Source organism: Nyctibius grandis, chromosome Z, assembly GCF_013368605.1.
Source record: "Nyctibius grandis isolate bNycGra1 chromosome Z, bNycGra1.pri, whole genome shotgun sequence".
Classification (NCBI taxonomy): domain Eukaryota; kingdom Metazoa; phylum Chordata; class Aves; order Nyctibiiformes; family Nyctibiidae; genus Nyctibius; species Nyctibius grandis.
Window position 1 is genome coordinate 76,527,675 of NC_090695.1, and position 288,358 is coordinate 76,816,032.

Here is a 288,358-nt window from a genome sequence, read left to right on the forward strand (position 1 = left end):
CTGTATTAAAGTATATACAAATGTCTTTGTGCTGCTTGATGATAAGATGGAGGAAACATCCTTTTGCCACTTATGATTGCCAGCCTTTTCTATTCACTTCTATTCACTTCTGTTTTGAGATTATAGAGTTAAACATACTGACCTTTGATACAGCTGGGAGCTCAAATGTGGTTTTACTTCTGCTGTCCTAATGCTTAGATGCATCTCAGGTGTATAGAGATCTAACAGTTGCATTGCCTCAAGAGGTGGGATATAGAGTGGAAACAACACGTATCCTTTTGTTCACAGTTACTGTAATCACTCCAGCTGTGTTTAGGTGGCAATCTTATCTACTGGCAAAGTATGAGATAAGCTGTAGCATCTTTTGGTGATCAGCTGAAGGCTGCAAGAGAAGACCTTTCATAGAGAAGGTCTTGGGAATATTTGAGTCTTCTCTGTGGGGAGTATGTTTGAACAAGTTCCAACAGACTTTCAGGTATAGATCAGAAAATAAAATTTTAGCTCTGGTCAGTAAAATAGCTGCTTTAAGGTAACAAGGCATGTTTCACTGGGGGTTAAGCAGCACCAGCCTTACAGTTTATATGAATGTGTCTTTTAAAAGAAAGCTTTCCTGGAACAGTGTAACTGCATCATTTCTTCTTTTATTCTAGAGTTTGTGTGAGAAGTATGGTAATGTGGTGTTCATCGAAATTGATGTGGATGATGCCCAGGTATGGTCCAGGGTAATGCTGAGAGAGGGCAGCTAATGAGTTCCACACAAGTGACACTGAAGAACTTTCCTTGCAGATATGGAAACGAAATGAGAGATTACTTCAACTTTGAGAAGCAGAGATAGGGGTTTAGCACTTACACTGGAAGAATGAATTTTTGGAGGACACCTAAACAGAACAAACTGCCTTGGTTATCTGCACACTCGAAGCCCTATGGCATGTTAGATAACTTGGGAACACTGACCCTCTAATTTGGGAGGGAGTGTTAATATAAGGCCTTATGCTGCTTTGATGCAGTCTTCCCTGAACTAATGGCTTGCAACTGTCTGGTGATCCATCTGGTCTTTCCATTGCTCTTGGCACTGTTTCCTCTTTTATGTCTTGAATTAAGTGCAATAAAATGTCTGCTGTATAGCAGTTCCAGCAATGTCGAATAGGTACTTGAACAATAGGTTGAAACACACGAGTTACCATAGGGCTCTTTTGTCTTAGTCATCTCTGTTTTGATGCAGAGGTCTGTTTTCTTTTTTTTTTTCAAACACAGAGTACAGGTGTTGTAAATGTGTTTTTGGTATTGTGTGAATTAAATGCTGAAGGCTTACTTCAGGGAGATGTTAACACTGCACTGTTTTTTGCTAGTGATGGACTGCCAGAAATGCTTTTGCTTCATTTTGAGCAGTAATGTCTTTGCCCTATCACCTAAAAACAAGGCAGCTAGTGGGTTGTAAGTTTAACATCCTTCAGACGTGCACAGCTGAAGATTGTTTTCTGTCTCTTCCAGGATGTTGCTACACACTGTGATGTGAAGTGCATGCCAACCTTCCAGTTCTACAAGAACGGAAAGAAGGTAGGCTCTACTCTTTTGGAACTGGAGCAGGCAAGCTAGATGCTTGAAAGAAGATTGGGAATGTTAGACTACGTAGCCTGCTTTCTCTTGATAATGTATCTGGGGCACCACTGGCATTAAGACACTCCTGAGAGTGAGCAAGTTCATTTTAGTGCCACAGCAAATGTAACATGGACCCGCAGTTAATGGATGAAGCAAACCCTATTGTTCACAGGTAGTGAACTGAGTTAGTGTTACAGGTCAGAGCTTCATGTGAGATCAGGGGGGCTGGATGTCTGGGTTAGGACTGCTAGTCTGTCTGCCTAGCACCCTGCTTTTTACTGATCTTGGGTTAGTATTTGTTCTCTGGATGCACCTCACATTCAAGCAGAGACATGACTATATGTGCCTATGGAATCCCACCCAAACAGAAGTCCTTAACATGTGGTTGAATATACATACAGCTAAAAAAACTGCTTGGATGCTCTTACATAGAGGCTGGGTAATCCATGAAGTGGAGGTCCTCTCCCCATCAGAGGACTGAACAGCCCTCTTGTGCCTGCTCTGCCAAGAGGTGGATGAGATGGGATGCAGACCATGCTCTAACAGCATGGTGGGCTGCCTGTGCAGGGTAGTTGTGAATGACTATCTGCCTGAACTAAAGAATTGTTAAGCTAAATGTGTTATCTCGGGCTTTTAGTTTGCCAAGCAAGCTGAAGGTAGGCTTTTCTAAAGTAAAACAGTGCCTGGATGGAAGTTTCATGGCTGAAGGCAATGGAATTGTGCCTGAAAAGTGTGTGTCAGATGTTGGGTGACCTTCAGTTAAAAGCAATATTGGGGCAAATCATGACTAATAATGAACCTTTGACAGTTTTCTCAGGGTAAACTTCCATGGCTTCATAATGCAATTGGAAGAACTGTGATTATGATGTGACAGTGTGTGAAGGTGATAGGCTGAACCCTGTTGTGTGGCTTTTTATTTGGGGTGACTGCATCAGTTCTCTGGACACGAGTATCAAGCAAGCAATTTCATGGCCTGTAGTGTAGTCTGCTCTGTACATTGCATCCCTGTAGGTACTGGAAGACAGAGCTACTCTTTTTGAGACGTAAATGTTGCCTTTGTCTTTCTGCTGTGTAAGTTGCAACAATGACAATTCTCACAGGGGAAGCCAGGCTCGGGGACAGGTCATTTGGAGTAATCCTTCCAGAATTTGATTGGTAAGGGTCCTGAGCAACCCAGGGTAACTCTGAGCTACCTCTGCTGTGCAGTGACCTCCAGAGTCTCTTCAAGCCTGTATTTAAGTGTTACACAGCATTGGTTCAGGATCAGTTGTCTTTTCCCTTGTTTTATGTGTAGAAGGCTCCAGCAATGGTTGTCTGGAAGTGATTCTTGATAGATTCTTGTCCCAATTTTTGCGTGAGTTGACTAGAAGATGAATAGATGAACATCTGCAGAATATTCTCTGGTTTGGGTGTGAATGTAGTCGTAGCAGAGTTCAATAGATGTGTATATGTCTGGATGCTATGCAACTGTTATGAACTATTGAATGCAACAGTTCTAAAAATCAATCTCTCTTTACAGGTGCAGGAGTTCTCTGGGGCCAATAAAGAGAAGCTGGAAGAGACCATTAAAAGTCTAGTCTAATCTCCAGCCATGGAGACACTGAAGCATGACTGCTTCGGCTAAATTATAGCCTGTAACTTTTCTACTTAAAAAAAATTCTAAACCTGGCTAGGTTAAGTGGTAGAAACTATCCTTTTAGTCTATGTAAATGACTACAATAAAGTATAAGTTCTTCACTTTTGGATATTGCCCCGTGTTTGAATTAAAGTGTGAGGAATTCTGTAATGTCATCAAGGTGTCAGTTTTTGCTCTGTTAAAGTAGTATTGTCTGGTTTCAAAGACTTGTCAAATGCAACCTGATCTATTACTGGGTTATTGGTCAAGGTGGAAGATTGTGTTGCATGTGATTAGCAATGATGCTTTAGAAGTCTGCTGCCACCTTACTCAAGTGGTAGTCACCAGGCTGTAATCTGAAGAGTGGCAGTCTGGCTTGCAGCTACAGAAAGGGGAGTTAAGGAGTTGTAGACAAGAGGGTGGTCACTGGGTGGGGTAGGTTCTTTCTTTTATTACCTCTTTTTAGCTAAAGATTCTTATAAAAACTGTCAAGCTTCATTTTAGACTTCAAAGCTAAGACTTGGCTTATCAGAAAATAATACCAATTATCAGAATGTAATACCAATCCTAACATGGAAGTGTAAGGTAGGACTTGGAGCTGCTGCCTTTTTGCCTGTTCAGTTTTGCTTTGCTGTTGGAGTACCTTCTGGTTCAATTAGTAGCAAAGTATGTTTAGTGTCTGAGTTAGGCTGCTTTGTTCCTAGGCAATAGTCTGGAACAAATGACTGAAGAGGTAAAACTTGTAGTGTCTTAAGCCCAAGATAATTCAGATTTATGTATTCTTGTCATCTTCATTTGATTGCACTACTGCATTCTTAGGACATACTGGACACTTTTTTGCGGTGAACAGCAAAGGACTCCGCATTCCTCCAAACCTGCATTGAGGTTGTCTAGATTAATGCTGACCTGCCAGCCTCTCTTACACCATTCAACTACTCTTTCCAGCATTACCAAGGAGAACTGTGTTTTTCCACCATATCAAAATGGCTTTCTTGCTAGCTTGGGTGTTGTCCTGGATAAGAATTCAGTAAATAAGGAAGCAGGGCTGTAGCTAGCAGCTATGCCTGATGCTGTGGTTAGGGCTAGGTGAGCTGTGCTGCTCATTGAGTATTGTTGATGAAAAAGCAAGACTTCCTGCTACATATGCAGACAGTGTGGAATGAATGAGCTTCTTGCCTTTGTGGTGGAGAGCTCCTGTGTGACTCAGCCTTACACTCATTTCACAAGCATGCATGAATTTCCTGGCTCTTGAGGACTGGGGGCCTTCAACAGCTTGCTGCATATGTTGCCTATTTGAAATGAGATTGTTTTAGTCCAAGAAGTGACCACACCCTTTAGTTGAGGATGAGCCATCAAGGATCTTCTTGGATGTAAGCTCTGGGTTGTGATTATGCAATGAGAAGGACATGCAAAATGTTTTCTGTGCAGCTCTGGCTGTTTGAATAAGAGGAGTGCAGCTGTCCGTTTAAAAGACTGTTCACACAGGTAAGTGGGAAGCCACTACCCCAAGGAGTGCTGTGGACAGACTTGTGGGGAGAGAATAAAGTAAAGCTGGTGCAAGAATGCACCATTAACATCACACTATCTGCAAACAAACATTGCTTTTAAAAGCAGTTCCTGGGTGGCCTGCTTATTCCATCTGGGCAGTAGCTGGGAGCAAGAAAGCTTTAAAAAATCCCTGGTGAAAAGTTCAGGTGAAGTTCAGCAGGAGCCCCTAACATCTAGCTTCAACCTTAAGAAATACGGAAGCTACTAAGATGTGCTGCAACATAGAGTATTTCTGAGAGGTGAGGTCAGACCAGACTGTTGCCTATTAACAGCAGGGAAAAGGTGCAGATAATCAGAATCACAGAATGGCTGGGGTTGGAAGGGACCTCTGGAGATCATCTAGTCCAACCCCTGCCAAAGCAGGTTCCCCTAGAGCATGTTGCACAGGGTCATGTCCAGGTGGGTTTGAATATCTCCAGAGAAGGAGACTCTACAGCCTCCCTGGGCAGCCTGTTCCAGGGCTCTGTCACCCCCAAAGTAAAGTTTTTCCTCATATTTAGATGGAACTTCCCATGTTTCAGTTTGTGCCTCTTGCTCCTTGTCCTGTCACTGGGCACCACTGAAAAGAGTCTGGTCCTGTCCTCTGGACAGCTGCCCCTAAGGTATTTGTAACTATATATATAATGGGAAATGCTGCTCGTGTGTTGAGTTTGACTTAAGGCTTTATTTAATCCCTTAATAAGATGCCACTCTGCAACAGCCTGGAAAGATCCAGGTGACAAAGTGACTGGAAATCCAAGATGGGATTGGGAAAGATCAGAAAGGCTGGACTAACTCTTGTGCTGAAACCGGGAATGCAAACTAGTTCTTACAAGTGTAGAGAGTCTTCAGCTTTCTGTGCTGCAGTATCTTCCTGTTCTGAAAACTGCTGTGTAAGCATCGTGTGATGAAAATAACTTGCATAGCCTTATGTGAAAGGAGGTGTTCTTCAAGGCTTGGCTCTTTGAGGAATATGCAGTGAGGATCTGTGTGTTCAGTAAACTTTCCCTTTAAAGGAACCAGCAAGCATACTTTCTTCAAATACGTAGTTATGCCAGAATGAGTGTTTGAAGTTGATCCTTGTCATTACAGGTGACTGAAAGTAAAGCCCAATGGTTACACCTAGCTGAGAGGTAAGGAGTCTCAGTTCCTACAGCAACAATGTACCTACTGGGAGGAGAGAACCCCAGTTCAGGATGGGAACTGGACAGCCTTCCAACAGGCCAGAACACGGGGTTTCAGCCTTTAACAAAGTCTAGATACAGCAAGGAAATATTTTGCCCTAAATGGAATGGGTACAAGTAGCCTTGCTAAAAATTGGGCCATATGACCTGCCATACAGGTATTAAGTAATGCTCTGGAGAGCTCAGTGGGTGCATTTTTTTGCTTGCTTGTCTTTCATGCGAAGGAGTGAGACCAATATTACCATGTGCCAGACAGCAGTGCAGCAGGGTCACCCTTTCATTGAACTCTTATCTGCTGTTTGCATGATCAGAACTGACTGTTTTCACCCAGTGTCCTGAGCAGAAGCCTCTCAGAGGGAGGTGGTAGATGGCCAACTGACTTGAATGTTGAGAAGAAACTTGATGTATGTGTCAGAGAAGAAACAACAGAAAGGTTTCTTCTGGGAGTGAGTGCTTCAGGAAGAAGTTATCCTCCCCTCAGGTAATGACTGCAGTCTGTTTCATTTGGCTATGACACAGCTGGGATCTGTGCCTTGCTGTCAAACCGGTAGAGCAAGATGTTTTTGTCTGCAGGCCTGTTACATGGCTGGCTTGCTTATAGTGGGCAGGCCAACAGGAAGAGAAATACTTCCTTGAGCACAGCAACTGGAACACATGGCTGGAGAAACTAGGCTTAATGAGAGAGGACTGACTATCATGAAAGGGAGGGCCAAGGAGTCTCAGTGAGTGGACAAGGGAACGGTGCATGATTAGACTGCAGTGAAATAGTGACACTCCTTAATTCCATCCATGTATTCAGAAACTGCTGTCATGCACTTGGGGAAGGATTCTCTTAACCACCTGCACATCTCTTCCACGTTGTCTCTTGCTGCAGTCAGCCGAACTCCAGTTAACTGTCTGCTTTTTGTTCTTTCCTTGACCTGAATGAAGTTAGACTTGGATTCCCCCCCAGATTATTCCCTTAGAGTATTTGTAATTATTCTAATGTTTAAATTCTTACTGTTCATTCATCAACACTAGCTGGATCTAGCAAGGACAAAAAACCAGCTTTTATTGTTTTACCAATGCCAACGAGCTGTGACTTAGCAGCTCCTCTGTGCTGTCCTCTGGTGTTTCAGCCAGCCAAGAAACTGGCTAGAGGAATATGCTGGTGAAATTCTTACTAGACTAACTCTTGTAGTGCTGGTCCCTGACCCTAGGTGAGGCGTGGGAGAGACCCACTGGTGGGTTGACCTTGGCTGGCTGTCAGGTGCCCACCAAGCCCCTCTTATCACTCCCCCTCCTCAGCAGGACAGGGGGAGAAAATGGCAGGCTGGAGGTAGGGGTGGGGAGATCACTCAGCAGTTACAGTCACAGGCAAAACAGACTCAACTTGGGGAAATTAATTTATTGCGATTAAATAGAGTAGGATAATAAAAAATAAGAGCAAATCTATAAACACTTTCCCCCACCTCTCCTTTCTTTCCAGGCTCAGTTTCATTTCTGACTCTTCCACCTCCCCTCTCCTCACTCCTGAGCAGCACAGGGGGATGGGGGTTGTGGTCAGTTCATAACATGTTGTCTCTGTTGCTCCTTCCCCCTCACGCTCTTCCCCTGCTCCAGTGTGGGGTCCATGGGATGGACAGTCCTTCAGGAATGGACTGTTCAGTGTGGGTCCCTCATGGGCCACAGATCCTTCCAGAAAACCTGCTCCAGCATGGGCTCCTCTCCATGGGCCAGAAGTCCTGCCAGGAGCCAGTTCCTCTGTGGGCTGTCCATGGGCTGCAACTTCATTTGGGGCACATCCGCCTGCTCCCGTGTGGTATCCTCCGTGGGCTACAGCTAGATATCTGCTCCACTGTGGACCTTCATAGGCTGCAGAGGGACAGCCACACCATGATCTTCACCACAGGCTGCAGGTGAATATATTCTCTGGTGCCTGCAGCACCTCCTTCCCCCTCTTTCTTCACTGACCTTGGTGTCTGCAGAGTGGTTTTTCCTCACATACTCTTTTTCCCCTCTCCCTGTTGCTGTTGTGTAGCTTTTTTTTTTTTTTTTTTTTACACTTTCTCAAATACGTTATCACAGAGGGCGCAGCTTTGGCCAGTGGTGGGTCCCTCTTGGAGCCAGCTGTCACTGGCTCCATCTGATGTGAAGCTGGCAGCTTCTGGTGTCTTCTCACAGAAGCCACACTGAACACCCCACCACTACCAAAATCTTCCCATGTAAACCTACTACATTGACATGCTGACAACAGGCAGTGCAGGACTGAGAGGGCACCAGGCTTAGCAGAGGGCTGACCATGGCATGAAGTCTCTGCTCTTCATCTGAAGCAATAACTGTGTACCAACTCTACCCCAGCTGCTGAGACCTTTATCTGTAGGTCTTCCTCAGTCAGAAGACCAAGCACAAAACTACGGCAGGAAGAAGAGCCTGATAAGGAGCTCTGGTGAGGCAGTGGGCGCTGTACTCTGTTTAGCTGAGCGGAGGTTGAACCACACTGGGGCATCCTTATTTTCAATGGAGGTTTCATGCAGGTGAGAAGCATACCCAGCCAGATGCCTCCAGATTTGGTAAGGATCAACTAGATTAGTTTGAGGAGCTTGAAAAAGTTGTGGAGACGTTGGGGAAGCACATCCACAGGAAATGAAATTTTTCTTCCTCTGGAGAGGGAAAGCTGAGATGGTCCAGGTTGGTAGATAGAGAAGGTGAAGAAGGCATGGGACCTGAGTGAAGCCTTATGTCTCTAGGTGCAGCTGATGAAGACAAACTTGTGACAGATGCAGATGTCCACGAGGTGGCAGTGACTGTCCATGTTTATACATACATTTATACACACACTGGCTCTGGGAATGCCTTCTGCTTTTTACTCTCTGACAGCACTGGGTGATGGTAGTATCGCTAGGTAATGGGCTAGAGAAGGATGCATGGTGGATAGGTTCCTACTATCCAGGTGGTACCATCTGCCTGGCCCTCAGGAACTGGAGCATCTGGGGCAAGGTGGATGTGGCAGAAGTATGAACAGACTCTAGGGAGGTGGAGAAGTCAGGCATCGGGTCCAATTGCATCCACAGAGGAAGGGTTTTAGACCAGGCCTAGGTTATCTCCCCTCCACTTGAGTCAGTCCATGACATTTCCTCAAGGAAGAAATCAAGTTTGGTTTTCCACCTTTTTTTGCATTTGTTTCTAGTTCCTCTGAGAGAGGAGCCTGGGGGAAGAGCAAGGGCTGGTACCATGAACAGTCCTCAGAACTGTGAAGCCTGCTGATAAGGGAAATGCAGTGGTCAGTTTTAGCACCCCTTAGCAGGATGGCCCCAAAAGCTTTCAGCTTACTGGGAAGCAGAGTCCATGTTCAGCTGGTGATGAGGGGCTGAGGACAGGGACAGGAGGCGTCTCCCCACACTGTAGGTAATGGCCAGCAGCAAGCTAAGCTGTGAGGGACCACAGCTGGTGCTGTCTAGCTGGGTGGGGGTGTGAGAGAGAACAGCTACAGTCAGGCATCGTGGGAGAAAGGCAAGAGCACAGGACCTGAGGTATGTCTTGCTTGCTACAGTACAGGCTGTATCAGAGATGCTGGGGGCTTTAAGGTTGGATTTGATTCAGCTGGGGACAAGGCTCACATGAGAGCAGAGGCTGTGTCTGGTGTGTGTTGTCCTGACCCCTCCTGTGGGCAGCCACCCTGGAGGACCATGAGAGAAGCTCAGCAGGGAGCAGTGCAGTGCAGGAGTAGGCCCTCAGTTTCAGCAACCCACAGCTCTTTGCAGCAGTTCCCAGGGCTTTCTGAGGCCACCCTTGGTGTGGCAGGCCATAGTGAGCTCCTCAAGGCAGGTCCCCACTGTGTCCTGAGCTCAGGCAGGTTATTGCCACAAGCACCAGCTTGAATTTGCTTAGGAACAGGACACAGAAGTTGCAATATTTATCAGACCAGAAAACCTCCAATCTAGAGACTCTTTCATTTTGCACAGGCAAGCATAAGGCATTGAGTGGTTAAACCACTACTCTAGAAATAATATGTATAATGAAGAGCTGTTTAGCCAACAGATGATGAAGCCTGCAGCTGTTTACATTTAAGATCATTAAATAAACACTTCCTCTTGCTCTCATGTAATATATCCTCAATGAACTGAGATCCTAAATGGCCTCAGAAATCCCACTGTCAAGCCTAGTTGCTAAGTGTAACTTAGGTAGCAGCACATATGTGGCCATGTGGACTGGAGAAAAGGCACACAAAAAGACCAGAGATGACTATCAGCACAGCCCCAGCTGCAGGGCTGTTGAGGAGTGGGCCTTGCACCCTGGGCAGAGCTGACACCCTCTTCATGTTTGCAGATCCATGCAATGGAGGACTGCTGCAGTGCCAATGGTGACCTAGTCCCAGGCAATCCCTTGCACACCTTCTGACAGCCAGTGGGACCACCAAAACCTTGCACAGAAAGCCTTTGAGCTCAGCTGCGGAGCAATTATGTTAGAGGAAGGGTGAGGGCAGACAGCGTTTGCTGCTCACAGGCTGTGTGCCTGCTGGAGGACAGGCTGGACCACCACGGTACTACAGGTGCTCTGCCTAAAAGCACATGTAATCGTGTATTGGCAGAAAGGGCCTATCCCACCAAGGCACAGCTGCGCCTTTGCTCTCCACTGGGCATCAGCATCTTGTTCAACCTTGTTATGTTGATTGTACTCATAGGGTTAGTCTGCTTCACTAGAGGGGAGAAATACAGGGAGTTGTTGTGACCTTCAGCTTACCTTGTGCCACTGACACTCACTCCCATGAGTGTAAAGGGAAAAACAAAAAATCTGTGTTTTTAATAGTGTGGTTTTAGTTTCATCAACACCTTGTGGAAAAATTCAGGTATCTCTCCATAAGCTTTAGAACTTCGAGGACAACCAAGCTCACAGTGAGAATCCACTGCAAGACCTCCAGACAGCACCAGACAATGAGGGATATTGTTGTCATTGTTCATGTGCTGGCAGTGTTCCCAGTACGTAACAGAAAACTTGGATTTTCAGGAGGAAAGAGCTGTGTTCCCCAGTGAAGTTCAGAGGTTCAGCGGGGTTTTGTTTTTCCAAAAAAAATCATGTTCTGGTGGTAAAACAGCCTTGCAAAATTAGCTGCAGTTCACGAACCATGAGATCTATACACAGAGAGCAAGGGGAACGTACAGGTCAGTATTTTATGAGAAAGCAGGCTGAGCCAGGATTATTCTGACTGACAAATGTGTCTGCAACTCTGACCGAGGGACAGTAGCTCCATGTGGCTATTTTTAGTTCATTCCCAAATCACTACTATACTTGAAACAAGAGATCATGAATTCACTAGACTTAAAACAATTCAGTATTTTAGGACTTGCAAACCCTCTGAAAATTTCTCAATAAAAAGCTGCCAAACAGCAGACCTCTACACAGTGGATCTGAAGCCTACTGACAGAAAAAACCCTTTTCTTGTTTGCCATTTTCCACGCTGTGCAGCGGTATTAATCCACAGATCTTTCTGAGAGGCCAGTTGAAAACCAAAGCACTGGAGCTAACCCAAACTGGCAATTTGTTCTCCTCAGAAAAATCCTATAAAGCAACCAGAACCTCCCCCCTGTTTGTGCCAAGATCTGTTATTTCCCCAGTGGCCAGTCAACCTGTATTTCAGGACATGTGTTTTGTTCAGTCCACTCAGCAAGTGTTGGTTGATCTACGTCTCAAGTAAGTGATCTCTTGTTGACAAACAGAGAAACTAATCCTGGCACTGCAAAGACATTAAGGCCACTTAAGATCCCTCTTCACAGATCAATAACAAGACCTAAAAATTAACCATTAAGTCCTCCACAGTGGTTGAAGATGGATCACCGTCACCTTCAATACCTGTCTGTATCCCATAGTAACAGGTTCTTGTTCTGGCTTTTTCAATACATCTAAGATATTTATTGTTGCTAATCCGTGTGTCTCCTTTGCTCAGCACCGTGTGGGTCCTGGACACCAATTTAAGAGAGCTAGGGCCAGCATATTGATCTCACCTTCCAGGAGAGCCAGGGTGAACACCATGGCAAGGTCAACTCTAAGCCTGGACACCAATGGCCAAATTACTCAAGCAAGTAAGTGACCTATCCATATCACCTGTACTGTGAGATCTGCTGAGATAAGTAAGTACTCGTAATATTTTAGCCACTCTGTGTTAACTGCAAGGAAGAGGAGGGCATTCCACAAACAACTATAACACAAGCAAAGTATCCATTAACAGATTTATTTTTGCTTTCTATAATCTCAGAATAACTGACATATTTACGCTTCCTGATGAAAGTAAAAATAAAACTAGCCAGTGAGGAAGCTGGGAGGCCCCCAGCTGTTGTTAGCCTGTTCTTTGCTCCTTGATATTGGTTTAAAAAAACCCTCTTGCTGAGTTCTGGGCCAAATCAATGGGTAAACATTAGTCATAAGATGTGCCACCAGCTGGCAGAGCTTTTGGAATTGCTTTTCTTTTCTACAAGCCAACTCGTAGAAAGGTTCAAGCTACTGTTAAATCTGTTACAGTTCTGATGAAGTTCAGCAGTTGTAAGGCGCTTTTTTTTTTGTGTAGCTTTCAGAAGCAACTCTCAAGTTCTTCAAGATCAAAGCCATTAGCATATACTTACACTTATTAGCCCAATTATTGAGAGAAGTTATCACCAAATGTCCCACAAAAATACTGAAACATTTTTGCAATCAGTGAGTTAAAAGCACTTAGCAGAATCACATTCTCCTGCACCAGTCCACAAGGAATATGCAACCTTCAGACTTTTACAATCGCTTTTCCAAGATTTTCTCCCTTTAACATTCCAATGAAAGCCGTTGGCATGTTTTCAAATCCTTCAGTGACCTGTTCGTGGCACTTCGCTTTTCCCTGTCAAAAGTAAGAAAGGAATTTACTGAGTTTTCATTCACCAGCTGCGTAGTTTTTACCATCTTCAGGCGACTAAATCGCAACCAAATTTTCTCCAGCTTCCATGTTTCACCTGAAACATGCAAGCTGGCATGCACCAGGGTAACTTTGCAAAACTAGGTAGGTTGTGGTAAGGACCTGCTTTTTTTTGCAAGACCTTCTACTTGAAGTCACAACAGGGAACAAAAGTCACTGCTATAAAAACACACCAGGCCAGATTTAGTGCTACTTGGTCCACAAACAATGGACAGGTAGGGGAGTATTTCCCCAAAGCCAGGCCTGTCTCTACCATAGGAAAGTATGGAATTGCGAATGCAAGTGATCAAAAGCTGAGCCATCCCAAATCCTCTTGTTTGTGAAAGCTAGAGCCCCTTTGCCTTTCGTGTTCACACTCACAAGATTTTCACAGCCATGAACCAAGTGTTAAACTCAGCCTTCATTTAGAAAAATAAAATTTAAGAAATTCCCTATCAAGTCTCTTTAAATTCCAATTCCAGCTCCCAATTCCATAAAAATAACCATTCTTGCCAGTAATTTCAGCACAGCACTACAGTGAAAATTGTTGCTTATACTACAAATGAAAGGAGATTTCTGAATGAGAAATAAGAGGAATGACTCTAAATATGAAACACTTCATTGCCAGAGAAGTGTCTTGAGTTAGTCTGGAAGCATCCTTTTTCAAAGCCTACATATATTTCAGAATATATCAAAGTCCATAAGCTAGTATCGCAGGTCTCAACAAAGCAGAAGGGATCAGGCATGTTCATTATGGTTTGAGTGTCCCCAAAAGGCTGAAAGATCAAGTCAGGTGGAAGAAAAGTATCACACTGAGACCGCACCTCAACAGCTATGACAAGAGACCCCTTGCAAAAAGGGAAGCTATGGAGTGAGTACACCTTATAGGAAACTACCCCTTCCTTCCTTACCTCCACAACCCATTTTAGCAGTGCCTTCAGACCTTCCTCCCGGCGGTTATTCCAGCGGGACACAAGAAACCCTTCCATTTGAAGCTCTTTGAGGACCATCGGAAGCTGAAGGTAAGGCCCTGCAAGAGAAAGGAACCAGCAAACCACCTGCAATATCAGTTTCATTTAAAATAAGACCCAACGCATAAAGAGAGCTTTTAGCCAGGAAAGACCACTGAATCACTTTTTTCCAGCCAGAAGCAACTGCTAATCTTGCCAAACAGAATTTCCAGGACAAAAGACCAAGGATTCGTGGACACATAGATAGCCACACAGGGAAACAAAGGCCTGATCCGTAAAGCTGTGTGGCCCAACACTCAACGCTTCTGAGAAAGTTTCATTCAGAAGTAAAGTGGCCTCAGCTTCACCTGAGGGGCTTCAGCTGAGTCTTGGAAATACTGTTTTGACAGCTTGTTTGATAGCCTGCCAAGCTCTTATGCTCTTCCTAAGTCTCAAAAAAGTTATACACATTAAAAAAACAGTTCCCTCAATCATAAAAATGTCATAGTCTCCCCACTCCCAAAAGCCTGTCCCATTTTTAAAGTGATACGGGAGTCCAAAGCCAGTCAGTTGTCAAAGAGAATTCAGACCTCACATTTCTTCTAGAAGGCAAATTTGGAAAACTTAATGCTATTGAAAGCAAATATTCATCTCAGCCACATTTCCCAGCAGTTTCATGAGTACCTGAAATCTTATGGAAAGAAAACTGAACCCCCTAAGCTGCCTCATCTAAAAACCCAAGGGAAATCCATTCTCTCATCTAAAAGTACATACTGTGTAAATGGCATCATGCCACCACACCTGCCTTCTACTGCTCTGTATCTGCTCTGAGCCCTGGGGAATCCTGTGTTAAATAGTTTAGTCTCTCCTTCATTTCTAATCAGATGATGTTCTGCATCCGAGACGAGTGTGCGCAAAGGAGGGTGAGTGCATGGAGTGTACTCACAAGGAGTTTGGTCACACTCCTGCTGTCCCAGAGCAGTGGTTAGTTACCCAAAAGTACTCAACCAATAAAATCTCAAGACTCCCATTACGTCTTTCTCTCTGTCATCACCAACCAGGAATTAATTTAGACACAAAAAAGCAGGCCCACACCTTTCTGAGGCACGGGGTCATTGTACTGAGAGATGGCTCCACAGACTGCGATCCTTCCATATTTGTTCATCTGGCTGATAGCAATATTGGCAAATTCTCCACCAACCTACAAGAACCAGAGCATGTGCAGCATTAGAGACAAGCCAGTGTTTGGCACTGACTGCCAAAACCTGCCATCCTTGCATTGTTGCACCACCAGATTCAACCAAGGGGTGGACAGGTGAGTTCCACTACTTCAAAGACTTGGTGGCTGCAGAAACCCTTACACTTAGTCAACACCTATGAGGACTCGATCTCACTCTTCTAAAAATTAGTTATGAACACAGGGAATCAGTTTTAATTCTGAATCTGCTTCACAAAGCTTGGTTTGGAAGCGTTGGGCAGGACCTGCCCTTAGATCCCTCTTCCTAAGGGGCATGTCTAGGGGCACTAAGGATCAACTCCGCTCTTCCCCCACACCAGTCTGCACTTCTACCTCTTCACATCATTGTGATGTCAAGTTTTTAATTAATGATTCTCTTCTCCCAAATAGGGATCTGCTGTGTTCAGCAGCTTTTAACAGAAAAAAGCTGTGAGAAAATTTACTGCTGGGGAGAGCTCTGCACAAAAGTTGGAAGTCAGAGAGAAGGGAATGGACATGACCATAAAACCTATTATTTAAGACCTTAGCAGCACAGGATATGAAATTTGGAAGGGGAAGGCAAAGCAACCGGGAGCTCCTGCCACAGGGGCAAGCGCTTTGCCCTGGCACCATGCATTCACATTGATTGCCAGGGCAAGGCAGGTGAATTGCGATCCACACAGAATGACAGAACCATCATCCCTGGATTGGCAGACAGTCTGCTGAGAGAAAGACGTGCTAAAGGGATGATGATGGCTGCCCTTTAAACCAGGTAGTGAGCCAGGGAGTTTTAGGCCAGTACCTCAGCTAATACCCTGGGCCAGGTATTAGATTATTAGGTATAATGTATACATTAGCTATACTATGAAATCTAAAAAGCCAGGGTTTGTTCTCCGGCTTGAAGGTGAACTGACATAGTTTGACAGCATCTGTACTGTTAAACTCTCTTAGCCTTCAAAACAAGATAGGCTGTTTGAATGTGACTATCGAGAACAGCCCACAGTCCCTGTTAACTCCAGCTGTACTTGGGAGAGGTCAGAAACCCTCTACGGGCCGCTCCAACAATTTTACAAGTGGGCCTTGCAACTGTTTTGTTTACAGGTACCGGTGTAGCGACCTGGACCATGTAACATGGGCCATCTGTCCACGCTCACTCCCCTTCCAGCAACAGTGGATGACTGTCTGTGGCCCAAGGTAGGGCCAGGAATGGACTTTCTCTGTTCAGCATCAGTTAAATGTTCACGGCGACCCTCACCTCCCCAAAATGTGCCATACTTTCCAGAGAGTGAAGATAAACTTCTCTCTCTCCATTCACAAACACCACCAACAATCCAGCTTTGCCTTTTGGCCTTTGTTCTTCCTGTTACTGCCCAAGTCAGCTGCAGAAATAAGTGTGGGAAGGGAACAGGAAAGCAGTAAGCTCTTACAGAGACCATTTCTCAATTAGATGGAACTCAAGATTGAGTTCCTCGTGTAGTCTTCGATTAGATGTATACAATATTGAGTTCCTGCTATAGTTTAAGGAAAATTACAGTCTGCTCAGGGCAAGGCCCTCTCTCTGAACTCACATTGTCAAAGAAACAGTCGTACCCATCAGGAGATGCTTTACGCAGTGCTTCATCCAGAGATGGAACAGTCTTGTAATTAAAGGCTTCATCAAAGCCTATTTTTTTCAGATATGCAACCTTGTCATCTGAGCCAGCACAGCCAACCACTTTGCAACCCTGCAAGGAAAGGAGAAAAACATTTCTAAACATCTCCTCGCTATACAGGCTGACACTCACAGAGCGCTGGGTGGACGGCTCACCCTTAAAGTCAGGCTATCGTCACCATATGAGTTCAGAGCTCTAGGAAACGTTCAGCTAGCTTTGCTACATCTTCAGGAGCTTGTCCCATCTCAAGACCTTACTGTAGGCATCCCTTCAGGGATGTTTGCCCTCCTGATCATTCATGGCTACAACTACCTGAAGGGAGGTTGCAGTGAAGTGGGAGTCGGCCTCTTCTCCCGGGCAACTAGCGATAGGACAAGAGGGCACAGCCTCAAGCTTCGCCAGGGGAGGTTCAGGTTGGACATCAGGAAGAATTTCTTTACAGAAAGGGTTATTAGACATTGGAATGGGCTGCCCAGGGAGGTGGTGGAGTCACCATCTCTGGATGTGTTTAAGAAAAGACTGGACATGGCACTTAGTGCGATGGTCTAGTTGACAGGGTGGTGTAAGGGCAACGGTTGGACTCGATGATCCCTGAGGTCTCTTCCAACCTGGTTGATTCTGTGATTCTGTGATTCTGTATGGCCTTGTTCCCCTGTCTCCCAGGTGAGCCTTCTGAGGAGCAAGTATGAGCAGTTCAAGCCACTCACCCCAATTTTAGCGAGCTGCCCCACCACAGAGCCCACAGCACCAGCTGCAGCATTAACCAGCACCGTCTCCCCTGGCTTCATCTTGCAGACCTCCAGCAGACCAAAATACGCAGTGAGGCTGTGAAGAAAAAGAAAGAATGCTCAGTGAGGAATAAAAGACACCAGACACAGAGATGTGACTTGACCACATTGAACCAAAATATCGTCACAACCAGAACAAGATTCAGTTTTCCTCATTCTTCATGAAATACAAAAACTAACTCAAACTTCTTAATTTGGATTTTTTTTACAGCCATCCCAGAAAAAAACAGATACACTACTGGGAAACAGGACGCTGTGGCAGAAGTCTACCTTCAGTGAAAACAGCTTTCCTTGTGCTCACTAGCCAAAAGGAGAAACACAGAGATAACTCTGTAAGGTGACAACTCAGTTATACACTGGAAGAGAGAGTAAATCCAAGCTAGACAGAGGTCAGTAGCTAGCTGGTATCTACCAGATCGAGGCAAAGATTAAACGATACTCATCACAAATCAAAGCTTGCAGAAAAAGAAAAAATGGTGGCAAAACCTTGCTGAACTGATGGGCACACCGCTCCTGAGGACTACTGTGCACAGCTGTGGCTACTGTGTAAATTGTAATCTGCAGGAAACAATAAAGTTTAGCTCAAGCATGTTCCACTGACCATATAAATACTGAATGACAACAGGCTCTGCAAGCTTCCCCAAACAACGTGATCAACTGGCCCAGAATCCCAACTAACTTTATTTCTAACTTCTAAATTCAAGCTTAGAGCTTCCCACTTGGTCCGAACTGAAAGGGTGAACTGAACCCATCTAGCAGCTGTCTGGAAAAACATGCATCTTGCCTGATGTCAAAATGAAATCTGAGAAGTTCTACATCACACACAATGTTACAATCATTTTTAAAGCCTTCTGTGTCAACAGGACTGACCAAGTCCTCATCTCCCATATAAACTACAGAGAAAGAGAGAAGAAATGTGAGAAGATGACAGAGAGACTGCAGTAGTGAATAGGGATTCCAAAGCCCAGCAGCTCTGTCTGCTGCAGTGCAATTTAAAGGACCTCTACTTTGCTGCATAATGCGACAGCTGTCTTTTGCCATTTTAGGGGCAATTCTGGAAATATGGTGATAGCAGAAGAGCCCAGTCAGCAAAAGCAGACTAGTCCAGATGCCAGTGAAGTACGAGTCTTTCCACCAAGGTTAACTCAGATTGAACTGTATTCTTTTCAGCCCCTCCTGGATCTTCTTCCTACCTTATTACAGCTCCTCAAGGAGAGGCACCATAACCTCCAAGTCAAATCTCCTCTGATCTAGAGGATGGGCCAAACTTCAGGACCTATACAGGGTAAGGGCATCCGGAAGCACACATATTTTTACCAGAGTGAGCAGACAACATGTTGGTAGAACAAGATGAAGGAAAAAGGTCATACAGATAGGCAGAAACATCCTGCACAGCAAAATCCAGGGGATAGTTGCCTTTGCATCTTGAAACTCACCCTGGCATGCCAACCGTCCCAAGAGCCAGAGATTTGGGGAGTGATTCTGGCCAACTGGAAGGAAGGAGTTGTAGGTCTTTCCCATCAGAGATGGAATGAGTTCTCCAGCCAGTTCCAGCCACGACAAAGGTCCCCACTGTGAAAGCAGGATTCTTGCTTTCTACAATCCTGTTTATAAGAAGAAAAAAAAAAAAAAGAATACCCAAATACCAATCAATCATTACTGTCTCTTCCCTCCTTTATTCTTGTTGGCCTGTAATGCAGGAGAAAAGAAATATTTCACATTAGGACGTTTAGTCCATACCTGCTGATGCTGTAGGCTTCTGATGTCTGTCCTGAAATGTCTACAATCTCTCATCACCAGGCGGATACTGGGCAAGGTGATTCTAGACTCAGCCCTGCCCACAACAAATCCAATGTTTCCACACAGATGCCGACTTTTTTTTGACAAGCACCAGTCTGGTACAAATTCAGACTAGGCTTCTATGAGTTCGAAGGCAGGGAAGAGGATGCCGGGATTAAAGGGTGGAAAAGCAAGAAGTCACAGATAGGCTGTAATAAGCAGTTCCCTTCTCAGACAACCTGGACCTCATTTAAAGGTTGAAGATCCTGAAGATGGAACCTCTTGGGGTAACAAAACCAGATAGAAAGCAGTATCTAATAACAGAGAGAAGTTCATACTTGTGGTGTCTCTATGCCAAATGAAAAATCAACTTTCTTAGCCCAACAGGAAAACTACGTTGGGAAGGGGTAGTTAAGCAGCTTTGAAATATTGGAAACAGTCAGCCTTCTGTTCGCAGACTTGGTTGCTAATTTATCCCAGCCCTCAGTGTTACTGCAGAGAAACACGAGTCAAAGGCCACAGATGTTTCTGGGCAGCAACTCAGAGGCAGCACAGCAGGAACAAGCTGACAAAGGGAAACATCTGTGTAGCTAAATTACCATAAGCTTGGGAAAGGATGGATTTAAGGTTAGATAAACCTTTGGCTACAGTGTATCCTAGGTAATGCTGAGGTACTCTCAGCTGGAGTAGATAGTATGCATGGTTTTGGGCATGCAATTACTAGCACATCAGATTTTAAAATGTGAAGTTGACACTTATGGCAAGTACAATGGACGGTATCAGAGGCCTAAATGCTCTCCAAGAAGGCAAAAGAGGTTCTTAGATGAAAAACACATTCCAACCAATTACAGATAAGAATACGGTTGCAGAAGTATGTAGACTCAAGTCAAGAACAGGTAATGCAGGCTGCAGATGTCTCGAATGTCAGTACATTCCTTTGAGATCTGCCATGTGTATGGATAACAAGAACTGAAGATCTTACCTGGCAACCTGTGTGCCTATCATTATGTCCCCTTCCTTCATGTCCCTTCGACTGTAAGGTCTGTAACGCAGGCAGAGATGGGTTACTGTAAGCAACTTTAATGACGTTCCAGATGAGACACTACGAAGTAGTAGCTACTGTCTGACCCAGAAAGAGAGCGTAAGCAGTGATGTTGAACAGATCGCAAAGAGCTTGTCATTATAATGACATAACTGCATGTTTTCCATAGTCAGCTACATGAGCACCCCATCTGGACCGTATACTGGGCTAGAGTGTTGGGGACACAATAGCATTAATCTTCCCAGCATGGTCCACCACTACAAAAGGCTGAGACTCCAAAGAACTATCAATCATCTCTGACACTAGGGTCCACCAAGCTTCTTCAAACTACCCAGTCTCCCTGTGCTTGAACTACCACCTATTAACATGGCCGTAACAGCAATTTCCTACTTAGAATATGTATCCTTAAGTACAAGGTTGCTAAGATAAGTGAAGCAGCTACTGCAGCAGGGCTGCAGTCTCATTTGAGCCAGTTGTATTCCAGTGGAAAAGACATGACAAGGAACAACAGCAGAGTCCAAGAAAAGTCTAGGGCTGCAGCATCATTATCCTAATGTCTGGCTAAATCTGGCAGAGCTCTGTGTTGGGAGTCTTGGAATTTACACACATTTTATAAAAAGCAAAGGCATCTGGGACTCTGGCAACAGGGGGTGCTCCCAGTTCATGTTCTTTTGAGGTTTAAGTGGGAGATGAGATAAGGTATCTTAGCCAGCAATTTAAAAAGAAGAAAAAGACACACCTCATATAAGGATCAACACTGAGAAACACTGATTCAAGTAGCACCTCTGCAACAAAAGACAAAGCAAATTCCTGGGCATTAGCAGTGCAGTAAAGCATATTTTCCACAAGTCAGTCTTTCAACAAAAGCAACAGGAATTCCTGACAGCTCAAGAACCCAAAATATCACCATTCTTTTGGGGAAAAACTACCAGAAACGATTAGCTTTGTCTGGATTATCGCTGTGCTGTTACAAAAGACACTTTCTGTAGTGTCTCTTGAGAACGCTAGCTGCTTTTCAACCCTGTTTTTCTTTATCTGCCTCCTCCCTCTACAGAAGGCTCTAGAGGCCAGACCCCCTTAGCAAAACACTTACTTTCGACCCATACATAAAATGCCTTCCTATGATTCAACCAGCAGAGGGTGGTAAGAAACCTCGGCACAGGTCAAACACAAACACTACTTCGCTGCCTTAAACGGAAAGCACTAGGTTACCTTTTCTAGGTAGCCTAATCCACTTTACTGTCTCTAATGACATTAGTTCTTGTGAAATATACAGTTAAATAAATTTTAATTTAAATTCTCATTCACACAGCAGTTTTAGCTGTTCATCTCCACCCAATAATACTTTTCATTGCCTGTGCTGCAGTGGTCTACCTAGTACAAGCTAGAAATATATTCAGATATAAATATTTTCCCTTTACTCAGAGTGAGCAGGAAGAAGAGTCAAGGTCATTTAACATGACAAGGAAGGCCAGCTCCTTTAAAAGTGTTACTCTAGTATGAAGTTATGCCTCTTCTTGCTGTAGGGATTAAAAGGGGAAGGAAGAAATGACTCCATGTTCTTAAAGATCCACAGGCATGAAATGTCTAAGTGTGTCTGAATACTGTAGTACATTCTTGAATGCCTGAATGCTTGAAAGTACATGTAAGAAGAAATCACCTTTCAAACCTTTAAGTTGTAAACATAAGTAGTACTTCAATGCAATTTCTTTGGTGCACATTCTAAACCAGAGTAAATTTTGTAAAGCACAAGTGGTGGGGTGAGGTTCAAAACAGCATGGTACGGATGTCCATTTGAAGCCAAAAATTAAGGTTCATTCTTTTATCAACAGCTCTTGCGTAAAATAAGGTATCATATTCCCTCCCTTCTCAAAATAGGAAACACAGAAATAAAACCTGTGCATTTTTTTACTCTTTTTATTCACTCTCTCTTGCTGTCACAACAGGTCAAATATAACAGATAAGCACTGGCAAAAAAATTAGATGTTGAATGCAGACAGGAGTCTTGCCTTGTGGCTTCTTAAAATGAAAGGCCAGCCCACATTTACGCCAGCCCGGAGGCCTCCCAGCTGCAGGCTCAGTCCCACCCCAGTCACTCTGCTCTCCCTCAGCATTATCCTCAATACCTTCCCTACCAAGCATGAAAAACTCCAATGAAAACCTACTCCCAGAGGCTACCATCTTCTCCAGCTTTCTCCAAAGGATTTTGCAAAATAAAGCAAATGAAAACCTTTCACCAGTCAAGCATGTTTAGGTTTTACTACAGTTATCTCATTTGCTCTGTCACAGTTCAGTTCTCTCTTCCTAAACTAAAAAAATTCTGTTTCCTCGTGGCTGTCGGTTTTGAGGGCACGTCACTTCAGCAATTTTCTCCAGTAAGCTTCATTTGCAAACACATTTGAATGCCTTTGCCATCAGGTGCCACATGTGATTAGGCAGTGTGACTCTGAAAGGCATGCTGCAGCCGCTGCGCACCGGAGTTAGAAGAGCTCAGCCACTGTTTTTAAGGGTATTACCAGAAGGCAGCATGTCTTAAAACCCACCTGATACCTTAAACCTTAAAGTGGGACCCTAGAAAATCATTTATAGAATGGAAGCTTCTGTAATTGCTGAAACAAGGCCAAATTACACAAACAGGATGTTAGACAATGGGTAGGGAGGAAAACTATACCACCATTAAGGAACCATACCAGCTTAAACAGGTTAAGAAGAAAAATGAACTGACAAGTGAAGTAACAGAACATGATACACTGAATGACACATGTGCCTCACTAAAGTTCACCAAAAGGACACAGGAATGACGACCACCAGAGGGGTCTGATGACCCCCAAAGACCACCAGGGTACACAACTACACATGCACCAGTGGGTGTTAACTTATGTAAATAGTTCCAAGAAATGATTTAAATATGTATGAGATTTCTGGGAAATCTGATGTATATGCGTGATCATATGACAATATAAGGAGTGCTGGCCGGAACTGAGGTTGAGCACAATTGGAGGAAATGTCCCCTGTGCTCCCGGCACTGCAATAAAGACTGCCTGCTTTCTAAAACTTAAAAATAAGTCTTAGAGAGTTTATTTTCCAGCTTTTTCGGTATCACACCAAACCCATCAGCATATATGTTCTTGAGCAATAGCTCTTCACTGCTAAGATGCATGGCTTGCCACAAGCTGTGCCAACCCATTTTTGAAAATCCAAGCTAGAGAAACACACAAACAGTCCTACAGAGGCACAGTTGTTCATCAGCAACCAGACAACCTCTGGAAAAAATAAAAACAGGTGGCACTCCACTTACCTCCATGCTTTAGGCTTGGCAGCTCTATCTTTTTCAGGTCAAAGTCACTGGTTTTGGGGAAACCCTCGAAATGCTTCTTCAGAACCCACGCCTTGGCAGTCACCATCCTGTGCAACAAACAGCACGGCTATAGAGTGCCCATCAAAGAGATGCCCAACGGTGCTGGGCTGCTCATCAGGTCTGGTTTAGACCTTATGAAGCAGAACTGTATCTTGATAACATGCCATCACACAAGGCAGCCCCTTCTTGCATCCTGTGGTGATACTACTGGATCAAGAAAACATCTGAAGAGCCCCCTCATTGCCTAAGCAATACAGAGCTTCCTGCAACCTGCCAGACCTCCCTGCCTGCTGGCAGCAAGCCCTGGTGTGGGAAGTCAGCCCCAGCAAGATGTACGGCTCCCACTCTGAAGAAATTAAGAGGGAAAATTTACTAGTTTAAGAAGAAAAAAAATCCTGTAAGGAAAAAAAACACTTAAAGTCACTCTTTTGCCTCAAGTACATGGGGTGAGTACTGAACCTAAACTTTTACAAGCTTCAACCAAAGTGCAAGTGAGAAATACAAAAGTAAGAAAGACATCTTTCTATGACACCCCATATGTTGAAAGGAAACAGTTCTCCAGTTGCCAAGCTCAGGGCTTGGAACTGGGCACACATTTTCACCAGCATTTTCCATACAAGATGGAAACAAACAAATGACTTGCATTCATTTTACCCCCACAGCCCCTTTTTTTTTCCTATAAGCAAGCACATCAACAAGGGCAAAGAAAGAGAAGTTTATACTTAGAGCAGGCAGGTGGAAAACTGTATCTTCTGATGACAAGGCCAGTCAACAACCTTCCGCACCCAACTCAGTCAGTGGCTGGACTCCTTCAGTCACACACACCTCCTAAAAGGCAAAGACATTCACTTTTATCGACAGAGCAGGTACCGCCCTCAGTCCACTTCCCCAGGAGCAAGCCTAAACCCTCAGTAAACCTGGTACAGGGCACACCCAACGTGATTCACCCTTCTCCGTTAAGATCTGAGATTATCCTTACAGACCGATCGCATTCAGCGCCCAGCCAGTTGCATAGGACTGTTCTGCAATACGCCAAGCTAAGTACACAAAACCCACGGTCCTAGAAACCACAAAATACTGCAGTCTGGAGAACAAGAGCAGAAGTTTCTTCAAATCCCATTTTACCAGTCCAGGCCCAGAACTAAAGAGTTCTGCTACTGAGGAAAAAAAAATAATTAAAAATGCATATAAAATTCATCATCCAATCCATCATTTAACACAGAGAGTGATCCATATGTACGCCACTATCACAAGGGAACACTGTCATGACATTTACATAGTGAGGTGCCTGCAGGCTCTCAAAGGACATCCATACCCACCTGCGTGCTCTGACATCTTCACTGTTCCCAGCGCACACACCAAAGGGTCAGAGCTTGTGTGGCTATGCCTCTGCATACTGGCATCTCTGTGCGTTGCAGAGCCACCTTAAGAAACAGTAGCAAGCTTTGGCATTTTGCCTCAACTGTGTTGCAATGAGGCATGTGGCATGGGAGAAAACTTTGTCCAGGGACTATTGGACTTTTTATTTTTCTTGTGAAAATATTCAAACAGAATATGAAGGGTGGAAAGTGAAAGGAGACCAATACGCAGAGGCATGTTGAACTACAAAACACCTGAAGACAAAAGAACTAATTAGGAACAGAGACCTGAGGAAATAACAAAACTTTTTAACGACGCACAAGCGAGGACCAGGGAGAACAGGGCAAGCTTTCCATTGTTCAGATAAATGCAAAAGCCGCCAGACCCAGAAACTCATCAGCACTCAGCAACTTTCTGTGATGAAACAGGGATATTCCTGGTTCCTTGATGAGAAACAAACACAGCACAGGTGAAGGGTTCCTGCATTAGGAGTGTGTGCTGGGGAGATCACCTGTACCAGGACACGTAGGTCTTTCACAAAACGAAAGAAGTATCATCAAGCCCACTTGTCAAAGCATCCCGCATTCGTTAAGTGAGCAGCCAAACCCAGCATTCCTCACATACTACATACGATCATAACAAGAGCCAAGGTCACAGAAAAACTTATCTGCAGCAACTGCCATCCGATATGCAAATGTTTTTCCATAAAAAAAAAAAAAAAGCAGGTGGGACTCCCCTGTCACTTCCATCCGCTGCTGCATTTGCTTTGGTATCAATGGTGCTGATCTGTACTTTTCAGTAACAAAAGGTATTGCGACACTGCAGCAACAACAAAGCAAACTCAGCAAAGGGGCTTAAGGAGCAAAAGGTGAGTTCAGAGTAACACAAAACTGATCCCACTCACTCGCTGACACACACAAGCACTAAGAGGTGTTCGTGGCAGCAGTGTGTCCTGCGTTCAGACACAGGTACGCCAGTGCTCCAGCCAGGAATGACCTGGGGACAAGGGATGCTGGCCAGGCTGGCAGCCATGCCCTGATGTGCCATGTGTACCGGGGAGCCAACAGTGATTCAGAAATGCTTTGTCTCCCATCCTGTCCCACCTGCGAGTCATCAATATCGACTCCCTGCTTTTTGTCTCTTTTGTCTGTGTGCCTCAAGGCTCCAGCTCTGTTCTTTACATTCCCACCATTCTAATAGCTTTGATTCTTCACTTAATCTGAGTACAGGAACATGCTGTCCTTTGTTTTAGGCTGTCCTCTGTTTTCACTATCTGGTCCTCTAAGAAGTTGCACAAAGATGTGCTCTAATCCTGATACCTGCAAATCTAGGTGCCATCAGTACTGGCCATTTCTATCTCTCTCCTGTTGTTCCTTCTGGTGCTTCCACACTCAGACCTCCCATTTACATCAATCTTCACATTCATATCAAAAATTTCTACTTTTTGTGATACACAGATTTTTCAGCAATGATCTCTCCTACAAACAATACCGAAAGATTAATTTCACTGACCATTTTTATTATATTTAAGCCTAACTTTGGGAATGGGTCAGATTTTCTGGTGACCACTTCTCACCTTCTACTGAAATGACATTATTATAGCCACTTCAAGGCTAGGGATGTTTTCTGTAGGCTGTAAAACACAAAAACCCAAACCAAATAAACAGAAAAGAGAACACAGACACATGCTTGATGAACGGATTCACAAACCAATCTCCAGGTTAACAAACCAAGTTTATTTTGTATGTTTAGATATAAAATAGTAAGAATGGGTTGCTTAAGCATATTAAGCATGCTAGAACTCTAAAGCATAAGCAGCAGTGATGCAACATTTGTGGGTCCAGTAAAAGCATTACTGGACCAAGCATGTGACAGCCACCAGCTCAGCTCTAAGAGCAGTAACCACTGCGCTACAAAACTACTTTGTTGTCGTGTCAGTGGGTTTGAATAATTTCTTTTATGTGTTTTCTGTATAAAGTGTTTCATAGACCATTACAATCATTACTGCAAAGAGGTAGCTATGATAAAAACTTGAGACAGTCCATGAAGGTGGTAAAAAGACTCTTTTAAAAATAATTAATCTCTAGCAAGTCCCAGGAAAAAAATAAGGTGATGCATCTGCCTGATAGTCTTATAAAAGAACCAGTAAAGCTTTTACTGAAATTGAAGCCCAAGACAGCATTTATTCTGATGTCCTTCAAACCCTCCTTGTCCTCTGGTCTAGCCCATCAAGTTATCAAAGAATAAAGTTTTACATTAATCTCTATTAACTTTTTCCATAAAAATCAGACACCTAGGAAAGAAGTGATGGATTGGGGAATCTCAGCTTTGTGCACTAACAATATATCTAAGAAAGCAAAGATCCAGTCTGTGTTCAGACACTGCAGGTGGTGCACTTCAGAGCTGCAAGCAGAGCACCTTCACACAGGTTATCACAGCTCAGTCCCCAAAATCAGCATGGGAAAGGAGGTTCACAGTTCAGAGGAAAATGGGAGAGAAGAGAAGAAGGAAAAGGTGAAAACTGGGATCCCCATAGTAGATACTAGCAACTGGAAAAGAAGGTCAGGAATAAAAGAGAGGACAGACAAGTCTGAGAAAATCAAGAGTTTGACTTGAGGCTGAGGAGCTGGTGGTGAAACCTGAAATCTGGGAATCTTGACATTAAAATATAAGAGTAGTAAAGCTCTCAAGGGAGCATGAGTCAAACCAGCAAAGTTTACTTTTCCTTATGTAACCCCAACTACATTCATATCTTGTGTGGTATGATTTACTAGCCTGGGCTTGCCCAAATCTAACGGTGAGGACAAAATCGTCTTAGAAGCCTGTTGGTTACAAATAAGTTCAATTCAAATTTGGGGTTAGTTAAACAGTTCATCTTGCTGCCAGTCACAATTAATTTGCAAATACGTCTGTGGTACTTGCTTCCTTTCATCTCCATTCTGAAGCAGGAACAGCTATGCTCCCAGCTGCACTGGAAGAAAAGGGTATGATTAAAAGCTAAGTATATCTCTTGGACATAATTAGTTTGTAGAAGATCGGTGCTGAGGAAAAAACCACTGATCATCAGAACAGCAAAGCTGTTCAGGAAATCATCTCATCCAGTCCCTTCCTCCAGCTCCAATTTACGCAGCCTCCTGCAGCATTTCAAAGCAATCTGTCAGGCACCAGCATAAAGGACTTTCTAAATACTTTAAAAAACAAATAAACAAACTTTAAGTGCTTTTAAAGGATTCCTTGGCAGTAAGGGAGTCATAATTCAGAGGCTACCCCGGGACTGCCCATACATTACAGGATTACCAGTTACCTGGGAGGAATATGTCCTCAAATCGTAAGTGCCTGCAAGTCTGAGCAAGAATGACTTGTTCCTCCCCTCTGGCTTAGCTATTACAATGCTTTCTCAGAAAGTATTTTTTCCCTCTGGTGAAAAACACGGTAAAGGCAAACCACTCCCATGCTACTTTTGGCAGACACTATACTGCAAATATCTGAGCACGCATGACGCTGCGTTATGAAACAAGAAAGCTGCAATTTCACTTCGTTATGCAATGCTATCCAGCCCTGGAAGGAGGTCAGAGATTAGAGGTGAGTAGCCATAGCTTGGTAAAAAAACCGTGTCATCGTGCACTTTGTTACAAGGCTGTAATTCCAACAGAGGTTCAACGGTCCTGCAGAACGAGCTCACATCAGGAGAGGAAAAGGCAAGCCAAGACCTGCACTGAAACAGGTCAGCTGCCCTTCAGCTCTCAGTAATTGCACAAAGAATGAGAATCCTAAGAACTACATCTGATAAGAAAGAATAAGCAGAAGTCCACAGATAGGCAGAAAGACAGGACACTGCAGGTGACCTGGGCTGACAAACCAAGCCAAAGCTTATGGAAGGACCAGCTGTGATTCCCTGGTCACTGCGGGGCACTCTAAGCTTCTTTCCAGCACTCTTTCTACTTCCCCCACAGTCCAAGCACATGCTGCAACATCAGTAAATCCAAAATTTCATCAAAGCTGTTGAGACATACTGCAGCACAGTTTCACTTCTTACATTTGCAGGGACATGCCTTTTCCTGCACCACAGAGAGAAATGTGTCATTTGCTTGATTTTACAGCTGCCAAACAAAGCTCTCTCTTTTAAAAAAGCTCCATTAAGCTTAAATTTTTAGAAAACTCCATTTAAATTAAACCCTAAACTTTTGACTACACCAAGTTTGTTTTAGGCACAAATGATAAGAAATCTCAGGCTGGTATCCGATGTTGTTAAGTTACTGCAAGAGCTTCAGGACTTACTAAGCCTGTCCATTGACTTCTGGGTGGAAGCACAGAGCAGTGATCAGCATTTGTTATTATCGCTGCTTTAGACAGCAGACAGCATCTGGCAAAAGGGGCCTGAGGACCTCCTCACTCCCACAGCACACATCAGCTCAGCGTAGTACTTTACCATTATATTCCACAGTGAATAAAAATGGGTGCATCCATGCTGCCCAGTTGTGTAGGGATGGGGTCAGGAAGGCCAAGGTACTGCTGGAGCTGAACTTGGCAAGGGACGCAAAGGATAATAAGAAGGGCTTCTACAGCTATGCCAGCCAGAAAAGGAAGGTCAAAGAAAGTGTACCCCCTGATGAGCAAGACTGGCAAACTGGTAACCAAGGACGAGGGGAAGGCTGAGTACTCAACAACTTTTTAGAAAAAAAGTCTTCACTGACAAATTTATCTTCCCACACCTCTAGAGCAGATAGACTGCAATGCAGGGACTAGGGGAGCAAAGTCCCTCCCACTGTAAGAGAAGATCAGGTTCATGACCACCTGAGGAACCTGAACATACATAAGTCTATGGGACCTGATGAGATGCATCCCAGAATCCTGAGGGAACTGGCTGATGTAGTTGCCAAGCCACTCTCTGTAATATTTGAAAAGTCATGGCAGTCAGGTGAAGTCCCCGGTGACTGGAAAAATGGAAACATTGCATCCATTTTTAAAAAAAGGTAGAAAGGAGGACCCTGGGAACTACCAACCTGTCAGCCTCACCTCTGTGCCTGGGAAGATCATAGAACAGATCCTCCTAGAAGCTACGCTGCAGCATAAGGAGGTCAGGGAGGTGATTCGAGACAGCCAGCATGGCTTCACCAAGGGCAAGTCCTGCCTGACCAACCTAGTGGCCTTCTGTGATGGAGTGACTACATCAGCGGACAGGGGAAGAGCTACAGTTGTCATCTATCTGGAATTCTGTAAGGCCTTTGACACAGTCCCCCACAACATCCTTCTCTCTAAGTTGGAGAGACATGGGTTTGATGGATGGACTGTTCAGTGGATGAGGAATTGGTTGGATGGTCGCATCCAGAGGGTCCAGATGGAGATCAGTGACAAGTGGTATCCCTCAGGGGTCCATATTGGGACCAGTACTGCTTAATATCTGCATTAGCGACATACAGTGGGATCAAGTGCACCCTCAGCAAACTTGCAGATGATACCAAGGTAAGTGGTGCAGTTGACACACCTGAGGGACGTGATGCCATCCAGAGGTACCTGGACAAGCTCGAGAAGTAGGCTCTTGTGAACCTCATGAGGTTCAACAAGGCAAAGTGCAAGGTCCTGCACCTGGGTCCTGCACCCCCGGTATCCATACAGGCTGGGGGGATGAAGGGATTGAGAGGAGCCCTGTGGAGAAGGACTTGGGGATGCTGGTGGATGAAAAGTGGCCTTTTAGGGTCTCACTCTCTCCTCCAGGACCCTTCTTTTCAAGGGTTGTAAACCTTAATGGGAGTATCGGCTCATGAGAGTATAGGCTTGAGCAGATATAAACCTTCTACCCCACAAGGAGGCTGCAGTATCACCACAGCAAAAACAACATCTAGTGAATATTCAACTTGTCTGTATTAGAAATGTACTTTAGACTCAGTTATCTGACAGAAGGAAGGTCATCAGAATTTCTAATCACCTGCTTAATATTTGGTCTGGTGTTTAACCTTTGTTCTTGCTTCCCTTCCCAAATTGTAGATTAGTGAATTTCAATGTGCTAAGCAAACTGTGAATAACTGACTGGATTTGCCAGTTCACCTGTGGTCCCAAATTCCCCAGCAAACTGAGCCATAACCTACGCTAGTGGATCTCAGATGCTATTGATTGGTTGTGCTGGTTTTGGCTGGGATAGAGGTAATATTCTCCATAGTAGCTGGTATGGGGCTGTGTTTTGGATTTGTGCTGGAAACAGTGTTGATAACACAGAGATGTTTTAGTTACTGCTGAGCAGTGCTTACACAGAGTCAAGGCCTTTTCTGCTCCTCACACCACCCCACCTGCGAGTAGGCTGGGGGCACACAAAAAATTGGGAGGGGACACAGCTGGGGCAGCTGACCCCAACTGACCAAAGGGATACCCCATACTGTTTGGTGTCACGTGCAGCATATAAAGGTGGGGGAGGAAGAAGGAAGGGAGGGATGCTCACAGTGATGGCATTTGTCTTCCCAAGTAACCGTCACATGTGATGGAGCCCCCCTTTCCTGGCGATGGCTGAACACCTGCCTGCTGATAGGAAACAGTGAATGAATTCCTTGTTTTGCTTTGCTTGCATGCACAGCTTTTGCTTTAAATGGTCTTTATCTCAACCCACGAGTTTTCTTACTTTTTTTTCCTGATTCTCTCCCCCATTTCATTGGGAGGAGGGATAGTGAGCAAGTGGCTGTGTGGGGCTTAGTTGCCAGCTGGGGTTAAACCATGACATCAGTGCAAGGAAATCTGTACCTGCTTTAGGTTGAAAGAAGCATGTTTTTTTGCATGAAGAACACAAGCGAATAAAGCTGCATAAGCACAGCAAAGAATCAAATATACACAGGTCACTGATGCAATCTCCCGTAGTGTCCTTATAGCCAAACTGGTGAGATAAATTGGGGCATAAATGGGTAAGAACTTATAGGATTGCAGGATTGTCCTCAGTGGGACAAAGTCCAGTTGGCAGCCCATTCCTAGTGGCATCCTTCAAGGATCATACTGGGAGCCATCATGTTTGATGTCCTTACAAAAGAACCGGACAGCCATGACCTAGAAGGACAAAGTCCTTCCCCACCACCCTGGACTTGGAGCCAGCTGCATCCAGAGCACCATGTTGAGTTCTCAGCTCCCCAGTAAGTCACTGACACACCTGAGCGAGTCCAGTGTAGGGTCACCAAGATGATGCAGGGACTAGAAATTGTAACAGACAAGGAAAAACTTGAGACAAATGGCTTTGTTCAGTCTTCAGAGCAACCAGATTTACTGCTTTCTACAGCTCCTTAGTAAGACAGTATGGAGAAAATGGAAATCAGCTCATCTGAGGGGAGTGCACAGTGACAGGGTAAAAGATGATGAATGTAGTTTGCAAGACAGTATCTTCCAATGATCCATGGAAAGTTTGGGATTTTTGCCCCCCCAGACCACGATGGGGCCAGATATTGGAACAGGTTGCCTGAAGATATTGTGGAATCTCCATCTTTCAGATTTTTTACAACTCCCCATGCCTGTGAGAGATCTGATCAGTCTGGTCTGGCTTTGTCCATGTGTACAGGCTACGTGACCTCCCATAATCCCTAACAACCTAAATGACTCTGTGACTACCATCATGGCAACTAGCACTCTTAATTTCATAATTAGCTCTTACTACAATAACTAGTGCTTATTTGATAGGAGCAACCGTGAGCATTAACACCTTAGGAATTAAATCAATACTAGGAGCAAGCAAAGTTATAATTTTGTGTTTATTTATTATTGTTGGTTTTACTTACTATTTAGCGCAAGTTTCTACAGGATACTCTTCAAAAATACCTGAAGACCCAGAAAACTGTCATGAAAGATTTATTCAGGATGTACATACCCTAATTCCTTTCATCAGAACTGAGGTCTGAGAAGAACAACTATCTCATCTGAACCGAGATTCAACAGCACTATAGCATGATTTGCAAAAAAAGCCCACCAAAACCCCCCAAAATAACCCTTATAATATTTGTCTACCCAAAAAGCTTAATGTTAAATTCATCCCATGAAATAAAAAGAAACAGGTGTTGCTTTACCAAAATAGCACACCATCTTTTATGTACCTGGTGTGACCACGCTTTCAGTCCTTAGAGATTCTAGAGTGCACATCAGCCATCTCCAAAAACACCCACCTCTTTCTGAACTGATTAGATCATTAATTTTGTGCTATATTATCATGTACTTACTAAAATAAAACCCTTTCCCAATTCTTAAAATACTGATTTCACAAACCAATGAAGCTATACTATGTTTACCTTTGTAGAGTATCTACTTGTGACTTCACAGCTAGGAGGTGTATCTATCTGCTATATATTTGGTATTGTTGCAAATACTCTGATAAAGTAATCAAGATTTGATCATATAGAAGAGTCAGGTTTGAAATAGGTAACTATAGGCACTGTTAAGTTTGAAACAGGTAACCAGAGAAACCTCACCAGGAAGTTACTGGAGTTTTCTGTTTTGTTTAAGAAACTAAGGAGACCGTCACAGACATCAGTTATGCTGCTTAGAAACCCCCTTACCCTTCCCATCCTGATTTGAATATCAGGGATAGTTTCCAATCAGTAGAGTAGAACTAACCAATGATTGTTTTAGAATAAGAATATTGATAAGGTTATAATTAACGGAATCAATTGTTGTAAAGGTTAAATTTAAGAGCGAGGATACTATGCATTTTTATGTAAAAGAACTTATGTAATCATGACTTGACAGAAGTGTATAAAAACTGACGGATTTTAATGTTTGGCTGGACACATATAGTGGAGCTATACCCCGTGACCCCAGCGCTGAAATAAAGGAGCGCCTGCTTATCTGCTTCGTGTGGATGAGTTTTCTTCCCAACTGCTAACAGTATAATGCACATTATGGTATAATAACACTAAAAATTCTCCTAGATAAGCAGCTGCTAAAAATGTCTTTTCCTTCCTCAATCAACATGCTATATTCATATTCATTCCAATGTGCTAACTGCATGTTAGGTAGCTGCAACATTTTTTTTTAATTCCTTAAAATTGAACACTATCATTAAAATAACACAATTTACCGTTGCATCAAATGAAGCACACAACTTTTAGGGCATATGAGGTCAAAGCTATTACATACCCACTCAAAAAAGGGTGAAATTATGCCTCTCTCTCGTGTCATATGAAAATAGAGAACATACATGGTTATCTTTATAGTGCAAAGCCTCTCACATCACAAGTGGTTCTTCTTTATTTCCATTTTCTTATTTCAGGCTGTAGTTAGCCTGGAAGGAAAAGGAGTAGCTGGAGCAGCTACAAGGAGCTAACTAACAAGGAGCACTAACAAGGAGGGTCTGGTTGAAGAGGTGAAGGTTGAGGGCAGCCTTGGTTGTAGTGACCATGAGATGGTAGAGTTCAGGATCTCATGTGGCAGGAACAGAACAGCTAGCAGAATTACAACCCTGAACTTCAGGAGGGCCAACTTTGGCCTTTTCAAGCAATTGCTAGGGGAAATCCCATGGGACAGGGTACTAGAAGGTAAGGGGGCCCAAGATAGTTGGTTAGCATTCAAGGACTGCTTCTTCCGAGCTCAAGATCAGAGCATCCCAACAGGTAGGAAGTCAAGGAAGGGTACCAGGAGACCTGCATGGTTGAACAGGGAACTGCTGGGCAAACTCCAGTGGAAGAAGAGGGTGCCCTGAGGCCCCAGAAGAAGTCAGGATAGAGGAGGAATCTGTCTTGGTTGATGAGGGCTGGGTCAGGGACCAATTAAGCAACCTGGACGTCCATAAATCCATGGGCCCTGATGGGATGCACCCGCGGGTGCTGAGGGAGCTGGCGGAAGTCATTGCTAGGCCACTCTCCATCATCTTTGCTAAGTCGTGGGCAACGGGAGAGGTGCCTGAGGACTGGAGGAAAGCGAATGTCACTCCAGTCTTCAAAAAGGGCAAGAAGGAGGACCCGGGTAACTATAGACCAGTCAGCCTCACCTCCATCCCCGGAAAGGTGATGGAGCAACTTGTTCTTGGTGCTGTCTCTAGGCACATCAAGGATAGGGAGATCATTAGGGGCACTCAGCATGGCTTCACCAACGGGAAGTCATGCTCAACCAACTTGATAGCCTTTTATGAGGATGTTACCCGGTGGATAGATGATGGTAAAGCTGTGGATGTGGTCTATCTCGATTTCAGTAAAGCGTTTGACACGGTCTCCCACAGCATCCTCGCAGCTAAACTGGGGAAGTGTGGTCTGGATGATCGGGTAGTGAGGTGGATTGTGAACTGGCTGAAGGAAAGAAGCCAGAGAGTGGTGGTCAATGGGACAGAGTCTAGTTGGAGGTCTGTGTCTAGTGGAGTCCCGCAAGGGTCGGTACTGGGACCAGTTCTATTCAATATATTCATTAATGACTTGGATGAGGGAATAGAGTGCACTGTCAGCAAGTTCGCTGATGACACCAAACTGGGAGGAGTGGCTGACACAACGGAAGGCTGCGCAGCCATTCAGAGAGATCTGGACAGGCTGGAGAGTTGGGCGGGGAGAAATTTAATGAAATATAACAAGGGCAAGTGTAGAGTCCTGCATCTGGGCAAGAACAACCCCATGTACCAGTACAAGTTGGGGGCAGAGCTGTTGGAGACCAGCGTAGGGGAAAGGGACCTGGGGATCCTAGTGGACAGCAGGATGACCACGAGCCAGTAGTGTGGCCTTGTGGCCAAGAAGGCCAATGGCATCCTGGGGTGTATTAGGAGGGGTGTGGTTAGTAGGTCGAGAGAGGTTCTCCTCCCCCTCTACTCTGCCCTGGTGAGGCTGCATGTGGAATATTGTGTCCAGTTCTGGGCCCCTCAGTTCAAGAAGGACAGGGAACTGCTAGAGAGAGTCCAGCGCAGAGCCACGAAGATGATTAAGGGAGTGGAACATCTCCCTTATGAGGAGAGGCTGAGGGAGCTGGGTCTCTTTAGCTTGGAGAAGAGGAGACTGAGGGGTGACCTCATCAATGTTTATAAATATGTAAAGGGCAAGTGTCAAGAGGATGGAGCCAGGCTCTTCTCAGTGACATCCCTTGACAGGACAAGGGGCAATGGGTGCAAGCTGGAACACAGGAGGTTCCACTTAAATTTGAGGAAAAACTTCTTTACGGTGAGGGTGACTGAACACTGGAACAGGCTGCCCAGAGAGGTTGTGGAGTCTCCTTCTCTGGAGACATTCAAAACCCGCCTGGACGCGTTCCTGTGTGATATGGTCTAGGTAATCCTGCCCCGGCAGGGGGATTGGACTAGATGATCTTTCGAGGTCCCTTCCAATCCCTAACATTCTGTGATTCTGTGATTCTGTGAGCAGGTACAGCACTGGCTACTCAGCCGCCAGCACCATCAGCCACACAATGACAACAATTTTGTCCCTTTGAAAAGCAACCAGGTGCCACCTGCAGCATAGTCCAAGTAGCTACCTCTCACAGAAACTATAAACAGGAACTGGCCTTCAGGCAAGAAACATGCAAGCACGTTCGCCACAGATTGCAGATATTTTGCCGATGAAAAATGATTCAAGGATCATTTTGAAATATTTTCAATTCGCCAAATAAAAACTGGCATTTAATGATGGCTGTATAGTTACATGGTGTCAGTCTGATTCTTCCCCATACTTCAAAATAACTTTTCTAAATATGTGCTTTCTGGCTACAGTACCTCCAGCAGCAGTGCTGTCACAGTAAGCCTTAAACAGATCAAGCCGCATCCAATGTAATTCCTGAAGTGAGCAGACACACAAAAAATTTTTCCCAATAACGTAGACCTGCAGTCTGAACATTTTCAAATTATTAAAATAACCTCAGACTATAAACTAGGCAGTTCAGTACAATCAGTTTTACAGCAGCTCCCTGGATCTCAGTGGTAACACCAATGACAGTACAAGACAGAAGTCCTCTTGCAAAACACTGGTCTATTTTTACAGCATAAATACAGCAATTTCAGGAAACAGTAAACACATTCAGCTGACTTGGCTTTTCCACTTCGAGCAATGCAGCCCTGGACAACTACTGTTCTTCCACTGACACGCACTCGCAACTTTTGAATAGGTTCTCTTTATTCTGCTTGAATGGAAACACTTCTGTATATCAGCAAGATGGCTGAGCAGGCATACACAGTTTGGGGTTTTTTTTTTGGGGGGGGGGGGGGGAAGTGGGGTAAGGGTGGTGGGAGCTGAAGTACAGAAGTGCACTTTCTTAATTTTAATGTAATTTAAGGGCGGTACAAAGACACTTAGCCTGGAGTTAACACTGAAGCTCCTCAGCCCCGCCACATAACCCCACACTACCGCCCAAGTGCCTTCTCACCCACGCCGATCTCTCCTCTCTCAGGAACCCCGGTTGCACAGCTGCAGCTATGCAGTCCCTCACGGGAGACAGACCCACCATCTTCTCTCTCAGGCACCCCGGTCGCATTGCCGCAGCTCCCGTCCCCCACAGCAGCCACACCCGCCATTTTCTCCTCTCTCAGGAACCCCGGTCACACAGCTGCAGCTATGCAGTCCCCCCCGGCAGCCACAACCACCATTTTCTCCTCTCTCAGGCACCCCGGTCACGTAACTGCAGCTCCCGTCCCCCGCAGCAGCCACACCCACCATCTTCCCCGACCGGCTCCTCTCGCCGCCTGTCTGGGCCCGAGGGGGCCTTTATCGTCGCGCCCGCCCGCCGCGCCTGCCTGACGTGAGGGCCCCCGCCGCTCCCTCATGCTGAGAGGCTGCGTTACGGATGTGCTCCCTCCTTCTCTGAAGAGGAATGCGGAGGGGAGCGAGTCCCTCTCCTCTCTCGCCCAGGAGGGGAGCAGCTGGGCCGCCTGAGGCAGGCAGCGCAGGGGCAGCCGCCATCAGGCGCCTCCTCTAACGGCCGCCGACTCGGCGCCAAAATTCAATCGTTGGAGGCGGCGGTGAGCGGCCGGCGGTGAGGCACCGGGGCTCGGGGAGGGGGCCCGCCCGCGGCCGGGGCCCAGCCGGTTCCGGCGTCAGAGCCGCCAGCGAGGGCTCGCTTGGCAGCGGCATGTGCGGGGCTGTGGGGAGGCGCGGGGCCGTAGGCGGGAGCATGGGGGCAGGCGCCATGGCAGCGGGCAGGGTCAGGGTCAGGGAAGGGGCCGTGTTCACGGCGCCTCAGAGCCGAGGCTGGCCTTTTCCTGGGCTTCAGCCCTTCGCTGCGGTGGGGCTGAGCAGGTAGCAGTCCTGCAGGCTGGAAAGGGAGGCTTCCCTTCTGCCGGGTTCTGAAAGACACGGGCCTTCCCCTTTCCCTTCGTTGGCTGGTGCGCTAACGGCCAGCTGTGTGAGAAACCAGGGTTACGCCACAGTCTTCATACAAGTGTCGTGATGAACGCTGTGTTAAGTCACGTCGCTTAAAAACGTTGACGTGCAGATTATTGTTGGGATGCTTCCTGGGTCTGGGGTCCACTTGGAATTTTCCGTTAATAAATGCATGATCTTTTTGTTGTAAAAGGCATGTGTTCTTTCAATTATCTCACACATTTAGCTGTTTGTTTGGCATGCAGTATGATTCGTTTGCTGCTGCTTCTTTCTTTTTTTCCTTGAAATATCTAGGATTATAATCTAGATACGTTTCTTCGTGCTCGTGGGAGGAATACTGTGCCTGATCCTGTAGGAACATAGAGAACATGTACATCAAATCAATTGTTCTTGAAGGATTCAAATCCTATGCTCAGAGGACAGAAGTTTGTGGCTTTGACCCATTATTCAATGCCATTACTGGCTTGAACGGCAGTGGCAAATCCAATATCTTGGACTCAATCTGTTTCCTGTTGGGAATCACCAATCTGTCACAGGTAAAGAGAGAGGGCGCATTTAAGAAAGGTCTTTCTTCTGTCAGCAACGTTTCGTACTACTCTTGAGTAATCTCTGATGGAAGACCTGAAGTGGTGCTTCTACCAAAAAATAGTTTTATTTATTTGGATTTTTCGTTACATAAAACTGGGTCTCTGTCATTCTTGCTCATTCTTACATTAAGATTGAATTACACTTTCATCAATATACTACAGTAGCTCAAAGTATGCAGCTTAGAACATTAGACTAAAAATACCTACTTAAAAGGTAGCAGCCTCAAGCCAAAGATCTTTTGCAGCTAAAGGCACTAACTTGTTTATTTGTAATAAACTTTTTCACTTCTGGATTGGGTCTTAAAGTTTGGCCAACTGGTTCACCAGAAAAAAATAAGCTGGTTTTCATGTAATGCCTGTTATTTAAAAGTTGATATATCTGCTTTACTCTTATAAAAAAATTGTGTGCTCTGAGATCAATTTGAATCTCTTGTTTCCAGGTGATTTTCTTTCTTCTCCCCTGCCTCCCCATAATTGTAGACAAATCTAGCAGACCTCCAAGGAACACTTTCTGATTCATTTCGCTATGAACGACATTAGCAATAATAAATGCTCTTAAAGTAAACATACTGGTGACTGGAATAGTCATCTGGCTTTTTTTTAAAAAAAACATTCAGTTTTTGTCAGTAATCTCATGCAGAAACAATTAGCTGGCTCACTAAAACTAGACTGGCACACTCTGCCTGTGTTTTTACAGTGCTAGCACCTTGCAGCTCCCATATGTCCGTCTCTTACATGAACTCTTAAATCTACAGCTAGATCTGCATTTTTTTCATTCATTTCTCCAAAATCTGCAGTAGTGCACTGAAGCTGTGTAATGAATTTCTTGCAAAAATGTATTTTTCTGTTCCATGGATTTAGGTGCGAGCTTCAAACTTGCAAGACCTAGTTTACAAAAATGGGCAAGCTGGAATTACTAAAGCAACTGTGTCTATTACCTTTGACAACTCTGACAAGAAACGAAGTCCATTGGGATTTGAAGCTAATGATGAGATCACCATCACTAGGCAGGTGAGTCTTTAATATCTGTATTGCTCAGTAACCTATATACATTTTTACCATGCTCAACTGAGTGACTTTTCAAGGATTAAAAAAAAGTAATTTTTAAAGTTCCTGAGCTTTTGAATTGAGACAGTGCTTCTATAGTGTAGTTAGTAACACAAACTGTAGAAGCAGATCCTGCGTACTAGATAAAAAAAAAAAAAGGAATTGCTTGGGAAATTAGTTTAATATTGTTAAAAGTATTATATCAATAATGTTTTCTATGGACTTGCATGGAAACATAATAATAATGAAATAATGTTCCTATAGCAAGTTATAATTTTCTCTTTTGTGGCTTTTTTCTTCTGCTTTCATATTTTCCTCTTAATGTCTGAACTGTGTCTTAAATTTGGTCTCCAAGAACAAAGGAACCTTTATCTTTCTGATGAAGATGTCTCCCAAGTTGGGGTTTTTTTTTGAAAAAAAGTGAAAACTTGTGGAATTTGGAAATTTTCTTGTTGATATTACCCTCAATGACTGTTTTTCCTTATGTTTTACTTGAATATTTTACATGTCTCTTCAGTCCAACAAGATCTCTTTTGATGTTCTGTATAGTATGCATATGTATGTGTATGCAAAGATACAATATATGGGATTTGCTCAGATTTTTTATTCTTCATTACAGTTGGTAATCTCATAATGTCAAGTCATTTTTAAATCACTTAAAGTTTCTTCCATTTCTTTTCCTTCTCCAGGTTGTCATTGGAGGTAGAAATAAGTATCTTATCAATGGTGTGAATGCTACCAACATTCGCGTGCAGGATCTCTTCTGTTCCGTCGGCCTCAATGTCAATAACCCTCACTTCCTCATTATGCAGGTATTGCATGCATCTTTATAAAATCCAGAAAGAATAGAAGTTGCACTAAATTTGAGGCAGGATAGATAGGAAGAACACTTAATTTCCTTATCAGAGAAAAGCAACTTCTTATCAAGTAAAAATCAAATGTCTGTTAAGTAGTTAAGATTTCCAGTACAGCATAGTTTGACCCTAAAAAAACGTGTCTTGTAGCACAAGACCTCATGTAGCCCTCATACAGCAAGCTTTTTCTAAAACATATTCCAATTTTATTTTCCTTTGTGTCTCTAACAGATAGGTGTTGCTTTTATTATTATGCTAAAAAGACAGAGATTTTTTCTTTCCTATTGTGTGTGTTTCATGTTAGACAATATTTTGAATGATGTTGATATACCTGCTTTCTTAAGTCACAATTAATAAAGGAAGAGCTGAGCAATTGAAAAGACCCTTACAAACATCAACACAAGGGACTAGACAGATCCCTGAATAATAAAACAGAGCAGGATTTACTGTTTCAAATGCAACTGTCCCAACTTGTGGGAGAGTGCGGAAGGGCAGTTTTGCACCTGTTCTTCTTCCCCCTAGTTAACACGTGAGCTAAATCTCCAAAAAGCCAGTTTATGACTAAGAGCTTATTCAACATCATCAACTCAGTAAGACTCTAGAACAAAATATGCATGTTATTGCTTTAAGATGTAATTGGGAATGTGAAGGATGAGCCTAAGATGAGATATAAGGGTCATTTCAAACTTGCTGCCTGAAGAAGTGACTTGTTTGAACTTTCAAAAACACAACAATTGAGTAAACTAGATTGTCCTTGTAGCAAAAAAATAAAAATCATGTTTGAGCTTATAACCTATAAAAATGAGTGGGGTTTTTTGGGTTTGAGGTTTTGGTTTTTTACTATTGCATGGTACACAACTGCCATTCTTGTTTTATCTTTCTGTCATCAGGGACGAATTACCAAGGTTTTAAATATGAAGCCACCAGAGGTAAGAAAAGTGTGGGAGTTTTTTGTCTGAAGTTTTACTGATTTGGTTGAATGACAAGAATCAGTATTGGGGGGTGACAAAAAAAAAGGTATCAGAGGAGATGAGCTGTTCAACTCAGTTCTGAGTTGCACCTATCTAACATAAGAAGAAACATAAAATTTTTGTCACATTGCTTTATTTTAGATTTTAGCTATGATTGAAGAAGCAGCTGGTACTAGGATGTATGAATGCAAGAAAATAGCTGTCCAGAAAACCATAGAGAAGAAGGAAGCCAAACTGAAAGACATTAAAACGGTACTACATGTTGGAAAATACAGGGGTTTTTATATTTGTTAAAGCTAACAATAACTAGCGTAGTGTGGTTTTTAACTTGTAGAATATTTCATTTCTGCACCTGGAACTAGGTATTAATGTGTAGATGTATGAGAGTTTTAAAAATCTTCATATAAATGTTCTGGTTTGTGTTTCAGGTCTTAGATGAGGAGATCACTCCAACTTTACAGAAACTGAAAGAGGTATGGAAAAATTAGAAGAGTGGTAGGGCCCTGAATGTACTGAAAAAATACTTTCAGCTACCCTGAACTAGTATGTGGTGGCTAAAACAGTAGCATGTTTTCAAGCTTTGTAGAAACTTTTAAGAGAGATTAATTTTATCTTCTGTCCAAATACAGAAAATGTGACATTCAGGACTTCCAGGAAATCCTAGAGGGGAATGTAGAGAGAAGGAAGAGAACTAGATAAAAATAGAAGATAAAAACATATCTTAGTTCTGAAAAAATTTGTGTCAGGTGATATTTCTGCTCTACAATCAATTGTACAAGTATTGTTTTATCTAAGATTTTCTTAAGCAGGCCTGCAATGTACAATACCGAATATGTTACTTAACATGGAGAATCCTTCCTCTTATCTACAAATAATAATGTTAATAGAAGTGCTTAGAAGATTTCTATAACAGTCCTACTTAATATTATTTTTCCGTCAAATTTTAGAGGGTTTTTTTATTGGTGTCTTTTCAGGAACGAGCATGCTATCTAGAATACCAAAAAGTAATACGAGCAATAGAATATTTAAGCCGCCTCTCTATAGCTTATCAGTTTGTACTGGCTGAAGAGACAAGGGTATCCTCTGCTGAAGTGTTAAAGGAAATGCAGGCTAATATGGAGAAGCTTCGGGAATCAATGGCTGAAAGTGAAAAGAAGGTGAGACAACTTAATGAAGAAGTAACGGAGATGGAAAAGAACAGGGATAAGGTAAGTGAGAACAGAGCTGTGCTCATCTGAATACAAGGAGTTATATGAGAAGGGAATTATTTTTACAGATAATATACCTTCGAATTTTTATCTTCTTCTGGTGGGCTGTTTAGATTATACACTGCTCATTGTCATACTTAGCCATTGTCTGAAAGACAGACATCCATTTAAAGTTTTCATTTGTCTGAAATGCTTTACTTCCAACCTCTGTAAATGAATCCTAACTGAAGAATAGAAACTGTTTGCCCTCATGTTTCCACTCTGTGCATTCAATGGTAAGTTTTGCCAGAGATTTTTTCCCTCCTTTTATGTTGATGTCTCAAAAGAAATACAGTTCAAGTAGGAAACTCTTATTCAACAAAAATCAGTACTGACCTCAGTTTTGGGGGCAGTAAATTTGGTTAGATGCAGAATGGCGCATAGGGTCTTTGGATGCCTAAATGCAGCTTTTGTACAGGGACAGTGTCCCATGACATGGGATGATGTGGGGCTTCAGCAGTGGCTTCAAGTTAGTTTGGATTTCAGAGGAAAGAGATGTTCTGACCTGTTTGCATTGGAGTCTAACTGTCTGCTTGACCATATAGCTGCTTCTTCTGTAGCCTGCTTCTTCTACATCTACCTGTGAACAGAAGATGAAATATTACAAATACTGTATCCGTTTCTTAGGCTAAATTAAATTTCCTTTACTTCTGATTGTAGGAAGTTGGTGGTACGCTGCATTCACTGGAAGATGCGCTTTCAGAAATTCAAAGAGTTTATACTAGAGCACAAAGTGCCCTTGATCTCAAGAAGCAAAACTTAAAAAGTGAAGAGAATAAGTACAAAGAACTGGTAAAAAGTATGCAGGAGGTAAGACCTTTGTATATATTTTTCTTTAAACACTAAATTAATTCATATTGGGGGGGACAACAGCTTTTTCTTACCTATTATGATAAGAAAAATCCTATGATTGGCAAGAATTACATCAGGAAAGCAGAAACAAATGACAAGGGCATTGTTTGATTTGTGCAGCATAGGTAGTGTGTTCCCATTAGAAACCAATGGGATGCATATACGAAGAAAGTGCTACTCTTTATGGTTGCCAACCTTCTATTAAGCTCAGGAGAGATCCCTATAGCTTCAAAAGTATTACGCTCTCTGGACATGGACACAGTATTCTTAAAATTAAAGGAGAAACTTCTACATTGCATGTTTCTGACAGCTGATTTTTTTTTTTATGCAAGAGGAGCACTGAAGATTACTTCACTTTTTAGATATTGGGAAGAAAAAGCTATTTCTACTAGTTCTTGGGCAGTTGTCATCTCTTCTTGTATTTCATTTTTCTGTAGGTCTTCAGTGCACTCATGGGGCAAGTACACACTTGAAAACATGCAAAGACAAGTTGTAAGATCACAAAATCTGACAAAGGGTCATAGAAATGCAGTTGATGAAACTACTCATAGCTTATCTAAACAACATGAATTTAAAGTTAATGGGACTCAAGTCCTCTCTTCCTTTTATTGTTTTTTTTCTTTGTTTTGCTGAAGGATTCTAAAGCATTAGCATCAAAGGAGAAAGAAGTAGAGAAGATAGAGAAAGACCTAAATGCTTTACAGGAAGCAAGTGCAAAAGATGCAGGTGCTTTAGCTGTAGCACAACAGCATTTTAATGCTGTGTCTGCTGGCTTGTCCAGCAATGATGATGGGGAAGAAGCTACTCTTGCTGGGCAAATGATGACCTGCAAAAATGAAATCAGCAAAGCAGTCACAGAGGCTAAACAGGTAAGAATAAAAGCTCTGCTTGTCTCAGACCCACCTTTCTGCTTCTTATGAAAATTGTCTAAAAACCAAATGACACACTCTTGAAAGGTCAGTGAAAAGATTTGCAGAATATCTATGCAAGGTATTTTACAAGTGGGCATATGCATTAAGGTGACTTTTAGGTAAAACAGGTCATTAAAAAAATAAAAGTATCTTTGTATAGATATAGACAAATAGGGAAAAGCTATAACATTGCTGTGAGGAAGCATAGAACTGGCACTTGAAACACAAAGTAAGACAGTACTCAGATGACTGACAATATTGGATAGGAAGAAATTAAGACTGCTGTCTATGATATGCATTCATACTATAGAGATTTCTACAGTAAAACTTAATAGAATGAAAACAAAGAGGCCTGAGACTGTGAATGGAGACTTCAGAAGAAACTTTTCTCCTCAGTTGAATTATGTGCTAGTCACATGACTGAAACAGATGCCACTTGTTTTGTCTTAAGATAGGAAACCTCTTTTGGGGTAGTTGGAATTTAAATTTTCAAAGTTGAAAGTGCACCTTGCTTGTCTCACTTAAGGAAAAACTCTTGGGGAAAATAACGAGGATGGCTGTGTCCCATGTTATTTTACCCTTGTTTCTTCTCAGACTCTATTCATGTGCTAATATGAGTTATTGTATCCAAATACATGATTTATGTGTTTTATTTCCAAATCACCTCTGCCCTTACTTTCAAAAGCCAAGGCTGCTTTTTGGCATTTCTGCAACTAGTCGCAACTTTTACAAATTATGTGAGCACCTTATTAGTGCAAGCGTTCTAAATCTGCACCTGCAAGATTCTCTTTAAAGATCTTCTGGTTCCGTATTTTCTTATTTCTTACAGGCTCAAATGAAGCTGAATTATGCACAAAAAGAATTAAAGACAAAACAAGCTGAAGTTAAAAAGATGGACGGAGGCTACAAGAAAGACCAAGAAGCACTTGAAGCTGTCAGAAAAACAAAAGAAAAACTAGAGAATGAAATGAAGAAACTGAACTATGAAGGTCTGTGCAGGGTTCTGGTGCATAATTTTGGGAGAATCTGAAAATATAGAAGTATGGAGTTGACCTTGGCTGGCTGCCAGGTGCCCAGCCAGTTGCTGTGTCACTCCCCTCCTCAACTGGACAGGGGAGACAAAATATGACGAAAGGCTTTTGGGTCGAGATGAAGACAGGATGATCACTCAGCAATTACTGTCACAGGCAAAACAGCCTCAACTTGAGGAAATTAAATTAATTTATTACCAATCAAATCAGAGTAGGACAATGAGAAATAGAAACAAACCTTAAAAAACCTCCATCCCCCGCCCCCGCTCCCTTCTTATCAGGCTTACCTTCACTCCCAATTTTCTCTACCTCCTCCCTCTTAGCTGTGCAGGGGGATGGAGAATGGGGATTGCAGTCAGTTCATTTTGCATTGCCACTGCCACTCCCTCCTCACGCTCTTCCCTTGCTCCAGCGTTGTGTCGCACCCACAGGAGACAGTCTTTCACGAACTTCTCCAATGCCCGTCCTTCCCACGGGCTGCAGTTCTTCATGAACTGCTCCAGCGTGGGACATTTCCATGGGATGCAGTCCTTCAGGGACAGACTGCTCCAGCAGGGGTCCCTCATGGGGTCACAGGTCCTACCAGGAGCCAGCTCCAGCGTGGGCTTCCCACAGGGTCACAGCCTCCGGCGTGCATCCACCTGCTCCGGCATGGGGTCCTCCATGAGCTGCAGGTGGATATCTGCTCCACTGTTAACCTCCGTGGGCTGCAGAGACACAGCCTGCCTCACTGTGATCTTCCCAACAGGCTGCAGGGGAATCTCTGCTCCAGCACCTGGAGGTCCTCCCACTCCTTCTTCACTGACCTTGGTGTTTGCAGAGTTGTTCCTCTCACGTGTTCTCACTCCTCTCTCTGTCTGCTGTTGCGCAGCACTTTTTACCCCTTCTTAAATATGTTATGACAGAGGTGCTACCAACATCGCTGATGGGCTCAGCCTTGGCCAGCAGCGGGTCTGTCTCGGAGCTGCCTGGAACTGGCTGTGTCAGACACAGAAGCAAAGGAAAACAAAAAGATTTACTCTGCTTCACATCAGCAGGCAATGTCCAGCCACGTCCTAGGAAGTAAGGTCTCAGTAGGTGTAGCGGCTGGTCTGGAAGACAAAAGTCTTAATAATGAATGCCCCCTCCCCTCCTCCTTTCTCTTAGCTTTTATTGCTGAGCGTGTCTTCATATGGTATGGAATATCACTTGGGTCAGCTGTCCTGCCTATGTCCCCTCCCAGTCTCTTGCCCACCCCCAGCCTATTGGCCTTTGGAGGCAGGGGGTGGGACATCCTTGATGTTGCGGGAGCATTGCTTTGCAGCAGCCAAAACACTGGTGTGTTATCAACACTTCTACTAGAAATACATGGCACAGCACCATGAGAGCTGCTACGGGGAAAGTTAACTCCATCTCAGCCAGACTCAACACAAGAAGGAACTGAAAAACCAAGTATGCTGCTTTCATGCACAAAGAAGTTTCTCTGGTCAAAGCTCTGCAAGCTCTTCCACAGATAATAGCGTAAAATAATTTGATTTTATAAATTTTAGACCAAATATTTTCAAGTTTGATAGAAAATGTAAATTCCGTCTAAAATTTAGGTGGAAAAAGTGACCAGCCTCCCTATTCCTTCCTGGTTTTCCCTACCTAAAACACTTCTTAAATTTCATTTCTCATTCCAGGTAACATTTGTTATGGAAGCTACTCAAAACTGTAAATTCATATTCCAGAATGACATTCGGAGAAGCACATTAGACTTTAAACTCTTTCTTTGCATGTCTTCATATTGTAATGGTGTTAATTTGTCTAAACTGGAAATATACAAAGAATTTTAGAAAGTTTAAGTAGTCTCTACATATATGTATATTAACAGTATAGCTTACTAATTTTTAAGCTAATAGATTTCTGTGCTCTGGATGTTTATCTGCTGTTTGTGTTCAACTCTTAAGAAGAGAAAGAAGAAGCCCTTTTAGCGAAAAAGAAGGCATTGACTTGTGACATCAGCCGACTGAGAGAATTGTATGAAGGCTTAATGGCAAAGTTTCCTCATCTACAGTTTGAATACAAGTAAGATCTCAGTGTGATCCTAAAAGACATTTGAAAGTGCTTTTTGGGGCATTTTATGTGTGGTTTATGGTACTTAGAGGATAATTCCACCGGTTGCTTAGTTGGTGCTTTCCTTTTAGTGTCAGTGAATAATGACTGTCTTACCTGTGATGCATGTGAAGGTGGGAAGGGGGAGGAAGTCAGGAAATGTTGACTAAATTAATGGGCAGCAGGGAAAGTGATACAGCCATTCTTAAACGTCAGCCTTATCAAAATCACTGGAATTTAAAAGTTTTGTATGATGGTGCTTGCAAGCCATAACTCACCTTCAGTAGCTAAAACTGTAGAATCCAAAGGTCTCAATTGCAAAAGTATGTAATCATTACTTTTCAGAGTCCTGCCTGAGGACTGTGAGTAGGCTTCCTCTGTGGAAGTCAACATTGTATCTGTCTCCACCAATCAAATATATGTATTCCCAGATTTATTTGCTTATGTATTAATCAGTTTGAACATATGCCTATAGGTGTGCTAATAATAGGACCTATAGTAAAAATCAATTGAAAATTGCACAAAAAATTATACCAAAATCAGGAAGGACATTCTTCTAATGACTTTGTAACTGACTCTGTATTGGGAAGTCTCTTGCCCTGAAGTAGGTAATTTAAACATTTTCTGTGGGGTTTTTTCCTAATAGAATTTAGAACTTCTTATACCAATATAATAAGCAGTATGAGTTTTTAAATATAATTTTTTTAAGTTGTGTAGTAGAGAAACAAACATGTTGTCATAATTTAAATTTATTTTAAGAGATCCAGAAAAAAATTGGAATCCAAACCATGTGAAAGGCCCTGTTGTGTCTCTTATCACTGTGAAAGATCCATCCAAAGCAAAAGCCTTAGAAGTGGTGGCTGGAGGGAAACTGTATAACATTATTGTGGATACAGAGGTATGTTTACTACTTTAATAGAGAACTCTGAATGTTGAGATGGGGTTGTGTGATTCAGGGTTAGCAAGCAAGTGCATTGTTACTGAATGCTTGGGAGGTGGTTTGGACCTATGTACATGTTTAAATTAGGTCATGAGAGTCATGCATAGTTACTGGCAACAATATATTCCTCTTGCAATGCCCTGTTGTCTTACTTTACAAAATCAGTTATGTATTCAGGCATGCTTTGTAACTCTTCTCATTTGAGGTTACTGGCAAAAAGCTTTTAGAAAAGGGTGAACTAAAACATCGATACACCATCATTCCACTGAATAAAATTTCAGCCAGGTGTGTTGGGGAAGACACAGTCAAGTTGGCCCAAACCTTGGTATGTAAATAAATACACTATTTACACTATTTTGCTTGTGTACATTTTGCATTTTTTTTCTTTGCTAAAAACATGGGCTTCTTAATGGTTACACTAACAAGAATTTCTATAGGGTTTGAGGGTGTCTTCATTTTATCTTTTTCCTTTATATCCTTTCAGCTATGTGATGTTTAAATGGATATTAATTATTCCACTTCTAACTGAAATTGTTTTTAAAAGTAACGATGTTTTTAGAAAGTGTTTTTATCAGGAGAAGACATAAATTAGATTTGAAAATTCTTATAACTTAAGGCATACTGATTGCATTTCATTTGATTTCTAGGCTGGTCATGATAACTTGCATTTAGCCCTTTCTCTGGTTGGGTATGAATCTGAATTGCAGAAAGCAATGGAATATGTCTTTGGAACAACACTGATCTGTAATAACATGGATAATGCTAAGAAAGTGACCTTTGACAAAAGGATAATGACAAGAAGTGTTACATTTGATGGAGATATGTTTGACCCTCAGGGGACTCTTCATGGAGGCAATTGCTGGTTTTATTCATATAATACTACTGTGTGTCTGTTGGTTTATTTACTGCTCTGCATGTTTTTTATAAAAATGAACAGTAACCTTTTTGTTTAGACTCGTACTGGGGATTATATGATCTGTTTGAGCAAAGATTTGTCAGTCTTGAGCTGAAATAAGATCGATTAGACGAAGGAAAAATTAATGGCAAACTATTTGCATAAAGTAGTTTAGATTTTAAATACTTAAATATTATTTGGCTATATAATCCTCCTGGCAGGAGAAATGCTTTGAATTAAAGCACTTTTTAAAGTAATTAATAATTAGTTTGAGGTAATTTAATTATAAAACGTTAGTTATTTCACAAGAAATGCATGTGTAGTATTCAAAGTCTGCAGAAATAAATTCTGTAACAGGAGGTAGTCTTTCTCCACTGAGAACCTCTGTTAACTGTAGCCTAGCTGCCTTTCTGTTTTGTAACTAAAACAAATCATCAACCTGCATCATTATTAACATTTAGAACTTGCTATTTGCCAGTGGTGAATCCACTAGTCTTAATTCCAATTAGCTTGACTTTGCTTTTTTTCACTGAACAGGTGCATGCTCACAGGCTGCGCCAATATTGTCTAAACTTCAAGAAATGAAAGATATTGAAGTAGAACTCAAGACAAAGGAATCTGAACTTGCGACTCTAGAGAAGGAGCTGGCAAGCTTGAAGAATGTTGCTGAAAAGTAAGGTTTGCCCTATGAAATGTCTATCGTTTCTCTTATGTGACTGAGTAAATGTAATATAAAGAAGTATTTTTGGAAGGCATATGGCTTGTTGAGAATGTAATATGCAGAAAATTTTTCCCTTTCTCCCCTTATCCCCCTCAATTTAATTTGTAAGTACAGCAGTCAACAAGCAAATTTAATTTTTAGATAACCCATGCAAGAAGACGTTATTTTAGGTAATACAGGAAAAAAAATGGCATACCATGTCTACTTGAAATCACTTGAAGTTTTCCAAAGCTTCATGAAGTCCAGTGAAGAATGGGTTTGTTCCAGTCACATTTTGTAACACCTATACAGAATTTCAGTTTTTCATAGCTCTTATTTTTCTCCCAAGAAAACATAAAGATACTAAAGGGGAATATCTTGAGTGATACTGCTGTAAGGATTTAAATTAAATAATTTTAAGTATATTTGATTTGAGCTATTCAGTTACTGAAGATCTTTTTAAAAGATGGAATATAAAAATCTGTTTAGTCAGTTCTGTAAAAATTCCATAAGGAGGTAGTGTTGTGTAATATGCTATCTACCAGCTGCATTTATTTTTCAAATTGTTTTGAGTTGTACTAGACTTCCAGAAACATGACCAAAAGGAAGAAGTAAGTTTTGCTTTTAGGTATTTTTTCTTTAATACTTCAGCCTGGCATCTGTCATGCTGCAGGTTGGAAAAACATGAGCTCTGAATTGTTGCCAAATTCCATGTGTTGCATTTATTTGTTTTTAATATATCTTATCAGGGCTACATAACCAGGAGTTACATATATAATAACTTACATAGCTACAAACGTCATAATTACTATTAAATAAATTATATCAGACTTTTATGCATTTAAGTTTATTTGTCCTACAGTCATCATTGTACCTCACATTAGAATGGGAATGTGAGTATTTCTTTATCTATTTATTTCTATGTCTACTTATTTCAACTTTGAAACTGAAGTGCTGGATACTCTTCATTATAGCCGTGTATATCATTACTGTCTTCAAAGGTACCGGCAACTGAAGCAGCAGTGGGAGATGAAGTCTGAGGAAGCAGAGCTGTTGCAAACGAAACTTCATCAAAGTGCTTATCACAAACAAGAGGAAGAGTTGCTTGGCCTGAAGAAAACCATTGGTGACAAATGTGTTCTTAATCTTTTAACTGAAACCTAATTGCTGAGAATGAGATGGATATTTGGCTGTTTGAGTAGCAGAATCTTTGCTTAAGAAAATATATTTGTCACGTTGAAAATACTAGCTTTATATTTTGGAATATGTAACAAATACAGAATTACAATAGACTTGCATAGAGGTGATTCACGTAAGGTGGGTCATTCTCTTGTAGTAAAGGTTATATTCTTATTAAGTGTTTTGTATACTTCATAAGAGAAGGAAAAATGTCTTTGCAGGGAAATTTTAAAATTGATTTAATCCCGTATTTGAGTAATCTTTGTTTTTTCCAAGCCATCTGTTTCTGGAGATATTTAAGGTTAGCAATGTAAATAGTTTACGTAACAAGAAGGCATTGCAAAGAAGTACTGTTCGTATAGCTAAGGAAAAATGTAGAAGGAAGCAAATGTAGCAATAAGTAAAACATCTAAAGAAAAAAGATGGACAGAAGTGATACATATGTAGACATAGTATTCTAGGGATGAGGTGATACCTTATTAGGTAGCTATCTGATTAACTACTTCTTGATTATACGATTTGGCATGCATGTGCCCCTGTCAAAGAAAAAAAAAGAAAAAAGGCTTATTTTCATTAATTTTAATGACTGGTTGTCTGTTTGGTGCCCTACCAATAGCTGGAAACAACAGCACACTGTCCTAATCATTGAAATAGCTGATTTCAGTAAGTAGCAAACATACAACCACTTTTTTCTGTTAGAGGCAAAGACAGATTTATTTCAGTTGGAGTTCAGGATGTAAATTTAAAGGTAAGAACAAGGCCCAATCTCAGTACTGTACTTCTTGATTCAGCGGAGTGTGAAGAGACATTGAAGAAAACTGAAGAGACCCAAAAGAAAGCAGAAGATAAATACAAGGTATTAGAGAACAAAATGAAAAATGCAGCAGCAGAATCTGAGAAAGAACTAAAAAATGCCCACCAGAAACTAGATGGTGCCAAGAAAAAGGCAGATGCTTCAAGCAAAAAAATGAAAGAAAAGCAGCAGGTAAAACTTAAAGCTTGTTGGCAGTTTTCTCAATGTGAAAAGTGGTTGCAGTAATCACAAAGTTTGATTCTCCTGAAGTTTTAGTACTGTCAGTTTTGGAATTTAATATATTACTCTGTAGTCACTGACATAGAAATTGCTGATGGTTTTTTGTGTGAGATTGCCTGCTTGCTGAATAACGGGTACTGTTAATCTTCTACAGCATTTACTATGTCAAACTGAATATTAATTATTTCCATTTAAGTATAACTGTAACAAATTTGAAAACATCTCTCTAGGAAGTTGAAGCTTTAGTTCTGGAACTTGCAGAGCTAAAACAAGAACAGGCCTCCTATGAACAACAGATTGCGGCTGTAGATAAAGCAATCAAATCGTACCAGGAGCAAGTTAATGCTATGGCAGCTGAGGTGTCTAAGACAAAGGTAAAAGCGAATACTGTGTTTTATTATCTGTGTTGATGTTACTGAAGATAGGATCCCCTAAAGCTCAAATTATAATGTGTATTTTGTTGTTTGGATTTTCTTGCCAGCACTCAATTATGTTTAGCCTAGGCAGATATTTTTTGGCTTTATTACCACATGTGAATTTCTTCTCCTTCCTTGCTGTGTCCTTCTAACAACTGTCTAAACCAGCCTTTAAAAGAAGCTAATAAATGGCTCTTTGATTTGCTTTTCAGGAATCTGTAGAGAAATCACAGAATGAGCTGGCCAAGCACAAGAAAGTACTTATGTTGCAGGATAAAGCAATTAAAGCCAAATCTGCAGAGATAGTAAAATACAGAGAACAAAATAATGAATTACAGCTTGAGGTTAAAACTTTAGAACACAACATCAGCAAACGTGAACAAGAGGCTGCTGCTGCTGCTGCCAAGGTATTTCAGAACTGTGCTTTTCCTTGCATCTTGTGACCAAGAGTGGTTATTTCCCTTGCCACATGCAAAGGAAATAGCCTTTTTTCTTAATAAGCACTGTCATATTTGCAGCTCTTGACGTGAAAGTTTCATCCCAGGAGGAGAGGGCGGAAATCGTAAATTGTAACACAGCTGGACTAATAGAGTAGATCATGGTGAGAGGGTGATCAATGAGAAGAACATTCTGACTGTAGGGACAAATTAAGTAACTAATTAAAGAAGCTAATCCTGAGATTTAGTGACAGTGGCTTAGTCCAGATATAGAAAAACATATTCCAAGTAAATGTGATGGGTATATGTGAAAGCTGCCTTAAAATCTTGGTTCATCTACAGTCTTGCAAATCACATGATGCATTGCAAAGGTACGCACCTGTGCTCCATTGGGATAGAAGAATTAATGTTGTAGAGTAATTTCAGGATGTTGATGATTTTCTTTTTTAATTCACATTTGAGAAGGCAAAGAAAAAATGCCTCAACATATCTTCTTGTTTACAGGTGACCAAAATGCTGAAAGAGTATGAGTGGATAGCTTCAGAGAGACCACTGTTTGGTCAGCCAAACACGGCCTATGACTTCAACACTAACAATCCTAAAGAAGCAGGTCAGAAGCTGCAGAAATTGCAGGAGAAAAAAGAGAAGTTGGGAAGGAACGTGAACATGAGAGCTATGAATATGCTGTCTGAGACAGAGGAGAAGGTAAACATTCCATGTTTTAACCTATAAAGATTGGGCAGGTTGGGTATATGGTATTATGTATAACATAGCTTTATATTTTCGTATGCTCTATTTCTGAATACACCAAAACCAAACATAAATCTTCATGAGATAGCAGGAAATCTTTTGTTAGACCTTTTATACTAATCTTACATTTTTTAACTGTTCACTTGTGCACTACTTTTCTAGGTTTGCATAATCTTGACTCTGGATGGTAAAAAGAATACTTTCATTCCTCCTTACCCCCGTCCATCCTAAGGTGGCAGCAGCAGCATTAGGCAAACTTTGTGATATCCATGATGGTATCTGAGAATTACATACTTCATTAAAGGTTGCAGATCAAAAAACTGTTCATCTTCAAGCATGACAGCTTGAAGGTGTTCCAGGGTTGTCCCAAATTCATCTGTATCTTGAGGCTGTTCCAGGATTGTCTCAAAACAGTCCACTGACTGACACTTCAACTTTTCTAGTACTGTTGCACAATTAGAAGTGGCCTGTTCTTCCTGTCACCCTTCAGAAGCATCCTTTCTTCTATGGAAAGGGAAAAGAAGCATGATTAACTTGAAAAGGAAGTGCAACTTTCAGAGTAATGTTTGTCTTCCCCTTTGCCAAGTGTTGAAAATTCTAATGCTTTAATTTGCAAATAATAGCCTAAAACTTAAATCCTGCATACAGCTAAATGAATGCTCTGAATTTCAATCATGTGGTTAATAGCTATGTCATGGTTACAAAAACAATAAACAGCAAAACTGTAAGATTACCATAAAATGTATTTGAGCACAAAGTTCATTGAAATCAATCTTCTTCTCATTGCACCAGTACAATGACTTAATGAAGAAAAAAAGGATTGTAGAGAATGACAAGTCAAAAATTCTTGCAACTATTGAAGAGCTTGACCAGAAGAAAACTGAAGCTTTATATATTGCTTGGAAAAAGGTATGACACTTGAAATCTAACCTTCAGATTTTAGCAGAGGATCAGATTTATCTTAGGATACTGTTTTGTGTATTTCTGTGGGGGAAAAAAAAAAGATGTCTCTTTCCAGAACAGATCTCCCTTGCCTAGTATTTAAATTACAAAACAACCATTTAATTTCTCCTGTTTCATCTAACTTGTGAGAATGAGACGTGAATTGTCTGAGAATTGTAAAGATACAGTTAAACCTGCAAAACTACTTTACCATTCCCTTTTAGTGCCTGGAAAAGTTTAAGGAAGGTTAAGCTACTGGCATGCTGAAATCATTGTCTGTCACATGGAAGTTGGACAAAGCAGTGATACAGTCTATTTTCCGTCGTGTTTGTTCAAGCCAATATTTGACCAGAGTTAAAACCTTCTGTTTCTGTGTAGCCCCATACAATGTGGGGCTGTGGACCTGGGCTACTGTTCCTGTCACTGATAGTATAGGTTTTACTGGAACAGAGCAACAGCTGATTTATGTTTCTGTTATCTAATCACTCTGCCTTCTTACTAGTTCTCTCATAACATGAAATATAACAAAAGTATAAAATTTTCCCCTTCTACATAGAAAGCTTTTGACACATTCTGCTGTACCAGGAGAAGTTGTACTTTAGCGCCTTTGATAAGATTGATTATATCAAAGATTAAATTGCTCACAGATGAAGTATTGGTTTTAATTATTACTGCCTGTACTCAAGATATCACTGACAAAATGGTACCTTTTGTCAATGGTGGTGGAATAAGTGCGTTCTCAGATGCATTCCTTGACCTAGGAAATTTTAACCTATGTTTACAAAGTGGCGTCCCATCCAATACCTGGACCTTGCTTAAGGAAGAAAAGGAGTGGGGAGGATGCCAGTGTGTGCCTGTTACAAGGTGCCTATACTTTTAGTAGTCCTTTAATTGGGAGAAATCACAATTTACCAGTTAATAAACCTGAGGTGGGGCATAACCATTTCCTTGTCTGGTAGCATAAAGAAGCCTTCCAATATTTCTTTCATCTGATCCTTCTAAAATGCTTAGTATAAGATGTCTTATAAATATATCCCTTGGTGTTGCCTCTCTTTTCAGTACAGAGAAAATAAAAGATTCCATATGCTAGTATTTTCCCACTATCCTGTATGTGCTAATCCTCAAGACATAAGAAGTCATTGGGTTAAGCTGGGCAAGACATCTAGAGGACAATGCAGCTTACCACCACGGTTTTAGCTGTTTGTGCTCTTGATTCAAGGCATGTACATACATCTTTTATGGTCTGACTTCTAGGTGAATGACGACTTTGGTTCAATTTTCTCAACGCTTCTACCAGGAGCCAAAGCTACACTAGCAGCCTGTAAAACCCAGAATGTCTTGGAGGGTCTGGAGTTCAGAGTTGCCTTAGGAAACACCTGGAAGGAAAACTTAACAGAACTTAGTGGAGGACAAAGGTTGGTGAACTTTGTGGGGTTTTTGTTTGTTTTACATTGCAATTGTGTATCTAGGTGATATGTCTAGCTAATTATCATTCAGAAAAGCAAAAAATGAATCTTTTCCTTGGTCAAGTCAGGGACTCTGTCCCCTTCCAACCTGACTTAATATTGAAAGCATGATTAATTCAGTTCAGCTCAAAGAGGAATCCAACTTAGAACGATGCATTACTCGGCATATGATAAAACAAACAAAATTTTACTCCATGGAGAAGTGACAAAAAAAAAGAATTGAGTGGTGAGAAAACTGCATGTAACTCTGGGTAGTACTGAGGTACTGCTGAATTGAATGCTCCAGCCTTTGAGTTGTAATCTCGAAAATCTCCATAAAGTTCTGCCCTGGTGTCACTAGTGTCAGGGTGACAGTTTTCTTCTCTGGTGATTAGAGCTACTGTGTAGGGTATGTGCTTCTTTGCAACTTCTAAGGAAAAATCTAACAAACTGAAAAGCAAAACCAGAATTTAGGAAGAGGTGAGACAGAGATACAGCACTTCCTGAAGGACAGAATGCCTCAAGAACTATACCTTGAAAAACAGCACTGCAAAACTCAGAATTGAAAATGAGTAAAGCAACAGCATGATTTTAAGTATCATCACCCAACTAACCTGATCTTCTGATAAAAGACTGAATAACATTTGCCATTTCTGGCAGAAGGCTTCACCTTTTGAAATCAGAAGTTGTGGCCGGAGCTGTCATTCTGTCTCTTCAGAACTCATAGCTTTAATCTGCTTTTGAGAGAGCATTTCGTTACTACCAAACAATTGTTTTCATAAGACAAAGCCTCTCAAACATGAGGGTAAAAGATAAGTTTCTTGTTCTCTATATTAGATCATTGGTGGCCCTGTCCTTGATCTTATCCATGCTTCTCTTCAAACCTGCCCCAATTTACATCTTGGATGAAGTGGATGCAGCCCTTGATCTCTCTCATACCCAGAATATCGGGCAGATGCTTCACGCTCATTTCAGACACTCTCAGGTATGATTTTGAAGCTATTGTGATCATCTGTTTATCCACATTGTTATTTTCAGAGGCAGTCTGCAACTGAGGAGTCTTAGCTGTTCAGGTATTTTATTCCAGAGATGTGTGTTGATTTCTTAAGTTGTTTCCACTGGAAGTTATGCTGATGATACGGCAACTGTGAAACTTCTGAGCCTTACATTTTAGTGTAAGCTGGTGTTGCAGTGCCTAAAAAACAGGTAGTAATAGGGAAGAGTATCTGTGATATGATTAATGTCAGGCATGACCCACATCCTGATTTTTTTTTTTTTTTTTTTGGCTAGAGTTCTTTAACCAGAGCTTTAAAAGTATTTTATTTTTGGCCCTGTTGGAATAAGCCAGGCACTAGTGGAAAGAATCTCTGTATCACTGTGGCCTATGCATGAAAAAAATCTGTAGAACTGAAGAAACTTACTACTCTGAGGGAAAGGCAGTACCCATCTCTGGTGGTAGGACATGGCCTTTCCAAATTATGGGAGGGAGGAGGGGAACATTTGTTACTAGTATTGTAAGATAATCTGAGCAATATCTTTAGACTATAAAAGATCCTGCATTCTTACAAAATCTGTGGCAACGTGTCTTCCAGTGATTGATGCACCATGAACAGGCGTTCTGTGTTGCGGCCTGTATCCTGGGCCAAGGGCAGGGATGAGGCCACAGCTGTACATCGTTAGCTGCAGACAATGTCTGGCCTGCGGGTGTACGTGAACCTGCTGAGCACATTCTGTTGGGCTTCATTACGTTTAGAGTATATTAAACCACCAAGGTATTAGCCAAATAAAGTAAAAGGGATCCTCTTTACAGAAGTCTTTTCCAGTGTTGTTTAATGTCTTTATTTGGATGGCAGCATTTACTTTAATCTTTTTGGTTGGTTTTAGTTTATTGTGGTGTCCTTGAAGGATGGAATGTTTAACAACGCCAACGTCCTCTACAAGACCAAGTTTGTGGATGGTGTATCCACCGTTGCAAGATACAATCAGGTTCGGAGCAGAAATAATGCACCTGCCCTCGAGAAAGTCTGTAAGAGGGCCAAAAGAGGACCTGGGAAAATGGGAAACTCCTTCCATGGCATTTGAGGTGCAGGAGCATCTTCTTAAGTGTTCTCTGTCCCCAGTCTATAGCTAGGCCAGGAGGAAATTCTCCAATTTTAACTTTTTTTTAAAAAGTATTTTAAATCTTGAAATACTCCTTTTATGTTTTAGCTTTTAGTTTACATCCACACCTCATTAAGAACTGAAATTCACAGGACCGTGTTGCCTGTACTTTTAGCTAAACTGGCCACCTGTATTCCTCTTGGTGTCCTGTAAGTAATTCCTGTCCAGTTGTACGCTACTGTAGTTAATTGTTTTTTAAGGAGAAAGCAATCACCAGCAATTTTAACTCTCAAGCTGTTTTTACAATTTTTGTGATTTGCTGTACTGATGTTTTTATCATTAAATATTCTAAACTACACAACCTGACTCTGTATGTGCTTTCCTTCCTCTCTGTTTTTCATCGAACAATGCCTACTCAGAATTAAACGCTTTCTCAATTTTGAACTTCCTGCTTTAATTCTCAAAGTTTGATTATTTAATTCTGTACTCTAAACATTAGGGGTAGAATTAAATATTTTTACACATGGATGGTTGTAATCAAATTGAGACATCCTGATGTGTCTTTTATTTTTGTCCAATGAACCCAGATACCAACATTATCCTGCTGCCTTCACTGGCCACAAGTACTGTGTCTGTGCAGCTAGTGCTCAGGAGGCACAAACCCAGCCTTGGGTGCAGTGCCACAGAGGGGTTCTCTGCTTGCCGCAGCATGGGAGAAGGACATGGACCCACCACCACCAGCGGCAGGCGAGCAGGGTGGGGGGGCCTATGGTCTGACGACATGTGTCTTGCCAGGTCATGCTCCAGCCATCTGGGAGCTAACATCCAAAACGTTTGTATGTATTTGCTCACTCTCCTCTGCTTAGCTGATTTCTTCCCCTACACACACACACACTCCGCCTTCCTTTCAGAATACCATTTAGAAAAGTAAATTTAATTGAGGCGGGGTTGGGGCAGAGGGGGGAATGTCCATGTCTGGAATAGTTGGGAAATACGAAGTTCCTGAGTATTATTTAAATAAATTCTCCATCTCATGGCCTTCTCTTCCATATATGTCTCTGTCCTGGTTTGGCCTAAACCAGGCCAATTTTCCTTTCAGTGATTTTTACTTTCAGCTAGGTCCCCTCTAGGTAACTGCACTTTCTGAAACTAACTGCATGCTTTGCAGACAGTGTCTGCTTCCAGGACTGATAACGCTCGAAGTTTGTAGTTATCACTGAGGCACCGGTAGGGATGTTGTGCAGAAAGGCTCTTGCTGTACTTGTTCTTAGAGAAACCAAGGTCACTGCTGAATTCCTCACTGCTTACGAGTGAAGAGCCGAAGGGGGGTCGCAGCTGCAGGGGGGAGCGGACAGGGCAGGTGACCCAAAACTGACCAACGAAGGTATTCTATCCCACACACTTCATTCTCGGTATAAAGTGGGGGGATCACGAGGGTCTCGCTCTCTTTCTGCTATGGCCAGTGTCCAAGGAGGACTCCGTCTGTTTTCCTGCTGCCCCCGATCCCGATCTGTGCATCCCTGAATCCAGCTCTCGACTGTCGCTGGGCCCAGCATGGGCCTCCCGGAGCCTGCCCTGCAGTGCCGGTGGTGATGTGGCTGCCTTCAGGGGAGCTCGATCTTGGTTTTGTATATGTATTTGTATATATTTGATTATTTCTATTATTATTATTATTATTATTATTATTATTATTATTCTCTTTTTCATTATTATGGTTTATTAAAACTGTTTTAACTTTCCAACCCAGAAGTCTCTCTCCCTTTTCCCTTTCCCTTTGCGGGGAGCGGGGAAGGGTTAACAGAGAGCATCTGCCACAGGTTTAATAGCCGGCCCAGCTTTAAACCGTGACAGATTTATTGTCGCCCAACGTGGGGCTCGAGAGAAGCTCCGACAGGTTGCTCTGATAAGTCGAATCCCAGCTCCAGTGGGAGGAGACCCGGAGAGTTCAGCCAAGAGTGTATCAGATTTCTTCCTTTGAGATTTATGAGGGGTTGGAAATTAAAACAGATAGCTAAGATGATAATGTCATTTGTGAACCTTGTGTTACCTCTTTTCTTTATAAAGCTTGTTTCAGAGTTAAGTGTAACAATACCTTACTTGCCGTATGCGCTGTGTGTTAGTGCTTACATGTGGTTTAACAGGGCGTGCTGGTCGAAATGTGTCGTTTTGGTATGGGTTTTGGTACTGATTCATGTCGTGATAGACTGTGCAGTTATTATTCCGATCTCTTATCTCTATGATACAATGATGGGCAGCTTTAATCGCGAATCGGTAGCTGCGCACACCGGGCGTCTTTTAACTGATTTTGATAGTATCTGCTCCTTTTTTGCCAAGCTGATCCCTGCGAAATTCGAACAGGGCATGTTGTTATTTTCGGGTGTCCTGAATGTGTTACTGGTGTGCTATGTGATTAAATGCCAGTGCAGCAACAGCGGGAGGTATAATGCTGCACCTGTAACCAGGAGAAAACACCAAATGAAATCAGCTAGTAAAGTGAAGGATGATGACTCAGAGCCTTCTAAGGCAGAGCCAGCACAGGACCCAGGTGAGGGCCCTTCTCAGTCAGAGTCAGGGCCTGACACAGAGGGGGGTTTCCTTGATCGTCTTTTTAAAGCAGACCCATCACACAAGAAAGATCCTTCTAAAGCAGAACAATCACAGGAGGACTCGGACTCGGACGTAGAGATAACCTACCACTCCTTATCCCTGAAAGAACTGCGAAGTATAAGGAAAGACTTTAGTCGTTATGACCGTGAGCCAATTATTACCTGGTTGCTCCAATGCTGGGATAATGGGGCAGATAGCATAGAATTGGATGGTAGAGAAGCCAGACAGTTGGGATCCCTGTCCAGAGATGGTGGTATTGATAAGATGCTTCCAAGAAGGTCGAACACTATCAGTCTCTGGAGGCGACTCTTGTCAGCTGTAAAGAGCAGGTATCTCTATAAAGATGATGTTATGAGCCACCTAAGCAACTGAATCACTATAGAAAAAGGTATTAACTACCTCAGAGAACTAGCTGTGCAAGAGATCATTTATAGACACCCTCAGGACATTGTAGATCCTGTAAATCCTGATGAAGTGGAATGCAACCGATCCATGTTCTGGAAGGTTGTGAAGAGTGCTCCACCGACATATACCCATACATTGTCAATATTAGTATGGGGAGAAGATGATATGGCACGTTCTACTGTGGGTAAAATGGCTAACTGTATGCGACAGTATGAAGATAGTATTTCTTCCCCACTGCAGGCCCGTGTCTTGGCTGTGGGAAGAGTGAGTAAGGAAGACAAGGACTCATTTAAACAACTGTCAGATAAACTGTCCAGGATCGAGAATAAACTTAAATCTCTACCTACACAGGCCCGCGTTGCAGCCTTTAGGAGGAAATGCCCTCCTACTGGACCGGCTCAAAGGAAACAGAACATGTCACGAGGTATCCTGTGGTTTACCCTGCGTGATTATGGGGAGGACATGAGCAGATGGCATGGACGACCTACCAGTACCCTACAGGCACGAGTATGTGAGTTGCAAGCTAAAAGAAATACCAGAGAGAATTTTCCTAGGAGGATGGCTGCTCCAGTTACCAATGAGCAGGACTCCAGTCACGGTAGATGGGCCTCAGTCAGTATTTCGGGAATAACAGGGGGATCTCAAGAGTTATCTGTATTGGAGGCCGAAGTGAGCCTAACTGAAAATGAATGGAAAAAGCACCCCATTGTGACTGGCCCAGATGCTCCGTGCATCCTTGGCATAGACTGCCTTAAGAAAGGTTATTTTAAGGACCCAAAAGGGTATAAATGGGCCTTTGGTATAGCAGCTGTAGAGACTGAGGACATTAAACAGCTGTCTACCTTGCCTGGCCTCTCAGAGGATCCTTCTGTTGTGGGGTTGCTGAAGGTTGAAGAACAACAGGTGCCAATTGCTACTACCACGGTGCACCGACGACAATATCACACCAATCGAGACTCCCTGATCCCCATTCATAAACTGATTAGACAATTAGAAAATCAAGGAGTGATTGGCAAGACTCGCTCACCCTTTAATAGTCCTATATGGCCAGTGCAAAAGTCTAATGGAGAATGGAGATTAACTGTGGACTATCGTGGCCTAAATGAAGTTACACCACCTCTGAGTGCTGCTGTGCCAGACATGCTAGAACTTCAATACGAACTGGAGTCAAAGGCAGCCAAGTGGTATGCCACCATAGACGTAGCTAATGCATTTTTCTCTATTCCCTTGGCACCAAAGTGCAGGCCACAGTTTACTTTTACCTGGAGAGGTATCCAGTACACCTGGAATCGACTGCCCCAGGGGTGGAAACACAGTCCTACTATTTGCCACGTACTGATCCAGACTGCACTAGAAAAGGGTGGAGCTCCAGAACATTTGCAATACATTGATGACATCATTGTATGGGGTGATACAGCAGCAGAAGTTTTTGACAAAGGGGAGAAAATCATCCAAATTCTTCTGCAAGCTGGTTTTGCCATAAAAAGAGGCAAGGTCAAGGGGCCTGCCCGGGAGATCCAGTTTTTAGGGATTAAATGGCAAGATGGGCGTCGCCAGATCCCGATAGAGGTGATCAACAAAATAACAGCTATGTCCGCACCAACTAACAAAAAGGAAACACAAGCCTTCTTAGGCGTTGTGGGTTTCTGGAGAATGCATATTCCAGATTACAGCCAGATTGTACCCCCTCTTTAACAAGCGACCAGAAAGAAAAATTATTTTCAGTGGGGCCCTGAACAACAACAGGCTTTTGAACAGATTAAACAAGAGATTGTGCATGCAGTAGCCCTTGGACCAGTCCGTACGGGACAAGATGTTAAAAATGTGCTCTACACTGCAGCTGGGGACAATGGTCCTACCTGGAGCCTCTGGCAGAAAGTGCCAGGGGAGACTCGAGGTCGACCCCTAGGATTTTGGAGTCGAGGATACAAGGGCTCTGAGGCCAACTACACCCCAACTGAAAAAGAGATACTGGCAGCATATGAAGGAGTTAGAGCTGCCTCAGAGGTAATCGGTGCTGAAGCACAGCTTCTCCTGGCACCCCGATTACCAGTACTAGGCTGGATGTTCAAGGGTAAGGTTCCTACTACTCATCATGCAACTGATGCTACATGGAGTAAATGGATTGGATTGCATTAATTACACAGAGGGCTCGAATAGGAAACCCTAATCGCCCAGGAATCTTAGAAGTGATCATGGACTGGCCAGAAGGCAAAGACTTTGGAATGCCACCAGAAAAGGAGGTGACACGTGCTGAAGAAGCCCCACCATATAATGAACTACCAGAGGATGAGAAGCAGTATGCCCTGTTCACCGATGGATCCTGCCGTCTTGTAGGAAAGCATCGGAAGTGGAAAGCTGCTGTATGGAGTCCCATACGACGAGTCACAGAAGCCACAGAAGGACAAGGTGAATCAAGTCAATTTGCAGAGGTAAAAGCCATCCAGCTGGCTTTAGACATTGCTGAACGAGAAAAGTGGCCAAGACTGTATCTTTATACTGACTCATGGATGGTGGCAAATGCCTTGTGGGGGTGGTTAAAGCAGTGGAAGCGAAGCAACTGGCAGCGCAAAGGTAAACCTATTTGGGCTGCTGAACTGTGGCAAGATATTGCTGCTCGGCTAGAGAAACTAGTCGTGAAGGTACGTCATGTAGATGCTCACGTACCTAAAAGTCGGGCAACTGAGGAACATCGAAACAACCAACAAGCGGATAAGGCTGCTAAGGTGTTCCAAATAGATTTGGACTGGGAACATAAAGGTGAACTATTTTTAGCTCGGTGGGCTCATGACACTTCAGGTCATCAAGGGAGAGATGCAACATACAGATGGGCTCGTGACCGAGGGGTGGACTTAACCATGGACTCTATTGCACAGGTTATCCATGATTGTGAAACATGCGCCGCAATTAAGCAAGCCAAACGGTTAAAACCTTTGTGGTATGGGGGGGCGGTGGTTGAAATATAAATATGGGGAGGCCTGGCAAATTGACTATATCACACTCCCTCAAACCCGCCAGGGTAAACGGTACGTGCTTACCATGGTGGGGGCGACCACCGGATGGCTGGAAACATACTCTGTGCCCCATGCCACGGCCCGGAACACTATTCTGGGCCTCGAAAAGCAAATCTTGTGGCGACATGGCACACCAGAGAGAACTGAGTCGGACAATGGGACTCATTTCAAAAACAGTCTCATAGGTAACTGGGCCAAAGAGCATGGCATCGAGTGGGTATATCACATCCCCTATCATGCACCAGCCTCTGGGAAAATTGAACGGTATAATGGGCTGTTAAAAACTACCCTAAAAGCAATGGGGGGTGGAACCTTTAAAAACTGGGATAAGCATCTGGCACAAGCTACCAGGCTAGTTAACACCAGAGGATCTATCAACCGAGCTGGCCCTGCTCAGTCAGACCTTTTACATACAATAGAAGGGGATAAAGTCCCTGTGGTGCATGAAAGGAATCTGCTGGGAAAAACTGTCTGGGTTCTTCCTGCTACGGGCAAAGGTAAACCCATTCGTGGGATTGCTTTTGCTCAAGGACCTGGATGTACTTGGTGGGTGATGCTGCAGGATGGTGAAGTCCGATGTGTCCCTGAAGGTGATCTAATCCTGGGTGAGAATACTTAATTCTGAACTGCATGATGTTAATTGCTGCATAATACTAACAGTGTTCATAAGTGTCTTTTAGGTTGAAGCAGTGATGATGAGACTGGAGCTAGCTGCAAGTGGCGTCCAGTAACCTCCTCGAGACTGACATCTTTAACCTGCAACCCGTGGGCACGAACTGTGACAAAGCTCATACCATCTCTCCTACCCTGGGAGACTCCTAGCCAGATGGAAACCCACAATCCTGAACTAAATGAACTTGATGAACTTTTTTGTATAGAGATGAATCATAAACTAATGTTATCTGTATATATTTTAAAATGAAAAGGTAGTGGTGATCTGAGTATGACGTGAATGGTATGGAATAAGGGGTGGAATGTCCTGGTTTGGCCTAAACCAGGCCGATTTTCCTTTCAGTGATTTTTACTTTCAGCTAGGTCCCCTCTAGGTAACTGCGCTTTCTGAAACTAACTGCATGTTTTTGCAGACAGTGTCTGCTTCCAGGACTGATAACACTCAAAGTTTGTAGTTATCGCTGAGGCACCAGTAGGGATGTTATGCAGAAAGGCTCTTGCTGTACTTGTTCTTAGAGAAACCAAGGTCACCGCTGGATTCCTCACTGCTTACGAGCGAAGAGCCGAAGGGGGGTCACAGCTGCAGCGGGGAGCGGACAGGGCAGATGACCCAAAACTGACCAACGAAGGTATTCCATCTCATACACGTCATTCTCGGTATAAAGCGGGGGGATCACGAGGGTCTCGCTCTCTTTCTGCTATGGCCGGTGTCCAAGGAGGACTCCGTCTGTTTTCCTGCTGCCCCCGATCCCGATCCGTGCATCCATGAATCCAGCTCTCGACCGTCGCTAGGCCCAGCCTGGGCCTTCCCGGAGCCTGCCCTGCAGTGCCGGTGGGGACGTGGCTGCCTTCAGGGGAGCTCGATCTTGGTTTTGTATATGTATTTGTATTTATTTGATTATTTCTATTATTATTATTATTCTCTTTTTCATTATTATGGTTTATTAAAACAGTTTTAATTTTCCAACCCGGAAGTCTCTCTCCCTTTTCCCTTTTCCCTTTCCCTTTGCGGGGAGCGGGGAAGGGTTAACAGAGAGCATCTACCACAGGTTTAATAGCCAGCCCAGCTTTAAACCATGACAGTCTCTATCTGGATGTTGTCATTTGTAACAGCCACCTTCAGGCCAAGCAGCTGAGGCCGCAGACCCAAGTGCCACAGGGTTAGACAGTGGCCTGAGGGCAGCTCAGCGCAGAGCAGAATGCAATGGTGCAGTCCAAGTTTGGAACACAGGAATACTACAAAATACTTGCAGTGGGAGGAAAAAAACCACCACCAGTCACTTCGAAGCACAGGTCATGCAGCTTTTTATTTAATTTTTACCTTTTTGGTAAGCAGGAGGGTTTTCTTTCAGTCAGACCATTCACATACTTCGACAGTACAGATTGCAGTGAATTTGATGGAGATCTTGCAACATTAGAAAACTTTTCTCAATATACATCCATTTCAGCAACAGCTTGTAGGTCAGAACGTGAGTGCTTAGAGTCAAGTCTGGGCACTGCACTCCAGGTATACAAAGCATTGCAGCAGCACAAGAAATGCCCGCACTGGGCAAAGTACAGTGTGTTTTACATAGTGCAATCACTTTTAGAGGAAAAACTCTAGGAAGGCCACCTATTTATTTATTTATTTTTAATCCCGTCAAGTTTACAAATGTGAGGGGGGTAGAAATCAAACCTCTGACTGAATTAGCTTTTGTACAGGTAGGTTTGGTGTATAGGCACGTGCTTTAGAGAGGAGCTCTGAATCTGTTCTGTAACCACGAGAAAGACATATTGCTTTGTGATTCAGAAAGTGTGATACCGTCTCTAACCTTCCTAACACTCTCAGCTGGAGTTGTTAATCCAGCTGTTTGCAGAGTTCCTAGAATACGCTCTTCCCTCTAGTGTAAATCCCCAATAGAGAAATTCAGCTTGCTATTGACAATGATTACAGTTATTCTACTTACGGTCTCATTTGACCATGTTAAGCATTGCCCCTGAATACTCCAGTCCACAGTGAAAACTCACATTACCAGAGACATGGAGGCTCTTGCTTTTCTGTTACTGTCACTCACCAAGACGAAAAAAAAACCCAAGTCAGACAATGAACTGCTACAGCAAAGCATCACTGGTAACTATTCATCTAATTAAAAAACAAAAAAAACCAAAACCACGAGCACTCATGACACTACATGTCATGGTCAGCAAGGTTTTAAAGATACTGATTTGCCTGGTAAAATTTTAAAATGTACACTGTGCTCAATAGTTCAAACTACACGTAAACAAAGAGCAGCTCCCTGCAACAAGGTGTAAATCAAAACGTTATATAGCACCAGCTCCCAGCACCACGGAGTTGCCCACTGACCAGTTTGAGTGTACAATGCAATAGTGCTCGCTGAGGTTTCTGCTACACGACAGCCACAGTGGGACAGCTCTGCCCATCTCTTGCTGACATTTTTCTTACCAGGTGTGCAAGAATTAACATTCCTCCCTTCCCACGGAGAGCAAGTTAGACAATGAGATGGTTACAGTACCAGAAAACACTGAATGGGAAATGGCACCTGAGGGAAAAGTAGGTACTGCATACCTGATTCTGAATAAATGGGCATGGAGGGAAGGTGACATTAGCTGAGCCATCCTCTCCCTAACAGGTCAGATCTGAAAGGAGCTGCAGACTGTAAGAAAAGAAACAAGCCTTCCTATGCTGAAAGCCATGGACATGATATTGCCCACACTAATGATTTTGTTCCACCATCAGCAAAGCATTTATCCCCAAAAAGCTGTACACGTACTGGTCAGATTACGGTGCAGTGCCAACTTTACACTATTAAAAGTCTGTTGCTATAGTGGTCAGGTTTGTCTTTTATCTGGGGGCGGGGACAAAAAAAAGGAGACAGGCAGCACGGCCACATCATCGTATAGCAATTTTACTCCACATTAATGCAGATATAATCTTTCTTCTTAAACGCAAATTAAAAAGTATTTCCTAGAAACCAGCATGACTTGGGCTGCTGAGAAATGACAGATAATTCAGTTTCTTACAAATATTGACAAGTCTAAATCATTACAGGTTCCCAAAGCAAGAACAGGGTTATGAACAGGAAGGGAATAAACCATTACCACTATTAAAAAAACATGTCATTGCAAACTTTGAACACTCTTCAAAAACATATCTAGAAAAGATTGTTTTCCTATTTTTTTTTCCTGCAGCTGAGGAGTGTCCATGCAAAACAATTTTGAGAAGAGCAGTGTTCCACCCGGGCACCAACTAGGCCCAACTTTGTCCCACACAGCTCAGTAAAGTGCTCTCTTGTGCATCCTTTGAGGAAAAAAGTACTCATTTAAAGTTTGGGAGGCCGAGGTTGCTAGCTGGGGAAGGCATAGTCTCGGTCAATCCATGTTGAGGTCAGAGAAGGAGCAAGGAGTAAAGTTAACAGTACTCTGCCTTTCGTAACTCACAGACAACAGGCTGCGAGGGAGGAGCAAGCAGGAGAAGCAGAGGTGTGTGTCAGATGAAATCCTGCCCCTGGAAGCCACAGGAGCTCAGCATAGGCTTCATCGGGCGAAGCATGTCATGCTTTATAGGTAACAAACACTAGCTCTACTGCAGAGTCCCCAAGATTGACTGATTAGACACCAGGTGACAGATCTCCACACACGACATAAGTGAAAATCAAATATGCTTTTCACTTCCTGTACTGGTGGTTTTTCAACAATTCCTTTGAAGGATAAAGGGGATCTGAGTAACATTCTTTTGCCGATTTAAAGAAAAAAAAGCATCCTGCCCTCAACATTTTTTATGTTGCATGCTTATAAACATTCTAGGGCAGATTGTTACGAGGTATTTACTGATAAAACAACTAACCATGAGCTTAAAAGAGTAAAAATAACATTAACGGGGAAAAGAATTTAAGGCATTTTTTTATTTTGGCCAGGAATGATGCATGCTACAGAGTAATCTTCATTTTCCCACTTGGTTTTCAGACCACTGCACTTTGTTTTTGTTTTACATGGCACTTTGTAGTTTGTGTTTCACAACTTAGTCAAGATTTTCAAGTGTTTTCTTCAATACAAATGCTTTCTCTTGTAACTCTGGTCTGCTATCTGACGCCATCGTAGACAACGAACGAATGAGGTGCTCTCTGCTTTCTGGGGTCAGGCTTTCCCACTGTCGAGCTTCTGTGTAGATAAAGACAGACAGACACTGGACATGAATACCACAATGCCAAAATAAACCAGCAGGCCATCTCCATGCCCGGACAGGCTGAAAGAGTGACTGCTCCCACATTTCCCTTGCAGTCTGTACTGCTCTTCCAGGAGAAGGCTACTGAGGAGGCAAATTCAGCAGGACACGCAGGTGCGTGTGCTGCCTCCCGCTCAGGGAGTCATGCCCATTTAGACCTGGCTTGATTGTTTAAGCCTGCAATGTGTGAAAACAAGGGCCTGAAGAACCAAATGTTTCCCACTTCACAATTGCTTCATGTATTGTAAGAAGATTTTTGCTAGAATAAAGGAAACACAAAGTGCATAACAGAAATCCAAGGGAAACTTCTGCTACAGAACAACTGCAAACACATGTGACCTTGAGACCTAAGTAGGCTCATTCTCTGAAGTGAATTCTGCAAGGCTTAAATCCTAAATTAACAGTGAGGAACTAAACTTGGCACTGAAATGGTAAAAAATACTCTTCTGCACACACGGGAGCTCTCCCCTCCATGGAGCTTGCACGTAATGCAGAATCTGACTACACACTCTGTCCTGTGTGCCCTCCCTGAGACCCTCCTTGCTGGACATTTTCCTCACCCAAGGAGGATCCAACAGTACTTTAGACCTTGACTTTATCCACAGTTACTTCAAGCCCTCTCCAAGTTTCCCAAGTCACCAAGCACAGAACTCCAAGTCCCAACTGCCCCAAAATCACACAGTGCTGCAAGCAGAAGGTAATGCCATCTCTCCAGGGTTCCAGGCCACACAGCCAAGTGCCTTCTTTACCAAACTGTGGCTCTCCCAGGTAGCAAGTAAAAAGTCTCACCTTGCAGTTTAGTGAGCAGGAGCTGTATCACAGACAAAGCTTCTGTTCTTATGGACGTGTAGCTTTTGTTTTCTAAGGGATTTAAAAAACAAACAAGAAAATCCACAAGCACATTGAGAACCACAGGCACGCTAACTCTACAAAGAGCAGTCACCACTGTGGTCTCCAGACCATCAGCACAGCTCACTGAGCTCATTTGTGCTGGCAGCTTGCAGTGCTCCCCAATTAGACACATCTGAACGGCAGGAAGTGACCAACTAGAGGCTGGCAAGTCGACTGAACCTTGTGCATCGCCTCTGCTATAACCACAGCACTGGTGTTCCTTACGCGTGTTGAAAGGGAACAACGCTGGCACAGCTGCAACGTGATCACAGACGACTTCTGTGCATAACGGACTGTTGTTTCGGTGAGTCGTAATGGCTATAAACCACCCCAATTTTAATAAGTAGCATTAGGTTAGGGTACATAAACCCTACACCATCAAGCACAAGCTTGTCACAGAAAGTTACTTGTCTCCTGGGCTAAAGTCTTGTTAAAGTCTCATTCCCAGAGAGCTGACAGCTAAAGGAAACTTTCCCCAAAGGGGTCTCTGGATTGGTAGCTAGCTCTGAAGTAGGTGCTGCCTTTAGGCATACCAGAAACAAGAGCCACATGAGGGTAGCTGGGGCACTGTTACAGTCACAGGATAAGGGGAACACTACCAAAGTAACAAACAGCCCCACGACTGTTCACATTACATAGGTAGCACTTATATCCCCATGGGTGCTCTGCTCAGGGAGAGCACAAACTGCCTCAAAGCCTTGGAGCTTCATGCACTGGCTGTCTGAGAAAGTTATGGGTCTCTCCAATGCATATGTATCCAAGAAGTCTGAACTGTGGAGGAGAAAAACTTGTGTTTCATTAAATCAGCAATAGCTTGATTAGGTGGGGTCCATCTTCTGCATGGAGACAATTACCTTTCCGATTTGCACTCCTGAGAGGTTGCACAGGGTCCGCTGTCTGCCTCTCCTTCCCCTTTCAAAGCTCTCTTGCATGAGAGGAATTTAATTCTATGTGCACAGCACCCTGCATAGTAGTGACCTGAACAGCTGCTGAACATCAGAATTATCACAGTGCATTGCAAGGATGGGCACAATGTTCTCTCTGACAGCTTATGCTTATTCTGCGCTTCTTCTACCAGCCAACCCCCAGAGGAGGGGTGTACTAACAGGCAATTCATCGTCAACCACAAACTGGGATAAGTCTATTTACCTAAAGAATGGGTGATAGACGAACAGGTTTCCAACAGTATTTCTCTCAAAGCCACGGGGTCTGAGTGCTCCTTGTCAAACAGCATTAGCCTGTCAAATGTAAAAACACTGTCAGACACCCTGCATCACTGGGACAGAAGTCTGCTCGACTTCTCTGAGAATTCCCCTGTCATCCTCAATTTCATTAACATTTTGAAGCAACAAAGAAAAGAAACATCATTGAAGCAGACTGCAGAAAGGAGAATTACCCTTGAAAGTAGGCATTCATGGCCTGTAGCACTCCAAGCTGCACTTTCCATGTGCTGAGTTTCAGACGGTCACACATTAACTTGCAGAACTCCTGGCGATAGCAACCTGCAGAAAAATAAGGATGTCATTGTGTTACTGTGGGGAAAGGCAGAAGGAAACAGTTCCTGCTCTGTTGCCCAGGTGTTCCTTGTGCTCCTCTCCAAATGACATCAAGCTGGTCACTGCGTATGACCAAGTCAACATCCTGTAACAAGTGACCCTGAAAATCTTCACCACATCAACACTCCGATTAACAAACACTGGAAGATAAACAGCTGCATTACACATTCTGGCATGCTAATAAAAGCAACCTTTTTTTTTTTTCAGATATACCCACTGCCTCCACCTTGTACCAGCTTTAATGCAAACATAAATGTTAGCAGCAGAACTAGGCTGCTTTTGATAAGGCAAGCCACCTCACGCATGCTGCATGTCTCCACAAACTCAGTACAGTTTGGTGAAGTTAATTTAAGACAACAGTAAAGGAATTTCCCCAAGGATGGGCTACTCTGTGGGAAAGCTGTTGGGGCAGCTTTCTCACTGAGCAACTTGCAAGCTGCAGGCAGCGAGATCCTGCACCTCAAAAGCCTCCCCACTCCCCACATGATCTCCAGGTCCCTCCCTCCTCCCTCTTTTCATTTTAAGGGGAAACAGTTTGAGCAGAGCAAGTTCGCTCTGCACACCGTTAGCTGACTTACGCTGTGTCTCTGGGCTCCTCGGCCAGGCTTTGCCCAGGGTCTCGAAGGCACAGATCAGGGACTCCATCTGCACCTCTTTCTCCCTCATGTCCTCGTCCTCTTCATCATGCTTTGGTAAACCCGTGCCCATGCTCTCAAGAGAGTTCTGCGGAGGCCATGGGGGGAAGGTGTGATCGACAGAGGGATGAGGGCAGGCTAGCCACACACTTCAGTGCAATTCAGTCTTCCCTTGCAGTTTGTGCACACCAGTCTTTGTACCCAGTCAGTGCCTCCATACAGATGGAGCACAGGTCCCCCAGGCCACCCGTAGCTCTGGCGCTACGAGCAACCTGCAGAAGTGCACAGCAGGCTCTGTGGCCTTGCATCCAAACATCTCCCTCTGCTATACAAGTCCCACTTGCAGAGCTGCACAGCACTGCAGATACTGAACAGAAGCATTCTACACAGCTTCCTAGGAGTCTCTTGCTGCCTGTGGAACAGCCAGGAATTAACTTTTAATGCTGTACAGGGGCAGTGCTGGACACCACAGGAAGGACTATGTCTAGACAACAGTTGGGCTAATTCAGAATTTGGGCAGTGCAGGTACAAACCCTCCAGGGCTCACCCACAGTCTGCTACTCAGCCCCACCAAGGATCTGGCTGAGTGTGGGGTGTTCCTCACATCAGCAGCATTCTGGGCAGAAGCCTGGTGTGTACGTTAACAGCATCAGCCGGACTGTCACCACTTGGGTGTTTTGCTTTGAAAGAGGGAAAACTGAAGAAGCTGAACTGTCACCTTCTTTATCATGGGAAAGACGATATCTGCCATCTCCTGGAACCTGTCTTCCTTTGTTGCCTGCAGTACCCCAGCTGCACAGCGCAGTGCCACCATCTTGTACTTTAGGTTCTCTTTCCGACATTCTTTCAGAACAGCCTGGACAATATCACTGACGGTGGGCTGGCCGGGCACTGATTCCTGCAGCTCTGCACTGAAACACAAGGCACACAGAAACTATCAGATGCACATCAATCCCTTTCCAAACACCGCCCTTCCCACAGGTAGGAAGCAACTCCTGTGTTCAGGCACAGGGTTGCCTACCAACAGCTGTAACTCAAGTTACACTCTGGTGCTCTTCTTCGCTCTTACCCTGTCTGTTCTCCCTGTTTTTCTTTCCTCATATGCTTCCAGTGCATTCTCCTCCCTCACTCTTCTTCTGCTTCTTCCTCTCTTTTCCTCTTTAAGGTGTCCATCCTTTCCCTTAGTCTCTTCTTTCTTCTTAGCAATTCTGGCCTCTCAACATCCTTTTCCTTGCCCTAAATCAACCACTTATCTCTGCAGGTCCCTCTGAAGCATCACTTATCCCTCCCAGCTCTCACCAGTGACCCACACATTGACAAAAAGAGTGGAGAGAGACTCCTCACATGCTGATGGGAGATCAGGATGGTGTTCACAACTTTCTAGAGTCTCCTTAGCACCAGACAGGCAACACCACTGTGCAACAACCTCCTTTTTGAGATCCCAGATACTGAGGGTACCACCTCTTTCAGGACACTTACTTGCATGCAGAGACGACACTGGCAATGGCCTTTAACAGCTCCTCCTGCAACGAGTAAAATAGATACCACTGAGAAATGCTACACAGCCAAATGGCACAGTCCTGCTGCACAGGGGAAACCTACTCTGCTCCAAGAGGCAGTGGGGGAATATACCTATGACATGAGCCTAGAGAAGCAATGTCTGGCTTCTGCCACTTCTGTAGAGGCTGCAGAGGACATGGCTTTCCATCTGCCCTCAACTGGCAGTGGAAAGGGGCCTTGCAGTACCTCTGAGCACAAGCTAGTACCTCTCGACGCTAGAATACAGTGAAGTGGAAGTAGTCTAAGTGGGAACCCAACTCCTAAAGCAATATGAACTCCACCTACTTATCTTCCCTGTCATTTCTGTATCTGCTAAATGCAGGGCGAAAGGCAGGTTCCTTAAGCCAGAGTTTGTCCACGCGCTGCTCTGCAGCACAGAACATTGCATTTCCTGGCTTGAGGGTTGCGTGCTTACAGCAATCCACGAGGTGCCAGTTTCTTTTTTACCTTCCCAGTCCAGGTTCTCCCTGGCAGGCCTGGCAGCAGTGCAGAGAGCACTATTCCCAGATGTGGTGGTACAAGGGAACCTGTCTGTTTGGCAATTGACGCCATGGCAGCTGCCCCCTGGGCTTTCATCTTCCAGGACTGGGACTGCAGAGCCTTCTGGGTAACGGTTATCAACTCCTGCATGTACAGTCTGATGCCACCCTGAGTACCTGTGTGTCAAACAAAGGAAAACTGTAATTTTGGCACAAAAGAAACAAAAATCTGATCTTATTAAAAAAAAAAGAAAAAAAAGCAGGTAGATATTTATCTTTTTTTTTTTTTTGGCCATGAAACATATCAGCAAGGCCTAATTCAGGCAAAGGGGTAAATAATTTCTCCCAGGCTGACTGAAGATGAGTTCTGTTTTCTAGGTGCTTCCAAATAAAATCTTTAGCATATATCTAGACAAAGAGTTCATCTCAGTCCTTCTATATGGCAGACACTAGATATTGTATTAGCCTGCTTCTAAATAATATAACTTTTTTTTTTTCACAAGAACAGGTCACTGGATAATCTTTTTGCAGCTCCTTTCCTAAACTCCAGAAAAGTAATCTGGTGACTGAGGGACCAGATCCGAAATCAGATCAGGGAAGGAGCCAGCAAAACCATTTCTCCATGCATCCATATCTTCCTCTACAGACAGAAAGCATGGCAAAAGAGCCATTCTATAGTGTAGATGCATTCATTGAAGTTAAAACCACAGGCACCACCAGATAAATCTCCAACTTGAGACACAGGCCAAAGTCCTCTTTAACTTCAGAGTGTGCAGCAGCCCTCAGAGGCTGGCATTGAAATTTCCAAGGATGTCCAGCTATCTGTGCCATGATCAGCACCATATTACAGTGGCATTCAGTGCCTCATAATCTGAAAATACTTCTCTTGACTATGTCTGTGTACCCTCAGCGATCAACACCTCTGTAATTATTTTAAATAGCCACAGAGAAGCTAACCTGCTGAAACTCATCTTTAGCAAGGAAGAAAATGGAAACAAGCTTCCCAAATCTCTTACCATGAGAGGTCTGTATTTCCAGAATGGATTTCCAGAAACCATGGTATTTCTTGCCCCGTGCTTCCCAGAAAGCTTTTATCACTCTTAATGCAACTTACCAGGTACATTTTCCTGCCAAACTTCAGTCCACAGAGTAGAATTCTCTTTCTCTCCTTTCTCTTCATTGGGAACCTCATGCATGCCAAGAAAAGCCAACGGCAGCACATGTTTGGCATGGTTCTTCACTACATCTGGACTGTAGCGTCCCATAGCGTGCACAGTTAAAGCACAGCCTGTTCTGTAAACTGGCTCTGAAGGAGTAAAACAATCACGTTATGAACAGGGAAGCAGGATTTTCCTTTATAACACCGTGGTCTGCCTCTTGGGAAGCAGAGGAATGCACAGCATTGTATAACAATGCATGGGAATTATTCAGCCAGTGAAACCAAGCATCACGATATAGAAATGTTTCTTTACCAGCTTTTGCTATGACCAGGAACTTTTTCTGCACTGTATTCTGTAACTGAACACCCCCAAAAGCAACATACCTTCCTTCTCCATGTACCAGCTGCTGAGTTTGTGCAGCAGCTTCTCAGTGCTACTGTCTCGGGAAGTCTGTAACAGGGAAGAGACTCAATCACTCAAACACTTAAAAAAAAAAACAATGAAAAAGCAAAATAAAACCCAAAACCATCTCAAGCCCCAACTCACCCGGACTAGATGCCCCATAGCAAAGGCAAAAGACTTCTGTACCACACTGTTACGATCAGTCAGGCCACTCAGTAGAGCACTCATAACTTTGCCTGTTGGAAAAGACTTCGCTTTATCAGAAGCATCACCGTTTTACTGCTGTGGCAAGAATTACAACAGCCTGCATTTCATTAGATTGTCTGAATTTATGCATTTTTACTCATCGCACATTTGTGGGGTTATAGGTCTGTTCGGTCCTTATGTTTAAACCAGTGCACAGAACACCACAGCAAGGCTTAGCAGAAGCTGGTGTTATGCCAGCCTCAGCCTGCACACCTTGACCGATAACGTTCCTGTGACGCGAGCACCCCAGCTGATCACGCTTTCAGTTTTATTTCTATTTTGCAACAGGAAGGTGACCTTCTTTGTACTATCAGATCACAATAAATTGGGTCCTCCCATAGTTCAGGCTGAAGGAACAAATGCTTATTGACAGCACTTCACTAACACAGGCATTGTCAGTCTGCTCCAAGAAAGTCTAGAGATACTGCTGCCTGTTCCTGCTGGGTGCCAGTGAATTCCCTCAACTCCTTCCTCTGCCTCTTCCTCTTTGCTGAGGGATTTAACATCCCCAGGACCTGCTCCCAGCATGCCAGTTTCATACGCACAAGGCAACTTCAAACAGCTCTCTGAGGAAAATACACGTGTAAAGAACATTCTTGTGATAAAACCAAGGGCCAGTAGGGAGGAGATACTACTTACAGAACAGTAACAAAAAGCACCTTTAAAACCTGACACTAGAAACAAACCTTACCTGAATAAGGTGTTAGGTCCTGAGGACACTGTGTGGTTAACGACACAATTACACTGGCACAGCCTCCCTGGAAGATTGCAAGGGAAAACAAAGGTAAGATAAAACAATAATAGCCCCTGGTTATTACTGTTAATACTTGCTGTGGTGCTATATGCACTTTTATGACAAAATCTAGGCCCACCGAGCCTCTGCCCTGACAAGCCAAGAGCCAAGGGTAGAAGCAGAAAGACAGTTTTTAACAAATGAATGACAAGAACTGAATTAGAAAGTGAAAAAGTTACCAGGACCCACGCTCAGGCTAGATGGTCCTGGAAGATTTAAAGCTATCAAGGACAATCTTCTGCACTCAAGTGTCACAGAGCACAACTGCCATGTAGCCCAGGGGAGGTTAAGGCAGCACACATTCAGAAAATCACAAGTAATGTAGGTGGATTGAGACTCAGACGTAAAATTACTCCAGTATGAATGAGCCCAACCTATCACTTTAAAAGAGACAGTCAAAATAACAGTATTTATGTTGACACTGCACTGTGTTCCCTTCTCCATTTCCAAATCAACTATTAAAATCACAGACATACCTTTGTGCCAAGGCCTACTCCACTTTTGATCAGTTCACACAGCCGAGGAACCAGCTCACCCAGGACAGACACATCCAAATACTGCAAGCTCTAGAGAAAGGCAAGGGACAGTGGGGAAAAGAAAACAGAAAGGTAATGGTGGCAGACTTAAGCTGGTCTCCTTGCAGCTGAGGCCTGCCTCAGTTCTGCAGGCTGGTCTTCAGCTGAATCATAAGAGTTTGCTGCATGGTGGGAAAAAGGCACCACAAGTGGCTTCCACCACATGCACCACAGAGAATTGTCCCACTTCTCTGCTCAGCTGACCCTGCTAAAATGATCATTTGCTGGAACTGATGTACTCCTGCACTCCAACTGTTTAGAAAGCTGAAAGTAACACATTAGCAAGAACTCCTTTTGGGGAAGAGAAAGGGATGCAAAGGTGTGCATATTTTAGGACAAAACCCAATGTTCCGCCAGCTGTCTGAAACCCTGAAGCACTAACATCCAAACTAGACAATGAAATGAAACTAGTCAAGACAGTTTTAAACAGGTCAAGGCACACAAGTGGAATAAATGACATGAAGGTACAAAAGGGATGTTATTGGTATAATTTCTAACCTCCTATGCCTAAAATGCCACTGGGCAAAACAGAAAGCCTCACGTTTCCAGCACTCTGTGTAGCACACTGTCTGCAGAGGTTAAGATCCATCCTCTAGCAAATTCAAGGATCCCATACTAACTGAAGGTAACCCTCTCTGAGCTTCAGAAGTCAGATCTGCTGTCACTTCCCCCTCCTGCACCAGTATGGTGAAGGGAATAATCCATTATATCCCATCCAAGGATATAATCTCCAAGACAGCCCCAGAATATAGAGGAATAGAGAGAAGGTTGCTCATAAGACAGGACATCTTCATGCTACTCCAGGGAAGCCATACTATCTCTCCCCTCCCTGAGGAAATCCCAAGCATTGATCAGGGCAGCACAACTGTACCCCCAGGGCTAGCAGGAGTGAGGCATACAATCATAAAATCTTTTGGTTGGAAAGGACCTTTAAGATCATCAAGTCCAACCATTAACCTAACAGTGCCAAGTCCACCACTAAAACATGTCGCATGGCCTGAAGGGACAGCAGCAGCTGCTGCAGCCTGCGGGGTGGCAGTGAGTACACTTTCACATGGAGCCTTTCATTCCCAGCCGCTTTACACACTATTTATAGACAGCGCTCCACCTGACACCAAAACGCAGCTCCACATGCTGTTATGAACAGGAGGGCTTGCTGTTGTTACTTTTCCATAAGTGCAGGAAACAAAGAACAGCTCTGGTAGCTATGTTTCTCCTAAAACTTGCTCAGGGCTCACAGCCACTGCCTGCTCACATACCCCTGGCTGTGTGCAGCGCCTGAGCAGAAAAGAGGGGTCTTTTCTTTGGGAAGGGACAGGCTCTTACAGAGGGCAGGGAGCTCTGCCAAGAGAGACCCTACAGCACAGTGTCTGGGCATCAGCAACTCCTCCAGCAGCAGGGAACTATGGTGCCAAACACCAGCTGCCAACAGTGCTCCACCAACAAAGCACTGGCAAGGCCCAGGCAGGGATACCTAAGGCACCACAAGTCAAGGGCAGGACAGCATTTGTGCCTTAAGAACAACGACTACCATCAGCTGGAGGCCCAGGTGAGAAGCTCATTGTGGAATTGTGGGCCAGAGATGAAGAGAAATGGCAGCTGGCGTAATCGAGAACCAGCTGAGCCCCCATCCAAAGAAAAGCACTTGAAAGATGCCCTCTTCATCGAAGCAGGCAGGTCTTCAGGTGGAAAAACAATCCGTCCAACTCCAAATGGAGCCAAGGTTATTCACAACTGATCTGAGGAGCAAGCTGTGGCGACAGGATGAGAGAAGTCAGTACATGAAAAAGAAGGTGGACAGACATCCACATGGAGATGTGATAATAAAATGAACCCTGAAGAGGTATTCTGTAAAGCTTCCACTTCGACTCCTGTTCTTCTCCTACAATATACCCTACAATGGAACTCTTCTGAATCAAGTACTTACCATGTTAATGGTTTCCATCATGGGAGATGACTTGACAGCACTAAGCCTGGCACTATCCATTGCAGTCTAAAAAAAAAAAGGAAAAAAACAAAACCAACTGTAAACTCAACATGAAAACAGTGGAAAGGGCAACATCAGCTATAACTCACTACGTGACAAACTCAAACCAAAATCCATTTCAGATGCATACAGACAGAAAGTAATTATGTCTACAGACTATGAATGTCTCCCTTTCAGAGACAGATGGATGTTTTAGCTGGAGTACAGGAGCTAAACCATGCACTCCTGACATCACAGACACCAAAAAAAAAAAGAAAAAAAAAAGAAGGAAAAAAGGAAAGGAAGAAAGAAAGAAAAAAGGAGGGAAAAAACCAGAAAAAAAATCCCACTCTGACCCATTGCTCACTCCTTTCTCGTTTGCAAAGGGCAGAGTTTGACCCCTTTCCCTCCCCACAATGAAATTAGCTAAATTTGCTTCTGAACAGGGGATTTCAGTCACTTTCCCAGAAGACTGGTACTGATTAATATGGTTCTTTGTGAAAGATTAGAGGACACAGTGCTGACAACATTCACCTCCGGCCCACAGTGCTATGGCATACCTTCTAATTTATGTTATAAGAGGTCCTGCAGTTAATCTCCTGGGAAAAATAGCAGCAAAGTTTGACAGTACAGGTGCATTCCAGATAATTATTAGACTCTCTCTTCACCTGTTTCACAGTCGTACATGGAGCTGAAGTGACATTTAACAACAGTTCTTACTAAGATTGTTCTTCACTTTCTGAAATATGTTGTGGTCTAGTGAATACAAAAAAAACCCAACCCTTCAAAAAAACTCCTACATTTGTCCAGCCGTATTCCAATGACTCAACTTCTTTTAGCAACTTTGGCCTTTTCAAGCAATTGCTAGGGGAAATCCCATGGGACAGGGTACTAGAAGGTAAGGGGGCCCAAGATAGTTGGTTAGCATTCAAGGACTGCTTCTTCCGAGCTCAAGATCAGAGCATCCCAGCAGGTAGGAAGTCAAGGAAGGGTACCAGGAGACCTGCATGGTTAAACAGGGAACTGCTGGGCAAACTCAAGTGGAAGAAGAGGGTGTACAGATCATGGAAGGAGGGGCTGGCCACTTGGGAGGAATATCAGTCTGTTGTCAGAGGATGTAGGGAGGCAACTAGGAAAGCTAAGGCCTCCTTGGAATTAAACCTTGCAAGAGAGGTCAAGGACAACAGAAAGGGCTTCTTCAAATACATTGCAGGTAAAGCCAACACTAGAGGCAATGTAGGCCCACTGATGAATGAGGTGGGGACCCTGGAGACAGAGGATAAAAAGAAGGCGGAGTTACTGAATGCCTTCTTTGCCTCTGTCTATACTGCTGGAGGCTGTCCTGAGGAGCCCCGGACCCCTGAGGCCCCAGAAGAAGTCAGGATAGAGGAGGAATCTGTCTTGGTAGATGAGGGCTGGGTCAGGGACCAATTAAGCAATCTGGACGTCCATAAATCCATGGGCCCTGATGGGATGCACCCGCGGGTGCTGAGGGAGCTGGCGGAAGTCATTGCTAGGCCACTCTCCATCATCTTTGCTAAGTCGTGGGCAACGGGAGAGGTGCCTGAGGACTGGAGGAAAGCGAATGTCACTCCAGTCTTCAAAAAGGGCAAGAAGGAGGACCCGGGTAACTATAGACCGGTCAGCCTCACCTCCATCCCCGGAAAGGTGATGGAACAACTTGTCCTTGGTGCTGTCTCTAGGCACATCAAGGATAGGGGGATCATTAGGGGCACTCAGCATGGCTTCACCAAGGGGAAGTCATGCTTAACCAACTTGATAGCCTTTTATGAGGACATAACCTGGTGGATAGATGGTGGTAAAGCTGTGGATGTGGTCTATCTCGATTTCAGTAAAGCGTTTGACACGGTCTCCCACAGCATCCTCGCAGCTAAACTGAGGAAGTGTGGTCTGGATGATCGGGTAGTGAGGTGGATTGTGAACTGGCTGAAGGAAAGAAGCCAGAGAGTGGTGGTCAATGGGACTGAGTCCGGTTGGAGGCCTGTGTCTAGTGGAGTCCCTCAAGGGTCGGTACTGGGACCAGTTCTATTCAATATATTCATTAATGACTTGGATGAGGGAATAGAGTGCACTGTCAGCAAGTTCGCTGAAGACACAAAACTGGGAGCAGTGGCTGACACACCAGAAGGCTGCGCAGCCATTCAGAGAGACCTAGACGGGCTGGAGAGTTGGGCGGGGAGAAACTTAATGAAATATAACAAGGGCAAGTGTAGAGTCCTGCATCTGGGCAAGAACAACCCCATGTACCAGTACAAGTTGGGGGCAGACCTGTTGGAGACCAGCGTAGGGGAAAGGGACCTGGGGGTCCTAGTGGACAACAGGATGACCATGAGGCAGCAGTGTGCCCTTGTGGCCAAGAAGGCCAATGGCATCTTGGGGTGTATTAGAAGGTGTGTGGTTAGCAGGTCAAGAGAGGTTCTCCTCCCCCTCTACTCTGCCCTGGTGAGGCCGCATCTGGAATATTGTGTCCAGTTCTGGGCCCCTCACTTCAAGAAGGACAGGGAACTGCTAGAGAGAGTCCAGCGCAGAGCCACGAAGATGATCAAGGGGGTGGAACATCTCCCTTATGAGGAGAGGCTGAGGGAGCTGGGTCTCTTTAGCTTAGAGAAGAGGAGACTGAGGGGTGACCTCATTAATGTTTATAAATATGTAAAGGGCAAGTGTCATGAGGATGGAGCCAGGCTCTTCTCAGTGACATCCCTTGACAGGACAAGGGGCAATGGGTGCAAGCTGGAACACAGGAGGTTCCACTTAAATATGAGGAAAAACTTCTTTACGGTGAGGGTGACCGAACACTGGAACAGGCTGCCCAGAGAGGTTGTGGAGTCTCCTTCTCTGGAGACGTTCAAAACCCGCCTGGACGCGTTCCTGTGTGATATGGTCTAGGCAGTCCTGCTCCGGCAGGGGGATTGGACTAGATGATCTTTTGAGGTCCCTTCCAATCCCTAACATTCTGTGATTCTGTGATTCTGTGAACTTACTAGCTATTTCTCTTTGCATCTTTGAACACCTCTCAACCAAATCTGCTATTGTTCTGTTTCCTGAATGAAGCTTAAATCTTTGTTAACTCTATTCTGTTGATACTTTCCCATTATAATTGCACTTACTTTCTCCTGATCTGTTGCACAGAGACTCAAATAATTGAGGACCTGAGGCTCCAGCACACTTAAGGATTCCAGCAGGGCTGGGATAAGTTTTGGTGCATGAGGTTTCAGCATAGACCCAGCACTTTTACTGATCTTCACAAGAGTGTTAATGCTGAAAAAAGATCAAAGGGAAGGTCAACAGAAAAACACACACACTCAGCTGAAAAACCTCTCTGGTCTGCTTTAATCCAGTATAAACAAAAAGGCCAATCCAAATCTCAGATACATCAATATAAATCTACCTGCAAACAAAAACCTGTGTATTTTTCTGCTTAAGCAAAATCATACCCTAGCCTTGAGCCTCCAACTGATGCTATGCTTTGCACAGAGACTGCTTACTTTGGCCAGGGTATCACAAAGGGAATGGGCGAAGAGGCAGTTCTACAGACAGATGTGGGAAGAAATAACACATCTTCATGTTCTAAAGAAGCTTTGGGCAAAGTCAGCCCACAGACATCCATTGTCTCTGCCCCAGAAAAAACAAATGAAAATGATCTGCTCAAATCCCACTCATCCATTTCAGACTGACCACATTACTGAGGCTGCATTTTGACAAAGGGTTTTCATATCTTCAAAAGGGATGAAAAAATTCAAGAAATATTCACTATAATTTGTTAGGAGGTTTCTAACCTTCCTGGATAAATCACGTCCAATAAAATATAATTATTTTTGCACAGACCAGCTACACTCCAGGTCTGAATTTTCCAGCTTTTCTGTCCTTCAAGCAAATGAAGGAATAAACAAGGCTACAAAGTGACAAGGATATGAAGTCCCTACACATCAAGGGACATCGAACCATTACATGACATAAAATGTATTTGAACAGTGTGACAGAATGCAGTCGCCTCTGGGATATGACCTGTCATTAGTCACAACCAGTTGTGAAATAAGACCTGGCTGATTCGAGAAATACCGTGGGATGTTTTGTTTACAAGCAGATGAGATATGCCAGTCCTGAAGGACAGCCTCAAGTGCAGCAAACTGCTTGCAGATCAGTTTGCCAGTTGTACAGGGAGAAAAGAACTTCCTGCTGGGAATGAAATCTGGGCATTTACAGAGAGGCCAGATGCTCCCAAAACATAGGTAGAGTTCCAAGGGCTGCTGTTTGAACTCAGTGACAAAAGGACTCAGCAGGAAGGCTGTTTTGGGGAGAAACTTTTCACTTTAAACACAAAGAACGTTCTGCAACTCAGGTGAATAAGCTGGGTCACTTTGGGACAAATCATGACCCGACCCTCAGGGAAATTCTGTGATGCAAAACTAACCTGAGAGATCGAACTTCAGCCACTGTGCTTACTATTCCTTTGTCTAGGAGGCAAGGGAGCAATACAGCTATTGTCTTCTGACCCGCTGCTCCTTTAGAGGGATCACACATTTTCACACAGACCTGGGGACAGGTGAGAATCATTGTTGCAAGTACATACAAACCTCCTTCTCAGATTACATTAAAGCACCTTCACCATCAGACAGAAGAAGCCAACAGCAACTAGAGCTCACAGCCAAACCCAGGCTCTGTTACATCTTCATTCTCCTCTCCAGGAGGTACTTAAGCCTTAAGCCACGTCCCTAAAAGGACTTTCAGCTACAGTCAGCTTCCAGAAAAGGCAAATTCAGAGCCCAGCTGGCCTTGATATGCATCTGGATGAAGAGATGGACCAAATGAGCTCCCAGCTGAGGGACAGCCTATCTCAGCCACGTGGATTCAATGGCTCCACGAGGCAGAGCAGCAAGTCCTAGATCAGAACAGATTCTGCAATTGCAACAACGTTTTGGGACCCAACTACCACTTGTGCCATTGAAATGTCATGCTGCATGCATTGTGAAGCTTGTAATTTCAAACACAGCTCTTAAGATCCGTTTCCATTTCCACTGATGCGACTTTTTTAGAAGAAACCCAAACAAAATATTAAGTGATATGTCTACTACACCCAAAAAATCTTGTGTCAGTAACAGCACCAGAGAGTGAAGTCCAGAATGGATTACTTTGTTTCACACCAGTGAGGCTCCACTGGGCTTGGTCAACTAGATCAGTTGGGCTTGGTCAACTGTTGAAGTTACAGGAAGTTTCCTTAATCCCACCCCTAAGTGGGGAAAAAAAGGGACATCAGAGGAAAAAAAATAGTTCATTACATCCCTCCTTTGGTTGTATAGGACTTAACATCACATTATCCTCAAGCAGCAGAACTTCTCCAGCATCAACAAAAGTACAGAACAGTATGTGGTCAAGCTTATTATGACTGCTTTCTAGGGGGCTGTTCTGTTTATCACAATGGCACCTTATACTAGAAATCTTTTCAAGACAACAGTCTATGGTAAACAGGTCACTCCTGCAGATACGATAGTGAATGATTACCCAACATAAAAACCATACATGTCTCCATGTGCAAATGACGAAATTAGAGTTTTACCTTGCTTAAAGTTTTTAGGGCTAGTTCTGCTGCCTTTCGCACAGTCTCCTAAAAAGGAAGCCAACAATCCATTGTTACCATTTTAAAATCTTCTATAGAACAATTCATATTAATTGACAAGTATAACACTAGTACTGACAAGGCTATATTCAGCTAATACTTAATATAATATCTTTCAAAGAAATTTTGGCTTTGGTCCATCTGAGTATCTGGTCTACTCAATGACAAATACATTAACAATTCTGCCTGACACCACCAAATTCTCTGTGCTTCTGTTCGCATTTGTCTCTCTCTGGTATTATTTTATTGTTTGTCCTTTTCAAAACAAAAAAACCCCACAAAACAAAAAAATGCCATAAAACAATAAAACCCAAAACCAAACCCCCAAAAAGACCCAGAACGTTCTACTGAAAAAAGAAGTATATAGTGCTTTGGGCATGCTTTACGTCCTCCTCTATATAGTGCCTGTTGCTTAGTGATGCTTTACTCAACTGAACGTCTAGAACTAGAGAAAGATGCACTAAAAACAAACAGTAAAATTAGCGCACCTCTGGTACAATGTGACACCACCAACAACTAGACACTAACTTTACTTGCATTGATGAATTGAGCAGTACCTAGCAACATTCCTAGGTACTGAAACACAATCACCTGGTCTGGTAATGTCTTACGACATTCTTGGAAATAATCTGGCCTGCCACAAGCAGACCTTCCCAAACCATTTCCAGGTAAAATTCAGGAATTAGACCATTCCCAAAAGGCAGTCTGCAGACAGTTGCTCTATTTTGGAGGATAATATAGCTCATTAGCACTCAGGCAAAACTGCTCAGCTGGTTTCAGTGCCCAGGAACATTTCTGAACACAATAAATACACTAGCACGGAAGCAACTTCCTGGTACACAGTACAACTTGGAAAACAGGTTAGCCTTGCTTAAGCTTGAGCAGTGAAGTCTGGATCCAGGGAGAACACTGCTCAAACCTGGACGGGTCCGAGGACTCTGACTTCATATACGCAAGTCATTTAAGCACACAAGCAGCCTGAAATAAATGTTTCTGTACTCGAGAGTTTAGTGAATACTTAGGAATTCTTTTACATACAGGAAAAATGCTGAATCATCAAGAATAAGCACAGTAGGAATGAAAACCAACACTTAAAAACATGAGAAACATACACAAAGAATTTCCAAGGTAACATGGAAATTTTAACTGCAAGGGGCCTGAATTTCTAGTCTGCTTAATACCCAAAACTCCCATTGCATTCAACTTGACTTCTCAGAGAATCTTTCTTTAAACATCCCAGAGCTTGACCACTGTACCTTCTGCTGAAGATTCCTGTTCAGTTATCAGTTCCATTACCTTAATGTCATCTTGCACTCTGAATAGGATTTCCCAGATCTCTGGAAGCTTGTCTATAATGTCATCCAAAGCTCTTCCTCTTAGTAAGTCATTCAGTGCCAGACAGCTGCAAACAAGGAATTTTATTTCCTTCACATGGTGTACTTATTTGATATAGGTGTATATACACATATGTTTATAAATATAAGTAAATGGTTAAAAAAAAAATGAGAACTGTTTCACATTACTTGTTTTCCCCAAACCCTAAATCTACTCTGTCGTAAGAACATCTCCTTTAGACGAGAAAAAAACATTCAGCCAGTCAGGTGAAATCTGAAACAGAAGGCAGCAAGTGAGAAAGGCTGCTGTGGTGAAAATTGCTATTGCAAACATTCCAGTTACAAAATTGTTTCAGATTTCTTTTCTCTAAGTATAGGATAAGAACAAAACAAAATGGTCTAAAGTCTGGAACTGAAATTAAAATGTAAGTTTTCAATACAGCATAACTACAAACCATTACAAATAAAAAGCAGTTTATTAAAAATAGCATCCTGCTGCCAAGTACATATATAGCCAGACTGCCAAGATTCTCTAACATTAAGCAATATTTCAGGTCCAACGACAGGCAAGAACCTTGTGACCAGAAAACTCCTCCTTCAGGGAACGTTGTTTAGCATTATTCCCAAGCTACACGCAATAAAAAATTTCAGGCTCAATGAAGCAAATAGCTTCAAGACTGTTACTGTTCAAATGCAGACTACAAGACTGGGCTCTATTCTGATGAAAGGACGTGTCCTCTTTCCCCCTTCAACTTCTTCAGGTCAACAAGTTTATGGTGAAGAAGAGAAAAGAACAGAGTTCAAAGAAAAATCTGTTACTTTTCCTAGCAATACCTGGATTCCCTGATCCTCCACAGACTGCTGGTTAGGTTACTGATCAAATCGTCAAGAATTTCCTTCATGTACTTATCAACCTGTTATTAAAAAAAGGAAATATCATGAAACAAGCATGGACCATGCATCCTTGTCCTATACTCTGAAAAAAAGAAAGGTCCTTTTGGATGATACAACCTGCTTTCAGCCACAGCAGATGAACTAATGCTTGCCAGAGCTGACCCTGTGCAAACTTACTCTGACTTTGCTTTAGACATGCCTCTCTCTGCACTACTTCAGGGCTTAATCCTGTGATGAAGATGACGAGAAAATACAAAGTTCCTCAGTCCTTTATCAGCTGAACTGTTTAGATGGAGCACCAAACATGTATTTACAGGAGAAGCAGTTGCGCTTTGATGAGGGATCAGAGCGAACGACTTCACATTAAGACCAGCTTTGCTAGTAGAAAAGATTTGCAAACCCAGTTCCAGGCCTTTCAGAGCTAGAGCAAAGGCATCTCATGAAAATCACTTATTCCTGAATTGATATATATCCTCAAACTGACGGAACAGCCTCTTCCCATGGGCTTCCTCCCACTTAAAAACTGAGGAACAATATTTAGATGCTCTTGCTCTAGAAAGCATATCTTAGGCCGTAAGGATTCCTTAAGAGCTTCTCATAAGCGGTATCAAAGCAATATTGAAATGTGGAAAGACCCCACTTTAAGTAAAGTAAATCATAAACTAACACTGGCCACACAAACAAGGTGTGTGATATCCTTTCACATGTAAGAGGCAGTGCAAAACCTCTGTGCATCCTCCAGCTCTTCCATGGATTCAAGCACCTCTCTCTCTGCAGGACAACACGTCACCCCTCTCTGCACAGCCCCTCTGTTCACAAGATGCCACAGACCCATGCTGATCTCTGAGATGCTATTGGCCAGTAGCAAACCCACCACTCTGCACTTTGCTGCTCACTCACCATGGACTTGTCGGTGACCAAGGCATTCCAAATGCTGGTCATTGCCTGTCGAATGCCCAGGTTGGGGTCAAACTGGTAACGGTAGAGCCGGGGAAGAAGCTGGGGCAAAAATGGAGCCAGCTGCTCTCCAGCCTTGGCAGCTATCACATTGAAACCAAAAGCTGCTCCCTGAAATTATGACAACAGGATATTTGTTCAAACAAGCTGCTCACTCACTCAGTTATTGCTCCTGAACACACCACAGTCAGTGGCAAAGTTGACTGACACAGTTTAGATTTAGACCAAATCAAAATCACTAGAATGGTACCAGAATTAGCCCCCATCAGTGCTACAGTACCACAGTGATCTCAAGCATACAATCACACTCAGCAGACAACATACTACTTCAAAACTTCCTTCTCTCCAGCCTTCATTTCAAGATACTGATTGACCTCATTTGCAAAAGTGGTGGCGGAGAATTAAAACTATGAAGATCTGAATATGTTCTTCCGAAATAGATTCCTTCTTGGAAAAACTGGTGAGGGTGGGCCACTGCTTCCCTACAACTCTGCTGCATTTAGAAGAACTAGAATAACTTAGGAACTGAAAAATTAAAAATAAAATAACTCTATCTTAGCTCTACAACCTGAAATTTCTGGGGATTATAATTTTGCATCTGTCCATATTTCCTTTAAACTCAAGTATTCTTCCACACTCTTTTCTTTCTCCAACACTGTCAATTCTAACACAGCGGAACTGATGCTTGCCCGTGAAGTCCCATGGGATTTGGCAGGATAGCCTAAAAAGAAATTGCTCAATACAGGCAGTGCAGCGAGTGCCTCTAATGACTTCATGCTTCCTGACTTGCAGTGTCAACAGCTGCCACTCAAAACCCCACACTAAGGATTTCACAGGACAGGATGTGCTGTCTGGGTTAGTCTAGAAAAGGAAGAGTAATAAAGACACACTCTCAGTTAGGACCACTGCTGTGAGAAGCAAGCGGCTGCAGAAGGTACAAGGAAAAGGGAGGCATCATCTGCAAGGCCCTGAACAGCTTGCTCTGCCTAGCTCTTGTGTGGAGGTTTGGAGCACAGACTTCCAGACACCCCGTTCAACTCAAACGATTCTGTAAATTCCTCAAATGCCAAAGCTCAACCTACAGTTGCTGAGTGGATTTTCGTGACTCATCCTGACTGGTAAATACCACAAGGGTCAGGAACCTAACTATGCTCCTGTGCTTCTGAAGTCCCAGTGCAAAGAGAGGAAAGCCTTGAGAGACGTGCTGACTTGTCAAACTCTGGATAATAGTTAATGCTGGGGCTTGTTTTTTGCACTAAGTGGTGTTGCTAGAGACTCAAAACCTCAGGCAGCAAGTATGAAAGAGCACGAAAGGTGCAATACTAGATGCAGCTACCTGGGTCTTCTGCATGAGAGCACATGAAAGGTGCTCTGCCTGCTCCCAGGGAGAAAACAAGTTCTTCCATGCATACGTAAAGCCAGTGAAAATGTCCCCAAGTCAAAGCTCTGAAAAGTATACTTAAATCTTCAAATTTATGATGGTACCTTTTTTGCCAGGAAGTGGATCCAATAGTATTTTGGCTTTGCTAAAGGTCCCTGTAGCTTTAAAATATCAAGCCTTGAATTAAAAAAGGATATTTTGACAACAGTGATTAAACTGGTGCATTGTCAACTGGCTTTTTAGCAACTTGTTGCTGAATACTATTTGCTCTGCCTTTCTACATAACAAAGGTCACTTTCTCTGCCATCTGAAAATGCATCCAGTTCTGAAAATATTGTCTCACTGTCTGAACACATCAAGACATGGCCTCTAAGCACACTCAAAAGTAAAAAGAAAGGATCACAGCTGATTCAGAGGGGACTGTAAGATGATATGAACCCTGTGATACCTATGTTTTGTTGTAAGAATGTCAAGTAATCCTAAATTTGTTTCTCAGATCAGTGAATTTGCATTGGACCTGACACCAAAGCATCGACAAATGGCCTCCACATGCAATTATCTATAGATCACATAACCACAGCTAGAGAAATGCAGTTATTGTTTCCAGAGTTCACAGTGGGAATGGAAGTGGTACGAAAGCAGCAAATTACCTTCCGAGAATTCCACATGGCATGATGGTTGGCCAGATTCATGAATTTGTACACCAGGTCTGGCTGATTGAGATCACTAGCCAGTGAACAAAGCTCCTTGTAGGTAGAAAGGCCTTGACTTTGGAATGCAGAAGGGAAATCAGTGTCACTATTTTTAGCTACACAAATGCCATAATAGTCAAATCACAGCTCAAAGCAGACATAGAGAAGTGAATACCCTACCTGTACTACAAGAAAATAGTTACTGTAACTTAACAAGAAGGAACAAAGAGCTCAGGAAGCAGATTTATAAGCAAGGAAATACTGTTTTAGCACTGACTTTGTGTCTGTCATTGAGACCATTAGTAAACTTACCCGTCTGGGGTTTTGCTTAGGCCACCCTGAAACACCACAGTTTCTCCAGTCATCTCATGTTTGGCTCTGGTAGAAAAGAGGTCCAGTATTAGCTTTACCAAACTCTACCCCTGAACGGACTGCACACTACAGAACAAGTTAATTTGTTTTGCTTTATTAACTCGGTAACTTCTCATTCTTTCAGTTCCAGTCCCACAAAAAACATACAGGTGTGCAAAGCCACACACACTGCAAGGAATCTCATTAACCTGTATCATGTAATCTTATGGAGGTGCTGCAGAAGTGAGGGATTTGCTGTGCAGTCAGAAGGTAAAAAGTCAAAACACTGAATGATGGCTTTTTAATTCTGCCGAGACACAAGCCCTATAACGGACAGCAAATCTCTACTTCAAAATGAAAAAAACCATTTCCATTCATCCAATCTCTTCCTGTTTACCACCACTGGATCCCCACACTCCCAGCCAAGGTTTTTGTCACTCACAGTGGCCACACCCACACCAGGCTAGACAGGAGCAGGGTCTTAAAGAGCATTTCCAGCACTGAGGGACATAATTACTAGCCAGGAGTCCTGTAAGATCAGCATGTTTCGCACTAAAGCTGACAAGTAACAACACTTCTTCAGCAAAAGGTATACTTTAGGCACAAGCAAGTCCCCACTTCTGCAACATTCACATTGTGCAGAGTTGCTGGAAGAGATCATTGTCGTTTGCAATTACACAATGCAGCAAGTAGGAAATCTAAGCAAATCCCAACTGATTTGAACTGCTTGAATCAGGACTGAATTATTATTGTGAAGCTTTGTTGAATGGAACAAAACCAGAACAACTTTAGTCACAACAAACTCTAAGCTTAATTAAGAAATGTCCCAGTTTGACCCACTGGGAATATACGGTTACTGGCTTGCCCTTGGCCACAAAACATCTTTCCACATACAAGAGAGACACATAGCTCAGAGTACTCTCTCACTGTGTTTTGAGCTCACTGTACCTTTTCCCAGTCATAAGGGTATCAACAAGCGTGGTGACTAGCTCTTGCTGATCCTGTTCACTTCCTAGTTCGTATATCAGCCCAAGGCCTTTTGAAGCAACATCTTGACTAAGCTCTAGAAGAGATTTTACGACGTAAAATTAAAGATAAGCATGTAATTAAGTAGCACATGAATTTCAAAACCAAGATTCAACCACATTCATGACCTAGCAAGCAGAGCCCTGTGCTGCAGTTCACCGCTCTCCATTTTGGAGCAGCTCTAGCCTGGCAAGGCACAAGCTTTGCATTCTGAAGCAGCAATTTGTTCTGAAGGCATACCCCCCATCAAATTAAGTGACGTCTTCATGTCAATATTGTCACTGCGGGTTTTGAAATAGCAGAGTTCCAAGAGCTCTAAGTATTCTGACACACTGCTGGCCCCTGAAGTCCAGCAGTTAATGGTAATACTCTCTTCAACTTCAGTGAGCTCTGGATAGGCTGGCAGACACACCCTTTCCACTAGCTCACATAAGCAGACCTATAAACCAAAATCTGCTAGCTTAAAGAGGGCTTAGAGTTCTTGTCCATCAGAACTCTGTGATATGCATCCTGCTGCCCAAAGCAGAGCAGAAGTAGCACCACTGAACAGTTTCTGTTATTACAGTCTGAAGGGGCAAATGCAGAAAAAAGATTTGTGCTTGGTTAGCAAAACACAGAAAAAAGCTCTGCTTCTTATCTCTACATGCAATGCCTACAAATCATTCCTATTACATCAGAAATGGGATGTTTCTACAGGTACCATTTAATGCTGACTGACACAGAGGGTGTAGGTGACTTCCTGCCTCTTCAAAGATTCTCTCTATTCTGTTAAAAGCCCACCAAAAGACACAACTCTTAAGATGTCATAGTACTTACCATCACTATCTGACAGAATTGAAACAAATGCACTTTGAATATCCTTGAGATGAGACTGTAAGATGAGAAAAAAGGACATTATTTTTATATCAGGTTTTGGATTGTCTGGTCTCAAGGCAAGTTCCTAACAGATAAACAGAGGCTACTGTATCAATGGAATCGCCTATCTGAGCTACACCTACAACAAGAACTGCCCTCCTTTCCAGACAGGTAAGCAGCAGCCTGACTGACATGCACAGAAGATAACATTTATTTGTCCAGCACCTTTTTACAGCTACTATGCCATTAGTAAACCATGTATTTTATTTTCCTTGTCTAATACATGGCAGTAATGCATCATAAATCTAGTTTGCAGCCAGATGGGGCTATGCTCTGTGTGAGGACGTCTTTTCTTCATCCCCAAACTAGCGGATTTTGTCACCTCCCACAAGATCCGTTGTTTGGACGAGTGTAATAGGCAGCAAGGTTTTACATGTAACAGCTTACATTTGCAAAGTACCTATCGTCCCAAAGCTCTTTATCATTACCTAAAGAGCACAAAATGGTTACAAGGCCCCATCACAGTCTGTCGTACCTCTATGCAGAGAGAGGACATTTTGGTTGGGATGCTTTATTAAATCCTTGTATAGCACCTTTTACATTCTCTTATTACAGACAAGCACCCTAAACATAAGGTTTTCATCAAAGCTCACCAAAAATACACAGTCCATGAAGCACATCATAACTGCTCCTAGGTACCAAAGTTGTGATGAACTCTGTGAAACAAATGAGTCCAGGAATTCCATCTAGTTCTCCCACTTCTTTCCCTCCTAGACCTCCTTTTAATATTTTCCAAAAATAAACCCTAAAAGCTATACAGACACCCACGTCTTCTTCCCAATGGAAGATGTACTGCTGCTTCACCTTAGAACAGCTATTTACACTAAGCTAGCTCTGACTTGAGTGCTAGTCAGAGGTTTACAAAGGTGCCAAACAGCCTCATTCATCTGCCCATTAGTATGTTCCCCTAGTAACAAAAGATAAGCCATGTCTGAAAAAGACCTCAATAAGGACTGCAGCAGCACCGGGGGAAAAGAGGCAATGGAAGTAAAGGGGAAGGAAGGGACAGAGAGGAGGTGAGAAGCAAAAATACAGACAAGGAGCCAGTGTTAGGAAAGGGGTATTTCTTACCTTAATTGCTTTGTGTGTGCTCAGCTTCTTCACCATTGATAGAAGCCAGATGCAAGCTGCCTGCCTAACGTGTGGGTTGGGGCTGATAATGTGCTTGTTCAAAATAAGGTCTAGGACCCAAGGAACGACGTCATTCACTTTCAAATCTATACAAAAGAAAGAAAGGTGTGGGGAAGGGGGGAAGCTTTGAGAATCAGCCATACCCATTTTTAATTTCAATATAATGTGCAGTGGCAATGAAAAACCTGCTCAGCCCATAAGTACTCAGGCGACATCTTATTCTCTGCCTATTCAGGAAAAGCCTTCACTGGACTCACTGGGAAAGTATTTCTCCTAGTAGCAACACTGAATAGAGTCCTCCTAACCCTTCATGAAAGTGTTTCAGAGCCTGTGGCCAAGAAGAGGTACCACTTACACTGTGTAAGATTCAGTGCACTTTTATTTTTTTGTTAGGACTCAAAATTTCTGGAGCAACGGCAGGGTTCGGTTCCTATTCCTTTCTGCGCATGCTCAGTTCTGTGTACACTTGAGATCTGAGGCCACTCTCACAATATTAAAACCACTGTTTGCAGGTCTGAGGCTGATATTTATGGCTGCCTGTTTTGAAGACAGCATTTTGTCATGCTTGTATTTCAATAGGTACAGAAGCTTGGTCCTTAAATAAAATTTCTGCATTTACTCCATGTAAATATCACTTAATCATATCAGTACAAGTTGTTGGAAAAAGACTTGCAATTTAATTTTCTAACCCTGTTTTCCAGTGCAGGCTTCAAAATGCCATTTTAAAAGGTTTGTATACGTTAAACCTCAAACTAATGCAACATGGCAAACCAAAATCAAAAAAATAAAACAACTGTAGGGTCAAGTGGCAACGAATTATGTTTCACCAATAAGCTATTTAAACAGCACATGAAATAATGTCTTCTACCCTCTGAGCAGATGGACTTGAAGAGGTGAAACAACCTGTATATAATCCAGCATTGCAGCTCACCAAGCAGTGCATTAACAAACACAAAATGTCTCTTACTTATACTGTTCTAAATCAAACACCACAGAAATAAAGTTATGGAGCCCAGTGTTAGTCCAGAACTGCGAGATTTTACGTTCCTCAACCCAGCCCCTGTATTAGGAAGGCCTACCTGAAGGAGGGATATATTCCTCCTCTGTGACTGTCCATGCATCACGTGCAGCCACCGAGCTGGTTCCTACAGCAGCACTGGTAATAGCTTCACCAACGGTGAACTGCAGTTCTATTTGTTTCGCCTGAAAAACACAACAGAGCCTCACTGACAGTGCTGATTAAACACACACCAAAACTTTTGGCACTTACTCCACAAAGCCACAGTCTCTCTCCCAATCCCAGTTCTAAGCACCAGTTTGCAATAAGATCACTCTTTTGGTGAGCTTCTGAGACTATATGGCACCTCAGACCCACTGAAATTGATGGAAACTGAGGAGACGACAAACTCTCCAAAACCAATAAGAGCTAAAGTTCCCACACTTATTTTTAAAATGTGCCTCCCACAAAGCATTTACTAGTCTCTGCAAAATTTCAGCTTAGTGAACAGAAAGAACTGAAGAGACAGGATGAAAACAAAACAAAGTTAAAACAAGACTGACAATCATTAACGAAAATTACTGCAGCTTTGTTACAGTATGTAGTAGTAAAAATTCTCCTGTAATTCCACCCAGAAGTCAATCATCTCTAAGAGATGCACAAATTTGGTTTTCACATTAGAAGAACTCAGACAATACTTTGCTTTGCTTCTCTGTCCTCTTTGCACTATTCTCTAAGCCCTCAGGAACAGAATGTGCAGAACTCTGCCACTTTTTTGTCATTATTTATAATGACGCTTAAGTCGTCAGAACTGATTTCCATACCTGCTGAGTACCTTCTAGATTGCTATGCTTACCGTCTGGAAGCACAAAATGCTCAGACTTTTGAAGAAGCAAGCCCTTAGCTTCCTGTAATCTAAGACAAAGTGGTTTTTTTTCAAGTAAAAGTTTTATAAGGGCAGCTGTAATGTCCCTAAGCAGTTACAGGAGATAAACATGGCACTTAGAAACATCATTTTATGTTGGTGTACATGATGTTCTTACTATTCTTGCTTGTTTGATCACATCAGACTGGAGGACTCAGTAAAGTCAGCCTGTCTGATACTCAATAACTGCTTCTACAATGCTATATCCTATGTCAGTATGAACAAGGAAGAAACATAAAACAAGCTGTAATTGAAGAACACTAAAAAAGCTCCTTGACTATTTAATTTTGCTGTCTGGCATACTGCAATATATATAGCAGCTCTGAAGTACTGTGAAAGAATGCAGTACACTACACTGATGCATTTAGACTGACAAGAGATACATATATTCCTATATACAAAGGTTCTAATTCAAGTGAGTTATATCAGCTGATGTGGTTCAGATGAAAAAGGTGTACTTTTGAAGGCCAAAGTACAGACCTATGGCTTCATTACTGTAAGCTGTTAATGACTTTACACATACAGATAGTCCTCCTGAAGGGGCACACACATTCGTCTCAGAGACTGCGGCAGAGATCTTGACTGGCAAATTTTTAAACTGTGGCATAAAACATTTTACAAGCTCCAAACCAACCTCTGCTCTCTATTTCAAGGCAGTTTTAAAAAACCCAGAGGCACTATTACAAAAAGATAGCTCTCCTTGTAAACTTGGCTCTAGAAATACAAAAAGCATTCAAATAGAAATACGGCAGTATAAAGAATAACACACTGATAGTGCCTCACCTCCACAGAATCCATCAAACCCTGCAACAGTAGCTTCTGGTGGGGAAAATCTTCATCTCCCACTGGGAAGTAACCTAATGTTTGTATTGCTCGTTCCTTCATCTTAAATACAAACAAAGAAACAACATCATCACATAACCTTCCTGTAAATGCAGAAGATACACTTTAAACCCACTCTCTTTCTCACCCTTGCTGAAGTTTCACTTAAGGTACCCAAAGTTAGACGTGCAAGTGACTTACTAGATCAGTCAGTGCACCTCTCTTCCAAAACACAGATCAAAACAAACGTCCTGTTATCTTTGAGGATTATTTCCTAGTAAAAGACAATACTCCAATTTTTCTTGAATTAAAATTATGACCATTCATGTTTTTCATCCCTTAAGCTCCTACTTACGACTACAGAAGGCACAAGTGATCAGCTACTAGACAACACTGGAAAAACCCTTAGCCTAATTCTGAAAATGCTTAGCCTAATTCTGACTCACTAAAGCCAACGATTAGCCTAATTCCTTTAAAAACCAAGTGTGAGTTTGGCAAGTAATACATAAACCTGGGGACGGAGCATGCCAGAAATGAACAAGGATCATAACAACACTACAAAATCTTGCCTTATTTGTTTCCTTGCTGGAAGGGATTCGGGCCAATAAGCTTTCAACAAGTTGCAGCTTTGTAAATCCTGTTCCTTCGCTGGGGATGGGCAAGGGGCCATTCCTGCCAATCTCCCCAAGAGCTGTACAAGCAGCCACCACGAGGAAGGGAGAGGTGCTGTCCAGAAAAGAACCTACAAGAAAAAGCAAAACAGGATGACTTGGATTTTATATTTTTATTTATCAGTGGGCTGGCAGACACTTACATTTTACTCATGTAAGAATCAAACCATTTATCTCCTCTACATCTAGTAGGAAGCATTATGCTGGAACAAAATCAAAGTGAAAGGAGACCCTGAGAGGATTCTAGGCAGTGGCACCACTCCTAATTATGCTGTTGGTCTATGAGCTAAGAGTCCACCTAATTCTTGTTGAAAAGGTTCAAGTCCACACATCCAATCTGATCACATTTTTACGGGCTGTAAATTCTATCACAGAAAGTGAATCCTCCACCTGGGGTGGTTGAAAAAACAACTGTTACACGCAGCAAAGTCTTAGGCAGGAAGTTACCTATTGTCTCTGTCGTCGACTTTATGAGCTGTTCTTGTTCCGGCATGACTGCAGTGTTTGGCTGTTCTATGTCATGTAGCTCCATTGTTCTGATCTTCCCTTTGGCCAAGTACCTTCCTACTGTAAATCCCAAAGCCAACAAGGATCCATGTTGTACCTCCGGGCTCTACAGACAACACCAACAGTGCAGAAAATCTCATTTTCAAAGTAAGTAACACTTTGCACAAAGCACTGATTTAAAAACACATATGGACAAGCCAGATGAGAAGGTACCCTGAAGAATGCAGGGTTCTATAATGCAACAAGAGAGAGTTTGATATTGCTAGTGCTCTCTGATGGATGGAGTCCTTCAAGATAAATTAACAAAACTTAGAAGAGGCTTAGAAGAACAGACTAGGAACTTGCCACCAGCACTCACATTCCTAAAGTCTACCCCTTGGCAGGTAGGCAAAAAATAAATGCAAAAAAATCCAACTCATCTGATTTGTCAGTACAGACTTATGAGTATGAACTAAGATAACACTATGCTGTCTCTGCTTAAAAACTGGGCATACTCAGATTAAGAGGACAAAATGTACTCTTTGGTAAAAAGAAGGGGGAATGACTCTAGATTTGCATTGCTAAGAATGAGAACACACTTGGCCTGCAAACACTGAAGGCAATGCCTCTACACAGTTCAGTAGGCCACGGACCGTGAAAACTAATTATTACAATTACATGTCAAGAACATTAATTTGTCCAATGCTGATTTGGCACTGAGACTATCTAGTGATGGTGCTCATTCCCACAGATGAATTCTAACAAAACGATTTTGTGCAGAAATAAGGCTGTGAGACTTAAACGCTACCTTAATTAAAGAAAAAAAAAGGAAGAGGGGTTTAAGGTCAGATTAGTTCATGCATCTGTTTTTTTATCACAATCCTGCAAAAAGTTGCATCAGTGCAACTGTGCTGCCAGGACAGGATCCTCAACGTAGCCTGGCCACCAGGGAGTGTTCCTTGTTGTGGTCCCACAGCAGCAAAGCCAGCTGAAGATGGGTCCTTCCTCCCTCTCCACTTCAGCTATCCATTTATATTGCAGTCCTTACTGAGCCGCTAGAGTTCACCACCACCCCTCGCTGTACTGATTCACCTGGTTTGTACAGTCACAGCAAACCAGCACTCTAACTGACTCGAACTCAAAAATACATGGGAACATCCTGCTTTTTTATCTTTCATGGTTCACATCCCTCTTTATTCCCAGACAGTTTCTATGAAAGGTCAACCATGGCTTCATGGGTGGCTGGGGCAGAAAGCAGCGGTGTGGGTCTGGGGCCCATCTGTGCTGGCTTCATGACAGCAGAAGCTGCGCCCTACATAAAACTGAGCAATGTCACAGCTTTGGCTCACAGACACAGCTTTCACAGATTCAAAATAATTCATGTTTGTTGATTATGACATAAAGCCATCAGCACTTCTTGTTAGCGTCAGCTTGTTATCTGCAATGTAAAATGGTGGCCCATTAAGTCCTTCAGAGAGACTGATATAAAAACATCTAGGGGAAATATAACCTAAAAATGCTATTACTTTCTCTCCCTTTCAGGATTCAAGACATACCAGCACAGACACCTGCCCAATTTCTTTTCAGGACTCCTTCTCCATGCTCATACTGGCAAAATGCAGAGATAAGGATAATGGGAGGGGGAAGGAGATGCAGGAGGAGGGAAGGCAGGCAAACCCCACTGTGTAGTGATACGGCATGGAGGGCTGACGAGCAGTCCGTGTGGGGTGGGAGGGAAGAAATGAGCCCTCACCCAGCAAAGGCTGCTGGCGGGACAAAACCTAAGGTGATGGGGAGCCAGGAGGCTGCTATGGCTCAGGAGGGGAGGGGAAGTTAAAACATTTAACGAATTAAACATTTTGTTAGTTCTGCGGGTACCTGTAGTTACTCACAAATAAGGAATCGATAAACTGTGTGAGGTAGGCAGTGTGATTCATTACCACTCAATGGGACAAGGAATATTTAGCTGGCTAAAACTGGTTAAATAACTGGCAGTGCTGGCTTTGCTTGGGAAGTGCCTCCAGGAAACCCTCCTACTGACCTTTGGGGATTAATTTATTTAAAGATCTGTTGCACTCAGCTACAACAAAAATCCCTTCTCACCATCCACCTGGAAGTCAGCTAGTTAATTTTACACTCTGATTAAGGCTAATACATGATGGACACACTGTGAGGTTCAGACATCCTATCAGTTACATGACACGAGATAAAACAAGAAGAAGAAGACAAAGGAAGGTAGTTACATGGTTGTCTTTTGTCATCTTGATCAGCTGCTCCAAGGAGGCCCTAAGCTGATCTCCAGACATGGTAGACAGCACTACAGAATAAAACAGGGCTGCGAGCTCACGCATTTCTTCTTTGTTTGTGTTCATCAGGCTCTGCGGGAGTTTTTAAAAAGAAACGTAAAATATGGAAGCAGCTTCTTAGACAGTCTGTTCATACAGAGCTTCAATATACAAGCACAACTGTTGTGCAGCTACATAAATAGTACCTAACTCAGAAACCACTCTTTAAATAGAAAAAGAGAATTACTAGAAATAGAAAATTCCTTTTTATTAATCAAAGGGGAAAAAAAACCTCAAGAGGTTAGACCAGTTAAATCCAAAGGTGACAAAAAAAACCAACTGTCCAGGAAATCACAGCTCTCAATGTAAATTTATCCACTTTGTATTAGAGCTCTTGTATTATCTATATTGTTAAAAAGTTGAATTTGGGAAGCCTCAGGTTGTTTGTTAAGACGTAATCTTACCTCTGCCATTAATTTGATGTATAATGCAACACACTCGTGAAAAATTCATACCCAAAGCTTTGAATGGCTTGGGCCACCATAGAGAAGGCAAAAACGGGCCAAGCAAACAACCAAGTAATGAGATCTGTCAGGGTCATGAAACATAACTCTAACTTCAGCTCAAAACTTAAGTTAGATCACACAGCTGACTTCTAACAAACCCCTGGACCTGTTCCTTCCACTTGGCAAAGTGAAATCACACAAAGGATGATTTGCAACAGTATTTCTCAAACTAGGTAGTATCAGTTACCACCCCTAGAAGCTTAATTTTGCAAATAGACACTAGGCCAAAGAAAAAGAAGGTTTTTCTGCAAATGGTGAGCAATATTGAAAAGGAGAATGTTTTTAAGTTCTCTCCTTTGAGGCTGATACCTGCACTTAAATGAGATGTGGTAAACTGTATACAGTGCGATGCAGCACAGATATCAGCAGGTGAAATTATTAAAACACATTATAATTTTTCTTTAATTTGACCAAGTATTTTCTTCTGCCAGACTCGCCCAATGAAACCTGTAAGAGCTTAGCAAACCCTGGATGCTTGAAGCAAATCATGAAAAAGCAGAAAGTTGCCCAAGAAAAGAATCTAAGGAAAGAGAATTCTCTTCGGCTTATTCCCAAGCAGGCTCCAGTTCATCTGTTTTTTTTTTTTTCGTTTGAGGCTAATAAAAAAAATAAAAACCAGAAAGGGCTCTAAAACAGCTAGGGATCTAATTAGCTCATTTTCTGAGAAGCTACTCGCATCTTCCCACTGGAACATTCCCATTGTTAAACAACTCCTTAAAAAATTTGCAGACTTTTGTTTTCAGTTTTCTTTTGCTGTTTAACAGATCTTCTGGTCAAGGAGAAAAACTGACTGACTATACTAACAGGATCGACGACATAGATTACCCAGGACACGTAGGTCAATGAACAAAATGAGTAACACCAAAGAACCAAAAAATAATTTTCCCCATCCTGCTATACATAACATCTCAGGATGTGTTGACTGTAAGCAGAAATACCAGATTTCAAATTAAGTGCATACTTGGAAATAATGCTCCATTCCACCACAGGAAAATGCCAGATTTTGCTAATGCCAAGCGCCCTCCACCCAAAAAAATAAACAAAAAAAAAGCGGGTTCAATATACCTTTATCCAATCTATTTTGTCTACAAATCTTGTGGCTAGTTTTTCTGGATACACTGAGACAACTTCTAGAAGACAATACATGACTGGCAAACCTAAACAGTAATTAAAGATTCAGGTTATTAAACAATTGCAGTATTTACAACAATCTAACAATCAGTGATAAAAAGAGGCTAAGAAGTATCAGGCATTTCATAGCATTCACTTGCAATTCACTAGGGATAACAAACAATACAGAATAATAGTTTATACTATTTCTCAGAAATATTAGGGAAACGAATAGAAGCAAACATTCTGGCAGGAATTTGTTCTAAAGGCATTTAAGTGCCTTATAGTGATAGGACAAGGGGTAATGGTTTGAAATGGAACAAGGGCAGATTTAGGTTACATGTTAGGAAGAAATTGTTTACTGTGGTGGTGGTGAGACATTGGAACAGGTTGCCCAAAGAAGTTGTGGCTGCCCCCTCCCTGGCAGTGTTCAAGGCCAGGTTGGATGGGGCTTGGAGCAACCTTGTCTAGTGGAAGGTGTCCCTGTCCGTGGCAGGGGGGTTGGAACTAGATGATCTTTGAGGTCCCTTCCAACCCAAACCATTCTATGATTCTATGATTCTGTAAGTGCTTTAAGACTACACTTGTCACAGATATGCTATTATCAGAGTGAGGAACACACAGCATTGACTGGTGAGGAAGCTGTTACAGACAACAGCCTCACAATTTTAAAGTATTATGTCAACCAATGCTGCAATTTTAATGACCTGCTTTCTCCCACCTACACAGCAGCATAGAAGAGAACGAGTTTAAACTGAAGAGTATATAGTCCGTGTTGCAACTCTGTGATTGCCGCATGGCAACTCATTCTAATAAGGGAGGACTTTTTTTTTCTTCAAGATGATGCTGCACACAGCTTCTTACCTCCAACACAAGCTAACAGCTGCTGAAGAAGGCCAATATAAAGATGTACAGGGTTGGTTTCTGCACTTTTTGAAGAGGAGGAGGAAGAGAAAGATATGTTGTTGCCAGACATGAGGTTTCTTATGTAACGTCCAATGGCTGGAGCATGATCTTGCATATCTGCCAGGCTCTGTGAGGTTGGCACCACACCTGCACTGTTAGCAAGACACATCCGCAGATACAGAACTATCTAAGTAGAGAAGAGAAAAACACAGGACACTGAGTGCATGAGCACTTGGAAAACCACAAAGGAGACAAAATAAAAGAGCAGTGAATATGTTGTATTTAGTGTATATATACAGTTTCTTTAGTCAAATCTAGACAGAAGAGTCAGCATGGAGACAGGAACAAATACAAAGTGGAACAAATCTTAGAACCAGTTTCTGCAATACACCCGTGTAAGTGGACAACTCTGCAGTGCCTGCTTCACTCTCAAAAGATTAAATCATACACAGACTTTTGGCTTATCATAAGCTGATGCAATATCCTTGCAGGCAGTTCAGCTTGTACCCTATACCACCAATTTGGTATGCATACAAATGCAACCCAATGCATTGCTAATACAGACCTTGCATCACACCTGAGTTTGTGGCTACACATCACTGAAGCCAGGGAATCTGCTATGAAAAGAACAGCCTCAAAGAGCATAACAGGACTTTTGCACAGGACTACCAGCTTCTCCCTCTGAGAAGCTATTACATTAAGTACGCTGCAGAAAGCAGTGGAGCAGCCTTCTCGGGAACATTCCTCCCACCCCCCTTGAAAATCCTGTTCAGACTGCTGTTTAAGGACAGACAGATAAAGGAGGGATAGTTAACCCCAAAATCTGTTTAAAAGAGGAATTTTAGAATGTAGGGTGACTTATGGTAAGTTAGCTTCCTACACTGTCCTCTAAATAAATAATAGTACACATATCCGAGGAAGTAAATCCCGACAATTACCTCTCCAAATGTGGCAGGATTGAAAGGCAACGCTGCAGTTCCAGTCATATATTTAGCTGGAGTTTTCATTCGGTGAGAGGCCTAAACAACAGAGTATATTAAGACTGGAACAGTCAGACTCATGAACAGCAGAGATGTTGGAAAGGTCAACGACATTTTGCTGATGCAACTATGTTTATCCTCCACTTAGCAACTGAAAATGTACAACAGTTCTATAACAAGAAGGGCACAGTGCACTTGATAATAGTACAGTTTAGGTCCATCAACGTTATGTCCCTATCGCCTCAGAAAGTGTAAACTCTGAATTCATGGGAGGGAACGGCAGGGGAGGCTGAGGACGACAACATTCTTTCTTCCCCTCGGGAAGAAGAAGCGCTTTGGCGTTTAAAAACAAAATACCTCATAAACTTCCAAACTCTGAGGTGCCGTAGCTGACAGGCAGCCAGGAAGCTTGGAGATGGCAGCTCTGCCTGGAGAGGTTGCAGAGCAGCCAGGCCTCCCCAGTACCAGGAGATGGGTGGCCAGTGTTGCACCAGCCAAGCCCAGGGGGTCTCTTAGAGCCTGCTGCCTGCTAGGTAGAAGACTGCTGCAGCAAGTGAGCCACTCCTTTCCATGGAAATGTTAGCTTTGACAAGCAGGAACATTCCAGCAGAACATCCAAACAGAAGGTTTCCAGTAACACCCACTGCAAACGCTGCAGAAAAGCGTGTCCGCATCCTCTAGGTGCTATGCACATGAGTGCTAGGGCTGGATTCAGCAAGGCAGCCTTGTATCTGCATAAACACACTAGGCAGTCGCACAGAAATCAACAGATCCTCACATCTCTTAACATGCTCAGATCTTTTGCCGCACTGCAACTTCAATGACATCCAGAACCATTAGTGAAAACCTGAATCAGTGAACCAGAAGATTACTCCCTTGAAGAATGGGTTCCCATCCATACCCAGCAGATCAGGTCCTACCCTGTCGCATATAGTTTCTTGCAGAGGGAGAGAAGGATCATGCTAACTCATGCAGGAAAGCCATTTTGCATCTCTGCCTCCTGTGCCAAGCAATGCATACAAACTTCTCAAACATCTCCAACACTCACAGATTATTCATGATATGTGAAAATTCACACTTTGAGATAACTAACCAAAGAAATGTACCTCCAGGATTTTTTAATATGCCTTCAGGACATGTAAGGAAGATCTGAAAAGTGCTCAAAAAATTTTTTTTTAAATTATGGAGTGAGGGAATCTTATTTTTCTCAGTAGTGATTAAACTAGGCTGACCCATAGTTATTTAGTGACATTAGAGAAGTCAAGTGACATTAGAGAAGTCAAGTGAAATTTAAAAATTAACTACAAGGGGACAGGCATTTAGTGGTGTTATCTAAAACTCAATCTTGGTTCCTTAATTTTTTAAATCTATTTGAATAACTAGTATTTTGGACAAAAGCAAGTTTTTTCATAAAGCTTCAAATATTTCATACACTAGCAGAGTACATCAGCGGAGTACACCACCAGCAGAGCATAAAACATTTCACAAGAAACTTCTCAGGTATAAGAATTCTGCTATCACAGATCTCTTGCAAAACCAGACGTGCTCCAACATTAAATACTTCTGACATTTTAAAAGGAAGTAGACTATGAGAGGAAAAAAAAGTATTGTCAGTCACCCTCCACATCTTCTTTATAGCTTATAAGCCTAGCTCAGCTACTATACACAGAAGTGTGTAACACAGACTAGATTTTAACACCTCTCCAGATGATCTCTTCAGTGCAAACAGTAAGGGTAAATTCAGTGTTGCAGTTTCAGACTCATGAAAGGTTATTTATATGGCCATTATTTCCACAGAGTGCAATGAAGAAGAATAATTAAGCCTTTGAGTCAACAAACCAGCCTTCTTGTTCCAGTCTCCTTTCCTAGCCTGGAACCTTTTTTCTATTTTATGCACAATACTATTTTTTACCAGCCCAACCAACTTCCTATTCCTTCAGGAGCATGCTTGTGAGCAAGCTGTGTTAGTGAAACATGCTGGATTATCACCCTTGAACACTGTATTCCTCACTCCACACATCTTCTGCACAAACAGCATCAAAGCAAAATAATACCTTTGTTAAAGGATCTGCCTCCTTGTTACTTAACACTTGGATCTCTTGCAATTATTGTCAGTGGAAGGTAATGATGAGTGCTAATCTTAGCAACGCAATACTATGTATGGTCTTTACTGTGATTTCAGCTAACTTTATCCCTCGGGGGAGGTAAGGGAGACAGACACAGGGAAGGGAAGACTACACTTATTACATGCCTGAGCATCAGGCATGTATGTGTCATTTACTGGGAGAGAAGCACTGTACCTTGTCTTGAATGTAATGGACCATCTCAGGGAAGGAAGGCATCTGCTTCCCAGAACTCTCCTTTTCATTTTTACCAGGAAATGTTCTCAGCACCCGCTGGGCTTCTCCGTGTACCTCCTCCCGCCTGTCAGAAGAAAAGATGAGAAACAGACATTATTTGCACAGAACAAATGGCCTTTAATGAGCAATAAGATATCTTGGGAAGCTGGGGGAGAGAGAACAGTTTTAACATGAGAAGTAGGTTTTTTTGAAAGGAAGGGGAAAAAAAGCGTGCATTAGAACTTTTAATGACTTGTTTATTTCAGAGAGGGGGAAGAAAAAGGATAGTGATGAGTGGCCTCTGCAGAACAGTCTGGATCAGCCCACTTCTGCTCCTCTTACATCCTGCTAGTGTTCACCACCAGTTCCTGGTTCCCACATCCTTGTTTTCCTATCTGCTCCTCCTCCCCATCACTTCCTATATTCAAGCTTCAGCTGACACCTATCAGCTTTACCACTATCTACTTAGCAGAGATCAACTCCTGAAACAGTGCCGACAGTGCAATGATAGAGCGGTTTGTTGCAATTGATCTGTTTAGCTTTCCTTAGTTACACAATAGCTACTCACATCAAAAATCCAGCAATTAAAGTAAGTTGGAAAAAACCCCACCACTTAAATTGTAGTAACAGAAAACTGCAAATGAAATGATTACTGCAATATAATGAGTCAATTACTCCTCAGCAGAGTGGCAGATCTCACAAGTGCATGCTCCTCACTCTTTGCAATACAAGCTAAAAATAGACTGAGAGAATTTGCCAGGAAAAAATAATTTCTAGCCACCATAAAGGTGATTTCAGTTAATGCATTTTTACTTCGCAACTGCAATTGATCTAGTGCTTTAGTGACAGCAGTTCATCTGAAACAAGAAAAAGAATCCAAGCCAATGACTACCATAGGGCATAGTAACAGGTCTCCACAGAACTGTCAGTAATGCTCCTATGTAAATGTTAATTCCAAATTATCATACTTTATTTTCAGTGAGTGAGTTTTTATATACATACACACACACACACACACATATATGCATTCATATTCTATCCAATATATATTGGATGCAAATATATATGTATGTGTGTGTGTGTGTATATATATATATATATATATGAAAATAAGTTAAAAAGGAAAACAACTTACGGGTCTCCCGCAGCTAACAGGAGTAAGTATCTGGAAGGGATATGATCTGGAGGGAATACTGTGCTTGCAAATTTCACAGCCACCTGACGTACTTGGACTTCAGGCTTAAAGAGAAGAGACAGAAACATATGGTTGAGTTTTAAATGAACACACTAATGACCTGCACTCACCACTTGTAAATCATCAGTCATCTGTTTTGTCCTCTGGTATGAAAATGACTCAAAGAGTTTAGACATCTTGAGACACTGTTCTTCCTACCTCTTCATGTCGCAGGAGATGGGGAAAAGAAAAGCTAGCTTCTCATATAAACACAGCTGAGAATGTGTATTTAATTAAATACATGCACATTTTTTGGAATCATAAATCAGGGTTATCACTAATTCTTAGACAGCAGAACTGCCCCACCCAAGCAGTTTTGAAATGAAGAACGACATACATCATCTATCCAAGAAAACAAAGCTGTTCTTAGGAGCAGCACAGCCAGAGGTAGAAAACAAGCATTAGCTTAAGGTGGTCATTCTCTCTGCTGCAGTCAGTTAGTCTCAAAATGGTACCTTCTGAAGACCTAGATCATTTGAGCACCATGGCAAAGAGTCATCAGCATGAAAACAGTCTCTTACACAGCTACTAGTGCAACCAATAGAAATACATATACGTCTGCAGTCACCCTGAGTACCCATGCAAACACAGAGTAGACAAAAAACGCTCTTTCGGAAAACACAGACCTCTGGGGAACTCTGAACACAAACAAGACACTCAGTAAAGTAAGAGAGTCAGTAAAGTGTGGTTTCCTCTGGATTAGTGTTTCAAGGCTGAGTTCCTGGGGACATTCCCAGGTGCCTTATAATGTTAGAAACCACACAGCACACTGAAATCCCCACTTAGCAGTGAATGATCCTTTCTACCAAACTCTTGCTTTCACAAAGCATTTAGCAAGATACTGTACTTGAAGCATGTACTTCTCAAAGTTTTCTTAGGAGGAGACTATGAGAAACATACAGCGCAATCGCAATGGCTTTGTTTCTTTGCCAAACAGAACACAAATAGAAAATGGCATTGTCACCCTTCTTGTAGCCATTGTACTATATTAAAAACATTTCATCTGAGCATACACACCCTCCCTTCTCCCAGACAGGCCAATACACTCAGTAAGAAAAGGGAGACCTGTTCCAAAAGTATACAACAGGAAGTGTCAGGAAACAGGAAGACAATGAATAGCTCTATTTTTTATGGTACTTAACTTTGACTCTACTGAAAATACCTTTATTAAATAAGAAGCTACAAGAGCTTCCATCAGGGTACGCTGGGCTCCTTCCAAGTTACTGTACGCTCCAACCATCATAGACAAGGCCTCCTGAATGGCAAGCCTAGTATCAGCATCTTCCTGCAGTACAAAACCAAGAGTTTTCACTTTACAGTGTGCAGTGACAAGAATCAAGCAAAACCAGTACAAAATATTAACGATTTCCCAAAGCCCCATCAGCACCCACCTTGCATAAAGCTTCAAAAAACTGCTGTACCAGTGCTATATCCTTGGTAAAGAGCTGAGGCATTCGGCTGAAAAAAGATATTTTAATTCATGAAGTTTTTGGTTTTTTAAATTGAAATGCTTCACATTTCATTGGTCTTCCCCCCCATCCCACATTTTAACTGTCAAACAAAACAGAGCCAGCACAGAAAGTTTGCTCTATCTTATCCATTTCCACCATGGAGCAGCACATCCCCTCTTAACACAGGTTGGAAAGCAAGGTATTTTACGGACAATCACTTAGATCACCAGCATACCACTGAACATAGCACTTGTCTAGCTTCATGCCCTCTGGTCTTTGCTGTACATTATTTAAATCTATGTTTCTGGCAATCCAGAAAGTGGAACCATTTCTTAAATTCTGTGCATAATTCATGAGCTGCCATTAATCACTGCTAGGGAAGCTATCAGCTAAAAACATATTTCTTTTTACACCAGTCACAAGAGGAATGCTTTTCTCTGCACTGTACACTCAACTGCAAAATTGGCAGGTGGCATGAAGCTTGCTGCTGATAAATTAACAGGTTACTCTGGAAAAATTATTCAACATCCCATTGCTGAAATGGCACTTCCATTACCTGGAGAGCTTTCCAACCGCTGAATATGCCATTGACAGCAGTTTTGAATCCTTGAATGATAAAAAAAATTTAAAAAATCAGCAAAACCAGAAATATATAAAGGCGTATCTTTTATAATTAAATATTTACTTTAAATCCTGTCTCTAAATTGCTCAAACATGCTTTCATGGACAAAGAAACCTGGGACATAAAATAATTGTATCCAAGAATAAAAGCATTACATAGGAGCAGAGGGAGCATGTTCCACAAGGAACAGAAGATTATAAACGGTGACAGAATGTAAACCTCCCTCCTGGTCTCAGCTAATTGCATTTCAAGAGAGAGAGCTAAGCAGATTCAGCAAGCATATGAAACAGTACCAAAGGGACAGAATTTCCACTGGCCCTAAACAGCAGCTTTGCACAAAGGAGTCTGCCCACACAATGGATCCTGCAGGTGACCAATGCAACACATTTATATATGGGCTTACTTCCTCCTGAACCCTCCTTTTTCATGCCCTTCCCAACAGCAGTGGAGGCGCATGCATTCACCACCAACTCAGGCCAGAAGGTCACATCCAACAGTTCAAATGAACCAGCAAGAGGATCAAAGCTGCAGAAGAGGTGGTCTGCAACATCAGCCCTTCTTAAGATACATGTAGGAGTATCGTGGGGAATTTGCCTTCTGAAATAGCACTGGAAAGACCTCTTCAGGCCACACAGGCATTTGCAGTTCTGTTTGTAACACCCTTCCCATAGCAATACCATCCTTGGACAGACAGGATGGAAGGCATTACAAGCCTGCCTATACAGCTGCTGATCACAACAGGGTATATGCCTGGAGCCGAGGCCCCTGTGTGCTCCAGAGTAATGAGTAACAGCAGCTAGATGCCACACTGGCCTCACTCTTTAGATTAGCAACACTATTATTTCCTGAGGCTTTTGCAAATAGTGTGCAAGCACCTATCCACAGCTGTTAAACAAATAAAACAGTTTTCCTATATAGCCTTTTAAAGTATTTGCTTCTTTTCCAAAAAAATTTCTTCACAAGTATCCTTTGACAGCCATCTCAGGCAACTACAAAAAAGAGATTTATCAGTTTCCATTATAAAGGTACTTGTCTTTTGCTTGTATTCATATGAAGAATTATAGCTTTATAGTACAGAACCTTTCAGCTTACCTCTTTGTATTCATTGATCAGCTTTGTAAGTCCATTTAAAAGCATCGGGCCTAATGGCTTTATTTTACTTTCTGGACAACTGCAATTAGAGACACCAACAAACAAAATATTATCTTTTGCATCCCTTAAAAGTATCTTCTCTCGGTATTACTTTTTCTCAACTTTATTAAGCTGAGAAATTACAGCTTAATATGCGCAAGTACACACACAGAGATTTCAGGATTACGGCAAAAAAACTACTTTCTGTGAGTTTTAGTACTCTTCCTTTGCCCTTAGTTAAGTTATATATTTAGTAAACACAGTGACTTCCAGGCAAACGGCTAAAAAACATTGTGCTCACTCTGAATTACTTACATGATACAAATATGATGCACAAACTGCAAGGACAGACTTCTCAGTTTTGTGTTTGTGTTTGCACCAAAGAGTCCATCATAAACCACCTGGCCAAAAGGAATAAAGAGCACATCAGATAGTGTCTGGTCTCACTTTCAAAGGTTTTCTAATTCCCCTTCTTCTTTAAAAACTGTCATCAGTAACAGTGCTTCCCTCCCCTAAGTACTGGAGGAACTGTATTATGAAGCTTAATGGGAAGAGCAGCTTAGGAACGTAAGCATTACCTGAATGTTAGCTGGGAATGTTTCTGCAGCTTGCCTGGATCGCAGAAGATGAGGAACTATCTTTAATTTAACACGGGTGCTGACTGACTCTCGTTTCATTTCTGGTTTCAGAACAGACCCCTGTCAGAAACAGAGTTGAAATAATACAGTGCATCTTTGGAGAGCAGTACTTTTAAGTTAGCTAAGCTACCTTCTACCGCAAATCAGAACACACTGGGACAGAGAGAAAAATCATTCAATAGCAAAAATGTTCAGTGAAAGCAGAGATCAAAGGAAGTGATAAGATTCAAGAAAGATATATATGTCTTCTCCAAATAAAACAAGGCAACTAAAATTACAGCTTCAGCAATTAAGTAGGTATGCAAGTCTGAAGGCAAATCTTACCTCCTTGGTTTTCAGTGGTATATCCCCAAGATACACTTTATACATTTTGTTGATGATAGCAGGATTGTTCCAGTCAATTAAACTAAAGAAAAAAACACATTGAACACCAACATGTTATGATTCTGACCTTTCATTACTTTTTAAAATATTTGTGGTTTACAGCATTTTGCATCATATTCATATTCTTCCCAGAGTTTTAATAGATTCAGTTTGACTTCTAATCACTCCTCCCACATCCACATAATATATAATCATGAAGAATGTGAAGTGGTTACAAATTTCACCTACAAATTCAGACAATGTAATTCCAAATAATTTGTGAGAAACCTACATGCTCCCTTCTCTCCCACTGAAACAAGACATATAAACCATGGTAGTCTACTGATTGAATACAAAATAGCCATCTTTTAACAAATCTCTCCATATTCTTCAACCTCAGTGCTTTGACATTTCAATAGAGAAGAGGATATTTTTAATTCTACGACTATTTAATCTTGGTCTCTCAGACAAACCTGTCTGCCGACGATAACCATCAAATGCTAGCTATTGATGAGACTGTTTGGAATACACACACATACCCAAAAAACAGAATCACAGAGTCACAGAATCAACCAGGTTGGAAGAGACCTCAGGGATCATCAAGTCCAACCATTGCCCTGACACCACCATGTCAACTAGACCATGGCACTAAGTGCCATGTCCAGTCTTTTCTTAAACACCTCCAGGGATGGTGACTCCACCACCTCCCTGGGTAGCCCATTCCAATGTCTAATGACCCTTTCTGAAAAGAAATTTTTCCTAATGTCTAACCTGAACCTCCCCTGGCGCAGCTTGAGGCTGTGTCCTCTTGTCCTGTCACGAGTTGCCCGGGAGAAGAGGCCGACCCCCACACTGCTACAACCTCCTTTCAGGTAGTTGTACAGAGCAATAACATCTCCCCTCAGCCTCCTTTTCTTCGGGCTAAACAATCCCAGTTCCCTCAGCCGTTCCTCACTCCCTCTAGACCCTCGCAGCCCCACAGAAACTGAAACACCTCACAGAAACCAAAAAGTTAAGTAAGCATGGATGCTCAAAAAAAAGCAGAGGAGACAGAAACATCTCTTTCTTTCAGTAAAGCAACTGACTTCCAAACAAGTGAGCTGTGAAGTAGCATATATTTCTCATAAAAGACATTTAACATTGCATAATAAGAAGCATTTTGTCCACGCGTGTACTTTGCTCTCCAGCCAAAGAATACCAACATGAAGGGAAAGATGAGAGAAGCAGCAAAGGAGAGACTGCCTTCCTTAACCAGGCTGTCATCACTTACTAGAATCATCTCCCCTGACATGACTGAGGCACATGAATAGACTCGAATGGAGAAGGTTTCACATTACATATTTGACTCCAATTTAAATAGTCCTATATTTCTAGTAATACAGAAGCCACCTACACATTTCAAAGGCAGGCCTCTCGCTCCAAATCTCCTACATGAGCCAGCAAACCTCATACGATCAATGACTCAGCAAATAGTACCAACAGCAATTACTCTGGCCTCTTGATGGGTTAAAGGCAAAAGCATTGTCTTTAGATGATGAAAGGTGGACTGCAGACGAGCAAAAGCTTTAATAATGCAGAAAACAGTGGCTGCCAAACTTCCTAGACTATAGTCCTCTTCACCATTATAGGCTCTTTACTTCCTTAATAAACTAAATGAAAGTATACTTTTCTGGGAAAGACAATATAGATAAGCTGGCAAGCTGTGAATCACTTACTAAGGTCTTATTGACCATTGCTAATCCACAGAGGGCAATTTGGAAACCAAGGAGTAACAAAATGGCTCAAAAGTGATACCAAAGATGACTGAAAACAGACAGCTAAAGCTGTCAGCTCCGGAGCCAAGTGATGTTCCCAGCTGCAAGACTGTGAGCCACACCATTCCCAGCCCTGTGTGAATACATGGCAGCTTCGCAGGTACACGGGAACTGCAGCCTTCCTCCCTTCAGACCACGGGCTCTCTGGAGCACTACATTAATTGCAGTTAGCTTTGTTACACACACTAGCACCATCTTTTCCAAACATCCAAACTTGTACCTTTGTTTGCTCTTTAGTTCAAGGTCTGCTGCAGTGGCAACACTGTGTCTTGTATCACTGGAGGCTACAACCAGGTGTATAACAGCTTCAAGTTCTGGCACTTGCTCTGCTTCAATGAATTTCACTATCCCCAGCTTACACTGTTCAACAGTCGGGAAAGTAAAGGCAGTGTTACTGACAAGAAAGCATATGTTACAATAATTGCAGCAGTTCAGCTGTCTGAAATGATGGCTTCTGCTGAAATGAGACACTTCATCAACATAAGAGAGTTTTGCAACCTTCCTATCTTTAAGAGGAAAACATAAGAGTAGGCTGCAGTCATGGTAGCTTCCTAACCAGCTCTGAGAATTGCTGGCACCTCCCACCCCATCTCACTGTTGCAAAGTTCCTTAAGGTAGCATGGGAAGTCCCTCAATAAATTCATTCCCTCAGGGCAACTAAAGACCCGGCCAGAATTAGCTACGTATTTTCCCTTTGTCTGTCTGTTCCTCTGTCTGTAGCTGTCCCTGTTACCACCCCAGTTCACTGAGGACAAGTCCCGCAGGTGCAAGTACCTGTTCTAGCAGCTCTGGTGTCCATGGGCTGTCTCCGATTACCCTTTTGGCTGCATAAAAGCTCATCCCTGGAGGCGGCTGAGGGATTCCAGGACCTCCCACGCTACTCAATGAAGAGCCCTGGGCTGCGGGCATGTTTTGTCGACTCTGAGATTCATTCAATACGAACCTAAGCAGAAGGGAAAGGAGTTTCATTAGAGGCTTTTCCAACCCACATTGCCAGTTGAATTAGATGCTGGAATGGAGGAAGAAACACAACCTATCCAATTTCACATATTCTTCTTAAATTAATCCCTGACTCTGACATAAGACAGAATTTTACCGAGTTGAGAATCAGCTATCAGTTATCCCAGCATATTCTGCAAGAGCCACAATGATCTCACTATAACTGTTTGAAAACAAACCTCAGTTAGGAAAGGGAAGGGTCCACTGGCATTTCTGAAAAAAGTTATCTCAGGTGATGAATCAGAAAGAACGATCTCTTTTATATTAACAGTGAATACTCAGAACTACATTCAAGAAACGTGTACTAAAAGCTTTAACAACATCTGTATGATTTCTATGAAAAACGCAAACCTAACAAGGGAAATAATGAAGCTTATGCAACACAATGAAGTGGTAGGAAACAACTCTTGATATAAAAAATAAATCAATAAGATAATGTCTTGGAAAATGGCAGTTTTAGCGCTGGGCAGGGAAGGCAAGCAAAAACCATAATGGTTAAGTTTACAGATCTTAGTCTTTTTGGAGACTGGCTAGTCTAGCTGCCCTATGCACATCTTCATACTCTCACAAAAGCCATTCCACCTCTCCCTGTATCCTTGGATGCTGGTCAATACATGGAGGAATCAAAATCGTAGTGCAGAGACCAAGAAGAATTATTTCGCTCCAGACAGCCACAATCTGTTCTGCATTCAGCACACAGCCAACAAAAGGAAGTAAACAGACTCAACAATAAGGATAAACATTAATCCCAAGTCTCATTAGTCAAAACTTTAAACACTTGAACTTGATTATGAGCTTTAAGCCCTACAGTTAGGCTTTCTGGTTGCTTTACTGCACGAAGACTGGCAAGGCTAATTCACAACTGGGCTATGATAGAACAAGTTCTATCAGACATAAATTAGCTGTAAACAGCTGCAAATGGTCTCACCCCAGGGAGCAAGACTTTTAAGAGACAGACATCCAGAGCCACAGGCTAGCTGAAGACACTCTCTGAGCACCTTCTGGAAAGAAAATGAAACCTTCACCCCCACCCTTGTGGTCTCTCTGAGTATTTAAAAATTGTCATGCTTGGCCATAGTACAAAAGCACAGAAGGAAGTGAAGTCTCATTGCAAAGCCCAAGGACTTCATCTGCTGAAGCTACAGTCACAGCAGTGTGGGGGTGAAGCTAAGAGCATAAGCCTGGGCAAACTGAAGAGTGTAAGCTGTGAACAGAGGGGGCAGCCTAGGTATTTTGAACTGTAAGCTGCAAGGCTCTACACACATGGTAAGGAAGTGGCCTCCAAACCATCTGACTGAGCATGGCCTCCAGCAAAGTTACATGGAGAAACATCACACGCTCACTATTTTAAAAGTCATTCCTTTAGGTTAATCCACTTGGGTGAGCAAGAGTTAGGTGCTCAGAAAAGTCCTACGGGAATCAATGAACTGTCAGAAAAAAGAAATGTGTTCTACTGTTAAAATTACTTCTATTTTCTTTCAAAGCAAAAAGTTCCCCTAGCAATAAAAAGGCACTAAAAAAATTAGTGGAAAATAGATTTGGAGAAAGTATTGATTTTAGACACTGAAGGTTCCTAACAAGCAGTGATCAGTAAGTTCAAGTTTCTCTGTAAATCATTCTTGCTCTCAGAAACAGTGCTCACAGCAAGACACACCATTACAGTTACAACATTTTTCATCAGAAGAGAGACGAAAGACAAATCTTGTTATTAAAGGTTCAATTCTGGAAAGTACAAGTTTTCAGAGATCACACTTGCTTACGACATGGGAGGAACAAGCCATAAAACTCAACTGCAGGAAGATGATCAAACATTTTGAGCTGGCTTCTATTGTAAAGGTTTGGTTATTTAACAGATAGCTCACATGTCTCATAGCTTCACTTTGATCGCAAAAGAGGTCAAGGACAGAATAGCATAACACCTAATTAAGTAGAAAAAAGACGTTTTGTTAAATAAGGAAGATGGTGATCCCATTCTTAAAATCAGGACCCTGCTTTGTATCTTACTGAAACATGTAACTGGCTTCATTCGAGCTGGGAAATAATAGTATATTTGAAATGAGTTTCCAAGCGTGCAGTTTGTAATGTTTCACACATAAAGAACACATCAATACTAGAGAACACTGGTATTAACTCTTACTTACCCATAAGGCATGAGAAGAACATCCAACATAAAGTCCAAAAGCAGCTGTACAGTCTTTGGTTTTTCAGCAAGATTAAATGGAGAAGCTGCTGCTTTCAGTGGTTCAGCAGGGTATTTCATGTGAAAAAGGGTTGGTATTAGAAGATGCATTAGGCTGAAAAACAATTATATTTACTGCAACCATTTTTAAAAAACACACCTGTTTATTCTTAAAATTCAAGAGAGAAACTTTTAACAACAAACCGGGTCCTTAATAGCAAAAAAAATCTTAACAAAAGTTAAACTGATTCACAATCCAGTGGCCTCTATTCGCCACCTGATGTACTTAAAAATGGAAGGCAGAAGATAAACTCAGATTTGCACTTAAAATAGAACATACATGTCTGTGTGCATGCACACACACATCTGGAGAGATAAAGCCACTGCCTTTGTCCAGACTTGTAGTATTTCGTAATTATGCCACAAAATACAGTCTGCCTCATCCATAAGAAATTTAAAGTTTTAAATCTGAGTCTGACCAGAGCAGAAGTTGATCAACACTGTTCAGCTTCACCAAGAGTGCACACACACAAACATGTTGATTATATACCAGCATAGCCAGATTTCTCAAAGCTCTCTTCACTCATGTACTTGCTTTTTGGACAGGACAAAACCATGGTCCCAGAGAAGACAATAAAGTATTTTCACACAGCTCTCATGAAGAGAAGCAAGATTTTACTGCAAGACCTTTCAGTAAGGTCATTTTAAAAATACTTTTACGCTGTTACAGTGATGTAGAGTGAATGAAGATACGATTTTAACACCCTTTTCCAATGTCAGCACGGTGGGAACCCATCTCAATGTAAATAAGAAGCAGGTCCATAATTAACAGTTTTCTAGAAGTTCTTAGTACACAGCAGTTCACAACTTCTGTCTTTTTTTATTTATTACAACTTAGTGTTTCAAGCGAGTAGGAATTTTGGTTATCTCACAATTTAGAGTGGCCAATCATTTACTGCTGTTCCTGTTGCTGGACAGAGGATATTTACTGAAGATCTGGCCTTAAGTTGGAAACCAGAATTTGATGAAGGTGGATGGGGTAAATGGACAGCCATATCCATTAAAACACAGGCCTCTTACCATACAGGGAGTCTGCTGCTGCAGATCCTGTATATTATTACATTAGACTATATGAATTCTTTGTACCACCCAAACTACTGAATTGCTGATCCAAATTGCACCAGCCAAGAATATCCTAAGCAATGAAGATATCACCAAGTTAAAAAAAAAATTAACAACTGATACAAATTATTTTACTAAAACGATACCAAGCGCATTCACTTCGAGAAATACCTGTCTTGCTGTGGTTGAGGTTTCCCTTCCATTGCAGTGAGAAGAGTTGGAGCCAATTCACATTGTTTTTCCACAGGCAGGCGGGGGTATCCCATCTTAACATAAATTATGGTAAAATTCTAAAGGAGTAGAAAAAGAACACAGTATTGCCACAGTGCAGAAGAAGTATCTGTTCTTTAAACTCTTCCTGTATGTTGTGTTACATAATGGGGTGTTGGAAACAACATATGTTTTGGAAGACCCAATTTCTTAATTCTCATGCTCACTGAACTGATGGCTCTTAAAGTGAAGGCTCAGCAAGACCTACTCAGAAAGGTCTTAGAAGGTCTTGCTGAGCCTCCACTTTAAAAAGAAGAAAACAACAATGTAAAAAATCCTCTCTAGCTTCTCTTACTCACTGTCAATTTCACCAAAAACCGTTTTACCTGAGCAACAGCTTCAAAGAAAGCAAATGTAATGTTCTCTCTTACCTATTTCTGAAATAAAATAGAAAGCAATATTGAATAAAGACAAAGTCAGCACCACAGGCAAGGTTTCTCTTGAAAAGATGTTTCTAAATCATCATAATTAAAAGATGCAAATACAATCCAAACACAGTCTAGTGACAGGACAGCACAGCAGCTCAATACTGAGTACTGGACTATCTGCCTGCTATCATGCTGATCTAAATCCAGGCAAGAACTGTAGAGGTAAGAGTTATGTGTTCAATGACCTGGTTGAAAGAAGTTTTGAAGTGGGAAGCATTACACTTCTTTGTAGATGGCACTTGTTAAAATTTTATGAACCTTCATGGCACAAAACAACGTGCATCACTCAGATACATGAATGAAAACAGATTTTTGACATGTCCAGTCAAAAGCACAGTTTATGTCAAGTTTGTCTTCAAACAAGATGGTTCTCTTACTCCTCTACAGAACACATGCACTGTACAAGGCCCTGGCCATTCTAAAAGGTGAACTCTGGATAATCCCACTTGTTTCAAGACAATATCAGATTACTTCTACATTACTGCTGTTTAAAGTCTAAATATTTCTCCATCAGTTTCTAAGACACTGTGTTTTCCATTTATGCTACGTATGACTGAATAGTCAAATGAGAAGGACAGAAAGCTTCTCTCTGATTTTATCACTTTTTTTCATGATGGTGATTTGCAATAGATCTACCACGGTTGAAATGAAAATTATCTTCAGTTTCACAAAAACACTTTTAAACTATTTTCACTTTTTAAATTACACTGAATTAAACCATCTATTAAAGTTTCCCCACCTATAAGGTTTTTTTCATCTTTTCTTGCTCAGCTAAGGTCCTGACCCTAAAAACACATAAAAATAAGGGTTCTCATGTTCAGAGAAATACAGATGTTTTAAGTAAGACTCTGATCCTGCACAATGTTTTAAGACCGTGATCCTGCACACATCAGGATAAGGATGGTATTGCTTGCAAAATGGAGCTTCTGACAACAAACAGACCCTCTACAATACAAGCAATGACAGTTCATGCATTCATGGAATACCAAGAGTAATCATCAGTAATTTGAAGAGAATCAAATAGTGTAGCTGTTTTATGAAACTAAGTTTCACCCACATCAGACCATAAAGTTTAGTTAAAAAAAAATCTCTTAAAACATCAAACTCATGACAATAACATACTGGCTACAAAAACTGACAGAGCTAAATTCAGGAGCTTTAAAGAATATTCTGCTTGTGTTCTTGGAAGAATAGACACTTACAGTGACAAAAGACACCGCAGAAGGATCCTGATATTGAACTAGCAATGTCTCTACTGGAAGCTGAATTTTTGGACGACTTTTGATGCGCTTATTCAGATGAACCAGCAGCTCCATGACCTGACAGGAAGAAAACAAAAAAACTTGAAAGAACCACCCCACTAATTTTACTACTTCGGATACCACACATCACCCTCAGTCCACTAGGCAGGCCTACTATAAACAAATCAGGCCTGAGCTTCCTGATTATTTAATCTCTAAGAAAACAGCAGCCATCATTCATTGTATTATCTTGAAACCACTCTGACATGTCTGAAGTCACCGTTAAAACAAACACATGAAGAGTCCCAAACCGTGACACAACCAATAACCCCCATCAACAGAAATGTCAGGAAGAAATTATTAATGAGTATGACTAGCTCTTTCTACACAGCTGGTTACTATCCCTCAAAACTGAGCCTGGGTTGGAAATCTGCATTGCTGCTCTATGTTGTGGCTGTAAAGGAACTCCAACTCACAACACAGAACAAAAACACAATGAAAAACCCCCACCCATAATAATGTTATCAAATTAAGTGTATGAAAACTATGTTTGGAGTGGAACAAGACAGGACCGAAATCCTTCAGGCAAGAGGAGAAGCCAACAGGAACCCCATGAATGTCAGACAGGAGCACTGTGCAGCCCTGCTCTGGGCAAGCAGAGCCCCAGCAGCAACGCCAACAGGGCCAGGTAGCAGCCTTGAGGGGATGGCCCTGGGCTCTGCTGGACAGACAGATGAGCAGGGGCCAGTGTGCTGAAACAGGAGAGGTGCAGAGTGGTACTTTCTCACGATGAGGACTCTCAAGGAGTGGAGCCGGGATCCAGAGAGTTTGTGCAGTCTCCATCCTTGGAGGTTTTTCAAGATCTGTCTTCATAAAACCTTCAAAATCCTGGTCTGAACTTGTAATGGGCAATTGCAAGCAGGAGGTTGGTCTGGAGACCTTCTAAGGTCCCCTCCAAGCTGAATTATCCCATCATTCTACAATCCCATGAAGCAGTTTCTTATCCACTAAATGAGATACCATAACTGAATGGAGGAACTTGAAAAACTACAGACCATCTCCACTCCCGAACAATGGGTTCTGAGATCTGCATCTGGCTCACAAACCCTATCAGATTCTCAAGCAAGGTGGTCCATAAATATAAGTGACATCAAAGAGAGTCAGCTCAGCTCCAGTAAAACCAAACAAAGACAGTCCTAGATGCATGTTGACTTCAAGCAATTCAAGTCAAAAAGCCAGGGTCTCCTTTTGATGGCTCATCACCTTGGTCACAGTATGGTGACAGAGCAACTAAACTGCTGTCACTGAAGTTCATCATGGAAACTGCAGAATCATATGCTTGCTGAGCTGCATGAGCCAAGACATCATCTTTGCACCCACTCCATGACCACATATCAAACAAAATAAAGTCCAGATATAATCCAGAGAAACTGCATAGCTGACCACCAGCATGTGACTGAGACCAGAGATAAGCTGACAAACTAAGTAATGCTGACAGGTATCAAATTTTGCTGTTGCAAAATTATTGTAATAGCAGTCACAAATTCCTATTATTTTAGAGAGGAAAAAACCTGTCTGCACACGCTTTTTTGTGAAGATAAATGTACACATATGACTACAACAGAGTTTGAGGAACCTGTTCAAATTACCCACGGTGGCTGGTGTAAAAAGCCATGGCTGGATTTGGATATGTTTGTCTTGCTTCTCTAATCATCAATACCAAATCAGTACACTAAGGATCTCATCCAGCAGTACTGATCTGACCTGAATCAGGCAAATGTCTACACTTCCGAGCACGACTGCTTCTCGTGTTTTTGCTGGCTTCACATGGGCTGCATAAAGTGACACGGTATCTAGTCTGGCACCAACGCTGTCAGTGCATTAGTACTTCTTGGGGCACCTCTGAACCACCAGAGTGAATTTACCCTGGATTAGTTCTTTGTGTGACATCGCTAAGGTAACTGATTTGGTAGAAGACATCCTAGAGTTGAATTTAACTCATCTGTCAAACCGTGGCCTGAAGAGGGATTACCCTTTCAAGAGTAAATGGATTAAGAAGGTATAGGCATTGCAAGCTTATCCACGTATCTTGACGACATTCTAGATCCGAAAATGTATGAGGACAATGAGCTCAAATTACTGAATGAGGCAGTAATACTGACCTGACAGTCACAAAACTAAGGGCAGGGATATGACCAACAAAGCAGTATGTTAAGGCAGCAGGAAGAAAAATAGAATTTTAATTTCTCACAGAATCACAGAATGTTAGGGATTGGAAGGGACCTCGAAAGATCATCTAGTCCAATCCCCCTGCCGGAGCAGGACTGCCTAGACCATATCACACAGGAACGCGTCCAGGCGGGTTTTGAATGTCTCCAGAGAGGAGACTCCACAACCTCTCTGGGCAGCCTGTTCCAGTGTTCAGTCACCCTTACAGTAAAGAAGTTTTTCCTCAAATTTAAGTGGAACCTCCTGTGCTCCAGCTTGCACCCATTGCCCCTTGTCCTGTCAAGGGATGTCACTGAGAAGAGCCTGGCTCCATCCTCTTGACACTTGCCCTTTACATATTTATAAACATTAATGAGGTCACCCCTCAGTCTCCTCTTATCTAAGCTAAAGAGACCCAGCTCCCTCAGCCTCTCCTCATAAGGGAGATGTTCCACTCCCTTAAAAATTCTCCTTTCCATTCCAGCAGTACAAGCTTGAGGAGAAAGTTAGTCTGGGGAGTTCGAGTGAAAGTAGAATGTAGTCAATCCATCTGATGTACTGCACAAACTACACAGTGCTTCTAAAGTTGGGTGGACATCCTTGAACAACTGTATTGATCTACGTTTCAGCGGCACAATGGCAACACACAGATGTTCTTTTTGCTCATATATCTACACTATCAAAAGCTACACTGTCAATTCAATTAAAATGGTGTAAGTTTTCAAACCACAATTAACTAGGCTGGCACACTTTTTGTTGTTGTGGTTTGTTTTTTTTTTTAACCACTACAATAATTGCAGGAGAGAGACATGACATGGGATGGCAGAGTTTTGTCATTGCCTATAGTCAGTCACTAGGTGAATAGTTTGTTCTTTTCTTTCCATTCTATTTCATCTACTTTATTAGCCTTTATTGGATTAGTTTTCCAAACACCTGAGTGCTCATGTAAAAAAACATACGCTTTTGTTTTACTTACGTTGCCGTAACATGATTTTGAGGCTAGAGTTGAACAATAAGCACATTCTTTGTTGTCCACCAATCAAAATTAGCAGTGGAAAGCTAGGTATTTGTGTTAAAAAGTCATTAACATTTGAAAAATGCATCAGACTTCTTAAGACATTTTTCCACCACATTAATGGCAAAGGAAGAGAAAGCAGAAGATTGAAAAGCTGAGTTCTGATGTTAGTAACAGAAAAACACAATGTGCATGTTCAACAGATTTACTTGCAAGTTATACACTCCACAGTAAATCTTCACTGATGTTCATTAGAATAAAAAACTGACAGTCTTCCCCTCCCCTCTGTCTCACTGATACATTATTTTGCTATGTGAAAAATACCAAACAAAAAAAAATCAACACATACAAAGCAAAAAATAGAATACTGAGAGAGTCAACTTCCTTCACTGATACGGCAAGAGAAGAGTTCAGGGTAATTTCCTTGACTGCAATGAATTTGACAAATACCAAGCAGTACAGGGAAGTGCTGTAATTGCTTATATTATCATCTTGTATAGATAAAAATCTATAGTCTAAACACATAGAACGAAGAAGAAACGAGTTTTATTTCATTATTCATTCAAACACAGAAACTACAATATACCATAACAATGCTGTGTGATTTTGAGATGCCTCTTAAAACTTAATTTACAAAGGAGTAGTCCTCCCCCTTTCCTGAATCTTACAACACTCAAAAAAAAAAGACAACAATAACAGTTTATGAAAAAAAAATCATGTAAAAATACCCTAAGAAATTTCACTAGCTAGTTGGATGCTTTTCTTCACAGCTTCAAGTGCACATGATAAGCAGGTATTCAGAAGAACCCTCCATCCAAGCTGGAGTATCTCATTCAGCACAGTGGAAATGGCTTCACATTTATGGTTCAACTTTCATGTGATCACTGCCAGGACCATGTTTTGTGCAGAACTTTTAGAAAAAATCTGTGTTCTAGTTACTTGCAGGTTCTGAAACCTACTCATAAATCCAGCAAAGGCATGATCATTTCACTATTTCTACAAGACAAAGAGAGGATTATAAAAAAGCTTCTTTTCCACCACCACTTCCCAACAGTCCGTCTGCACTCTGCTCACAAAGGTTCTGGTCCACCTCTATCACCAGGCAGCTCCTTCTGATGAACAGCTGCAGGGACAAGAATCCACCCTTTGTTTTCTCTCCCAGCTGCTCAAATCTCTTATACTCAGCTGCTGCTGCCCCATTGGCCTCTTCTGGCTACAGCCTCCTGGCAGAACAGGAAACACAAGCAGGTGCTCCTCTGTCTGAACCTAGACCAGGTCAGACCTCTTCCGCTGTTAACACTAGGTTTAGCGATCTCCTCATGCAATCCCACAACTGCTGTTGCACAAGACTTGTGCAAGAACACAGGCCTGGGGAAAAAAAACCTGCTAGTAAACAGAATTCAGCTCTCTGCTACAGAAGGCAGCTACATCACACGTGAATTCCTTCACATTCACATTAAATTCCATCTTCTACACTGTTTGGTCCTTGCCTGGCCACAGGAATAGGAGGAACAACCAGTATGTGGTGTCAGGGAACCAGGGGCAGGCCCAGTAGCCCAGCAGAGGAGAGGCTGCCGCAGATCCACACCCCCAGGTCCAACCAGGAGAGGCACACATTCACTAGTGGGCTTCACCCCTAGAGAACCACACTTGTTCCTCCACAAACCACCTGCGTCCATCCCTTTCCCTGCCTTTGGTTCCTCCACTAAACATACCATTAGAAGGCTTGCACAATCTCAAAATGCTCTTCCCCTGCATCCCACTGTGTCCACTACCCCTACATAGCACCATCTCAGTCTAAAAGGTGTTATGTCATTGACTCATCTTGATGGGTTTCATGCCTGGACAGTGGAGCTAAGGGTCTCCTCAGACAGGCCTGGGAGGGACCTAGACAGGATGCCCCTTCCTCTGAGTCCTTAACTGCATGCCTGCCTGCCATGGTGCCTCTGTGTTCCCCTGAACTTGTAGAAATGGGCCTTTGATGGGCTGATGGCTCCTACAATGGGCCTGGGATTAGCTGGGGCAGGGCGTTACACAGGTTTCTGCACTTGCCCTCATGCCTCTGTGCTCCCTTGAGGGTATACAGATGACCTTTTATCCTATAACCTAACACAGGGCACTGAATTCCCCATGTGCATATTAAATTCCATCTCTAAAACTGTTTGGTCCTTGCTCCTATGCCTGTAACCAGGCAAGTACCGAACAGTTTTGGAGATGGAATTTAATATCTACCTGAACGAATTCTGTGATAAAGCTGCCTTCTGTACCAGGGAACTGAATTCCTTCAGGTAGGTATCAAATTCCATCTTCAAAATTGCTTGGTCCGTGCTCCCATTCCTGTTATTAGACAAGTGGAGTCCCTCAAGGGTCGGTACTGGGACCAGTTCTATTCAATATATTCATTAATGACTTGGATGAGGGAATAGAGTGCACTGTCAGCAAGTTCGCTGATGACACAAAACTGGGAGCAGTGGCTGACACACCGGAAGGCTGCGCAGCCATTCAGAGAGATCTGGACAGGCTGGAGAGTTGGGCGGGGAGAAATTTAATGAAATATAACAAGGGCAAGTGTAGAGTCCTGCATCTGGGCAAGAACAACCCCATGTACCAGTACAAGTTGGGGGCAGAGCTGTTGGAGACCAGCGTAGGGGAAAGGGACCTGGGGGTCCTAGTGGACAGCAGGATGACCATGAGCCAGCAATGTGCCCTTGTGGCCAAGAAGGCCAATGGCATCTTGGGGTGTATTAGAAGGGGTGTGGTTAGCAGGTCAAGAGAGGTTCTCCTCCCCCTCTACTCTGCCCTGGTGAGGCCGCATCTGGAATATTGTGTCCAGTTCTGGGCCCCTCAGTTCAAGAAGGACAGGGAACTGCTAGAGAGAGTCCAGCGCAGAGCCACGAAGATGATCAAGGGGGTGGAACATCTCCCTTATGAGGAGAGGCTGAGGGAGCTGGGTCTCTTTAGCTTAGATAAGAGGAGACTGAGGGGTGACCTCATTAATGTTCATAAATATGTAAAGGGCAAGTGTCAAGAGGATGGAGCCAGGCTCTTCTCAGTGACATCCCTTGACAGGACAAGGGGCAATGGGTGCAAGCTGGAACACAGGAGGTTCCGCATAAATATGAGGAAAAACTTCTTTACGGTGAGGGTGACCGAACACTGGAACAGGCTGCCCAGAGAGGTTGTGGAGTCTCCTTCTCCGGAGACATTCAAAACCCGCCTGGACGCGTTCCTGTGTGATATGGTCTAGGCAATCCTGCTCCGGCAGGGGGATTGGACTAGATGATCTTTCGAGGTCCCTTCCAATCCCTAACTTTCTGTGATTCTGTGATTCTGTGAAGTGAATGACATTAATGAGTAAGTCTTCACGGTCTTTCGCACACAGAAGCAAGCTTGCTCCACATGTGGTGTAAATCAGGTGGATGCACAACAGCCCTAACCTGGAAGTCATGGCAACTGCCTCTGTGGCCGTAAGTCTTGGTCTCAGGCTAACTCATAGCTAGCTGGCCTCAAGGGGAAATAAATGCAGCCACCACACATCTGCAAAAGCCACACATCTGCAAAAGACCTTGCTGATATAAGCAATGACTGTTTTCTTTAAGCCTTAACAGTTGTAATAAACCCGTTCTCTATCAGGCTCACAACTTTTCCTCAAAGAGTAAATTCCTTCACAGAGAACATCCAAGTGTAGTGAATCATGATATGTCAGGGGCATTTCATTGTCCCTGACGGGAAAAACATACCATTAAGGTAAATTGCACCCTTACCTTTTTACGAACTCCTTCCTGTGTGCTGGACAGCTTGAGGAGAACAGGGGGTAGGAATTTGGAAATAATGTTCTGTAACTGCTCGTCTGTTTCTGCATGGCCAAGACGCAAGAACACACGTTCAAGTTGATCTGCAGTTAAAAAAAAAAAAAAAAAGGAGGAAAAGAGAAACTGGTTGAAACTCAAAATTGCTGTAGCAAGAAAACAACTTATTTGAACATCCCCTAATGGGCTTGTAAGAAACGCTGCACACAATTCTTAAAGCACTTCCATCACAACAGCATTCAACACAGATCCACCTTCTATTTTTAACACTAACTGAGCAAACTGTTGATGGTAGAAACCAGCCTCGTAGCTTCCAAAACTACCCTCCACAACTACGTGGACACCACTCCTATCAAAGACAGAAACAATTAAGATTTCCTTTGCTTCACACTGTGTTTCAAACAGAGGCTAGAACACCTCCAAAGGTGAAACAGAAGCTTAGGATCTCCAAGTCATTTCCTGCCCTTTCTGCTTCGACAGTAAAGGTGTGCGGCTGTGGGGCTGCTAACTTTTGAAAATACACTTGCTGTGATCTGTATTCAGACCATGATGTTCTCTTAATTAAGAGGGCAAAAAGACCTGGCCCATTCTTGTTATTATTCTTGTTAAACCTAGGGCTCCAGTCATGCACAGAGACCCCATTGTGGTAGACGTTGTGTCAACAGAACAAAACCACCAAGCACGTACAACAAAACCCAAGACCAAATACAGTTAGTATTGCAGAAAGGAAAGAGTCTAGGCAAAGCACAAGTTATAAGCTTGAGGCAAGCCATGCCATGGCAGTTGAATACAAATAAACAGGCTGCACACCTGAAAGCAGGAGAAACAAGCTACATGGTGAAAAACAAGTTCTTTGAAAGCTTCTGGCCACTGTTGCAGGGTAAATTTGATACTCATGGTAGTATTCATAGTACACCTTGACACAGGCTAACCTGTTCTGCCCACGACTTTCTGTTAAGCCACTTAGGTCTTCCAGAAAATCTTTACAAAGCTGTACAAATGTTGACTGAACCAGTTACTGATTTGTTACAATCTATTGACCTTTCTTCCAAAAGACAGCATTATATTAAATAGGAATAAGATCGCAAGCGTGAAACCCAGGACATATTGCTGTAACTTAAAACACGAAGCTCCTATCATTGCTCTACAAAGCTGCTGGAGTGTTATAGTAAATTTACCTTCCTCTAGCCAGCAGGTCTCCTCCCCAAACCCAGGAAGGAACACAAAAAAATATTTTGTTAATGTCTGCAAAGAGGTAGATGTTGCAACTCCTACAAAATCAAGAGAATGGGGGAGGGAGGGGAGAAGCAATAAACATCTGTTTTCTCAGTGAGATAGCAGATCATTTCAAGGAAACAGATGAGACCAAAATCTTCCATTCGCAGCTCAAGTACAAGGGCTGAGGGCCATCCGTCTTTATACAGAGAATGGAAGAGTCCCTATTTCAAGCAGCAGCATGCAGCTGCCCCAACAGCTAAACCAGAAGCAAAGCAAAACCTCCTTGGCACAGCAGCATTCACAGAATCACAGAATAAACCAGGTTGGAAGAGACCTCAGGGATCATCGAGTCCAACCATTGCCCTGACACCACCCTGTCAACTAGACCATGGCACTAAGTGCCATGTCCAGTCTTTTCTTAAACACATCCAGAGATGGTGACTCCACCACCTCCCTGGGCAGCCCATTCCAATGTCTAATAACCCCTTCTGAGAAGAAATGCTTCCTAATGTCCAACCTGAACCTCCCCTGGCGAAGCTTGAGGCTGTGTCCTCTTGTCCTATTGCTAGTTGCCCAGGAGAAGAGGCCAACTCCCACTTCACTACAACCTCCCTTCAGGTAGTTGAAGACTGCAATAAGGTCACCTCGGAGCCTCCTCTTCTCCAGGCTAAACAACCCCAGCTCCCTCAGCCGTTCCTCGTAGGACAGACCCTCCAGACCCTTCACCAGCTTGGTCGCTCTCCTCTGGACTCGCTCCAACACCTCAACATCTTTCTTGAAGTGCAGGGCCCAGAACTGGACACAGTATTCAAGGTGCGGCCTCACCAGTGCCGAGTACAGAGGGACGATCACTTCCCTAGAGCAGCTGGCTACGCTATTCCTAATAGAGGCCAGGATGCCATTGGCCTTCTTGGCCACCTGGGCACACTGCTGGCTCATGTTTAGCCGGCTGTCAATCAGCACCCCCAGGTCTCTTTCCACCGGGCCGCTCTCCAACCACTCTTCCCCCAGCCTGTAGCGCTGCATGGGGTTGTTGTGGCCGAAGTGTAAGACCTGGTACTTGTTCCTGATGGCCAGACCAAGAAGAGTCCTTGTGCACAGGTTCAGGAGTGTCTCTTCTCCATTCTGCAGCATGGCAGGCCAGATCCACAGGCAACAAGGAGACCCAAGGCTTTTGAAGGGACTACAGGTCTTGAGGCATCCTACAAGGAGGAAATCATTCCCCTAAAGACTAATCTAAGGTCACCTGTTGAAAGCAGAGATTAGAGGGGGTCCAAGGAGAACCCTCCTTCAGTGGAGGAGGATCACTGAGCTGGCTGTAAAGGACTACAGAGGCAAAAAAGAAAAAAGCACTGGTACAGGGCAGAGGTAAAGACTGAGGTGAACAAAGATAGTTGGAACTTCAGTGAACAAAGGATGTTCAAATGCAAATACATCTCTAGCCAGGAAACCTATCATGATGTAGCTGCAGAAGCCCTTACTGTCCTATTTTTTAAATCTGTGCTATCCCTGCACCGACTCCGCACAGCATCATTGCTCCTCTGCTAGCTGCAGATTAAACATAAACATGTCACTTCCAACATTTTATTTTCTGCTGAGCAAATATCGCAGGCAGCTGAAAGGACAAAGGACCATCAAATTTTACTGTCAGGAAAATTAGAAGCTAAGACACTGCAGCACCTACAATGCAAACTGACTTGCCAGTCAATCCCTTGTTTCAGGCAGATTTCATGGAACAATCAGGCTGCCAGCAAGTCAATGACTCCACAATATTTATCTCATATTCCAATTATTGTTTTTTAAATTCTAATAATTTCCTTCTTTCTTCACCTTCCTTCTCATGCTATGCTCCCCGCCCCGCCCCCCCCCCCCTCCAAATGATCTCCCCCTCCAGGACCCCCCCACAGTGTCTCATGACCCACCAGCACTAGGGGACTGCTTAGGCCACACCAAGCAGTTGAACCAACTCCAACAATGAACAAAATCATCAAATCTTTCCCCTTGGATCTGGAACTCCAGGAGACCACTGCAGACCCATCATCCTCAAGCAAGCTGGCTGAGGAACCTCCCCAACATGTGCCTTCACATGGCAACAGATCAGACTCGAGTGTAGGGAAACACCAGTGAAGTTATTTGTAAATCCATTAGTTGTAGCCATTGGACTACACACACCTTCCAAAAGGCACAGAAACCACTCTGCACGTGCCCACATGAAGTACAGCAATGCACTGAACTGCAAGCATCTACCCCGTTTCCAGCTTCCTCCATTATTCTGTTGTTACAAGCAGCAACCAGAATTGTAACAATAATAGAGATCAGGAGAAAAAAAAAAAGCTACCCCCTTGTTTATGCTGCCTGTAAGATACGTTTATTACTTTTCCTGAACCTCTGCTGCCTAGTCAGTTAAGCCCTGATACTGCCATCAGGTATCCGTATCCTTCCCTTAACCATAAGCACGACAGGAGTCTTGAGCAAATTTAAGCAGACTAGTCGCCTGCTGCAGTTCAGAAACTGGTCAGGAGTTTGTCAGAGCACTCTCCCGCGCTACCGTGCAGGCTGTATCCATAGCAGCAGGACAGGGAAACAAAGAGCTATAAACCCTCCCAAGTATTGCACATCAACCATTTTCTCCCCAGTTTTTATACTACTAACAACTAAGACCATCTCTCAAGCTGACAGCATTCATTACAGGAAAGCATAAACCCTGGAGATTTAAAGCCCCACACACAGTGGTCCCGGAGAGGAGCTGGGGACAAAATATTTCAGACTCACACACCGTGTCCTACCTCCGTGTGTGTTGCAGACCCACTGGCTGGCATGGGGCAAGCTCCTTTCCCTCCCCACCTCATGACTTCTCACAACCTTCACCTGGCCTCCCCGCCCAGCATGCACCACCGAGCAGACCACTGTGCATCAGACATCAAACGAGACAAAGGGTTTGCTCCCCACCCATCTCACGTTCCCACATCGCGCACTTCACAGGTTTTTAAGAATGAAGCCAAAGCCTTCTCCATCTAGTTTTACAGCCCCTGTTGCTGACTATAAAACTGCACAGTTGTAATTTTGGGGGTGGGGGGAGGGGGACACACCACTAGGTTATACGATAATAAAAGTAAGTACATCAAGAGGTCTACCTTCCTTTGCCACACACCATAGAAAAAATGATGACACAAACCGGTTTGAAACTTAGCAACTGAAATTAACTACTACAGCAATCTCACCGCAACTTGACAGTAAGAGCACTGAATTTCAAAGAGAAAGTTGTACACATCTCAGTCTTTACCTTTGCTAGCCAACACTGAACTTAAAACGCAGTCCATGCAATGACACGCTTCCTATAATTTTTCCTCTCACAAGTTTACTAATACAGTTAAAGATAAAAGTTTTCTGGAAGCTCTGGAAGAAAGAAGTAATGGAGAGATGGCATTTAGTAAAGCATAGCTTTATCCCCATCTAAAAAGCCAATACTTAAGACATCTGAGATTTTACAAAGGCTTCTCCTTTCTCAATCTCACATTAAACTCTCATCTCAAATTTAGGACTGTAAGATTTCCTTGGTATTCGTTCCCATCTATAGCACCCTCTGTATTAGCTAATTCTATATGTTTATAAAATTACTTACCCACAGCATCCTCCTGGACAAACTGGCTGCCCGGGGCTTGGATGGGTGGACTCTTAAATGGGTTAAAAACTGGCTGGATGGCCGAGCCCAGAGAGTGGTGGTGAATGGGGCAAAGTCCAACTGGTGGCCAGTCACTAGCGGTGTTCCCCCGGGCTCAGTTCTGGGGCCGGTGCTGTTCAATATCTTTATAGACGTAGGGATCTATATATCTTTATAGACGTAGGGATCTAGACGTAGGGATTGAGTGCACCCTCAGCAAATTTGCAGACGACACCAAGCTGGGTGGCAGTGTCGATCTGCTGGAGGGTAGGAAGGCCCTTCAGAGGGATTTGGACAGGTTAGATAGATGGGCCGAGACCAACGGCATGAGGTTCAACAAGAACAAGTGCCGGGTCTTACACTTCAGCCACAACAACCCCATGCAGCGCTACAGGCTGGGGGAAGAGTGGGTAGAAAGCGGCCCGGTGGAAAGAGACCTGGGGGTGCTGATCGACAGCTGGCTAAACATGAGCCAGCAGTGTGCCCAGGTGGCCACGAAGGTCAATGGCATCCTGGCCTCTATTAAGAATAGTGTAGCCAGCCGCTCTAGGGAAGTGATCGTCCCTCTGTACTCAGCACCGGGGAGGCCGCACCTTGAATACTGTGTTCAGTTCTGGGCCCCGCACTTCAAGAAAGATGTTGAGGTGTTGGAGCGAGTCCAGAGGAGGGCGACCAAGCTGGTGAAGGGTCTGGAGGGTCTGTCCTACGAGGAACGGCTGAGGGAGCTGGGGTTGTTTAGCCTGGAGAAGAGGAGGCTCAGAGGTGACCTTATTGCAGTCTACACCTACCTGAAGGGAGGTTGTAGTGAAGTGGGAGTTGGCCTCTTCTCCTGGGCAACTAGCAATAGGACAAGAGGGCACAGCCTCAAGCTTCGCCAGGGGAGGTTCAGGTTGGACATCAGGAAGAATTTCTTTACAGAAAGGGTTATTAGACATTGGAATGGGCTGCCCAGGGAGGTGGTGGAGTCACCATCTCTGGATGTGTTTAAGAAAAGACTGGACATGGCACTTAGTGCCATGGTCTACTTGACAGGGTGGTGTAGGGGCAACAGTTGGACTCGATGATCCATAAGGTCTCTTCCAACCTGGTTGATTCTGTGATACTTCCATAGTCAATCTACTGCAGTTTAACTCTGGTGAACATTGGGCTGGGGGAAGAACATGCTGTCAGATGCACAGGGCCAACTTTTAATGCAGTCCAGAGAATTTACAAAAAAAAAAAAAAAAAAGACTGCCATTATTTTATTCATACCAGTGAGAAAGTCAAAGTGAAAGGGAGACAGGAGGAAAGGAAGGAGACTTCAGTGGAAGCAAAACTGGAAAACCCTGTGCCCAATCCTGTAGGGCTCTATGCAGACCGCTCTAAGAACAAACCTGCACGTCAGAAGCATTGGAAAAGCGCAGGGCACACCGAGATCACCATCAGCCTTCTAGATTCGCTCCACTGTGGATAGCCCCTTGCTCTGCCAGCGAGTGTTGGAGGGAATAACTCAAATAAGATTAAATCACTGCTACCCTTCAGCACACCACTTAATTCATTATTTTTGAGATACTCTTACAAGTTTGCCTTTACAGACATGAAAGCTGGAAGCAAATTCTTGAAAGAAAGATGATTGCTACGTCACTCAGAATCTGCTCATAAGCTATGTGCCAACCATAGTCCCTGTCAGACTTGTCCACTACATTAGAAAGAACCTGAGAAATCATGTCTGGTTTAATAAGTAGTCTTAGAAACATCATATGTGTTCCACAGTTGTGACAGTCAACATTTTACCACTGAATAAAAAAAAAAACACCACTACTAAGAATTAACTGCGTGAGTAGAAAAATTAATACCAGGTAGTCTTGTTTTTAAAATACATACAATTAAGATAATGCAAAATTTATAACAGATATTCATGTATTTTGGCACAACCACAACTTCTTTCCACGCTGCTGTGTAGTGTTTTCGCACAATATCTCATTTTTTTGTGGCATTTCCCCAAGATAAACGTAAATACGGAGAATTTAACAGTGGGCATTGCATATGAAGAGACATTCCCTTTCACTGTATGTAAAAGAACCAAAGTGGCAGGAAAACATGATACATCTTTGGATCCCTGTTTCCAGCAGCAGTGTCCAATCTGTGTCAACAGACATGTTGTATTTGGAAACTAAAATCCCCAAGTTACCATGGCAATGCAGTCACCTATCTGTGAGAAAATGCATGTTTCACTTCTGGTTCTTTCCAGTCTTCATTGAAGACTACAAGGACGAATATAGGGTTCAGCACTCAGGACCACACCTCAAGCAAAAAGGAAAGGAATAGATTTCAAAACACGGATAATGTATACAAATTTTACAAGAAAGTCACATTAACAGCAAGCCTCTAACTTCCAAATCCTGCAACACTGGCCATGAAAGGGTCAGAGCTATTTCTAAGTCTTGTTACTTCAGAACTAATCTTGCAGTCTCCCAGGCCAACAACAAAATCCCAGCCTGCTCGCTGAAACAACATGCCCCTTCTTCCTATCCTGCCGTACGGTAGCTTGCCAAAGGGAACAACTGAGAGAAAGGCACAGAAAGGATAAAGTAAACAAATAAACAGCTTAATGTTTTCCTTCTGTTAACAAGGGTGTTTCCCTTCCTTTTGTTTTGTTTTGTTTTTTATTTTAAATTAAAATCACAGAAGTGAACTCTTTGAATGCTTGGCCTTACTGAGGTAGCTGGTTTGCTGTTTATCCATCTTTTTCTCAGAGAGATCTCCTCTAAGCGCAGTTCCATTTCAGGTGCCCAGGTCCTCCTCCTTGTCCTTATGCAAGATAAAGAATTAGCTCCCTCTGGCATTCATAGATATTATGCACAGCAAGTCAGCTGTTCTGCGCAGACCCCTCAGCAATGTATATTTGCTTAGTTGAATAACAAGTAAAACAAACACACAACCTTGTTTTTATGAAAACTGACTCAAGAAACTACTGGGGCTATAACATGTCAAGCTAACTGTACTTCGTAATTTAACTCATCACCACAAAAGTGTCCCAGGAACTGAAAAGAGTCCAAATACTCCACAAGAGAGCAGAGAGTAGCACAGCAAAATTCTGTGCATAAAGACAGAATTTATCTTCTCTTTCCTGCAAAGTGTCTGCTTAACAGATCAGTGGGACTACTACATTAAAGCATTTCTAGAACTCTGTTTCAGTAAATCAAACAATCAAAAAAACCCCTCTCCTCCGTTACCCAAACTCTGTAGAACCATTACATCGCACCAGCATCCCCCACATTTTCTCCCAAAGGCCCTATACCAAATAAAGAGTACTGGACCTAGGAGCGTTTCAACTTCACTGCCTGGATCGCAGGGACAGTTTTAGGGACAGTTCCTTGCCAAAGCAAAAGCTCAAACACACCCTTCAGTCCCTCCAGAGCTAAGCAATTGTTTCTGCACTATCCTGCACACAGACAAAAGAACAGAGTTCTCATCTACTCTGCCACTACTAAAATAGGAGTCAAATTCTTGTTCAAATAGTATTAGACTGTGGGAGAAAATATATCTAGTATGATTACAGTAGCACACAGCGAGTCAGGATTTGCTGGTGCTATTCCTGGCTCTACCAGTAACCCATTGAGTGCCTACAGCCAAATCACTTAGCGGGGTATTTGTAAGAGTAGGCCAGTCACCAGGTTATTTTATGAGATCCGACTGGAAAAGGCTGGGAAGGGCTGGGGGAGGGAAGGTATAGTCTCTTTTTTCATCTTATTCTTCCATTTTATAGAAAAGCTTATACAAAAGCTTGAACAGCATACTGAAACCCAAAGATTTGCAATATGCCGGGCTTAGGCTCTCCATTCAAGTAGCCGACTATTCTTACTCAAAATTAACTTTCCCTTCTCTTGCATCTCAACCCTTATGGTTTCAGGGTCAATTTACCGACTTTGCATTAATTTTTAAACTGCCATATCTCCATTCTTATGCTGTCTTCAATCTGTCCTCTAAAACAGTAAGCACCCGTATACAGAGTTTAAGCAAACAGCAAGAGTTTATGTGTTTGACTGGAGCTATAGATCAAAGCCTCCTGTAGCCATGTGTATATAAAGCAAGGAAAACTGGTTTTCCAACCTAAAACTAGCAGTAATTATCCTTGTTATTTTGGGGCTACTCATCATCCTAAAAAGGAACAGATGTCTTTCCAAATATGCTGAAATTTAACTATTTAAATGTATCAAACGACAGTAGGCCCACAGAAAGACTGTTCAGTTTCACTTTCTTTCTCTACATGAAATTACCCTTTTTCCATTAGCTTTAATTTTTATTTAAGACAACGGTACTTTCTATCCAGTGACAGATGAGGTACTAGCGAAAAAAACAAACCAAACCAAACCATTCTCTTTCCTCCCCCTTCCAAAAAAATAATTTCTAACTAAACTAACAAAAACCTCTCAATTCTGAAGGATGCAGTGGTCAAATAACCTGAATGACATGATATAATTATTAACACCAATCTCAATCTAAGGACATTTGTCCCTTCGGCGCAGTTTAACACAGAGGGCTGCGTAGCAACCAGCATATGGCTGAGGACTAATTTTCTGCAGGATCAGATTTGGAGCCTGGAAAGCTAGATTACAAACAGATAAAAGCTGAGGAGTCGCAAGCAAGAGATCTCACACTGACCAGTTTCACCAGGGGGAATCATGTTAGCATTGTAAAACTGACTGAAGAATCTCCTGGATGACAGCGAGGTCTGTCACCATCACGATTACAATTTATCCTAGTTGTCAATGGAATAAATAGCTTGGTATTTGTGTCCTCCAATTCAAGGATCAGTGTAACTGAAAGACCCTCTTACTCCATCGTGAGATCCTGGCTCTTTAGCTGCATAAAGGACATCCACACTATTAGCATATGCCTTATTCCACTCAACCTAGTTCCAGTAGCATCTAACAAAGAGCAGAACAAGGATGTTATCGACACAGCAGCACACTGAGAACAACAAAAAAGCCCAAGTGACACAGCACACAGAAATGCCTTAGAACTGAAAGCCAATAGCACAAATATGCTCAAAGTGTTTCTTCTGCCCTTCCTCTCTGGTGGTTGCCAAGTACTATTTCAGGGCAACCAAAGGCCCTCTCGCTTGGCTGAGTCATACATTATCTTGCTATTAACTCTTCGTGGTTGTCCAAAAACCAGCTCCACTCCCAAGACAGGAAAAGCTGGGAAAGAAAAACCGTTCTTTAAAGTTTGGCTTCTGCAAAGGAAAGTCGATCGTTTCCTGCACCGGACTGCGACAGGGATTTGGAGGTGACGAGAATACAGAGCTGGGCTTCCCCTGCCCTGCACGCTCAGTGGCAGAGCCACGCATCTCCGACTCTGGCTGCTCCCATCATGTGCCGAGAGCTGCAGAGGCTGAGGATGTGCTCACACCCCTACGGTGAGCCTCACCACTGCACTCGCAGCACGAGAGAGGTCTGCGCCAACCCATTAATGCTTCAGCACACGTTATTTTTACAGCGGTCCTGTGGCTAAAAGGCGGTGATCGAACAAAGCCGAGCGAGGGCCGGCGGGCAAGAGCTGCCGCTCGCCCCTTCAGGGAGCGGGGCTACAGGGACAGCGGGGTGCTGATGCTACCCCTGCACCGGGGGGTCTGCCGGCTCTGCGCCCCGGCGGCCCCCCCGCGGCCTCCCCTCGGCGAGGAGCCACCGCCTCCCGCCCAGCGCGCAGGCGGGGCGGCCCCGCAAGGTCACGCAGCCGGACAGCGGCGGGAGAAGGCGCGGGCCCGGCAGGCCGCAGCGAGCCCGCCCTGCCCGCGGAGGGGCCGGGGCTGAGGGAAGCCGCCCCAGCCCTCGGTTTCCGCTTCCCGACATGGCTGCCCAGCGCTGGGCCCGGCCCCGCCGCCAGTACCGCCTGGCCGAGCCGCAGCTGGGCCCCGCCGAGGACAGCCCTCGGCCCGGCCCCGCCGCAGCCCCGCGCCCGCCCGCCGCCCGCGGGCAAGGCGCCCGATCGGGAGCCCCCGGCGCCGCGGCCACTTACTGAGCTCGTCCTGGGCAGCCGCGGCGGCCGCAGCCATGTTGCCAGCTGGGGAGGGAGGGAGGCGGTGAGAGAGGAGACGCGCCGCAGCCGCCCGGCCCCGGCCGCTCCCCGCCTCCCGCCCCTCTCCTCCGCCGGCGGCTCGGCACAGGCAGCGGGCCGACTGCCGTTGCCTCCTCCTCTCTGCGGCTCTCCCCGACGCCAACCGCCGCGAGGGACGGCGGAGCCCGGCAGCGCCCGCCCTCCCGTCACCGCTGTTTTATATTTAGAAAGAGCTGAGCCATCGTCCCCGCCGCCCGCCCCCGCCGCGCACACGCACCGGCCCGCCGGCGCCGCTGAGGCGCGGCGAGGGGCTGCACCGGCCCCCCCCTCCGCGCCCGCGGCTCCCGGTGGGTCCCAAGGAGAGGGGCGGCGAGGGGCAGCAGACTGACCCGAGTCCGCGCTGACATCCATGACGGCCGCGGTGCGGTGCGCGCTCTCCACAGGGGCGGAGGAGGGAATCGGCCCGGGGAGGCGCGGGCGGTGCAGCTGCGCCCCCTCTCGGCCGTCGGTGCCGCCAGCAGCCCGCGGCGGCGAGCCCCGCCCACAGCCTGGCACAGCCCCGCCCACAGCCTGGCACAGCCCCGCCCACAGCCTGGCACAGCCCCGCCCAGGCCCTGGCACAGCCCCGTCCACAGCCTGGCACAACCCGGCCCAGGCCCTGGCACACCGTGGTGCAGGCCCTGGCACAGCCCCGCCCACAGCCTGGCACAGCCCGGCCCAGGCCCTGGCACACCGCGGTCCAGGCCCTGGCACAGCCCGGGCCCTGCCCGTAGCCTGCCCCCGTCACCCGCCTCCTTGGCTGTGGCTGCTGCGGCCTGAGGCCTCAGTGCCGGTGCTGGTAGCAGCAGGCACAGCTGCAGGGCACCACCTCCTCCCAGCGCCTTCCCTGGCACCTCCGTCCCCCATGCTGCGGTGGCCGTGGGTCAGCACGCATGACAAACATATTTAGGAATATTTTTTTTTTTTTAGTACAATACTACTGCTGCTGAGCTACTGAATTCCGAAGTGAACGAGCCAAAGCCGCATTGTAAAATACCTTAGGTGCTGGTTTGGGGTCACTAAGGCTGCAGGAGAAAGGGGTGACCACCACACAACATCTTTCTCCTGAGCTCATCGGTGCCACATGTGACCTCTGTAAGGAGCATATCGGCCAGGCGCTAAATCAAGACACCCCTGGAGCGTTACCGACAGCAAGCAGCGTGGCGCCCGTTCGCCAGCTTTTTTAATGCTGCCTACAGACGGCATGGGGCCAGCTGGTGACCTCTGCCTGGAGCTGCCAGTTCTTCTCAGCAGAAGCAAGACCCAGGTAACAAAGTGTCAAAGAACTAGATTCCATCTCTACTGAAAAAACAAACAAACAAACAAAAAAAAAGGAGTGACAAAACCAGCCATGGACAATTTTTGCTTTTATCTGTCAAGCTCAAGATCTGAGGAATTGAACGTCAGACTCTGATGCTGGGAGGCTGGACTCTCACAAGCTGCAAAGAGATGGAATTTTTTGGAGGAAGCTGACTGGGGACTCATCCATCTCTCAAGGAAATGATAAACATTTATTAATGCAAAAAGGAGACAGTCAGTGGAGGCCAGAAGTGTAAGATGCATACTCATTTCTAGCATAAGGACAGCCTGTGCTCTCTGAGGAGCTGCGTGGTTTTGTGGTGGGTATTTCCAGCATTGAGCATAAATGTGATTTTCCTGGGAAAGGTCTGATATTGAGGCAACGTTCCTGCCAGTAACACTGAGGCAGAGGCGTAGTCCTCATTTCCAAAACAAGTCTTTGGGTAATAAAGATCTAAGGCAGCAAACCTGCTGTAGCAGCTGTGAGGCCAAATGCCCATTTTAAAGGATTTTAACTCGCTTTCCTTTGCCACCGTCATCAAGGATAGCTGTATGTACATCAGACAAGAGCAGCAGGAGAAGTCCTCCCCAACACACCTTCCCGGGGTGCGTATGGCACGTGTGTGTGGGGACGTGTGCTGGGGGCTGCCAGGTAAACCACACGGATCCAACAGAACAGACTGCAGAGCCCCGACTCTTCCCGGGAAGAAAGAACAAGCAGAAATAGGTTGGAAAAATCAGGGAGAAGACAAGAATTTCAAGCCCGGGCTCTTTCACGACCGCTTTTCTGTCGCGACCCCGCTCCCGGGGCCCGCGGCCGCCGCCGGTCCGACAGGGGGCGCGCGCGGGGCCCACCTGCTCCCCGCCGGCCCCGCCTCCTCCCGCCGGCCCCGCCTCCTCCCGCCGGCCCCGCCCCCTCCCGCCGGCCCCGCCTCCTCCCCGCCGGCGCGCGGGCGCCTGCGCAGGGCGTGGGCGGAGACGGCGGCGGCGGCAGCGAGATGGCGGCGGGCGGCGGCGGGCCGGGGCGGCGGCAATGGGTGCTGTGCCTGTGTCTGTGCGCGGTGCTGCTGCCGCGGGCGGCGCGGGGCCTGACGGAGGGCCTGTACTGCGGGCGGCGCGTCTGCTACGAGGTGCTGGGCGTCAGCCGGCAGGCCAGCAAGGCGGAGATCGCCCGCGCCTACCGGCAGCTGGCCCGCAAGTACCACCCCGACCGTTACCGCGGGGAGTCGGCCGCGCCGGGCGGCGGCGGCGGCCCGCAGGCGGCGCACGAGAAGTTCCTCCTCATCGCCACCGCCTATGAGACCCTCAAGGTGAGAGAGCGGGACCGCCGCCGCGGCCGGAGCCGCTCCGGTAAGAGACAGCGCGGAGGGCCGGCGGAGGGGGCCGCCCCGGGGGAGGGGGGGGCCGTGCGGGGCGCGGCGGCGGGCCGCGGAGCGGGGCAGGCAGCGGGGCAGGCGGGGCGACTAGCCCCGCGTCACCTCTGCCCTCGGCGGTCTCGGTTTCGGGAACGGTGTCCAAACGAGTTGGTGCGGGTCTGGGGTTGGCTGGGGCCGGGGCTCGCTGCCCGCCTTTCCCGTCTGTCGGTGCTGAAACGGCCCGTCTTTGCATACCGGGAGCGAAATGAAGCCATCGCATGTCGCGAGAGGAACAGTCGTGGCTTTAAAATGCGCTGAAAGGTCTGCTATCCCCTCCACGTTTTGCTCCACGGCTGCGACTCGTCTGCTGCGCCTGCCTCTCTCAAGAGATGCGGCTTAAACGTCGGAGTTCCGCCTGCTTTGGCCGTGCACGCCTCGCAGGTGCCTTTTGCCCCGGGGAGGATCGGAGCCGCTCGGGTTTACACTGGTGTGAATCGCGGCAGGCGCCGCGGCTGCGGTTTTCCATTCCTTTGTGTGGCCTCGGCCGGCTTGCTTCCTACCAGCACTCGGGGAGGGGGAAAAAAAAAAACGAAACAGCTTCTTCAGTAGCCAGTCCGAGAGTGCGGGGAGGGGATACAGTTCTCCTGAAAATCCCTTTATATTTAGAATTTGCTCTCTGAAGTTTTTTTGTATTTCAAGTGAACCGACTGGGCTTTATCTCAGAGGTGTACCTTTAAACGAAAAAGTAAGTGACTGGAGTAGCATATGGGATCTGTAAGGGAGGCTTATCAGGGCAAAATATGTGTGGTTTGGCAAAGATGTAAGTCAGGAATGGAAGAAAGAAACCTGTAAGTGTTTTAAGGTTGTGGGGGAGGAAAAAAGGGAACTTTTTGGGGGTAGGAGAAGAATGCAGTTGAGGCTGACAAAACTAAATTTCTTCTCTCTTAATTACATGGCTGAAAATGAGAAAAACTCAGAGAAAATTAGAACAATGAGGTTTTGAAACAGCCTTCCATTGGACCGATTCCACAGCCCTGTAAGCTGATTCTAAAAGATTTGTAAAAGAATCTCTTAATAGGTTCTTCATCTGAAAATCTCCTGAGCGACATTTATTAACTCTAGTCCATCTGGATTTCGCATTCTGAAGTTAAAAATACTATGTGGATTTCAGTTGCCTGTCTTTATTTCAGTATTAAATGTCTTCATGCAGTGTGTGCTTATGCATCTAAGACCACATATGTCAGGTGCGTGTGGGCAGATGAGTGTGAGAACAAATTAATTGAGAAAATGAGAAAAGGACCAAAGACTTTTCCTCTGTGCTTCATTCCTGGTCGGGCTATTGAAAATTTTACAGCAGCACGGTCATGAATGAGATTGTAAAACACAGCTATAACAGAATAAGTGAAAACAGGGATCTGAACCTGTGTGTGTTTTTTATCTCATCCTGCAGGATGAAGAAACACGTAAAGATTATGACTACATGTTGGATCATCCTGAAGAGTATTACAGGCATTATTATCACTACTACAGCAGGAGACTGGCACCTAAAGTGGATGTCAGAATAGTGATTCTCGTTACGGTGTGTGCCATCTCCGTGTTTCAGGTAAAATTTTGTGTTTACGTGACACTGCTCGGTGAGTTTCTGAACAGAAAGAGAAGTATCTGCAGGCTCTCATAACGTGCCAGTGAGGAGGCTCATTCCTGTCTGCTGTGGTGAACTTCTCTGTGGTGTCCATAACAAATCTGAAGTCAGGACGTACTGAGCAGATTTGTGACTGCCCTTGGTTCCGTGGACAAAGGTAGAGATTAGTTTCTTTTAATGGTAGGATATTCTGCAGAGAGAAGTGCAGCTTTTCTAAAGAAATTCTTCATGGCAAGCTGAGAATAGCCTGCTCCTGAGCCGTGGCAGGACAAGTGCTCCAAATAAGCCTGTGTCAGTTTGTCAAGCTGCATAAGTAATTTTTTAAAAACCAAACTACTTGCAAACCTAATTCAAGACTCAATTCAGATTATAGGACTAAATATCAGGAGTCTACTATTGTGTGAATCTCACGTTGCAGTGTATTTTAAACGCCACAGTGAAGTCCGGAGAGAAGTGAATTTGGTTCAGTGAACTGCTCTGAAGGCAGTAGTTCCAAGGTCAAGAAAACGGTCTGTGTTTTAGATGAGAAAACTTGTGCTAGTGCTGACAAATATTTAAGTGGAAGAAGGTGCATAACTCTTTTCTTTAGGATCCATTAGATTACTGGTTCAAAAATGTCATTAAAAATACCCAAAGAGTTTCAGAGATTAAGATACAGCTTATTCTGTAGTGCAAATAGCTCACTCTTTAGTGGGATATTGGAAGTTCAAACAAAAATACGTTGATCAGAATTTGAGAGCTTGGAATAATAAATTCCAAATGCATGTGCAGCCAAATACTTAATTTTTCTTCAGACTTACTTCCAATGGCAGAGTTTCATTTCACCTCTTATTTTGTCTGTAAGTGGAGACACTCACTTTCCTGCAGTCCAACTGCCAGATGATTGCAAATTCAGTGTAAACATCTGCGGAAACTGATTTGCCTCTCTCTTGGTTTCTGTTGTTTCTGCTTCTCGGTCTTTGTTAAGGTTGTATAATGTGTCTGCCCTTTGTCTTGGTGAACGGTGTGAAATGGGGCTTTTCTTAAAAAGTTGCCATGATAAGACATGTTCGCTCCAGGCACTATATTTCTGGTTTGGTTTTGGTTTGGTTTTTTTTTTTCACCCATTGAAATTCAGAGGGTAGCTGGAGATTAGAGAGGGATGTTGAATCTCGTAAAGTCAATCCTGTTAGACTAATGAGATTTTCACGTACTTAATCCATGTTTGTTTAACTATTTTAAATGGGTAACAATTTTGTAACAAATTTATAATAATGTTCATATACCAGCTACTTTATCAATAAATCCAAGGGGGCTTCTGAGAATGGCTGGCACAGCGTAGCATTAACCTTCAGGAGATTACCATCTTCTCATGAACAAAACCAAGTATCTGCTTGTCCTTTCTCGTCACTGTATATTGCTTTGAGATACAAATCTATCAATCTATTTTCCAGGTGCCTTACCAAGTTTGGAGGAATAATTATAGCTTCTGTAATACTGCAGAAGAAGTACTGTTATGTTCAGTTTTTACCCTTGCTGTAATGTAATTGTGATTATAGGTGTATGATAGCGTTACTGTTTTTCCTGGCAAACCTCCGAATAGAAATGTGTCTGTATAAAAACATGGTTTTTACTTTTGCTGTTCTTCAATTACAGTTCTTCAGCTGGTGGAGTAGTTACAATGAAGCTATAAACTACCTAGCTACAGTGCCAAAATACCGTATACAAGCTACTGAGATTGCCAGGCAACAAGGTTTACTCAACAAGAGTAAAGAAAAAGGCAAGAACAGGCGGTCTAAAGAAGAAATTCGTGAAGAAGAGGAAGAAATCATCAAAGACATTATTAAAACTAAAATAGATATAAAAGGAGGTTATCAGAAGCCCAAGATATACGATATCCTCCTATTTCAGATCCTTCTCGCTCCTTTTTACTTGTGCAAATACCTAGTTTGGTACTGTTGGTGGATTTATTGTTTCACTATTAAAGGGCAAGAGTACGGTGTGGAAGAGAAGCTGTATATCATAAGAAGGTACATGAAAATGTCTCAGTCTCAGTTTGACAGCCTAGAAGATCATCAAAAAGAGATCTTTCTTGAACGGCAACTGTGGATACGAGAAAACTATGAGGTGGGTAGCTGTGGTGGAAAAGCTATTGTTAGTTATCCAGCGCTCCCGGAGTAAGAACAGCTGTTTTGTGAAGGTGCTTGGGATGGGGCTGGGTGAAGCATTGCTTCAATTTTAGGTGTTGTTTTCTAAATTCAAAACTGTTAGGATGTGTTTTATTCAACTACTTATGTTCGTGGACTGGAAGACAACAGCTCCTGACCATGCCCATGGATATAGGAAGGGATTTGGTTGGTCAGGGGGAATCCACCTGTGATTGTTATGGAATCTACACGTACAAGATTTACTTGAATCTGATGAAAGGCTTTCTTATAACAACGTGGTATGACAAAGTTATTACAGTAGGTTGAATACTGTTCTCCAAACGGTAATAACTGGTAATAAGGATTACCTGGATCATCTGAAACTCCTATTTCACCAGTTTTCTAAGGCGTGAATTCCTAACTCATTTATTTTAAACTGTCCCTTGATAGTTGTTCTTGCTGTTCTGCGTGTCTATTCAAAGATGATGTTTGAAATAACCGTTGGGCACAACTGCTACTCTTGCCGTGGATAGCCAGTTACTAAATAGTCAATATGTAATTTTTTTTTTAGGCTTTCTGTGAGAGCAGTGAATGAACATTAGCCACAGCATGGAATTGCAGTCCAGAATGACTTGGGATGCCTGGCAGATTGACAAAACACTTTTATTGTTCTACAGAAGCTCATCTGTGGGCCATCTGGGTGGGAGGTTTCTAGAAGAAAAACTGAGAATATGAACTTGGCCTGCTTAAGGGGAAGAGGAGATGTTGCTGCCACTCTGCGTACGCTAGGAAAAGGCGTGGGATGGTGGCAGAACTACCTTTGCTGCTGGCAGGGCACCAAAGATAAGAGAATGCTTCTTTAAAAGTAGACAGAAGTGGATTAATCTAGAAACTTGAGGAGGACAATAGCAAATTTGATGCCAATGTAAGGAAAGGATTAACCAACAGGTACATATGCATGTTGAATTATGGTGGGCTTGCTAGAAAACAATCTAGAAGTCCAGAGATTGAGTAATGTTACTAGGCAAAGCAGATGTTATATGGAAGAAGTAAGATAGGATGGATATCCTGTTGTAGAGAAAAAATGACGTGGTTTGGGATCCATGCTGTATCTAACTAGTTTTGTTTTGGTCACTGAATCTTAGAGAGCTGTATTTGCCAGAAGTGAAGTCTGTGTAGCCCAAACTCATCTGTGGTGGCCAGCAGTTATTTTTAGTGAAGAATACATGAAAGTTGCACCTATATAGCAATATTTATCCAGTATAATTTGCAGCTTTGGGACTTCCTGAAAAGGAAATGGTGTCTTTGTAGGTAATTGCTTTAATGAGGTTTTCTTCAATAAACTTATCTAGTCACTCCTTGAATGTATTAAAACTTTCAGTGTCTGCTGTGCCATCTGGTCATGAGTTCAGCAATATGTGTAGAAGATAGGTTTTTGAAGCCACCTGGACACCTGCTGGTTCTTGTATTACTGGAAATGGAGAATAATCATGCTCTGTTCTCTTTTCTCATGCCACCTGTGCTCCTGTGTAGCACTACCACAGCCTTAGTTGAAACTTAGTCATGTCTTTCCTAGGCTGAAAAATATGCTTAGGTGTTTCTCCTCAAAAGCTTCTCTGTTCTTTGATCACCAGAAATGCCTGTCTGCATATTGTTCAGTTTTCCAATGTCCTTGTATGATGGGAAAGACCAAGAATTCAATACACAGGTACATCATGGAGCTCCACAATATTTCCTTGTTACTTTCCTAATACTTCTTAAAACATGTATGATCACTGAACATTGAGCTGGTGTGTTTATACAGCCATCTGTAATATTTTTAGAATCTTGCTCATACATAGCAGAACCTCAAATGTAATCCCCTTCCGGGAAGAAGTCAGATGACACTGAGATGACATAAACCTGTATGGTGTTGACATTTACACTGGCTGTATCTGCGTAAACTGCCTTCCAGAATAAAAATGCAGATGCTGTTACTTTTTTTAGATACTTGACTTTGCTGATAATTGTAGATTTCATTACAATGGCACCATTTCTTGACAAAATGTAATTATCATTTGGTACTGGCAATACTTAATGCAGAGATACTAACTTAGTTGAGAAACTCAATGAGGAATAAGAAGTTCGATAGCAGTATTCTGTCTAGACAATGACTTAGAAATGGGGAAACGAGTAAGTGAGGCACCAAACAACTGTCTTGAACAGTATGCGTGCTGAGAAGGGGCTCAGAATTTAACTTTCTGAGCATTAGCAGTTCTGTACTGTAGATTTTATTTTGTTGAATGCACGACCATCTAGTTCTTTAGCAAAAAAAATTCTGGAGGTTGCAGTGCTGTCTTACAAGGAGGTCGTTCTGCTCTCAGCAAAAATGCAGAGCATCTCAGCTACAGCCAGTAGGCTCCTCGGCTGAAGGTACCCCTACACTTTATATTAGTCAAGGTCTGTGTCTATGTTGCAATTCAGTCTTCTGTAAAAACAGTAAGCTGGCAAATGGTTGAACTATCGAACACTTACAGTCCCCTTGAGGTTCACTTAAGCTGTTTCTTCAACCTTATTAAAAACTTCTGTCTGTCTGTCAGGTCTATAAACGAGAACAAGAGGAGGAGTTAAAGAAGAAGATGGCCATGGATCCCCGATGGAAGAGATACCGGCGGTGGATGAAAAATGAAGGACCTGGAAGACTGACTTTTATTGATGATTGAAAGTTGCTGAACAAAATGTGTGCTAATGTTGAAAGTGATTTGCAAAACTTTTCACTACATCATTCAGAGTTTTGTCTGCTGTGGCTCAGCAGTGATCTAAAACTCAGGAATTATTAAATCAGGCTGAAAAATATTACAGGTTTACCATTTTTATGAATCAGACCTATTAAACAGGCTCAGCTCGATGTATATATGCCATTTTATTGGGGATCTCAGTGTGGAATTCGTTATTCCATACAGTGTATTTTCTCTTCATGTTCATGATCAGTGGAACCATAACTTTAGTCTTTTTGAAAATGTTTCTAGATCAGTCCTTGAAGGTCCTGTTTTTCTTTTTTAACTGAAGGCTTCCTGCAAATGGACACTGGAAATGCTTATAAAGGATTCTGAAGCAAGGGCCATTTTATGTTTTCCTCTGTCTTTCCCCCTACTTTTCAATCCAATTTCTAAGATGCCAAACTGTTTTCTGATGTAGACAATATGGGGATTATACCGGACTTCTTCTTTTGCTATTCCTGCTCCATTTGGAAATGAATTTTATTCTTTGTGGGAATAAATGATGCATGATTGATCATCATTGTGATGCAAACAAGCCTTAATTCTTTGTTCTACAGAGTGATTCGTGAAATGGTATGCTTAGATCTTTTGCATTTGGTTTTTCGTCTTGTACGTTGGATTGTACCTGCTTGTTCAGAACAAGTGTACCAGTGAATATTAGTCTAACTAAATGTGACATTTCTTTCACCAAAGTACTGGTAAAAAGGGAAAATGACCCTTTTGTTAAAAAGGGATATTTTGATGCCTTATATAAATAGAAGTTCGTATAATATGCATACTGAGTTTGTTTTAAATTCTAAATCTGAGGTATTCTTTATGTTTCTCTTCTAATCAGACCTCAGAGTACTTAGAATAAATAATGCACAACAGCGTACTGTGGTTTCCTCTGTAACTCGGCCCAGGTTGGAGTTTCCATGATTTGCTGGTAAAAGGGATTCTGTTACTGTATTTCTATTCAGGAATTTTACTGGGGAAGGTGCAGGTTGGGAGTGTCACCAGATCGGGCTGCTCCTGTAGTTTATCACATCTGTAAAACCAAGTTCCTCAGAAGTGTTTCTGCCGAAAACAGTGCTAGTTAGCTGGCTGGAGATGGGTTCTGGAAGAGAAGCTCTGGAACTTGCTACTGCTACCGAAGCCCATAATAGCTGAAAGTTTTAAAAGGCTTTTTGATTAATTTTTGAAATAAGATGTTTCTCATTCTGCAAAGGTGACCTGTCCTCATTCTTTGAAGAAGAGTTTCTGTTCTCTATGCCTCTTTTGCTAGTTTAGCTTTCACTAGTTCTTGGAACATCGTCTTAGTTCTCTGTTTTAAAATAATACATATTCAAAAGCATGTTAGAAGTATTGTGCTAAATGGCTAACTTCTGTATGCATTACTAAAATTGAAGAGGAGCTGCTAGATTTGTCCTCCATCTCTGCTGCATGTAGTTAATGAACTTTGTATTTAATTCAAATCTAAAACTTGTTAAAGAATCTAGAGGTAAGAATCTAAAGGTATCTAGAATAAGCGGTGCTTGCTTTCGTGAGGTGATCTTGGGGACACTGTAGTGGTGTGACAGGGACACTGCAAAGATCCTCGTGAAGTGAGAGGCCTTCACAGCTGGGGCCTATTGCTGCTTCATCTGCAAAAACACAGCCTCCTGCAAGAACGGGAGCGGGAAGATTAAGTTGCTATGGTAGAAACAAAGGGAATGAAGGTAAGCACAAGTAAAGTGGTGTGTATTATTAGGTAAGGCAGTTATATCTGTAAAAGAACTAGGCAAGTGCATGCAAGAGGATCTAAACCTGTGGCCACAGTGTGACAGGCTGACAGCTCTGCTGCTGTTGTGCCTCATTTTGGTCCATCCTTTCCCTCCCAAGCCAAGTATTTGGGTTATGCAAATAGGCAGGCAGAACACCAGTCTGCTTTCCCTTTTTGCCTAGGTTAGTTCTAATCGAGTAATTTCCTGACCTGATACTACAGCAGAAAATCAGTGCAACAGAGGGGTAGTCCCTGGGGAGGACAGAACTGTGTCTTTCAGCAACAATGGTGTCTTGTCTCTGTAGTGGCCTGATAGTGAGTGAAGGGAAAGTCAACAGGTATTGTACGACCTGCTGGAAATGAGCCGTTCTGCAGGCTTGACTCAGAGTTCCCTCTTTTCTCAACATACAAGTGCTTTGAAAATAACCAGGCACAGACATAAAACTCATGGGCTGCAGGAAAAATTTCTGGGCAGTGACAGTGCAGTCAGACAGTGCAGTGCAGTCTGTGAAGAAGGATAGAAAAAACTCGTGTGTCTTTACAAAGCTGTCAGCATTGCAGTGACACCTCATTAGCTGAGGCTACTGAGCATTTCTAGCCTAACATCTTGTAGTTCTAAATGATGTGTGTCTTCTAGGCATACATTTTCAGGCCCTATTTTTATCTTGAAATAAAGTTGACAAATCAATTACATACATAAGAAAAAACAGTAATGAGGCTGCTGAGAGTTACAATACTATACCTAGTAAAGCCAGTGTAAATTGAGATGACCTCAGAGAGAAGCGTTTGCATGAACAAGTGTTGCTGGTATGGGTTAGGTAGCAGTGAGATCTTTGTGTGGAAAAGTGTGGTGAGGTAATCGGATCTTGGAGAAGAACCACCTTACCTCCTATCAACTTTTTTTTCCAAAGAACTGTATCTGTTTTGTAGCATGTATCTACTTTCAAATATTTAGTGTATATAAGGTAAAATGTACATTTCACTCAGTATGCACAAAGTATTCAGAGCCAGGGCCTTTCACGTTCAGCACGAGTCTTTTCCATGACCATGCTGAGGCTTGCATTGAGGCTCAAGCATGGCCAGGGCTGGTTGTCCCTGTGTTTAGAGCAATCATAGAATCATAAAATCATTTTGGTTAGAAAGTACCTTTAAGATCATTGAGTCCAACCATTAAACTAACACTGCCAAGCCCACCACTAAACCATCACAGAATCAACCAGGTTGGAAGAGGCCTCAGGGATCATCGAGTCCAACCATTGCCCTGACACCACCATGTCAACTAGACCATGGCACTAAGTGCTGTGTCCAGTCTTTTCTTAAACACATCCAGAGATGGTGACTCCACCACCTCCCTGGGCAACCCATTCCAATGTCTAATAACCCTTTCTGTAAAGAAATTCTTCCTGATGTCCAACCTGAACCTCCCCTGGCGAAGCTTGAGGCTGTGTCCTCTTGTCCTATCACTAGTTGCCCAGGAGAAGAGGCCAACTCCCACTTCACTACAACCTCCCTTCAGGTAGTTGTAGACTGCAATAAGGTCACCTCTGAGCCTCCTCTTCTCCAGGCTAAACAACCCCAGCTCCCTCAGCCGTTCCTCGTAGGTCAGACCCTCCAGACCCTTCACCAGCTTGGTCGCCCTCTTCTGGACTTGCTCCAACACCTCAACATCTTTCTTGAAGTGCGGGGCCCAGAACTGGACACAGGATTCAAGGTGCGGCCTCACCAGTGCTGAGTAGAGACGGACGATCACTTCCCTAGACCGGCTAGCTACACTATTCCTAATAGAGGCCAGGATGCCATTGGCCTTCTTGGCCACCTGGGCACACTGCTGGCTCATGTTTAGCCGGCTGTCGATCAGCACCCCCAGGTCTCTTTCTGCCAGGCCACTTTCTAACCACTCTTCCCTCAGCCTGTAGCGCTGCATGGGGTTGTTGTGGCCGAAGTGTAAGACCCAGCACTTGTTCTTGTTGAACCTCATGCTGTTGGTCTTGGCCCATCTATCTAACCTGTCCAGATCCCTCTGTAGGGCCTTCTTACCCTCCAGCAGATCGACACTGCCACCCAGCTTGGTGTCATCTGCAAATTTACTGAGGGTGCACTCAATCCCTACATCTAGATCATCTATAAAGATATTGAACAGTACCAGCCCCAGAAGTGAGCCCTGGGGGACACTGCTAGTGACCAGATGAGGAATACCAGTTCTTACTCCTTGCTAATAGAAAAGCCAGTCTGTCTCAGGATAAGAAAGCAGAGCTTGGTGGATCCAGAAGAGAAGAGCTTAAAATTGAAACAGAAAGAACATTCTTTGACTGAAGGGAACACAAGCAAAATACGACTGTTTTTTACACTCAGAGTTGTACTCGCAAGCTGCTGGAATCACCTGTCAAACACACCAAGCTTTTCCCCAGTCTTTGGCCAACAGTGGCAGGAAACTTCAGCACAGGAGAAATTTAATCAGCATCTGCACTTGGCTCTCTCTGGCAAGTCCCCATCTGTCCCACAGGAACAGACACGAGCATCTTCAGAAGACTTCAGTCTGGAACTGATCATGTTGCTGTTTTCTTCTCTGCATGTTGTTTCTCTTCTGAAGATGAAATATGCCAGGGGCTACAGAGTATAGCTTCCACAGACCGTATTTTTGGGTTTATAAAAATAACTCCATATATGGCTTTTTTTTTTGTATTAGAAGTAATCCCTCAGTTTGGAAAATAATTGGTAATCTTAATTTGCAAAATGAATGTGCATTTTATATGCGGAGTAAAATGCACTTACAAAGAATTTGAATAATGGCACTGACTGCAGAACAATTTTCTCCTCATTCTAATGGCTCTTTTCCAGCTTTTCAAATACCTCTGTACTGATTTTGACCGTGATAAAGTTAATTTCCTTTATAGTAGCTCATATGATGCCATCTTTTGGATTTGTGACCAAAACAGTGTCCATAGCACACCAATGTTTTAGCTATTGCTGAGCAGTGCTTGCACAGCACCAAGGACTTCTCTGTGTCTCACCTTGCCCCACCAGTGAATAGGTTGGGGGTGGGCAAGAATTTGGAGGGGACACAGATGGGACAGCTTTCCCCAACTGACCAAAGGGATATCCCATACAATATGGTGTCATGCTCAACGTTAAAAGCTGGAGGAAAGAAAGAGGAAGGGGGAGTGATGGCTTTGTCTTCCCAAGTGCCCATTACGTGTGATGGACCCCTGCTTTCCTGGGAATGGCTGAACACCTGCCTGCTCATGGGACGTGGTTAACGAATTCGTTGTTTTGCTTTGCTCACATGTGAGGCTTTTGCTTTACCTATTAAACTGCCTTTATCTCAACCTAAAAGTTTTATCACTTTTGCCCTTCTGATTCTCTTCCCCATCTCGCTTGGCTGCAGCAGGCAAGCAGTTGTGGGGGGCTTAGCTGACCACCAGGGTTGAACCACAACAGGCTTACTGCAACGGCACAGTTACCTTCTTACTATAATTGTTCATTAATTTCAATGGTCGATATACCTCGCATGAACATACCATAAAATCACAGAATTATAGAATGGCTTCAGTTGGAAGGGACCTTAAAGATCATCTAGTTCCAACCCCACGGCCACAGGCAGGGACACCTTTCCACCAGACCAGGCTGCTCAGAGCCCCATCCAACCTGGCCTTGAACATTGCCAGGGAGGGGGCAGCCACAGCTTCTCTGGGCAGCCTGTTCCAGTGTCTCACCACCCTCACAGCAAAGAATTTCTTCCTAATATCTAACCTAAATCTCTCCTCTTTCAGTTTAAAACCATTCCCCCTCGTCCTGTCACTACTTGTCCTTGTAAAAAGCCCCTCTTCCGCTTTCCTGTAGGCCCCCTTCAGGTACTGGAAGGTGCTAGAATGTCTCCCCGGAACCTTTTCTTCTCCAGGCTGAACAGCCCCAACTCTCTCAGCCTGACTTCACAGCAGAGGTGCTCCAGCCCTCTGATCATCTTCGTGGCCCTCCTCTGCACTCACTCCAACAGCTCCATGTCCTTCTTATGTTGGGGGCCCCAGAGCTGGACGCAGTACTCCAGGTGGGGTCTCACGAGAGCAGAGCAGAAGGGCAGAAACCCCTCCCTCGACCTGCTGGCCATGCTGCTTTTGATGCAGCCCAGGATGCGGTTGGCTTTCTGGGCTGCAAGCGCACATTGCCGGCTCATGTTGAGCTTCTCATCAACCATCATCCCCAAGTCCTTCTCCTCAGGGCTGCTCTCAATCCGTTCTCCGCCCAGCCTGTATTTGTGCTTGGGATTGCCCCGACCCATGTGCAGGACCTTGCACTTGGCCTTGTTGAATTTCATGCTGTTCGCATAGGCCCAGCTCTCAGTCCTGTCAAGGTATGTGGAATATGGAATATTTCTTATTATTGATATATATGGAATCTTATAATTGACATATATCTTATTATTGACATATGTATAATATTTCTTATTATTGATAAGCTCAAGGAGTTCTTGATACATATTTTCTTTCCTGTTAGAAGTATATTGAAACTCTGTTTAAATATTTTTTTATATAAAGTTTTATATAAAACTTTTGTTTTATATAAATAGATAAACTGGAGAGAGAGAAAGAAGATTGCTATATTCATATTATTTATACAAAGCGGTAGAGGCACGATATACAGCCTATGTGCTGAAGCTACCTCATTCTCTCTCTCTTTTCCCTTGACTAACTAACAGAGTGATTCAGGACATTGTTTTGGGTATTTGGAGCATTTGGGGGTGTTTTTGATATTTTTGGTTTGTGGATTTTTCCAAAAAGCTGGCAACACAGCAATTTTCAAGAGCTCATCATGCATTTTCAAAGCTCTCTAAGATAAAGACCACATTAGCATTACACTGAACTATTCACAAGTTAGCTCAGTAGCTCAAGTGTTTTGAAGTCTGACCTTTATTTTAACAAAATAAAATTCAGTGGCTGTACATGGTGCCTTTCAAACAAGTCTTCTGATCTGTTATGGATAGTCTGTATCCATTAGCTTCTCCTTTTACAATTCATTGTTGAAGTCCAACAAACAATAGACGAAAGCACAAATTAATGTGAGGCAGAAAGTCCATACCATTTAAAGCCCAAGAGTAGCACTCCAAAATCATATCTGAATTACCTGAGGCAAGTGACAGTAGTCAGAATGAGATGTAATTATTACTGAAAGTTCTTCCCTCAATCTCATTTTTGTTCTTTTGCCACAGTCCTCGCTGGAACATTTCACCATGAAATTTAGTCCTCAGTAGAGCTACTCAGTCAACAAATGCTGTTTCCCCTTGGAAGAGATGCAGTACAGGCCACATGGTCATAGATTATATGAATTTATTATGCTTGAGGTGCCTGGGCCCCTGAATGTCCCTGGTACATTTCCTTTAGCTCATCTCACTTGAAGGAGGATAGTGATTTTGGCAGACCTAAGAAGCATGGTCAGGAGACAGGGTGACAGTTTTAGCCCTGTGCTTGTCTGTACTTTACTCTAAATGACAGGACACTGGTGCTTTCAGCAAAAGTCCAACACTGTTACTGTAGCACAAAAATATTACACAGGGTCACAAAGAAAATCTGTTGAAAACTGAAGAAGTGAGCAACATCTCCAGCATCTCAGTAGGAAGAAATTCTTCTGCCTGCATCCTGATGGATCCAGGTACAGCAATCAGCAGTGTAACACTTTATAGCTGTAGAGATTCATGTACTGAGTGTCATACTGAAAGCTTAATTTATTCTTGTTTTGTCAATAAAGAGATTTTTAAGAGCATTTAAATAGCCAAGGATAATATGCCAAACAGCCAAAGATCTGCAAAATGAAATGTAATGTGTGCCATTAAATGTAACTGAGGCAAATACATTAAGGTGGCAAAAATATTTATTGATATTTCTTGTTGCTTAAGCAAGAGAAAGAGAGAGAAAGTTTAAGCAGCCAAAGAGCAAGGAATTAAGGAATTGAAAGTAGGGGCTTAAAGTATTGGGTCAGCAAGTAAGGTAGTGATGCCATCAGCTGATGTTTCAGATCACATCTGGACCATCTGCTGCTATAGCATGTAGTAGCTCTGATACTGTGATAGGATATTAAGCATGTACTTAGCAGGCTGCAACCAGCTTCCTCTCAGCAGGACTAAAAAGTAGGTCCTTAGTCAAACAGGCTGTGTTTAAAGTGATTACACCAACATGAGCTGGCCCAAATCTGTAAAACGCATCTACATGCTTTTATTCCGGGCTGACAATAAAATGAACATATTTCTCTAGTGAACACACAAATACTTTAATTATTTTATCCCATATTGGGAAGTATTTCAACCATATATCATTTCCCCCATATATCATTTCCCCTATATATCATTTTTGAGGAAAAAAATACCAAAACTAAAAAAAAAAATATAGCTTGTGTTTTGGTGTATTTATTTTTATTTATCTTCTGGGATAAAAGGAGGAAAAAATTATAAACTATTCTGAGCATATTTTGACATAATTCTATTTTCCAACGTACATTTTTTGAGGCATATTTGTAGTGAAAACTTTTCTAAACTTTGAAGACCCAAGTAAAAATCTTACAATGACATGCGTCAAGCTGAGCAGGTGTCAGGAGACTGACATGCTGTCAGGAGAAAGCTGGAGGAATGGATCCCAGAGCAAGGAAAGAACCTGAGCTTTAGTTTCTTCAAGAACTGATTTGGCATTAAGTGGGGTCTGGTCTGATCCCCAAATCACTTTTTTATAATAATAAAACTAAAGAAATTGTAAGCATTGAAAGCTACATTATGTATAATATCTTATCCTTCTAGTCCAGCAGAGCTCCCCAGGCAAACAACTGTTTTATCAGCACCTTTCATCTCATAAAGTTTTAAACAAGTGTATCATAATTTAAAGTTTAATATGATATGTGCAGGACCAGACATCAGGTGAACAAAGTTCACAGAGATATTCAGTCAAGTCTGGGGATTGTACAAAGAGAGATTTCAGAGTCAGGGATGAGCAGCACTAGTACAACCTGAAACAGCATCCACAGATTGCAGACCTTCCCTGAGAAGCCAGCCGAAGTGCACAACACATGCTACTGCTCTCACACACGGTTGTTAGAGAGCCAAAGATGCTCCAGCTGCGAAGGGAGAGAAATTCCTCTATAGCCAGTGCCTTGAGGTGAATGATTTCCTCTGAGGCTTCAGTGGATTGATCCTTTTCTTGAGAAAAGCAGAAACAATTCTCATCTCTGTCCCCACGGAGGGAAACCTCCTCATTTGTGGTCAAGGACTGTGAAGTGCTGAGAGGTATAAGACTAGTGATGTGAAAATAATTGGTTGTTTGGTTCAGCAGCAGCTCAAAATAAATCCAAATGAGCAAACGGAGAAAGAGGTAGAAAAAGCTGCATGGCAAATGAACTGCACACACACCTTTTATTTTTAAGTTCAGTAAAGAACCACTTCACACCAGGTGAATTATTTTGTTCAACCCAAAACTGATGTGCGTTTTCAGGGCAGTTACCATGATTTTTGGCTTCCTTGATTTGTTTTGTGTGTAACAGACTTCATATTCTCTCCTCCTACACTCTACAGTCCAGTGATGAAAGTGGCCACCTAAGTGCTGGTAAGCAGGTTTCAAAACCTGTGTTTTGAATCCACTTGACTCAAAAGCATGGATACTCTGCAAATGTGTTTGTTGCTGTTGAGGTTAAGATTAAATTTGGTTGAAGACGTTCTACGTCCTATGCAAATATTTTTAGTTACTTTGGAGTAAAGCTTGGAGTCTAGATGTTCCCTTGCTAGCTTAAGACCACACCTAAAAGAAGGAAGAACATGAACGAGGTTCCTTTTCCAATTCTGTGGCCAAGGAATCTAAGAAAGTTATGCAAAATTTGATGACTTTTTACTTATTTGCCAGGAATTGGTTTGCCAGGGATTTCTCACTTAAATCAGCAATATAAGTCCAAACAGAGACTCTGAATCCAAAGCAGAACAGATTTTCTTTCTAAACTGAGCACAAGACTGGCATCAGACTTATCCTGAAGAACACCTCCTCCTTTGGAAGTTGAATTTTTTGTTCTAATTCATTTTGTCTACCATCCATAATGTACAGTCAATCTTTATGTGGGTTTGGAGAAATGTTTCTTAAAGTAAAACTAAAAGACATTGCTGTGTGAAACAATCGTATGTTGTCTGAAAGACAGCCAACAAAAGTGAAACAACTCCCTCTTTCTTAAATTGAATGTACTAACCACTTACTACAAGACGAGCAGATCGTACAACTGTGCTACCGTTACAGAAAGTGGAGCAATGTGAGATACGCTGTTAGCCAGTAGCTACACAGAGTATTTCCAAATGGACCCCAGCACTCTTCTAATATTGCTTTTCTAGCCATGTTCTGGACTTGCAAGTGCCAGCCTCCATTCATAATCAACGAAATTACAATAATTTAACCTGGTAATATACCTGAGTTAGGTATATTGGCGAGTAGAGTGATCAGAAAATGTGCATTTATTTCTTCAACTTCTACTATTCATGGTGCAGCGGTTAGGCCAGGTTACCTCATAAATTGGCAGAAACTCCCTTTGCCATATGTCAACTACCTGATAGGAGGTTGTGGTGAGGTGCGGGTCGGTCTCTTCTCCCGGGTAACCAGCGATAGGACGAGAGGAAATGGCCTCAAGTTACACCAGGGGAGGTTCAGGCTGGATCTTAGGAAGAATTTCTTCACTGAAAGAGTCATTAGGCATTGGAACCTATCCCCCTCCATTGGAACCTATCCCCCTGGAACCTCTCGGCCCATCTATCTAACTCAGAGAACCTCATGCCCCTGGTCTTGGCCCATCTATCTAACCTGTCCAGATTCAAACAATGCCCCTAAGCACTACAGCTACACATCTTTTAAACACCTCCAGGGGTGGTGACTCTACCACTTCCCTGGGCAGCCTGGTGCAATATTTGACAACCCTTTTGGTGAAGAAATTGTTCGTAATATCCAATGTAATTGTAATTGTTCCTAATGTAATGTAATTGTAATTGTTCCTAATATCCAATGTAAACCCCTCTGGCACAACTTGAGGCTGTATGAGCTTCATCCCACCAACTATTTAACAGGTCAGCAAACTCTTGACAGCTGGCAAAAACCCTTGCCAAAAAGTGAAGTGGCTTGTTTACAGTCAGTGGTGAAACGGTGATGAACAGTGCAGGGAGGATGTAGCAATGCTGGCAGCAGGAGCTGGGCAGTTTGAGCCCAACAGCTGCCTGTGGGCAGAGAAGGCTTTTCCTTAAATCTTTGCAGGATGTTTAGGAGCTCTCTTTCCTCTTTTTCTTTTTTTTCTCTTTCCTTTTTCCCTTCTTTTTTCTTTTTTTTTTTTCCTTTTTTAGCTTTCCTCCTCTTTTTTATTCTTTTTTTTAGTCTTTTTTTAGTCTTTTTTATTCTCTTTTATTCTTTTCGCTCCCTTTCTCTCCTTCCCCTTTCCCTGCTTTTTCCCTTTATTTCTTCTTTTTTCCCTTTCCCGTTTTCCCCTTTCATTCCCTTTTTTCCCTTTTTCCCCCTTCTTCCACTTTTTCCTTTTTTCCTTTTTCCTTTTTTCCCTTTTCTCTTTCCTTTTTCGTTTTTCCTTCTTTCTTTTTTCTTTTTTCCCTTTTCCTTTTTTCTTTTTTTTCCCTTTCTCCCCTTTCCCCTTTTATTCCCTTTTTTACCCTTTCTTCTCCTTTTTTTTTCTTTCCCCCCCGTTTTGCCCTCTTTTCCCCCTTCCCCCCTTTTATTCCTTCCTTCCCCCCCCCTTTTTTTTTTCTCTCCTTTTCTTCCTCTTCCCCCCCCCCCCCCCCCCCCCTTTCTGCCCGATTTTAACCAACAATGTTTTCTGCCCCCAAGCAGCCGGGGCGGTGCCGGGGCGGTGCCGGGGCGGTGCCGGGGCGGTGCCGGGGCGGTGCCGGGGCGGTGCCGGGGCGGTGCCGGGGCGGTGCCGGGGCGGTGCCGGGGGGGCTGCGGGCGGAGCGGTCCCGGGCCCGGCCCCTCCCCGGGGCGGCTCCGCGGCGGCGGAGGGAGCCGGGCTGGGCCGTTCCGCCTCTCTCGCTCTCTGCGTCCGTCCGTCCGTCCTCTCCGCGGGCTCGGGATGTCGGCGGGCGGCAGCCTGAGCACCATGCAGCGGCTGGTGGAGCAGCTGAAGCTGGAGGCGGCCGTGGAGAGGATCAAGGTGAGCCGGGGCGGGGGCAGACGAGCTGCTCCTGCCATTTCTCCCTCGTTTGTGCCCCTCGCCCGCCCTTGGAGCGAGTCGGGGGGCGAGGGGTGCGTGTGCCCTGGGGGGCTCCGAGCCCCGGCTCCCGGCCCGCGGGCGCGGCGGAGTCCGTGCCGTTCCGGGTGGAAGGGGCTGTGATCAATAATACAGCGGCACCTCATTAATTCTGCACGAGCGAGCGTGATAATCGTGAGCGGCTCCTCGCAGCGGAGCCAGCCGGCGGCCCCCGCCGCTGCGCGCGGGCGGGGTTTGCGCGGGGAGGCGGTGCGGGTTTGCACCGGGGAGAGCGGGCGGTTCTCTACGCACGCATGAGCCTTCTCCTGCTTGCAGATTTCCAGACAAAGGCAGGCTAACGGGGCGGTCCTGTCATCTGCCTTCTCCTAAGGTTTGGGTTTGTTTTATTTTGTTTTGTTTTTCCTGCTCTGGCAACCCGAATTCACCCCCGCAAACCTGTCCAAGGCAAGCTCTCGGTTCCCAGCAGGTCGGAGGGGGTGTCCAGCATAGGCTGTGAAGTGATGGAGGTCAAATTAGTTTGTATCCTGCGCTTTCCTCTTCTCTCAGCACCTCTGTGCATTCGCCGTGTTTCTCTGGCCAGTGACAAAACACCAGCTTCCTCAGTCTGATGACAGCACAAGTATAGTGAGCTGCAGAAACTTAGCTAATTGATTTAAAAACAATCTAGAATACCTTTTCTCACTATTCCCGTCCTGGGCTGTTGAAAATTTGAAGTGTCCATTGCAAGGTGAAACCACTATGGCTTTTGGACATCATCCCGACCCATTCATTAATGTTACTAAATTTTGTTAGTGAATACTGAATCGGCAGATGCTTGATTCACTAAAAGTGACTGTAGTTTATCACTGCAACAATGTGTGGGAATCTGTGAGAAATGGCGTGATGCAGAGTGGAAATGTAGGCTCCTGTGGCAAGAGGGACATTGTCTAACACACAAATGATTGACCAAACATATCTCTTGCTTTATACCACCAGCAACTCTGTTTCTGCTCATTTTGAGGAATATACCCTCTCCCTGCTTTTTTTGGGGGGCGGGGAGGGGTATAAAAGATAGAGTTTGTAGTTTATTGGGGGTTACTTTGTGGCAGTAACATATTCTGGAGCTGGACTTCTCAAGCCTGTGTCTTTATTATGGGTTTGCTTGTACTCCGGGGAGGCTTGGCCTTGATGAGGCCTCAGTATCATCTTTCTTGCAGCATTGTGCACAGCAGCCTCTTTCCAAGTCTGCTGTTCTAGGAACCCGTTCATGTCCTTTTATAATCACAAGTGAAATGATGCATGATTAAAAATGTGTCTTATAAAAAGCGTCATCTAGGGTTTCTCGACATGCAGTGTGAAAACAGTTACGATATATTCAGCTGGTGAAAAAACACTTAGATCAGTTTCAGCAGACACTGAGATAGGAGAAAATGTTGTTTTGGCTACTTTCAGTAGACAATGTGTTTTCAGACGGAAGCTGGATATGAAAGGATTTTGAAAAATACACCCCATACTACAAAGTTCCAATGGTGATTTTGTTTACCCTGCCAGCTGAAAAAGCAGGAACAGTATTTTCAGAAAGAGGAAACCAAGTAGGAAAGAAATACCCACACGTATCTTTCACGTAGGAGGCTGCCGCAAGAGCGCGTTTGTCCTGTGATGAAATATGGCAGAAACCCTTGTACTTTCTGTGTGAACTGGAAGAGTGAAGAATGTTATCAGGGCATAGGTAGGGCTAAGAGTAGGCAGATCTGTCCTAGAACAACAGTCTGCTGCCGTACAGGTAATTCTCACACAGATGCCGAAAATCAGGTTTGTGTCTGTCCAGGAGCACCAGGATATACATAGCTCAGTATGTGTTACAGCGAAGTGCAAGGAGAGGCAGTGAGGAACTGCTGCCTGCTGTGCTCATAGAGCAAGCCGTGCCCTGAACGACTCTCTGCTCATTTTCCCAGGAAAAAGAGCCATGCAGCCTTGGCCTGATCAGCGTTGGCAAGCGGCACCTCTGCCTGATAGCCGTGTGGTGCGTAGTGGGGTACCAGCAACAGGTCGGCATGGTGGTTGAGGCAAGGATGCTGATGCTGCAGGGGGTCCAAGGGGCTGGGCAGGGTGGGAGATATTTGCAGCCTCCGGAAAAAGGTTCTCAAGGAAGGGAGGAGTGACAAAGCCTGCTGACTCACAGGGATCCTTGCTGCAGATGCTTCATATAATCTGCTCAAGAGAACCTAGGAGGCTGTGGGAAAAATACTTCTTTTAACAACTCCCTGAAATGCTGACAGCTGCCAGGTAAATTTGGGCAGTTACCAGGATGAGTGTCCAGGAGGAGAGTTGGGAGGTGGTGAACAGGACAGCAGCGAAACAGCAAACGAAAGCACACACGTGCTAGGGCAGATTTCCCCCACACTTCCATATACTGTTAGATGGGATGGCCCAGAACCCAAATCCCATCAGGGCTCCTGGGTGGCCCATTCAGTCAGGAGGCTGGGAAGCGTGGATTGTCCTTCTGGCTCTTGTCCCTCTGCTGGCAACACTGTAAAGTTGTGAAGGAAGGAAAATCAGTGTTTCAGGAGTCCTGTGATGAAGGTAGAGGTGAGGTCAGAGGGGAACTTGTATTCCCACCAATATGCTCAGTATTTCCTTTTATAAAAGATGTAGCAGACAGCATGGATTTTGACAGTTCCCTGTGGTTGTTACCAACGAGTGTCTGAGAAATTGGGAATTCACCTATGTTTTCCTTCAAAAATACAGGCACATAACTGACTTGCTGTCCACAGGGAGAGCAGGGGAGTTCAGTGCTGGAGGCATCTTGCCTTTGGGTTCCTGGACTTGTTCTGCAGCTTTGGACTGTGCTCTTTGGGGGCTGATGTGTGGATTTGAAGCTCCCACTTCATTGCGAGGGGAAGGTGGCAATTTGGACTTAAAAAGCTTTTCATCCTCATCTTTTTGCTTTCATTCCTGGTGATGCTCTGTGTTGCTTAACAGTTTGGAAATGAAAATCCTTTTTATAAATTATCTGAGGATATCAGAGTTCAAATATAAACCTGAAAACAGTATAGTAGAGTGGAAAATATTGTGGTCATGGCCCTGTGCATTTTAATGAGGACAAATTCCACTGCACTTGCATCTCAGTCCTCTGCACTCTTCTGGCTCAGCACTGGCATAGTGTTTCATGCATGTTTCTTTGAAGCTTTGTCAATGTGCATCTGTGCTGATTTACTTTGTGTTTTAGAATCCAAGAGCTGACTTGGCTGCTCTCCAGCTCTGTTTGATAATGGTTCTTCAAGAGGAAATGCCTAATAGATGCTTGTGAATGAATTAGTTTCCTCTCTGGATTTGTTTTTCTTTTTCCTTTACACAGGTGTCTCAGGCAGCTGCAGAACTCCAGCAGTACTGTATGCAAAATGCTTGCAAAGACGCCTTGCTTGTTGGGGTTCCTGCGGGGAGCAATCCCTTTCGAGAACCCCGATCCTGTGCTCTACTCTGAAATCAGGTAATAAGGTCACAGATATCACAACAGCAACTCTGATTTGAAACTCAAGCCCTAGGAGGAGGGACAAGGACACACATAGAGATACTTGTTTGAATATCAAGTTCTTGGTAGCGAAGTTCATCACTTCCCCGCTGGCTCTACAAACTGTTTTCTGTTTCTTTTAGGTGTGGCGATTGAAGCATGTCTTTTTCCTGCAGCTCCTTCTAGAGGCATTTTGTTTATGAGTTGTTTTTTGTTTCCTTGGTCGTTTTTGTGTTTGAGCAACTCTAGGGTCATTAGCAGCATCCAAAATAATAAAAACAGTCTGTGAAACCTGTCTGTGTTTGACACAGCCAGACATAAAAGCCAGCCACGTACCCAGCTTTGAGAAGTAAGACAAAGCCCTGGTAGTTGCATGTGTTCTGACGACTAGCTCACAGCTTAAGCAAGACCTTGTTAAAATACATTTTAAAATACTCCCTAAACTCTGTCTGCCTTAGTGCTCTGCATTGCTTGTACCTGCGTAACACCTGCAGGGTGGGGGCGTGGGTGACCATCCAGCGTTTGCGCGTCTTTGGGATCCAATTCTGTGATTCCTGCTCTTGTCTCTCTCATCTGTCGCTGATATCAGTGATTGCAGCAGGAGGAAGAAAGGCTGTGTGTGCTAGTAGCCTTGGGCAGGATCACACCATAGCTTTTGTTGGAAAATCGTATTTCTTCTGCATGACAAAGAAAGGTGAAGTAGAGTATTCAGAAGGGGTTACTCTTCTTTAAAAGAAAAAATAAAAATAGTTCCTGCTAAAGAGCTGAAAAATCTACAGAGAGGAAGAACCACTGAATTCTGTTCTTTCTTTGAGAGTGCTATCAAAATGAAAATGAATGTTTTCTTTAGGGGCAGAATTTAAACTTGAAGTATGTGTAAAGTCTTCCCCTTCCTGCTGCCAGGGTTCCTGAGCTTGCAGTTGTGCTTATGCCTCATCAAGAGCACGGTTTTCATTGTTGCTACAAAGGTTTGACAAAACAGGGTTGAACCTGAAGAGAGAGAACAACTGAGCATGAGATGCTCTTCTGGAGAAACTTGGGTGGGGGTGAAAGCACAAGCAGATTTTTTTGATTTAGGTGCTACCCTTAATTCTTCCTGCAAATAAGGTAAAATTGATAGTGACTGTTGCATGTGTTCTTCTGTTACTGAAACAGCTTTTCTACTTTTTCTTTTTTGTGTCTCTCTGTATGTATGTATTTCTAGGATTAAAGTTTGATTGCATCATCCAGACAGGATACAAAATATTTTCTCAAGCAAGTTTGATAGTTAATTTATGATACTTTTAGAAATGCATAGTGCAGCCCAAGATGTCTTTAGTCATCTTTTGCTGATAGATCAATTATCTGGTTTATTATTATTTAGTTATCTTAGGATCATAAAAAGTGAAAGCAAAGTCGAAAAGCCAATTAAAAAAATGTACAAGACTTAAGGATGCCAACATCTAACAAAGGAAAGTGGTTATTCAGTTCTTCTCAGTGCAAAGGAGCTTGTGTGTTATAGTTTGTAGGAGAAAGGTATCAGCTTAGGAAGACAGCATTTAATAAACCTTTTTTCCTTCTTACAGGGAAGGTCGTCAGAGAGTTGCCTTCAAGCATGACCTGAATAACAACTGCCTCTCCTTCACAAGAAAAGTCTCTCTCTGTGTCTTAACTTCCGTGTGGCTAAAACAATGTCCTAATACTTATCTGTTTGTTCTTGTGTATCTGTACTTCACTATCTTTTGCTAATGTTCTTAAAGTTTTTTAATGTAACTCTTACTCTTTGCGTAATCGTCACCATTGTTACTACACTGTGCTAACTATACAAATATTACTTGAGAAGTTTACAATTTAGAAAAGAAAAACACATGAATTGTTACCAAATTGCTTACTCCTGTCTTGGTAAACTGTTACACTGGAATGATAGTAATTTTTCCAAAATAAAACATCCAAACAGTGAATTGTTAAAACATAAAACTAAATGCTGTTAGTACTGAAGTAATATTCTCGGGGCGAATTTTGCTTCTGTTAGCAAGACCTGGAACCAATTTTTTTCAAGTCCGTAAATGGCACATATTGGAAACTGCTGCACGCAGTGTGCAGCACAGCCTTGACTCTTAAGGCATGATTCTTACAAGACTTCTAATCTGTAATACTTCCCCTAATTTGTATTTGTAAAGGTACTGCTGTGGTGGAATTTCCTTGACATGTTTAAAATGTGACCAGACACTAAAAACCCACCCAAAGCACCCAAAGGTAGTTGTGCATGCGTAATTGTCAAGGTTTGCAATACACGAAACTCACTAAAATGTGCTTGGTCATTTGCCTTGAGTTTTTTACAGAGCACTTTTACAAGGACAACTAACTTTTTTAATAGGTTTTAAATTTTGTCTACTTTCTATTGTTTGTATTAATCTTTTAGCAGTTTGGAAATAAAATTCCTTTCCCTACTGGCTTTGAAGTCATTGTTTAATTGTAACAAAGAGCAGATATTGCAAGGAAGAGGATGCTTTGATTTTGCAGTGGGAGGGGAGGCCTCAAGCTATTCGTCTTTTTGGGAAGAGAAGGTTGTTGTTGGATTTTTAGAAAATCTGTCTTATTAATAGAAAAATCCTATTTATAGCTATTTACCATTTTTGTGGTAAACAGTAACAATGTTATCAGGCTCCCTCACACATTTTGAAACTGTAAGGAAGGAGTTTGCAATCCGAGCATTTCATTTTCATTAATGTTAACTGGAACGGGGCAATGAGTGTCCTACAGGCAGTTCGGTCTTTGTCAAAAGATTTTCATGCTTGCTGTCCTGCAGGAAGACACTGAAATGAGAGTCATAATACTGCCAATACGTATTGTGCCTCTAAATACAGAAGAGAACATCCTTAAGAACTGTTCTTCACTCTGGCTTCCTTTCATTGTCAGCTATTTGAATATGGCAGTTTTTCTTTTAGTACTGGACACACAGCAGGCACTGCAGAAGGCCAGAGTAAGCATGGTTTTTCTTATTTGCACAGAGGTGATCAGAGGCTCAGGCTGAGGTCAAAACACTCAAGTCAGGGAGGGAGAGGGACGAGTGTGTGCATCAAATGCCTTTGAACGGCCAGCAGCTGCCTGCTGGCCACTCCCTCTCAGGCAAGCCCTTTGTATTTTTTTTACCTCCTGCAATAAAACCTCTCCCCTGTCCCCACATCTGTTTCTCTCCCCAGGCCCCACTGCTGCATACGCTTTCCTGCTTAGCGTCTTCACTTGGGGCTTGGGTTCTGGAGTGACTGCTGAGCTGGCATAAGGAGCTGTTAAATTACAGTGTGCAGGAGAGAGCAGCCACTACTGACCAGCCAGCTGCTGTTGTCTCTTGGCGTCCCTGCCCAGCTCCTCGTGGTATCCTTCAGCTGGAGCACCATGGTTGGCACGTGTCGGAGGAGCAGCCCTGTGAGCATACTGCAGGTCCTGGCTGCGTCCAGGTCTTGCACCATCAGCAGACAGAAAGACCTGTGCAGCAGTTGTGAGACGGATTGGGAGCACTCCGCCCTGGTGTACCTGCGAGCGTGGTGGTGATTCTGCAGTTCCGTGGCAGGAACATATGGATACCAGTCTCTTCAGAGCAGGGTGCTTGCCGCACCCCTTTGCTCACAGGGCTGCGTGCAGCTGAGCTGCTGGGTACAAGCAGGAAAAGGCATGACAGCAATGCCACCTCTGCCCTCCAAAGGCATGGTCTGTGACAAAAGTCAGGCATTGGAACAAGCTCCAGAACAGGGTTGGTTGGTGTTGGGGCTCTTGGGTTCCTGTGACGAGTCAGTGTTATGAAGTGTGCCACTGCTGGTTATTTTGTGTTGGCTAAATGAAGTAGCCTCATCTTAGCAGCTCAGCCTTTGCAGGTCCGCTTTTTTGAGGTAACTAAGGAACCTGACAAATGAGCCTGAGCAGCTGTCTGCTTCTGTAGGCAGCAGAGCAGGGTGTCTCTTACCTGCCCACTCAACGGGACAATGTCTTGTCTCCAGCTGCAGGTGTCCCTGGGCCTGCACTGCTTTGCTGAACTGAATACTGGGATGGCTTAGACAGGGGCAAGCATCACATTTTGCTGCCCCCACTCTTAACAGGTGTAATCTGCAGTGGGGTGGACAACAAGGTCTCAGCTTCCTTTACCAAAGAGCATCCAAGAGGGCTGTCTGCTGAGGTCTCAACTCTCCACACACTGCACAGAGGCCTTCACACCAGTCTCATGGCAGCAGGTCCCACAGGATGGAAGGAAACTGAGCGCACACATCCATACACTAAGTGCCTGGCACGAGCAACAAGGCCCCGTTTTCTCCCTGTCATCTCTCACAGACCATCAGCAAGGCTGTCCTCCATCTACAGGTGCCACCTGCCCGCTCACTAAGCAGTTTGCAAATTTGATCCAGGAACTAAGTGTCCCCACTCACTGATGGAGGACTGGTGATTAATTTTTGTATTGCATCTTTTTGTCTGAGAATTAGTTGCTTCCTAACTCTTCTTAGTTATAGATATTTGGCCGGGGGGGAGCAGGGGGAGGAAGTGCATCTTTATAGTGCAATAGTAATTTTCCTCCACATTAAACAGATGAGAAGAGGGGGCAGAATGTAACGTGATAAATTTATCAATGTGTATGCATCTGTAAGAGGCTGAGAGTCATAAGTAAATACAGTAAAAAATGACTGGTCATTGCAAGCCCTTTTCCTTATTTTCCACTATGTCGCCAGTAACTAACTGCACACTGACATTTTTTCTGCCTAATGGAAACTTAATGTAGACAGCACTTGAATTTTCTTTACTTATTTAATGTAGGCACTATGCCTGTGTTTTCTAAGCGATCTCTAGGTTATCTGAGCTGGGCTTTCATGACTGTTCACGTGAAAGTTCTGGTGTCAGCCTTTCCCTGTGGGAAAGGAGGACATAAATACATAGCTTGGCAGTGGCAGCTATAATTTTGTCCACTGTGGTCATCTGTAACTGAAGCCTTGTAGAGCTGCACTCTTAAAAGAACAGATTCCTGGGCCTGGCAATCGGGGAGACAGTTCTGAAAAACAGAGCCAAACCCATGATGAAAAGAGATGTAAAATAGTTAGGTCAAGTGACCACAAAAATGGGCCAGAAATAGTAAGTAAACTGCAATTTTTATTTAAGTCTTTCTCTTATTCTGGGCAAAATAGGAAAATGCTGGCTTGTTTGCAATTCTGCTAAAAGTCTTTTTATGTTACACTTGAAAGGTGTTTTCTAAAGTCTTTCAAACAATTTGGGTACAAATAATGTGGGGATATTACTGTGAACTAAAATTGCTGTTAGTGCTGTCATCATAGCTTTTAGGAATTCTTAGCTAAAAGTCAGCACTCCATTTTCTCTGAGAGACCAAAGCTTTCTCCACTAAGCGCTGATTTTATTTATCCAAATAGTGAATATGCGCTTAATGAAGGCTCAGTGTCAAGAAAGTATTTTACTGCAAGCATAAACCATAAACGTGGTGGCTTTTTTCTTTTTTTCTTTCTGTTATTGCATCAAACTTAAAAAGATCGTGAGTTTGAAAACTGCATCATCTCAGCTGAAGGCCACTGAACAGACACTGATATTCTGGAGCTGGCAGGCATGTCTGTGCAAAAACCATGTGTGCATTCCTGCAGCAGAATGGAGTTAACTGTCTACCATTGCTCCCACACATGTTTCCAGTTTCATAGCCAAATCTTTTGATGGAAAGTGAGGGTTCAGGTGCTCTTCTATCCTCTGTCTTCTGTAGCTTGCAATTAAGATGCCAATTTTTTTTTTAAACTCTTACCCCTTCCAGCTGTAGCCTACAATATCTGGCACTGCCTCCCAGATGACTCTCATCTCCCTACTTGCCGATGCACTGTAGCAGGCTGAAAAACGTGGATGCCAACAAATGGCCTCCACCAGATTATGCACAGAGCTAGGGTCACAGCTTAGTTATCTGAATCAAATCTATTAGAATTGTCAATTTCAACGTATCTTTCACATGTGGTCCATAAAACAAATAACAGGTTCTTTTTGTAGCTTGATTATGATTAAAGGCAGTTCAGGAAGTCATCACATGGTTTCTAAAGGAGCTGTCAGAAGGAAAGAAGTGGAACTGAGCCCGAGGGACAAATAAAAAGGGTCACAGCTGTAAGTGCAAGAAAGCCCTAAAACTTTATGAGCAGCCTTGAGATTCCAGCAGATCTAGTCCATCTTTAAGTCTGGAAAGCTGCATGCTCAGGGAGAAAACATAGGTGCCTTGAAAACTCTATGAGCTTCAGTGTCTGGTATTTTTCATTTATATTTTATTTTTGTATAAAGAGTGATAAAGTACCTTTATATCACCCATGAGAATGAACAGAGAAGCAGTAATTCTCCAGGTTCAAGGAACTAGTTTGTTTAATAAAATTTTAAAAACATACAAAGAATCCTGAATTAGGAAGGATTCCCAAAACCTTATTTATCCCTAAAAATGAACAACAAAAAAAAGAATTTAATTTATTTCCCTTCAAAGAGTTTAAGATTTTAAAAAATTATGTGTAGTATGCAAATCCCCATCTATTCAAAAGAATTTAAGACGTGTTTGTCCATCCCTTCTTCCAGGGACTCTTTCATATGTCAATCTCCTTTTTTTGAACTCTGATACTTCTGCAAATTCTGAATCTGGAAAAGAAGTGGAAAGAGGAGATATGTATGATAAACTACGAATACAACATGTATGCAGGTTTAACTATGTGTTTCTCAGAAGCAGCAACAGACTTCAGTTTTAACCACTATGCTCTGTATGAAAAGTATCAACTGCCATAAAATTTAACACGCACAGATTGATATTAACTACTACTTACTACTACTGATCAGTTTTATGCATATCACCCTGTAAAAATAATACAGGACCTTATACAAAATAAATACATCAACCTGCACTATACTTAACCACAATATTTCAGTAAGGGTTTTAATGCTTATTTCTACTTCATTTATATTACACTCAGTACTATTCAGTAATTGTAAAAGTTAATTCTTTTTAACCGGAGACAAGTTCATGTTTCTAAGTTGTTTAAAAAAGCTACTCATTTCCTTATTCAAAATAAGTCACTGTAGGAAAATTCTGTTTAGTCTTTTCAAAAGGTATTGTCAGAAAACTTTAACACTGACCTAAGAATTTCATCCTTAGGTCAGTGTTAAAGGCTGAAGAAGGTCATTGAAGCCTGAAGAAATCCCTGGGAGTTTCCAATGTGTCTTTTTAACTTCACTCTGTACAGATTTCTAAAACATGGGATTTCACATTTCTTAAATTTGGGACTTCAGAAGGTTTTCACTGTATTAAGGTGTTTTTTTGTATTAGCATGCACAACTATTTCATATACTTATTTTTCTCCTGACTAATAAATAATAAAATAAAATAAGCCTATTCCAAAATCTAAAGCAAAAATCACTTTTCTGTTTTTTTATTTGATTCAGATTTAAGTATACCTTTGCCCTACTGGGCAGGAGTATTACAGAAAGATTATCAGTAGGAGATCACAGTGTTTTCAGAATACTGTAAAATGTGGTACCAGAAGAATCTTCCCTGACCTCTACTGAAACTACTTTATCTATAATTTTATACTGCCAGTGCCAGTTACAGGTTACTGAAATACTGTTAACTACACAGCAATATTCCAGGTCTCAATTTTAATCTCAATGGAGAGGCAACAGGTCTGTCCAGATTTTCTGTATGAACATTTTAATTTACATAGGCTGAAAATTAAAAGCAGTTCCCCATATCCAATTAACTTTTCCTCTCTTTACTTCCATAATTGCCTTAAGCAGCCCATGAAACATAATGATATCAGTGTTACTTGTGTTTCAATGAATGAGTCTGATCCAATTAGTGAAAACATTTTAAATCTGAGCTGACCTTGCTGTACCACCAAGAGACAGGCAGCAACAGAGAAAACATAGATTAAATCATCTGTTCTAGGAGTTAGGCACTTTATTTAAGAAACTTAATCTTGGACTTTTAAAGAATGTGCCACCTCACCTATAGGGAAGGAGCAGAATTAAATACTACAATATACAATACAGGAATACTTAGTCTGACAAGGACTAGTGACACTTTCTTACTTTTAAGACTCCATGGATATGTATTATGGCTTATCAAAAAACGTCTCAAGCTAACTATATTTGAGAAAGTAAACCAAGGATAAGAAAACTACAAAAAAAGAGAAGCCTGAAGCTTTTATATAAGAACTGTACACACAGGGTAAACCAAGTTTTGAAGTACACACTATACTATCTATTTGAAGAACTATGCTTTGGAAGTATTTCAAGATGGAGAGTTTAGCCCTGGAGACATTAGCTAAAAAAAATATTCCAAGAATAAGAGAACTGTATGAAACAAACTTAGGAAGTTGTCAGAGTGAAATTCTTACTCCATTAACACCAACAGCAAAACACAGCCATTAGTAGTACCTAAATTTCACACTCTGAATTTGCTGAATCTACTTTTTGTCCTTTAGAGAAAATACTTTCTAGTCTTTTCTTCCCCCTTTTGTCCAAACCTATGTTTACAAAATAATCTTTCCCAGAACTTTTAGAATAATTTTGGCATGTTTATTATGCACATTTCAGACACTGTCAAAGAGAGAAGAGCTGAAGCTTACAATATCGGAGAACTACACTTTCCAATATTTTACCAAGGAAAAATAATGGCAGTAACAGAGTTGTTTTTTTTTTTTAATATTCTTTATGGCCAAAACAGAAAATAAATTTTTAGAAACCTTTTACCACAGAAGAAAGATATATATGCAAGTAAGTTTTTTAGTAAAGAAAACATGCAACTGTTGGGTTGGATTGGATTTAACAACTATTTGAAAAAATAGAAAATCTAGTCTTACAGATACTCCTGTTTCCAGTCGAATTACAAACAGAATTTCAGCAAATTCTGCTTGCTTTGGACATACCTGTTGTATATTTTTCTTTTGTCCATAAGAACGGTGGACTTTGTTTCCTCTTTCCTTTAGATTCTCTACCTGTTTGGTGAAAATTCAGACTTTGAAGCTCGTCTGGGTCAACAAAGAAATCAGAAAGAAAACCATCAGATGAAAACAAATCACATGGGCCTGTGGATGAAGAGTCATTCCATGGGGTCTGATCAATCAGAATTTCTGTGTTCTTCAATGTTGTGTCTCTAAATTCTTCTAGAAAACTCTTAGAGCTTCCCTGAGGTGCATAGTCACTGCAAGTTGCAAAGAAATCCTCTTTTTCAGAGTTTTTGGAAGAATGATCAGAGCTGTAGTGTGTCCTGAAAGGCTGTCGTTGAACATGAAGAGAATTCGTAACATCTAGAGGAGCAAAATCTTCACAGTCCTTTGGCACAGCAAAGAAATTCTGCTTCCTCCCCATAATTGCTTCTGAAGAACATGATTTCTTCTGCATATAGCTTGGAAGATCAGAGTCAAAAAAACGCTGATGATGACTCAATGGAGGAATTATGGCTTCAGAATTCATATGAGATGGTCCTGGTAGAGAAAAATTTGAACATTCTGTTTAGAGAATGAAAAATTAGCTTATTTTCTATACTTTACAGACAACTGAGATGCCATTGAGCATTTCAGTTGCAGTCTGTCTCCTTGGAATAACTGACCTTTCTATGATTAGAAGATAAAGATTCTAATACACTCAGATTTTCACTTGGTTTCAGAGACACATTTTCCTAGTAATTCAAGATACTACCTGCGCTGTTTTGTGCCTTACCAAGCAGCTCTAAAGACTTATGATTTTGTTGATAATCTGGACAGAATGTTTTGACGTTATTCTGGTTTTCTGGGGGTGATGCACCTTTCACTGATGTTTCTAGTGGAGCAGCAGTATTTAGGCTGTATGAACATGTCATGTCAGTAAAATGCTGAAACCAAAAAAAAAGATACTTGAGGAGTGTTTATACTACATGTCTGCACTGTCAAATATGAAAAGTTAAACTAGTTGTTAGGATTCTAAGATGTATAATTTTTTTGTTTACTGGAAAGAAAAAAAAAAAGACTTAACAATACAGGAGAAGCATGTACAGTAGACAATGTGCCACCTGTCTTAAATCTATAAACAGAGTAATAGCCTGTCTCTTGAAACACAGGAAAATCAATACCTTAGTATACTTTATTCTCTCTCATTATTCCAGGACCATGGGAAGTAGTGTCTGCAATGGATTGGTGCATATCATACACCACAGAGGAATTAAACTGATGAGATCTTTTTGTGTTTTTCAGTCAGTAAACATGGGTTTACACATGTGCAGTTATTACAATAACATGCACAACTTGATATTCAGTGCCCAAATATCTGTTCACTTGCTCCTTCGCCTTAACTGAATGCTTATGATGTGGAAGTTTGTCCTCCCATTTTCTTGACTGATAAAAGCTGTGCATTTTTTATCTAATTAGATGACTCTAATCAGTCTTTAATTTTCCCAGACTTGGACCAACTGAAACACAATTCTAGCTGCAGAGTGGATACTTTATGGAATTGTTCATCTTAACCTCTAGGGCTCTTTCAAATGCTTAGTACTATGAATTTGTAAGAGTAAGGAGACAGGAGGGAGGGAGGGAGGAAGGAAAGAAGGAAGGAAGGAAGAAAGGGAGGGAGGGAGGAGTGAAGAGAGAGAGGGAGGACAGAAGTCCTGGAAATTCTTAATTGGAAAAGGTTTCTTATATTAGGGAAACATATAAGCTTGTATGCTGATACAATACTTGATACAATGAAGCTTGAAGAAGCTGATCACATGAGTATATTTCCAGTTAAAGAAATATTCTAATCATCTTCACACAAACATAATGGTGACTTGACAAAATCTGCTGAGAATTAGTTGGCTCAACATTTTAGCCATTCTTTAGCATATGATTCATTCTTAAATTATACCAGCAAATGTGCATGTAGCTTCAGATTAAAAAAAAACTGTATTACAACAGTGCAAAAAGATTGATCTAAGACATAACTTAATTTTGTCCAACCTTTAAAACTTTTTTTGGAACCTCTGGCAGAAGTCCCTGAAGTTCATCAAAGCTTGCAAGAAACAACCTGTTCAGCGGAGATCCCTTCTTTAACATAAACTGAGCAACCAGAGGGTTGATACATGGAAAAGTAAGGAGGCATTTCTCTGTCTGGAAATGGAAATTATATTTTGTTAGATTGATATCTGACAAACCTTTTTTTCCCCTTTTTTCTGTTTCTACAGAGTGACAGTCCTATAAATAGGTCATACAGTATATCATAGAAATAGAGCTTTCAAACAGCGCATTTTTATAGCCCCACAAAACTTTTTTTTACTATAGATGTCACAGTGTATCAGTTTTGCAAAAGAGTAAGTTCTGTGTAATAGTTTGATAAAAAGCAGGCAGAGTCTAAAAGATGTTTCTATTGTAATGGATGAAACCAGTGAATCACATAAACTTGATTTTAAAATGTGTTACCAGCTTTACCATTTATTCTCCATTTTGAAGAGAATTACCTAAGTCAAGATAAACTGACAAGTCTGGTTTTGTTTTAGAAAAGTTACATTTGTGAACAGCAATAAGACAAGTGCCAAAAGCAGGAGTTGCTAGGGGGAGGCTGAATGTCACACAGAGGGCAGCAAGTTGAGAGCTGTACCATTCTAAGAATGTCAGCTTCCAGTTCCTGACTTTCATAAAGCTCTGCACTCAACAGATGCCAGGATCTAACACCTTTAACAGAGACAAAATACAATCAATGATTCCTCTCAGGTTTTTTACCAGTATCCTTAATCTCTAAATTGGAAAACCTATAATCCAATATCCCGCACTTGAAAGGCCACGCCAATACCTGCTTTAAAATGCTTCTGAATTTTTCAAAAGCCAAAAAGGATCTTGGCTTTACAAGAGTTCAAAGCTTCCACATAAAATGAACAAATCCAGATGTTTAATTTGGAAACCTTAATATACCAGTTAAAGAACACCATTTATTTGACTGTGATTGATGGACCTGTTCCAGCATTTATTGTAAATATCCAATATCAACTACTGCATGAGAAGTTAAACAAATTTCTACTATCTTCTATTACAGCAAGTCTGTAAGCAACGCCATTGACATCGGTAATGGATCAGCACTGATGAATTTGGCTTCCTGCCCAAGTAAGCCATTGTATGTTCACCTTTAACAATTTATATGTTTTTTTAAACTTAGTGCCTGGAACTGTAGAACTGTACACACTGGCCAGCGGATGTGGAGTTTAAACTTCTTACTGGTTAATTGTGAAAGCACAAGGAAAGTCCAAGTTGCACCAAATTGTGCTGACAAGCATAATGGAAGCATTACATATATATATATATGTATATATATATATATATATAGGCATATATATAAAAATATGTATGTGTGTATATATATATAAAAAATGATTCTTATTTTAATAATATATTTTAAGAGAACAACAAAAAAAGTCCAGAACTTTATGAGTTTGAGAAACAGGAAGAAAACAGTGTAATTTAATGGAAATATAAGCAAACCTCAGACGGCAAGACAGAAAGCCAGGATTTGTCCAACCACTCATGAGGACTGATATTAGATGCTATCAAAATGTTGTCAGCAATCTGACGAATTACCAGTGCTGTCTCTTCAATCCCTGGCATAAGAACCACCTAAAAGGGATACATAGTATTTTTATTAAAAGTTTAAAGGTTAAAAGTTAATACTACGGAATGCCTTAATTTGCTACAGAAGTTAAAGGAGAAAGCTGAAAGGTGACCCTGAACACAATAGCTGGTAATGTGGAGTAATTAAACCTGATCCATGCTTATGGTGGGGAGGAACTGCAACCTCTGACCACTAGCCTGGCTGCAAATTACACTCCTTATTTATGCAAATCCTATTTATCTGAAATTAGTTTATCCTATAGGTCTTTTATATGTGAGCAAATTTATGGGTATAATCCGAGTTCCTAACAAAACAGGTAATTCTGAGATGCCTAATATAGTTTAAGATGACATGTAACACTTTGAAGGTGTAATTTCCACATGAACTACCCTGCTGAGTATATGGAATGAAAAAAGATTTGTTCTCTCTTTAACCTTCATTTAACCAGATGAATTTGAAACAAATTTTAATATGCAAATAAGTAAAAAATTGCCTAAGAAGATGTTACTTCATGCAAAAGAAATAAGTTACAGACATCAACTTGGTAAGCTGAATGAAACTTTTGCCCCATTTTTTAATGTTGATTATTCTAGATAGTGCATTTTTCTGATTTATAATGAAAAATGTTAATTTATCTTGCCATGTTAAAAAAATGCAAACTAGCCGACAGCAGAGAAAAAATACACTTTCTTTTCTTCTACTACATTAGTAAACATAATATTAACCTGAAACTTCAAATTAAGACATAAGCAGGATTAATACATGTCCTAATAATTTATAAAATTGAAGGTACAATCCCATTTTGTGGCTCCTAGTCATAAAAACACTTCAGCTGACTCAACTTGTACTGGAGTCAACATAGTCTTTTCACTGACTTCAGCAGCACTGAATTAAGCTCCTCTCTCCTATTTTAGTAATTTTGAGCTAATTTATGTTTTTGATGTAGAATGCATACTTGATTAAGCACTTTAGAAATATCACACAGTGAAGATTAAAACAGAAAGGTTGTTACCAAAAAAATTACCTTCACTTCAAAGTCTTCTGACTTCTGTGTAAGTTCAATTAGAGTGGCATAAATTAAGACAAGGTTAAGCACAGTATCTCCCCTGAGACTGTACCTATAAAACAGTTTCATTGGACCGTGAATATTTAATATGCACATGTAATAATTCCAAAACGTTTGTTCCATGTGTTAATAAATGCCTGTTTCATTTCCTGGAATTCAGAACACTCATACAGTTTGAGCATTAGTATCTGTGAAAGGAAAACTAGGACACATTGTGACTGCGTGCTGAAGGATGCACTGTGAGGAAGAAAATGGAGTCAACCTGCAGCAAAGCAAGCCTGGCCTGAGGCAAAAGGACTGGATCAGGGTCAGTCACTGGAGAAAAATCATACAGAGAAGAAAGATGATGCATGGAAAATTTACCACTTGCTCATAGAAAAAAAAATCTCACAACAGGTAATAAAGGAATGCTTATGAACTATATCAACAAAAGCTGTGCTTCCACAGCAAAAGGAGAGCTACTGATGGACGGGAAGAACACTTGAGAATGTCTCCCTGTTGCAAATGATATACAGTGATGCTAACACAGTAATTCATAACCATTTATTTGTAGGGGTTAATCTACTTCAAACAGTTATAAAGAATAACTCCAGTGGTTAATATCCTTAGTCTTGTGAAATTTCTGGACCTGCTGATTTGAAATAAACCTCACATTAGCATTACCTGCCTCAAATCCTGTTATTTTATAACAACCATTTCTCTATCATCTCTTGTGTAAGACTAAAAAGATCCTAACACATGAAAAACATCTTTGCTAACTTTTTTTGGGGTCTCCAGTGATCACTGTTAGTTCTGTCATTCCACTGAATTTTTCAGTAGGAGCATGACAACACTGTAACTAAGTGAAAGTCCAAAGCATAGCAGAAATACCAGTTTAGAAATACCAGCTTACAATATTCATACTGTTCTGAGAGAAATTAAAAGAACAGAGTGTGTTAGCTTGTTCTAATAAGCAGCTTCCTTTAGTGATAAGTTTGTTTTAAAAATACCAAGATAACAAAAGAATTTCATAACTTACTCTAAACTCAGTTTTTCTCTGGAATAGAAAACAATCCAACAGCATGTATATTGGAGTGATAATGCCATCAGCTTCGATATTACATTGTCACAGGATTTCTCATAATTTAGTTCTTCCATACTCTACCATAGAAATAATATAAAAAGTAAAAACTAAATAAATATATTACCATGGCTGTCACAAGATTTTAATGTGCATTGCTGTATTATGCAGAAGTTAGATCAAACATAAATACAGCTAAATATTACAGGTATTAAAGATGCATCTAGGAGTCAGGAAAAATAGGTTGTATTCCCAACTTTAATTTTGTTTGACCTTTAAAAAGCTGATTCACTGCTTCATGCCTCTTTTTCCCTCCTGTAAAAAGGAATCACTGCTTAACTTTTTAGGATGTTCTTAAGATTTTTGAGAACCTTAATAATGCAAAATACCGTTATAAACCTCCGCAAATCATATTATACCTACACTGAATATATGAAGTACAACATCGCTAATTGCATATAGGAATGTCTATCTGTGTTGAGCTTGCAATACTAATTGATGATTTTATTCTTTATCTATCTTTCAGTAGCAGTTCTTCTACCTGTAAAGTCATCTGTCTTGCTGCATACCAAAATTTAAGTATTATGCTATTGTCTAAACTATTACTTTTTATTAAAAGTAGGACAAATTACTCTCTAGACTAAATCAGATAAATGTCTTAAACGGGAGGAGTTAACATGCACACTGGTAAGAGAACATAGTCACAGATACATTTAATTGGTTATAACAATATTCCTTTATACAACCCTCTATTCAAGTATGCATCCTTTAACTATATTTAATACAATCCAATCTCAGTTCAAATGTTACACTTCTGTGAAGAAATGTAGGTACAGAGATGAGAACATTTTAAACTAGTTAAACTGGCACAGACAGAATTTTTGAGTTAATGAATTTGAAAATAATTTGTGTCGTGAAACAATGCATGGATTAAATACGATTACAAGGAAGAAAAGATATGTTAGAAGGCTGCAGATATGGCCTAGAAATGACTCAACGCATAACAGAATTTGGACATACTAGTTTCATTTTGTACCTGCAAAAAGATAGCTGTACTTTCATCTATTGTCAACACAACATATCGATCTGTACTTCCAAAGAGCCTTAAGGCGTAGCTGCTGCTTCTTTCAACAAAGGTAATGCTGTACCTGAAGAAGTGACACTATTTTATTAAATCTCCGTTAAATAAAATAATAAGATTTTCTTAAAGGAAATGAATAACATACATCTCTTAATATAATTTTTAAAATTACACAGTCTTTTCATACCTTGATTTTTCTCAAATGCTCAAGTTCACTTTAAGACACATCAATGTAGCAGTGACTTAATGAAATATTACTGGATTAATTCAATTATGTTGCTAACTGCACCAAATATGACCTTGATATACAGCCTTTGAGTTTACAAAAAAAAAGACATAATACAGAAACTTAGATAAATCAAGAAAATATACTTAGATACTCCTTTTGAGTAATTAAATGTATATTGCATTTCTTTCTTCCTTCCATGATTGTGCAGCACAAGGAAAGCAAACCGAGGGAAAACTCCCTGACTGCCATTGGTATGATCCTAAATTTTTCCGACTGAACGGGAACTGCCAGCAGCATAGCCTCCTGTTACCAGCTGTGTGAACAAAGACTCACTGAATGAACATCACACGCTTGGGGCTTTTGGGCAGTCTTGGCTGACTAAGGGGGGAAGTTGAGAAGAGACAATTGTCATACTACTTGGCCTCATCCCTAGGAAACACAAGGGATTAAACCTGACCTGAAACCTGAATCTGCCAGCAGAAAGTCCTCTAGAAACTTGTATGGACAGTGTATTCAGACATTAATAAAAAAGTGAACTATAAGCTTTTCTGAAACTATATAGCTCTTTGCTCACCTATTTTATTACTTCATCAGTGCTAAGAGGAGCTAGTAAGAAAGTACCAAAAAGCATTCCCTGGTACTTAGCTTACGGCCAGGTTGAACAGAGAATTTGAACAGGTCAGAGTTTAAAAGTGCTTGTCAAATTAAATGTTCAAATTTTAAATGTCAAATATATAATATTTTTTTTCCTATTGAACTGCAATTAGACATAGCTCAAAAATGGCTTCACAGCTGACTTGAGGATATAGCAAGGATCGAAACTGGCATGTCTCTTCAGCAACACAATGAAATCAACCATCTGTATCTCTGGCACTATGTTTAAGAGATGCTGCTGCTCCGTCCCCTATTTCATTCTTTTTTTTTTTCCTCCCCATGATAAAAGGTAGTCTTATCAGGCATTTATAATTGTGAAAGCAAAATGCAAGAGAATTATGTCAAAGAAAATAGTGCACATGTGCAACAATTTACAAACAGGAACATTTTTGTACAGGTTAAAGAGTATTCAAAATTAAGTTAATATTAGATCTGAATTTTACAAATAAAGTAGTTTTTGTTTTCAACTTAGCCTCTCCCAAAAGCTGTGATGCATCAGAAAATGAGACTGGTTTGCCGTTGTTTGGTTTGTTTTTTTAGCATAGCTCCAGTAGTTAAAACCCCAAAAATTCAAAAGCAATTTTTATGAAGAATTAAATACAAAGTCTTACCAGCACCAAAAAGCACTACGGCAAAAATGTTTTGGGGTAGCTTTATGATTTTCAGGGAAAAGTAGAGAACTAAAAAAGTTATTTTGACTAAAAATGCCAGCTCATCATTTAAATAAACAAATCAGCCAATTCCAGTCTGGTTGACATCTGTGTAAATCTACAGAATAAAGCTATCACCTTCAGCAGAAAAATTATCTTCTTGTCTCTTAAAATGCTAATAGTGTAATTGCAGTAATGTACCTGACAGACAAGTAGATGGCTGCTATATGATATAGTAGGACAAGATCTATGTCCTGGAAATCTGAAAATAAATAGGCACTAAGATTAAATAGGTTATTTTCACTCACTTGGATTCCAAAAGCTGAAGAATATCTGGCATATTTAGAAGACCTTCAGTTGTCAGAAATACATATGGAATCTGTACCTCCAGAAGAAAGGAACCACAGTGATTCCCTGAAACATTTTGTATACGTAAGATAGTAGTTTCATAAGCAAAAAACTAAAGATACATTTAGGTATTTAAACAAACATGATCTTTTAATAATGCAGTTTTTTTCATCCCCATTAAAATGTTTCCATTATATGCTTTTTTTTTCTTTTTTCAAAATTAAACTCTTCTGAATCTCTTTGAAATTAAGCTTTAATTTATATTCCTTTAGATCTACAGCAACATTCCCTTAAGACGAGGAAGGGTGGATACAGCTTGTAGAACTGTAAACAATCATCTGTGAACTTGGCACGAGTCTTTTATCAGCCAACTTTTACTAATATATCCTGGCCAAAACTAAGCTCACACCCTAAGAAAAAGACCTTCCTATCTTGCTGTATAGATAAACCAGCTCTGTTTGCTTGGCTTTAGCCTTCATAATTTATTACTCATGCTATTCCACAGGCCCATGAATGTAGCATTTTAGGAAACAGAAAATGCTTTCCTTTCACATGCCAAATGAATTGTTTATTACAATTCTGGAGAGCACTTACCCATTTGTATTGTTTCAGGCAGGGTGGTTTTAAAAGTCATGTAAGTAACATTCAGATTTTTGCACAGATTTTTCCAGCAAGAGTTTTCAGAATAATCATATTCCACTACTAATGAGAAGTGTGTCCAAGGAAAGTCAGCTCCAATTTGCTGATTATGTACAATAACACAGGAATATCTACTGAGGCTTAAAAAAACAACAAAATATTAATAAAATTAAGTTCACATAGAATTACGCTCAGAAGAAAAACCCCACATTTTTACTTCGAAGAATTATCACTGTTTAAGGTCTGTTTACAAAAAAGAATTTACTCTTCCTTAATTTAAAATGGTAATTTCTTTAAAAATTAAAAGCTGTACTTCCCCCCCCTCCAATTACCTACTTGAAGTTTTCATATTTTCCTGCAATGTCATAATTTGTTATTATTTCTCTTATGCCTTTTTTTAAAACATGCAAAACAAACATGTTTTCTACATATTGTTCTAAAGAGGTTTTTCTAAAACATGCAAAACCAAACAAAAAGTTAGAAACATGCAATTGCATGTTTTCTAGAAGTTCCTCTGAGCCTCACAACTAAGCATTTTACTAGAGCGCGGACAAAATTCTCCCCTTCCAGAGTGAAGCTGCAGATCCATATTCTGAAATTTTTACTCCAGACTGCAAAGCCCCATGGAAATGAATAAAAGGAACAAAAGTTTCACTGACATTAGTCCTGAGTAAAGACTTTGTTCTCAAAAGTCAAGAATTCAACTTACTGGCTTATGATATCTTTACAACTTAAAAAGGTTCCTTTTTTTTCAGAATTTAAATCCATAGCTTTTAAACCTGCATAAAAAGAATTAAAGCCTTAATCAAACAAATGAACCTCTGCGGGTATGAATCAATGCACAGCAGTAAGCAGCAAATGTGGAACAACACAGGATATTAAAATTTTATATATTTACATTGTCTGTCTTGATGAAGCCTTATACAACTTCAGCTTGTATTGCACTGCTGGGTATAATGACTTAGAAATTTCCAATTTGAACCCAAGGATGAAGTAATGTGAACAAGTTTCATGTCTCACAAACTCACAACCTGATTAAGTTAAAATGAAAAGTTAAAGGCTAGTGCAAAAGGAAGCATCTTTGCCCTTTTGTCATTTAAATTCCTTTACACTTTCTGTACACTTCAAGTTTTACAAGTATGACTGGAAGACAGAGCTAAAAAGGTGTATTTGTATAACGCAAATGCCTCTCTTCAAAAGTTTAGTTGTTGACCTGTGTTTGCAACCAAGTTTTAAGATCTTAAAACAAATAAAATACTTTTCATTAAACATTATTATTAGTAAAAGCATTGCGAACATACCTCCTCCCTTTCAAAACATTCTAAAAGATAGGCTTTCTTCTTTTAAGAGCACAGGAAATTTAATGTGATTTTTAAAGGCAAAAGAACAATACATGACACTGTTGATAAGGTTCAAGCAAGAAGGAGTTATAAAAATGGGTTTTAAAGAGCAATATGAATGGAATCAGTGGCTTGCTCTAAACATAAGTACAGGCTCAAATAACAATCTTCCTGAAACATGTTTGTTTTACCAGCTGAATCCACAACATTGAACAAGCTCATAAAAAATCACTCACATGTAAAATGAGGAATTGATGAAAGTGTTGCTTGTATCAGTGGGGGGCCAGGATACATGGAAACAGTATTTTTTTTTTCCTTGAGTTTAACAGATTGCTACAGCATATGCTTACATATTTAGCAAATAAGCAAACGAGGTCAGCAACAGACGGCTAAGGGAAATCATGATCTGTACCTAACTACTCGTTTAAGGTTTTATGCTAGGGAGCTTAGTTAAGCCTTCTAAATTCTAACTGCTCTTACTAAGATTGCAAGGAAGAAAACTTGTAACCATTGATCAGCTAAAAACACAGAGACAATCATCCGACCAAGTCAACAGATAGAATTATAATTAGGCAATGGGCTGCCCATATCTCCTTTGTGTTCTCTTAAATAAATCTTTGACTTGACAGATGAACTATCATTCTCTTGCAACAGAAAACATCATACTAGAACCCTTAATCAGGAGAAAATAAAATTACAAGAAAGAAAAAATGCTGGTGGAAGAGTTAGGAAACAAAAAACAGTGAGAAAAGTATACGGAAAGGTTCCTGATGAGAAGAAAAGGGAGAAACACCTGCAAAAATCATATAAACAAGAATCCAGTGAAGCAGAGATTAACAGCCACTTTTTCTTTCAAAAATATACATAAAAATAATTATTTTACCTTCTACTCTAGATAAAGTGTGAATGAGGGCAGCTTTTTCTCTCTGAGAGTCCATTCTTGTTATGATTAATATCTGGAAGAAGACAAGTAAAAGAAAATCTAGTACTGCAAAAAAATTGTTCTTTTAGCCTGCATGCATCTTTCTTTCTCCTTTACACAGAAATCATGAGATTGACTAAGCAGGTGGCAAAAATGGAAACCTTGGAGTTTTCTAGAATGACAATCATAGAATCATAGAACCTCTCAAGTTGGAAGGGACTCACAAGGATCATTAAGTCCAACTCCCTGCTCCTTGCAGGACTACCTAAAACTAAACCATATGGCTAAGAGCGTCGTCCAGATGCCCCTTGAACTCTGACAGGCTTGGTCCCATGACCGCTTCCCTGGGGAGCCTGTTCCAGTGACTAACCACTCTCTCAGTGAAGAACCTTTTCCTCATGTCCAATCTGAACTTCCCCTGACGCAGCTTCATTTCATTTCCTTGCGTCCTATCACTGGTCACCAGAGAGTGGAGATCAGCACCTCTCTCTCCGCTGTCTCCCCACCCAGTGAGGAAGTTGTAGACTGTGATGAGGTCCCCCCTCATCCTTCTCTTCTCCAAGTGGAACAAACCAAGTGACTTCAGCCACTCCTCATAAGTGTTGCCCTCGAGGCCTTTCACCACCTTAGTTGCCGTCCTCTGGACACACTCTTAACAGTTTGCTGTTGTTCTTATATTGAGGTACCCAAAACAGCACATGGGACTTGCAGTGGGGCCGCACCAGTGCAGTGTAGAGTGGGACAATCAGCTCCCTTAGCCAGCTAGCTGTGTTGTGCTTGATGAACCCCAGGACATGGTTGGACCTTTTGGCTGCCACGGCACACTGTTGACTCATATTCAACTTGCCATCAGTCCAAACCCCCAGATCTCTTTCTGCAGGGCTGCTCTCCAGCCTCTTGTCCCCCAGTTTGTACGTATAACCAGGATTACTCCATGCCAGGTGCAGAATCTGGCACTTGCTCTTGTTAGATTTCATACGCTTGGTGATTGCCCAGCTCTCTAGCCTACCCAGATCTCTCTGTAAGGCCTCTCTACCCTCGAGGTGGTCCACAGCTCCTCCTAGTTCAGTATCGCTGGCAAACTTACTTCACGTACGTTCGACTCTTGCATCCAAATCATTTATAAAAACATTAAAGAGCACTGGTCCTAAAATTGAGACCTGAGGAACCCCACTGATGACTGGCTGCCAGTCTGATATAACCCCATTTACCATAACTCTTTCAGCCCAATCCATCAGCCAATTTCTCACCCATCATATAACGGACTTGTCTAGCTGTGTACTGGACATTTTATCCAGAAGGATACTGTGAGAGACAGGATCAAAAACTGCTAAAACCTAAACCCACCACATCCACTGGCTTTCCTTGGTCAACTAGATGTGTGACCTTGTCATAAAAGGAAATTAGGTTGGTTAAGCAGGACGTCCCCCTCATGAACCCATGCTGACTATGACCAATGACTGCATTGTCTCTCAAGTGTTTTTCAATAACTCCCAGAATAACCTTCTCCATAATTTTACCAGGCACTGAAGTAAGACTGGCAGGCCTGTTACTAGGGTCTTCCTTCTTGCCCTTCTTGAAAATTGGGACAACATTTGCCAGCTTCCAATCAACTGGGACCTCTCCAGAGTCCCAAGACAGTTGAAAAATAATGGAGAGAGGTCCTGCAATGACATCAGCCAGCTTTTTCAGTACCCTGGGATGAATCCCATCAGGCCCCATAGACTTATGCACATCCAGCTGGTGCAACAAGTCTTGAACAAGTTCAGGGTCAGCTTGGAGTTTATCATCACCCCAGTCATGATCTTCCAGCACAGGGCTCTGGGGGTCTCCAGGCCCATCATCAGTGTTGAAGATAAAGGTAAAGAAGGCATTAAACCTCTCTGCTTTGTCTACGTCCCTATTTGTGAGGTGACCAACCTCGTCAAGCAATGGAGCAATGTTATCTCTGATCCTCCTTTTGTGGTTAACATATTCAAAAAAGCCTTTTTTTGTCATCCTTCACACAGCTAGCCAGCTTGAACTCTAATTGAACTTTAGCCGCACGAATTTTCTCCCTACAGTGGCGAACAGCATCTCTGTAGTTCTCCTATGTCACCTGACCTTGCTTTCAATGTCCGTACACTTTCGTTTTCTGCCTAAGTTCTAGAAGATCCCTGCTCAGCCACACTGGCCTTCTGCTTGCTTGACTTCCGACACTTTGGAATTGTCTGCTATGGCTCTTAAAAAGTGAGCAGCATTCACGGACCCCAACACCTTCAAAAGCAGATTCCCAGGGGGCCTTAATAACTAGCTCCTTCAGCATCTTGAATTCTGCTCTCCCCATATCCAGGGCTGAAGTTTTGCTGGCCGTTTTCTTCCTATTGCCAACGATTTGAAACTCAGATGTATGTCTTCGTTATTACATGAGTTGGAGAAACAATATTATAGAAAACATCAGTATCGGAATTCAGTTTTATGACCAAAGCTGTTCTAGAAGAAATCTTAAACTGGAATATTTGATTCACAGTAAAAATGCTATTTAAAAATATTATCTAAAGGCATTATACTACATTATTACTGTTGCACTAGACAGATTATTACTGTCACATTAGAGGCATTATCCCTATGGAGGCAAAACTTAAACTGAAGATATCTAGAATTCAGCCTGCAAGATGGTGATGTACTGGAGGGAGGTACTAGATGTACTGCTGAACTAATTAGAAAGATTTTCCAGACCATAGATGGAGTACATTGAAGTGTTCCTGCTAGAGACTGCTTATCTCTGAGACTCATTAAATACTGCTTAAGATGAAAAGAATGAAAAGGATTAGAACCTATTAAACTGACATCGTTTTAAAAAGAATCACTACCAGAGAAGGTGTTTACCTTGTCCACCATTTAAAACGACACAAACTGAACTTGTGCTACATAATCAAAGTCTGTAAAGAAGAATATGTACATACAGGAACCTTTATGCCATTGTATAGACACTTTTCATGGGGCACACAAGGTAAGATTTTTAAGAAGGCACATGGCATTGTGTGACTCTTAAGACTCACAGATGCAAGATAATTGTATATGTAAATATTAATACTCTGCTAGATCTTGTCAGAAAAGAACTTCTGCATATCGGTCAGCCTGACAAGCTTAAGGCAGATTTCCATTTCCATATGTCAGTTCACAGAACAGTCACCTGACAATCCACTGGATCGTTTGAAAGCAGCTTTGGACAACTGCATTTTAAAATGCAGACTGCTTTTTCACACACAATACAACAGAATACTCATTACATGTTGTTGTGAGCTAGATGACATTTTTCGTCATGTTCTATCTAATCATGAATACAAAAGTTAATGAAACAAAGAGCAAAGTTCAGTTTATTCTATTCCATTAGCAACTTCTTGCTTACAAAGAAAACATCCCATATAATCCTGCGTCAATAACAATTTTGGCTAATAAAAGGACAACCAGATAATCATACTTCATATCATATTAACTGATGCTGATGTGATGTGATAGAACAGGAAATGGCTTATTCAATACAACTTTTACTTATTAAAACTGGAATACTCCTGGCTATTCTGGCTCATTGAAACCTGTCTCTGAATGTTAGGGAACAGTAAACCATCTTATAATTGTGAATAAAATCATATATAGTCTTACACTGCATGGGCATGTGTGCATGACCTTAAGTCATGCAAGCAAGTCAAAACTCAAGAGAGTTGCAGTTAAAAATTTAAAAAATCATATCTAGTGGAGTTCAGAAGAAAAGCAAAATTGTCACTGAGCTGACATTAAGATGATAAAGTTGTCAATCAACGTTTCCTAGTACAGCACAATCCTAATATGACAAAGAAAAATGTGTTAACTCTTAAGAAGAAGAAAATGATGCTGAAATCAGCTTAGAGGGACTATTGAAGGACAGGCACCAAGACAATCAGCACCATTTTGTTTTGGTTGCTTCCTTTCCATTTTAAATTCTAAAAGGGTGTACAATAAGCTATTATATTTTTCTTCTCAGGAAAATTTAATCAAAAGATGTTTAGAGCTCTTAGTGCAAGTCTTAACAGAAACAAAAAGAAGAAGAAAGCTCCAGGAAGTGAACTATGGAAAGAAGTTAAAATAAATGAAAGTAAGCTTGAAGATTTATCTTTTTTGGCTGTGTGTTCAGCAGCATAAATTCTATTCCAAACAGTCAGGACACTTAAAAAATCATATATTTTATCTCTTCTGTTTCATTATGTGATAAATATTCTGTAAATAAATGCTAAATATTCTGCAAAGGAAAATGGTGTTCTGCACTGCATGGTATTACCCAAAATAGTCACATATCCAGAAAAAAAAAATCTTTGGATAGCTTGAATGTCCTCCGCAACTCTATCGTCCATACCATACTATCACTCATGGATATTTGCTTCTTATCTAATTACAATGCCTGATACAAGGGTTCAGCAGAGGTTGTCCATGGATAACAACACCCATATACTACTCCATAGTGCGTGTGCTCTGAGCCACAACACTGCACAAGTACACAGTCCTGACTTGTGCTATGATTCTCTTTGTACCAGAAGAAGATTGAGGCCTTCAAATAAAAGGTGATAATATAATTTTCATTGAATGATGTGACACAATACACTTACCAGGGAAACAAAACCACCTGCAACAAGATGAAACCCTGGCAATGTTAAAACTCATATGCATGTTATTTCAGTCATGCAACAAGGGGAGATTTGATCAAACAGAAACCTGCACTGCTCCTGATAGAGGTCTTAAATGAATTGTAAAGGTAATTATAAGACTTCCCTCCATAAACCAACCCCTGTTGAAAGAAGGTTTTATAATTATTTGCATAGTTTGGAGCAGTTTTGTTTACTTAGAGAAATTGTTTACATTGTTAACCTTAACACTGTGTTCCTCTCCATAACTTTGCATCCAATTTGACATTTGACATTGAAGCTCTGTTATTTTGGGATTTGTTTCATGCTTTTTCTGGCTGCTGTACTGTACAATCTTCAACTGCCTCCAGATATTATTCAAACAGGATTCTAAGATGTTTTTATAGATATCCTTTGCCTTGGACAAATAACCTGTCAATAAAGCAATAAAAGAAGTAATTGTAGTGACAAAAGATAATGGCCAAGGTTTGTGTTTAGTATACATATAAATTTAAAATTTATGTGAAGGTATCTTGCACAAAAAAGATGAAAATTTAATGGCTCACCAATATGGAAGGATACTATTACTACTAATCAGGTACATAAGTTGCCTTTATAAAACTGCTATACCTCCTGTAGTAACTGGTATACGCCTCCTGCTAGAATTACAGAACATTGCATTCTATAGCTGCAGATACCAGCAGCAGCACTGTTATATTTAACTAGTGTATATGGTTTATACTAAATAACAACTTTATTTATATTCCCACTGTCCAAAGCTTTACTTGTCCTGTGTTTTCACCACTCTTCATGTTATCACAACTATTTCTCAACTCTGAATGATGCCTTTTGTACATAAATGGTGAACAATGCTGGGGTTATTTGAAAATGCATAAAGAAAAAAACCATCTAATGTAACTATGTGATGAATCACACAGCACAGCACAACATAACAACAATAGCGAGGACTACAGGGCCAACTTAGTATCTGGCTCAATTTTGTAAGTTTTTTTCAGATCTTTTCTACTTGTGCAGTTTCCTGTGTGAGGTGTTGCTGGGATCGGGAAGAACAGGTGCTGTGTAATTCTAAAATATAATCTAGGGGTGCTTTTGCCACAATAGAACAAAGGAGGAACAACCACTCATTTATCTCCCTCCCATCCTCCTACGTTGTTTATAGTAATTGTAGAAAAGAATTCTACTTATTATTCTACTATATATTCATTCTGTATTTTTCTTCGTACTCATTTATTGCTAGAAATATTAAGTGAATACAACATAATTCCTTTTCCCCACAGTTCTGTTTACGGCAGATGTTTTCCATTTTACATCAATTTTAAGGAAACACCTTCCATCAAGGGATAATTCTGTGTGACTGAAGTTAGATGCTCTGAACCACCTTACCTCCTATAAAGACAGAGGAAGCCTGACTTTTCTAGGGCATACATAAAAGCTAACTTCAGCTCCTTATGAATCTATTCCGATAGATCTATCTGAAAATTCACAATACACAACTATGGGAACTTGATAAGCATGGCATTATCATTTCAGGCATAAAATTGGGTTACAAAAAATTTTCATATTCCAAACCTGAATAGCATAAGACCAGAAAAGCTCAGACAAAGCTTCTGTGTGAGTCCAGTGCTAAGAATTGGACCGTAACTTGAAAGTCCCTGCTTCATCATACGTTAGACAGTATTTCAGATTTTGCTTAAAATGCCCTCAGTATTAAGTATGTAATTTCCAAGGAGCCTAAGAATATTTCTAGGCTGAAATTGTTCCACGCTTGCAGAAGGTGGATTGTGAACAACAAAGGAGCTGCCATTTTTACATTTTTCTCAGTTTCCAAATAGAGATTCCAATGAAAATCTGTCATTCTGAGATACAAAACAACACATTATATATGTGGGAGTTCATATGAATATCTCTTAGGCAAATCCATGTAATAACATAAACAGTGGTATATTAGTCATGAACTCAGCATATACCAAAGTACAATCTGCAGTGAATTCATTTCTAACGATGGATCAGAAATAAAGAAGCAAAGCGGGCTGAATATCATATTCAAGCTACGCTGGAGGTATACTGATGGCAAAGAATCACAGCCTACAAACATGAAGGATGGACTGTGGCATACACACAAAGCGTTGGGTTTCTGGGTATCATTATTGACTACTAAAAACAAACCTAGTGCTGTGTCCAAGCCACACGTTAATAGAAGATCTCGAACTGTCACCAGCAGGTGCACCAGAGCAGCATGTCTGAACAGCATGACCTCCTTCTCATCTAATTTACCTTTACAAATAGAAGACACAGGTGTGGTCTGTATAAAATTTCAGAAATCATGCTATACATAACATATATGTATATATATTTAAAAGCTCCTGTTATCTCACAATTTTCATTAAACACACTTAAACAGACATAATCTTGAAAGTTTGGATCTGGTGGTCTTGGCAAATAGCTTACGATATAGCGTAAGTTTTCCCATATCATCTGACCCAGAGCAAGTGGCACACAGGGAACTGTTTCTGCAAGGTGTGTAGGGATAGATTGTGCTTGCTGGAGGAGTGGATAACAATTCCCCTAGGTGTGCTATTAAATCCACACTGCCTTACTGATTTTAGCAAGGCAATCTTTAAATATACATGGAAACTGATAAATTTCACATCTTTTTGTCTGTCATACAAGCCCAGCTGTACACATTACAATTTCCTCATCTGACTAGTCAAACCACTACATTTTTGAACGGCACTGTAACTCCATCTAACCCGTTTTCCAAACATTTCAAAACTCTTTCCAAGAAATCAAAATGGCAGATTATCTACTAATCAATAAGCAATTTTAAAGCAGTGATAACCTCAAATTGAGCTTTTCACAGCACCTTTTCAACAAATCTTAGACAATAAAAGCCACATTCTTTATGGCAAATAATTTGGACCCAGCTAGTCCTCGGATATATCATGAGAAAAATTCCTATTGTCTTCCAATAATAATCCATGTAGAGTCTTAACTTCTGATATCACCTTCCCCACACCTAATTAAGCTTTTCTGATGAGAATCTTAACCTTTGAGAAGGTAAATTTGGAGGACATCTGCTTCTTCTTGGACACACAGAGTAAATGAAACAATTTATGGGCTACCTATTCTGTGTTATGTACCCATTTTGAATAAATCTTCAAGGACTTGACTGAACAGGAAGGAATTACTAGTCTGAAGAAAGAAGGCATTTTTGGGAATTGCGCACAGGGAGTGGTGTAGTTCATTATCTTAAGAAAGGAAATACGTGACTGTTGCAGAGTAAGTGGATTTAATAATAAAAAGCATACTTCAAGATGCTAAAAATGGTTGAGGAAGACTGGAGCATTTGGTGATATTTGGTGCAGAAAGAAAAGACCAGCAAGGGAATAATAATCTTCTAATAGATCAATGCCATCCTAGTAAGTGATTGTTTTCTATGTTCACTGAGGGGTTAATGAGAAAATGCATCAGCATACTCTGGAGTAAAGTGGAATGAGATTGGATACTGTGAAACTATTTAAAACCAGGAAGGCAATAAAAGAGTGAAGTAAGTTACCAGGGAGGTTTTGGAATCTCCTATACAATTAAAGACATATTCATTAGGAATGGATTGAATATGTTAGAGTCTTCCTCATTTCTATGTTTTATGGACCTTCCAGCAAAAAATTTCTATCTCCTTCTGCTTCTTTAGCTGGGGACAAAATGCAAGACCTCCCTTGCACTTTTGTGTCTCTTCAGTGCAGACAACAGTAGCTAAATCAACCTGACTTTTTTCAGTATTTTAAAACAAGAGCAAAAAGTTTTTACTGCTTTCCTTGAGCTGTAGTCCAAAGACCCACCTATTTCATAGATCAATTTTGTGTTCAACAACAGTTATTGTTATATAACAAGGGATGGGTAAATATTACCCATTCCTCGGAAAACACTTGCCCTTAAAAGCAAGGTCTAATAGAGACTATTTGCCTCATCAGTATTTCAGCCACTAAACATTTTCATTGATTTCATTGCTGTAATTTTAGCAACTGGTAATATACTGAGCAGCTAACCTACAAGCAAAGAGGGCCCTGAAGTTTGAATAAGCATGCCACTTGGCTCAGCTCCTACTTTAGGCTACGTTTCTGCAGCACCTAAACTGCATTTGAAAGGATATAAGTTTTCTTAAATTAATCTTGAATTAAAATGCAGACTCTGGCATTTTTTTCCTTGATCTTGAGAAGCAGTAGTAGTTCTCTGTATACTTTTCTCAGCAATGGTTTCCTTTCTGCGATTCACTGATACGGATATAGATACTGAGTTTCTCCCTCATGTTTGTGAAGATGGTGTTTGCTTTTTTGTAAGCTCCCTCAAATTACGAGAACCTTGCTGATGACAATTTTAATATGGTAATTCTATAGATTACAGACTGTCATTCTGCAGAGACCACTAAAATTTTTTGTTTGCCTACTCTCTTATTTGTAATTTCATTATCATTAGTTTTATTTTGAGAAAAACACATTCAGCACAGAAAGCAATAAAATTTAGATAGCTAAAGCTTATCACATAACTTGGGACATAATATAAAAACTTGACAGGTAGTAGACAGCCTGCTATGTTATGCTTACAGCTAGTTCTAGCAGTACCACTAAAAAAATAATACAAAATACCCAATAGCTTTCTAAATCTTCCTCAAACACAGTCTGTATTTTGCTGCGAGGTTTTCCTGATCCTCACTTTATCTATAGCCAAAAATCTTGTAAGTAAGGAGTCACTGATTTTGCTGGCTTTTGTTTCATTTTTCTGGTTCTACAGGGTTTTTGTATGCCACATAAGAGAGAAATGAAGTCAGAAAGCAACCAATGAATATGGATTTTTTTTTTTTCTCCTCATTTCTAACATAGGCTTAGCATAGGCTCCCAACATAAGAAGGACATGGAGCTGTTGGAACGAGTCCAAAGGAGGGCCATGAAGATGATGAGAGGGCTGGAGCACCTCTCCTATGAAGACAGGCTGAGAGAGTTGGGGTTATTCAGCCTGGAGAAGAGAAGGCTCCGGGAAGACCTTATAGCAGCCTTCCAGTACCTGAAGGGGGTCTACAGGAAAGCAGGAGAGGGACTTTTTACAAGGGCAAGTAGTGACAGACGAGGGGAAATGGTTTTAAACTGAAAGAGGGTAGATTTAGATTAGATATTAGGAGGAAATTCTATACTGTGAGGGTGGTGAGACACTGGAACAGGTTGCCCAAAGAAGTTGTGGATGCCCCCTCCCTGGCAATGTTTAAGGCCAGGTTGGATGGGGCTTTGAGCAACCTGGTGTAGTGGAAGGTGTCCCTACCCATGGCAGGGGGGTTGGAACTAGATGATCTTTAAGGTCCCTTCCAACTGAAACCAGTCTATGATTCTATGATTTTCCATCATGCAGGTGTGACAAACAATAGCTACCAAAAGGAAAGAAGCAATAAAAACACAGACAGCTTTCAATTTTAAAATCTAGAATGAAAAAAACAATTTAAACATTGTTCGAAATAGAAGCAACATTTCTGAAGCGTATCTAAAATATTTTAAAATGCGATTCAATTAAAATACTTTTTATATTACAATATTCAGGTTAATAAATATAATGCTGAAGAACTAGGAGATTATTTTGGAAATAAAAGATGAAATCAATTACTGTAACTCTACAAGATAAACTGCTGAACATTTTATCATTAATTTATCAAACATCTTGAACTTTGTGTCACCAATTAAACCTGTATTAGTATTAAAGAAGAAAAAAACAATGATTTTTAAAAAAAGACATACCTTCTTTAAAATGATCGCATATCACTTTCTCTTGCTGTTTTAAGAAAAACCTTGTATGATCAAATTTAATGCTGTCAAAGCTCCAATTCACAGAAGCAAGTACACCCAGATGTGTCAAATCTTTTAGAACAGGAGTCACTGCTTCTTCCAAGAGACAATATGCCTGGCATTGGCTTTCTGGATAGCACAATAAACAAAATGTAAAAATAAAGTTCAGTTTCATGTACTACTACGGGACAAGAATATTCAAAAGACCTAGCAAAACACAAAGAACACTGACTTCTTCATGAAAATTGTTAACATAATAGAAAAACAGTTGCTTGCGAGGAAGCCTCCTGGGTGGTAGAATTAAGCTGATCCTCACAGCAGGAAATCATGTTATTCCATGCATTTCATAAAGTGATCAAACTCCATGATGAAAAGTTAGGATTTTTCTACTCCTGTGACTCCCACTAAGATTGCACTGTTCTACAGCCTTCTTCTACTTTGTAGTCTAAACTTAGACTCAATCCCTTTATATCCACTCGTTAGTATAACTTCAACTCAAACAGCCCTTCTCCTTCCCTAGTATTTAACTTCTAATGTCTTTGTCTAGCAAGGCTAAACAAGCCAATCTATTAGTCTGTGCTTTCATGCTAACATACTAGCTTCTGGGTGTCTGTTTTACAACTCTTTCCAACTTACAGCTCAGTTTCTTACTATTAGCATCCATGACAGAACTGCCAATTGCTGAATGACTTGAAAGGGATGTCCTTTCCTCAGGTAAGAAGGTAAAATTCTTCCACACCCATTTTTTTAAATTATAGTGGAGTTGATGACATCAACAAGATCAGAACTCTGCGATTCTTAATTTTCCTTTTCAGATATATTTTCAACTGATCCATACAAATTATTTGACTAGCAGCTGACTTAACCTCACTTGGTCAATGCATTATTTTGTAAGAGCAATTAATAACTTCACATATTTAAACATTCTAAAAAAGGTATATTATTATGTCCAGTTTTTCAGCCTTTAAGGAAATAGGTCAGATATTATAGTACTTTGGATGTCCATTGTATAATTTCATTCAGGCATTCCTGTATTAATGTGCCATTTTCTTTTTAAAATGTATTTCTAATAATCCATCTTCAATGTTACACAGTTAAGTAAAATGCTTGTGTGAATCCTTCTACTCTTTGTTTTGCCTATAGCTTGGTTTTGAGAAAGATTCCTTCCCCTCATGTGCAAGACCACCATGGTGAAACACACTTTATTTCAAGGACTGAAATAGGACATTCAGTCCCAACAAATACTACCTTTGCAAAATGCTAATTTTTGTTTTGATTGCAGAAAAGCTTTAAATTTTTTTCCAGTTGCATTAAAGGAGTCTTGCTTCAAAATTTATTAAAAAAAAAATTAAGAAATAAGCTTATAGCTGTTACATGATTCCCATCTCTGATGGGAACAGATGAAAATACTCCTCTGCTCCTTCACTGGTTCTGTGAAAGAGACTCCCATTAAGCACATGGATGGAATGAATGCATTTCCATGGGAAACCAAACTAATCTATGCTACGCCTACAACTTCCTAGCACTGGGTGTGCTTAATTTGAGGCTGTAAAATATATTGGATAAATATCTTCTAGGTTCTTCTCCACCATTTCTACTGCATGACAAAATTGTTGTCAGTGCATGTTCTTTGATACAATGCCTTGAAAAGTACAACACCAAGAATCCACAGGGTAAGGCTCAGTCATGTATTAGATAAATCCATAGTGGATTACTACTGTGTTAAAGACATTTCCTACCAAAATGACTGGCAGTCCCTTCCATCTCCAATTGTCTCATTTACTTTGCCAGAGAAAAAAATGCAGAATAATAAATTGAGGGTACTGATTGGCAATGAAGAGATTTCATGTCTGGTGATTTAAATCAGACATAACTCAAAGGCTATACTTTTTTAGTTTGCATGCAGTTGGCTTTAGTCTTAAGACAGAATTCCATAGCCTGCTTTCACATGTGTGTCAAAATAAGTATCCATCTATTTGGAATGTTTTCAGTCACAAGGAGCAGAGACCAAGCCTAATAATTTCCATATTTGTCTGAGTAGTACTATTTAATATAAAATTATATTGCAAATCTACATAAAATAAAGCATATCCAAAAATAGTATACCTGATGCTTGAATATTGACGGTGACACTGTCCTCATTCTCATGTTCTTTCTCCTCTATTTTTACAGTCTCACAAGCAGAACTGTCCTCTTTGTTTATACGCTGTTCTTCAGGTTGCAGCACTACATCGTTAAACCACAAGTGGACATTTAGATACAAATATCACAAAACCAGCTCAATGAATAAGAATACTGTCCTATAAATGACTCTAAATGCAAAAATATTTTCAAATCAAGTAGTTTCTATTACACATACATTTTCTTTTCATGAACTTCTTTATTGCTTTCATGGGCTCATTTAGTATGGAAAAAAACATTGAGATAACAGAGAGAGATGAAGCACTGTCAGCCTTCACAGCCCAAGAAGTCAGACATTATCAGGTTCCTCTTCCTCAGGGCAGAAATACAGAGCTGGGAAGAAAATTAAGGAGCTGCTACTATAGGTCTGTAATAGAGCTCCATAGGAAAGCTCATATGCCTTTATATGGAGAAAAAACATGTATGAGAGGAAAGATGCTGCAGACTATAAGGAGCTCAAACTATGAAAAAAAATCTCAGTGACTGTGAGTAGAAAAGGTCAGATACTGTAAGTGACCCAGAAAGAACATGGAAGCTGCAAATGGCAGGAAAAAAAAAAGAAAGAAAAATTACTTATTGAAAAGAACTTTTTCTCCTGTCTTATAGCTATCTTTTCCAACTTGTTAGTATTTCTAAGTCTCCTTCTTTTCTTCTTTGTAAATACTGATGCATGAGCTACAGCTTCTGCCCACAAAGCTTCCTTTGGCAGCTCTGCCTCTTTGTTTCTGAGGGGTTCTGGCTGAATAGGTGTCTCCTAAATACTGCTGATTTTTTCTAGTAAAGAATGTCAGTTTCCTCAGAAAACAACTGATCATACAGAGACAGAAATAAAAGAAAAAAAATTTTTTTCTCGCTTAAAAAAACCTTCCTAATTTTGAAAAGCTATACAGGGCTCAAAGTTGGATCAATGAACTGTTTCTACTACTTCTCTCCTGTGTATTTTCTGAACTAAATATTATACACAAGGACATCTTTAAAAAACAAGCTAAATGACAAAGCCAATATAGAAAGAGCCCTAGAAGCAGTGCTGGCATTTATTATTTTCAGTTAAATTTAGAACGACCCTTAATAAAAACTTTTAATTATTACAAAAAGTATACAGTAATTTACATCATTTCTATATAAATGTGATAAGACCTATATATTTTAATGGGTTCTCTATATATCAGACATAACTGATCTGCTACACTGGGGTCTACCTGTAAACATATTCTAAGCTGCATATGTAATTGTAACACATTTTGTCTTTCAATACATTTGGATTTCTTGTTAGGAGATGTAGTTCTAGTCAGAGTTCACTAGATGGTAGCATAGAACTTCAGTTCAGGTACATTGACCTACTTTAAGACTGGTGGTGTTGCTTTCTGAGGCCACGGAAGTGTTTTACGCACGTCTACCAGTGTCCGATCAATTGTACCAACAAATAGTTTCCTCCACAAGATTACATAAGCTTGCAATTAAACAAATACCCCAGTTCTATCCTATAGGAAATATTGCTGAAAGCTTTTATGTAACAATTTTAATCTTTTTTTTTTTTTTAATGCTGGGACATATAACTGAAACACAGATGAAAGTTATTGTCAAAATTCTGCCATACAAGTCCAAAAAAAAGAAAAATATTATTTTAAAATACAACTTTATCCTGAAAAGTGAATCTGGAAATATGTCATTGTTTCCTGATATTCTGTGTCACAAATATTTATTTTTTAAAACAAGTAAGGACTTTCTTCTACTTCTTTTCTCTCTCTGCTGTTTTGCATTTGTGCAGTGCTCAATGCATAGCCTGAGATTCTTTCATAAGCATTGTCAGCAACAAAAACAGGGCTACCAACAACTTTCTGTTTTCCCTAAGACCTGTTCTGCCTCATTGTTTGATGGGGTTTGCACCAAGGTAACTGGCTCAAATGGTTCTTTCCAGAGAAGAACTTTAACTCTTCTTCATTGTCTAGGCTATGTTGGTTCTACAGAAGCAAGAGTATTGATAATTACTATTTGACAACTACAATTAATTTGATATAACTACAATCGATAACTACTATTTCTACAAAGAGGCCAGGAGATCTAATTCAGAACATAAGGACAGAAGAGATCTTCTGGAGTAAGTACCGTTTAAAGTTACTTTGTCAGAATAGGAATAAACCTATACGTTTATTAAAAACCACTTCCACCACCAAAAAAAATCCCAAACGCAAACCCAAATCACCCTCTCTAACCAAAACAAACAAATAAAATGCCTTAAGATATCTAAAGGAAAAAACAAAAGGTAAGATCCTTAGCTGAAAATTTAGCTACATTAAAGATCATAAAAATGTTACCATTGACTTCAAAGGATTTTTTTCCTAGTAAATCTACCAGCATGAACTAGCAACTATTGTAACTGGTATGAGACAGCAGAATAAAACCTGTTATAATGGCAGATTAAAGTAGTTCACATACCTTTTTCAGGACTATCTACATCATTTTCTTCCTCTCTTTGGGTGAGTATATGTTTAGATCTCAGCATGATAAAGTTGCTCAGATCAGAATCATCATTGTCCCATTTTGTAGCAAGTGCAAATGATGCAGGCTTTTGATTACTGGATGAGTTGTCTTCTTTAAAAGACACATCTTTACAGCTGGCTGACTCAGATGATTTGGGGGTTTTCTTTTCTTGGTTTAAGAAATAAATTGACTCTTCCATCTTATTCTTTTTTATGCTTCCTCCAGTAAGCTCTTCCACAGATGTATTTATACTGTGTATTTTGGCAGACGATGCAGCACTCATATGCGGGGCAAAGTACTGCCTTTGAGTCTGTGGTGACATGTAAAGATTAATTACTTTCTCCGACGGATGTCTTTCAGCAGAAAGCATCTCCTGGTTTGTAACGGAATTCTTCTCTTCAAGCCATCCTAAAAAATAAACTTTAATTTCTCTGCTGCAACACAGATATTTTCTTTTCTTCCTCCTGGCTGGAGTTAACTATTTTGGATAATTACAGAGAAAGCTTTTTTTAATTTCTTCTTCCTGCCTTCCCAGATCATTAGAATCTGCTTTTAGAAAATTTGTACTAATTAGTCCTAAGTAAAAATGTACAATGTTGAGAAATAGAAGGCCATGCTACTGTTTGGAGAAGTTTTCACCATGTGCATGCTGCTTACTGGTGTCAGATTTCTAGGAAGTGGGATGCAACACATTTCATTAGGAAGAAAAATTAAAAGATTAACAGATTTTTTTTTTTGAGAAAAAAAAAGAAGTAAAGCATGCAATTAGCTCTCTCTAAAGATGTGCCTCACTAGAACTGCAATTTTTTGCATTGCTGCTGCACATCCATGTTAAACACAGTAGCTAAACACTTTATGATACGTAAAAAGCAGTTAAGTGAAAACGTTCTTTCATGAGCAGCGCCTGTTTGCTTCACAATGTATCATGTTACTGTCAGTCTTTGGAGTTCTACAACCACAACTGGTGCCTTGCAGTCATGCCATAGTTATATAATAAAATCTAAATAACTTTTTGCATTTTCTGTTAAAGTTTTATTGTAAGTATGCACAGTGGTCCATGAGAAATTCTGAAGTTTATGAGTGGTTCACATCTGAAGCCATAGCCAGCAAAAAACCCCCCTCTGAATAGCATCACAAAATAAAGAATTTTCACTGTAACATATTCTCCCCACTGACCTTCTGCAGATAGGACTATACAAATATCTGCTTTATTAAAATATTCTAAAGCAAAATTACTATGTGTTAAGAAATTCTCCTGCATGAAACTATTTTATTAAAAAGTAGTATGGTTGGTGCAGGCTACTTTTCATCTGCACATTAATAGAAAAGACAACTTTGTGTAGTTAAACACTTTTGCTCCTACAATTTGTTCTAAGTTTGTGAAAGCACACCTTAATTGCAGTAGTGTTGCTACTTCATATTGCTATAAACAATTTTGTTATTGAGAATAAGAAATCTTCCATTTCCTTCCTTCTTGGAGGTACGTAACTGTCACTGTAGTACCTATCTTTGCCTTTTTATCTTTTTTTTTTAAAAAAGAAGATACTTACTTTCTAACTGATACGATGTAAATCGTGTGAATGTTTCTACTTCTGTAGGAAGCAAACTGTTTGCTTTACTGGCATCCATATTTAATTGCTCCAAAGTTTCTATGGAGACTGGATTCAAACCCAAATGAAGCCACCAGCCTTCCTCTAGTGGGCTAAGCATTGGCGCTTCTACCTCAACTGGTAGCATTTCCTTCAGTTCTGCAAGTGAATGACGCTGACATACAAGTTTAACAGTCTGATGCTCTACAAAAACAGAAATCAATGTATAATATTAATAATCTAGAAACACAAAAACAGAAAGTCATTTTGGAAATGAAAGCTCCCAAGAACTGATGACCTACTACATATATCCATTGTTTATACTTCTATTTGTAACTCAGTGTCCATTAATAGACTTAAAAGTAAAGCAGTTAGTGTTATCAAAGCAAGTGTGCTTTTTACTTGTTAAGTGTATGAGTAAGGGGGGGGGGGGGTAAATTTTTTTCAGATCTAATAATGTGTAGCTGCATTACTAAAGTTACAAATGATCTTGTTCATTATCTGTGGGTTTACTTGTCGTGTTTATAAAGACTCAAAATAATCCTTACTGAAAAAAAAATGAACTTAAATAGTAATGAGCCTACCATACATTATTTTCAACTATAAATGAATGCACAAATGCATTGGGCAACATAACAAGTCAAGATACATAACTTAATCATGAGACATGTAAAATGAAGGCAAATAAAATGAAGTGAAATGAAATGAAATGAAATGAAATGAAATGAAATGAAATGAAATGAAATGAAAGAATAGTGGTAATGTGTACTCTGGTGCTGACAGAAATAACCTGCATCTTATCTTGTTTTTTGTGTGTTTTGTTTCCTAACACGATGTTCCTGGTGTTCCCCAGGGGTCAGTACAGGGTCCAGTCCTGTTTAACTTATTCATCAATGATCTGGACGAAGGGACTGAGTATACACTCAGCAAGTTTGCTGATGACACAAAACTGTGAGGAGTGGCTGATGATACACCAGAAGGCTGTGCTGCCATTCAGCGAGACCTAGACAAGCTAGAGAGCAGAGAGGAACCTAATGAAGTTCAACAAAGGCAAGTGTAGGGTCCTGCACCTTAGGGAGGAATAACCCCATGCACCAGTACAGGTTGGGGGTTGACCTGCTGGAAAGCAGCTCTGTGGACAAAGACCTGGGAGTTCTGGTGGACAAGAAGTTCACCATGAACCAACAATGTGCCTTTGTGGCCAAGAAGGCCAATGGTATCCTGGGGTGCACGACGAAGAGTGTGGCCAGCAGGTCAAGGGACATTCTCCTCCCCCTCTACACTGCCCTAGTGAGGCCACACCTGGAGTACTGTGTGCAGTTCTGGGCCCCCCAGTTCAAGAAAGACCAGGAACTACTGGGGAGAGTCCAGTGGAGGGCTACAAAGATGATCAGAGGACTGGAGCATCTCCCTTATGAGGAGAGACTGAGGGAGCTGGGTCTGTTTAGTCTGGAGAGGAGAAGAGAAGACCAAGGAGGGATCGTATCAATGCTTACAAATACCTTAGGGGCGGGTGTCAAGGGGATGGTGCCAGACTCTTCTCAGTGGTGCCCAGTGACAGGACAAGGGGCAATGGGCACAAACTGAAACATGGGAAACTCCCATCTCAATATGTGGAAAAACTTCTTTACTTTGAGGGTGGTAGAGCTCTGGAACAGGCTGCCCAGGGAGGTTGTGGAGTCTCCTTCTCTGGAGATATTCAAAACCCACCTGGACATGACCCAGTGCAACATGCTATAACGGAACCTGCTTCATCGGGGGGTTGGACTAGACGATCTCCAGAGGTTCCTTCCAACCCCAACCATTCTGTGATTCTGTGATTCTATGAACTCTGCTCTTGTCAAGCTATAACATTATTTTCCATTAACAGTAATTTTCTATTGATAGATACATATTTTTAAACACTATTTGAGGAAAAGTAACACACAGAAGAGTTGAACAGATTACCGAATTTCAGTTACCACAGTTATTGAATATAATTAGTAGTAGTGAGCTGAACATTGTCTTAACAAAATAAAACTCTTACTTCATTCAAATTACCTCCATAGAAGGATACATGAAATACCAACCTTTGTGTTGCCATACTGTAACTTTTTATATGTACTAAAAGAATCAGATAAGCCAAACTTCAGAGGGTTACATTAATTGGATAAACTTCAACAGCTCAAAAGATATGCTCTGTAATATAATTTTTTTTGCTATATTTTCTCCATGTACATGGAACTCTTCAACATCAATTAGAAATTGATCAACAGTTAGAAATTCTTACCAACAAGCAAAAGAGAGTTCATTTTATCCTGATACTTCTCTGATTGCCATACGAAAGATTCTAAGTACTCCCTAGAAGGCTCTGTAATCAAAATACTAAGAAGAACATAAAAAAAGACTTGGAGGGATGAAGTTTAACAGCATTATCTGTTTAAATTTGATTTACACAAAACTACCTTTTAAAGAGCTACTTTTTCTCTAAATTTTCAGTTCATTCATTCATTCATTCATTAACATTTCACCCAGGCGGAGTAACTCCTCCATTTAGTGACAGAGCTCTGGAAGACGGCAAGTAGATTGAGGAGTATCAGAGAGTGTGAGAGAGAGACAGACTACTGGAATCACAGCCTAGTTTCCCCGAGATACCCAACAGGCAGAGTGGACACATGATACGGAGGATTCCCTATCGTCTCCCCACATGGCAGAATGCGGTGAGTTAATGGACAGTGGGCAATGGCAATGAGTTCCTGACTGGCATAGCAGGCGTGTCTCCTCGTGACTACCCCACCTTCCCAGGTGCCCTTGCACAACAGGTACGAGGCTCTGCAAGGAGAACCAAACAATAACGAGGATGATGGTTCATCTAGCTTGGAGGTGTCATCAAGGTTAAGTCGGCCTATGCCCTGCATCAAAACTGCTGCCATAAAGAAAAAAAGACGGGTCATTGTCATAGGAGACCCTCTTCTGCAGGGAACAGAAGGCCGAATATGCAGACCAGACCCACTTCTTAGGGAAGTCTGCTGCCTCCCTGGGGCCTGAGTTAAAGATGTGATGAAAAGACTTTCTGTCCTGGTACGGCCCTTGGATTATTATCCATTATTGATTTTTCAGGTAGGTAGCGATGAAATTGCAACAAAAAGTCTGAGGGCAATCAAGAGAGACTTCTGGGCCTTGGGACAACTGGTTAAGGGATCAGAAGCACAAGTAGTGTTTTCCTCTGTCCTTCCAGTTGCAGGGAATCATGAGGGAAGAAACAGGAAGAGCCAGCAGATCAATACCTGGCTCTGAGCCTGGTGTCACTGGCAGAATTTGGTTTTTTTTGATCATGGGTCAGTTTATACAACACCAGATCTGCTGGCAACAGATGGGGTACACCTGTGTCAAAGGGGGAAAAGGATCTTTGTGCAGGAGTTAGCAGGCTCATTGAAAGAGCTTTAAACTAGTATTGAAGGGGAAAAGGATAAAACCAGACTCACTAGACATAAGCACGCCAAAGTTTGAGGGACAGTGTGCTAGTTAGCTCCCTCGATCTGCAGTCTCAGTGGCAGTAGGGGATGGAGATCCATGCGGTAGCAAAGACACAAGGGTTATTGATGCGTTAGAAACCGTGGAAGTGCCTGAGAATGGTCATGTAGGAACTAGGGCTTCTATCCCCAAAAAAGGTGGCAGGATCAATAGCCCAACTGAAGTGCATCTACACCAATGCACTCAGAATGGGCAGCAAACAGGAGGACCTGGAAGCCATCGGGCAGCAGGAAAACGATTATATAGTTGCCATCACAGAAACATAGTGGGCTGACTCACACAACTGCAGTGCTGCAATGGATGACTATAAACTCTTCAGAATGGATAGGCAAAGTAGGAGAGGTGGTAGGGGGGCCCTGTATGTTAGGGAGTGTTTTGATTGTCTCGAGCTTGAGGATGGTGACAATAGGGTTGAGTTTTATGGGCCAGAATCAGGGGGAAGGCCAACAATGCAGATACCATCATGGGAGTCTGTTATAGACCAGCCAACCAGGATGAAGAGGCAGATGAAATATTCTATAAGCAGCTGGGAGAAGTCTCACAAAGCCCTTGTTTTCGTGAGGGACTTCAACTTACCAGATGTCTGCTGGAAATACAATATAGCAGAGAGAAAATACTCTGGGATGTTCCTGGAGTGTGCGGAAGATAACTTCCTGACACAGCTGGTGAGTGAGATAACTAGGGAAGGGGTCCCGCTGGACTTGTTGTTTGCTAACAGAGGACTTGTGGATGATGTGATGGTTGGAGGCCATCTTGAGCACAGTGATCACGAAATGATTGAGTTTTCAATTCTTGGAGCAGTAAGGAGGGAGGTCAGGAGGACTGCTACCTTGGACTTCCGTAGGGCAGACTTTGGCCTGTTTAGGAGCCTGGCTGACAGAATCTTGGGAGGCAGTCCTGAAGGGCAAAGGGGTCCAGGAAGGCTGGAAATTCTTCAAGAAGAAAATCTTAAAGGCGCAGGAGCCGGCTGTCCCCAGGTGTCAAAAGATGAGCCGTCAGGGAAGAAGCCCAGCCTGGCTGAACAGAGAGCTTTGGATGAAACTCAGGAAAAAAAAGAGAGTTTATGACCTCTGGAAGAAGGAGTAGGCAACTCAGGAGGACTACAAAGATGTTGTAAGGCTATGCAGGGAGAAAATCAGAAGGGCCAAAACCCAACTAGAACTTAATCTGGCCACTGAGGTAAAAGACAATAAAAAAATGTTTCTATAAATACATTAGCAACAAAAGGAGGGCTAAGGAGAATCTCCATCCTTTATTGGATATGAGGGGAAACATAATGACAAAGGATGAGGAAAAGGCTGAGGTGCTTAATGCCTTCTTTGCCTCAGTCTTTAATAGTAAGACCAGTTGTTCTTGGGGTACCCAAGCCCCTGATCTGGAAGACAGGGACAGGGAGCAGAATGAAGCCCTCATAATCCATGGGGAAATGGTTAGCTACCTGCTACACCACTTACATACAAGTGCATGGGGCCAGATGGGATCCACCCAAGGGTACTGAGGGAGCTGGTGGAAGTACTCACCACGTCAATTTCCATCGTTTATCAGCAGTCCTGGCTAACCAGTGAGGTCCCAGGTGACTGGAAATTAGCAAATGTGATGCTCATCTACAACAAAGGCCAGAAGGAGGATCCAGAGAACTAGAGGCCCGTCAGTGGGACCTCAGTGCTGGGGAAGGTTATGGAGCAGATCATCTTGAGTGCCATCATGCAGCATGTACAGGACAACCAGGTGATCAAGTGCAGTCAGTGTGAGTTTATGAAAGGCAGGTCCTGCTTAACTAACCTGAACTCCTTCTACGACAAGATGACCCACTTACCAGATGAGGGAAAGGCTGTGGATATTGTCTACCCAGACTTTAGTAAAGCCTTTGACACAGTCTCCCACAGCATTCTCCTGGAGAAACTGGCTGTTCATAGCTTGGACAGGCATAATCTTTGCTGTGTAAAAAACTGGCTGGATGGCTGGGCCCAGGGAGTTGTGGTGAATGTAGTTAAATCCAGTTGGCGGCTGGTCACAAGTGGTGTTCCCCAGGGCTCCGTGTTAGGGCCAGTTCTCTTTAATATCTTTATGAATAATCTGGACGAGGGGATCGGGTGCACCCTCAGTAAGTTCACAGATGACACCAAGTTGGGCGGGACTGTTGATCTGCTGGAGAGTAGGAAGGCTCTGCAGAGGGATCTGGACAGGTTGGGTTGATGGGCCAAGGCCAACTGCATGAGGTTCAACAAGGCTCAGTGCCGGGTCCTGTACTTGGGGCACAACAACCCCATGCAACGCTACAGGCTTGGGGAAGAGTGGCTGGAAAGCTGCCTGGTGGAGAAGGACCTGGGGGTGTTGGTTGATAGCTGGCTGAGTATGAGCCAGCAGTGTGCCCAGGTGGCCAAGAAGGCCAACAGCATCCTGGCTTGTATCAGAAATACTGTGGTCAGCAGGACTAGGACAGGGATCGTCTCTCTGTACTCGGCACTGGTGAGGCTGCACCTCGAATCCCTGTGTTTAGTTTTGGGCCCCTCACTACAAGAAAGACATTGAGGTGCTGGAGCGAGTCCAGAGAAGGGCAATGAAGCTGGTGAAGGGTCTAGAGCACAAGGCTTATGAGGAACAGCTGAGGGAACTGGGGTTGTTTAGTCTGGAGAAAAGGAAGCTGAAGGGAGACCTTATTGCTGTATAGAAGTACCTGAAAGGAGGTTGTAGCAAGGTGGGTGTTGGTCTCTTTTCCAAGTAACAAGTGATAGGACGAGAGGAAATGACCTCAAGTTGTGCCAGGGAAGGTTTAGATCGGATATCAGGAAAAATTTCTTCACCAAAAGGGTTGGCAAACAGTGGAACAGGCTGCCCAGGGAAGTGGTTGAGTCACCATCCCTGGAGGTATTTAAAAGACATGTAGATGTGGTGCTTAGGGATATTGTTTAGTGGTGGACTTGGTAATGTTAGGTTAATGGTTGGACTCAATGATCTTAAATGTCTTTTCCAACCTAAACAATTTATTATTTTTTTCTTGCCCATATAGGGAGTCACTTTATGCAATACTACAGTGAACAGGAATGACTGAGAGGAGCCATCAAGGCTGGTTCATGAAGTAAAGTGGCATCGAATGAGGATTCTATCTAGATTGTGGTCCCCTCCCCAAAAGCATATTTAGATTCTTTGTGCATATGTGAGAAAGATAGCAAGACAAAAAATGCTAGTCTTGAAAACAAGATAAGGAAAGAATGAAGCAATCCTGATCCTATGTCGGCATGAAAGACTTAAAATTCCAAAACACAGACAATACTTTCATCTTGTATCTCTTCTGGAGATTTTGCAGGTGATACTTGCTCAATGTATGTATTTGTATAAAAATATGCATATACACACATGTCCTGGTTTGGCCCAAACCAGGCCAATTAGCCTTAGAGAAACCAAGGTCACTGCTAAATTCCTCACTGCTTACGAGTGAAGAGCCGAAGTGGGGTCGCAGCTGCAGGGGGGAGCAGACAGGGCAGGTGACCCAAGATTGACCAACAAAGTATTCCATCCCATACACGTCATTCTCACTTTCCTATTTATCACTAACCCACTGCCTCCTGGAGGTGGGGCCCAGGAGGGAGGGGCCCTCCTGTCTCCCACTGATTGGTACCAGCTTTGCCAATTCTCCAGTTAAAAGCCTGCAGGTGTGATGGTAGGGGGAGCTACTGCATTTTCCCCTGTGCCCGTGCTGGGGGGAGCAACTCTGCCTGAGGAGGATTTCCAAGCTCTCGATCTTGGTTTTGTACATATTTGTATATATTTGATTATTTCTATTATTATTATACTCTTTTTCATTACTATAGTTTATTAAAACTGTTTTAACTTTCCAACCCATAAGTCTCTCTCCCTTTTCCCTTTCCCTTTCCCTTCGGGTGGGGGAGTGGAGGGTTAACAGAGAGCGTCTGCCACAGGTTTAACAGCCGGCCCAGCTTTAAACCGTGACAACACATACATACTTGCTACACACATAAATATTTACTGTTGCCTACTCCAAAAAGGAGATTGGATTTTCAGGCTATTAAGTCCCCCAGGAGAAAGAGATCTACAGTAGTGACTGTCATTTGCTTTTTCAAGCTCCCCTGAAAAAACACAGATATGGATCATGCACTCTGTTCACTCTTTCACGCAAAATATAAAATATATGCAGCTGTCTCAAAGAACATAACTACCAATTCACAAATAGACTAAAGTTATTTTTGCACTAATTTTGAGTATTTATGATTTAGAGGATTTATGACAGGATTTATTACTACAAAGTTTTCATTACCTGTTACCAGAAAGAGGAATAGGTTCTTCTTTAAGTCCTGTGCACAGAAAACTAACACGTGATCTTTGTTGTCTGCATGGAGGAGTTAAAGGTACTTCCAATTCGTCTTTCAGATACGGAATATATTTAGCTGGAAATTGCATAAAGCCCAACCCAGAACAAAACAAAACAAAACTCTAAATCACAAATGTGGTTCACAAATTGTGAATGAAACATACATACTTGGAATTTTACACTAGTGAAGTTTTGGACTAAAATACAAAATATTTTCATGGGACAATTCACTATTTAAGCAATAAAACCCAAATACTTCAAATTTAATTTCCGGTCAGTTTGGGGATAATAATGTGTAGACCACATTCCTTGACTCATTCTGTAATGTAGTTCTGGCTACATACTCTTCCCATGTAAGATGATTTTATGATTAAATCAGGAGGTACTATGGGTGAGGTTTTGATATTAAGTGTTCATCCCTGTTGGCCTTCTTAGATCCTTCCCACATAAATGAAGTTAATTAGATGGGAGAGAGACTTCAGACAATATTGTGGTGGCTGTAACATTCAGATGAATGACTCAGGAACTTCAAAAACAGGCAGATAGTATTTTAAAGACAGAATTACTCTTTCAAGTAGAATTACTACTTATTGAAACTTCTAGGGATGACCACTGAAATTAGTTACACCACCAGTTCTTTTAAAGCAGTACACAAACAAACCTGGTATGTTAAAAGTCCCCTGCAAGTCACTTTTCACATCCTTTTTTTGTTTGCCAATTATATTAAATGCGGACATTTTAATGGATTATTGCTTTTTATTCAAATCTAATACGGAATTTGCAACTTCATTAACTTTGGTGTCATTCCATAAAAACTAGTGGTTTACATGATTGCCCTGGTATTCATCTCTCTGGCATTCTTCTAACAATATTTCTTGTTAAGCTTGACTAGAAAGCAGAGGTCACAAAACCCACAGTTCCTCCATGTTCTGTGAAAACTAACAGCCAGAAAAATTGTAAGTGCGTGCGTGCCTCCACAAGGAAAAACACTTGTAACAAATTCCCTATTCATTCCAGCAGGCAGCAGGCAGCTGCAATCGCCATACACACATTGTTTGGCCAACTGGCATACAGCATGCTATGAATCAGCCACCTGCCCAGCTGCTTACAGCTGCTCCTTGTCTGACCTAACAAGCAGATAACAAGGATAAAGGACAGTGTTAGAAAGCCAGAGAATGTCCAGTACACGCTAGGGGAAAAAAAAAAAAAGGTAAGAAATAAAAGTGGGTACAAAAGAAACAGACTTCTAATCAGTATAATTTCTTTCCCATTTACGCAGAGCAAAAAATCTCAGTGAACTTCTGCTGTGAACTTCAGCTCACAAACTGTTTTTTGTAGCGAGAAACAAATTTAGCACTTTTCTTTGAACAAGACAGGAGTTGATCTCAGGACAGCAAAAATTCCTGACATATTTAAGAAGAACAATTATTTCTCTCTGAGCAATACTGCTCATATTCGTTCTTGTCTAGTTATTTTTGCCTTTGAGACTGGAACATTTTCACCAGCTACATTAGTTAAACTCTGCCTACACTCAGGGTACCATTCCCCTTCTCAGAGCATTAATGACTGAGTGAATTCTCTTGTCCTTCAACTCCTTTATCATTAAAAAATCCCCATAGCTAGCACGAAAGGAAGGCAAACAATGACATGTTTACAGAAAATGCTATTATTTTATGACTGTTTCTTCTCTGAGTTCAAGCAACATATTTCACTTTTGGTAACTCCTAAATAGCAAAATTAATTAGAAGGAGAAGACTGTAGGGTATCTCTGTTGAAATCTGACACCTGATACAGGAATTTCCATTATCAAACAGTGTCTTAGCAGTGTATGTACAGGTCGGCAGGTCTCTGTCCTACAGATCTGAGTATATGTATATACTATATTTAGTATATTTTTTTTATATATATATATAAAAAGACCCACATGGAAGCTGATTGAGCCCCAATGACTGAATCTTGCCTGATTCAATGGCAGAGCTAAGCCAGCAAACTGGCAATAAAGATAAATGCCATCATTTTCTTTTAAAAACAATTGAAGACGGTTTGACTACTCATCTACTTTGGTAGAATGGACAATATCCTAGATAAGATCATAGTCAACTTGTTATTACTGAGTACAGGAAGAGGGTCCCAAGCTGCTCAGATGTACTGCACTTAAGCTCCTCCTGCTTATCACAAACTTTAGAAGTAAAGAGCAGTCAGATAGCTCACTAGACTCAGATTACAGTTAATTATGCTAGGCAATAATCTCCAGACGGAAACTAAGTTTAACTTTGTCTTGGTGGGACAACATATGGTGGATTTGCCTAGAGCTTTTACATCAGACACTTTGAGCTGATATGATTGCTCCCACCAAAAGCCAACTACAATACAATAGCAGGAGTGGGATGCTATTAGCCTGAAGGGGACAACCATCAGTCCAGTTTAGTTCATATTGAAACTAAGACAAGAAGAGGGGTCTTTGTCTGGAGAAAACTCAACATTTCTCAAGGATTTTAGTATCACAGAATCACAGAATCAACCAGGTTGGAAGAGACCTCAGGGATCATTGAGTCCAACCGCTGCCCCTACGCCACCCTGTCAACTAGACCATGGCACTAAGTGCCATGTCCAGTCTTTTCTTAAACACATCCAGAGATGGTGACTCCACCACCTCCCTGGGCAGCCCATTCCAATGTCTAATAACCCTTTCTGTAAAGAAATTCTTCCTGATGTCCAACCTGAACCTCCCCTGGCGAAGCTTGAGGCTGTGTCCTCTTGTCCTGTCGCTAGTTGCCCGGGAGAAGAGGCCAATTCCCACTCCAGTTCCCACTCCACTACAACCTCCCTTCAGGTAGTTGTAGACTGCAATAAGGTCACCTCTGAGCCTCCTCTTCTCCAGGCTAAACAACCCCAGCTCCCTCAGCCGTTCCTCGTAGGTCAGACCCTCCAGACCCTTCACCAGCTTGGTCGCCCTCTTCTGGACTCGCTCCAACACCTCAACATCTTCCTTGAAGTGCGGGGCCCAGAACTGGACACAGGATTCAAGGTGCGGCCTCACCAGTGCCGAGTACAGAGGGACGATCACTTCCCTAGAGCGGCTGGCTACACTATTCCTAATAGAGGCCAGGATGCCATTGGCCTTCTTGGCCACCTGGGCACACTGCTGGCTCATGTTTAGCCGGCTGTCGATCAGCACCGCCAGGTCTCTTTCCACCGGGCCGCTTTCTACCCACTCTTCCCCCAGCCTGTAGAGCTGCATGGGGTTGTTGTGGCTGAAGTGTAAGACCCGGCACTTGTTCTTGTTGAACCTCATGCCGTTGGTCTCGGCCCATCTATCTAACCTGTCCAGATCCCTCTGAAGGGCCTTCCTACCCTCCAGCAGATCGACACTGCCACCCAGCTTGGTGTCATCTGCAAATTTGCTGAGGGTGCACTCAATCCCTACGTCTAGATCATCTATAAAGATATTGAACAGCACCGGCCCCAGAACTGAGCCCGGGGGAACACCGCTAGTGACCGGCCGCCAGCTGGACTTTGCCCCATTCACCACCACTCTCTGGGCTCGACCATCCAGCCAGTTTTTAACCCATTGAAGAGTCCACCCATCCAAGCCCCGGGCAGTCAGTTTGTCTAGGAGGATGCTGTGGGAGACAGTGTCGAATGCCTTACTGAAGTCTAGATAGACTACATCCACAGCCCTGCCCTCATCTACTAAGCGGGTCACTTTGTCATAGGAGACCAGGTTGGTCGAGCAGGACCTGCCTTTCATGAATCCATGTTGGCTGGCCCCGATGCCCTGATTGTCCTGCATGTGCCGTGCAATGGCACTCAGGATGATCTGTTCCATCACCTTGCCTGGCACCGAGGTCAGGCTGACAGGCCTATAGTTCCCTGGATCGTCCTTCCGGCCCTTCTTGTAGATGGGCGTTACATTTGCTAATTTCCAGTCAGCTGGAACTTCTCCAGTTAACCAGGACTGCCGGTAGATAATCGAGAGTGGTTTGGCAAGTTCATCTGCCAGTTCCTTCATTACTCTGGGGTGAATCCCACCCGGGCCCATAGCCTTGTGGGTGTCCAACTGGCACAGCAGCTCACTAACTGTCTCCTCCTGGATCATGGGAGGTTCACACAGCCCCCCGTCCCTAACTTCAGGCTCTGGGGGCCGAGTCTCCTGAGGACAACCGATCTTGACATTAAAGACCGAGGCAAAGAAGGCATGGAGCACCTCTGCCTTTTCCTCATCCCCTGACACTACACTACCCTCCTCATTCAGCAAGTGGTGGAGGCTCTCCTTGACCCTCCTTTTGCTGTTAATGTATTTGTAAAAGCTTTTTTTGTTGTCTTTGACTGTAGCAGCCAAATCGAGCTCTAACTGAGCTTTGGCCCTTCTAATCTTCTCCCTACACGACCTGGCGACGTCCCTATAGACCTCCCAAGTTACCCGACCCTTCTTCCAGAGCAAGTAGGCTCTCTTTTTTTCCTTAAGTTCTAGCCTAAGTTCTCTGTTTAACCAGGCCGGTCTTTTTCCCCGACGGCTTGCCTTCCTACACACCGGGACAGCCTGCTCCTGAATATTTAGCAATTCCCTTTTGAAGCATGTCCAGCCTTCCTGGACTCCTTTGCCCTCCAGGACCGATTCCCAAGGGACTCGTTCCACCAGCCTCTTAAACAGGCTAAAGTCAGCCCGTCGGAAATCTAAGGCAGAAGTTCTGCTCTTGCCCCTCCTTACTTCCCCCACTATCGAAAACTCTACAATTTCATGGTCGCTACTCCCAAGACGGCCACCGACCCTCACATCTCCCACTAGTCCTCTGTTCACAAACAACAGGTCAAGCAGGGCCCCTCCTCTAGTGGGTTCATTTACCACTTGCATGAGGAAGTTGTCCTCCACACATTCTAGGAACCTCCTAGATTGCTTCCTCTCTGCCATGTTGTATTTCCAGCAGACATCCGGCAAGTTGAAGTCACCCACGAGTACAAGGGCCGGCGACCGGGCGGCTTCTGACAGCCGCTTGTAAAACGCCTCGTCCGCCTGCTCATCCTGGTTGGGTGGTCTATAACAGACTCCCACCGTAATGTCCGCCCTGCCAACCTTCCCCCTGATCTTCACCCATAAACATTCAACCTTGTCATCCTCACCATCTTCCTCAATTTAGTAGCAGCTGAATGGAAAACTATCAAGTGAACGTGCACTAGAAGATAACACTGCTACTGTCCAATGCAATAATGGATAGACTTTTTCCAAGACAGGATATACACTAGGATGAGAGGTACATGTTTATTCAAGTATTGCCATTCTGCCCAGATCATATCCATTTGTAAATGTCACTCTTTGCACAGGCTTTTCTGTGTGAAATTAAAGGTGAAAAATGTCACCAGCACAGCCATTTTTTTGCTTCTCTTAGCTAGCCAACATTAAGCTGTGAGAACAGTAGGGCTGGCAAGAATATCCATTATTTTGAGAGATTACACCTGGAACCTGAAGAAATTTTAACTGAGGTTGGATAGTTAGTCTGAACAGTCAGACATCAAACCTGTCTGGCACTGCTATGCATTGTAACCAGCATGCCTGACTGAGTTTTCAAGCTATTAAAGGTGGGTAAGTATAAAGGATTTCCTCATGCCAGTGTAGGAGAAGCCAGGATTCAACATACACATTAGCAAATATTCAATGCTTTCAGTTTATTTCTGTGGAAAACAGTTCTGGTGACTACGTGACTTAATTTCTCAATCACAAAGTAATACTGAACTATTTGCAAATCAAAATGTCTGCACAGGAGTTTTGAACCATTTAGAAGTCATAAACTCAGCACTTCTCCCTGGATTGTCCTCCATCACCCTCTTTGGAAAGCATTTACGTTAGACTTCAACAAACTTTAAACTGTCCTCTTTGACTCCACAATTTTAGTCAATCTGCCTTAACTTTCCTCTGTCCTCTCTGGGTAGGTAAGTTGTTACATGAAAAAATCTAAAAAGCTAATCAAGTGCAAAAGATACAGACACAACTTGCAGCCATAATCGACATGAAGGAACTGTGAAGTTGGTTGTGTTTAGCTTTTAAAACTCTTGAAAGGAGTATGGCACTTCTACCTGCTTACAGTGCAGGTACAAAACAAGAGATTACACAAAGCAAGTGTTCTTAACTTATGTCTATCTGGTGCATGTACTCCCAAGAACAGAATATGGGGACAATCACTTGAAGAATTTATTTTAAATATCAGTGCTTGATTTATGTACGTCTTCCTACCTGAATCACAGAATTCCAACATACTTCTGCTATTACTGGAGCAAACCTCTTGTCCTATGGGACAGTACTTGGAAATTTCTATTTTGTATGTAATTTCTGCTTTGAGATCTGAAAACAGATTTTAAAAGGTGCCATAAATGACCCATGTATTCCTTTTTCCTGTCAGAGCAATTTTTTTCTTTTAATCATTTTATTGACTCTCCATAATATATTGCTATGAAAAATTACAGTTATGCTTAGTAACCCCAAATGCTGTAGCTGATCAGAGCAGTGCTCAGTCTTGCTCCTTAGGGGTGCCAGAAAAAAAATACAATATTGTACAGCCATTATCTGAACTATTTGAAGTTCTTATGACTACAGTAATGTGATTTCTGGAACAAGTAGGTAGCATAAATGTAGTTTACCAGGAGTTTGTGCATATAGATTCTCTTGCTACTAAAAAGGACTAAAACAGAACAAAAAAGAATAATAGGTTGATGTCTATGTACCAAATTCTCAAATCTCTGCAGTGGAGGTTGGGTCATTCAGTTTGGAACACGGCACATATAGGTTGTGATGTACTAAATGTATCAGAGGAATGCACATGAAACTGTCTTAGTCAAATACAGACTTTAAAGAGTTTTGTTTTTATGTACTGCACAATCCTCTTAAGGACGTCTCTGAAAGTAAAATTAATTACAGATAAGAAACCATAGCACTAAATTATTATATTCATGGTAGGCTGGATATCATGAATCATGGCTCATGTTACATTTTTTTCCAAGATTACAACACAATCATGGATTGAACCAAATGGCAAATAGTTTACTTCCCCTTGGCTACTTCATGAGACATTTCTAATACTCAGAACTTTGGGTATAGCACAGTTTGTAGTCTCATACAGAGAAATTCTCATTTGACAGGCTGTGATGTAATTCATAAGTGAACGGAATATAAAAGAGCTAGATTGTGTTAAATCTGTGCAAACGAAAGGAAAATCAGGTCAAGCATTTAAGAAAACCAACCCTCACCTTCTTTGATCACCTCTTTGCACATGTCTCCATCAGCCATACGTTCTGGAGCTAAATTTAACAACTCTTTCAGTTCCAAGTGTGATGGAATCTTAACAGAATCTGATCTGCCATTGCTGGGTTTGCAGAATTCTAACTCAACAGGCAACAGGAAATACTGAAAAATATTAATCACAACAGAATGGTAAGTAAATTTCCTTTGATGTTACTGTACAGTCAACGCTTTTTCAAAACCTTGAAACAGCTTAATTCTAAAGCAATCTAAGAGCTTTTAAGAAAGAAGTCATATGACATTTACACAGCATACACAAAGCTTTGCTCAATACAGAGAAAAAAAATAGTGTTACAGTACTTCAGATTGAGTCAGTGGAGTATAAAGAGTGGATCTGAACTTACAGTTACCAATCAAGTAAAATCCTCATTTATTTCATTGAAAACTTGTTTTTTAGAATTTTGAAAAATGGAGCGAAAAATAGATTTGACTTCTTTTTAAAGAAAGAAGCCAAGCTGGTCCCTCAAACCCCAGAACATGTCTTGGAACTTTCCCTTTACCATGCACATGCCATGGCTTCCTGTTCTGGTTCATTTTTACTCTTAGTGTAACAGTACCTACATAAAACTGCCAACACATCAGGTCCCAGGAGAAACAGCTGATCAGAGTGGAGATTCACAGCAACAGCATCCAAGAATTTTAAAACCACAAATAATACCAGTATTTTCTAATCTGGTAAATATGAAGGCTACAAATATTTGGCAAGTATGAAAATAATTCAGCAAAACAACTTGCAGATGAACAAACACTTATGCATAACATAAAACAATCACTAACATAATAATTAGTAAGAAACAACATGATGATACCTCTTCATCTTTTACAGATATGGTATAGAAGTTCTCTTTAATCCCCTGCAATTCTTTTTTACTCTCTTGCATTTCCATTTCATTTTGGAAAGTCAAACATTCCCTTTAAAAGATTATAAAATAAAGCAAGTTACTTCTTTGTATTACTTCATATCTAAGACTGAAAGTCTTGGCAGTAGCTTTGATAGCCTTATATGTGGCAAAGTTATTTTTTTCTAAATCCATGCTTTTCTAAGAAAGCAATTCCAAGGGATGCTGTACCATTCTGTGTAATTAACTGAAATTCTTCTTCAAGAAATAGTACATTATATGCAGAGTAGAACCACTTAATACTGGGACCTGCCTTAACAAAGTTACACAAAAAAAAAACACACTAAAATTGTTCATCATCTCAACACGTAAGTCTTGTCATGTAAAAATGCTTTCTGCAAAAGCTGCAGACAATTTTCTTCTAATGTCAAGTTTTTCTGCTATATATAAAACTTCTGTAATCTATAACATTGACATTATCTATCTTTTGTCACCTTTCATTTCTATTTTCAGGAATCACTCAGCACCAAAGCAGGCAGAGTGTGCTCACTACTTATTAACATGAAAACTAAAAGTTTGTTCCTTGGTTTAACTGACAAACTTTTACAATGCCAAGAAGTAAAACTCAGGAGTGAGGCTACTACCTGCCTTGTAAAGCAAGGATACAAGCAGAACAGGGATGAAGATTTTGCAAGTAGAAAGAAAACCTTTCATCAGGCTTGCCCCTTGTGGCCATTACAGGCACTAAATCTATAATGACTTTTTAGGTGGATAGCTTCCTCATCCATCCCTGACACCACTATTTTCCTGCAGGAATACTTACGCCTAGCCTTGGGATGCTCACCGAATTTTATCTTCAGCAGAAGTCACTCTATCTCTTTGTCTAAATGCACCTCCCTGTGTGCTCCACTAGGAGATCTGTGTCTAGTGGAGTCCCTCAAGGGTCGGTACTGGGACCAGTTCTATTCAATATATTCATTAATGACTTGGATGAGGGATTAGAGTGCGCTGTCAGCAAGTTCGCTGCTGACACAAAACTGGGAGGAGTGGCTGACGCGCCGGAAGGCTGCGCAGCCATTCAGAGAGACCTGGACAGGCTGGAGAGTTGGGCGGGGAGAAATTTAATGAAATATAACAAGGGCAAGTGTAGAGTCCTGCATCTGGGCAAGAAAAACCCCATGTACCAGTACAAGTTGGGGACAGACCTGTTGGAGAGCAGTGTAGGGGAAAGGGACCTGGGGGTCCTAGTGGACACAGGATGACCATGAGCCAGCAGTGTGCCCTTGTGGCCAAGAAGACCAATGGCATCCTGGGGTGTATTAGAAGGGGTGTGGTTAGCAGGTCGAGAGAGGTTCTCCTCCCCCTCTGCTCTGCCCTGGTGAGGCTGCATCTGGAATATTGTGTCCCGTTCTGGGCCCCTCACTTCAAGAAGGACAGGGAACTGCTAGAGAGAGTCCAGTGCAGAGCCACGAAGATGATTAAGGGGGTGGAACATCTCCCTTATGAGGACAGGCTGAGGGAGCTGGGTCTCTTTAGCTTGGAGAAGAGGAGACTGAGGGGTGACCTCATTAATGTTTATAAATATGGAAAGGGCAAGTGTCATGAGGATGGAGCCAGGCTCTTCTCAGTGACATCCCTTGACAGGACAAGGGGCAATGGGTGCAAGCTGGAACACAGGAGGTTCCACTTAAATATGAGGAAAAACTTCTTTACGGTGAGGGTAACTGAACACTGGAACAGGCTGCCCAGAGAGGTTGTGGAGTCTCCTTCTCTGGAGACATTCAAAACCCGCCTGGACGCGTTCCTGTGTGATATGGTCTAGGCAGTCCTGCTCCGGCAGGGGGACTGGACTAGATGATCTTTCGAGGTCCCTTCCAATCCCTAACATTCTGTGATTCTGTGATTCTGTGATCTGGACTCCCACCTTGAGAAGGCTGGTAGCTTCGCTAGTAAACTGCGGATCAGCAGGTCAGAGCTATTTCTGTAAAGGTTCACACTAGTATCTTTTTCTCCCGTGACTGGTATTTTTGAAAGTCATTGCAGATTTGGATCATGTTCTCTTCACTGGATATTTACAGTACTCACATGTGCACACAGTCTTATGTCCAAGACTCACTGTGAGATCAGGGCTCATGTTTGAAAAAAACAGGCAGACAACCCCACTCCTCCCTGTTCTGTTACTATATAGGTACAGTTAAATCAGTCAAAATCTGCTTTGCCTTGCTTGTGAATCATGCAACCCTATCAAGTGCAAAGGAAGCTATACAAGTCATCCAGACATGGAGTAGATCAGCGCAAAATTTAGCCAGACTGTATGTATACAGATGAATACATGTACAAAATACTAGGCACATTCTGAATATAACTTATACCTGTTTTAATGTACCAGTTTGTTCAAATTCCTGACATAAGACATCATTCAATTAAATGCAATCAACCAGCAATATGAAAGTGAGAAAAACATAGGGATAATATTTGAACTTGAAGAAATACAATTCAGCAGGGTAAGAGCATGGATTTACTGACAGCATGACTGAGAGGAAAGAAGCAACATGGGAGCATGTGTAAAACCCTGACCCAACTAAATTTAGTGGTATTTTACTGATAGGAAATCAGTCAGTCTGAGGGAGGACCAGGTCCCTTAAAGATGGACTTTTTCTCAGTATTCTAAAACTAAAATCCTAAGCACATTTCACACTTACAGAATGTAAAAATGACATAATTTCATTTATCCAGTTTTCTTAAATAATGCATATAAATTTAACCCTACTAATTTTTTCATAAGTAAGAATAAAAGCTGAAGTTTACCTGATGCAAATATAAACTAGTTAAAATGTAACATATGACAGAAGATATTAAAATGTTAATGGCATTACACACAGAATATTATTTTTGTTTAATGGTATACAACAATTTGTAGATATACCTGAAAATGTTCTCTTCCGTTAAATTCTGTCCTTCAGAATCTAAAAGGGGATCTTTCACTAAAAAAAACTTTAGTCTGCTCAGAAGTACAGATGAAGTGGGCAGTTTTTTACGAAAATTTTCAAGATTATCAATAAAAACAAGTTCCTCTTCCATAAATAAATCTGAAGAAAAATAAGAAAAAAGACATTAACAAACAGTATAAACATAATAAGAATTACTGGAACAAAGAGAATTGTTGAGTAACTGTTGGAATGCTATAAATGTCAGCAAAACAATAACTACTTTTTTACTTCAAATATTTTAGGATTTTTAAGCTTGAAATGCAACAAAGTGCAGACTTCCAAGGGTTCACATCTTTAGCTTTCTTTTTCTTCTTCTTTTGTCTTATATAACACCTGTTAAAAAGAAAAGGTACTTTCTTTTCATTCCCTTGTTTGCAATGTAAAGCATGATAAAGGAACTTTTGAGGTAGGTTTTGGCTGAGAAACTTAGTTCAGTGCAATTTTTAACGCAGAAATGAGGCAGTCTCTCCATACACATCTAAACCTAAATGCTAATTCTCTAATTCTAAAGCAACAAAAAATTTATTTACAAAATGAGCAGACAGAAAATACAGATTACAAATTATTATAATTTCAAGAAAGATGATATTATGGATCTTAATTTCTTTTGAAATTAAGTTCTGTGTCTCCGTGAGACAGAACTGATGCAGTAATCACAACTCTGATGCAATCCTTTATATTTGCAATATAATACACACATATATATACACACATACATATTATACATACATAACATAATAGAAGAGAAAAGGGAGTTTTTTGTTGGTCTTCCTTATTTCTTACCAACATGGAGACCTCCTCATTCCCACATCCCCCTTTCACTCCCAGAGTGACTCCCTGTCTGTAATAACGCTCCTTTCCTTCCTAGTGGCTGGAAATCATAGAATCACAGACTGGTTTGGGTTGGAAAGGACCTTAAAGATCATCTAGTTCCAACCCCCCTGCCATGGGTAGGGACACCTTCCACTAGACCAGGTTGTTCAAAGCCCCATCCAACCTGGCCTTGAACACTGCCAGGGAGGGGGCAGCCACAGCTGCTCTGGGCAACCTGTGCCAGTGTCTCACCACCCTCACAGGAAAGAATTTCTTCCTAATATCTAATCTAAATCTCCCCTCTTTCAGTTTAAAACCATTCCCCCTCATCCTGTCACTACTTGCCCTTGTAAAAAGCCCCTCTCCAGCTTTCCTGTAGCCCCTTCAGGTACTGGAAGGCTGTTAGAAGGTCTCCCTGAAGCCTTCTCTTCTCCAGGCTAAAGAGCCCCAACTCTCTCAGCCTGTCTTCATAGGAGAGGTGCTCCAGCCCTCTAATCATCTTCGTGGCCCTCCTCTGGACTCACTCCAACAGCTCCATGTCCTTCTTATGTTGGGGGCCCCAGAGCTGGACGCAGTACTCCAGGTGGGGTCTCATGAGAGCAGAGTAAAGGGGCAGAACCACCTCCCTCAGCCTGCTGGCCACACTGCTTTTGATGCAGCCCAGAATACAGTTGGCAGTTTTTAAAAATGGTAGAATTAATACTTCCCTCAAAAGTCAAAAGACTTTTGCTAATATTTCCTTCTTTAACACAAACAGAAAAAGGGTTGGCAGTGACACATCGGTTACATTGAAATATAATTATTGATCTGCTAATTCAATAAACAGTCACCAGAACAGTGAGTACTTTAATGTTCTCCCATAAAAAAATCTAGTCTCTTTAGCTTGCTTATTTATGTTTGTTAAATAATAATCTGTAACTTCAAAAAATATAAACTGTTTTATGAAATTTATACTTTTTTTTTTCTTTCAGAGACTCCTGTCTATGGAAATTTAGCTCTCTTGATTGTTCCTATGAAAGTAATAGCTCAGACAGGAGAAAGCATCTGAATTATTTTTATTCTCTTTCTAAGCACACAATATAGCGAGCTTTATTAATTATAGAAACCTTCTGCCATATGCCACCTAATTTTGAAAAAAAAATCAGGTAATTACTTAATCAGATGAATTAAGATTACTGTCTGTCAATTATTAACTGTAATACACTTGCATTGTTGATACTATATAGGTTCCTAGTAAATGTTCTCTTGTACAATATTGTATCAAGAACCACCTGCCTCCTCTGTGTGACTGTGGAAAAAAGCTCTTAGTAAATTATGACATGGCTTTTCTTTTCTGGAGTAATATAATTGACTGATGGGCAAAAAAAAAACTGTATTGAAAAAATAAACCTGATATAGTTCAGAATAATAAATCATAATACATTAGAATCAAACACTTTCTCAACATTTTGCTTTCCGTGATCAGAATTCATTATATCTGCTAGGGCACTACTAATCATAAAATTTCAGAAAACATATAGTAAAACTACCCAGTTTGAACAAATCAGAAACTGCTCACTTCTTTTCCTCCTTGAAACAGTAAAAGAATATGCCACAAAGATATGATTTTATTGAGGTACAAAGGATCATTAGCATTTTGATCAATGTGTGGTAAGATCTACTTATTGTGATACATTTTGTCACCCTCTGCCATATGTTTCATCAGCCTGAAACTTCTTTTGGCTTGCATCTACCTTGAACAACCCCTGCTTCTCCAGGGAACAAATCTTTCTTAAATGGTTATAACTTCTACAACTGCAAAGGCTGTGATCACCCAAATGATCTCTTCAATATCTATGGGTCATGCGCAAAAAATTATGGAAGTTAACAAGCTGATTCAATGGGAAGTTAGAAAACAGTGAATTAAATACTTTACCTTGCCATTGTTCTTTAAATTCAGTGGCATAGTCAGTCTTCAAATATTTGTCTTGGGTGGATTGCTCCTCAAAAACATTCTTCATAAGTAAAAAAGGTCCTTCTATGTCAGTCTGAGAGCAGGGATTTGAACTTGGAATAACTTCCATTAATTCATTACTAATATGGAACTCTACAGAAGAGACAGGTTTCCTAAAAAGCAGAAAAAAACCCCTGATACTTAAGCTTTTGTAAAAACACTATCATAACTTCCCTGACTCCTCAGTGAATCAACGGCACTCAAAAAGATACTGTAAGAACTTTGATAATCACCATATTCACTGAAGAAGATTGGAAATTACAGAATTGTTATCATTGTTTACTAGATCCACGATCAAATCATATGTTTAATTCTTCCCCAAGAAAAAGCCTTTTAAGTTTACCCCCAGAACTAAATTAAACAAAAGGATAATGGCTGGAAAAAAGCATCAAACCTATTGATGTCATAACATTTATGACAAAAATCTGCTGCTGGGTTAAATGTATAGTCATGTTTCAAAAATCATGTAGAAACTTCAAGTACAGCAGTAACTGCAATGGGGAAAAGAAAGGATAAATGAAGAAACAAAACCACTTCATTTTCCTGTCACTTTTCACAGTACTCTCAGTACTACTATTATTTGTCAGGAAAAAAACTTGCTTGCCAAATAGATAGGAAAACCGTTTGACTATAGAAAAAAAAATAATCATAGTCCTGAGCTAATTATGCATCTGGACAAAAAATTTGTAATTGTTAATTAAAATATGGTCGTGTTAATGTTATGTTATCCATGTAAATTGACTGGAACAATAAATTGACTTTGACTGATGAGTACTGACATTTCTGAAGAACCCAAATTTTCTGCTCATATATACTTATTGAAATTAATATTCTAATTTGAGACAACTGATTTCTCAACTGTGCATCCTATTGATTTATTAATTTTTTACTACTTTGCATTACACAATCTTGCCATTTGATAGCCATCTGGAGGTAAATCTCACAAACTGAATCAGTATATGAGTGTACCTCTGAATTTCGATATAGACCTTCATGTTTAGGCAGCAATAGTGAGGTATCTCTACTACATGACTTAAAAAAAAATCAATTATTTTACAAGAAAGTACAGCTCAAAAGTTAATTTTGAAGCTACAAGTAGTATAGTTCACAAGCAATAACTAGGCAGTATTGATAACAATTAATGTCCAAACTTCAACATGGCATAAGCCTTTGAAAATCCACGAATCTTAGAAAACTCTGCCAAGTTACACAGGGGCCAACTTCACTGAAATCAATGGGTTTCCGTATAGTTTTATAGGTAGATCATGCCTAAGTGAGTTGCTGATTTGAGACTACATGGGCCAGACTTTTCCAGAGTCAAGCCCTTAGTAAGGCTGTTCTGGAAAACAGGAAATATTTTAAATTACAGATTAAGTATGGAAACATATGTTCAAGTCATATAGCTATGCTTGTACAGGGTTTTGAACACAGAATATACTACATTAGAATTAACATATTTAGCTTCAATTAGATCTTTATAATACGAAGTAAAACTTTCAGCAGTATTTTTGAAATATAGACAGTTGAGTCCCATCATCAAAATAAACATGGCAATTAAGTGCATGTACTAATGCTAGTAAGGGGGTTTATCCAATTAAATCATTTGGCAGCTTCTAGGAATTATAGACTCACTTCCTTATCTCCTTTCCTGCCAGGTGTCCTCTCTCACAAACACATCCTTTCCTCTCAAGTTTAACTCTTTGCTCCTTATTTCCTAATCTCACTCCATTTTTCACCGGTACACAGACTCAGCCCACTTCATTTTAAAATACATTAAGTGAAAGAATCTCAAATTTTCTGTAACTGGAATCTAACAAATGCACTGATTTCCTGAGATTTATCTAGGTATTATAACTAACAAGTGCTAAAACAACAGGTAAAAGTAAATAATGTTTGGTCTAATAAAACTTCTTCTTTCTTGGCATTTAATATCCCTTGAGATGGCATCTAACTGGTTCCTGAATTGCTCACTGTTGATATCTAAACCACATTGTGTCTTTATAACTACTTCTTCGGGAATTTCTTTTTCTGTTACTGTTATTAGTCTAGACATGTCTTTGCATGGATTCTGTAGCATCCTCATAACATTTATCACTCTCTGAAGGTGAAAAGTGATTATATTACCTATAATAGTCTTATTTCTTTCTGAAGATGCAGAATGTAATTTCAATTGTTCTCCAGTGCAGCTTTCGGCATTAATCTAAACGTACAGTTCAAGCTTATTATAAGGCAGAATCATTTCAGATGCAATTAATTTTGTAATTACTTTTTTTGGTCATAAAATCTCAAAATCTATATAGTGTTCTTTAAAAATGCAGTGGTGTACTGGTTACATTGATAGATGCTGGATTGAACTAAAACTTTAAAATATAATCAAATGCTTCCAGTTCACAGGATCACAGAATCACAAAATGGTTGAGGCTGGAAGGCATCTCTGGAGGTTGTGTAGTCCAACACCAGTTAAGCTATTCTAACGCAAGTCACCAAAATATCATTTCCAGGTTGGCTTCAGCAACCTAAACAAGTTAGTACATTTTTTTAAACTTTGACTTTGCTATTTCTATAGCATAATAAAATTTCTGTATCTATGCAAAACTGTTCTTTTCTTTATTTAAATTTTTTAATTTTCCATTTTTTGTGTTCAGCAGTTAAAATCACCCTAACTTTCACATAATGTGCACCCTTTATAACTCAAATGTTAGGGGAGAGTTAGGGCTTCAGGTCCAAACTTTTAGAAGTACTCAGACCTTTCTCCACTTAGTACTGCAAGCCCGAGGACAAGATGCAAAGGAGGGACTATAGAGCTAAAAGTTAGCCACTTCAACATCTGTTAGTTATCTGAATCCTAGAGAGACATGAAATGACAAGAGAAGAATGGCTGTTAGCCTGTAGAGTGCATTTCCAATCGCCCCAAGAGAAGAATGCAAGCATCACAAGGAAACCCACTCAATTCTCCTACTAAGCATTATAAAATATCTATCTCGCTATTGTGTTCAGAAGAAAAAGACTATAACTATGGATCCAAAGGACCAAAGCCGAGAACATTTTCCAGTTATTTGTTGCTTTTCTTTTCTTTTTCAAAAAAAAAAAGGAAGTTGTATTTAAAATCCCTATCAAAATCATACTGAAAGTTACAAAGGAAGTCACTGAAACGTTAGAAAACTTTTCACTGGACTTTGACTCTGTTTAAAAACTGACACTATGTTATGCACTACTGGGTGCTTTGTTTGGAAAGCTGTGATCATAGACAATTCTTTTTTTCAAATCTTCTAGTTGACTTGAGTAATAAAAATTGTCCAATGCTGTTATCTTCTCTATTAAGCATATGGCTGTAGGCCATTTAACAAAAGCCAAGTTGAAATCAAATACACTATCTTGGATATTTCTAATAGCATTCTGAGAAAAACAGAAAAGGAACTCATTAGCATTCACAAGATTCCCATAAAATTGGTAATATATAATCTACATTCCCTAAAAAAAAACAAGATTGGCACACACTCATGCTGTGTGCCAATCTAAGACATTGAACTCCTAGTCTTTCGAAGTATTTGGCATTTTTCCATGTTAAAGCACTAGTACTCTCCAATCAACTTCAGTTATGAGCACTCATCTTCTTTAGGTCTGCCAGAAAATAAGAGGAGCACATTCAGCAGATATCTGCAGAGTTTTTGCTTCAAATGACTTGCCCAAAATCACACAGGAGCTTTCACAAAGCCAAAAGCAGAATCAGTTCCCCACGCAGCATTTGACTTCCTTAACCAAGCTCTATGAATTACATAATACTAGGAAAACATAACCTCTCCAAAGTCTATAATGGTTATTAACTAATGATCGAAGAATTATACTGAAGAACACCAGGAGAGTTAACTATCCTTTTAAATTAAGGGTAAAGATTTTTTTTTTCTAAAACCTCCCATTATGTGGTTTTTATTCTAGTTTTCTTCTCCTGCCGTAACCATGTCTTTGAAGAGCTATGCACTTCCTTTTCATGCAGTACCACTTCTACACGAAAAGCACCTCTCCATTGCTACAATTGAGGCAGAATTTCACAGCCAGCCACATCATTCATTGCACTGCACTGATCCACTCTATGAGCATGATCATTTCTGTACCATGAATGAGCAGAGGGTTATGCCAAAAAAATAGTATGTAGCAATGCAATTAAAGACTGGATCATAGTGAAATCACAGAAGACTGCCACTGTAAGGTACTGGCAAGTCTGGTGCTGGCATTTTCTGTACATGATTACTTAATTCTCCAACCACGAGTCTTTTTCACAACCATTTTTTAATTCAGATTTGAAGATAACATAGATTTTAGACAGGCCTGTAAAACCAAAAATGTAATTCCTCTTATTTCTTTCACACTGTTGTTTGAGAATACACACAATTTACTGGGTTTGCAGGACCATAATTTTCTTTCATGTCTTATGTATGCTGTAAAGACTGTTGCAAACCTGTTTTAGAAATGAATTCTGTTTCAGAGTTCATCTGATACATTTTGACTTTATACATAATTTTAAAATAAATACAGCTATCTTCAATTGCTATTATGCAAATTTGAATTTTTGTAGCTGCCTTTTACACCTTTTCAAATAACCTTCTCCAAACAGCTGTATCTACAGTTGCGAGGGAGAGGGGGGCGGGAAAAATGTCCTCGTGGTTTATTTTCACATTCATGCGCAGATTTCAGAGACTTTCTCCAATGTCATAAACAGATTACAGAAACATTACAAAAATGAGATAAAGAAGCAGAGAACTCCATATAAACACAATACTACTTTTAGTGAAAAAGCCATCTTTAAGCTGACTGCTACAGTGTACAGCTCCAGAGCACTGTACACTTGCTTCTGTCAGAAAACATTTCCATATTCTGTTATCATCATTACCTTACGATTCACAAAGTACATGAATGATATCAAAGGAATCATATATGTTTTTAACTTAAGGTTACTGACTTTTCCAGGAAATCCTCCACAGATAAACTTTTCTTCCACTGATCCAATACCGAAATGGCCATCATGTTCTGTGTTGAAGTAACTGAGACAAAAAGAGAATCGGAAATATTAAAATTAATTTTTATGCATTGATCAAACCACTGCAGAGGCTAACAAAACTTTACACAGGACATACAGAAGAAACAATGCTTTTAGTTTCCATTAGCAAAAGTAAATGCAAATACACCAGAAAGCTGCAAATACTTTTTATATATATGTTTACCTCTATGCTTGGAAATCCCCATTTTTTTCCACATCTCAAAACCTCAGCATCATCTTTCAAACCTCTCCCAACTAATTAGATTTAGTATTTTACTTATCTCTGATCATTGCTTTTCTTCTATAACCACATGTCCAGATAGAAAGTTTTCCGGAGATCTCTACAAACTAATCAAGTATCACCTTCATTTAAGGTGCCATACACAAATAGATATCCATAGCCCATTTGTTTGTACTTAGGCAATGAACATGTTCTACCTTCAAGAGCTATATGAATTGACATACTGCTACTTCTGGAAATATTTTTTTTTTTACCAGACGTATTATATTATGCACAAACACAAGCTTTTCCTTTAATCCACACTAAATCCAAGCTAAAATATAAGGACTATACAACCTACTTCTAGTCCATGGTTTCCTATACTTATCATCAGCAAAAAGTCCAGTGAGATGATACTTTTCATCTTGATGTAAACAGGGAGGAAAGCAAAGTGATAATCTCCAGATGGAAAACTTCTGCCTTGCCATGCTCTGCACAAAAAAAGGCATGTGATAAAATTATGAGACAGTTCCATTCTTTTTCTTTTTGTACCTCTTCAAACAGTCTCACAGTTTTCAAGTGTTTTTAACTAGAGCACAATATTTTAAACTTTATTTTTTTGTAAAACTGACACAGTCCAAACTAAGAGAAGATATTAACATTTACCTGACCCAATATTTAACTTCTAATCTACACTTCTGCACATGCAAAACTGCTTATATGCTTAGCTACACTTACCTAAACTTAGCATGTGCAATTACAAGTGCTTATCTTAACACTGGCGTTGGTCTCCTGAACTGACACATGTGTATAAGATGACCAGAAACAATTTAAAATCATTCCTACTATTGCTGTTTTAAGTGCCTATAAGATTCTAAAGCCTCTCAGCTTTCATGTGCCATTATGAGCTTAAAAAGCCCTATATAAATCCTTTTATCTTCAGTAAAATCAACAGGGGAGCATGGTAGTAATCAATCAACTGAATTCTAGAATGAAATAGTCAACATGGCAACTTCAGTAGCTCTTCACTGAAGATGACCTTCAATAAACTATCCAACAGTTCTTTTGTCACAAAAGCCCACATGCAGTACTGTATAAATAGCATAGAACCACAGAATAAACAGCGAGTTTAGGAAGCAGAGAAAAATGATTCTTACACAGGGGTTTGGATTTAACAAGTTTATAGCTTTGAAAGAAGTTGTCCTCAAAAATTCTGGGTGTGAAAGGCATATTGGAAAAGGCAGCTAGCTATAGAAACATGGGAGAATATAATGAATGAGACTAGAAACTTCTCTCTAGTTCTCAGCCCATTGCCTGACTTCAGCTGTTGCTTCAGGTCCTAGAAGAAATGTCCATCTATTTCAGCATATGCTGTCAAGCCAGTTATGGCTTGTACTGTTAGACATCTCAGGTGACAAACTAGAAATAGTTCACTGACTTGGATTGCTACCAGAACAACAGTGCTGCTGGTGCACTTTTCAAACCTTCCTGGATAGGCCGAGAGAAAATTAAAAAAAAAAAAAGAAAAATAAAAAAGACATGGGAAGCAATGTAAACAAACACTGTCACTTCTGTGACAGGTCACCATTACAGATTCTTTTTCCATTTCAGTTTAATCCTTTGTGGGGTAGTTACAATTCTGTAAACAGCAATTAATTTTAACAAAAAGGCAAAAACTACTGCCACCATAGCATCTTTTCTTTAGAAGGCTCTTACAAAAAATTGATAAACACCATACTGATCCAATGCATTCCCTCTTGCCTAAGTTAAAGCATGATGTTTCCCCAGTGATCTTCTTTACAAATTCTGAACAAAGAAGGCAGAAACAGACAACTACAGGCAACTGGACCTAGGACTTCTATATGTTACTGGCCATACATCAGTTTAAGTAATCCATATTGAAGTTACTGCTAAAACAGCTGCATTTATCACAAAATAAAGTACAGCTAGTGAAGTTCCTGGTAGAGATCACAGGAACAGAAAGAGCTGATGATAACCTTTCTCTTTGTTAAAACAAGCTGTAAGGATTGTGACGTAAAAGCTTTTCCAAGTACTCTGAGGTTACAGAAGAATGACCTGCTGGAGTTTAAGTAGAAACTACTGAACAAGTAAATACAAGAAATAATATGACAGAGATCGGAAAGAAATCTTAAACATCAGTATGTGGTTTTATTGAGGCTAACTTTAGCTTAATAGCTAAAATTGTTTTCAATCACTGCTGTTTGTGAAGTGGAATAAATACGTCCTAGGGCTTAGATAATGGCTTTAAACCAGGAAAATTGTGCATTTTACAGAACATTTTAAATGAATTTCCAAGGGTACAGTTTAAGCTGAATTAGTTCACTTCACAAAGTCTGCTAATACATAGCCTTTCTTGCCTTTCTCAAATATAGAAGTGTTTTTCAAGGCCATTATTAACGGCTATGGCATTTAATCAATGCATATTTACCACTATTTCTCAAGGAAATGTAAAGGTCTCTGCAAATTTCTCTTCTAACTGAAAGATACTATGTGCATTTTTATAGTTCAGTACAGCTTGCATATATTGTCAGTTCATAACATAAGAGAAAGCTGAACATATAAGATGACTTTGTAATCACACCTACAACAATCAGTAGCTTGAGGAATCAAACTCTTGTCTTTAATGACTGAAAAGGCACCTTTCTTCAAAGATACATTTATACCAGACAGCTGCAAATACTGTATCTGGGGTTGATAAAATGCAAAACAGGGTACATTAAGAGCAGGATTCCACATCCAGTTGAGCCAGATCTGTGCAGGTATCAGTTTGATACACTCATTGAATTCCAGCATTTCCTAAGAACTGGAAGCATCAGGCAAGTGCATTTGATACATCAGATGCCTGAAAAGTCAATTTAACTATCATGTACTTTCCAGCAGGAGGGCAGAAGTTAGGCATAAGAGTGGAAATAGAAGCTGCTGTTTTAGCACAGCATATCCCTTGTACAGTCAGGTCTGTAATACCTTTAAATTTGTGATTACATCCATTAACCCCTTCTGGTAGTATTACAGAGCAACATTCACACTCTCTTCCAGCGCAGCCATTCAGCAGGTCACTAAACTTTTCTCTTCTACCACTTTTCATTTGTCCTGCTGTTAGCACCGCCCAACTCCTCAAAATTCAGGCAAGAAAAGCCATGAATTGTAATTCTTCTCTTTTGCACAACAGCCCACAACATGTTTGCTAACACACCTATTTTTTATTCACAGATAACAAAGAAACATCTGAAGATCAAACTGAATGGAACTACTGTGAGAAGGTTTTCACACAACTATTGAAAGACAGATTGCATACTGTTGGAGTTAGAACAGAAAAAGAAGTTCTGGCTGCTACAGTCTAAGAAAACACTAGGCACATACACAGGTACTATGTGGAATAATTCCTGCACTCTAAGGAAAGGGATGTGGGCAATGTGTTTCATAACGTGGATCTCAGTTTACCTGCAAGTACTACTGCTGGACCACTTCCCAGGCTGCATTTCTCCAGCTACATGCCAGGAGGGCTTGTGTATGCACTTGTACTCTCCCTGAACTCTTGAAGGCATCATGCCTTGCTACCTCATTCTTCTGCTCACACACTAGAAATATCCCCTCTTGGCAAAGAACCACTCTGCCAGGTAAGTTTTTATTTGGCTCATAGCTTTTATTTAAAAATGTAAAAAACTCAATTTGAAAAGTAAAAATTCAATTTGAAAATTACAAACTCAATTTGAAAATTATAAACTCAATTAAGTAAGGCAGTGTGCTTCAGTGATAAGCAGTTGCTAACATCACACAGATGGAGACAGGAAGGAAAACAAGACTTCATAAGGTTTCTATGTCTTAACTGATCAACATGTATAAAGCCAAAACTTTCATTGTATATGTGAAAAAACCATCTCCTCTCCATGAATTTAATCTAAAACATCATAAAAACTCTTCCCTACCATCAGCAGGGAATACAGCATTTTGTATCACTATCCTAATACATATTAAAGTAGCTAGAAAATTAGATTCGGTCTCCAAAAAGGTAATTAATTGAATTTTATGCATTAGTAGGCACAGTGCACTCTCCAAAGAAAGCTGTAAGCAGGAAACTGGCTACAAAACACAATTATAAGTGCAACAGACACTAAAAAAATGAATGCTCTTCAGTTTTGGCAAAATTGTATTTTAATTTACTAAAAAAACCTGTAATCACTTCACTATATTATCCCAGCAAATACAGTACAACAACCTCACCGAAACAGAATTCCTGTGAAAGTAGCTGTCTATATCCTTTTTTCATGTGCGTTCAATCTTCAGTTACTGCCATATTTCTTTCAGAATATTAAGAGAAATAATAAAATTATACCTCATATAAATAGTCTGTTGAGTGATACTTTAAAGCTGCAAACATCTTGTTTTGTGATGTTTCAACACTTCACTTGTCTAGAAGATATACAGAATATGGATTAGTCAAAAACTTCCTATAGAAAGCAAAAATGTTAAAAGAGAAGGTTGAAATTAAGGTTCAGACAAGAATAACTTCCTGACTTCTCCTAGCACATGCACTTTGGACTGAATTTCCTATAAAAGGCGGCTACCCAAGGCATTCAGTATTCTTCCTTTGGAAGGACGTAACAAACTAACTACAGACGTTGTACACTAGATTTTTATCCAAAGGAACAGAGCTTTCGGGTTTTTTTTTTTTTAGCTATGTCTCTTGCTGTTTGTTTCACAGAAAACCTTTCAAAGCATTAAGTGAATGTAAGCAACACCAATTACCTCCCCTAAGCAATAATTTTGAGAAATGAACTGATTCAATTAATTTTTATGGATTACAAATCAGCTTTTAAAGACAGTAGCTCAGCTATCTATACTATTAACTTTTCACTGCCCCAAGTATTTACAAGGGGACTTTTTTTCTCTCCTTCAGTTTTACAAGGGAAAAGATGATTCTATAGGCTACTCATGAGCAAGAGGTCCTGCTGGAACACCAGGTCTCTAATTTAGTCGATGTTTTGTGAGACCCCACCTGGAGTACTGCGTCCAGCTCTGGGGCCCCCAGCATAAGAAGGACATGGAGCTGTTGGAGTGAGTGCAGAGGAGGCCACGAAGACCATTAGAGGGCTAGAGCACCTCTCCTATGAAGACAGGCTGACAGAGTTGGGGCTCTTCAGCCTGGAGAAGAGAAGGCTCCGGGGAGACCTTCTAGCAGCCTTCCAGTACCTGTAGGGGGCCTGCAGGAAAGCAGGAAAGGGGCTTTTTACAAGAGCATGTAGTGACAGGACGAGGGGGAATGGTTTTAAACTGAAAGAGGGGAGATTTAGATTAGATATTAGGAAGAAATTCTTCACTGCAAGGGTGGTGAGACACTGGCACAGGTTGCCTGGAGCAGCTGTGGATGCCCCCTCCCTGGCAATGTTTAAGGCCAGGTTGGATGGGGCTTTGAGCAACCTGGTCTGGTGGAAAGGTGTCCCTGCCTATGGCAGGGGGGTTGAAACTAGATGATCTTTGAGGTCCCTTCCAACCCAAACCATTCTATGATTCTGATGGGAACCAGGAGTGAGATGAAAACTATACAGGGACAGAGGTATGGTGTAAGCGCAAAACAGAATATATTGTTGCTCAGGTATGCATAAGGTAAGAGAATACTTGCTCTTAAGTAAAAGTAGGTAGGAGAGTCAAGGCTAAAGAAAGATAATTCTATCCAAAAGTGTACGATGTAAGTGAAACATAACCAATGTGAATTGTAGGGCCGTAAGAAAACTGGTGACAGAAAGCTGCCTCAGTGACATGGTATTAGGCTAAAACTGCCTAGGTAACAGCATTGGAAATACCAAATTTGGGTATGGATGTATGAGAGTTGGGACCAATAAGGAAAAAGTAATTAAGGGCTCATTGCTTACTTGAGAAGAGTTTGGACAGAGAAAAAGAAGTGCAGGGGAGGTAAAAAGATGGGTTCAGGGAAGAAAAGAAAGAGGGAATAAGGTATAGAACCAGATGGAGAACAAAGCAGAGGGGAACCTTCTGATGGTTAGAGACAGTGGTGAACCCAACCAGAGGCCTAAAAACACTGGGGATACGAAGGAAAACCCTTTGTACAACCTGTTGGACTCTCCATCAGGTCTACATCCAACAGACTTGGTGTGGGAGGTTGGAGCAAGAAGGCATGCGTTTGTAAGAAGGGATAGATTTATACCTTAATACTAAGTGCAGGAGGACAGGGAACAGAACTGCAATTTAATAGTATTGATGTGTATCACTTATTAAGATTTCTTTACAGCAACATAACGATGCATTCACACAAATACTAAGCAACAGAATTGCAACAATTACTCCCAGTGATATAATTGTGAATTAATACAGCTAATAGTAGTGAACTGCTTAGTAGACACTTAAAGTACTACTAGTTTCTTAAGGGTGTGTCACTTACTCAGTAAACATCAAAACCATCTCAATAAAGGTATGTTTCAAGTTTTCAATTCAAAACAGGAAGAGTGGGACTTTGAAATACCAGCCTGTGAGGATACAAGGAAATGCAAGCATACTTAAAATCTTTTAAGTTTTTTCAGGATCATAGAATCATAGAATCATAGTATCATAGACTGGTTTGGGTTGGAAGAGACCTTCAAGATCATCTGGTCCCAAACCCCCTGCCACAGGCAGGTACACCTTTCCACTAGACCAGGTTGCTCATAGCCCCATCCAACCTGGCCTTTAACACTGCCAGGGAGGGGGCAGCCACAGCTGCTCTGGGCAACCTGGGCCAGGGTCTCACCACCCTCACGGTAAAGAATTTCTTCCTAATATCTAATCTAAATCTCCCCTCTTACAGTTTAAAACCATTCCCTCTCGTCCTGTCACTCCATGCCCTTGTAAAAAGCCCCTTTCCTGCTTTCCTGCAGGCCCCCTACAGGTACTGGAAGGCTGCTAGAAGGTCTCCCCGGAGCCTTCTCTTCTCCAGGCTGAAGAGCCCCAACTCTGTCAGCCTGTCTTCACAGGAGAGATGCTCCAGCCCTCTAATCATCTTCGTGGCCCTCCTCTGCACTCGGTCCAACAGCTCCATGTCCTTTTTATGTTGGGGATCCCAGAGGATAAACAATAAACTGCAGAGGAACACGACCCTGTTTCATTCCCCAAGAACTCTAGCGAACACCACTTTCAGTACGTGAAATACGCAGTATGAGGTATTTCTGCCAGCATCAAATGTTTTTAAATTCGCAGCTTTCAAACTCGGTGAAGAACCGGCAGTATCTAAGCGGCGATGTACGATGGAAACGGAGAGCAGTGAAGACATAAACCAACCCGGAGTGAGGCACCGCACCCCCACCCGCGGGCTCGACCGCCATTACCTCAGGGCGACCGCACCTCCGCCGCCACCGCCCCGCGCTCCGCCGAGCGGGAAGCGGAACTCGCGCCTCTGATTGGCTGCGCCCCTTCCCGCCGCCCCGCTCGCCGTGTGCGCTCTGTCTGCCCTCAGCCCCCGCCGCCCCGCTCGCCGTGTGCGCTCTGTCTGCCCTCAACCCCCGCCGGCCCGCTCGGCGTGTGGGTTCTGTCTGCCCTCAGCCCCCGCCGCCCCGCTCGCCGTGTGCGCTCTCGCGGCCCTCAGACCCCGCAGCGGAGCTGCGAGGGTGCCGAGGATGAAGGCACCGCCTTCCTCTTAACTGTGAGCGCCGACCCTGGCGTCTGAGGGGCCCGAGTCCGCCGTGTTGCTTCAGGGAAAGGGCTGTGTACTCGGAGCTGCCGCAGGGCAGTCCGCGGGAAGTCCCTTGAAAGTGACCGGGAGTGCTGCGTTACTCATAAACACTGCAGCCTTTCCTTTACAAGCAACACTGCTGAGGGATCAGAAGCGGATAGCCCCTAATCTCTACATGAAAGAAAACTTCTCAGCAGGAACACATAGGAAAACTTAACATGATCTTCAAAGCAGAGCTGAAAATATTTGTAAAGCAGTAAATGCAATTGACTAAATTTTGTCTTCTGTCCACTGGTAGCAGCTTGTATGGGAGAGGAAGCTGAAGAAAGCGATAAGGTTAGTTTTTAAAGTGATTGTATCTAAAACTTACGCTAACCTGCTGTCTGTTACCTTGGAAACAGAAATAGGACGAGGCCAGAATTTAATACCCAGAAATGCTTCCGCTTCATATGCCCAGCAAGCACATGAAATGTCAGTTTCTACAAATAGCTGTCAACTTTGGGAAAAAGGCTTTTTTTTTTTTTTTTTTTTTTGCTTTTAATTGGCTGCCTAAATTGCTCCCACAGCCCTCAGGCTGCTGTCTGTTGAAGAAGTTGTTGTGTTTCTCAGCGGGCAGTTTGGCATCAAATTTCTGCTGTGGTCCAGGCTCTGGCTGATCCCTGGACTGAAAGAAATTTCAGTTTTAACATTTCTCCCTCTTCTCTCCCCCTCCCGCCCCCCGATTTTACATGCGTCCTAGCTGCAGCTAGGCACCAGATGCAACTCTGCTTGGAAGGAATGGCACCTTCTGACTGTGATTGGCACCACAAAGCTGTTACATTGGATGTCCTTACCTCCTCCTTTTACCTTAGAAGCAGATATCCACAGAGGATGCATCAGAAGTACAGAAATCTTTGGTAATGCTGCAGCAGGTGCATTCAGCCAGTTGTTACAATAGTCTTGGGAGTCTGGAAAACGTGGCTCCTCCAAGAACTCCTTGCAGGTTGAGTTCCAGATGAGAATAGGTTTCTGTGGCAAAAACAAAAATTACATTTTTCACTCTGGTTTTAAGAGCTCCATTAGCTTTTGTACTTCCCAGTGAGTGAAAAAGTTAAGTAAAAAGCATATGGACAGATGCTGTCTTTACTGCTACGAAGTACTATATTTTTTTCCACTGAGAGGATGAGTTAAGCTCAGCATTAGCATAGAGTTTTTCCAAGCACAGGCATATTGCAAATGTTTCCCAGACAGTTGTTTATTCCATTCATAATTAATACGGTATAGTAGAAAATGTACTGGAAAGAGCAGATGTATTCCTCAGGAATAATGCCTTTATCAGAAAACTGCTAGCTTTGGAAAATTACTGCGAGTCTGCAGAGAAATGGATAAAGTGAAATACAATTGGAGTCTTTTAGCTGTAGAGCAGTTGTAAGGTCCTTCTGCAGATTCAAGAGCACTCTGTGCCACAGGCTCTATCAGCAGCAGATCCTATGAAAAGTGCAAATGCCAATACTTTATTGTTTTCTCTGTATTTATATTTTTAAAATGTATTTCTATTCTGCTTTGTAAGAAGTTGAAAGCAAATTGTTGGGCTAGGCAGGCATAATACACAAAACACTGGAAGTTCCAATTAAACTATTTCAGAAGCACTCCTCTCCCAGTTGGAATATAGAGAAATGCATGTTTTTACCCCAAACCAGGAAACAAAATAACAGTATATTATGGGTAATTGAACAGGATGTTACAGCAGAGAAATGCCCCCAAGAGCAAAGCCTTCGAAGTACTTGGAAAAGGTCCTTGGGTCATGTGTTTGTACGTCACCTGTGATGCTCAGATACTGAAATGAGAAGAGTTGTAAGAACCTGAACACAACACATTGCTCTTTTATTTCCTTTTATTTAGTATAAACGTGGTTGGCTGTGGAGGCTATTGATGAAGTATCCTTCTTAGTCTTCCAGGTAGCTGCTTAGCGGCTTGAATAAGATGCCTCAGTTCTGTTAGGTGGAAATGGCAGCTTTGATTTATATTTATTTAATACAGAGTTTTTTAATGATGAGGAAAGCAATATAGGATCAGAGGATAATTTAAGTTGGAAGGGATCTCAGGAGGTCTCTAGATCAACCTCTTGCTCGAAGCAGAGTCAGACATCAGGTCAGATGAGATTGCTCAGGGCTTTGTCCAGTTAAGTTCTGGAAATCTCCAAGGTGGAGGTGGCATAACCTCTCTGTGTCCCAGCTCCACTGCATGGCTGTCTTCGTGACAGCCTTTTCCTTATCTCCAGTCTGAACCTCTCTTCTTTGAGCCTATGCCCACTGTTGCTACCCAGTGTGCTGCTGGCCCCTGCCCAGCTCGCTGCTGGCAAGGGCCGAGGGCCTTCCCCTCAGAGGTGCTCTCTGGTGCTGCTGGCCCCAGCTGGGATCACTGCTGGGCTGCTGTCTTTCCAGGGCTGTGCATTTGTCCTGGCTCAGTTTCATGGGGTTGATGTTACCTCCTTATTCCTGCCTGTCCAGGCCCCTCTGGATGGCAGCCCAGCCCTTGCGTGTATTGACTGGTCCCTGTAACTTGGTGTCATTTGCATACTTGGTGAAATTGCACCCCCTTGCCTTGTCTGGGTCACTGATAGAGATCTTAAACAGGACAGGTCCCAGGATAGATCCTTGGGGTACCCGACTTTTACCTGCCTGCAGGTTGTGTACGACCCATTAACCAGCACCCTCTGAGCCTAACCATCCAACCAATTTTTTACACATCTATTTTTTCATCCATTCAAACCACACCTTTCCTTTTCAGACTCCAAATCCAGACTGTTTATTTTTTTTTGCTTTGGGGTTTTTTTTTATTTCATCAGGGAAGCTTCAACAGCTATTTATACCAAATTCTTTTTGGTGTCCTATAAGAAGAATGGGCCAGTAAAATAATAAGCTTTTTTCACCATTTGAGGGCTATCAAATAAGCATGCAAAGTTGTGAAGCTTAATAGTTGACTAACATTTCCTCTTGACTTAGGAAACTTTTAAAACAAATTCTTCCTAATCATCATTGGCTCTGTTCGTATGCTATCCAGTGCAAGATCATAGAATCATCATAGAATCACAGACTGGTTTAGGTTGGAAGGGACCTCAAAGATCATCTAGTTCCAACCCCCCTGCCACGGGCAGGGACACCTTTCCACCAGACCAGGTTGCTCCAAGCCCCATCCAACCTGGCCTTAAACACTGCCAGGGAAGGGGCATCCGCAACCTCTCTGGGCAACCTGTGCCAGTGTCTCACCACCCTCACGGTAAAGAATTTCCTCCTAATATCTAATCTAAACCTCCCCTCTTTCAGTTTAAAACCCTTACGCCTCATCCTATCACTACATGCCCTTGTCAAAAGTCCCTCTCCAGCTTTTCTGTAGGCCCCTTCATGTACTGGAAGGCTGCTAGAAGGTCTCCGCGGAACCTTCTCTTCTCCAGGCTGAACAACCCCAACTCTCTCAGTCTTTCCTCATAGGGGAGGTGCTCCAGCCCCCTGATGATCTTCGTGGCCCTCCTCTGGACCCACTCAAGCAGGTCTATGTCCTTCTTATATTGGGGGCCCCAGAGTTGGATGCAGCACTGGAGGTGGGGTCTCACAAGAGAGGAGAAGAGGGGCAGAATCACCTCCCTTGACCAGCTGGTCACACTGCTTTTGATGCAGTCCAGGATACAGTTGGCTTTGTGGGCCGCGAGTGCACATTGCTGGCTCATGTTGAGCTTCTCATCAACCATCACCCCCAAGTCCTTCTCCTCAGGGCTGCTCTCAATCCATTCTCCGCCCAGCCTGTGTTTGTGCTTGGGATTGCCCTGACCCACATGCAGGACCTTGCGCTTGGCCTTGTTGAACTTCATGCGGGTCACACAGGCCCAGTCTCAAGCCTGTCAGGGTCCCTCTGGATGGCATCCCTTCCCTCCAGTGTGTCGACCACACTACACAGCTTGGTGTCGTCGGCAAACTTGCTGAGGGCGCACTCAATCCCACTGTCCATGTCGCCAACAAACATGTTAAACAGCGCCAGTCCCAATACCGACCCCTGAGGGACACCACTCGTCACTGGTGTTCACTTGGACATCGAGCCGTTGACTGCAACTCTTTGAGTGCAACCATCCAGCCAATTCCTTATCCAGTAAGTGGTCCACTCATCAAATCCATGTCTTTTCATTTTAGAGACAAGGATGTGGTGTGGGACAGAGTCAAATGCTTTGCGCAAGTCCAGGTAGCTGACATCAGTCGCCCTTCCCTTATCCACCAATGCTATAACCCCGTCGTAGAAGGCCACCAAATTTGTCCGTAGTGAAGCCATGTTGGCTGTCACCAGCCACCTCCTTTTTTGCCATGTGCTTTAGCATAGTTTCCAGGAGGATCTGCTCCATGATCTTGCCAGGCACAGAAGTAAGGCTGACTGGTCTGTAGTTCCCTGGGTCTTCCTTTTTTCCCTTTTTAAAAATGGAGGTTATGTTTCCCCTTTTCTAGTCAGTGGGAACTTCACCAGACTGCCACGACTTCTCAAAAGTGATGGATAGCAGCTTAGCAACTTCATCCACCAGTTCCCTTGGGACCCTCGGATGCACCTCATCAGGTCCCATGGACTTGTGCACCTTCAGGTTCCTTAGATGGTCTCAGTCGTGATCTTCTCCTACAGTGGGCAGTACTTCATTCTCTGTGAACTGGGTGGTGTGGGTCTTGTTGGTAGAACTGTTATATCTTTTGTAAATATGGTTGTATAAATACTATCAGTTGTTTAAGTTTTAGAGGTTGAACAGCAGCTGAGAAGAATCTTCCTTATATATACATGCTCATCTAGCAGAAGAAAAAAAATGCAGAAAAATCACTAACATGAAGGAACACGCTCAGCTTCTTAAAATATCTCTGTGGTGGTCTAATTGCCTCTTATATCCTACTTAGGACTGGCTCTGTAAAGTATGCAACTGAGTCCTTAATGAGATGTTTCCTTGTGAATGAAGTAATTAAATTAATCGCAAGGTAAAATACTGTTCTGTGCAGGAGGAGGAATAAAGAAAGGAAGGAGAGCAGGGAGAATCCATCCTGCAGTCATTACAAAGTGGTCTGTGTCACAGTATCTTGAAGGTGGCAAAAATCACAGGTAAGCACGCATTTCAGAATGAAAACTATTCTTAGAGGTTAATCCTTTATGTCCTGCTGTTTCTCTCCTACTCATGTTGCAAACCCCATTGAATTCACTGGAAAGAATTCATTCTTATCAGTAGGGTGAATAAGAGCGTTGTACCATCTGACCTCTGATGGTGTGCGCAGACCCTCTGTGTAGTCTCACTACCTTCTGACTGTACAAAACTGTGTGTGAGTAAAGCTTTCCTGCTGTGATAAATACACTTAATCTGGGTGTGACTCCAATACTGGACTATTAAGAAAGAAAATGCTGCCAATGGGTACTCAGTTCCAGCCAGAGAAACCCGAGTTCTTCACACGTGAGTGTCTTAATGCAAAGTCATTCACAGCTTTAATATATGAATATGGCATTAAAGTTGCTTCTACAGCTCTACTTTCAATGAATCCAGTCAAATCAATGTTTCTACTGGATTTTAAATGCAGAGGGGTGGAAAGCCTTTTGATGCTTCATAATTTCATGGAATTATCAGAAACAACTTGGAGCAGATATGTTAATGGCAACCTGTGATACTGTCTTTTTTTCAAGTACTGTAATGAATCTGCACCAGAAAACAAGATACTTATAGATCTTTTGGGTTGATTCTATGAAAAATGGAATAAAACAATGTAAGTTACTAATTGTAGACATGCAGGCTAGAGTAAAAGCATTGAAGTGATTGATCTATTTGATCATCAGTTAAGTCAGCTATCAGGTAAACTTGTTTTAAATAAACTAAATCATGTTGAGTTATGCAGCTGGCCAGCCCTGCCCTGTGGTATACGAACAAGCCAAGAACATGAGAAATTACAGATCCTGACAGATATGAAAAGGCGAATAATATATATGTAGCTGGCCAGCCTTCACCAGTGGATACAGCAACAAGATGTCAACATAAAAAATGGCAGAAATAAGAAACGCTGTACTTAAAAAAACAAAACAAAAAAACCCCAGAGTCCAGTGGGGCAAGACTAACAGGGGAGGGGCGGTAAAGGCAAAGCATTAAATGAGGGAATATTTGGAGCTCTCTTCCAAACATTGATAAGGCCAGACAACAGTGTTGCCACTTCATTTCTTCCTCTTCTAAAAATTTAATATCTGTTACTTAAGATTTTTTTTAAAGAATGGTTGACTATTAGCCTGTATTTTTTTTCCAGTTTATATTCAACTAAATGCAGTCAGTACATGATGTTTGATATTTTTTTTCCAGTGAAAAACATTTATAGAGATATTCATTAAATAGCTTCAAATGGTCATGTTTGGATTCTTCATTTTGATCTGTTTTATTTTGTTTGCAAATGGTAGGTAGATTGGTTAAAAATGCTTTTTAAAATGTGTGACTCAGATTTTTCTTGTCTCAGGGTCTGTTTGGGTAGAAACTGAAATTCAATAAATTGTAAAAAACTTTTTTTTGTCTTGTTTCTTACGCAAAACTGTATTTGCCATTTGAAGTGAACTTGTTAAAATAAAGGAGTTATTTGTGAACTGAAGTGATTGTTTCTAATTACTAATCCCTTCAACATACCCCAACTAGTAATATTAATATCTGATTTCTAATCATAACTTGTAATAGGAAAAAGGAATTCCTGCTCTTTGAACTCCTTAATCTTGTAGGCATTGCTCACTGCTCTGTGATAGCTGAAGAAACAGGGAAGAAGAAAACTTTCAGAATCTACCACAGAGGCTCCTGATGGCAAGAGCTGTCTTTGCATTTCATTGCATTTCATTGCAAGTGTTTACCGAGTAACTTACACTCATTCACTTGTTGTACCTTGACAGTAAGCATATGCCTAATTGTATTTAAATTAAACTATATTAATAGGCCATCATTTTCATAAGAAAAAAGGGACTTTTTATTAATGTCTAGCATGTACCCCAACTGTCATTAAAAATCTGAATGATTTCCTTCAAATCTAAATTCTTTACAAACCAAGCCTACAGATACAGGATATGGGGGAAGAATATAGGGAAATAAAAGTTAAGACCCTTTCACTGCCATTTCTTTGAATACTTTTTACAGTCGTTGATTTACACCTAACCAGCTGGAGTTAGAGGTAATTGTGTGGAAAAAGCTGTCCGGAGGATAAATATGACTCTTAAAGCACTTGTCTGACTGACCTTTGATTAAGATTTTTAGAAGAAACAAAGCCACGTTGTCTTCCTTCTGCAACTAAATCCTGTAGCTCAAGTCATCTGTTACTGGTATGAAGCATGTATGTTTAGCTGATAATGGCTAGCACTCTCAGATGGAAATAGCCTGAAATAGGGAAAATTCTCTCTCACAGCTCTTTAGCATGCAGAAACAATCCTACCCAGCTAAGGGTCTGAAGACTTTCCAGTGATCTGCTTTTGTAATTGACTTCTCTGGAAAGGCATTTCAGTCCTGATATTTTTGCTTCAATGCAAAACCATAACAAATCTTCTGGCCTCTCAGTAATGAGATACTGGCAATAGCAGCTATCCCTGAACTCCTGATCTCGGCAAGACTACCTTGATCAATGAGTTTTTCCCAGCTACAAGCAAAAGCCTATCAATGTACATGCTGAAGCAGCATTCTTGAAGCCAATGGGATTTTTCTTAACAATCCCAATGGAAGGGGTTTTGGCTTCTTTTCTATAATTTAATAAATCTATATTTCTGTCTCTAGTGGAAAATATTTCTCTTGGAAGAGCAGTGCTTAGGTATTCTGAAATCTCCTGCAATTTTTGCCTTTTTTGTGCTTATTTCAGCAGTTGCCTGGACAGTGTCCACTGCTGGTAGGCCTATTTCAGTGCTGCCACATATGCTAAATTCTGACAGTTGAAAGATTATGCTAAAATGCCTATTTAAGATATCAGCCTTGGGGTCAACTGGCAGTCAGAGGTTAGGGCAGCATCAAATAAAGCTGGCATCCTTCCTGTGCCAGTGACTTATTTTTACAGTATTGAGCTTTTGAAGTTTCAGACATAGTAGTCCTGCTATTTAATGCATGATTCTGAGGGAGGTTTGTGGTTGATCTAACAGAAAATGAAAAAAAAATATTTACCCATGACATATCTTGCAGATGCACTAGAAGTTTGGAATACATTTATAAGCACCAGGTGGCGAATGAATCTAGATATTGTTATCCAAACATCTTTCATTAAAAGTGCTAGGATTCAGATTAAATCAACTGATACAATCATTGCAGCACAAAAAAAAATCTCTGTCCATCCAGAACAATGCAATCTTTTGATACCTGCACCCAATCAGGAATGGCTTTTCAAGAGCCTTCAGCACCTCTGAAGACTGACAAATGCACTTCCTGCACATGTCATCTCATAGGCATGCTGTGTTTCAATAACTTGTTATTCAGCTGTCAGTTCTTTCCTCCTGATCATACTTAGTTCATTTCCATGGCTTGCTTTCTGATTTACAGAAGTACAGACACTCAGTAATGGTAGAGGACACACATCATGGCATGGTAGCCACGTTTTCAAATAGATGCTTTGCTTTTCTTTTTTGCTTGAGGTTTATTTGCAATTAAGTTAAAAGAAGAAGATAAAACAAGGAATGATCTGTCCTTCTTCACAGAATGCATACTGCACAATCCATGTGAACCAGGTTGTCCTCTCTTATTCTAAGACCTATTGTTATATGTCTATATGTTAACTTGCATGGTTATAGTATTCTCCTTTCAAGAATAGGAGGGCATGAAGAAGGTTGATCTTACTAAGTACTGGATCATTTATATTTTAGAGTTAGCGAGGCTGATCCCGTTTGATGTAAAGGCTTAAAGAATAATCCATTGTGACTGGAGAACCCGTTGAAGTTGGTGGTCTGCTTTGTATAAGGCAATAGTCTCATTTCCCTAATGAAGAAGTGTCTGGCTCTGGAAAAGCATCATTGTAACTTACTGTCCAAACAAAAATAACAGTGATTTGCAGAATCAAATTGCCTTACTACTAGAGAGACATTATTATAGAGTTGTGATTCACTGAGGAAATTGCAAGAGTTTAACTGGTAAACAAGAACTGTGGACTCTGGGTTTTTACAGTCGCAGCTGCTCTAGTTACGTCAGTTATATAATGCACCTCTAAAATTGATGCCTCAGTATGAAGAAATATGGGTCAATGAGATTATGGTTATCCCACAAGTAATCATATTCTCTATTTTATAATTTCTTATGGTTTGTTAAATTGGCCTTTGTTTTGCAACACTCCTCACACGTACAGCAATATTTCAGTCTTTACTTTTTAATAGGTGCTTTGAATCAGATAATATCAAGGCTGGTCTCCCCATGCGTTAGAACATTTTAGTCCCTTAAGAGACTGCCTTTTGTCAGAACATCTCAACCAGAATTGCCAAATTTCATCGTAACGGTGATAATAATTTTTACATCAAAGTAAAATTCCTGCTTATTAGGAGGAAGTCACATGACATTGGCAAACAACTTCATGAAGGAGAGAAAGACAAAAATTCTACTTTCAAACAAGACAGCCGAAGACTGCAGGGAAACTCAAAGATATTAAAAGTATCTGGTAACACAGTGCCACGTTGAGTGAGAACAAATGCCAAATAAATTTTTTTTTACTTGTGAATCAGGACAATGAGAAAAGCAATAAAACTTTATACCCACTTTCATTTCAGAAAAAAAAAGTAATTGGAAAGTATAACTGGCAAGCCTAGGAATGATAAAGGGAAGAAAATAAACCAACTTGATGAACCAGGCCACATAGCTAATATCTAGTTAGAGTGCACGAAAAATGAAGAAACTTGTGGCCATATTCATTCATCACCAACATTTGTAGAAAAATACACACCCAAGTAAAGCACGTCCTGCAGTGCTTGCGGAAGAGGTTTTGTGGAAGGCTGCTGTGCACGTAAGTGTGCTCCACTAGAGGCTGTCATTGTCACACATCTAGGTGCTGTGCTTGCAAGAGCAAAGTGTAGGCAGAAAAATCCCACAGGGACTGAAAGAGAAGGGCTTCAGCTCCCCAGGTACCTCCCAAGCAAGGGATCTTCCTCTCGGGCTAAAGAAACAGCCCCTCTGTCAGAACAGAGGAAGCGCAAAAGGGGAATTGGCTTTAGTCATAGCCCCCGAAATAAAAGTGCAATGCTTTCATGGAATTTCGGTGTTTGCTTTACTTTGTTCCCAAGGAAAAAGAAATGGAAGTTAGTGTCAACTAAATTATTATGCTGCCACAGAAGCATTGTGAACTTAAACGTTTTTGTTTAACAGTTTCTGAATACTTCAAATTATCATGTCATTTTCTTTAAAAAAACATATATGTAAGGTATGTGGTTGTTCAAATGTAACGCGAAAGGTTTTTGCACTGTTTTTGCACACCCTGTTTGCTGAGGAGGAAGTATCATGTAATATTTTTACATAATTCTTTTTTTGGTATGAAAAATACTTCTGTCACACATGTCTCAACTAAGCCCTGGAAGAAGTTCCAATAATTGATTAATACCATTCTAATATCAAGAACGCTTTTTGAAGTACATCTGCAAACCTCATCTTTTACTACACGAAGCGGGTATCAGAGTGACTGTAGAAGATGACTCCAGTCCTGGGCCATTTGCAAGGTGGAGGGGACACATTTAAAAGTGACCCTATGAAGACATGCTAGCCCCATTCATCCCTGGAGGCACATAAAATCTTTAGCAAGCTGAGAGAAGAGGTTTTATTCCATTGTTTTCTTTATGATGGAAGTTTTATTATGGTTCATTTTACAAATCAGACTAAGACATTCTGTGGCATGATAATGAAGTATTATAACATGCCACAGGTATGCTAGCTGTAGAAACTTGGTGAGAGCATAAAGCACTACCTCAGAGAACATTGACATTTTGGCTAACTGAGGCTTAGTCTGTGAGCGTGGTTTCAGAGAAAATCACAAGGCAAAACAGCTGGATTTGTTTCAGTGTTTCTCGGTGAAATCATATGGGAGGGGCAGATCAAACTTTTCAAAATTGCAGATAAGTATGGTTATTGGTGAAATCTTTCAGTTCATTGACTAGTCTGACTAATGAAACACTAAACAAGACATGATCAACAGCTCCGGTGATCCTCTCCTGAAGTTCAAAGATGACCTTTATAAGCTGAAGTTCTCTCTCCCTGAGACTAATTTCTATTTCATAGGCTTTTAATGCATCTCTTGTCTTCTGAGGTGTGTTACCTGTGATATGTGTTTTTATGTTCTGCCTTCACTGTTCTTGTTTCCATCCAAGTTTAATTTCATTCTCCTGCCATATACATATAGTACTTACTGAGTGTATTATCAATTTTAATCTTAGAACTGAAGGGCAATTCTGAAGTGTATGTTGTTACCATAAAGACATTGGTATGAAAATTGTGATGATTGTTTTGCGGTTTCCTCATGGCGGCTCATGGGCCACTGGTTTCTCTTCAGATCTATGGAGCTGGCATGGGTACAGTTCTTTATGTGGCAGCTTGCAAGGATACTATAAACCTTAGAAAAGGAAGGCATTGAGTGGTAGAATGCATGTAGTCTTAGAAAAGAGCTTAGCCTTAATTTACAGGATGGTTTTCTCTTGGGACTCCATTAGCACCCAAAACAGGAGCATTCCTACACTGGAGATGCTGCAGAAGCCTCAGCATCTCAGGCAGGTAATATGAGCATTGCCAACCTTGTTATCATAAATTTTGGGTGGGCTCTTAGCTTTCATGTTTGAGAGAGGATTCTCACCGTAGCACTCCTCTTCTAATCATCCCGTTCAAAACTATGGACAATAGAGGGAGAAAAAATTCAAACCAGCAGTTTACAAGGACTCAATACAATACTATCTTCTTTTTAAGTGCACAAATTTAATTTTAAAATCTGAAAGTCTTGCAGCCATATCCCAGCCAAAATATCAGTTGCCATAAAACTTTCTTTAGAGTTGCCTGCTGCCATCCCAGACTGCTTGTGTGTTAGGATATGCTGTGACTAATAGAGCAGATCTTCTTGCTGATCTTCCCCTTCTGTCCAGTTTGGAGGTCTGATAGAAAACAAGTTTTCAGTCAGTCAGAATCCTGGCTAGGCTGAAGCATTCATTGCTATGAGAACAATTACAATGGCAATTCTTCACGTTCACATTTCTTTGTTCGTTTGTCACATTTTAGTGTCTGAAGCATATCAACACTTTGTATGTTTTCAGTGGCTTAAAAAAAGGTGCAGCATAGTCATTGCTGTTTTCTACTGACTGCTTACTTCAGCATATATTATTTGATAAGACATTTTATTCACTTCAGGCAGGAGTGTGGTGACTAAGAACAAGAGACTAGCATTCTTCTGAGGGAAAAAAAAAGTAGTTTTTCTGTCATAGCTGAATAGATCAAGAAGAAAAAGGAAGAAACCCAGGATACCTTTTCATTTGCTTGTCTGGAACAACTGCAGCAATATTTATGAATCAAACAATGCCAGGGACACTTAATTTTGGTGATGTGAGTCTAAATCTGAAGACAAAGCAGCAGAACAGCAATGACAAGTCCCTTCTGTGCTGCACAGGTAGGAAGGTTACCAAATTCTGGGCCTTCCAGTGGTCACCATGTGTTTTTCATCACAAGGGAGGCACATACATTGTTTAATTCCAGGTATTTAGAGTCAGGCTCCCTGTATAGTCAATGATATAGGTACCTTATATTTCTGGGGAGTGCCCAGTATATTTCTTTGCTCAGACTAGGGGAGAGGTATTACTCTTCCCCTTAGCTATCAAACCTATCTCCTAACTCAGGCATGTGAAAAGTGTAAAGTTGGATGGATTACTCCCAGCAGTTCTGGGTTGCATTTCTGGCCCAGAAACACCATTCTGCAGTGAGCATCTGCCATTAGAAACAGCATCAGTTCAACATCCCTGTCTGCCTGGTTGTGTTGAGTTGCTATTGTCACGCTGCCATCCCTGTCTATGCTGTCTTCAAAGCAGCCTCTGAAACTTTTGCCAGCATCTCTTAGGCAACAGTACACATAGACACACGAAGCTGAAATACTGTCCTCCATTAAATGGTGCAGCTCTCAGTCCTGGTCATTAGACTACTTGCCCTCAATGCTTAATAACACAAACCATCTCTGCATCTGGATCGTTGCTGGGAAACACTTCATGTATGTTACACTTCCTTCAGCAGGCTCAGCAGTAGCTTGCTCCACTGTGATATGTGAGTGGAGGATTCATGATGCAGGACTTTGTGACACCTGCACCATAGAACCATAGAATCATAGAATGGTTTGGGTTGGAAAGGACTTTTAAAGATCATCTAGTTCCAACCCACCTGCCATGGACAGGGACATCCTCCACTAGATCAGGTTGCTCAGAGCCCCATCCAACCTGGCCTCAAATGTTTCCAGTGATGAGGCATCCACAAATTCTGAAAGACAACTTGTCTTTCACCCAAGCTGCCATTAGGACCAGTGGAAAGGTGAAGGGTTGAAAAGTGAAAGGGAGCAACATGCTAACACAACTTCTGAAAGACAACTTGTCTTTCACCCACACTGCCATTAGGACCAGTGGAAAGGTGAAGGGTTGAAAAGTGAAAGGGAGCAACATGCTAACAGCAGGGTGGCTGAAGAGGTGCAGGGAACACTATGCCATGCATGTGTTAGCAAATGCTCAGTAGGTCATGTAACCAAGGCCACAGGAGGAAAGCAAGGACTATATTTTGTGGGTTTGTAAAATTTGCAAATTATAATAAGATTACAATACTGTGAACTACAGAGGTCCGAACTCAGGGAAGACACATCTGCAATGTCCTTAGGGATGTACCAAATCTAAAGGGAATTGTCTGAAAGTAGATACTGCATCTAGGTGAAGGAAACCAAAGAGAAAACTGCAGAAGGAAGAAGATGAACACAATGTCTGCATGTGTTATCAGGTGGTAATTAATACAATCTGTGTTCTCTTTAATGCAGAGGCTTTTCCAGCTCTTGGTGTGGTTATTACACCAACTAAGACTCTTAGGCATGAACACATTTCCTGCACTTGCTAACTATTGGTAGTGGTTGCTACTTTCTGTGAGCTCATTTCATGTCTGATCTGAGGCATTTACGTTTGTTTTTCTCCCGTGTATCCAGAGTTGTGAAAAGTTAGATATTAATGAAATTCTTAATAGGAAAGGCAACAGTCAGGCTATTCATAATACTGACCTAAGGTTACTGATTAGCTGCAGTTTTTTGTTCTCTTGGCTTCAGTGGATATTTGTAAATAGCTTGAATAGTTCTCTTCAGGATAATTCCATGACTGGATAAAACTGCTCTACCATCTTGGGCAGCCATCTTGAGGAGCTAGCCTCAAGGTGTCTTGGGAGTGCGGTATGGAGAAGCTAAAAGTGCTTCACCACTGGCCACAATATTAGTTGCTGATGTGGCCAAGTTTTTTCATGAATAGCAAAATAACAGGTTTTGAATAACACAGCTGAAAAGATCATTTGTTAAGTCAAATAATTTGTGATGTATTTATAGACTGGGGTAGCAAATAGGATGCTAAGGCACATCTGTGAGGCTCATGCAAGTTATCAACTATAGCATTCTAATGTAAAAGCTTAGCAAAAATCTGTTTGCTTGGTTTACATATGACGCTTTTTTACTTGTGAGGCTTACATATGGGTTTAAATATGGAGATCTTTTCTATCATCTGAACATTTTTGCATATAAAATGAAGAATAACTGCATAATAAAGACACAGTAATATGATTTGCACCTCTAAACACATAGACCGGGTAATGCTTATATTTTGTCACAATAGCACTTCAGTTATACCTGGAAGCTACATTCAGCAGGACAGAAAAGTGTAGCAGAAACAAGGAGATGCTGACAGTGGGAGGAAGCATTATACCTCATGAGGTGAAGTTTTTGTAAGTCTCCTGAACAGAGAGAATACCTTATTATAGCCTGCTTTAAGTGGCTTGAATTATAGAGATGTGCACTACATCATAGAAAAGAGAGAGTAATTTTCTCCATGCAGGAACTAGAGGAAGATATTTCTGGTATTAGAGTGAAAAGAAGCACAAGCGTACCTAGACAGTGTCTGAACTTATGGGATTTTGTAATTATGGTTGAGCAGTTTCCCTTGATAAATGGGGTTGTCAGAGACTTTTGACATTCCTCTGGATGCTACCTTATCACAGTCAGACTCAACATCTCCTGGTCTGAGCTGAAATGAAGCCAAGTGTTGACATTCTGCAGCGTGCCAGGTTTGACAGATAATACCATCATCCAGCTCTGAAGACGTGGAAGCCAGGTAACTGCCAGCTTCGCAACATGACTGTAGTTCAGATGTCATCTCAGAAGTTTCTACTGTAGTTAGGAATGACTTACAAATGGGAGAGCAGGGGGATTAGTTTGAGCATTGAGTAATCCCACTTCTGCTGGAAGGATGGTCTGCTGTTGTCTGTCAAGCCCTTCAGACAATAATGAGGAAAAAACCCAGAATGAGAATGTTCTTTCCCTCTGCCAAAGGAGTCACTACCCCCCTGTGATCGTTAGGATGGAGGGCCTTGAACAAATATAGCAAAGCTGTAAGGAAATGAGGGAAGCAGTTGGCTCAGGAAAATGTGATGTCCTGAAAACTCACTTGCAAAGAAAAGAGCAGTCAGAAGTTTGGAAATACTGATGCTCTTGACAAACAGAGGCAGGAGAAGACTGGGCGTAGGCTTTGAAATTTGGGTGGACGTTGTGTACTGAGAGCCTTCTTCAGTTGCATGACCACATCTAGTGCTATCCATCTGGCTAGAAAAGGTATTCAAAAGATCTCCCTGTGGTCAGTGCGGACTTCAAACCTGATTTCTCTGGGATCACCTGTTCCTAGCTGGAGAGTCTGAGGAAGCGAGCAGCTGCCATGTGAAATCTTTTGTGTATGGGGTAAGTGTCCCAGTCCATGTTACAGTGGGCAGCGAGCAAGGAGTGACATCATGATCTCAGGAGGACTAACAGCTGGTGGTGAATTCCTTTTTTATAGGCTTAACTGTACACTGAACACTTCCAGAATGATAAAGTGTTGACAGCTTCTTGGACATTATAATCCAAAACAAATGCAGCTCTTTGCAAGGCCACGACTTAATACATCAGATAGCACACTAATGGGTATTTGGAGTGCACTCAGGAGCTGTGATAGCGAAGGGTCCTTAAAGAATAGGCCCTGAAAGATGTGATTTTTATGGAGCTATAGTAAGTAGAGCTCTTCAATTAAATGTTTCAAGGCTTTACAGTAGCAGTGGTGGCTCCAAGGGGAGCTCAGTTCTTCTAACTATACAGAAACATTGATGTAATGATTAGGATCAGAAGTTACCTGAGCTCAGGAAATGTCCATGTCAAACTGTCTGCCTTAGTCCTGTGCTGATGCTATTTCTGCTGCACTTTGATAACTATCCCTCCAACAGCTGGTGGTGGTGGAAGGCAGCGTTGTGGTCAGAAAGCCTCACATACACTAATGATGACTATTCCTCCTCTCTTCACCTTTCACCTTTCATTAGGTGTTTCCACACCAACCAGGTATTACGTGTTTATTGCCTCCTCTGGCAATGTAACTGCTGGAGGAGGCAGGAGACCAGGCTGGATGTAATAGTGGTTTAATCTAGGAAGATACAGCTCATGTTTCAAAACATCTGTGAGTCTCCAGGCATTTTTACTCTAACTTTCTTCAGACTTTAGTTAGTCATCTGTTTGGTTTCATGTTCTACACCTGATGGAGCACAGAGGGAGGCTTTGTTTTGGACTGACATTAAAGTGACGTGAAAGATTAACTACTGAAAAGCTGCCCTCTATTTTTTACTGAAGTGTAGTATCACTGAAACTGTAAATGTTGACTAAAATATTTTCAAAATTGTTATCTTTAGCAAATCTCTGTAAACACCAGTGACTTCTCTTGATGTTGGTCTGTAAAATGTAATGACATGGGTTTGAATTTTTAAGGAAAAAGAAGAAATTAACATAAAGAAAATAGATTCTATAGGTACTTCATAGCAAGGATAGATTGATTTGAGGAAAAGGTCCAGTTCTTCTGACGTGTATGTTACTGTTGGTAGCCACAAGCTTTTATTAACACATAGTGTCCAGGGTACTCTGGGGGACTGGCAATTTTGAGGATGTTATTTGCTAAAGAGTCATAGATAGAAAAAAATAAAAACATGCAGTGTGCTTTATTTTATCTGTTCAGTGCTGTCTTCTCACTTCTGATGTCAATTCTTATCACTGGCTCCAAGCCTGACCTTGAGTAACTAATTTCGTCACTAAGTACTTTCAGGATCACGGATCAAAAGTGTCATAGTGATTGCAAAATGTTATTAAGTCAGGTTTCTGCTTATGACTGTATTCGAGCAAATGATTTGGTATACTGAGACCTTCCAAGGGTATTTACCGTTCTGTGGTGGAACTCTCCCTTCCTATCTGGCTGCAGTGCATGAGGGCAGACTTTTTATACTGCAGAAATTAATGAAAGTGATGTTGCCTGACTTCCTGCTCAAACATTACACTTAATGTTAACTACTGGAGACATTGAAAAGAGGGAAAAGATAGCTGGTGCAAACTCATGGAGTTGTCAATGTAGTTGGAACAGCTTATACACAGAATTTGTCCCAGTAGGCTGTAATCATCCTGTACTCTATATGACTCATGGAAAAGGTGGAAGAAACACAGCTTTGTAAGCTGTAGCAGTAGCAAAAAGTTCACATGTGGCAACAGTTCTGTGAAGGTTACTAAAGACAGAGTGGGCATCTTGAGGTGAACCAGTTTGAGGATCACCAGGATATTCTTCTGCAGTGAAATCACAATATTCCTGTTGTACCACTATCCAAAGACAGAAGAAGGTTGTGCAGTTTGCCAGGTGTCCCCAGTACCACTGGATTGTGCTTGCAGCGACAAGCAGCATTTGCTTCTGATTCACAGTGATATTCTGGCAACATGGTTCAGTCCCTGCTACGTGTGTCATCCTAAATTGCTTTTGTGCTGGGAGTGCCATCAATCTGAGATTAATTTCTACACAGTGGTGTTTCAGGTGCCTTCATGATGTCCTCTTGTTTACCCTCCTTCGAGTCTGTGTGGGTAGCACTGTCTAATCCCATTTCCTCTACACACCTGGAGACACCTGCACTGTCAGTTGAGTAGTGAGGTCATTTTTCAGTTGACAGAAAGCAGAAAAGAGCAGCTTCAGTTAACACTCTCCATCTGTAACCCCCGCTAATACCCCTAGCTCTTGTCCTGGGCCTGCTTAGTCCACAGAGACTCATACTACCACCCTTTTTTCCCCAAGAAGGCTTAAAAAGCCAAACCCACAAACAAGTAAGGTTAAAAATCAAATACCCTTTCCCTAACCTCAAGATAAGAAAGCTACCAGGGCTGGACACTCACAGCATGCCAAATAATCCCATTCTGACATCCATTTCCTGGCATCCATCCCTTTCCATGTGTCATGTTTAGTTTCCCTGCAATACCACGCAGCAACGGTAAATTACAAAATTAGCGAGCTATGTGAATGAGGAAGCTTCTTACATGGCATGATTTGTAACGTATGAGCGTAAGAATGATACAGTCATGCAAGAAGTGCTTTGCATAACACGGGTTACGTTACACCTCCAGAGCATAATTGCATGTTCCATCAGTACTGCAGGGAGGGCAGGTGCATACTTAAAGGACTCTGACACATCTGTCTTCTGCAACATTGATATGTCATGTCATTCTCTTGTCATCTCACTATAAGGATCTGTCAGAGTTTTGAGATTGTCAGAACTCCTATGTAGCCAATATGACATTGGTGATAGCTTTTGTACTCCTTTGGAAAATTAAGGGAAGGTTTTCATGATGTGTGTTGTGTGGCCTAAGGAGAAGTCCAGCTGAAGTTTCAGTCCAGACAGCTCTCCCTGCCATCTGCTGAGCAGGGTGACAAGAGCAGAGAATTACTATGGGAGAGAACTCTTGAATAGCAAAAGCATAAAAATCAAATTTCTATACAGAGAAGCAAACCTAACAATGCTTAATTTGTATTTTCATAAATTAAGCAGAGAGAAGGTAAAACACCATGTAGAGATGCTTCTGATATGTTCACATCCCTTATGAGTTTATCTAATGTGAATTAAACAAGTAACAACAGGTCTTTGATACTTCAATTGAAAGGAAAATGAAAAAACTTCAGGCTGCGTTCAGTAAGCTGCATCCCATGCCTGTGCACTGTTTTGTAAGGCAGTATTTGGTGGCTGTGGTGTTCTTTTTAGGAATGAGACCCCCAGCTGTGAAAGTTTGGTTATTCATTAACACCAGAGAGCCAAGGAAATTTCCTTGTTAGTATGTGCCATGGACTGAAATTAATGGGCAGTGCCACAGTTTCAAATGGAGTTTAAAAAAGTGTTGTTTGTTTTTCTTTTGGTTTATCTTCATTTGCACTATAATAATCAACTACTTAACTTATACTTGAAGCAAAAAATCTGGATTTTTTTTTTTCTTAAAGCTTGTCTCGTAAGAAGATGGGTATTACAGTGAGCTGACAGGTGCTTTCTGTTCTTTTGGGGTGGGTTGGTACACCCTTGAAATATGTATCATGCAAAATGTCTTTTGGGAAGTTCAACACTTTTCTAAAAGCTACAAGGGCAAGGTTAAGGCAACGAAGTAATCCCCTTCAGAAATCTTTTGGAAAGCAGCCAGAAGCAAAGAAGCAATTCAGCTCTAAGATTACTTGAAATTTGTGGCAGCTATGTTGTTCCCAAGGTTTAGACACCCTCCGACACAATTACACTCTCCTTTTTATATTAATTTGCATGTGTTAACTTATATAAGTATGCTTTATATATTAACTCACTATATACTAGTTACATGCCCACCTAGGTTTTTTTTTGTTGTTCTCAACTAAAATTTATTTACAGGCAAAAAAACAGAGTTTTGGCCAGGGAACACAGAGTCTTTGTTTCTGCTGGGAAAAATCAAACCAGCAAAGACTTTCTTCAGTATGATGGTCATTTTCAGTGGGTAGTTACGTCCGTGACTGCAGCTGATGTTAGAGACAGTAAAATCACAGAAGGCAAAGATAAAAATGGCCCTTAAAAATAAATCAGCTACTCTGTTCCCTGATCTTTATGCAATATTTCATTGTGTTTTGCTCAGTCTTACATTAATCAAGCAATTTGTCTTTTTTCACTAAGGTGAACACCCTCACTGTGACTGGTACTTACTATGGTATTTAGGAGATATCAGTGCAAACCAGGGCACCATTATGCTGCACTGGGCACATACGCTTGATAAGAGAGTGAGCCTTGGCTCCGAATGTGCTTATAAGCAAATCAGGTTTTTCTTAGTCAGACTCAGTATTACATACTCAAGTATTTACACCGTAGGATCTGTTTGGAAGAGAGGAACATTTTTAATATCACAAAACGCTTCCTGTTGCTGACTCAGCTCCCAGTGATTTATGCTGTGCACTCATCTTTCACCTAATTTTCACATCCGCAGAACAGTCGTGAGATCCTGTGTCTTGAGATGGCACTTTTACATGGCTGGAAGGTTTATTACAGTGCAGGACAAAGGCAAGGCAACTTGTTTTTTGCCTTGGCCTGCCAAAACCTACTCCCACTCAATGCTTAGCTATGTGAAACTTGGTGATGAGAAGCTCCACCTGTAGTTTTGTGACTAGTTCTGCATTATTTTATTATTGTCACTTAAATGAACAGATAAAGGAAAGAATCCATCCTGAAGAGCCTGCAGTTTAGGTCAGATGTGATCTAAAATGGTGACACAAGGAAATGGAAATAGGAGGGAGGATTACTAGTGAAAGGTAATAGGCTTCTTGCTTACTAGTATGCATATTTGTATTTTTAATAGTACTGTTTGTATGGACGCAGATTGAGTCTCTCTAATTCGTGCTGAATGGCTCTGCAATCCAGGAGAAGAACCTTTGATCAGGAGTTAGCAGGACTCTGGCTAGTCTTGGGAATGTGCCCAGCAGGGAGCTGTTTTGATACTGAGGAGGCATTGTCTCAATCAGGAAAAGATTGGTTTTAGGCGATGTGACAGACAAAACAGAGAAACAAAAGTCACCAGTGAATCTGAAATCCCCATCTATGAAATCCTCATCCATAATATTAAAGCATGCATGATACATCTTTGAAAGAACCGTCACCACGAGACATGACCAGAAAAGTCATAATGCTACACAGAACACCACAGGAATTGGTATCAAGGACTCTAAGGCTGAGGGGGCTTTTTCTGACATTGCAGCAGAGTTAAATCTCTAGCAACCAATAATCAGGAGGAAATACAGCCAAAACCCTCCCAAAGACACTTCTACCACAATAAATCAATAGCAATAATTCCAGTTGTGAATCCACTCTCAGTACATTGGCAAAGACAACCACAGAGAATGAAAAGTCTTATAGGAATTTTTGGGCTCAAGGATATTTTTTTTCACACAGAAATTTTAGACTTAAGATAAAAGCATTCAGAGTCTTTCAGGCTGGAAGTGACCTTGGGAGGACACTAGCTCAACCTCCTGCCCAAAGCAGGGTCATCTGCAAGATCAGACCAGGATACTCATGGTTTTGTCCAGTTGGGGTTCAAGAACATCCAATGACAGAGATGGCACAATCTCTCTGGGAAACCTGCTCCACTACATGGCTGTCCCTGTGGGGAAAAATTTATTGCTTATCTCCAGCCTGAACGTCTTTAATTTCAGCTTACGCTTGTTAATTCTCACCCTCCTGCCAGGCACCACTGTGAAGAGCCTGTCCCTGCTCTCTCTGTCCCATCCGCATAGGTGCTGGGGGGCTGTTAGGTGCCTCAAAGCCATCTCTGTTGCAAAACTGAGCTCTGCTCACACTCCTGCAGGTGCTGCTGGCCCCCTTTGCTGATCAGATGCATGGCTGGCCCTTGCTCAGCTGGCTGCCTACCAGGGCCTGGGATGTTTTCCCCAGCACTTACCCCAGCCCCACCAGCAGTGTGGCTAGGACTCTGCCTGCCTGGGGCAGAGCTGCACATTGCTCCTGCCCCAAGTTCCTGGGGGCCCTGACAGACCCTTTATCCTGCCTATCCAGGTCCCTCTTGATGGCAGCCCTACCCTCGTGCATTATTGACTGGTCCTTGCAATGTGGTGTTATCTGCTAACTTGATGAAAGTGCACCCCATCATCTTGGCCACCTTGTCAGTGATACAGATCTTAAGTAGGACAGGTCCCAGTAAAGATCCCTGTGGACTCTACTTGTTACCAGCCTCAAGGCAGAGTATGACTCATTATCCACCAGCCTCTGAGGCCTATCATCCAACCAGGTATTTACCCGTCTGCTTGTCTACCCACCCAGGCTGTAATATCCCAACTTGGATACAACAATATTGTGGAAATACTGTTGTAAGCATTTGTAAAGACAAGTTAAATGACATCCACTATTCTCCTCTCATCTGCAGTTCCAGTCATTTTATCACAGAAGACACCCAGCTGGTCACGCATGATTTACCCCTAGACAGTCTATGCTGACTGTCCACAGTCACTCCTTCTTCTCCTTCACGTGCCCAGAAAAGTGCTTCAAGAGGATTTGCGCCAGCCTCAGTGAGATTGACTGCCCTGTGATTTTCCTGTGTGTCCTTTCGATCTTTCTTGAAGTAGGTGAAGATAGGTTTCCTTTTCTTCAGTTCTTAGGGGCCCTTCAAACATTTGAGCAGCCTTGCAAGGACATTGGTCATCACTCTTCAGTGCAGCCCATTGAGTCTTACGTGCTGAGTATTTACAATCTCAGGCTGGGACTTCAGGCAGCTATTAATATGACTGTCAAGCAAAGAGTCCTGTATCTAAGGTGTCATATCTTCCTCAGCTGAACAGATCTTACAGTGTAGCAATATAACAGATCTTATTTTGCACCAGGTCTCTTTCATGCAGAAGTGACAGTCATTATTTGACCCCCACTCACAAACGGTCCACTGCATGTTGACAACATGACTTTCAGAACAGTGTATATGGAGTCCAAAAAGCAGTTTACAGAGCATGTTGGCACACTGCATTTCACCTATGAGAGGAAGTCAGCAGCTGTGTGGGGTACGTGTACTGTCAGCATACCTGAAGTAGTCAGTTAAGTTCTGTCATGGATTGTACATATATAATATCACTATGGCTGTGCAGAATACTTCCCCAGGTCCCTGCTCTCAAAGGACTACACACAGTGCCTATAAAGATGAAGAATTACAGAATTCACCATGAAAAACACAAGGCTTGTTTTGGGCTTAGCCCTTTCTTTGTTGAATCATTTCTTCCACTGCTGTAGGAGAGCAAAGCTGGAAGGGAAGAAGGCAAGACTCAACTTTCCTGCTAAGACTGGGCTGCAAAGGGCATTTGTCTTGCTGTTGCAGCACATGCACTGTGCAGCCTTAGACCTCTTTGGGGGCCATGTTGCTGGTCAGCCATGAGTAGGGCTTGTCCTGTGGGTGAGTGTGGTGAGGTTCTGGGGTGGTAGAGTGGTCACACTGAGCCAAGACAGCTGGAGGTTAATGGCCTGGAAAAATCAGAGCGTGAAACTGGCTTGCTGTCTTAACTCTTGCAAGGATTGTCATCCCAGCTGCTGCTGCTAGTGAGCAACACACAAAAGGAGGCTTAGCGTGGCTGGCTGTGAGAACACACATGCATGCAGCTGCATGGGGCAGCTGTTTCCTACATGTTACTAAATCCTGGGAATATCTTAGAAACTGTGGCAACCCTTACTAAGCCTTGTAGCACTCAACTTTATTTTAAGATGGTGAATATTATTTCATAACTAATTCATAACTAACATGAGAGCTTGTTAGGTGTTCTGGGATTTTCCTTCCTAGGAAATTTTGGACACATTGTATTAGTTCTTCATTATTATATATAATATAATTTTATTAAATATATTATTAGTTATCATATGTCTACATAGGGATCTGTGTCTGTTCTGTACACATTACATTAAAGTCAAAATAATTTGCAAAGTCTCATTGGTACCTAAACCTAAAAAAATTGCACTATACAGGATTTCTTTCTGTTTTTCCTGTGGGGTTCTTGCACTGAATGTCATGAATGTCTCTTGCAGCTCTAAGGCTGAGAAGGTGGGCTTTGTGCATGGAAGTTTAATGCCATGACAAAAAAGCTTCTCTCACAGGCTTGGAGGCCACCATAGGTATGCCCTGTTGCCCTCATGATAGATGAACTTCTGATGGAGAAGCCACTACCGCCAACCAGGGTGGCTTGCATGGGTACCAGTGCAAGCCTGGACTCCTGTCTTCCTCTATTCTCCCCAAGCAGTGAAGCCACACCGACCTTGTAAGGGAATTGCTTAGATGACATATGCCTGGATGATCCAACAGATCATTTATTTTCCAGCTGCAAAAGAAGTTTAAAACCACTTGGTCCTTCCAGTCAAACTTTAGAAAAAGCATCCCAGATTATAAGTCTGCTGATGAGGTTGACAGATCATTGGAGCATCCAAGAATAGACATCTTGGCATCACTCTTGCCCAGTGGTCTCAACCATCTGATGTCTCTTCTCCAGCTGTGGCCATTGTCTAGCACATCAGATAATGGCTAAAAAGAATAAACCATAATACATGCAGACGAGTATGCTGTTCTCAGAAAAACAAAATCATTCCAGGTTTTTGGCAGTGTGACTGCATGAACATTGCAGAGCAACAAATGCTATAGGTACACTAAGGTGTCTTCTCTGACAGCTCTCCCTAGAGCCCTTAGGAAAGAGGTGAAGGAGGCAATATGAAGATTCACAGGAATGTACATCTTATCAGCAATATTTGAGACTGATAGTGAAATAACAGTTTTATAAAACTGCTTTTTGTAGTGGTCTGTTTCCATAGTTACATAAAACAAACACCAGTGTCAAGGGATCAACAGTACAAGAAGATCCACTTGCTGGAAGTCAAAATTAATCAATCAAATTCAGGCTGTAAATAATTAATGAATTTTTAACAATGAAGCCAATTAATCACTGTAAATCGCACTTACCCAGAGATTCTTCATCTCCTCCAGGACTAGAGATCTGCTGAAAAGAACTGTGGAAATGCTTAAGCAGAAGGTATAGGCTTGATGCAGAAATTGCTCAGTAAGTTTCTCTGAATTTACTTTTTCAGGAATTCAGTTTCTGTCTTGTCTTCAGAAGCTCTGTGCCAAGTCATTCAGCAAAACACTTCCTCAGTATCACAGTTGCTTTTAAAGATGTTACCCTCAGATCAAATGCTAGCAAACCCAGACAAATTAAACCAATACTTGCTGGTTTACGCACATCTAGGCTAATGGTGACACTTTCTGATATCTGAGATAGGGCACTGCTGTCCTTATTGTGGGGGGTAAACACTGCGCAACAACTGGGACCCACTGCAGGAGTCAAGTGGGTGAGGCGAGTCAGTTCAGGAAGCCAAATAAGAATAAAACTATTCACTTATTTATTTGGTAGGGCTGGTTTTATGCCAGTTTACCTCTATGATCAGGCTGGTCAAACAAGCACCAATAGTGGTGAAAGAGAAGCAGCAAGCACAGAAGAGGGGAGAGAAGAGCAGGGCAGCTGGATAATTTATCCACTTCTTCAGCAGCAGCCCAAAATTAGAGTAGTTCACCTGTACCATACCCTAACCCTGGGAACTGTTTTTCCTTAGGCTGACAAGGTGGCCACTTAAATGCACGTCCTCTTTTCTTGTGGCAAAGATGAGTAAGAGCTGATGTTATTTTTGTTAGTATTTTTTTTTTGTGTTGTGTAGGTGCTTCATGGGTCGTCCTATGTGGGTGGCCACACCCCACCTGGGGATTACCCCACACACATTATTGGAGTCGCTTATAATAGATATAATGGCTGGTGAGTCCCACCCCTTAATTCTGGCAAGGTGGAACATATGTAAGGCTTGCCAAATGACATGGCATTCAGACACTACAATGACGGGGCAAAGCGTCAATACATAGATAGGGAGATCAGATTTGCTTCTGGAATGATTTGGGTCTCAAGTAAGCCTTCTCAGATAGGAAGAAAAGGTTGATCCTTCACCCAGATAATTTCTTAAGGCCCCATACAGCTTCATGGCAGAGCCTAGGGGTGTGGGATGGCCGTGAGTGACAAGCGGCAGGGCAGGAGAACTTCATCACTGGAGTAAATTTATGAGTGAGTCATCATCCTTTTTTTGTGATGAGAAAATACCTGAAGATACTTAAGCATACGACATGCTATCCAAGTATTACCACTGTTTAAATTACTATAATTATAATAATGCATCACAACTGAATACAATGCTTCAAATCCTGCAGCTACACAAAGATAGGCTTGATGGCTGTGTGCTTCCCAGTGTGCAGTACTGCCAGTTGGTATGTCATCTGGTTTTCCTAACTTTCCATTATCCTACCAGCTTTACTGTCTTGTTTTCTTACACAAAAAATGTCATCCCCTGAGTATTTAGGAAAGTACATATCTCAGCTATTTTATTTCTTGGTTCAGAGTAAGGGACTGCCTCTGCCCTTTTGGTATCTCTCAGTTTTGATGTATTTCCCATGGCTGTCTTTCTGCTTTCAGTATATATCACCTCTGATCATTCTCTGTTGGAACCTCTTCTCTATTGGAATAAAATGTCTGTTCTTAGACATGTCAGCAAGTGTGAAAGTCTGTGGTGTAAACTGCTAAACATGCTACATATATTTTCTTCATACCTACTGAATCTTCAAGTCAGGACATTTTTGATCACCGTATAGGGCTATACATTAGTGTTGCAGAGGGCTGTAATGTTATTTCACATATAAGGGCTGATTTTTTTTCTGATTGGGAAGGGAACTGAGAGGTGGCTTTAAAAGACACTGACTTTGGTAACAATATCAGCTAAGGCAGACCTCAGGTCCAAGACTTAGCACACAGTTTGCTTCCTCCCTGTGAAGCTATGGAATTAGTCTGTTAGGTGTTAATCCGGGTGAGCACTGTGGCACAGCATCATCCTAAGAGAGCAGCTTTGTTTTCTTTTTTTTTTTTTAAGTTATATGTAGTTAATTACTTCAATAGCTATGTATCAAAGCCCCCAGACCTGTACATGGCATGATTGCTACGGTCCTGGTTGGACCCCCACCCTTGGAGCACATCCCAGCCCTTCCCTTTTGCCAGCTCTGGCATCTGTTGGACCTTTTGCTGAGGGAGGAAATTTGCAGCCCCAGAAAGGACAGCCAGCAGCTGGCTCTCCTTACACTGCCATGACACTGTAACTTACTGATGCAGTTTCTCATTTTGGTTGAAGCTGCCACCAAAAAGGGAAGTCTTTCTCTTAACCTGGGTTTCTTGTGCTAGTTGTCATATAGCACCAAAAAGCATAAACAAACCCAAGATCAGTTTTCCATCTCATCAGTGAGTGGTTAAAGAAGCACTGTCAATGCAAAGAGGCAGAGGAATGTGAATGTCTCTGTGTGTGTGTGCCTGCTCTCTTGAAGAGAGTTTAAGCCACTGTATCCAGAGCTCTTTGTGGATGAAGTGTGTGTCTGCTCGAGATGTTAGAGGAACTTCAGTGCTATTTGACATATCCACTACCAAAGACTCTTCATTCTGCTTTGCAGGAGCGCACTCCTGTCTACAGGGAGAATTAGCAAACATGTCAAGAATCTCTGCTTGTGGTTTTTCCTGTTTGGTGATGCCTGCACCCAATTATGATGGGCCTCTTATTTTTGGTTATCAGGATAGACTGAGTTATAATTCAGGACAGTATTAGCAACTTTTATCAGGGAGGTAAGTGATTATATCTATTTTAGTAAAAGAAACATTGGATCAGCAAGGTTTTATGAATGTGCATGTATGAAGGAATGGAGGAATTAAAATTCTGAAAGGATATCTATTAATCGTTTCCATGTAATGTGTATGGTGGTATATGCTTGAAATATTTCTATACTATACTTGAAATATTTCAGTAAGCAAAAACTAAAAAAAAAAATCCTGGACTTATATGAGAGTTTCTGGCACATTTTCTAAGAGTAATGTTACAGCAATTGCCACGCACCTTGAATAAAAGGAGAAGGAAAATTATTACAGAACAGCTACAATTTGGGAAACAGCTTCAGCTATGCTATAAATAATGTAAGTGTACTTAGTGTTCCCAAAAATAGTTTAACAAATCAAGGCTTTCACAGACATCCTGGGGGAAACATAGAATTAACACGTATTCACTGGGAAGGCTCAGAGATGGGGTGCTGACAGAAAAATGTGACACGTATATGATGAAAACAATGCACATGAGGAAGGTCAAGGACAAAGAGACGTTGGTTTTTTAAAGGCTGTACAGTCTTTTTCGTTTGCTTATTTTTTCACAGGATCTTTTATTATGGCTAGTTTTAAGATTAGATCCCAGCCAACGCTTTGCTCAGTAGCTTGGCAGTTTTGACACAAATAGTATCGTTGGCTGCTCTCCATGTCAAAATGTGAAAGAAGTTAACCATAGTTCAGCACAACCTACTCCTTATTGTTTTGGCTTGTGTGTGGAGAAGATCTCTTCTCCACTGGTCTCTCTTCGGCCTTTGAAGACCACTTCTCTTATGCAAAGTATCTTGAGGCCTGAGGGGCAGTGCAGCACATCAGTGGTAGAAGAGGAAGGCTCTACTTGTTCCTTGCAAACACACTGACAGTGTTAAAAAGTCTAAGGCCTTTCTTTCCCTGGGTGAAACAGCCTTTAGGCTGATGAAGTAAGATGACAGATTTGCCTGAAAAAGCCTGCTTCGGGTCTTCTCATGAAGTCTCTACTTGGTCGACAGAGATCTTTACTTTTCAGGGTGGCTATCTGAGATGTTTCAGATGCAGTTCCAGTCTTCTAATAAGATTATGAGGTTTCCCATTCTTATGCTGCACTCTTGATATTTGCTTTTTTACCTGAAACTGGGGACAGACTGAGTTAGGATGCACCTTGGAAAACATTAGTGTCTTCAATCAAAGAGCAAGAAAACACTTTTTTTATTCACTAATAAAAGCCAAAGGAAGCTGTCATATCCTGCTAAATACTGGTCTTGCTGTGATGAATATATAATACACACACAGTAGTTTTTCAAGGTGGTGGGTGGAGGCTGAGCTTCAGAGCTATCTGTAGATAGGCTGCTCCTGCTAAGGAGCAATACTCTGCACTCCCAGTCCTCAGCAAATGCTCCATAATGTGTCTTCTATAGCCAAGATGGCCTGTCTGGCCTGTTTCCTGGACTGTAAAGACACATCATTCTTGCATGTCAGTTAATACGCTGTTTTGCCAGCACCGGCTTCTCCAGGAACAATCCACTCAGTCCTGTGGTAGAAACTTCTTGCAGGACTCCAATCAGTGTGCTAGTGGGGACTGGTGAATTCAGGCTGTATTCATCTTTGCCATTCAGAACACACCAATCAGAAGTGTGGTCCCAGGTTAAGGGACGTGATTATTTCCCTTTAATCGCTTGAACCTGTACTCGGGAAGGTGTAGCTGGAATACTGGTGTCCAGTTTTAGGCAGAACAAACCAACAAATTGGAATGAGTCCACAGGAGGGCCACTGAGATGGTTCAAGCGGCTGGAGCACGTGACATGCATGGAAAGGCTAAGGAAGGCAAGTTTGTTTAGCCTGTGGAGTAGAAAGTTGAGCAGGGATCTAATTGAATTCAAATACTTAATGATGGGCCACAGAGAAGACAGAGCCAGAGGTGCACAGTGGAAAGACGAGACAAGCATTATTCTCTAGTTACAGGAAGGGAAATTTCAGTTGAATATAAGAAGAAAAGTTTTTTACTATGAATGTTGTCCAACACTGGCCCAGGTACCCAGAGAGGCTGAGAGTTCTCCATTCTTGGAGATACTCAAAACTCAGCAAGACCCCCAAGCAACTTGATCTAGTTGCTTCTGCTTTGAGAAGGGGTTGGACCAAAGATCTATATGGGTATTTTCCCATCTAAATTATTCTATGGCTTAATTTTAAAGCACCCGAGCTGAGCACTATGTAGAGTGGCAAGGCGGTTTGGAGAGAGAGTTTGACTTTGCAATTACATATAAAAAGGCCCTGGACACCTATACAATCCATAGGTTGTGTCTGATCTCTAGTGGACAAACAATTTTTGTATGATTAGGCTCAAATCATGAAAGTCTGAATGTCTACTATATTGGTCAATTGACCACCCAGGTAAGTTAGGGAGGCAGTTATATATCCATAAACATCTTTCACCATGGATGAAGACAGAAATAAAGATAAGTACTGTTTAGTGCCTATCTTTGATTTCCTTGTTTGATTTTTTTAATTCATATTCTCATGTTTTTAGGTAGTCTGTCATTGTTCTGTATGACAGCAGGCATAGACTGCCTAAGTGCATGTAAAATAATTTCAGTCTGCATGAAAGCTGCTTTCTTAGCCCAAATCAATTGTAAGTATGTCTTTTCATTTCTCTCCTTTGTGTTAAAGAGCATCTGAGAGACTATGGTGGAGATTAGATCCTTAGTACAAAAGGATATTGTAATAAAAGATATTGTCATATTGTTTAAACTAGCTTGAAATGTATTTTTTTCTGAATTTATGCATTTTTTTCTGAATTTATGCCCCTCAGTCATCTTTGAAGTTTTGAATGGAGTACAGTAGTTCCTGTTAAAAAAATGTCTTACCTAAAGAAGAGCACATTTGCAAAAGGTAAATTAGTTGGCTGAAAAATGCTGTGGGGGTATCCAGGTGTGCTCCATTGTTCTCAGTCTACGTATCACTTTAGCTGATGCTGCATCCCATCAGAGACCCATTTTTAATTGTAGGATCATGAATCACACAAAAAACCCCCCAAAATATTGGAAGCTAAAGGACATAGGACTAAAAAATGGATTTTTTTTAAAAAAAAGGGTAATTTTATTAGTGATTTTTTCTGTAAGCCAATATTTACGGCTCATTGTCTTCCTTTTACCCCAAATTTTAAAAAAGAAAACAAATAAAAAATCCAGTTCTGAGCAGAAATGAGATTCAAGTAAATGAGTAATTTATGAGATTCAAAAAAATGGGAAAGATTAAGCTGAAAACAATTTTCTTGATGGAGGGTGAGAAAAGGACTTCTTAATCAACTAAAAGAATGTGAACATATAAAGACAAGAAGTAAAGAAAAAAAGATTCCCAATTCCTTAATTAGGTGCTACATATGAAGTTTGATTTGCTACTACATATAAAGTCTGACTTGCTAGTACGTGGAACACTGTGAAAAAATAATTTTTAACAGCTTTAGTGAAATATCTCTGTTCAAGTCCTGTAGTTCTAATAATATTCATAGATATTAGCAGGCCTTATCAGGCCTTTTGCCTAGAGCTGTAAGACCAGGAAACACTTTATTTCCATGGTACAATAAAGTGTAACGAGATAAACGGAGTTAAAGAATATATAGGTGGATTGTCAGGAAACATTTCTTCACAATGACGTCTTTCAGACTGGGGGGTGATCACACAGAGGAAGAGTTGGAAATCCTTTCATTTGAGGAACTGAAAGCTGTAAAAAGCTTTCAGAAATATTTTATGTAGGAAACTGTCTTGCACAGACAGAAGACAGAACGGCACTAATGTGAGGCAGCTTTCCTGGAAACAGAAAGGGAGTTCTGTTAGAAAAAACAGGAAGTGTCCTTCCTTTACTCCTTCCCCACAAATGTCTCCGTGAGATTGCGTGGTCAAACACGTATAGGAGATTGGTTACAAACTGTGCAATCTGGGATCACACGACGGAAGTAGAAGGGCTCAGTGCAGACAACTGATAGCTAGCATGTTTGAGGAGAAGGAACACGCCTCCACACAATCCAATGTGAATCAAAGTGAAGACGCTTTATTAAGCATAAGCTGTCCCTTTTATGCATTTTGTACTTTCCCTGGCGGTAAGCATGTGCATTGCTATTGGTTAATATTACGAAACATACTCTTCTTTGATGTGTTGATTGGTCACTGCTCTGCCACTGGTCTTTTCTTAATTGGCTCCATCAGTTCTTGTTTGTTCTCCTCCGTGTTCGGCTCCCACCGGCTACTCCCTCAATTCTTGTTTGCTCAGCTACTGTCTTTCCTCATCTCTCCAAGGTCGGCTTGTTGACACTAGCTACATGAATCTTGTCATGCAGCTAGGCCCTCACTCCATACTCTCATACTTCTGGCTCATTACATGACCATTCTGCTCCAAAAACCCCTCTACACATGTTCTCACTTATTTTCCTAATTTAGTTTTCATCTGAGTGAAAGGAAAATTTGCTGCAGGTGATTGAACACCTGTATCAGGTAACACCCCACATAATTCAAAAGTGCAACATATACAAGTATTTTCTCAGTTGAAGCAAGTGACAATAAAAACCCACTTGACACCTGCTGAGTGTTACATGTCTGATTTATGGAAAATGAAAAGTAATTTGCAACAATTCTGATTAATACTGAGCAGAGTCTTTTATAGAGGAGTATGTCTTTGTTGTAACTCTAGTGGGAAGGGATGTCATCCAGAGGGACTTTGACAAGCTTGAGAGATGGGCCCGTGAGAACCGTGTGAACTTCAACAAGGCCAAGTGCAAGGTCCTGCATGTGGTTCAGGGCAATCCCAAGCACAAATACAGGCTGGGCAGAGAGTGGATTGAGAGCAGCCCTGAGGAGAAGGACTTCGGGGGTGATGGTTGACAAGAAGCTCAATATGAGCCAACAGTGTGCGCTTGCAGCCCAGAAGGTCAACCGTATCCTGGGCTGCATCAAAAGCAGCGTGGCCAGCAGGTCGAGGGAGGTGGTTCTGCCCCTCTACTCTGCTCTTGTGAGACCCCACCTGGAGTACTGCGTCCAGCTCTGGGCTTCCCAACATAAGAAGAACACAGAGCTGTTGGAGCAAGTCCAGAGGAGGGCCACGAAGATGATCAGAGGGCTGGAGCACCTCTCCTATGAAGACAGGCTGAGAAAGTTGGGGCTGTTCAGCCTGGAGAAGAGAAGGTTCTGGGGAGACATTCTAGCACCTTCCAGTACCTGAAGGGGGCCTACGGGAAAGCTGGAGAGGGACTTTTTACAAGGGCAAGTAGTGAAAGCTGGAGAGGGACTTTTTACAAGGACAAGTAGTGACAGGACGAGGGGGAATGGTTTTAAACTGAAAGAGGGCAGATTTAGATTAGATATTAGGAGGAAATTCTTCCCTGTGAGGGTGTTGAGACACTGGCACAGGTTGCCCAGAGCAGCTGTGGCTGCCCCCTCCCTGGCAGTGTTCAAAGCCAGGTTGGATGGGGCTTTGAGCAACCTGGTCCAGTGGAAGGTGTCCCTGCCCATGTCAGGGGGGCTGGAACTAGATGATCTTTCAGATCCCTTCCAACCCAAACCATTCTATGATTATATGAAGCTTTCACTGCTTTGGGATAGCAAAGCTCATGTGTCATTTGTTCAGAGAATCAATGCCATATTGGATTTAACATTTAGGAATTACAGCTCATAAGAGGTCTGGACCGCCAAAATCATGCAGTTGTGTGTACCTGAGACAGCTGGTTTAAGCTATCTCAGATGGGTCTGCACTCCATCACAGTCACTGTTGCCACTGTAATACAGTTGTATCATTAGAGGTCAAGCATAAGACCTCTTCGAAAACTAGCTTCTCTTAATTAATTTTAAATGACAAGTTAAGCAGCTACTCTCAAATGACTTTAGAAAAATTAATTAATTTAACCTTGAAGTGACCTTGTGAGGAAAAGAAGTTGTCATTATTTCTGTATTAGAGAAAAGGAAAAGAACCTCTACAGAGACAGTATTGTAAGACATTTGCTCAAATCCCCACGGGAAATGTAATTCAGGAAATTAAGAAAAAATGCTCATATCTGTCTGTGATTTTGGATCTGAATCACAAAAATATCTTTCCTCAATGTTCTACAGGCATTGAAAAATCGTCTATATTTTCAGTGTGGCTCAACTATCATTTTTCCTCTGGCTTCCTTGTGACATTTCTTTTGTGGTCCATGCTCTCAAGCCTAAGGCGCATTCAGATCTGAGTTGTTTTTTCTGTGTAAAAGAGAGAGAAAAATAATTCAGAGATTATCACTTTTAGCTCAGTATTTCCCACAAGATGGAAATTTACGTAATCCATTTTTGTGTGTAAAAAAGCAGGTTAGATTTGGAACCTAGATCACTTACAAAAAGTGCTAGTTTTTGTCACATGAATTAGTCTGTACCTGGTCTGGAAAGCTGCATCACTTTTGATGGTGAGTATGGTCAAAGCTTGTGAGAGAAGTCCAGACTGAGATCTTAGTAGACGCTTTAGAAAAGGAACACATAAGCTTTTCATTCAGCTTCTTCATTAATAGCCAATTCCAGGTTAATTAATATGTGCCTAACTAATTAAATTTGCACTGATATCATGAGGAAAAGCAAGCAGTTTCCTTGGGACTCTCCACTAATAGTTTTTAGCAACTTGGATACAGATTCGTTTGCCTTACAAATACTGAAAAATCTGTTTTGCTTTAAGACCTAGTGTAACGGGATGCTGGTACACAATAAATGTGAAAGCTATATCTTGATCACTGTCTGTTTATTTCCTTTCATTTTCATATTGGTACATGTTAAATAGTGAAGCATTATTTTATCCACAGTTTTGTTTGAGATCATTAAAATTTTTAAGTAAATGTAATGTGTTTTCTCTAGCTGTGCTTCTTTCCAGTGCTTCTCTCTTCTGCTTCAGAAGAGAAACCCTTCATCTTATTATTCTTGCACAAAAGTCAAGGGTGAAGGTGATCCACCTTAAACCAACTGCAGAAAAAAGCAGAAAATGCCTTGTCGGCCTCTGACTTGTAAAACCTCACCAGAGATACCTGGCTAAAAAATAACATTATAGAGAAAACAATCTTATTTTTAACACTTACCATTTCAGTGCACTGATTTATAGCTTGGCCTCAAACAAGCTGTGTTAGCGGTACAAAAGCAGGAGCAGTGAACTGCAGTGAGGGTTTGGGGAATGAGAGAACTAGGGAACTTTTGAAGACAGCTTTTCTGCCAAGAAAAAGATCTGTGAAGCTGCATACTCAGGCAGCTTGGATCTGCAGGAAGTGGAACATAGCTACAAGTAGAATTTTAGATGTTATGATTCTCAAGGAAGTTGTTTTTCTTCCCTATAGCGTCTGATTCTAGTCCCATGTGCTTACAGAAGAATCACCGTTTCTATTTAGACATTCCTAGCTCTCAAGATTGCAAGCTAAGAAGTGTCCTGAGTGCAGCCTGGGCTTTGAAACCCAAAAGAGAAAGAAACTGGAGCATTTTTGCGTTGTGTGACTTTTAAGCCCATCTCATGGTTTTAGGCAAATCTCTCTGCTGATGCTTCAAGGCTTACTGTTGGTGACACTGAGCAGCAGCGTGGGATATCCCGAGCACCAAGGAGCACGATCAGGTCAGACTGCAACCCTGCCTGCAGTCACAGGGCAGACTCCGGGTCAGGGCAATATCTACCTTCAGTTCCAAACATCTCCGTGCTATGAATGGAGCACAAAGGATCATGGTGTATCTCAAACCCAAGGGCTCAGTTTCTGTCTTTCTCTTTCTCAACAATGATTTTCTGTGTTCACGTTTAATCTTGACAAAGTTCAGGAAAAGAAGGATAATTAAAATGCCCTCTTGTTTTTAAAAACTCTTCTGTACGTGGTCATGCTTATGACTGATAATTTCTGGTGCTCCAGGAATCACTTATTCTCTACTTGCAAAAGTTCTTGGCAAGCATACTACTTTTGTTCAAACATGCTGCAGTCCAAAAGTATAAACCAAATTAATTAAAACAAACTGGGAGGCAAAGCCCTATTAATCTCCTTCTCTCATAATCTTACATTCTCCACCGGAGCCTGCTCAACCAAATGGTTTGTAACCACCCTGCCCCACAAAATACATACATTTATTTTCTGTTTCTATAACCTTTTCCCTCCGTATACCTTTAGGAAATGAGCAATTTTTCATTCACAAACCCTGACAGTTAGCTAGTGTTAATATCCCCAGAGTAAGTATATAATTGTGGACAAATGGAAGCAGACGAGGTAACGGAGCTTGTCTTTTAGAACTCAATGACAGAACTAAAAGATGAACACAGTTTTTAAAACTCCTCCTCTACCTTCAGTCTTCTCCCTCAGTGGGTGTGTTAGGCAGCCCCCTGTGTCCAACATTATACATTGGGCATAATTTTTCACTGCTATTTACATTTAGTGTTCAACAAAGTCAATAAATGCAATCAGCAAAACTGCTCTCAGCAGAAAAACAGTATTTTGCGTCCCATTGTAACAGAGCACACAACAACTCAAAAGTGCAGAATGTTGGACAGCTGAAGAATCCAGATGCCTGGAATTCTACATGTGTTAGCCAAGTTCTTTCTCTCTGCTTTGCTTCACTTTTAGGAACATGACTTCCTTGTCTTGTAGGAAGTAAATGCTTTTTTTTCCTACCCAGACTTGGAGTCCACAAATTCCTTCCACAGTGCAGAAACATCCCAGAAGGGCTGAAGAAGAAGCACTATTTTTATACAGAAGTTGCTATGACCAGAGTTATATTTTTTTCAAAATGTCCAGCACACGAAACTTCAGAGGGAAGCATAAGAACTTGTTGTTTAGTAGTTAGGTGCAGGTCCTCACAATAATTAAATAAGATCATAATATTCAATTCTTAGAAAAACTCTTTCAGAAGAGACCTCTCCTTGCTGTCTGTGGCAAATATGCATTAGTAAGGAATAAGACATTATTACAGGTTTGTTTTATTGTTTTTTTTCCCTTCATTTCCAAGATCCATTATAAATATGGAATTTTGATCCTAATTTTGCTGCAAGGGCCTTTGGAATGTTCTGCAGGAGTCAGAAAGACATCTCCTGTATCCTTTTTCTGCACAGTAGGCACTTGAAATTAATAATGGGAGAAACACACATGGATGGTTTAGAGGAGGAAATCACCCCTGGAAAATTATCTGATTGGTCTTAAAATGAATGGAAAATTTCATCTGGTTCTGTGACATACTTTTTATTGGTTCTATTCTGGTCCAAAGTACTGTGGCAAGTACCTTTTTCTCCAAGTACTTTTGGTTTCAGCCTCCAGTGAATCCTGGCAATGGAAAAGGAGGTGATTGAAAAAGGGATGGATATGAAAACACATCCTATGAGTTGCTGCCATGCAAATTATTGGGTAATAAAAAAATCATAACCGTACAATTCTTGAAGTAGGATTGATTTCTAGATAAAAGATTCAGATCCAGTTGAGTATAGCAAATTGGTTTTACTTGTTATTACATGCTATCCACAGAGTGGCCTCCCTTAAAGTTAGCTCCAGGCACAAACCAGGAGATCTTCAGTTCAAGCTTTGTCACTCGGGCTTGAGTTGAGTAAAAGTTGCTGCAAACTGAATTATTGCACCCCTTTGTGTACCAGCTTTGCCTCCCCACTTTAGAATGGTAAATTTGCACTGAGTGGAAGACTACTTTTCATAGGCTAATACAAAATAATACTTAGGATTCAATGCTGTCATTGCTCCAAGGGCTAACTCAATGAACTAACTCACTCTCTACTTAAAACAGCCTCCTGAAGAGGATTCCCAGGTAGTATCAGACAGCAACAACACTCAGCAGACATGCACAGAATTAAATGGCCTGATTTTTTTTTGTTAACAAATAGTTCATCTCAAATACCCTGCTATCACTGCTTCTTTGTTGATGCCTTTTCCCTCCAGCCCATGTGAGAAACAGGAGGCACAAATCCTTCTACTCAGCCTGTACAGTTTTACTTGCTTATCCTGTTTCCTTCAAGTAATGTGTTTATAGCACGTTTGGGAAGAAAGTTTTCTGCTCCTTAAAGCTTTGGATTAGCTGTTATAACTCAGAGTGGTTGTTTGGTACTTTATATCTCGATTTTTTTTCATTCCTTCCTGTTAATTTCAAATTAACACTGTAGCAACTACTGCTTCATATAGTATCCTGTACAGATAGACAAGAACAAGTAACAGCTAAGCTCATGGGCAGGTTGGATTTCTAAAAGTATTTGGATAATAGTAAGATGTAAAGATACTCACCTGCACAATTGTCAAACCTTCCTTGATTTCAATATAAGATAGTTATTTGAGCTAGTGAGATATTTTAGAAAATCCCCTTCTAAGGCTACCAAGCTCTGCCTGTCAGTCTTTGCTGTGTATGTCAGCTGAAATGGTTTTGGTCCTTTAGTTTGCACATAGTGATTGAGAAGATGTGCCATACATAAGTACAACCTCTAGAAGAATGGGAGTAAAGAGGTTTTGTGCACTCTTTTTTTACCTGACTTGACTATTTTTGTGTGGAAAGGGGAAGAACGGGAAAGGCATTGACTTCATTTAGATATATAGGTAGCTCTAAGCATAAAGGCAGTTTCACTGTTGTCCACAGAACTGGCTTTACACTAAAGGGCTTCTTTGAATTGAAGCCTGTATAATTAGATTTCATCAGCAAAAGCACTTTCTGATGCAACTGGCTTGTAGCATTATCATGCAAATGACACAGAGGGCTAAAATTGGATCCTAACTGTAAGATCACCAAGCTGATTTGGTGTAGCAAACACATTGCAAAGGACAATAATTACCAATGATAGGAGTGAACTGTGATTTCTTCCCATGTTTTGCACTGCTTTTATGCAAAATCCTTCCTCTTAGCATGATGCCTTTTTTTTTTTTTTCGGAGGTTTTCCACAAATATGATATTTTACAAAACAAAGAGAAGCCTGAACATGTGAGCTACATTGATGTATGGTCAAAAGTTCAAATTGAGGAGATTAAAAGCTCTGAATGCAACTAGATACCCATTTGTTTTACTAAGAAAAAAGCAAACTTCATAATTTTTAAGCCAGATCATCATTTTGGTGTCCTGACTCATGAGTTTACTGGTAAAATGGGGCAATGTATATACAGATGTATTTAACTGCATGTCTTCCTCTTTTAAAAACAAAATACAGATAATCTGCAGCATACTGCATTTGGGAAAATTACAGCTTGGAAATTGTCCCAAGTATGGTCTTTCTGCATTCTGAGTTTTGTCCTGTCTCTTGTAAACACACATCAGTGATTTTAATAGCAGCACAGCTCACATATTCATCAAGGTAGACTCTGAAAGGACACAGATCTGTTCAAATTGATTAAGTTTCATTCAACATGATTTCCAAAGAAGACAGGTGAGAAATGTGAAACGTCCAATCTATTGATATGGCATTTATTATTATTTATATAATAACGTAGGTGAAGGCAGTGTTGTACAGGCAAGCACAACAGGTTCACAGTCCTGTCACACAGATGCAGCTTGGATTTCTAGGTAAAGAAGGGATGAGTGTCACCACATTCCTTGAGCCCAGAATAAGCATAGACGATCCAATTTTCTCTTATTTTTCTACTCTGTTTTATTCTGCTCTTCATGCTTTTTTTCAGAACTAGGAAGCTGCTGGTCAAAATCTTATATGCATTTGTGCCCTAACAGGCTACAACTGCATTCCAGAAAACTTTTTGCAGTGCTTCACACATTAAGTATTAGAATGCCCCTTACAATTAAGTATTCCCTGGCTGATGTATCCCCTGCTCAAAGGGCTGTTATTTACTCCACTTATGTTGCCAGAGTGGGTAAAAAGATGCAAGAAAACTACTGCAAAATAAGATAATCTGACAATTGTTAAATATAAAGATCTCACTGGGGAAAGCATAGAACCTGCAGGACTGAGAGATTTCCTGGGTTTTCATGATAAGGTCTATCAGAAGCACAGAATTCATATAATTTTAAAAGTTGTATGCTTCATCTAAACAGAATTAATACAGGAGAAAGATGGGAGACATGGACTCTTTTTTTTTCTCCTATAAATATAGCTATTCCCTTATGACAAAGAACCTTATTAATGAAATATTGAACCTTCATATGCCAGGAGAACACGGAAAGCTTGTACAAGGAGGAAAGTGATCTGGAGAGTTATTTGTCATAAATATAAATTCTGATGTAATCAGGATCAGAGAGGCATTGAGTCATATTTGTCCATGGAGTTAAACTAAGAAGGAATAAATTTTTCTTCTTGGCATGATCCTGCACTGACGTTACGTTTGCGTGGTCTTCTCTTATTTCCAATACAAAGGTGACCAGGCAACACAAAGAACTTCATGGTGTCGAACTATATAACTAAAAGAAAAGCAAACAATATTCAAGGATACTCTTAATCTAAGTGAGCCTTTTGTACTAATTGTTTGCCCAGACTATGCTATGTGGCTTCTGCAGATGGTTTTATGTCTGGTCAGTTTACCAACATAGATGTGTGTATCTGGAGAAAAGCTTGTTTTGAAAACATCTATGAGTCTGATCAGGAGAGACTTGTCAGGAATTAGCAACACCCAAAGGAAAAAGAAGGCCAACATTTTAACAACTTGTATATATTTTCCCTTTAAGCCATAATTATGGGAGTGTTATAACTGCAGAAGGTGAGGTGCGAAGAGATGACAGTTCCTGCACCAGTGTGCACCTGTGATTTGGACATCCCAGCAAACTCTGCAGAAAGTTGCAGGATTTCTTAGGCCTTTTATGAAATAGAAACTCTCCAAGGAAGCAGTGAATATTTGATTGTAAGTGTCAAATACTTGCTGCAATAAGAGTATTCACTGAAAACAAAACAATGAAGATATTTACAAATATACAGTCTTTTAGCCGAGACACTTATGACATAAAACCTGCATAGAATTAGGAGAAAAAAAACAGGGTGGGAATTCATGAACAATAAAAAATTCAAGGCATCCTGTCACTGATCCTCAGCCTAAGATCATAGCTGCTCTTTATTACTTGCAGAATAATACTTTAAGGTTCATCACAGCGTGCTGTTTTCCAGATATGAAAGAGCCCACATGAAGGGCTTTCAGATGAAGAAGCAGCATCCATCCAGGATTTACTGAAAGAACTACAGAACAGCACAGTGAATAACTCCTCTGCTGAGGCACACTGATAAAAATTAACATTTTCTTCCAGTGAGAGTACCCTTTTCTGATTTTGCACTATGGAGAAAGCTGCTCCACTAGAGCAGTGCACTTGGTATCTCACAACCATCTCTCCCATATTCTTTCCTATGTTGTGGTGGGGAGGTTTTATGACAAAATAGTTTGAAATGTTGTCACTGCCCATGCAACTTCTACAGTTTCTCTACACGAAGCATTTATAGCAACATGCCTTGACATGGGAAACATCATGGGAAGCTCTGTGACCACCTCTGGAACTTGGGCAAGCTGGATGATCTGCTGTCAGAATCGGAGACATTTTATGTAGCTGTGTCTGCAGAACCACAGGCCTCTGTCCAATACACCTGCATGCCCAGGAAATGATTGCCTGCACTCCTTGCAGACACCAGTATAATGAAGTTTTCATTACCACCTCTCATTTTAGAAAGCCAATGATATGAATTTGGTCATGATATTTGCACATCTGTGACCAACAGCTTTTGAAGTCTCTAATGTGGAAAATCTCAATCTGGATCAGAATCCATTAGTTTGTCCCATGCGCGAGGACTGACAGGCTCTCCGTGCTTTGCTTACAGCCTCAAGAAGCACAGGTTTGTGACAGACTGCTGATGACCACAAGCTGAAAGACTTCAAGGCCAGCAAGGACACTAGGGCCACCTCATTAGAAATCTCTGTGTAGCGCAGAGTCAGAGGACCTCAGTCAGTAAACAACAAGCCCTTATCTTTTCTGTTTGCACTTTCAGGTCATTACCAGAGGTTAACGTAGGTGACCGGAGTGTCATTCCCTGAGCCCCTGACACCCGCAACAGCTGCATTGCTCAGAATAGGAAGGGAACAACACAATGGTGGCTAAATCAAATGCCAGCCTGACGTTGACCTAGCGTGTCTCCAACAACTGCAGATGATCTCTTACTGTCAGAGGACAGGGAGGGATCACCCCAGGAATGTTAGACAAGCATCTTTGTCAGCACACAATGATAAAAGCAGTAAAAAGGAAAGATATCTTCTCTTGATCTCTAAATTAAAAAAGCTATTCTCTGCTTCTAAGTGCAGCTTTGGTCTCCTGCTTGAATACTGGTATTTTTTTTACTATATTTCACAGCACATAGAGCTTTAGTGAAACTCACTATACTTCAGATGAAAAGGAAACCCCATAGAATTTTCCCAGACTAAATTATTGTGAAAACAATGACCTTTTACTACAGCAGATAGAAACAGAAAGAACCCAAGATTATTAACATTTTGTATTAATTCCCATTTACTTCTTAAGTCACATCAACAACTTGAACTTTCTGCTGGATCAGAAGGGAGGTAAAACACAGCGCATTAAGTTAAAACCAGGACATGAAAGAAGACAGATGCTTTTAGGGCTGAGGCATTGGGCTGAGGCCTCTGGGTCATACTCCAGCATTACTCCTATGTGACCTTGGGCAAATCGCACGGAGTGATTCATCCCACCCAGCTATTGCTGAAGTAATGTCTAATTCAAACTACTTGTGTAAAATACTCCTGAAGAGAGGGATTATTCACATGTATTTAAGTTGGGTTGTATGCCCTTCTGCACACGTATGTCTTTCTCTCTCCATTTACCATAGAAGAAATCTACTGGCTCACTTAGATATTTAGCTTGTTTGTGGTCAGATGTAGGTAATATGAATCTAGCTCTTAGTTAAATGTATTATCTATAAGTTTTAGTTCAAACTAAGTTTAAGTTGATTATCTATAAAACTGTGTGGTTAAAATATAGTTACTCCTCTTTTCAGCTTGTCTTCTACAGATAAACATTTAGCTCTTTGGAGATGGGACTATGCCTCAATATGGTGCATGCAGTACCTCACAAAACAGGACTCCTAGGGGATTAAAGCACTACGGGCAGATAAACAATATTGGCAGCCCTCTCTCTGACTCTTGTAATGGGTGCTGTTCATCTTAAGTCTCAGGTTCTGCAGTCCTGTGGTTACGCTACATTCTCAGCTTTTGCTTCAATCAAAAGTACGTTTTTTTTTTTGCTGGTGGAGATCATTAAAAGGTAAATGACCTGAAAGAAATTATCTGAAAGGAAGAGTCAAACTACAAAGAATTTAGATCAGATCTTTCTCTTTCTTAATTTTTTAATCCCTTGGGTTGGAAATAATGTAGTACTCACAGAGACAATAGCTTTCATCTTGGCTCCTGGATGTGATGAAAGTGTCACCTCATTTTCATAGGTGGATTCCAGCACCTGTTAAGAGCCAGGGCAGGGATCTCATTAAGGATTTGTGTTTGGAACAAATTTCTGTTTGTGGCTCTTTTCTTGAAGTACTTGGTGTTTTGAAGGTCACAGAGAAGGGAGAATATCTTCCTGCTCTGCCTGCTATCAACCCTCAGATCAGCAGGGCCTTAATGTCACCAATAGCTGTAGGGAAAGACCATGTCACTGCAATAAGCTGTCCATATAAATGACATGTATAGCCTGTGCTCTGGCATAAACACAGGACCTCTTGTGGGAACATATCTGCCTGCAGAACAGCTGCAGGAGTCCCACAAGCGAGCAACCTCACCTCTGGTTTGCAGCTAGTAGAGCCCTGCTGTAGGCACTGTGTCAGGATATACAAATCCAGGGCACTCTTTCCAGGCATCTGCACTGATGGAGCTCCCTTGGGGAAAAGAAAAACTCCATGAAAATGAAATATTTTTACCCAAGTCTGTTTCCTTTAACACTTACATACCCAGTTTATTGTCTGTAGAACACCTGCACAGATGTTTACACCTGCTTTTGCAGTGAGGCCCACACAGAGAAAAGTGTGAGCTGAGCACCATTCTTCTGTGCACACCAGCAGCAGATACATACCTCTGTCACCACCAGTGCCCAGCTGCCCAGATGGCAAGGAGCTGCATCCCAGGTTTGATGTATTGTTCTTTGTCACTTCTTGCTGTGTGGAGTACAGCACTATAAACATTAAGCCCTTTAGAGTAAGGGCTGTCTTTCCATCCTTTGTCAGTGCAACATCAATCATTGTGGCAGCCCTATCCATGCCTGGAGTTTCTATGCATTACCCAAGATGTAAATAGTAACTAAGAAGAACAGTAAGTGCTATCAGTCTGTCTGCTTTCTTCCTGTGTTCATAAAGAACTGTGGAATCCTCCCTTCTTAAATAGCACCCCATAAATCTCAAGCCATATGCTTTTCAGAATTTTGCCCACTTTTTAACATTTCATAGCTTTAGTTACTAACAATGGCAACCATTCTTGTCCTGGATTAATCTGTAGATAAAACTCTGAATACCACAGAGCTCGCTCAAGGGGTAAGGATTAAGGACACCATGGTCAGCTGATGCCACTGCAACAGTGATGACACTTGTACTCTGAAGCAGTCCATGACATAAACCTGATATAAGCTATGCATGACCAAGATACCACCAATCCTGTGGCCACAGTCCCCGGGTACTCCTCTGGCAGAGGTGTTATGCCCCGGGTTTACTTGTATGTCGTGTGAAATGGAAACCCAGCATCCATGAACTCCTGACAAGGCAGGCATTGAGCCAGCGCCCATCTGGCTATGAGCCAGCTCTGGTGTAGAGCAGGAAGATAGGTAAACTGTTATTCAGGGAAGGAGACAGAAATGAAGGATCCTAAGCTTAAATTTACTCATAGGATGTAGACATGTCTGCGAGCTGAAGACTTAGAGCTGACATAGGTCCTGCCCAAGTCCCTGTAACAGCAAATAATGACATTACCATTGCTAAGATTATTTATATTGAAAACCATAATTGGATAACTTTCATTTTTTTCTAATGTTCTGACAGAGTGGGTGGAAGGAAGAGGTCACATTGCCCAGTCTCCATAGTACTTATCGCATGAGGAGAAGAGAAATAAGAACTACAGATTGCATACTTCTTCTTAACTGTTAGTTTCAAAAGCAGCTTTTTTGGGTAAAATCAGCAGCAATAAAGAATGAGCTGAACAGCTCCATCTCACTAATGGGTGTTGCTATGGAAATGAGGAAAATATGCTTGTTCTTAGAATTACAAGGACACACAGGATAATGGAAAAAAACATACATTATAAGAACCTTCCTTAAGTGGTTCCATTATACTAGACAAAAATGTGTAGGTCTGTGCATAATTCTTACCCGAAAAGTCAGTTCGCTGCCATTTGCTTGTTCTCTAACAGTTTAGCATGGGCACTTTGAGCATCAAACCTTGCACAATCACCATACAACCATGAAGCTCCACTTAGAGCTGGGGCTCAGGCAGCTCTCCTATAAGCTTTGCATTGTTTTGTCCAGTGTTTCCATGGGAACCTCTGACTCTGCTGCTGGGAACTGAGAAAGGAAAGATTCAGAAAGTTCAGCTAAGCCAGTTTAAAAGAGCAGCTGCAAGCTGTTCATGTAGCCTAGAGGAGACGGAACAAAGGAAGCTTTAGTAGGAGACAGGATGGAAGAAACTGTAGTCCTTTTAAATGAAATCTGTATACCACAAGAAATGTTATATATTTTAAGCATATTGGTCCCATCAGTCCATATAGGGCAAAATTCAGCTGAAAGTACACAGCACACTTATGGCTCCATGCATTATTAAAACTGCCATATTAAGGGCAAAATTTACTTTACTGGGTAAAGTACGAGCAGCACAGACACTGCATGTGAAACTAAGAAGCAGCAATGCATCCTTAGTTTTGGCCAAAGCATGGAAAAACTGTGCCTAGCTACAGCCCAGGTCTTCCCTTGCAATATACTGTATTTCTTGGACTGTTGAGTGCAGGGATGACATCCATGTATATCACGCTAGCCCCTGCTCCTTTGTTACCAGTGCTAATGTTGGGCTTCCACACTAGGAGTACGCATTTACCCAAATGAAATAAAGGCTGGGGCAGGGCTGTGATTCGCTGTGCAGGTGCTCCTACTCTTCAGTAAGTGTCAGGTGGCTTAAGAAGTCCATCACCAAGGTAAACTGAATGATAGAAGACAGACTTACACTGAATAAAGATTACTGATGGAAGACTTTGCACTGATACCATGAACTTGCTTTCAAACTAAGCTTGTGCTGAATGTTGCTGCTGAGTGCCCCTCTCACAGTGAAGGATGATGGTATTGGGTCTAGAGGGAGACAGCCGGACTGCTAAGTGGCATTTAACCAACTGCTGATCTCACTGGCTAACATGAAAAAGGAATTTAGACTGGGGCCAATGATCTCATTTACAGCTCTATAAAGCAGATTAATGCTTTTGAGATTCCTTCCTCTGAATGCGACTTTCCAAATTGTTCAAAAAAAAATAAATAAAAATAAGACCTTAATTGTCATATGGCCTTAAACAGTCCATTAAACTTTGTATCTCAATTATCCTTTAAGTAAAATGGTGATAATTGTACCTACTTGCCTCACTGAAGGGTTGTGAGAATAAATTATTGTTCATAATCAGCTTACAGGCTGAAAGAGGATGCCTTTTAAACATTCAAAAAGGAAAGGGAACAGTTAATGTTAACATTCACAAAAAAAGGAGCAGGGGGAGGAAAAGATCACAGTTAAAACTTGCTTCCCCAGGTGTGCTTTCTACTGTTTCCTCACCCAGTATAGTAATCACTTCAGGACAAAATAAGCCAGGCACATGAAAACGACGTGAAGATACTCCTGGCAGAATTTCCAGTGCAGGCCAGCGCTGCAGCAATGTCTGCTCTTGGCACGTCAGGATCATTGTGGGAAATGCACACAAGAGCAGGGGTTGTTATACAGGTGAAGGAAGAGAAGGCAACTCATCTGTGTACTGTTGCTTAACATGGGTTTGGGCAGTATTCTTCCCAGGCCGCCTTGAAAACACCCTGGTGCCTGGGAACACTTTCATATGGAGCAGTTATGAGATACTGTGGTCAATGTAGCTCTACTAAGAAGCTGTAGCAATATTTATAAACTGCAGACCTCTATAGATAGTAATACACTTGGTAACAGGAAATGGGATGTGGTTGCTTCACCTGTGCAATTAGTGAAGCAAGTTTCTGCATGTTCAGACACCCTTATACAAGCAAGAAATGTCACCTGGACTCATCAAAATGTCATGCAGACAGTAAAGCATCACAAGGCACTGGGCAAGATAAAAGAGCATAAAATGCAGTACCTTCTTGTAGTCAAATTCTCTGGTACCTGTACTGCCATGTAAATAATGACAGCACTGACAACGCTTGGCTGTTGGTATGGATGGTATCAGTTTAAGGCACTTCTATGTGTATGGGAACATATATTATTCTCAAGTTGAGATTGCTTTTTGCATCCATACAGAAAGGTTTTCACTTTTTAAAATGTGTGTCTGTTCCTCAAGCTGAGGAACTCTGGGAATGCTGGGCCCCCGCCTACAATCAAAATCCAATAATGCCAAATAGATGTGGAATAGTAGAGAGAAGTTAAAATCTTGGTTAGGGCATCTCGTGTCAAGGTTTTGCTCATGTCCATCAGCTAAACAGTTGTCATTTCGTTTTTCCCAGGCACTCAGTTAAACTGCTTGTGAATAGCATTTCTCCTGCTCCTTCTCCCCTCTGCTAAAGCCAAGGAATTTAATCTGCTTGGAATCAAAATTCATGGTCTCACTGACCACAAACTTCAGATCGATGTGCTCATGTTTTGCTTAAGCACTACCAAATTCACACAATTTGAATTCATGTTCTCTGACAGTGATGCAAATTAGCTTCCTTGTAAGAGCTAAGATTGCGAAATATATTGCATAAATATGATGATCTTACTTTTAAGAAGGTTTGTCAGAAATCAACTGTGTATATAGGAGAGGAAAGCAATGGAGTGTTAGCGTTAAAATATCACCTACCATCTGGGCCGGGGCTTAGCACACAGTGAAAAAGCAAGGTCTGGGCATAAATTTGGAATGCTTTCTTAAAGATGTTTAAAGGCATGACTCTAAAGACACACAGACCACATAAGTCTAGGACTCAGCTTAATGTTTGTAATGGGGAAAAGCTTCTGTGGGGTGACAGCAACTATGGCCTTGGTGACAGAAAACCAAAGTTCTGCCCTGACAGGAGGATTAGAAACAAAACCCTACTTCCATTCTGAACTGGCTGCAAATCAGTACAGCATTTCAGTCCCATCCATGATGCAAAAATGAGTTTTTTCAAGATCTGGTACACTTAAAAAAGACAGAATGAAAATAATTTTTAAAAAAAGGGTGTAAGTTGGAAGAAAAAGTAGGAAAAACATGTTTAACTTTGGTGAAGGAGGGAGAGATTTGTCTTCTGCCCTGTGTATTGCTGATGGCATGGTTGGCACTGAGTGCATCATAATCACAGCCACCAGAGATACACAAGTGTATGCTGCAGATATTCTCAGTAAAGCTCTTAGCCAGTAATGACTCCTAGTGCTGCACTTCATTACATATCAGTAGAAATATGTAATTCTGTGGGCCAAACATTCCTGCACATTGCTGTGCCAGCAGGGCACTCATTCGTTTAGGTGAGAAATCCAGCTTGCAGAACAGTGATCAGGATTTCTCTGCTTGGTAAGCTCCACACACAGTGCTTATTGCGAGCCAGACACACACATGGGCATTGTAAAAATGACAACGTGCCCCAAACCTGTACAGCGCTTGGCTGTATTTCCAAACAATCTTGCCACATATTTTTCTGAACGACATTCTTACAACATATTCTGGTGACTGTCAAGGTTTATGAAGGCCTGCACCTCCCTGACTTGATCCGTTTTTCCTGTTGCCTACCCAAGCTGGTTCTGTAACAACAAACATTTTTTTGTTTTCTTTCTGGGTTTTGTTTTTTTTTTTTTTTAAATCATAACCTCGGCTTTTGTGTTCATGCTTTACCACCCTTTCATGTCATCCTTTTTTTTATTACGGGCTCCCTCTTCTGTTCTGAGCTATGTGAGGTGAGATCTTTGCTCCTTCACGGCAGATCTAAGGCAAGACTTACAAAAAGGGCTTAAAAAACTCCTGTATGTAGCCAGAAGAGGATTTCTTCCATGCAGACACTTCAGAAGACAGATCTCTGAGCCACGGACCTCTCAAAAACCCTGCCCTGCAGCAGACCAAGGCTGGGGATGGTAAGGAAGATGGGATAAGCTGCATGTGCTGGGGAGGGTCTAAGCAGACCTGTAGCATGTAGGAACATGCCAGGAGGCTTTTTGGACTTCAGCTAGTCCTCCAGGTCTAAGTACCTGGAGAGTTTATGGCTACCATGACCTTCTTTCTGCCTGGCCCACACCTATGGCAGACTATCTCAAACCATGTATTTTAAGAAGGACTTATGATGTACTTTATTTTACTGTAATTTATATCACTAAGGCTGCAGTGCCTTGGCTAGCTCTCTTTAAAAATCAAGGGCCTGCAAAGGGATCTCAAATGGGAAGTAAGAGAGATTAAGTTGGACTGAAATGGAAAAATTACTGTGTCATATAACAAAGTTGAGCCAATGTGTGCTCTTGACCATTGAACAGGAACACAGCATGAAGTGACTGGACCACTCGAAATTTCAGCATCAAGCTATAGCAAATAGCAAGAGCACAGAAGTCTATGTGCTGTGTCAGCAAACTCATGTGTAAGGTTCTAAAAGCAAGTGTTGGCAACAAGAGAGGTGCTTAGACAGCAGGGTCACTGAGGAGAGGTAGGGCTTGAGGTCCTCCAGGCTCTGAAGGTCGTTAGCTCTTTGAAGACTTTGCTTCTCATTCTGATCTCACTGCTCAAGGTATCTACATTAAACACATCAAACAAACTATGCCAAGTGTCTCTTGTTGACTTTTGGAGTATTCAGTCTCATGTTTTAAAGCAGGCATCTCCTTCCCTTTTATTTCAAGCTCACTTCTGCCCAGTTGCCCAGGAGTAGATCTCCTTCAGCTGTGAGATGGGAGTGACCTTCTGAGGGGAGAGACAGAGGAGCAGATTCGGAGCATGGTGTCCACTACATGGCAGATGTAGGGCAGCACAGGCAGCGGGTAAGAAGGCCCTGCCAAGTCAGATGGGCACTTTCCTCTTATAACCACATGTGAAAGGATTGAGGTTCATGAAAAAGAGAATTAGGAGTGTACAGATAGTACAGCACACAAAAAAAAAAGCAAAGTATTTGGGGAGCACTTACTTTGCTCAGGGACATCCCAGATATTAAGGGTAAGGAAGCCAAAAATTGCATCCATAGACAGTAATCTATGTATGGCACAGAAAAAGATGTGTGGCATTTGCGATATCAGTGTCTCCTCTCATATTACCTCTCTACTTTGGGGATGTTCTCCTGGTGTCCCTTTGGAATGGAACATGAGCACAGTTCTTGGGTGGAAGGGTTTTTTTAAATGTTGTTTCCTTTGCGGATCCAAAGAGGATACGCAGTGACTCTGAATCTCTGTACATGAGATAGATCTGGTGCTTCACGAGAACGGGAAACTGGCTGTTAGACAGATTCCCATTCAGTAAAATGGGTGAATTAGAAAGGTAAGAGAAGTGCAGCTACATGAATTATAACGTTATTAGATCACATTGCACATTTGTAAATTGACTTAATTGGAAATGGTACCCTTGGGAATGATTTTCCTAGCCCTCAGAAATGTGGGTAAAAATGAGGAACAGTATATATACGGAAGGCTGTTGGTGTTCATTGTGTTTAAGGAAATAATAATCTATTGAGCAAAGGTTCAATTCCGTATGTATAGGCAAAGTGAGAAAAGATTACAAACATGAATTAATTCAGCATGATCAGATGTGAAACACCCTATATTTCAGACACCACCGTGAGATTCATGAGAGCAGAATACGGTTTTGTTCTGTTTCGGTGTTTGTACAAGAAGGTACACTAAGGTTTCTTTAAAACTCTAGGAGAATTTCTAGGATAAATGCTGAAATCTCAGTAACACCTTGGACATGCAACTTGGACTTATTTTAATATGAGGGGTTTTTTTTTAATGTTGGGCGGGGTTTTAGGCTGGTATAGCTGAACATGGGTCCATTGCAGTCAGGGTTTGATATTCCCCAATAACTGATGGTGCACTGCTTCAGTCTGGAATCACCTTTTGGGACACCAATCATAACACTTGCTGATGTGCTGCTTACTCTTTTGCTTTAGTGATACTTGGTCATGGACTACTATGTATTTAACGTCGAATAGCACACATGAACATATAATAGCATCCTATCCACCCCTGAACCCAGGACCTAGTTAACTGTGCTGATTTCTGTCCTTTAAATCAGAGGATATTAACAGATATGGCAAAACATAGCAGAGTTCTTTATTTTGCTTTTCCCAGAATTAGGTAAATGCTACGAAAGAGTTCACAACAATAATTTAACATTCCTTAACCAATTGACTTTGATTATCACACCTTTTTCACACTGCCTTGATATTTAGCTGTCTCCATACAAGGTAGAATACCTATAGGCAACGGATCCAGAAGAACAGTTGGGATTTCTGTTGCTGGAGCTTTGATGCTAACACAGGTACAACCTGCCAGTGTCTTAGAGGGTAGACGTGTACCACTGTGCCAAACCACTGGTGTAGCACGCCAGTGGCCTGTGCTCTTACCCCTTACTAATAGGTTTCCCTAAAGATGCTTGGGGAGGTTACATTCAGACCCTGCATGGTGTGCCTGCTCCCCATGAAAGGTCTGGCACCTGCTCCCTATTCCCTAGGGATGGAGAGAAGCTCTGCGGTCAACCCATCCCAGCTTCTTTGGCCACACAGCCCTCTAACCAAAGAGTCAGTTGCCATGTGAATATCCGAATCAGGCACAGAGGTCTGAGTGTTTCTTTTTGCCTTTTGGGAAAACTGATTACTTCATGCCATGCATAGCTTTATTGCCCAATGAGGGTTTGTTTACCAGCTCCACTCTCACGAGTGGATAACTGTGAAAAGATTCAGTGGTGAATAAGATCCTGTTGGAAATAGTCTTGAAGCCACACCTGTTCATACGATATAAGCCTCTTAGGTGAGCCTCCTGCTCTCTCATGGCATTGAGAAACAGTATGTCACACCCCAAGGAAAAGCCAGGTAAGGCGGTACTGAGCACACAAACACACATGCAAGAAAACAAATGTCTTTAGATTGCCAAGCAACATGGTCCATTTAGCCATATCTAATGTTTGCACTCACACACACACAAAATATTTGTTGCCTGAGTAATATTTCTGTTTGCTTGAGAGGGAAAAAGAAAGAGAAGGCAAAGGCAAGGTTTACAGGAGGGGGGACATAAAATGGTTTTGATTCAACTGTGATGGAGTCAGCTGGGACAAAATGCCTACTGGTTCTACAGATGCTCAGGTCCTTAAGGGTGTGATACACAGAAACAGACTATAGTATTTCCATATCCAAACTTACCAAAATTACATGCCTGAAAATAACTTTTAACTGTAATAAAAACCAGAACAACTCACTAAAAATTGGATGAGAAGGCGCAACCTTGTAATAGACCCTTTCGGAGGATTTGTAGACACTTGCTTCCTATTTATCAAAATTAACTGTCACACCTTACAGTGACACCATGGAGTTGGAACACATGATGCAATGCAACGATGACTCATGATGATGAGTATGCGGAATGAATCTGTCCCCTGTATTTCAGGTAATCCACCCAGTTATGATGTACTGGTGAAGGACTGAACTTCTTGTCCTTAGGCAAAGGACACAGCAGCTGTGTCTCCCAGACATGGTGCCAACGCTGCCACAACATCTCCAAGCCTACTGCAGGGAAGACCCATTCAGGAGCAGTTTTGTCTACCACAGGGTTTTTTGGCACAGACAGACGAGGACAAAATCAACTGCTAACCCTGTTGCTTTCGCTTTCACACTCTGGGCTGAGGTCTCAAACTTAAAAGAAAGTGGGGGAAACTGCCTAGTCATCTGTTTGTTCACTTTTTTCAATATATGAAACATCATGCTCCTAAACAAGGTAAATTTTGATGGATACTGCAGCTGTTCCCACTGTTTCTTCCTTGATGTCCAGGTTGCTATCACCAACTTTGACATAACAGCAACCAGCTGCTTCTGTGTCTCTTCCTGGCAATACTCTGCTCTTACAAATGTAAGCATGCCTGATGACAGACACTGATGGTTGCTAAGGGCAGTTGAGTCCAGAAGCAGGCGAGTATATATTCCATTTCAGGGGCATAATTTTGGACACCATTCTGCCATTCATCCATACCAAATGAAATCCATTCCCATCTGTACATCTTTATGTAACAGTCACTCTCTGGGTCAATGTCAAGAACTGAACTGGGAAAAAAACTCCTGAGTAAAAGCAGAAGTCACTACATGAAAAGACCATGATGCTAAGAGCTCTAGTAATCCCACATCTCTTCTCAACAGTAGTCCCCAGTATGCACTCTGTTCACACAACACCTAAGAACTTAACATTTACAATAAAGAAACAAAAATATGTTCTGCTTAGGGAAAGGAAAATGTACATAGAATTTTATAAAATCACTGTTTAAAAAGCAGGAGTTCTCAGACTTTTCTCAGAGCTGCCTCCTTTGAAATGCATCAAAGCTCAGCCTTCTCTCTCACCTGCTGTGTGCTTAATTATAAGAGTATTCTACTGCAAAGAAATTTAGAAGAGCATTAAACTGTGGGCTTAAATGGTAACTGAAACTTGTTAATTTCTCAATCAGCTTCCCCAACTTTCTTAAGGAATAACTCATGTCAAGCAGGATGTAACAACAAAATTAAGGATGATCTCTCATTTGCAAAGAACCTAAAAATGCTATGAAAATGTGGAATATTTTTAGAAACAGAAACTCAGATAGCATTGGTTATCTTGAGAGAAACTGAAAACTCTTGTTTCAAACTGTGCCTGTCTAGACTCAATGTATATTAGTCTTCTGAGCCACTTAATAGCTGCTTCACTGTGAGGGTGGTAATTAAATAGCCACAGCAGACATACAAAGGACCACAAATACATCACAGGAAACTTGGCAGCTCAGACATGTCAGGTCACCATATTAGTTACCCGCTGTCATTGCTTCTAACTGGATGCTCGTCCCTGTGCAAAGCCAGAGCCTGCAACTACTGTGGAAAATGGGCATACCTCAGAAGAGATGGTCCCTGTGATCTGGGTGAACATGGTAAGAACATCTGAGATGCCAATCTGAAACTCTCTGCATGAAGGACTCCCCACTGTTCAAGCTAGTCTGGGTTCATCACACTCTAGTGCAGGAGTGGC

At 41.8% G+C, this 288,358-nt stretch overlaps 7 protein-coding genes across 9 annotated transcripts in view; 4 read left to right on the top strand and 3 right to left on the bottom strand.

The window, feature by feature from the left end:
• The window catches only part of LOC137676475 (thioredoxin), a 7,300-nt gene extending 3,964 nt beyond the window's left edge, over window positions 1-3,336 (top strand). The window contains exons 3-5 of the mRNA XM_068423319.1: window positions 651-710; window positions 1,492-1,557; window positions 3,119-3,336. Coding sequence (XP_068279420.1) covers window positions 651-710; window positions 1,492-1,557; window positions 3,119-3,181 — 189 coding nt within the window. The 3' untranslated portion in view covers window positions 3,182-3,336. The remainder of the gene's footprint in view (window positions 1-650; window positions 711-1,491; window positions 1,558-3,118) is intronic.
• Window positions 3,337-12,386: 9,050 nt separating this feature from the next.
• PTGR1 (prostaglandin reductase 1) lies at window positions 12,387-37,581 on the bottom strand. Its single transcript, XM_068423575.1, has 11 exons — window positions 37,543-37,581; window positions 24,331-24,436; window positions 23,549-23,655; window positions 20,990-21,035; window positions 20,191-20,250; window positions 18,866-19,033; window positions 17,349-17,466; window positions 16,558-16,713; window positions 14,869-14,974; window positions 13,735-13,853; window positions 12,387-12,769 (listed from the first exon to the last, which is right to left on the bottom strand). Exons 3-11 carry the CDS (start codon window positions 23,652-23,654, stop codon window positions 12,659-12,661), a joined length of 990 nt encoding a protein of 329 aa, XP_068279676.1. The 5' UTR covers window position 23,655; window positions 24,331-24,436; window positions 37,543-37,581; the 3' UTR covers window positions 12,387-12,658.
• A 995-nt stretch (window positions 37,582-38,576) lies between these two features.
• Window positions 38,577-58,600, top strand: SMC2 (structural maintenance of chromosomes 2). Its single transcript, XM_068422955.1, has 24 exons — window positions 38,577-38,744; window positions 39,657-39,806; window positions 40,532-40,654; window positions 41,587-41,625; window positions 41,809-41,919; window positions 42,096-42,140; window positions 42,642-42,875; window positions 43,575-43,724; window positions 44,402-44,635; window positions 45,507-45,666; window positions 47,637-47,754; window positions 48,541-48,679; window positions 48,927-49,046; window positions 49,369-49,573; window positions 50,154-50,289; window positions 51,318-51,442; window positions 52,287-52,480; window positions 52,759-52,902; window positions 53,157-53,351; window positions 53,886-54,086; window positions 54,924-55,040; window positions 56,328-56,488; window positions 57,356-57,503; window positions 58,403-58,600. Exons 1-24 carry the CDS (start codon window positions 38,577-38,579, stop codon window positions 58,598-58,600), a joined length of 3,615 nt encoding a protein of 1,204 aa, XP_068279056.1.
• Window positions 58,601-66,604: 8,004 nt separating this feature from the next.
• Window positions 66,605-138,112, bottom strand: ECPAS (Ecm29 proteasome adaptor and scaffold). Of its 3 annotated transcripts, none has more exons than XM_068422445.1 (49): window positions 138,036-138,112; window positions 126,684-126,814; window positions 119,658-119,774; window positions 117,929-118,047; window positions 116,598-116,750; window positions 114,232-114,400; window positions 113,678-113,817; window positions 111,605-111,686; window positions 111,221-111,340; window positions 110,958-111,043; window positions 110,604-110,682; window positions 109,446-109,495; window positions 108,830-108,896; window positions 108,601-108,723; window positions 107,340-107,443; window positions 106,166-106,289; window positions 103,824-103,904; window positions 102,844-103,072; window positions 101,935-102,026; window positions 100,262-100,396; window positions 97,980-98,145; window positions 97,431-97,603; window positions 96,823-96,924; window positions 95,197-95,320; window positions 94,058-94,203; window positions 92,888-92,942; window positions 91,994-92,108; window positions 91,007-91,072; window positions 90,653-90,770; window positions 88,565-88,732; window positions 87,605-87,684; window positions 86,733-86,838; window positions 85,377-85,424; window positions 84,234-84,355; window positions 82,930-83,080; window positions 79,763-79,828; window positions 77,737-77,826; window positions 77,159-77,225; window positions 76,366-76,457; window positions 76,203-76,269; window positions 75,774-75,965; window positions 74,628-74,836; window positions 74,100-74,143; window positions 73,339-73,531; window positions 72,564-72,708; window positions 71,826-71,931; window positions 71,579-71,667; window positions 70,328-70,399; window positions 66,605-69,474 (listed from the first exon to the last, which is right to left on the bottom strand). In XM_068422445.1, the coding sequence occupies exons 1-49, from the start codon at window positions 138,055-138,057 to the stop codon at window positions 69,335-69,337; spliced, it is 5,535 nt and encodes a 1,844-aa protein (XP_068278546.1). In that variant the 5' UTR covers window positions 138,058-138,112; the 3' UTR covers window positions 66,605-69,334. The 3 variants fall into 3 exon arrangements, with proteins under 3 accessions (XP_068278546.1, XP_068278545.1, XP_068278547.1); XM_068422444.1 differs by lacking the exon at window positions 138,036-138,112 and adding an exon at window positions 137,608-137,835; XM_068422446.1 differs by lacking the exons at window positions 82,930-83,080; window positions 84,234-84,355; window positions 138,036-138,112 and adding an exon at window positions 137,608-137,835.
• A 1,870-nt stretch (window positions 138,113-139,982) lies between these two features.
• On the top strand, window positions 139,983-147,665 carry DNAJC25 (DnaJ heat shock protein family (Hsp40) member C25). Its single transcript, XM_068422424.1, has 4 exons — window positions 139,983-140,294; window positions 141,790-141,942; window positions 143,617-144,087; window positions 146,687-147,665. Exons 1-4 carry the CDS (start codon window positions 139,983-139,985, stop codon window positions 146,807-146,809), a joined length of 1,059 nt encoding a protein of 352 aa, XP_068278525.1. The 3' UTR covers window positions 146,810-147,665.
• A 10,999-nt stretch (window positions 147,666-158,664) lies between these two features.
• On the top strand, window positions 158,665-164,638 carry GNG10 (G protein subunit gamma 10). The gene is made up of 3 exons (XM_068422425.1): window positions 158,665-158,759; window positions 162,154-162,285; window positions 163,872-164,638. The coding sequence occupies exons 1-2, from the start codon at window positions 158,679-158,681 to the stop codon at window positions 162,277-162,279; spliced, it is 207 nt and encodes a 68-aa protein (XP_068278526.1). The 5' UTR covers window positions 158,665-158,678; the 3' UTR covers window positions 162,280-162,285; window positions 163,872-164,638.
• A 4,188-nt stretch (window positions 164,639-168,826) lies between these two features.
• Window positions 168,827-231,037, bottom strand: SHOC1 (shortage in chiasmata 1). Its single transcript, XM_068423910.1, has 28 exons — window positions 230,993-231,037; window positions 227,000-227,129; window positions 226,341-226,422; window positions 221,306-221,496; window positions 218,514-218,676; window positions 215,558-215,660; window positions 214,697-214,853; window positions 213,687-213,794; window positions 207,404-207,533; window positions 201,884-201,978; window positions 199,576-199,818; window positions 197,981-198,433; window positions 195,470-195,589; window positions 193,316-193,492; window positions 189,705-189,812; window positions 187,762-187,949; window positions 182,842-182,914; window positions 181,328-181,397; window positions 180,574-180,752; window positions 179,940-180,045; window positions 178,054-178,165; window positions 176,976-177,097; window positions 175,916-176,009; window positions 174,765-174,896; window positions 173,253-173,402; window positions 171,982-172,153; window positions 171,210-171,767; window positions 168,827-168,927 (listed from the first exon to the last, which is right to left on the bottom strand). The coding sequence occupies exons 1-28, from the start codon at window positions 231,035-231,037 to the stop codon at window positions 168,827-168,829; spliced, it is 4,362 nt and encodes a 1,453-aa protein (XP_068280011.1).
• Window positions 231,038-288,358: the final 57,321 nt, after the last annotated feature.

Bases quoted from the DNA above. Each gene is read 5' to 3' on its own strand.
- SHOC1 (XM_068423910.1), bottom strand. From the start codon at position 231,037: ATGTTTGCAGCTTTAAAGTATCACTCAACAGACTATTTATATGAG. The intron at 182,915-187,761 runs GTTAACAATGTA...GTCTTCTTCCAG, and splicing joins GAGAGGAACACAGTGTTAAG to ATATTAATCATAACAAGAAT. The intron at 181,398-182,841 runs GTAAAATAATTA...CTTTTTATGCAG, and splicing joins CACTTTATCTAGAGTAGAAG to GTTTAAAAGCTATGGATTTA.
- GNG10 (XM_068422425.1), top strand. From the start codon at position 158,679: ATGTCGGCGGGCGGCAGCCTGAGCACCATGCAGCGGCTGGTGGAGCAG. The intron at 158,760-162,153 runs GTGAGCCGGGGC...TCCTTTACACAG, and splicing joins CGGCCGTGGAGAGGATCAAG to GTGTCTCAGGCAGCTGCAGA.
- ECPAS (XM_068422444.1), bottom strand. From the start codon at position 137,644: ATGGCTGCGGCCGCCGCGGCTGCCCAGGACGAGCTCA. The intron at 111,341-111,604 runs GTAAGATTTGCC...TGTTTCTGACAG, and splicing joins TACCACTGAAAACCAAGGAG to GGGTCTGTTCTGAAACCAGA. The intron at 88,733-90,652 runs GTAATTTGCTGC...TCATAATTTCAG, and splicing joins CCATGTGGAATTCTCGGAAG to GGAGCAGCTTTTGGTTTCAA.
- PTGR1 (XM_068423575.1), bottom strand. From the start codon at position 23,654: ATGGTGACTGCCAAGGCGTGGGTTCTGAAGAAGCATTTCGAGGGTTTC. The intron at 20,251-20,989 runs GTGTGTCTTTTT...CCTGCGTTACAG, and splicing joins AGTGTTGATCCTTATATGAG to ACCTTACAGTCGAAGGGACA. The intron at 19,034-20,190 runs GTAAGATCTTCA...TCTTATAAACAG, and splicing joins ATAGGCACACAGGTTGCCAG to GATTGTAGAAAGCAAGAATC.
- SMC2 (XM_068422955.1), top strand. From the start codon at position 38,577: ATGTACATCAAATCAATTGTTCTTGAAGGATTCAAATCCTATGCTCAG. The intron at 50,290-51,317 runs GTAAGGTTTGCC...CTGTCTTCAAAG, and splicing joins TTGAAGAATGTTGCTGAAAA to GTACCGGCAACTGAAGCAGC. The intron at 51,443-52,286 runs GTGACAAATGTG...TTCTTGATTCAG, and splicing joins TGGCCTGAAGAAAACCATTG to CGGAGTGTGAAGAGACATTG.
- DNAJC25 (XM_068422424.1), top strand. From the start codon at position 139,983: ATGGCGGCGGGCGGCGGCGGGCCGGGGCGGCGGCAATGGGTGCTGTGC. The intron at 140,295-141,789 runs GTGAGAGAGCGG...CTCATCCTGCAG, and splicing joins CCGCCTATGAGACCCTCAAG to GATGAAGAAACACGTAAAGA. The intron at 141,943-143,616 runs GTAAAATTTTGT...CTTCAATTACAG, and splicing joins GTGCCATCTCCGTGTTTCAG to TTCTTCAGCTGGTGGAGTAG.